Raw genomic sequence first — 287,653 nt, forward strand, 5'->3', positions numbered from 1 at the left:
GGTAGAAGAAGAGGTGTTGTTCCTCCAGGTTGCTGTTTGACACCTGCTGGGAACGCCAGCCTCCTGCTTGTCTACCTTGGAATCTAGCAACTGCAGGTTTTTTTTACTTTCAACATGAATGATCTTAGAGGGATATGGGCTAAATGCTAGCAATGGGACTAGATCGGCTATGCAAATGATTTTGGTTTGATGGGTCACAGTGGGGTTGTGGTCAAGGGGCAGGTAGGACGTGGTGTCGGAGAGCTGGCACTCAGCCTGTGTGATATAGAGGTCTGCCCTAGAGACTCCCACTGCCCGACTTTGTCAGCGGGTTTGATGGTGAAACAGGGGTTGGTGCAGAGAGAGTGAGGTTGGAGTTGGTGGCGGGGTGGAGAAATTGAGGCAGCTGATGTCACGGCATGGCACAGTGGTTAGCTCTGCTGCCTCATAGCCCCAGACACCTGGGTTTGATTCCACCCTCAGGTGACTGTATGGAGTTTGCACATTCTTCCTATGTCAGTGTGCGTTACCTCTCGGTGCTCTGGTTTCCTCCAAATTCACAATGTGGTGAATGATGTGCAGGCTACGTGGATGTAGGCTAGGGAGAATGTGCAAACTCCACAGGGACAGCTGCCCAAAGCTGGGTTTGAACCAGGGTCCCTGACACTGTGAGGCAGCAGTGCTAGCCACTGTGTCTTTATGAATCATTCTGCCCACAGTTTAAGTGGTTTTTGATGGATAGACTTGTGGTTTTATTGTTAATATTATAAAGCATGTGATTGCAAAGCAATTGTGGCAAGATTCAGAATGTCATTTTAAACCATGTTCTCAATTCTCATGCAAATATTCTAATTTTTATTTGTTTTATATTTGCTGATTTGTTTGATTCACCATCGGTGCTGTGATTGTTCTCAGCTCATTCTCCAATACAATAATCTTGGCTTTACTGTTCATTTCTAATGATCTGGCAATGAATGTAAGGTCAGTTCAAAGTTCTGTTTAGTGTCACTTTCCTTTTCCTATCTTGTCTGTCTACTTCAATTCAATTAATTTGTGAGAACAATATGTCCAACATTCCTGATTATGTGAGAACATATAGAAAGGTGTGTGTATGTGTCAGTTTGTGTATGCCTTTGTGTGCGTTTGTACAAGTTGTGTTTGTGTGTATGTGTGTTTGGACATGTATTTCTACCTTATTGTGTGTGTTTGTATGGGCACTTTTGTCAGGTCATGTGTGTGTTGTGCATTTCTACATTTTGGTACAAGGTAACACCCACAAATTTAAACACTTCATGACATTTCAAACAAAGGATTGGAATTAACTTTAAACTAGATTAGTATTTTTGCAATTATCTTTGGAGGCTTGTTAGACCAAAATTTGAGCTTGTCTTTCTTTAAATTGTTGCCTGTTTGCAGGTTGAGGTTGAACTGCATGTATTTTCCAGAGTCACTGTTCATCGGCCAATTTGGTAAGTCATTTCTGTTGGGATTCCTGCAAAGGAAGAGATGGCAATAACATTTAATGGAACACAAAGTGTAGAAGGCTCCTCAATTACCTCCAACATCCCCCTCCTTCTATGACGCCTAGCCACATAACTAAGGATGAACAATTAATATTGTCTTGCCAATGATGCCCACATCCCACAGATGAATTCAATAAAAGGTGAAAAGCGAATACGATCAGAGTTTGGGATGTTAGTACTTGGTTCAAAGGTACTTTGGGTCTGATTGAGCAGGGCTGAAAATGTGTTGCTGGAAAAGCGCAGCAGGTCAGGCAGCATCCAGGGAACAGGAGAATTGACATTTCGGGCATAAGCCCTTCTTCAGGAACGAGGAAAGTGTGTCCAGCAGGCTAAGATAAAAGGTAGGGAGGGGGGACTTGGGGGAGGGGCGACGGTTGGAGGAAGAGCGCCTCATCTTCCGCCTAGAAGCACTTCAACCACAAGGGATGAACTCGGATTTCAACAGTTTCCTCATTTCCCCTCCCCCCACCTTGTCTCAGTCAAATCCATCGAACTCAGCACCGCCTTCCTAACCTGCAATCTTCTTCCTGACCTCTCCGCCCCCACCCCAGTCTGACCTATCACCCTCACCTTGACCTCTTTCCACCTATCGCATTTCCGAAGCCCCTCCCCCAAGTCCCTCCTCCCTACCTTTTATCTTCGCCTGCTGGACACACTTTCCTCATTCCTGAAGAAGGGCTTATGCCCGAAACGTCGATTCTCCTGCTCCTTGGATGCTGCCTGACCTGCTGCGCTTTTCCAGCAACACATTTTCAGCTCTGATCTCCAGCATCTGCAGACCTCACTTTCTCCTCTGATTGAGCAGGGACCCACTAACACCTCCACTGAATGTTCTGTTTCTGTGAAGGCAACACAACTGTTCAGTTTCTGCACCCCCCGCCCTCCTAACAAACCCATAGACACCCTCTGTCATAAACCTACTGATACTCCGCTATCGAATTGACTAACCCATTTACTAGGAGGGATCTATATACACACTGCCCAGTCTCCAATGGTAATCAGCACTTCAGAGCATTTACCAATCACTTCCTGTTTGGATTGTTTTTAAGAAAGACAATCTCTAAAGAGAGATTTTCTTTTCCTGTTTTGCAGAAGCCTGTTTGTGTGTATGTGTGTCTGTGTGTTTGTATTTATATGTGTCGGTGTGTATTTGTACATTATGTATATTTGTATGTATGACTGTGTTTTTGAGAGTATTATGTGTCTGTGTGTTTACGAATGTTTGTCATTGAGTCATAGACATACATAGCACAGAAGCAGATCCTTCGGTCTAACTCAGCCATGCCGCCCAAACCCAATCTAGTCCCACCTGCCAGCACCCGGTCCATATCCCTCCAAACCCTTCCTATTCATTTACCCATCCAAATGCCTCTTAAATGTTGCAATTGTACCAGCCTCCACCACATCCTCTAGCAGCTCATTCCATGCACATACCACCCTCTGCAAGTTGCCCCTTAGGTCTCTTTTATATCTTTCCCCTCTCACCCTAAACCTATGCCCTCTAGTTCTGGACTCCCCCGCCCCAGGGAAAAGACTTTGTCTATTTATCTTATCCATGCCCCTCATGATTTTATAAATTTCTGTAAGGTCACCCTTCAGCCTCCGACGCTCCAGGGAAAACAGCGCCAGCCTGTTCAGCCTCTCCCTGTAGCTCAAATCGTCTTAACGCTGGCAACATCCTTGTAAATCTTTTCTGAACCCTTTTAAGTTTCACAACATCTTTCCAATAGGATATGTGTATGTGTTTTTGGAGATATTTCTAGGCATAAGTATTTACACTTCTTTACGACTGACTGTTTTATATGAACCAATTATTACATCATTATTGATTAGTAAAAGGCATTTGGATGGGTATATGAATAGGAAGGGTTTAGAGGATATGGACCGGATGCTGGCAGGTGGGACTAGATTGGGTTGGGATATCTGGTCAGCATGGATGAGTTGGACCAAAGGGTCTGTTTCCGTGCTGTACATCTCTAAGTTTTGTTTTATAAACACCAATAATTGTGAGTTTTGAGAAAACTTGTTGATAAATCATTTTATAAAAGCTGATATAGGTAATTCACGGTGGCTCAGTGGTTAGCACTGCTGCCTCACAGCACCAGAGTCCCAGGTTTGATTCCAGCCTCGAGCAACTGTCTGTGTGGAGTTTGCACATTCTCCCAGTGTCTGCGTGGGTTTCCTCCCACAATCCAAAGATGTACTGGTCAGGTGAATTGGCCAAGCTAAATTGCCCATAGTGTTAGGTGCATTGGTCAGAAGGAAATGGGTCTGGGTGGGTTACTCTTCGAGAGGGTCAGTGTGGACTTGTTGGGCTGAAGAGCCTGTTTCCACAATGTAGGGAATCTAATCTAATCATAATTGGTTTTTATGGTAACTGCAGCAACTCTTTTTCTTTAATGTTGTGACTTATAGAGTAATGGGATTAGAAAGACTGTGCTCTGGTAATATAAACTGTCATCTGTTGGAAAGTAATAGATAATGGAGCAAGTATTCAATCTTTGGCTCACGTCCCACTTAGAAACTGTAGCAACAGAATTTAAACTGGGCATTGTGCAATGGTAAGGATGATGGAGTATTGATGTTCTGCCCTGAGGTGTCCCCAGTGGATTTATGAGTTAAGTTAAACTTTAGAGAAGATTGAGGGGGGATCTCATAGAAACACATAAAATCCTGATATGACTGGGCAGGCTAGAAGTGGAAAAAATGTTCCCAATGCTGGGGAAGTCCAGAACTAGGGGTCAGATTCTGAGAATAAAGGGTAAGCCATTCAGGACTGAGATGAGGATGAATTTCCTCACTCAGAGAGTTGTGTTCCTGTGGAATTCTCTTCCACAGGAAGCTGTTGGGGCCACTTCATTCAACATATTCAAGGGGGAGCTGGACGTGGCCTATGTGAACTTTAGCAAGGCATTCAACAAGGTTCCGCATGGTAGATTGATTAGTAAGGTTAGATTACATGAGATCCAGGGAGAGCTAGCCAATTGGATACAAAATTGGCTTGATGGTAGGAGACAGAGGCTGGTGGGAGCGGGCTGTTGTTCAGTGGTGTGCCGCAAGGATCAGTGCTGGGACCACTACTGTTTATCATTTATGTAACTGATGTGGATGATTGTATTGCTCACAAAACAAAGCTTTTCACTGTGCCTCGGTACACGTGACAATAAATTCAATTCATTCAATTCGATTCATGAGAACATAAGAGACATGGTTAGTAAGTTTGTGGATGACTCCAAAATTGATGGCACAGTGGACAGTGAAGAAGGTTATCTAAGATCACAAGAGGATTGAGGAATAGCAGATGGAGTTTAATTTAGATAAATGTGAAATATTGCATTTTGGAAAGCCAAATCAGGGCAGGGCTTACGCAATTAATGGTTGGGCCCTGGGGAGTGCTGTCAAACAGACAGACTTAGGGCTGCAAGTACATAGTTCCTTGAAAGTGGCATCACTGGTAGACAGGGAGGTGAAGAAGGTGTTTGGCATACTTGCCTTCATTGATCAGGATTCGGAGATGCCGGTGTTGGACTGGGGTGTACAAAGTTAAAAATCACACAACACCAGGTTATAGTCCAACAGGTTTAATTGGAAGCACACTAGCTTTCGGAGTGACGCTCCACCTTCAACATATTGTCTAGCTATCACCGTTGTTAACAGCTAACCCGAGAATGCAATTTTAAAAAAAAAGGGTTTTGTGATTTACACATGAAAGAAGTGAAACTATCACTGTATTCTAACAGATGAAAGGCTTAACAGACAATCAATTTTTCAATGTATAATTTCAGTTACATCACACTGCAAATTTTTGCTATAAATTCTGTGTTAGGATTGAGCCCTCCACAATCACCTGATGAAGGAGCGTCGCTCCGAAAGCTAGTGTGCTTCCAATTAAACCTGTTGGACTATAACCTGGTGTTGTGTGATTTTTAACTTCATTGATCAGAGCATTCAGTATAGGAGCTGGACATCATGTTATGGATGTAGGTGACATTGGTCAGGCTACATTTGGAGGACTGTGTCCAATTCTGGTCACTCTTCCAGAGGAAGGATGTTATTAAACTGGAAAGGGTGCACAAAAGATTTACAAGGATGTTACTGAGACTGCAGGGTTTGAGCTATAAGGAGAGGCTGGATAATCTAAGAATCTTTTACCCGGAGTGTCAGTACCTGAAGGGTAACCTTACAGAGATTTATAAAACCATGAAGGGGATGGATCACCCAGTGATAGGAAATTCAAAGTCTTAGTCTTAACATTGATATTTCTGTCTCCGGATGCCTTGATGAATGACCTGGAATGAGAAAGCAAACACTGTTGAGAAGCTGTAATCAGTGAAAACCTTACCCATTCCACGCAAAGCTGGCCCAGTATAACATCACCATCTTACTCAAATTCTTTTCTGCTTCAGTCACGTTACCTGTTTATAAAAAAAACCCACAGAATTACGACATTCCCTCTGCTTCATGGCTGCAATTAATGAAGATATCACACACTTTCTACCATCGAGAAGGACAGGGGCAGCAGATTCATAGGAACACCAACACATGCAAGTTCCTCTCCAAGCCACTCACCATCCTGACTTGGAAATATGTCGCTGTTCCTTCATTGTCACTGGGTTAAAATCCTGGAATTCACTTCCTTAAGGCATTGAGGGTCTACCTACAGCACATGGACTGCAGCAGTTTCTAAAGGCAGCTCACCCCTACCCAACAATGCCCACATCTTGAGAATAATTAATCCAGGGTGTAAATATGCAGCTGCCAACTAGCCCTGTTCAGGTGCCAGGTGTGACTCAGTGGGTCATCCTGTCAACTTTAGTTCTGAAGGTGTGGGTTCAGGTCTCTCTGTAAAGATGGAGACTCCAGTAGAGTGTTGAGGGAGTACCACTCTGTAAAGATGGAGACTCCAGTAGAGTGTTGAGGGAGTACCACTCTGTAAAGATGGAGACTCCAGTAGAGTGTTGAGGGAGTACCACTCTGTGAAGATGGAGACACCAGTAGAGTGTTGAGGGAGTACCACTCTGTAAAGATGGAGATTCCAGTAGAGTGTTGAGGGAGTACCACTCTGCTGAAGATGCTGTCTCTCAGCAAGATGTTGAACTGGGGTCCTGTTCACCTTCAGGGTAGTGTCCAGCCCCTCATACCCCTTACCAGCAGTGTGCCGCAAGGATCAGTGCTGGGTCCACTATTGTTTATCACTTATATAACTAATGTGGATGATTGTATTGCTCGCAAGACTGTGCCTTGGTACACGTGACGATAAATTCAATTCAATTCATGAGAATGTAAGAGACATGGTTAGTAGGTTTGTGGATAACACCAAAATTGGTGGCACAGTGGACAGTGAAAAAGGTTACCAATACTCATTGCAAGTGCTGTTTACACAGCTATTTGTTCAAGCAGTGGGGTGGGGTGAAGCGGGGGGGGAGGAATTAAGTCACAGACCAGGGATGGTGTACAGGATTTTGAAAGGCAGCAGCTAGGTTCTTGCTGGGATCCTGGGCATTACCCCTCCCTCAAAGAACACTACCTCAGAGATCATTAGACAGGCCCCTTTTCACTTGGAGGTTTGGGACTGGCTGCTGTGTCTCCTGCTCACAATAACAGGCACAAAGGGGGAAGCCAGCAGAGGCCTGGTGGAGGAAAGGAAGTGCAGCTTAAGGAAGGAATGAGGAGAGCAAAGGGGGGACATGAGAAAACACAGAGGAGATTCACCAGGATGTTGCCTGGGATGGAACGTTTCAGCGATGTAGAGAGAGACAGGAGGAAAAGGCTGGAAAGTTGGATTAAAAGCTCAGCCATGATCTCAATGAATAGTAGAGCAGTTTCGATGGGCCAAATGGTCTACCTCTGCTGCTATGGTGTTGAAAGAGACTGGATAAGCTTGGGTTGCTTTCTTTGGAACAGAGAAGGTCGTTGGGGGCGGGGGACCCTGATAGAGGTGTGTAAGGCTATGAGAGGGATGGATGGGGTGTTTCCCTTGGTCAAAGGGTCAACAGCAAGGGGGCCATCATTTTAAAGTGAAAGGCAGGAATCTAGATCAGGTTTAAGGAAAAACTTTTTCATTTAAAGGGTGTTGGGTTCTGAAATGCACTGCCTAGGTGGGGGGTTGATGGGGGTAAGCCTCACAACTTGGGCGAGAATGATAGAACATTTTATGGTACAGTGTCATAACATTCAAAGCTCTGGGTGTAGTGCAGGCAAGTAGGCCTGGGTAGGGAGTAGGAAATATTTGGCAGTACAGACTTGATAGGCTGAAGGGCCTCTTCTGTACTATATGGTTCTATGACTAGTGACCACATTTCAAAAGAGCTTCATTGGCCATAAAGCACTTTGAGATGTCCTGAGGACTTGAAAGGCACTATATAAATGCAAGTTCTTTATTTCTGAACTCCAAAAATCTACAACATGCCAATCCAAACAATTAATCCCACCAGACTGTTTAACCTGTGAAGGCATCACCGTATCCCTCACTGTGTAAGATGAAGTTAACCACCCTATACAGATAGTGACACTCCCCAGGCCTTCTGACTCAGAGATAGGGGCATTACCACTCTACCACAAGACTTGTCATTCTGCAGATATTTTTAAAGTATCCTAACCCACATGTAGATATATGACGCTCCTCACCAAGTAACACATCAAAAGCAGGGATGAAGGCTCCTCCAAAGACAAAAGAGAGTTCCGCTGCGTGAGGAGCTCTCCTGAACTGGGGTATTCTCCTCTCATAGAAACTGGCACGGTGCTGGAACTCATACAGAAACACAGGGTTCCCAGCATCTGCAAACACAACACCTGAAACATCAGCAGCTCAAAGCAAACACAGTGCATTCTCAGCAACACCAACCCAGTCTGAAATCGCAAATGGACCCAAACCCCTTCCTATTCACTCCCACTGTACACAATCCCAATGGACCCAAACCCCTTCCTATTCACTCCCACTGTACACAATCCCAATGGACCCAAACCCCTTCCTATTCACTCCCACTGTACACAATCCCAATGGACCCAAACCCCTTCCTATTCACTCCCACTGTACACAATCCCAATGGACCCAAACCCCTTCCTATTCACTCCCACTGTACACAATCCCAATGGACCCAAACCCCTTCCTATTCACTCCCACTGTACACAATCCCAATGGACCCAAACCCCTTCCTATTCACTCCCACTGTACACAATCCCAATGGACCCAAACCCCTTCCTATTCACTCCCACTGTACACAATCCCAATGGACCCAAACCCCGTCTATTCACTCCCACTGTACACAATCCCAATGGACCCAAACCCCTTTGTATTCACTCCCACTGTACACAATCCCAATGGACCCAAACCCCTGCCTATTCACTCCCACTGTACACAATCCCAATGGACCCAAACCCCTTCCTATTCACTCCCACTGTACATAATCCCAATGGACCCAAACCCCTTCCTATTCACTCCCACTGTACACAATCCCAATGGACCCAAACCCCTTCTATTGACTCCCACTGTACACAATCCCAATGGACCCAAACCCCTTCCTATTCACTCCCACTGTACACAATCCCAATGGACCCAAACCCCTTCTATTGACTCCCACTGTACACAATCTCAATGGACCCAAACCCCTTCCTATTCACTCCCACTGTACACAATCCCAATGGACCCAAACCCCTTCCTATTCACTCCCACTGTACATAATCCCAATGGACCCAAACCCCTTCCTATTCACTCCCACTGTACACAATCCCAATGGATCCAAACCCCTCCCTATTCACTCCCACTGTACACAATCCCAATGGACCGAAACCCCTTCCTATTCACTCCCACTGTACACAATCCCAATGGACCCAAACCCCTTCCTATTCACTCCCACTGTACACAATCCCAATGGACCCAAACCCCTTCTATTCACTCCCACTGTACACAATCCCAATGGACCCAAACCCCTTCCTATTCACTCCCACTGTACACAATCCCAATGGACCCAAACCCCTTCCTATTCACTCCCACTGTACACAATCCCAATGGACCCAAACCCCTTCCTATTCACTCCCACTGTACATAATCCCAATGGACCCAAACCCCTTCCTATTCACTCCCACTGTACACAATCCCAATGGACCCAAACCCCTTCCTATTCACTCCCACTGTACACAATCCCAATGGACCCAAACCCCTTCTATTGACTCCCACTGTACACAATCCCAATGGACCCAAACCCCTTCCTATTCACTCCCACTGTACACAATCCCAATGGACCCAAACCCCTTCTATTGACTCCCACTGTACACAATCTCAATGGACCCAAACCCCTTCCTATTCACTCCCACTGTACACAATCCCAATGGACTCAAACCCCTACCTATTCACTCCCACTGTACACAATCCCAATGGACTCAAACCCCTTCCTATTCACTCCCACTGTACACAATCCCAATGGACCCAAACTCTTCCTATTCACTCCCACTGTACACAATCCCAATGGACACAAACCCCTGCCTATTCACTCCCACTGTACACAATCCCAATGAACCCAAACCCCTTCCTATTCACTCCCACTGTACATAATCCCAATGGACCCAAACCCCTTCCTATTCACTCCCACTGTACACAATCCCAATGGACCCAAACCCCTGCCTATTCACTCCCACTGTACACAATCCCAATGGACCCAAACCCCTTCCTATTCACTCCCACTGTACACAATCCCAATGGACTCAAACCCCTTCTATTCACTCACACTGTACACAATCCCAATGGACTCAAACCCCTGCCTATTCACTCCCACTGTACACAATCCCAATGGACTCAAACCCCTTCCTATTCACTCCCACTGTACACAATCCCAATGGACCCAAACCCCTTCCTATTCACTCCCACTGTACACAATCCCAATGGACACAAACCCCTGCCTATTCACTCCCACTGTACACAATCCCAATGGACCCAAACCCCTTCCTATTCACTCCCACTGTACATAATCCCAATGGACCCAAACCCCTTCCTATTCACTCCCACTGTACACAATCCCAATGGACCCAAACCCCTGCCTATTCACTCCCACTGTACACAATCCCAATGGACCCAAACCCCTTCCTATTCACTCCCACTGTACACAATCCCAATGGACTCAAACCCCTTCTATTCACTCCCACTGTACACAATCCCAATGGACTCAAACCCCTTCCTATTCACTCCCACTGTACACAATCCCAATGGACCCAAACCCCTTCTATTCACTCCCACTGTACACAATCCCAATGGACCCAAACCCCTCCCTATTCACTCCCACTGTACACAATCCCAATGGACACAAACCCCTTCCTATTCACTCCCACTGTACACAATCCCAATGGACCCAAAACCCTCCCTATTCACTCCCACTGTACACAATCCCAATGGACTCAAACCCCTTCCTATTCACTCCCTCTGTACACAATCCCAATGGACCCAAACCCCTTCTATTCACTCCCACTGTACACAATCCCAATGGACCCAAACCCCTTCCTATTCACTCCCACTGTACACAATCCCAATGGACCCAAACCCCTTCTATTCACTCCCACAGTACACAATCCCAATGGACCCAAACCCCTTCCTATTCACTCCCACTGTACACAATCCCAATGGACCCAAACCCCTTCTATTCACTCCCACTGTACACAATCCCAATGGACCCAAACCCCTTCCTATTCACTCCCACTGTACACAATCCCAATGGACTCAAACCCCTTCCTATTCACTCCCACTGCACACAATCCCAATGGACCCAAACCCCTTCCTATTCACTCCCACTGTACACAATCCCAATGGACCCAAACCCCTTCTATTCACTCCCACTGTACACAATCCCAATGGACACAAACCCCTTCCTATTCACTCCCACTGTACACAATCCCAATGGACCCAAACCCCTTCCTATTCACTCCCACTGTACACAATCCCAATGGACCCAAACCCCTTCCTATTCACTCCCACTGTACACAATCCCAATGGACACAAACCCCTGCCTATTCACTCCCACTGTACACGATCCCAATGGACACAAACCCCTGCCTATTCACTCCCACTGTACACAATCTCAATGGACCCAAACCCCTTCCTATTCACTCCCACTGTACACAATCCCAATGGACACAAACCCCTGCCTATTCACTCCCACTGTACACGATCCCAATGGACCCAAACCCCTTCCTATTCACTCCCACTGTACACAATCTCAATGGACCCAAACCCCTTCCTATTCACTCCCACTGTACACAATCCCAATGGACTCAAACCCCTTCCTATTCACTCCCACTGTACACAATCCCAATGGACCCAAACCCCTTCCTATTCACTCCCACTGTGCACAATCCCAATGGACCCAAACCCCTTCTATTCACTCCCACTGTACACAATCCCAATGGACCCAAACCCCTTCCTATTCACTCCCACTGTACACAATCCCAATGGACTCAAACCCCTTCCTATTCACTCCCACTGTACACAATCCCAATGGACCCAAACCCCTCCCTATTCACTCCCACTGTACACAATCCCAATGGACCCAAACCCCTTCCTATTCACTCCCACTGTACACAATCCCAATGGACCCAAACCCCTTCCTATTCACTCCCACTGTACACAATCCCAATGGACCCAAACCCCTCCCTATTCACTCCCACTGTACACAATCCCAATGGACTCAAACCCCTGCCTATTCACTCCCACTGTACACAATCTCAATGGACACAAACCCCTGCCTATTCACTCCCACTGTACACAATCCCAATGGACCCAAACCCCTTCCTATTCACTCCCACTGTACACAATCCCAATGGACTCAAACCCCTTCCTATTCACTCCCACTGTACACAATCCCAATGGACTCAAATCCCTGCCTATTCACTCCCACTGTACACAATCCCAATGGACCCAAACCCCTTCTATTCACTCCCACTGTACACAATCCCAATGGACCCAAACCCCTGCCTATTCACTCCCACTGTACACAATCCCAATGGACCCAAACCCCTTCTATTCACTCCCACTGTACACAATCCCAATGGACTCAAACCCCTTCCTATTCACTCCCACTGTACACAATCCCAATGGACCCAAACCCCTTCCTATTCACTCCCACTGTACACAATCCCAATGGACCCAAACCCCTTCTATTCACTCCCACTGTACACAATCCCAATGGACCCAAACCCCGTCTATTCACTCCCACTGTACACAATCCCAATGGACTCAAACCCCTTCCTATTCACTCCCACTGTACACAATCCCAATGGACTCAAACCCCTTCCTATTCACTCCCACTGTACACAATCCCAATGGACCCAAACCCCTGCCTATTCACTCCCACTGTATGCAATTCCAATGGACTCAAACCCCCTCCTGGGAGAAAGTGAGGACTGCAGATGCTGGAATTCAGAGTTGAGAGTGTGGTGCTGGGAAAACACAGCAGGGCAGGCAGCATCAAAGGAGAAGAATTCAGGATTCGGGCATAAGCTCTTCATTAGGAATCCACCGACACCCTCATCTGCCTGGCTGAACTGGTCCTCACCCTCAATAACTTCTCCTTCCAATCCTCCCACTTCCTCCAAACCAAAGGGGTAGCCATGGGCCCCAGCTATGCCTGCCTGGTTGTTAGCTACATGGAACAGTCCATCTTCCACAGTTACACCAGCCACCACCCCCCCACCTGTTCCTCCACTGCATCGATGACTGTATGGCGGCACCTCATGCTCCCACAAGGAGGTTGTACAGTTCATCAACTTTACCAACACAGTCCACCCCAATCTCAAATTCACCTGAACCATCTCGGAAACCTCCTTCTCCTTCCTGGACCTGTCCATCACCGTCTCTGGCAACTGACTGACCACAGACATCTAGTACAAACCTACCAACTCCCACACCTACCTGGACTACACGTCCTCCCACCCTATCTCCTGTAAAAATGCCATCCCTTATTCCCAATTCCTCCGCCTCTGCTCCCAGGATGACCAATTCCACCTCAGAAAGTCCCAGACCTCCTTCTTCCACGATTGCAATTTCCCTTACCATGTGGTTGATGATGCCCTCCAGCATATCTCCTCCACTTCACGAACCACCGCCCTTGACCTCCACCCCTCTCAACCACAAGGACAGAACTCCCCAGGTCCTCGCCTTCCACCCCACCAACCTTGGCATACATCACATCATTCTCTGCCACTTCCACCAGGTACAAATGGACCCACCACCAGATATTTATTTCCCTCCCCGCCCCTATCAGCATTCCAGAGAGACCAGTCCCTCTGCAACTCCCTCGTCAGGTCCACGCGCCCCCACACCCCCAACCAACCCATGCCCCACTCCTGGTACCTGTCCCTGCCACCACAGAAAGTGTAAAACTTGCGCCCACACCACTCCCCTCACCTCCATCCAAGGCCCCAAGGGATCCTTCCACATCTGTCAGAAATTTACCTGTACCTCCACCAATGTCATCTACTGTATCTGTTGAACCCAGTATGGTCTCGTCTACATCGGGGAGACGGGACACCTTCTTGCAGATCGTTTCAGAGAACAACTCTGGGACATCCCCACCCACCAACCCCACTGCCCTGTGGCTGAACTCTTCAACTCCCCCTCCCACTCCGTCAAGGATATGCAGGTCCTGGGCCGCCTTCACCACCAAACTGTTACCACTCGACACCTGGAGGAGGAACGCCTCATATTCTGCCTTGGGACCCTGCAACCACACGGGATCCATATGGATTTCAGCAGCTTCCTCATTTCCCCTCCCCCCATATTATCCCAGTCCCAAGCCTCCAACTTGGCACTGCCCTCCAGACCTGTCCATTACTCCCCCCTCCGACCTATCACCTTTTCCTTCACCTTCATCTACCTATCGCTTTCTCAGCTACCTTACCCCAACCCCATCTCCCTCCCATTGATCTCCCAGCCCCCTCCGGCCCACAAGCATCATTCTTGATGAAGGGCTTTTGCCCGAAATGTTGATTCTCCTGCTCCTCGGATGCTGCATGACCGGCTGTGCTTTCCCAGCAACACACTCTCGACTCAAACCCCTTCCTATTCACTCCCACTGTACACAATCCCAATGGATTCACAAACCTTCCTATTCACTCCCACTGTACACAATCCCAATGGATTCACAAACCTTCCTATTCACTCCCACTGTACACAATCCCAATGGATTCACAAACCTTCCTATTCACTCCCACTGTACACAATCCCAATGGATTTACAAACTTTCCTATTCACTCCCACCGTACACAATCCCAATGGATTCACAAACTTTCCTATTCACTCCCACTGTATACAATCCCAATGGATTCAAACACCTTCCTATTCGCTCCCACTGTGTACAATCCCAATGGATCAAATTCTTGCTCATTCACTCCTAAATGCTGTATAGATTCCAAGTGGATCAAACTTCCTCCCATTCACCAGCATTGTACAGAATCTGACCTAACTGTGGACCCAAATCCCTTCCTGTTCAGTGCCATTGTGGTAATTCATGGAGGCTCATCTCCTGCCCTTGCCCTGCTCTCATGAAGTGGTGCGCTCAATCCATACCCACTCAATAACGATGCAATAACTGGCTCTCTCGAATGGACAGAGATGCCTACAATCCTTTAAGGACTCTCCCCTTGTGCAGTATTCTTGTTCCTGATAAAGTATAAACATTGGAGCAACTGAGGGCCTCATTAATTTCCCGAGGTTGACAAACCCACTCACCTTTGTAATACTGGGCAGCTCTCAGGGTGGGAATAGTTATAAACACATCGCCAAACAGGTCAAGGTACCGTTCCTTCAGTGTGTCACAGTCATGTACATCCTCAAAGTATTCATCAAAAATCAGGGCTCCATTCTCCTCACCGAACTAACCAGAGAGTTAAATCACTTAGAGTCCTACAGGACAACATGTTGCAACAAGAAAACAGAAACACCCCAAAATGATAATAATAAAAATGCTGTCAGGGCCCAGGGAAGTGAGAGGATTTACACATTGGACCTTGTATTCATCATCTCGGGTTTTCTTCCCTAACCGTTGATCTTTAAACCCCATTTGCTTGACCTTCTGACTCAAGGAAGGAGCAATACTGTCGGAATTAGGGAGAGTTGGCTGTAGGGTTGGAGGAGGTGATAGAGACGGGCCATGGGGAGACCATGAGAGAGTCCCATACAGTCTGATTCAGTGTGAGACAGCGGAGAGGGTCTGGATCCTTGGTGAGGGAGCAGAGGTTGTGCTGAGGAACAAGGACAGCAGCTTCTCTCTTCCCCGTATTTAACTGGAGGAAATTACTGTTCCAGCACCAGATGTTGGACAGGCAGATTCATAATTGAAAGGAGAATAGAGGGTTCGAGGGAACTAGGGGGGAGGTGGAGTTGTGTATTTGTTGGTGTACACGTGAAGCCTAACTGATCTTTTAAAGACACCATTGTGCTGCAGTCAGTTAGGTCAGTTGGTTGGATGGCTGGCTTGTGATGCCAACAGTATGGGTTCAGTTCCTGTTCCAGCTGAAGTTACTATGAAGGCCTCTCGGCTGAGGTGTGGTGATCCTCAGGTTACCAGTCATCTCTCTATGAGAGGTTGGGACCATGGTAACTTTACTGAGCTGCTGCACTAAAATAGCAGGTGGCTGAGGATTGAACCTGTGGGAACAAACAGACAGATCACTGAAAGGTGTGCCAGGTCACAAAGGAGGCAGGTGATGCAGTTCTACCAGCTTTTTCATTCTGCCATGGAATGGCAGTGCCAGATTTACTGCCCATCCCACCCCAGAGTGACTTGCTGGGCTGCTCCAGACGTTAGCTAAGAGTCAGCCATATTACTGTGGGTCTGGAGTCACATGTAGGCCAGAATATTTTCATCCTAAAGGAAGTGAATGACTCTATGAAGCAGATGGGTTTTTATGTTAATGAAAATAGCTTTATGATCACCGTGACTGAGGTACACGTCCAGGAATAGAGTTCTTTCACTAACTGAAATTCCACCAACTGCATGATAGGATTAGATTGCACCTCCCTGGACCACTTGCAGTGGGGTCTGGATTATTATCCAGTGACATGACCACAACACCACTGACATGGTCAATCATATGTCAAAAAGTGTGGTGCTGGAAAAGCACGGCCAGTCAGGCAGTATCTGAGGAGCAGGAGACTCAACGTTTCAAGCATATGCTCTTCCTCAGGCTTATGCCCGAAATGTTGATTCTCCTGCTCCTCGGATACTGCCTGACCAATCGTACTTTTCCAACACCACACTCTTTGACTCTGCTCTCCAGCATCTGCAGTCCTCACTTTCTCCAAGGTCAATCATATCAAAGGCTGCAGACAGCTGAGGAGGACAAAGATTCCTTGATGCCCTCCACCCTCCCTCCGACAGCATTCCACATGTTCTTCAGCCAAACAAGAACCTCTCGACTTGCTTAAGCCCCTGATTTCAAATCTGGGTCAGAACGACTTTTTCAAAGCTGCATTCACCTCTGAATCAGAGTGGACAAAATGATGAAGAAATTGAGCAGGAGAGAGTTACATTAAGTTCACTTGGAAACAAAAGCCAATCCTGAAGATGTTTCTACACTGACAACCAGCTAGAAAACATAAGCATCAAAAATGTCTTACTAGGGGTTTGATAAACTGGTTAATTTTCTCCTGAATTTGTTCTCTGCTTATTCCTGTTTCCCAGCTGGGCAGAATGATTTGCTGTAAAGAAGAGAGGAGGATATTTAAACATTTGAACAATATCTAGAGGGAAATGCATGAAAACAGCTCAGCAATGGTGTCTCATTTCAACTATCCAGCGAAGAAGGATCAGTGGTAGGTCATTGCGTAACACACCAGGAACACTCCGGAAACTTGGGAACAAAAATCCCACCCCATATTTTAATACTGTCCCGAGGGAGTGCCGCACTGTCAGAGGGTCAGTGCTGAGGGAGAGGGCACTGTCAGAGGGTCAGTGCTGAGAGAGTGCCGCACTGTCAGAGGGTCAGTGCTGAGAGAGTGCCACACTGTCAGAGGGTCAGTGCTGAGAGAGTGCTGCACTGTTGGAGGGTCAGTGCTGAGGGAGTGCCGCACTGTCAGAGGGTCAATGCTGAGGGAGTGCCACACTGTCAGAAGGTCAGTGCTGAGAGAGTGCCGCACTGTTGGAGGGTCAGTGCTGAGGGAGTGCCGCACTGTCAGAGGGTCAGTGCTGAGGGAGTGCCGCACTGTCAGAGGGTCAGTGCTGAGGGAATGCCGCACTGTCGGAGGGTCAGCGCTGAGGGAGTGCCGCACTGTCGGAGGGTCAGTGCTGAATGGAGTGCCGCACTGTCAGAGGGTGAGTGCTGAGGGAGTGCCGCACTGTCGGAGGGTCAGTGCTGAGGGAGTGCCGCACTGTCAGAGGGTCAGTGCTGAGGGAGTGCCGCACTGTCGGAGGGTCAGTGCTGAGGGAGTGCCGCACTGTCAGAGGGTCAATGCTGAGGGAGTGCCACACTGTCAGAAGGTCAGTGCTGAGAGAGTGCCGCACTGTTGGAGGGTCAGTGCTGAGGGAGTGCCGCACTGTCAGAGGGTCAGTGCTGAGGGAGTGCCGCACTGTCAGAGGGTCAGTGCTGAGGGAATGCCGCACTGTCAGAGGGTCAGTGCTGAGGGAGTGCCGCACTGTCAGAGGGTCAGTGCTGAGGGAATGCCGCACTGTCGGAGGGTCAGCGCTGAGGGAGTGCCGCACTGTCGGAGGGTCAGTGCTGAATGGAGTGCCGCACTGTCAGAGGGTGAGTGCTGAGGGAGTGCCGCACTGTCGGAGGGTCAGTGCTGAGGGAGTGCCGCACTGTCGGAGGGTCAGTGCTGAGGGAGTGCCGCACTGTCGGAGGGTCAGTGCTGAGGGAGTGCCGGACTGTCGGAGGGTCAGTGCTGAGGGAGTGCCGCACTGTCGGAGGGTCAGTGCTGAGGGAGTGCCGCACTGTCGGAGGGTCAGTGCTGAGGGAGTGCCGCACTGTCGGAGGGTCAGTGCTGAGGGAGTGCCACACTGCCGGAGGGTGAGTGCTGAGGGAGTGCCGCACTGTCGGAGGGTCAGTGCTGAGGGAGTGCCACACTGTCGAAGGGTCAGCGCTGAGGGAGTGCCGCACTGTCAGAGGGTCAGTGCTGAGGGAGTGCCGCACTGTCAGAGGGTGAGTGCTGAGGGAGTGCCGCACTGTCGGAGGGTCAGTGCTGAGGGAGTGCCGCACTGTCGGAGGGTCAGTGCTGAGGGAGTGCCGCACTGTCGGAGGGTCAGCGCTGAGGGAGTGCCGCACTGTCGGAGGGTCAGTGCTGAGGGAGTGCCGCACTGTCGGAGGGTCAGTGCTGAGGGAGTGCCGCACTGTCGGAGGGTCAGTGCTGAGGGAGTGCCGCACCTTCTCCCCTAAACTGACCACTCCATCGATGCTGTTTCCTGCTCTCTCTCTTAGAACAAGAACAAGTGATCAAATTAGCCTCAAAATTCCAGAAATTCTCCCTTTCACATAATAATCTCTGACTTCTCCCTTCCCTCTCTTGTTTTCCCTGTTTTTATTTCTGGGATTTGACTATTCCCCTGATATCATTGAAGCCCACTGACTCTCATCATTACCCCCCTCTCTCTCTCTCTCTCCCCAGCTCCACCATTTTGCTGTTTGTATGGTGGGTTCCCAGCATTGGCAGTATTCTGCTTCGGGAATGTTGGAATCCTCCAGTCCAGAGGCAGTAATGCCTTGTACAGCAGCTGGCTGTAGATGATCGATGCTACAGAGGTAGAAGCTGGTGGTTTTGTGATAAAGAGGGTAATGAGGGTCAAACTGAGCACCATTGACCTATTATGCCATTTGGGTATTGCTGGAAAAGGACACTTTTCAAATATTTTTTCGCTTCCCAACCAATCAGCACTCTCCTCTCATACAGTACAGGTTCATAAGATATAGGAGCAGAATTAGGCCATTCGGCCCATCATGTCTGCTCCACCATTCGATCATGGCTGCTAGGCTCCTCAACCACATTTTCCTGCCTTCTCTCCCTCTTACTTCAAACTATTACCAGTTAAAATCCTGTCTAACTCTTCCTTAAATTCACTCACTGTCCCAACATCCACTGCATTTTGGGGTAGCAAATTCCACAGGTTCACAACCCTTTGGGAGAAGCAGTTTCTCCTCAGCTCTGTTTTACATTTGCTCCCCCAGTATAACCAGTGTTAGTCAGTAACAGTCCCCATCAGCTGCGATTCACATCCCCCCAGCCAGTTTATTATCCCACTCCTTTGTCTGTCCAACTGTTCTTCTCTCTCTTTGGGCTCTGTGCCCACCTAGCTTTTACTCCTTACCCCCTCCCCCCCAATCCTATCTTTTGCATAAAAACCAACCTTATCCTAGCTACCATCAGTTCTGTGGAGGGGTCGCTGGACTAGAAACGTTAACTCTGATTTCTCTCCACAGTCCTGCTGAGCTTTTCCAGCAATTTTTGTTTTTGTTGCATCCAGTTTCAATGTTCGTTTTCCCCTTGAATTGGTATTCTTGCAAATTGTCCTGATGTGCGTGAGACAAGAAGCTTTGACAAAATGCACCTTTTCTGCAAACCCCTCCCCAACCCCGGCCCCTCATTCTGTCAGAGACTGGGTTTGCTGTGATCTAGTCTCTATTACCGGGCCGCTGTATGTTACCTCTGGGTGGACAAGGCTTCCTATCACCTCCTCTGTGGTCACTCCGACCAGGATCGGGATGTTCTGAAACTGTCCTTTCTGGAACATCTTCCAGGGATCATCATTAAGGAAATATCCATCCACAATTAGAGCAGGAATTAACTGGTACAGCTCATTCTGAAATAGGGATCAGTGTTGTTAATAAACATTAGGAAAGACAGAGGGTGCACTTTCACAACAGAGTTTTGCACAGAATGCCTCATTCTTGAAGTTTAGTTGCTGTCAGAGTGAAGGCAGCACAGTCGCCAATTTGTACACAGTAAGATCACACTCTGGGCATTTTTTTCTTGCTCTCAACCAGACTCTCTGTCACCAAGTGTTTTTTTAAGTTCTTCAGTTAGGACACACACGGTCCCAGTCTTTGTTCAGCAGAAAGCAGTGCTCCCTCCCTCCAGGCAGCAGCACAGTGCATTCATGGACTTGAGAATTGAGTGTGCGATTTGACCTCTTCACCTTCTGGTCTGGAGCTATGAGCACAGACCACAGCGATCATAGAATAGAATCAGAGAATCCCCGCAGTGTGGAAGCAGGCCAACCAGCCCATCGAATCCGGACCGACCCTCCGAACAGCATCACTCCCAAAGCCCCCTCCCCATCCCCCACCCTCTCCCTGTAACGCTGCATTCCCCATGGCTAACCCGCCTAGCCTGCACATCCCTGGACACACTAGCATGGCCAAGCCAACCAACTGTAAATGGAGAGAGAGGGGGTACTGGAGTGGATGGGGATGTGCAAAAACAGACAGGGGGACAGGGTGAAGTGGGGGAGGAGGGGTCAGGAGTGGAGGGGGAGGAGAGAAGTGGGGGAGGAGGGGGCAGGAGTGGAGGGGGAGGAGAGAGGTGGAGCTGGGGTTGGGGGGCTGAGGAGGGAGGGTGATGTGTTTGAGGGATTGCGTGTGTTTGGGAGGGGAGAGTTTGCCTGTTCTGTTTGGAAACTTAGTTCCTGTTTCTGTGCACTGGCATGGAGCACAAGAAGCTGATGTATGCCCCTGAGAGGTCACCTCTTGAATACTATACAAGGTTGTCTCATCTCCCAGACAAGGTCTGAAGGTGGTAACAACAGCGGACACTCGCAGTCCAATCCCACAAATATTAGGGAGATCATTGGCCAATGTGTAATGACTGGGGCTGAGGAGGACTCTGCAAGTCTCACATGGTCCTTTGACATCCCCATCGAACAGACAGAACCTGGGATTTACTGCCCCAGAGACACAGACTGAGGTTAAACTGCACCCCACACCATTACACCCGCCTCCCCACCCCCGCCACACACTGCAGCAGGACACAGCCTCACTCAGTAAACCTTCAGGGCAAAGACCTTTCCAGTATCAAATCCAAGTGGACTATCAAGAGTTTCGCGTGTGGAGCAAAGTACCAAACTGGTGGTGATTTGAACCATCTCTTCCTCAGTCTTGTTACGAAGGCAGTGCAGCAGTAGCTGTGACTGGGTGCTATTACATCCTGCTATCTGAGCAACTTCCTGCAAAACACAAATCAGACATCACCCGTCAGACCTTTCCCAATGTCCTCCCGGCAACCCCCAGCTCCCTTGGCATCAGGAAGGAATTGCATTTGCTTGGCTGCTTCTTAATGTAGCTAGAATGTCTTGAAGTCTTTCACAGCCAATGAAGTGCTGTGGAGGGCTCTCTGTTGGTCAGTCAGAAATCGCAACTACCAATTTCTGCACAGCAAGATCCCAGTGAGGAAGCAGAGGATCATCACAGAAATGGAGGCCACTCAGCCCACCGGCCTTCTGTCCCATCATTCAGGGGCTGTGTAATGTCTCCTACTCTCTCGATTCTTTCCTTTCCTTTGGAAATGAATCTAATTTTTAAACGTAGGTTTGTATCCCCTGAAATTTCGAAGGATATGGGATGATTTGATTAAAGTTTTTCAGAAAGTGAAATGATGGGACAATTTTTACAATATTATTGTCTTCCAGAAGTATATTGACAGCCTAAAGAGGAAACTGTAGTGGAGTTGACATCAAAAGGTTAATTTACAGATCAACAAACCAGGTTAAAAAATGCAAACATGTGATAATTGTGTACACTGGCATCTAGGAGTATGCTCAGTAAGCACAAAAGCGATTGAGGCTTTGGAGGTGAAAGGTCAATGACCACAATCTGAGGTCCCCATTAAACAAACGTCTTCATTACCCATCCCTCACAGAGACTGCACACACTCACCTGTGCCAACTGGGTTGGTATTGGAGGTACCAATCCTGGCATTAGAGAGCTCCCACTTTGCAATATTGCCCGATGGAACAGGCCAGTGGATAGTGGAGATAGAGTCTGGAAGAAAACGCAGAAAAGATTATTTCGCGCATAATAAGATACACTAGGAATAAGTTGTATGTGGGAATATGTTCACTGATCTGTGTTCTTAACTCATCTGCTCAATTATCTTTGAGGCTGTGGGGATTGGGAATGATCACTGGGATGGGGAGGGAGTGGTGACCCCTTTGACAGTGCAGCAATCGCCCAGTACAGTAACAACATTCTCAAATTAAACTCTGACCTCATGTTCCTGGAGCTGTACCTGACCTTCAGAGTCAGAGTTTCACAGTCAGTGAGATCACTGACCAAACGGCCACATTAATACCCAGAGAGGTGCCAACTGTCAATCACAGTTTATCTCTTATCGAGATCCCAGCTGCAGTACCAACTCGACAAGTCAGATTGCACAATGAAATCTGGCTTGATAGCCCCTAACTTTATATTTCTGTTTAGTCGGTGACCCGGTGACCGTGGTTATCAGTCACTACAACATACCCACACAAGCCTGCAGCTTTTCTTTAACAATGAAACTGACGTCCTATTCCATAGAAGAAACAAGCTGACTGAATATAGGAGGCAGTTTGAATGATTGTAAATTACAGAATAAAATCCCACTGCAGTCTGTTTCCTGACAGTATCCATTACAGAGATTCAAATCCAGAGAGATTGCATCTCTATCTCAACATTCCTACACTAACTGACTCCTTTCCATTTCTTTGCTGTGGAGATAATTCACTGGGTCCTTCCAAGTCTGCTAACATAAACTTTTCACAAATCCTAGAGCTTAGATTTTCTCAGTTCTTTTAACTTGCATATTTCTGAAAAAAAATTTGAAGCTTTTAAATTGAAACCCTTCTGATGAAATAACTGGTTCTCTGAATAACCCTGAACTCCTAAGAAAAAAGACAAACTTCAGAACTCAAACCTGGCATCTTCAAACTCAATGCTAGATTCTAAATGTTTATCCTGTCTTTCATAAATCTCACAGTATAAACATCTCTCTATTAACACCACAGGGGTTGCTCATTCGCCTGCTTTTTGTTAAAATGCTGGATTTATTTACTGTTCTGGAAGGATTCTCTGTGACCTTTAATTTGAAAGAAGTAATCATCACCTATCTACCTCTACTTTGAAATCTAAAGTTTAAAAATGGTACTAATATACCTAAATTATATACCTCTCATCATAGTCTGAACTCGAATTTTGAGAGTCTGCTTGGTGCAATGACTTGAGAACTGTGAACCCTCCAGTACAGAACATTTCAATCCTCGATCATTGGGTGTTGGAAAAATTGGGAATGGGAATAAAGCGGTGATTTTTGTGAAAGGATACTAGGCTTTTTTAAGGGATGGGATAATCAGCAGGATTCTGGAGGATACAAAGACAGGAGCAAGGAGAAGGAATATTGTGGAATGGAGCTGGGTATTGGCGGAATGGTCAATGCAGGGAATGAGAGAATGGGCTGGGACTGGGTGGTAATAATAAGGGTTAGGGCAGGGAATGGACAGGAGGAATGTGGAAGCTGGGAGAATCTGGCAAGGCAGTGGGTGTATGGGCAGGGTAAGAATGATTAAGTTATATCTTAAAAACCTTAACTTTTACAGTTGCATTTTCACTGATTCCCATTATGCAGAGCGGGCCTGGATCAGAAACTGAGGAGTTTCTGAGTGAGTCACCCCACCTTAGACCAGGCTGCAGTTCTAGTAGATTTCTGCTTGAATTGAACAATTGAAGAGAGAGAGAGAGAGAGAGAGAATAGAGCAAGTTTCCCACCGTACATGTAGTGAAACACTGAGTGATCCAACTGACTGTCCAAACAGTGTGACTGATCCTGGGTTTCCACCAAACTCCCGAATATTCCTCTGTACCCACTGCAGGGCTGCTAACTGGTCCAGGAATCCAAAATTCCCTCGAGCATATTCATCTCCTGTGCTGTGTCACAGACAGCAAAATGAAGATGTAAAAGATGCTTAATTCTTAACTTTTGCTTATTAACTAAATTGTGGGCGGCACGGTGGCTCAGTGGTTAGCACTGCTGCCTCACAGTGCCAGGGACCTGGGTTCGATTCCAGCCTCGGGTGACTGTCTTTGCGGAGTTTGCACGTTCTCCCCGTGTTTGAGTGGGTTTCCTCCGGGTACTCCGGTTTCCTCCCACAGTCCAAAGATGTACAGGTCAAGTGAATTAGCCATGCTAAGTTGTCCATTGTGTTCAGTTGACGTGTAAGTTAGATGCATTAGTCAGGGGGAAATGTAGAGTAGGGGAATTGGTCTGGGTGGGTTATTCTTCAGAGGTTTGGTGTGGACTTGTTGGGCTGAAGGGCCTGTTTCCATATTGTATGGAATCTATCAATTCTATCAAACTAAGTTTCTAGCAAAAGAGCACAGCTTCATGGAAAGGAATCATTGCTGGGGAAGCTTTAACTGAAGGCACAGGACAGTATGACCTGATCAGGAATTTCATGGGATTAGACACTTAGTGAGGCACCTTCCTCCCTCAGGGCATTGTGGGTCTACCGGCAGCACATGGACTGCAGCGGGTCAAGAAGGCAGCTCAGCCCCACCTTCTCAAGGGGCAACTGGGACGGGCAAGAAATGCTGGGCCCAGCCAGCAATGTCCACATCCCACGAGTGAATGAAAATACTCCTTGACAAAGGTGATCCTGTCATTGTTTGAGAAAAATAGAGAATCTGTGTTGTTATTGGAAGCTGTTCTTGTTACAGCTGCAAGGTGTGAAATGTATGTATTTGTACTCACCAGGGAATGAAGGAAGAGTATACAAATGCTGAGTTTTACAGTTCACTCAGTGAGTCTGTGACAATATACACTTTCAGCTGCCTGCTGTAAATCGGAATCACAGATAGTAGCCATGGAAACACCATCAACCCATCATTAACCCCTTGTTTATAACCTAATGGTGGTCAGGTCCCAAGCTGGGGTTTGAACCGGGATCTTTAGGCACACAGGTGGAGACACAGCCCAGTGGGCCACCGAAATACACAAGTTCAGGAGGGGCTTTTACTCCTGAACACAACAGGCTTGAGAATCTGAGATCACCTCCTGGAGATCTGCTGAGGGATGTGGGATCGCATCCTGGAGAACTCAGGTACCTGCTGAGGAATGTGAGATCTCAGAGGAAGGGCATGGGGGATATGGGCAGGTCAGGGAGAGAAGACACAGAGTCTTTGCCAGACAAATCACAATGGGAATCAGAGTGAGAGAAAGAACAGGGTGAGAGAGTAAAGAAGGAAGTGGAGGAAAGAGAGATTGATAAACGTGAAAAACAGAGAGACAGGAAGGGAGAGAGAGAGAAAGGGAGGGAGAGAGAGAGAGTGAGAGTGAGAGTGATTGTGTGTGCGTGTTTGTGTGTGTGTGTGTGTGTGAGAGAGAGAGAGAAAGAGACAGCGTGTGAGGGAGAGAGAGAGGGAGAGAGGGTGGGGGGAGAGAGGGAGAGAGAGAGTGAGGGAAAGAGAGAGAGTGAGGGAGACAGAGAGTGGGGGACAGGGAGAGAGAGGGGGACAGGGAGAGAGAAAGAGTGAGGGAAAGAGTTTGAAAGTAACAAACAGAAAGACATTTTTCCAAGTGCTTCCATTCACCTCAGAAGAAGGAGACGTGTGCTGGTTTACTGAAAAGGAAGAAATCGATGGAGGAGATGGAGTGTACGAGTCTCTATCTCCCCACGACTGTCCTGATGGGCCACTAGTTATTGTTCACTGCTGAAAGTCATTTACACTTATAATCGTGCCTTTAATGTAATAAAATGGCCAAGGATTTTCCCAAGGGTTTTGTTAACCACATAATGACTGTGATCCAAACGAGGAGATATTAGATCAGCTGATGAAAAGCTTTGTCAATGATATTGGTTTTAAAAGCTTTCTAAAGTAGGAAAGGGTGTGAGAGGTAGATAGACTTCGGGAGGAAATTCTAGAGTTTAAGGTCCAGGCAGCTGACCGGAGAGCTGCCAATCGTAAGACAATTAAACCTGGGGATGCTGAAGAGGGTGGAACTAGAGGAATCCTGATATCTTTGAAGGTTATATGGCAGGAGGAGATAACAGACATGGGGAGGGCTGAGCAAGGGGCTGTGGAGAGCTCTGAAAACCAGGGGAAGATATTCAGAATGGGAGACTGTCTTGGGTGGGCAGAGTGTAGGGTGAATGAGACTTTGTTTGGGGCGGCATGGTGGCTCAGTGGTTAGCACTGCTGCCTCACACCACCAGGGACTCGAGTTTGATTCCAGCCTCGGGCAACTGTCTGTGTGGAGTTGGCACATTTTCCCCATGTCTGCGTGAGTTTCCTCTGCATGTTCTGATTTCCTCCCACAATCACAAAGATGTGCAGGTTAGGTGAATTGGCCATGATAAATTACCCATAGTGTTCAGGAATGTGTAGGTTAGGTGCATTAGACAGGGGTAAATGATGAGTCATAGGTTAGGGTAATGGGTCTGGGTGGGTTCCTGTTCGGAGGTCAGTGTGAACTTGTTGGGCCGAATGGCCTGTTCCTACACTATAGGTAATCTTTGATTCTATGAAGCCACAAGGTTCCTATGAGCTTGAGTTTGCACTTACCTGAGAAAGCCAGCCACACTGATCCTGTACTGAATCACCACAACAACGACATTACCATAACCGGCCAGGGCTGCCCCATGAAAGATAGAGCTCTTGCCCAGAATGAAGGCTCCTCCATGGATCCAGACCATAACCTGGGAGGCAGAGCGAGGGAGAAAGTGAAATTATCAGTGCTTACCAAACTGAGGAGCCCCAAGCTATCCAAACTGGATCAGGAAAAACAGAATTTCTTTCAATTGAATGTTTTAGACCCAATCCTCACCCATCCATGATCTGAAAGTCACAGCCAGAAGCTGATTGGCTGCTCCTTTACTCAGTTGCTTCGAGGCAGATCAGAGCTGCTCGGTTAACCTCGACGGTATCACTCACTGGCCATTCCCTAGCGAATGGATCAAATGATACAGCTCAGGAGCTTGCTCAGACCCACGGTAACAAGGGTCCTGGGGACAGTAGACTGGGAGCAGCATGGGGGAAGGTGATTGGTAAAAGGATGTGAGGGGGACACAAGGAAACCCCTTCCCATCCAGAGCAGGCAGAATCCATCGTCCAGTCCAGTCATGGATACAGAAACAATCAATTCATTGGAAAGGAACTTGGATCCATAAAGGAATTAGGAGAAAGTGAGGACTGCAGATGTTGGAGATCAGAGTTGAGAGTGTGGTGCTGGAAAAGCACAGCAGGTCAGGCAGCATCCGAGGAGCAGGAGAATCGAAGCTTTGGGCAAAAGCCCTTCATCAGGAATGGGGCTTGTCAGCCGGGGGGCTGAGAGATAAATGGGAAGGGAATGGGGCTGGGGATAGATAGCTGGGAATGTGATAGGTGGATGTAGGTGGGTGAGAAGGTGGTAGGTCGGTGAGGAGGTTGGAGTGGATAGGTGGCAAGGAAGATGGACAGGTAGGACATTTTAAGGTAGCAGTGCCGAATTGGAAGGTGGGATAAGGTGGAACTTGCAGGGTACAGACAAAGGCCTGTAGTGGGATACTGGGATTTACAAAAACATATTTTATTGAATCAACTTAGACTTATACAGCCATAGAGATGTACAGCATGGAAACAGACCTTTCAGTCCAACTCATCCATGCTCAGGTTGAGGTTCTGGATGTAAGTTTTCTCACTGAGCTGGAAGGTTCGTTTTCAGACGTTTTGTCACCCTACTGGGTATTGCACTGAAGATGTTACCAAGTATGGTGACGAAACATCTGAAAATGAACTTTCCAGCTCAGCGAGCAAACCTACATCCTTAGGTCACTTTTATATCTTTCCCCTTTTTTTCTAAACCTATGCCCTCTAGTTCTGCACTCCCCCACCCAGGAAAAAGACTTTGTTTATTTATCCTATCCATGCCCCTCATGATTTTATAAACCTCTATAAGGTCACCCCTCAGCCTCCGACGCTCCAGGGAAAACAGCCCCAGCCTGTTCAACCTCTCCCATAGCTCAAATCCTCCAACCCTGGAAACATCCTTGTAAATCTTGTCTGAACTCTTTCAAGTTTCACAACATCCTTCTGATAGGAAGGAGACCAGAATTGCACACAACATTCCAAAAGTGGCCTAACCAATGTCCTGTACAGCTGCAACATGACCTCCCAACTTCTGTACTCAATACTCTGACCAATAAAGGAAAGCATACCAAACGCCTTCTTCACTATCCAATGTACCTGTCCAGCCTATCCTATTTGTTAAGAAGGCATATGGTGTGTTAGGTTTCATTGGTAGAGGGATTGAGTTCCGGAGCCCTGATGTCATGCTGCAACTGTACAAAACATCAGTGTGGCTGCACTTGGAATATTGTGTACAGTTCTAGTCCCCATATTTCAGGAAGGATGTGGAAGTATTGGAAAAGGTGCAGAGGAGATTTACCAGGATGTTGCCTGGTCTGGAGGGAAGGTCTTATGAGGAAAGGCTGAGAGACTTGGGTCTGTTCTCATTGGAGAGAAGAAGGCTAAGAGGGGATTTGATACAGACATACAAGATGATCAGAGGGTTAGATAGGGTGGACAGTTAAAGTCCTTTTCCTAGGTTGATGGTGTCAGCTTGTATGAGGGGGCATAGCTATAAATTGAGGGGTGATAGATTCAAAATAGATGTCAGAGGCAGGTTTTTCACTCGGAGTGGTAAGGGTGTGGAATGTCCTGCCTGCCAATGTAGTTAACTCAGCCACATTAGGGGCATTTAAACAATCCTTGGATAAGCACATGGATGATGATGGGATAGTGTAGGGGGATGGGCTTAGATTAGTTCACACTAATCCTTATGCTTGTCCTTACTACCCTTCTTAAACAGTGACCCCACATTAGCCAACCTCCAGTCTTCCAGCACCTCACCTGACTGATAAGACTACAGGGTAGAAAAACAACTCGGGAAACGTCTGCTGCAGACTTTGTGATAAGGGATGGAAAAATACTGACTGTTTAGAATGTGAACCTCGTGACTCTTTAGAGCTATAGAGGGGAGGGACTTGTCCTGTATTTAATCAGAAACATTGTTAGCCTCGGGGCGCCTTTTTCTCAGAAGGGTGCCCAACTCTGCAGACTTGCTAATAAAACTTTGTTTTCCTGAATTTGTCTAGAGCGATTATTGAGAAGCGATTTTCGTTTCTAACAATCGATGATATAAATATCTCAGCAAGAGGCCCAGCAATCACTTCTCTAGCTTCCCACAGAGTTCTAGGGTACACCTGATCAGGTCCTGGGGATTTATCCACCTTCCTGCATTTCAAGACATCCAGCACTTGCTCCTCTGTAATATGGATATTTTTCAAGATGTTACCATCTATTTCCCCACATTCTATATCTTTCATGTCCTTTTCCACAGTAAATACTGATGCAAAATACTCGTTTCGTATCTCCCCCATCTCCTGCAGCTCCACACAAAGGCCGCCTTGCTGATCTTTGAGGGGCCCTATTCTCTCCCTAGTTACCTTTTTGTCCTTAATGTATTTGTAAAAACCCTTTGGATTCTCCTTAAACTCTATTTGCCAAAGCTATCTCATGTCCCCGTTTTGCCCTCCTGTTTTCCCTCTAAAGTATACTCCTACTTCCTTTATACTCGTCTAAGGATTATCTCGATCTATCCTGTCAATATCTGACATATGCTTCCTTCTTTCTCGTAACCAAACCCTCCATTTCTTTAGTCATCCAGCATTCCCTATACCTACCAGCCTTTCCTTTCACCATAACAGGAATATACTTTCTCTGAACCCTCATTATCTCATTTCTGAAGGCTTCTTATTTTCCAGCCGTCCCTTTACCCACAAACATCTGCCCCCCAATCAGCTTTTGAAAGTTCTCACCTAAGGCCATCAAAATTGGCCTTTCTCCAATTGAGAACTTCAACTTTTAGATCTGGTCTATCTTTTTCCATCACTATTTTAAATCTAATAGAATTATGGTCGCTGGCCCTAAAGTGCTCCCCCACTGACACCTCAGTCATCTGCCCTGCCTTATTTCCCAAGAGTAGGTCAAGTTTTGCACCTTCTCCAGTAGGTACATCCCCATACTGAATCAGAAAATTGTCTTGTTCACACTTAACAAATTCCTTTCCATCTCAACCCTTAAACTATGGCAGTCCCAGTCTATGTTTGGAAAGTTAAAATCCCCTACCATAACCACCCTATTATTCTTACAGATAGCTGAGATCTCCTTACAAGTTTGTTTCTCAATTTCCCTCTGACTATTGGGGGGTCTATAATACAATCCCAGTAAGGTGCTCATCCCTTTCTTATTTCTCAGTTCCACCCAAATAACTTCTCTGGACGTATTTCTGGGAATATCCTCCCTCAGTACAGCTGTAATGCTATCCCTTATCAAAACCACCACTCCCCCTCCTCTCTTGCCTCCCTTTCTATCCTTCCTTTAACATTTGTATCCTGGAACATTAAGCTGCCAGTCCTGCCCATCCCTGAGCCATGTTTCTGTAATTGCTATGATATCCCAGTCCCATGTTCCTAACCACGCCCTGAGTTCATCTGCCTTCCCTGTTAGGCCCCTTGCATTGAAATAAAAGCAGTTTAATTTATCAGTCCACTTTGTTCTCTGCTTTGTCGCTGCCTGCCCTGACTGTTTGACTCACTTCTTTTCTCAACTGTAGCAGTCTCAGATTGATCTCTTTCCTCACTATCTCCCTGGGTCCCACCCCCCACCTTACTAGTTTAAATCCTCCTGAGCAGCTCTAGCAAATTTCCCTGCCAGTATATTAGTCCCCTTCCAATTTAGGTGCAATCCATCCTTCTTGTACAGATCACTTCTACCCAAAAAGAGATTCCAATGATTGAAAAATGTGAATCCTTCTCCCATACACCAGCTCCTCAGCCATGCATTCATCTGCTCTATCTTCCTATTCCTGCCCTCATTAGTTCATAGCACTGGGAGTAATCTAGATATTACTACTCTTGAGGACCTTCTTTTTAAATTCCTGTCTAACTCTCTGTAATCTCCCTTCAGAATCTCAACCTTTTCCCTCCCTATGTCATTGGTTCCAATGTGGACAATGACCTCCTGCTGGCCCCTCTCCCCGTTGAGAACATTCTGCACCATCTCTAAGACACCCTTGATCCTGGCACCAGGGAGGCAAAGCACCACTCTGACTTTTCGCTGCTGGTCACAGGAATGTCTGTCTATGCCTTTGACTAGAGAGTCCCCGAACACAATCGATCGCTTGGAATCCAATGTGTCCCTCATTGCATTAGAGCCTTGACTGTTCGTGCTACATTCCCTTGAGAATCCATCACTCCCATACTTGTTTGAAATGGAGATAGCCACGGAAGACTGCTGCACTACCTGCCTAGCTTTCCTGGAGTTAACCCATCTGAGATACTGTATCTATGGCTTTCCCCTCTTCCTATAACTGCCACCCATCACACCCCGTGTTCTTGTAAATTCATCATTGCCTCTAATCGCTCCAACTGATCCATTCAATCTGACAGGATTTGCAACCAATGGCATTTGTTGCGGATCAGCAATATTATTGCTGCCCTCTGGAGCAGTTGGGACTTGAACCAGGTCTCCCTGGTCCAGAGGTAGGAATGCTACCATAACACCACAAGAGTCCTATGTGGATTAGAATGGATGAGAACAGGTGGTTTATTGTACTGGGCTGGCACAGATATGACACATTGAATGGCCTCTTCCTGTGCTGTAACGTTTTGAAGGCTCTATGTTCACACTTCCCTTCCTCCCCCTCCGCAGCTCCTCACTCATTCATCCCATTCCCGATTGAACATTCCTATCGGATCTGCTTCCACTGTCCCTCCAGGCAGCACCTTCCAGATTACAACAACTCGCCACATGGTGGAAAGTATCTCTTCCCATCTCCCAACAAAAGCCTGTGTGCCAGCGGGCTGGTCAAGAATATTTTGTCTGCAAAAGTTAGGAACCCTGTTGATGTGAACAGTCAATCACACTGAGATTTCCCTCTCTCTCAGGAGTCAGGAAGCTCTTCAGCCTTTTGTTCCCTCACTATCCCCGGATCATTCCCACTCAGTCAGAAGTCACATGACAGGCGGCATGGTGGCTCAGTGGTCAGCACTGCTGCCTCACAGCGCCAGAGATCCTCGGGCGACTGTCTGTGTGGAGTTTGCACATTCTCCCCGTGTCTGCGTGGGTTTCCTCCGGGTGTTCCAGGTTCCTCCCACAATCCAAAAATGTGCAGGTTAGGTGAATTGGCCATGCTAAATTGCACACAGTGTTAGGTGCATTAGTCTGTGGGAAATGTGTCTGGGTGGTTACTTTTCGGAGGGTCAGTGTGGACTTGTTGGGCCAAATGGCCTGTTTCCACACTGTAGGGAATCTAATCTAATCGATACCAATTTATAGTCCAACAGGTTTATTTGAAATCACAAGTTTTCGGAGCATCACTAACCCTAACCCTATCTCATCGCTCTGAAAGCTTATAATTTCAATTGAACCTGTTGGACTGTAGCCTGGTGTCTTGTGACTTCTGACCTTGTCCACCCCAGTCCAACACCGGCACCTCCACCCTGTTCCCACTCAGCAAAGCCAGAGGGATTTAAATGAATCCTACTGCTCCTGCTCCACAAATGATTGACTTACAGGTAGAGAGCTGTTCTGCTGTAAAGGATGGATTGGACTGTAGACACTGAGATACAGGCAGTCCTCACTGGCAGACACTGGGAAGGGCTCCAAACGCTTCCTGACTTTCTGCAGACACCTGGCAGTGTGAATGAGCAGGAAACATTTTTGTTATTATTCTTGAGAAAATTCACTGACCTGAAGCACTAACCATGTTTCTTTCTCCTGCACCCGCTCTGAGTAAGATCGAAAATTCCCTGCACTGATATATTTTCACCTGAGATGATTTGAAAATGTCTCCGAGTTTGCTCTCTGGCTCTGCCTGGTCAGTCTGTCCCTGACTTTGTCCATTACTTGGAATTACAGACAATTCACAGCACAGTCCCAGAACTGTCATAAAACCAGAAAAAACTTTGGATGCTGTATTTCAGAAACAAAAACAGAAATTATTGGAAAAACTCAACAGGTCTGGCATCAGCTGGAGTTCTCCCCGTGTCTGTGTGGGTTTCCTCCGGGTGCTCTGGTTTTCTCCCCCAGTCCAAAGATGTGCAGGTTAGGGTGGATCGGCCATGCTACAGTGTCCAGGGATGTGTAGGCTAGGTGGGGAATGCAGGGAAAAGGTAGGTGGATAAAACCAGGTGGGATACTCTTTGGAGGGCTGGTGTGGATATTTTGGACTGAATGGCCCTATCCACTCTGTAGGGATTCTATGGAGCATCTGTGGAGAGAAATCAGAGTTAACGTTTCGGATCCGGTGACCCTTCCCCAGAATGTCAGCCTGATGCCTCTGTGCTGCTTCCACACAAACTGATTCACCTCTGGGCTCATGTGCTTCAAGATGTGCTGTTTCTCTTTCAACGGACCAGCTTTTACTGAAGGGATTCCCAGCTGCTGGGGCCAGGGAGGAAGCCTCAGAAAGAGGGTTAGCAACACAAGGGGGTTGGCACGTGCTGGGGGAAGGTGGAGTGAGGTTGATCTATGAGCATTCAGTGGGAGTTTTAAAGCCAGCCCCCACCTGGATATAACCACGAGGTTTCGGGAAATCAAGCTGACCATGGGTCATGGTTTAAACATCAGAACTACGTTGAGATTCTGCACTCAGTCACCATCGTGTCCAGTGCTGGTGTTGTCAGGTTTATTTTGTAATCGAGAGCCTTGGGCTAATACTCTGGGAATGTGGATTAAAATCTCACCTTGGCAAATGGTGACGTTTGATTTAATTTAAAAATAAATCAGGAATGAGAAGCTGGCTTTCCTCGGAAATAAATCTGGCCCAGCCAAATAACACAGCCATCCTGTAACTGAGCACTAATTGTTTGGATCTATGTATGTTCCCTCTAATTCCGCCATGGGAATCTCTGAAGACCATCCAGTAGCAGTGGCTGGAGAATCCAGGAAGTGAAGCTGTCAGAGCAGTGATTAGTGCGAGCAGAGGGACAGGCTGACCATAGAGTCATACAGCAGTGAAACAGACCCTTCAGCTCACCCAGTCCAAGCTGAACATCATCTCAAACATCATCAGCTCACCAGGAGCATCCAGAATAAGGTGGGTGAACTTGCAGCATGGGTTGGTACCTGGGACTTCGATGTTGTGGCCATTTTGAAGACATGGATAGAGCAGGGACAGGAATGGTTGTTGCAGTTTCCAGGATTTAGATGTTTCAATAAGAACAGAGAAGATGGTAAAAGAGGGGGAGGTGTGGCATTATTGGTCAAGGACAGTATTACAGTTGCAGAAAGAAGGTTTGGGGACTCGTCAACTGAGGTAGTATGGGCTAAGGTTAGAAACAGGAAAGGAGACGTCACCCTGTTGGGAGTTTTCTATAGACCTCCGAATAGTTCCAGAGATGTAGAGGAAAGGATAGCAAAGATGATTCTCAACAGGAGTGAGAGAGACAGGGTAGTTGTCATGGGGGACTTCAACTTTCCAAATATTGACTGGGAACACGACAGTACAAGTACTATAGATGGGTCAGGTTTTGTCCAGTGTGTGCAGGACGGCTTCCTGACATAGTACGTAGACAGGCCAACAAGGAGCGAAGCCACATTAGATTTGGTCCTAGGTAATGAGCCCGGTTAGGTGTTAGACTTGGAAGTAGGTGAGCACTTTGGTGATAGCGATCACAATTCTGTGATGTTTACTTTAGTGATGGAAAGGGATAGGTATATACCACTGGACAAGAGCTACGGCTGGGGGGAAGGCAATTACGATACGATTAGGCAAGATTTAGGAAGCATAGGATGGAGAAGGAAACTGCAGGGGATGGGCACAATAGAAATGTGGAGCTTATTCAAGGAAAAGCTCCTGTGTGTCCTAGATAAGTATGTACCTGTCAGGCAGGGAGGAAGCTGTACAGCGCGGGAGTCGTGGTTTACAAAGTGGAATCTCTGGTCAAGTGGAGGAAGAAGGTTTGTTAGGATGAGATTTGAAGGCTCAGTTAGGGCGCTTGAGGGTTACAAGGTAGCCAGGAAAGAGCTAAAGAGAGAGCTCAGAAGAACCAGGAGGAGACATGAGAAGTTGTTGGCGGATAGGATCAGGGTAAACCCTAAGGCTTTCTATAGGTATTTAAGGAATAAAAGAATGACGAGAGTAACATTAGGGCTAATCAAGGATAGTAGTGGGAAGTTGTGTGTGGAGTCAGAGGAGATAGGGGAAGCACTAAATGAATAGTTTTCAGCAGTATTCACTCTAGAAAATGACAATGTTGTTGAGGAGAATACTGAGATACAGGCTACTAGACTAGGGGTGGGATTGAGGTTCACAAGGAGGAGATATTAGAAATCCTGCAGAATGTGAAAATAGATAAGTCCCCTGGGCCGGATGGGATCTATCCTAGGATCCTCTGGGAAGCAAGGGAAGAGATTGCCGAGCCTTTGGCATTGATCTTCAAATTATCATTGTCCACAGGAATAGTGCCTGAAGACTGGAGGATAGCAAATGTGGTTCCCTTGTTCAAGAAGGGGAGTGGAGACAATCCTGGTAATTACAGACCAGTGAGTCTCACTTCAGTAGTTGGTAAAGTGTTTGAAAAAGTTATAAGAGATAGGATTTATAATCATCTAGAAAAGAATAATTTAATAGTCAGCACGGTTTTGTGAAGGGTAGGTCGTGCCTCACAAACCTTATTGAGTTCTTTGAGAAGGTGACCAAAGAGGTAGATGAGAGTAAACCGGTTGATGTGGTGTATATGAATTTCAGCAAGGCATTCGATAAGGTTCCCCACAGTAGGCTATTGTACAAAATGCGGAGGAATGGGATTGTGGGAGATATAGCAGTTTTGGATCAGTAATTGGCTTGCTGAAAGAAGACAGAGGGTGGTGGTTGATGGGAAATGTTCATCCTGGAGTCCAATTACCAGTGGTGTACAGCAAGGGTCAGTGATGGGTCCACTGCTGTTCATCAGTTTTATAAACGACCTGGATGAGGGTGTAGAAGGGTGGGTTAGTAAATTTGCAGACGACACTAAGGTCGGTGGAGTTGTGGATAGTGCCGAAGGATGTTGTAGGTTACAGAGAGACATAGATAAGCTGCAGAGCTGGGCTGAGAGGTGGCAAATGGAGTTTAATGCGGACAAGTGTGAGGTGATTCACTTTGGTCGGAGTAACTGGAATGCAAAGTACTGGGCTAATGGTAAGATTCTTGGTAGTGTAGATGAGCAGAGAGATCTCAGTGTCCAGGTACACAGATCCTTGAAAGTTGCCACCCAGGTTGACAGGGTTGTTAAGAAGGCATACAGTGTTTTAGCTTTTATTAATAGAGGGATCGAGTTCCAGAATCATGAGACTATGCTACAGCTGTACAAAACTCTGGTGCAGCTGCACTTGGAGTATTGTGTACAGTTCTGGTCACCCCATTATAAGAAGGATGTGAAAGCTTTGGAAAGGGTGCAGAGGAGATTTACTAGGATGTTGGCTGGTATGGAGGGGAGGTCTTACAAGGAAAGGCTGAGGGACTTGAGGCTGTTTTCATTGGAGAGAAGGAGGTTGGGAGGTGACTTAATAGAGACATATAAGATAATCAGAGGGTTAGATAGGGTGGCCAGGGAGAGCCTTTTTCCAAGAATAGTGACGGCGAGCACGAAGGGGCATAGCTATAAATTAAGGGGTGATAGATATAGGACAGATGTCAGAGATAGTTTCTTTACTCAGAGAATAGTAAGGGTATGGAATGCTTTGCCTGCAACGGTAGTAGATTCGCCATCTTTTAGTACATTTAAGTCGTCATTGGACAAGCATATGGACGTACTTGGAATAGTGTAGGTTAGATGGGTTTCAGATTAGTATGTCAGGTCAGTGCAACATCGAGGGCCGAAGGGCCTGTACTGTGCTGTAATGTTCTATATTCTATGTTCAAACTAAACCAGTCCCACTTGCCTGCGCTTGGTCCATATCCCTCCAAACATTTCCTATTCATGTACTTCTCCAAACGTCTTTTAAACATTGTAATGCTACCCACATCCACCACTTCCTCTGGCAGTTCATTCCACACACCAATCACTATCTCTGTAAAAAAATGGCCCTCATGTCTGCTTTAAATTTTTCTCCTCTCATCTTAAAATATACCCCCTAGTCTTGAAATCCCCCACCCTAGGGGAAAAGCACCTATCATTTGCATTATCTATACCCCTCATTATTTTACAAACCTCTGTAATGTCACCCCTCAACCTCCTACACTCTTGTGAAAAAAGATGTCTCTCCAGCATCCAGCATCTCACAACCCTCAATTCCCAGCAGTATCTTGGTTACCAGATTAATAATATCCTTCCTCGAACAGGGTGATCAGACCACTCCAAGAGGATACTTGATAGGAGTTACCTCATTGCTCTGAATGACAGACAGACCAGACTGGATCAGGATTTCCATCCCTAAATCAACCCAGCTGTGTTTTTATAAAAACAGAAACTAGAAGCAGGATCAGGCCACTTGGCCCCTCAGGCCTGGTGTACCATTTAATCTGATGATGGTTGATCCTCTATCACAGTGTGACATTTCCCCCTTTTCCCCTCCCTCCTTGAAGCCTTTAATATCTGACAATTTATCATGCTCTCCCTTGATGAGGCCGGCATGGCCTTTTGAGGTGGAGGACTCCACAGACTCTGGGTGAAGAAATTATTCTTCATCTCCATCCGGAATGGCGTACCTCATATCCTGAGACTGTGCCCCCTGATTCTAGACTCTCCATCCAGTGAAAACACCCTCCCTGCGTGTAGTCTTTCCTGCCCTATTAGAATTTTATACATTTTAATCCGATCCCCTTCCGTCCTCTTAAACTCCAGTGAATACGGGCCCAGTCAAACCACTCTCTTCCCCAGCCTGCCATCCCTGGTATCAGCCGAGTGAACCTCCTCTGCACTCCCTCTTTTCGAATTACAACTTTTCTTAGGTCGGGAAGTGAAAGCTACACTGAATGATGCAGGCGTGGTCTGACTAAGACCCGGCCTCACTGAAGTACGACACACATCCTAAACCATGGAAGACACTATACAGACAGAGAGATTCTCCCTTTGCTCTTTGCCCCCTAAATGTTTCTCTTTCAAATGAAGAAATCAGTTCAGTGTGTGAAATGTTTGAGTGTGATGTAAGTTGGTGCTGTATGTTTGAAGAATGAGGGATGATTCCTACATTGGCGGGTGCTTTGTTACATTGCGGATTCCTGTCCATGGCTCTGGTTTCTTGGGAGGAGCAAACCTCAGGGCCCCCACAGGAGGTGCTGCGAATGGGATTCCGAGGTAGCCAAAGACTGCCCTGGGAATCCCTTCGACCTCCTGCTGTTCTCCCCGAATGAGGCCACCCTCGATTCTGACCACAGGCCGGAGGTGATCGGTTCCTGCAAGAAAGTAACCGTTAGCTGATGGTGAACTAGCTCGCAATTCAAAATCCTCTCGCACATCACACTCACGCTCCATGGCTCTCTCACACACCTTCACTCTCCCACTCTCTCCAGCCTTTCATCACAACAACAGCTTGCACTTGTGTGGTGCCTGCAACATGGCAAATGCTAAATGCTTTCAAAACATAAGTAAAATCCACACTTGTGTCGCTGTCCCTCAGGATTACGATGCAAGAAATCAGACTCCTGAAAAAGAATTCCAATTTGTGTAGCATGAGACAAGGGTACTGATTGGTTGGGCCATTGTTGCCATGCAGATGTAACAGTTGACTGTCAATCTTATCTCACAAACCAGTGGGTAGACCCTGATTAGTCAAAATGTTGCCAAGGGTACGCTGCAGTAATTGGCTGCTTCTATATTTTAGTGCTGGTCTGACTCCAGTACGTAGGCCATTTGCTCCAAAAGCTGGTGGATTATATCAAAGCCACATGCTGATGACCACTGGCAATGGGCAGTGTGCCAATCGTGCTCAGCCAGTTCATGTTCACAAGCCTCAGAACACCATATCCAACATTAGATATGATGGTACTGTTGGACAGTATTTATTAAATAAACCAGACTGTGCTGAAACACCAATTTATGATTATCAGTCAGGCTCACAGTGTTATGTATTTGCGTGTGTTAGATGCTACATGTATTGACACCCAAGGCCCTGTTTTAAACAGGAGAGAGGAATTTGTACAGACATAGAGACAGCCAATTGCTGAGGCATTCCCATGGCAACATCCTGAGCAATCAGAATCAACCCATCTGTTCTGGGAATTAAGATTGGCAGTTAACTGCTCCCACTGTATCTTCAGCCCAGCCTATCAGCACTCTCCTCTCATGCTGTCTAAACTGGTGTTCCTCTCTCAACTCTGTTTCCTGTGCGTGAGAGATGAGCAGTGTACAATGAAAAGCTGCAGTTTTGTGTTTTGGGTAGTTTCGGCAAAGTTTCAGCCCTGTATGACCAAGCGACTCTTTATAACAAAATATCCCAATGCTCTTCATGGGGTAATTTGCAAATGGGAATCTCACCAACCATATCATAATCAATTTCAATTCTGATCTTTTCTTTAAATGCACATATTAATACAAAGTATAGTAAGCTGCTCACTGAGGCTAAGGGTACGACAGAGATACGAAATAAATATTTTGCTTCTGTCTTTACCAAATTTGAAGATGTTGACAGTGGCTCAGTTGAAAATGTGGGTGTTGAGCAACTGAGCAGTGCAGGGATAGATAAAGAGGAGGTGTTAAAAAGCTGGCACACTCCAGGTAGAAAAGTCGCCAGGTCTGAATGGGATACGTCCAAGATTGCTGAGAGAAGGAAGGGAGCAAACTGTGGAGCTTGTTGACAGAACCTTTCCAGACTGCTCTGAAATCAGGATTAGTCCCGGTGAACTGGAGGATTGCAAATGTGACACCGTTGTTTAAGAAAGGGACAAAGGATAAACTCAGAAAACTACAGACCTGTCAGCTTAGCATCAATTGTGGGAAACTGATGGAGGCCATAATACAGGATAAGTTAAAATACACTTAGAGAAAAATGAGTTAATACTAAACAGTCAACATGGCTTTGTCAAGAGCAGGTCATGTCTGACAAATTTAATTGAGGTCTTTGACGAGGTGACACAGGCAGTGGATGAGGGTAGTGCTGGGGATGTTGTATATTTGGACTCTCAGAAAGCATTTAATACAGTGCCATATGGCAGCTTGGTTAGCAAATGAGAAATGTTTGGGATTGATGGGTCTTTGGCAGCATGGATTAGAAATTGGCTAAAAGATCGGAAACAGAGGGGAGGTATAGATGGGCATTTCTCAGATTGGAGAGGAGTTCAACGTAGTATTCCCCTGAGGTTGGTGTGGGGACCCTTGTTTGTTCTGATTTAAATAAATGATTTGGAGATGGGTACTGAAGGCAAAATCTCTAAATTTGCAGATGATATGATGCCAGGGAGAAGAGTGACTTATGAGAATGATGCTGAGCAATTTCAGAGACATTGATATGTTGGCCAAATGGACAGACACCTGGAAGATGAATTCCAATGCAGAGAAATGTGAGGGAATGCATCTGGTAGAAGCAGCACCGAGACATTACAGGCCTCAATGGGATAACTCTGAGGGGAGTACAGGAGCAGAGGGACCTTGGGGCTCACTTACATGATTCTCTGAAGGTGACCAGGCAAGCTGAAACAGTTGTTAATAGGTTTTATAGGATCCTTGGGTTTATAATTGGAGGCTTAGAGTATAAAATCAAGGAAGTGATGCTGAACCTCTACCAGTCATTGGTCAGACCACATTTGGAGTAATGTGTTCAGTTCTGGACACCTTATTTAAGGAAGTTTGTTAAGACCCTGGAGACAGTTCAAAGGGGATTTACCTGAATGATAACATAAATGAGGGATTTTAGATCCAAGGAAAGGAGAGAAAGATTGGGCTTATTCTCCTTGGAGCAGAGAAGATTATGAAGTGACCTCATTAAAGTGTTCAAAATGATGAAGAACTTTGACAAGGTAAAGAAGGATATTTTATTTGCATGAGTTGATATATCAGTAACTAGGGCTTAAATTTCAAGAGTGCAAACATGAGAGCTCAGAGTTAGGTGAGGAGAAGCTTCTTTACCCTGAGAGTTGTTAGGATTTCGAACATGTTGCCTGCGAGAGTGGGGGAGGCAGATTCTGTCGGAGGTTTCAAAAGAGAGCTGGATGGATATTTAAAAGTTTTTAATCAGAAGGCTATGGAGATGGGGCTGGAGAGTGGGACGAGCTGGGTAGTTCTTTCAGAAGCTGGCACTGAAATGATTGGTCAAATGGCCTCCTTCTGTCCTTCTAAAATACAATTTTTAAAGCTATGCTTTTTAAATTACTCCATCACAGGATGTGGACGTCACAGGCTGGCAGAATTTATTGCCTGTCCCTTTATTTAAATGTTCCATACTTCGAGCGACTCCACTCATACAACAATCTGAGATATCGTCAGTAAAAATCAGAATGGCACCTGAGGGGTTGTTGGCTCTGCAGGGATTGGAGCGAGGATTAATCATGGCTCATACTCTCCATCATCATTTTCTGCAACTTCATAAAGAGTAACAGGGTGTTCCTTACTGAAGGTAGGGGTGAGTTGCCTCCTTGACCCCCTGCAATCCATGTGCTGTGGGTTCACCCACAATGCCTTTAGTGAGTGCATTCCAGGATTCTGACCCAGTGACACTGAAGGAATGGCAACATATTTCCAAGTCATGATAGTGAGTGACTTGGAGGGGGAACTCGCAGGGGCTGGTGGAAGTAGCCATAGGTTTGGAAGGTGCTGTCTGAGGATCTTTGGTGAATTTCTGCAGTGTATCTTGTAGATAGTACCCACTGCTGTTACTGAGGCATTAGTGGTGGCAGGAGTGGATGTGGATAGGGTCACAACCAAGTGGGCTGTTTTGTTTTGGGTTGTGTTGAGTTTCTCAAATACTGTTGGAGAAATGTGGAGAGTATTTAAATGGTGAGTCCAGTTCAATTTCTGGTCGATGATATCAGCATGTTGATAGTGAGGGAATCAGTGATAGTAATGCCATTGAATGTCAAGGGGGTAATGGTTAGATTCTCCTTTGGTGGGGAGGGAAACTGAGAGACGCTTGCAATGTGTAAACGTTATTTGTCAGTTATCAGGCCAAAGCAGTATGTTTTCTGAAGTGCAACAAGTTACGAAATAGACACACAACACTTCGGTATCTGAGGGGTTGCAATCATCAATGAACATCCCCACTTCTGACCTTGTGCTGAAGGGAAGTTATTGTAGTGTTGGGCTCAAAAATGATATCTTCAAACCTGACTATTAAGGGTTAATTGGACAAGACAATGAGCAATTGAAGCAAAGTGGAAAAATACATGGAAATAGACCTGGTGGAAAACAGCAGCTCCTTGTGGTGAAAGGTAACTGCATATCCTTGATTGTTTGTGGGAATCTAGTTTTTGATGGAGTTAACACGGAGCAGCTTGGAGATGTTTCTGACTTGTTTTCCACACAATTGAGTTAGCGAGTTTTGAGAAGATTTGTAGCTCAGGTTGAGGTTCTGGATGTAGGTTTGCTCACTGAGCTGGAAGGTTCATTTTCAGACGTTTCGTCACCACACTAGGTAACATCATCAGTGAGCCACGGATGAAGCACTGGTGGCATGGCCCGCTTTCTATTTGTGTTTAGGTTTTCTTGGGTTTGATGATGTCATTTCCAGTTCTGTTTCTCAGGGGGTGGTAAATGGGAACCAACTCAAACTCTATCAACAAACACATTGACTTGGATCCCATTTACCACCCCCTGAGAAACAGAACTGGAAATGACATCACCAAACCCAAGAAAACCTCAACATATAAATAGAAAGTGGGCCATCCCACCAGTGCTTCAGCAAGAGGCTCACTGAAGATGTTACCTAGTACGGTGATGAAATATCTGAAAATGAACCTTCCAGCTCAGTGAGCAAACCTACATCCAGAACACAGTGGAGTGTCTGGAAAAGGGACTGAGATGGAGAGATAGCATGTAATCAGAACAGAATTAATATCAGGGATCTCCCCACCAGACTGTGGTTTAAGGACCGGGGCTGTGGAAATTGAGATCGCACTCCAAAGGCCAGCCATGCCCAGTGGGCAGAGGCTGGTGAAACCCACCTGTGAGATGTGCCAGGAGTATTTAAATTAATAAGTTCACTTGTTAGGTTGCATCTATTTACATTAGAACAAACTCATAAATCTGCTTTATATCAAAGTGCACGTCTTCTTGTAATCATTTTGATCAGATTTTTTAGAACCCACCCATTAAGTACTATCAGCCTCACAATACAGTCACTGATGAAGCAGCTGAAGATGGTTGAGCCTGGGACGGTGCTCTGAGAAATTCTTGTGGGAGAGAAACATGAGCGGAACATGATTTGTAATTTAGTCCGTCTCTGCAAACTGTAGGAGTGGGGGTTGGGAACCGGACCATGTCATATCAACATACCAAGTCCCAGGTTGATAATTCTTGATTTAAATCTCTTTGAATCTGCAGGCTAACAAAATACTAGGAGCCAAGTGTGGATTGGGAGATAGACACTGTGACCTGGATTCTGTTTGGGACCTTTGTTCTGAAACCACAGGAGTGAGCTGGTTTTGAAACAAGTGCAAACTTTGCAAATTGATTGGAGAGCAAGATAAGCACAGAGCGAGTTAGTCATTTACAGCAAAGGTCATCATTAATGCTGGACAGACAGAGTCAGAGATCTCCTTCCAATCGACATGGCTGCTGGGATAGGAATCACCTGGGTTGGCCAATGTTTGAAAGGGGCCGCTCTGGAAAGATCGTCTGTGTTATTTGAGGTGCCATTAAAGTTCCTTTGCATTGGAGAAAGAGAGATGCTTGTTGCTCTTTGACAGGTGTGGTAGACTGGAAGGATTCAGAATGCTAAATGGGGATGTGCTGGCAGCACAGTGGTGTATACAGGCAGGAGGGAGTTGCCCTGGGAGACAACAACATTGACTCCAGACACCATAAAGGCTCATGGCTTCAGGTTAAACATGGCAAGGAATCCTCCTGCTGATTACCAAGTACTGCCTTTGCTGATGAATCAGTACTCCTCCATGTTGAATAATTCAATGATGTTACCATCACTGAATCCCCCACTGTCAACATCCTGGGCGTTACTATTGATCAGAAACTCAACTGGACACACCACATAAACACAGTGGCTTCAAGAGCAGGTCAGAGGTTAAAAATACTGGGTGTGTAACTCACCTCCTGACTCCTTAAAGCCTGTCCACCATCTACAAGGCACAAGTCAGGAGTGTGATGGAATACTCCCCACTTGCCTGGATAGGGGCAGCTCCAACAACACTCAAGAAGCTTGACACCATCCAGGTCAAAGCAGCCCACATGATCGGCACCACAAATACTCACTCCCTCCAACACCGACGCTCAGTAGCAGCAGTGTGTACTATCTACAAGATGCACTGCAGTGTCTCTGGGTCAAAATCCTGTACTTCCCTCCCTAAGAGCATTGTGGGTCTACTCACAGCACATGGACTGCAGCGGTTCAAGAAGGCAGCTCACCCCCACTTTCTCAAGGGGCAACTATGGACGGGTAATAAATACTGGCCCAGTCAGCAACACCCACATCCCACAAAATGAGGGATACACTGAGGGTGGAAAGGGCACAAGATGTCCTCTGGGTGGGGGATTTCACTGTCCCAGCACCAAGCGTGGCTCAGCAGCAGCATTACTGATCGAACTGGCTGGGTCCTAAAGGCCATAGCTGCTAGACTGGGTTTGAGGCGAAGGAAGACTGGGTGAAGGAACCAAGAGGAAAATACATACTTGACCTTATCCTTACCAACCTGCTGGCTGCAGATACATCTGTCCTTGACAGTATCGATAAGAGTGACCACTGTACAATCCTTATGAAGACAAAGTCCCACCTTCATCTTCAGAATGCCCTCCATTGTGTTGTATGGCACTATCACCGTGCTAAATGGGACAGACTTCAAACAGATCTAGCAGATCAAGACTGTGTGTCCATGGGGCGCTGTGGGTCATCAACAGCAGCAGAATTGTACTCCAGCACAATCTGTAACCTCATGGCCTGGCATATCCCCCACTCAACCATTACCACCAACCCTGGTTCAATGGAGAGTGCAGGGGGAGTATGCCAGGAACAGCACCATGTTTATGTGAAAATGAATTTCCAGTTTGCGGGCTCCAGTTGCCTCCCTTTTACCACAGACAGGCAATCCTTTCACACGATCATCCTCCCCTCAGGGTAATCCTCAGGGTTCTCTGCTTCTTCCTGGAGAAAAGGCTTGAATCGTTCCCTTCCAGCACCACCCTCCTCCCACTGGCCAAGTCCGCACCTTCAACAACGTCTCCTTCAACTCCTCTCACTCTGTTTAGTTCAAAGATGGTGCTATGGGCACCCGCATGGGCCCCAGTTCTGTCTCTTCACAGGGAACGAGAAACATTGCTTGTTCCAGTCCTATTCCAGGACCCTTCCCACAACTCTTTCTCCAGCACAGCGATGAAGTAATTGGTGCTGCTTCCCTCTCTCATCCAGAATTAGAAATGTTTGTCAATTTTGCTTTCAATTTCCACTCTGCTCTCACCTTCGCCAGGTCTATCTCTAACTCCTCCCTTCCTTCCTCAACATTACTGTTTCCCTTTCTAGGGATAAACTAGTCACTGATATCCACTACAAACCCACTGACTCCCACAGCTACCTGGGCTATACGTCCTCACACTTCTTCCTCGCCTGAGGATTTCTCAACACCATTGTCAACAGGGCCCTCTGCTGTGTCTGACCATCTCCTGCACTTCCACCCTCACCCCCTCCCACAACAGTGATAGGGTCCCCCTTGTTCTTACCTACCATCTCACCAGTATCCACATCCAGAAGACCACTAGCCGCCGTTTCTGCCACCTCCAGCTGAATGCCACACATTTTCCCCTCTTCTCCCCTGTCAGACTTGCGCATGGACCATTCCTTCCAGGACACCTTGGCCCAGTCCTCCTTTACTTCCATCACTTTCCCCTGCATCCGTCAAAGGTGTAACGTGTGCCCATTTCCCTCCTCCCTCCTCAGTATCCAAGGGCCCAGGTCAAGCAGTGCTTTACCTGCTCACAATGTGGTTTCCTCTACACTGGGGAAACAAAGTGTAGACTGCTTCACAGAGCATCCACATTCTGCCCACAAAAAAGACCCTGAGCTTCCAGTTGCCTGCCACTTTAACACCCCACCCTGTTCTGTGGGCAACATCTCTGTCTCAGGTTTGCTGCTGTGCTCCAGTGAAGCTCAGCACAGGCTGGAAGAACAACACCTCGTTTACCATTTGGGAACTCTGCAGCTTTCTGCAATTTCCAGGCTTGAGGCACCATGCCCCATGTCCTTACCCCAACCCCCACCCACCAGGCCTTGTTACCACATGGTCTGCTAATACATACAGCCCACTGTTAGTCCCCACTAGCAGCCATTCGTTCTCCCAGGCTGATCATTGTCCACTGCTTCATCTGTTCAGCTGTTCTTCTCTCTCTTTAGGGCCTCTCTCCAGCTATCATTTACTCCTTAACTCCCCCCCTATCTCCTGCACAAAAAAAAACTTTTTCTCAGCTACCATCAGTCCTGAGGAAGGGTCACTGGACCCAAAACGTTAACTCTGATTTCTCTCCACAGATGCTGCCAGACCTGCTGAGCTTTTCCGTTTCTGTGTCTGATTTCCAGCATTCGCAGTTCTTTTCGGTTTTATACCTGAAGATGAGATGTCAACCTGGTGAAGCTACCAAACAGGACTACTTGTGTACCAAACCCCATAAACAGCAAGTGATAGACAGAGCAAAGTCATTCCACAACCAACGGATCAGATCTAAGCGCTGCAGTCCTTCCACATCTGGTCATGAACGGTGATGGACAATTAACCTACTCACTGGAGGAGGAGGCTCCACAAATATCCCCATCCTCAAAGATGGAGGAGCCCAACATAGCAGTGCAAAGGAGAAGGCTGATGTATTCGCAGTAATCATCAGCCAGGAGTGCCGCGTGGATGATCCATCCTGGGCTCCTCCAGTGGTCCCCTGCATCACAGATGCCAGTCTTCAACCAATTTGATTCACTCCATGTGATGCCAAAAACCGGCTGGAGACAGTGGATACCTCAAAGGTGGTGGGCCCTGACAATATTCTGGCAATAATACTGAAGACTTGTGCTCCCGAACTTTCCACTCCCCTAACCAAGCTGTTGCAGTACAGTTACAACACTGGTATCCAGCTGACAATGTGGAAAATCAGAGTCAATGAGTGTGGCGCTGGAAAAGCACAGCAGGTCAGGCAGCATTCAAGGAGCAGGAGACTAGACATTTTGAGCAGAAGCTCTTCGTCAGGAGACCTTCTGAAGAACAGCTTATGCTTGAAACATCAATTCTCCTGCTCCTCGGATGCTGCCTGACCTGCTGTGCTTTTCCAGCACCACACTCTTCGACTCTGATCTCCAGCATCTGCAGCCCTCACTTTCTCCTAATGTGGAAAATTGCCTAGGTATGTCCCATACACAAAAAGCAGGACAAATCTAACACAGCCAATTACCACCCCATCAGTCTACTCTCCATCATTAGTAAAGTGATGGAAGCAGCTATCAAGCAGCACCTGCTCAGCAATAACCTGCTCAGTGATACACAGGATCACTCAGCTCCTGACCTCATTACAACCTTAGTTCAAACATGGACAAAGGAGCTGAATCCCAGAGGGGAGGGGAGAGGGACAGCCCTTGACATCAAGGCTGCATTCAACTGTGTGTGGCATCAGGGAACCCTCAGAAAACTAGAATCCATGGGAATCAGGGGACAAGCTCTCCGCTGGTTGGAGTCATACCTGACACATAGGAAGATGGCTGTGGTTGTTGGAGGTCAGTCATCTCAGCTCCAGGACATCTCTCAGGAGTTCCTCAGGGTAGTGTCCTAGACCCAACCATCTTCAGCAACTTCATCAATGACTTTCCCTCTATCAGTTGTGGGGATGTTCACCAATGATTGCACAATGTTCAGGGCCATTCGTGACTCCTCAGATACTGAAGCAGTCCCCCTGTCCAAATGTGCATCTACCTTGTTATAGACTAAGCCAGACCACTCAAAACATTCTTAAGCAGACAGCCCAGACCATAATTTTGGAATTGGTTTCCTTAAGTGTGCAGTGAAAATTACCCGGAGTGAGGTAGCTAGGTTGGCTACAAGGTTTTAAAACAAACAAAAATTTACTCACAAAATTACACAATGATACACAAAGAGCAGGATAAAGAACCCAGACAGAACTCAGACTATCCAAACTAGACTTAATTATGCTGTTCTGAACATACACACAACTGTCCCAATGAGCAAACCTCTTAACAACAGTAAAAAATGAAACAAATGCTTACAGGTTGAAGTTAGAATGGCAGAAGGAGAGAGTCTATCAGCCTGCTTCCACACAGCCCACTGCTGAAACTCCTTAACTAGTTCTGGACTGAACTGCTCAGCTTTCAGAATTGACCCCTCCCCTTCTATTATACAGGTCACATTTAAAACATGACCACTTTGGCCTGAGGTCTCATCTGTTTACATATAATCAAAAGGCCTCTCAAAATCCTTTCCATCTCTGCACCAAACCAGACTGATCGGAGCCCGGCCTGGTTTATTGCCCCTCTGAAAAAAATCAAGGACAGAGTCTCCTTGAGCCAAGGACAGCTTTTAGAAAAAAAAGATCTAGCTGTGCGACACTGCTCAAAATCCTTTTTTATCCCTGTACCAAACTAGTCTGATCAGAGCCCGACCTGTTTACGACCCTTCTGAAGAAAACCAAGGACGCAGTATCCTTGAGAAAAGGACCAGCTTTGTGACAACCTACAGCAGGAGCAAGGCAGCCAGTGATGTCCATGGCCCATGAATGAATTTAAATAGTTTCAAATGTGAAACAATTCAGACATTATAAACACAAATGTATGTCCCACAAACTGTGGAGTTCCCAAGTTGCAACTCTCTTTTTGAAAATGCTGCTTGAACTCTTTTGATCTGTTGTCCAAATATCTCCTTTTGTAATCTGATGTTCAGTTTTTGTTTCTTGTTCACATGAAGCAGCTTACAATGGTTTACTATGTTAAAGCTGCTATGACAGTGCAAACTGTTGTTCAATTGCTCCCTCCATCAAGTTGCCTTTTCAACAAGGGAGATAATACCCACCCTCTGTCTCATTCCACTGACACCGTTCAGGAGACGTTAGGAAGCACTTTTTTACACAAAGAATGGGAGAGGTTTGGAACTCTCTTCCACAAATTGCAGTGGATACTGAATCAGATCATTTTAATCTCAGACAAATTATCTTTTGTTAAGCAAAGGTATTTAGGGATATGAGCCAATGGCAGGTATATGGAGTTGGGACATGATCTCACTTAATGCTGGAACAGGCTCAAGGGGCTGAACGGCCTCCTTCTCTTCCTATCATTGACTCAACCCTCTCTGTGCAGTTGAACCTTTCACATATCTCTCCTCCCATTTTGTACCTGAACTGTACCCTACCCCAAGACTTTGTCTCCAAGCATTCCTGCTCAACAATCACCAGCAAACTGTCCTGGTGCATCCATGTTCTTGCTCTAGACAAGAAAGCACAGCAATGCCTCTACTTCCTCAGTAGGCTAAAGGAATTCAGCATGTCCATAAGGACTTTTACTACATGTTATAACTGCACCATAGAAAGCATCCCATCTGGATGCTTCACAGTGCAGTTTGTCAACTGCTTTTCCCAAAACCATAAGAAATAGCAGAGAGGTGTGAACACAGCCCAGTCCATCAGACAAACCAACCTTCTTCCCCACTGTTTTCAGACTTATGAATGGACCTCTCATATTACAGTAGATCTTTTACTGCAGCTTCTCTGTAGCTGTAACACTCTGTATTCAGTTCTATTATCTTCATGTACTTATGTGAGGTATGATTTGCCTGGATAGTAGCAAGAATAATACTTTTCACTGAACATCTCTATGACTCTATCTTGATACGTGACAATAGTAAATCAAATCAAATCAATGCAGGTATCTTCAATCAGAAACACGTCAGGCACAGGTGAGGGACTTAAATCTTATCTTCTGGTCCATGGGGTAACAGTACCGCTGTTCCAGAAGGTGCTTTAGAGGTTCAAACTCAAGATCTTGTTTTGGAGACGAGTTGTAGAGTAATGGCAGCGCAGGCAGTGGAATGTTCCTCCTGCCGGATGTTTGAGGTAGGGGTGACCACCGATACTCCTGCCGACTTCATCTGCAGGAAATGCAGTCAGATCCTGCTCCTCACAGAACGAGTTAGGGAACTGGAACTGGAGTTGGATGAACTGAGGATTATTCGAGAGGCTGAGAGGGTGATAGATAGAAGCTACAGGGACATAGCTACGCCAGAGAACAGAGGTAGCTGGGTAACAGTTAGAGGTGGGAAGGGGAGGAAGCAGGCAGTGCAGGGTTCCCCTGTGGTCGTTCCCCTAAACAATAACTATACCGCTTTGGATACTGTTGGGGGGGACGGCCTAGCAGGGGTAAGCTGCAGTGACCGGGTCTGTGGCGCGAGGTCTGGCTCTGAGACTCAGAAGGGAAAGGGGGAGAGGAGGAGACCGCTAGTTATAGGAGACTCTCTAGTTAGAGGGACGGACAGGCGGTTCAGTGGACATGGGCGAGACTCTCGGATGGTTTGTTGCCTCCAGGGTGCCAGGGTCCGAGACGTCTCGGACCGTGTCTTCAGAATCCTTAAGGGGGAGGGTGTGCAGCCAGAAGTCGTGGTGCACGTTGGCACCAACGACATAGGTAGGAAGAGGGGTGGGGAGGTCATTCAAGAGCTCAGGGAGTTAGGCTGGAAGCTAAAAGCTAGGACAGACAGAGTCGTCATCTCTGGGTTGTTGCCGGTGCCACGTGACAGTGAGGCAAGGAATAGGGAGAGAGTGCAGTTGAACACGTGGCTGCAAGGATGGTGTAGGAGGGAGGGCTTCAGGTATTTGGACAATTGGACTGCATTCTGGGGAAGCTGGGACCTGTACAAGCAGGACGGGTTGCACCTAAACCAGAAGGGCACCAATATCCTGGGGGGTAGGTTTGCTAGCACTCTTCGGGGGGGTTTAAACTAATTTGGCAGGGGGATGGGATCCGGACTTGTAGTCCAGCAAGTAGGCTAGCTGTCTGTCAGGATGTCCAAGAATGTAGGGAGGCTGTGAAAAAGGTAGCACTGACAGGGAATACTTGCGGACACTTGCGGACACGGTTCAAGTGCGTATACTTCAACGCAAGGAGTATCAGAAATAAGGTGGGTGAACTTAAGGCGTGGATCGGTACCTGGGACTACGATGTTGTGGCCATCACGGAAACGTGGATAGAAGAGGGACAGGAATGGTTGTTGGAGGTTCCTGGTTACAGATGTTTCAGTAAGATTAGGGAGGGTGGTAAAAAAGGAGGGGGGGTGGCGTTGCTAATTAGAAATGGTATAACAGCTGCAGAAAGGCAGTTCGAGGGGGATCTGCCTTTGGAGGTAGTATGGGCTGAAGTCAGAAATAGGAAAGGTGCAGTCACCTTGCTGGGTGTTTACTATAGGCCCCCCAATAGCAGCAGAGATGTGGAGAAACAGATTGGGAAACAGATTTTGGAAAGGTGCAAAAGCCACAGGGTAGTAGTCATGGGCGATTTCAACTTCCCAAATATTGATTGGAAGCTCTTTAGATCAAGTAGATTGGATGGGGCAGTGTTTGCGCAGTGTGTCCAGGAAGCTTTTCTAACTCAGTATGTAGATTGTCCGACCAGAGGGGAGGCCATATTGGATTTGGTACTCGGTAATGAACCGGGACAAGTGATGGGCTTGTTAGTGGGTGAACATTTTGGTGATGGTGACCACAATTCTGTGACTTTCACCTTGGTTATGGAGAGAGATAGGTGCGTGCAACAGGGCAGGTTTTACAATTGGGGGATGGGTAATTACGATGCTGTAAGACAGGATCTGAGGAGCATAAGTTGGGAGCATAGGCTGTCAGGGAAGGATGTCGTGGAAATGTGGAACTTTTTCAAGGAACAGATACAACGTGTCCTTGATATGTATGTACCTGTCAGGCAGGAAAGAAATGGTCGTGTGAGGGAACCTTGGTTGACGAGGGAGGTTGAATGTCTTGTAAAGAGGAAGAAGGAGGCTTACATAAGGTTGAGGAAACAGGGTTCAGACAGAGCAGTGGAGGGATACAGGATAGCCAGAAGGGAGCTGAAGAAAGGGATTAGGCGAGTTAAGAGAGGGCATGAAAATACTTTGGCGGATAGGATCAAGGATAACCCAAAGGCATTTTATGCGTATGTGAGAAACATGAGAATGGTGAGAACGAGGGTAGGTCCGATCAAGGACAGTAGTGGGAGACTGTGTATTGAGTCGGAAGAGATAGGAGAGGTCTTGAATGAGTACTTTTCTTCAGTATTTACGAACAAGAGGGACCGTATTGTTGAAGAGGAGAGTGTGAAACGGACTGGTAAGCTAGAGGAGATACTTGTTAGGAAGGAAGATGTGTTGGACATTTTGAACAACTTGAAGATAGACAAGTGCCCTGGGCCTGATGGGATATATCCTAGGATTATGTGGGAAGCAAGAGAGGAAATTGCAGTACCGTTGGCAATGATCTTTTCGTCTTCACTGTCAACGGGGGTGGTACCAGGGGACTGGAGAGTGGCTAATGTTGTGCCCCTGTTCAAAAAAGGGAATAGGGATAACCCCGGGAATTACAGGCCAGTTAGTCTTACTTCGATGGTAGGCAAAGTAATGGAAAGGGTACTGAGGGTTAGGATTTATGAGTATCTGGAAAGACACTGCTTGATTAGGGACAGCCAGCACGGATTTGTGAGGGGTAGGTCTTGCCTTACAAGTCTTATTGAATTCTTTGAGGAGGTGACTAAGCATGTGGTTGAGGGTAGAGCAGTGGATATAGCATACATGGATTTTAGTAAGGCATTTGATAAGGTTCCCCATGGTAGGCTTATGCGGAAAGTCAGGAGGCATGGGATAGAAGGAAATTTGGCCAATTGGATAGAAAACTGGCTAACCGGTCGAAGTCAGAGAGTGGTGATAGATGGTAAATATTCAGCCTGGAGCCCACTTACAAATGGAGTTCCGCAGGGATCAGTACTGGGTCCTCTGCTGTTTGTAATTTTTATTAATGACTTGGATGAGGGAGTCGAAGGGTGGGTCAGTAAATTTGCAGATGATATGAAGATTGGTGGAGTTGTGGATAGTGAGGAGGACTGTTGTCGGCTGCAAAGGGACTTCGATATGATGCAGAGCTGGGCTGAGGAGTGGCAGATGGAGTTCAACCCTGTCAAGTGTGAGGTTGTCCATTTTGGAAAGACAAATAAGAATGCGGAATACAGGGTTAACGGTAGGGTTCTTAGTGAGGTGGAGGAACAGAGGGATCTTGGGGTCTATGTTCATAGATCTTTGAAAGTTGCCACTCAGGTGGATAGAGCTTGTAAGAAGGCCTATGGTGTATTAGCGTTCATTAGCAGAGGGATTGAATTCAAGAGTCGTGAAGTGATGTTGCAACTGTACAGGACTTTGGTTAGGCCACATTTGGAGTACTGTGTGCAGTTCTGGTCGCCTCACTTTAGGAAAGATGTGGAAGCTTTGGAGAGGGTGCAAAGAAGATTTACCAGGATGTTGCCTGGAATAGGGAATAGGTCGTACGAGGATAGGTTGAGAGTGCTAGGCCTTTTCTCGTTGGAACAGCGAAGGATGAGGGGTGACTTGATAGAGGTTTATAAGATGATCAGAGAAATAGATAGAGTAGACAGTCAGAAACTTTTTCCCCGGGTACAACAGAGTGTTACAAGGGGACATAAATTTAAGGTGAAGGGTGGAAGGTATAGGGGAGATGTCAGGGGTAGGTTCTTTACCCAGAGAGTGGTGGGGACATGGAATGCGCTGCCTGTGGGAGTGGTAGAGTCAGAATCTTTGGTGACCTTTAAGCGGCAATTGGATAGGTACATGGATGGATGCTTAAGCTAGGACAAATGTTCGGCACAACATCGTGGGCCGAAGGGCCTGTTCTGTGCTGTATTGTTCTATGTTCTATGTTCTATCTCCTGCTTACAAAACACACCAAAACCACTGCCTTAGTTGGCAGTGCAACATCAGAAGTTCTGAATCCCCTCACCCACATCCAGCAGGCAACGAGCCCTTAGACTGGCACCTACCAACTTGTATTTACCATATAACTCTTGGACAGAAAGCCAAGCAGAGACAGCGTGGGATGTGACAGGTCACGGAAAGTCTGACAGACATGGAAATTCTTGCAATGTGTTCTTGCTCTCACCTTTCCAACACTTGACTGTGACTGAGGACTTCTTCCACAAAGTAGCCAAGCATACAGTGAGCAGGACAAAGAACCAGCGCCAGGCCATTTCTCCGTTCAGTGTGTGATACAGGAATGTCGCTCAGGGCCCAGCACAGACTCCTGGAGATCCACGTTCACTATGAACAAACTGACTGGATCTGCTCGCTGTTTAATGAATGACCAATATGATCACTGACCCGAGGCCTGAATGATTTCAAACAATGGCCTCTTCACCAGACACACTCCCACAGCAGGAATGTTGTTTCTGTCACTGACTTCTCAAAAACTTAACTCTTACACTGCCTGAAGCAGCAGCAAGACACAGAATAAAGCTTTCAACACTGTCCCCATCAAACACTCCCAGGACAGAGACAGCACAGGGTAGATACACAGTAAAACTTCCTCGACACTGTCCCCTATCAAACACTCCCAGGACAGAGACAGCACAGGGTAGATACACAGTAAAACTTCCTCGACACTGTCCCCTATCAAACACTCCCAGGACAGAGACAGCACAATGTTAGATACAGAGTAAAGCTCTTTCTACCTTCAACAAATGAATATGGTCTTTTGACTAAATTTACTATTTAATCTCCCACTCCCATAGTCCACTTGTCTGATGACATTATGATCTCTATCCCATTGCAAAGATAATGAAACAAAGTTTGAGGAATATTCCACCAGCTCATTAGCCAGGGGGCCATCGCGACCTTCAGTGGGACCTCCATTCCTGCCCAAACCAGGGTGGTTGGTTAGGGTGGGGCTGTATTCATTGCTTGATGGGAGTTACATTCCAGTTTCTTGTCCTTGTGCTTTGGAATGGACTTATATCAGGGAACCTTTGAGATTACCCCTTCCCCATTGCACAATCCAACCCACAGAGCGATGCATTTGTCTATCGGCACACATCAACAGTTCTCAACAACGGAACACGTCAGGAAGGGGTCCCATCTTTGAAATAACTCCCCAGAGGCTGGTATCCCATCACCAAGTCCCCCTTTATTTACCCATGGAGAGTGTCTGATGCAGACCCAGCTCCCTCAGAGCCAGCTCTCAGAGTGAACAGAACTTCTGACCCTCCTGTTTATTTTTTACACACTTGTTTCTTTTTGACACCAGTAATTTGTCTCTCTCAGTCTTGAATACACTCAGTGGGAGGGCATTCACAACTCCCTGAGTAGATAATCCCAATGATCCATAAGTTTCTGGACTATGTAATTCCAAAGATTCATGAAATAACTCCCCAGAGGTGGGTATCCTGTCACCAAGTCCCCCTTTATTTACACATGAAGAGTCTTTGACACAGACCCAGCTCCCGCAGTCAGCTCTCAGAGTGAGCAGAACCTCTGACCCTCCTGTTTACATCTGTCAGCCAGGGCTCCCTTATTGGATGAGGTAAAAACCCAATTAGGGAACTCATATGAGGGCCACCTGACTAACCCCCTTGTTAGGAGAAAGTTAGGAGTGCAGATGCTGGAGATCAGAGTCGAGGGTGTGTGGTGTTGGAAAAGCACAGTAGGTCAGGCAGCATCCGAAGAGCAGGAGAGTCAACGTTTCGGGCATAAGCCCTTCATCAGGACTAACCCTCTTGTTACAATCACTACAGCTTTTGAACTCAAGGTTACACAAGCCAAGTTGGACTGCCCTGGTGTCATAATTTAACCCTTTGAAATCCATTAGACACAATGAGCAGGAGAATGGACATTTCTGGCATGAGCCCTTCTTCAGGAATGAGGAAAGTGCGCCCAGCAGGCTAAGATAAAAGGTAGGGAGGAGGGACTTGGGGGAGGGGCGTTGGAAATGCGATAGGTGGAAGGAGGTTAAGATGAGGGTGATAAGCTGGAGTGGGGGTGGGGGGCGGAGAGGTCAGGAAGAAGATTGCAGGTTAGGAAGGTGGTGCTGAGTTCGAGGGTTGGGACTGAGACAAGGTTGGGGGAGGGGAAATGAGGAAACTGGAGAAATCTGAGTTCATCTCTTGTGGTTGGAGGGTTCCTAGGCGGAAGATGAGGCGCTCTTCCTCCAACCGTCGTGTTGCTATGGTCTGGCGATGGAGGAGTCCAAGGACCTGCATGTCCTTGGTGGAGTGGGAGGGGGAGTTGAAGTGTTGAGCCACGGGGTGGTTGGGTTGGTTGGTCCGGGTGTCCCAGAGGTGTTCTCTGAAACGTTCCGCAAGTAGACAGCCTGTCTCCCCAATATAGAGGAGGCCAGATCGGGTGCAGCGGATGCAGTAAATGATGTGTGTGGAGGTGCAGGTGAATTTGTGGGGGATATGGAACGATCCCTTGGGGCCTTGGAGGGAAGTAAGGGGGGAGGTGTGGGCGCAAGTTTTGCATTTCTTGCGGTTGCAGGGGAAGGTGCCGGGAGTGGAGGTTGGGTTGGTGGGGGGTGTGGACCTGACGAGGGAGTCACGGAGGGAGTGGTCTTTTCGGAACACTGATAGATGAGGGGAGGGAAATATATCCCTGGTGGTGGAGTCCGTTTAGAGGTGGCGGAAATGACGACGGATGATACGAGGAGGTTTATGGAGGTTGGTGGGGTGGTAGATGAGGACCAGTGGGGTTCTGTCCTGGTGGTGATTGGAGGGACGGGGCTCAAGGGCGGAGGAGCGGGAAGTGGAGGAGATGCAGTGGAGAGCATCGTCGATCATGTCTGGTCCTCACTCTGAACAACTTCTCTTTCCAATCCTCCCACTTCCTCCAAACCAAAGGAGTAGCCATGGGCACCTGCATGGGCTCCAGCTATGCCTGCCTCTTTGTAGGATATGTGGAACAGTCCATCTTCCGTAGCTACACTGGCACCAACCCTACCTTTTCCTCCGCTACATCGATGACTGCATCGGCGCTGCCTCATGCTCCCATGAGGAGGTTAAACAGTTCATCCACTTTACCAACACCTTCCACCCCAACCTCAAATTTACCTGGACAGTCTCAGATTCCTCCCTCCTCTTCCTAGACCTCTTCATTTCTATCTCGGGTGACCAAATCAACACGGACATTTACTATAAACTGACCGACTCCCACAGCTACCTAGACTACACCTCCTCCCACCCTGCCCCCAGTAAAAATGCCATCCCATATTCCCATTTCCTTCGTCTCCACCACATCTGCTCCCAGGAGGACCAGTTCCAATACTGTACAACCCAGATGGCCTCCTTCTTCAAAGACCGCAATTTCCCCCCAGACATGATCGACGATGCCCTCCACCGCATCTCCTCCACTTCCCGCTCCTCCGCCCTTGAGCCCCGTCCCTCCAATCGCCACCAGGACAGAATCCCACTGGTCCTCACCTACCATCCCACCAACCTCCATATACATCGTATCATCCGTCGTCATTTCCGCCACCTCCAAACGGACCCCACCACCAGGGATACACTTCCCTCCCCTCCCCTCCCCTATCAGCATTCCGAAAAGACCACTCCCTCCATGACTTTCTCGTCAGGTCCACATCCCCACCAACCCAACCTCCACTCCCGTCACCTTCCCCTGCAACCGCAAGAAATGCAAAACTTGCGCCCACACCTCCCCCCTTACTTCCCTCCAAGGCCCCAAGGGATCCTTCCATATCCGTCACAAATTCACCTGCACCTCCACACACATCATTTACTGCATCCGCTGCACCCGATGTGGCCTCCTCTATATTGGGGAAACAGGCCGCCTACTTGCGGAACGTTTCAGAGAACACCTCTGGGACACCCAGACCAACCAACCCAACCACCCCGTGGCTCAACACTTCAACTCCTCCTCCTACTCCACCAAGGACATGCAGGTCCTTGGACTCCTCCATCGCCAGACCATAGCAACATGACGGCTGGAGGAAGAGCGCCTCATCTTCCGCCTAGGAACCCTCCAACCACAAGGGATGGACTCAGACTTCTCCAATTTCCTCATTTCCCCTCCCCCCACCTTGTCTCAGTCCCAACCCTCGAACTCAGCACCACCTTCCTAACCTGCAATCTTCTTCCTGACCTCTCTGCCCCCACCCCCACTCTGGCCTATCACCCTCATCTTAATCTCCTTCCACCTATCGCATTTCCAATGCCCCTCCCCCAAGTCCCTCCTCCCCACCTTTTATCTTAGCCTGCTGGGCACACTTTCCTCATTCCTGAAGAAGGGCTCATGCCCAAAATGTCGATTCTCCTGCCCCTTGGATGCTGCCTGACCTGCTGCGCTTTTCCAGCAACACATTTTCAGATGCTATAGGGAGCATGCCCCCCTCAGAAAATCCCGAATCCAATCCCCCATCCACATGGTGATCACAAAACGCGACACTTCCACAACAGGAATGAAGGAGTACCATGCTGTCAGAGGTGCTGCCTTTCAGGTGAGTCAGTCACTGAAGCTGCTTCTACCTTCTTGGGTGGGCACAGAAGATCCATGGTCATGATGCGGAAGGGATCCAGATCAGTTACCCTGTGTGTCCTGGGCCAGTACTTATCTTTCATCACAGTTACCCAGTCACCATTGCGTCAGGGTGTGCTAGACCTTGCTATGTACAAAATGGCTGCTGCATCACAGGAAGTTACATTTAAACACATTTCACCAGCTTGTTCAGTCATCCCTAAAGGTGATACAGAAATGCAGACTTTTCTTTCTTGTGTATTTAGCATGTTTTAGACACAAACCTTTGTATAATGTCAAGGTTCTGCAGGAGTTCATGCTAAGCGTCATGTGGTGAGCCATCTCAGCTTGCATGTAATCAAGCGTTGTGTGAGGACCCAAAAGGAGCAGACATATTCTGTACAGCTCCCAGGAGTCCTTAGTAATAAACTATTCTTAAGATGCCTCTTCTGTTTAGATAGATCCTTACACTCAGCACAGAGAAAGGAGAAGAAAATGATATTTTAATTTAAATTTGATAAGGTTACTTTAAAATTCTAAGTTTCAATTACAGTGCCCCTGAGAAATGTCAATTTACCCAGTTTAATTTGTTTGTTTGGTTAATAAAATAGTGCCAAAAGAGAATTGGTAGCAGTGAACTGTCCAAACTAGAATGTAGCGTTTGAAAATACAAAATAAACTAATTTGAGGATTAAACAATGTTAGTGATGGTCATAATTTTCTGGCACAGAGTAATGTCCATATACAAAGCAAAACACTCAGTGGTGACAGCATTGATGAGGTGTCAGCCTGACCCACAACATGTTATTCTGAGGGTTTATGTTCAAACAATGCTCCTTTCATTAGGATGCAGGATTGAATCCATTTCTCAATTACAACCCAAAGCCTCTCACTTTCAACTGAAATTCCTTCAGATTATGTGTCAGTTGCAAAGCCTGACTTGGCTTTCAAACACAACTTTCAAATTTTGCTTCTTGCTTTCATTTCAAACAACCCTTTATACTCCCACTTCATGGGACTGGACATCCAACTGACAGGCAAGATGCTGCTCCACAAATCTCTCCAAGTTATTGTGTGAGGTTGGCTTCAGAAACAAGAAAGTTAAACAAGCAGGGGCTGAACCTAAGTGCTGTGTGTTCATGATCAGTGAAGCACACGATTCATTAACACTGAAGCCTGAGCTGCTCAGGGACTGCATCTGTGCAAGTTCAGAGATGGGGAGGACTCCAGGGCACTTTTTTTTAATAGGTTCAGACTGGATCATGATACCATAGTTCTTTCCTTAAAGGACAGGAGTGGACAATCCAACATGGGATATAATGGCCTAGTGGTATTATTGCTGGACTGTTAATTCCGAGACTCAGATAATGTTCTGGGGACCGCAGCAGATGATGGAATTTGAATTCAATAAAATTCAGGAATTAGGAATCTAATGATGACAATGAATCCATTGTTAATTTTTAGGAAAAAAACCTCATCTGGGTCACTAATGTCCTTGAGGGAAGGAAAATTCCACCCTTACCAGGTCTGGCCTACATGTGACTCCAGACCCACAGCAATGTGGTTGACTGTTAACTACCCCCTGGGTAATTAGGGATGGACAATAAATGCTGGGCCCAGTGACACCCTCATCCTGTGAATGAATAACCAAAATAAAAGTCTTGGATTCCTTTTACTGAGATCCATCTTTTCATATCCAAATCTCCTTTCTGAGGAACGTGCTTCATACATGCGGCTTCAGAACTTGGCAGGCACTATGTTGCAATCAAAGAATTTTGATTGGGGTGCAGCTGTTTTGAATTTGGTGTCGATTGCCTTTGTTCAATTATCTCACCTTTAAGGTGGAAGGTCATGTTGCGACTGTACAGGACATCGGTTAGGCCACTTTTGGAGTATTGCATGCAATTCTGTTCTCCTTCCTATCGGAAGGAGCTGGGACCACTGTTGTTTGTGATATACAGAAATGGCTTGGTGGAAGGTATAGGTTGTCTGATTAGCAAGTTTGCAGATGACACTAATATTGGTGGAGTAGCAGACAGTGAAGGGGACTGTCACAGAATACAGCAGAATATAGATAGATTGGAGAGTTGAGCAGAGAAATGGCAGATGGAGTTCAATTCGGGCAAATGCGAGGTGATGCATTTTGGGAGATCCAATTCAACAGCAAACTATAAAGTAAATGAAAAAGTCTTGGAGAAAATTAATGTACAGAGAGATTTGAGTGCTCAGGTCCATTGTACCTGAAGGTAGCAATGCAGGTCAATAGAGTGGTCAAGAATGCATACGGCATGCTTTCCTACATCGGACGGGTTATTGAGTACAAGAGTTGGCAGGTCATGTTACAGTTGTATTGGACTTTGGTTCGGCCACATTTGGAATACAGTGTACAGTTCTGGTCACCACATTACCAAAAGGATGTGGATGCTTTGGAGAGGATGGAGAGGAGGTTCACCAGGATGTTATCTGGTATGGAGGGTGCTAGCTATGAAAAGAGATTGAGCAGATTAGGATTATTTTCATGAGAAAGATGGAGGTTGAGGGGGGGCCTGATTGAGGTCTGCAGAATCATGAGAGGTATAGACAGGGTGGATAGCAAGAAGCTTTTTCCCAGAGTCTAGGGGTCACGAGTACAAGGTGAGAGGGGAAAGGTTTAGGGAGATATGTGTGGAAGATTCTTCACACAGAGGGTGGTGAGTACTGGAACACGCTGCTAGCAGAGGTGGTAGGAGCAGGATCGATAGCCTCATTTACGATGTATCCAGACAGATACACGAATGGGCAGGGAGCAAAGGGATACAGATCCTTAGATAATAGGCAACAGATTTAGATAGAGGATCTGGATTGGCACAGGATTGGAGGGCTGAAGGGCCTGTTCCTGTGTTGTAATATTCTTTGTTAGGATGTTGTGAAATTTGAAATGTTTCAGAAAAGATTTACAAGGATGTTGCCAGGGTTGGAAGTTTTGAGCTATAGAGAGAGGCTGAATAGGCTGTGGCTGTTTTCCCTGGAGCATTGGAGGCTGACGGGTGACCTTTTTAGAGGTTTATAAAATCATGAGGGACATGGATAGAGTAAATAGACAAAGTCTTTTCCCTGAGGTGGGGGAGTCCAGAACTAGAGAGCATAAGTTTAGATTGAGAGGGGAAAGATATTAAAGGGACCTAAGGGGCAACTTTTTCATACAGAGAGTAATGTGTGTATGGAATGATCTACCAGAGGAAGTGATGGAGGCTGGTACAATTGCAGTATTTAAAAGGCATCTGGATGGGTATAAACTAGGAAGGATTTAGAGGGACATGGGCCAAATGCTGGTAAATGGGACTAGATTAGGTTAGGATATCTGGTCTGCATGGACAAGTTTGACCGAAGGATCTATTTCCATGCTGTACATCTCTATGAATATATTAGAAGATCTTGTTGCAAATCTAGCCACCCTTCAAATGATATGGAATGACCTTTTCAATCTTTAATTACTTGTCTCTGGTCAAATTAATTAAATGCATAATTGGATGCATGAATGCTAGTTTAAAGGGAGAAAGTGAGGGCTGCAGATGCTGGAGATCAGAGTCGAAGAGTGTGGTGTTGCAAAAGACAGCAGGTCAGGCAGCACCCGAGGAGCAGGACAGTCAATGTTTGAAGCATAAGCTCTTCATCAGGGATGAGGCTTGTGACTCAAGGGGTTGAGAGATTAATGAGAGGGGTTTGGGCTGGGGATAAGGTAGCTGGGAATGTGATACGTAGACAGAGGTGGAGGTAATGGTGGTATATCGGAGTGGAGGGTGGAGTGGATAGGTGGGAAGGACAATGGACAGGTAGGACAGTTCAAGAGGGCGATGCTGAATAGGAAGGTTGGATCTGGGATACGTTGGGGTGGAGAAATGAGGAAACTGGTGAAATCCATATTGATCCCGTCTTGTTGGAGGGTCACAAGGTGAAGATGAGGCGCTCTGCCTCCAGGCGTCGGGTGGTTAGGGTTTGGTGATGGAGGAGGCCAGGACCTGCACGTCCTTGGCGGAGTGGGAGGATGAGTTAAAGTGTTCAGCCATGGGGCAGTGGGGTTGTTTGGTGCATGTGTCCCAGAGATGTTCTCTGAAATGGTCCGCGAGTTGGTGTCCTGTCTCCCCGATGTAGAGGAGACCACATCGAGAGCAACGGACACAGTAAATGACATGTGTGGAAGTGCAGGTAAATCTCTGTCGGATGTGGAAGGCTCCTTTGGGGCCTTGGATGGAGGTGAGGCGGAGGGAGGTGTGGGCTTGCGGTGACAAGGGACGGTGTCGGGATTGGAGGGTGGGTTGATGAGGTTTGGACCTAACAAGGGAGTTGCGGAGAGATTGGTCTCTCCAGAACACAGATGTGCAGGGGGGTGGGGAGGGAAATATATCCCTGGGGATGGGGCCTGTTTGTAGGTGGCGGAAATGGTGGAGGGTGATACGATGTATGTGAAGTTTGTGGGTGGAAGGTAAGGACCAGGAAGTTCTGTCCTTTTGCAGTTGGAGGGGTGGGGTTCAAGAGTAGAGGTGCAGGTAGTGGAAGAGATGTGTTGGAGGGCATCGTAACTACATGGGAGGGGAAATTGTGGTCTTTGAGCCCTTCTGGGGTGGGGCCAGGAGAAGGCCATCTGGGGTGTTCTGTGGTGGTACTGATCCTCCTGGGTGCAGATGCAGCAGAGGCGGAGGAATTCGAAATAAGGGATGGCATTTTTAACAGGAAGCAAGGTAACATGCTCGTTTGTCAGTGAATTCTTGTGAAAATTTTTATTAAATCATGTCGGATTTTAACCCCAAGGATTGTATGTCCTGAATCGTGAGTATCAACTTTACTCACAACTCAGAATATACAATCCTTGGGGTTACTCTGTGGAGGGTCGGTGTGGGTCAAAGCGCTTGTTTCCACACTGTAGGGATTCTATGCACTTCAATGAACTTCTGTGAATGCTGTAAACCTTTTATTTCCCTGAATTTTGTATTGAAATCAAATTCTTAAATAATCAGAATTAGTGATCTCAATGTACATTTGACTGGATCGCTCATTGCACTGGATCATTCATTCAATAATTTACTCACCACTCGAACTGATTACTCACAGGGTGTGAACTGCACTTGCTCAGTGAAAACTGTACAAAAGGTTTGCTGCCACTACACTGATGTCAGAGAGCCAGCATGGACTCAATGGGCTGAGGTGCCTCCTACAGTGTCACAAAGATTTCTCTCACTCTATGGCCTGTTTTTACAGGATGCTGTAGTCTCCTGGCTACAATGTCTGGGCCTGAACGAAGACAGGAAAGGCTCCCACAATCCCAAAGACTCCCTTTTGTGGCGCAGAGTCCCCCTTGGAGAGTTTCTGGCAGCTCCATAGTCCCAGCAGCGCCAGCCAGGAGCAGTTGGAACTACAGGTAATCCCCATAATTGAGGGTCTCAGGTATGTCTGGATTGAGGCTGTCAGTGAAGGAGGTGGGGCAATGACTTTGCAGGGAACAGGGTATCGGGGGGTGGAGGGGAAGACAGTGGTTGGAAGATTATCTTGCAAGGATGGGATTAGACCTCAGAAGGGCTCAAAGGGTCTTCAAAGGTGGCTCTCCAATCCTTCTCCAATTCCACATGGGCCTACCTCCCTCCCCTACAGCAGCTGGACAACATCCTTAATTAGTCCCTTGAGGGCATCAACAAGCCCAGGTGCAGGTCAACTATTCCCTCATGCCTCCGCCATCAGCCACTCCTTGGCCTCAGGATCCTGGTGGCCAAAGTCCCACCCACTGAGGACTACTGGCCAAACAGAGGCTGACAGGTTCACATTGATGTCAGCGCGCCCTAGGCCTCTTCATTGCTGACTGCCGACGTGACATCTGCTGCCTCAATTCTGCGCCCCCCCCAAACCAACTCCAACCTCACTCTCTCTGCACCAACCCCCGTTTCTCAGTCAAACCCGCTGACAAAGTCGGGGCAGTGGGAGTCTCTAGGGCAGACCTCTATATTGCACAGGCTGAGCGCCAGCTCTCCGACTCCATGTCCTACCTCCCCCTTGACCACAACCCCACTGTGACCCATCAAACCAAAATCATTTGCACAGTCCGTGCCTTCATTGCCTCTGGTGATCTCCCCTCCACCACCTCCAATCTGATAGACCCCCTCAGGCCTGCATTGTCTGGTTCTATCTGCTCCCCAAGATCCACAAGCCCAACTGCTCCAGCCAGTTCATTGTCTCAGCATGCTCCTGCCACACCGAGCCCGACCGACCTTGACTCCATCCTCACCCCCTTGCTTCAGGCCGTTCCCACCTACATCCACGACACCAGCCACACCCTTCACCTCTTCACTAACTTCCAGTTCCCTGGCCCCAGCGCTTTATCTTCACTATGGACGTGTGGTCCTTATACATGTTCGTACCCCACAAAGACGGCCTCCAGGCCCTCCACTTCTTCCTTTCCAACAGACCCATCCAGTCCCCCTCCACCAATACCCTCCTCCACCTCACCGAACCAGTCCTCACCCTCAACAACTTTTCCTTTAACTCCTCCCATTTCCTCCAAATCCAGGGGGTGGCCATGGGCTCAGATAGGCCCCAGCTACACCTGCCTCTTTGTTGGCTATATCGAACAGTCCCTCTTCAATCCCTACACATTCACTGTGCCCCACCTCTTCTGCCATTATATCAATGACTGTATCGGTGCTGCATCCTCCACCCAGGCTGAACTGGAGCAGTTCATCAACTTCACCCACAACTTCCACTCCACCCTCAAATTCACTCGGTCCATCTCTGGTACCTTCCTCCCCTTTCTTGACCTCACCATTTCCATCTCCGACGACAGTCTCCAGACGGATGTTTACTATAAACCCCAGACTCCCACAGACTGCCTGGACTACACCTCCTCCCACCCAGTATCCTGCAAGACCTCCATCACGTTCTCCCAATTCCTCCACCTCCACCGTTTCTGCTCAGATGAGGAGACATTCCACTCCCAAGCATCCCAGAGGTCCACCTATTTCGAACAACGTGCTTTCCCCCACAATCATACAGACAGTCCTCCACCACACCCCCTCCATTCCCTGCTCCACTGCTCTAAACCCACCCCCTCTTCAAACGCAATAAAGTCAGAGTTCCCCTTGTCCTCACCTACCATCCCACCAGTCTCTGCATCCAACACATCATCCTTAAACACTTCTGCCAACTCCAACTCAACCCCACACCAAGCACACCTCCCCCTCCCTGCCCTCCACAAGGACTGTTCCCTTCGACAGTCCTTGGTTTGCGCCACTCTCCCATCAACCCCCAGGAACCTTCCCCTGCAACCAGAAAAGATGTGAAACTTGTCAGTATCCCAACCCCCTCAGCTCCATTCCGAGCCCAAACAGTCCTTCCAGGTGAGACAGTGGTTCACCTGCCTCTCCTCCAACCGAGTTTACTGCATCAGCTGCTCCCGATGTGGTCTTCTCTACATCAGGGAGACCAAATGTAAATTAGGGAACGGTTCGACGAGCATCTCAGCCGGGCCCGCAGGGGTCAACCTGACCTCCCAGTTGTCACCTGTTTTAATTCCCTTCCCACTCCCTTTCTGGTATGACCATCCAACATTGAGTTCTCCAATTTCAAATAATTTCCCTTCCCATCCCCTGACTCCCTTCCCAGCCTCTCCCCCTCCCTTCCACCAACCAGATTCATTCCTCCCATTGACCAGCTAGGTCATACTCTCTAACTGCCTTCACCTATCCCCACTTCACCACCCTGTCCCTGCCACCCCCTTTATCTGCACCCTAAACCCACCCCCAGTCCTGAAGGGTTACACCTGAAACATTGATGTCTCCACCTCCTGATGCTACCTGCCTTGCTGTGTACTTCCAGCCTCCTGCCTGTCTACTTTGGATTCCAAAATCTGCAGTTTTTTAAAAACTCTAACCAATGAAGCAGTGGCAGATACTGCACCCACTGGGCCTGGGATCAATGAGGGAAACAAGCCTCATGGGGGACATGGGGAGTGGGTCAGGGGAAGAAGGTGGGGGGGCGGAATGGAGTCAGAGCAAGAGCAGAGCAGGACTTTCAGCAGCCTCTCCCTTCCCATGGGCTGCCTGATAGGAAGCTGTTGGAAGGCCCAGTTTGCTGAGTGGCCTCTTGGAGGCTGTGAGGCAGTTTCCTGGTACATCATCAGTCAACAGTGAATTGCAGTGGGCACTGGGATACTGGGTTCCAATTGGCTCATTAACATCATGCCACCACTGGCTGGGAATCCTGTGTCAGCCCCCTTCCACCCTCAGTCATAAACTGGGTGGTGATGTTCTGTTGCCTGGAGACTGGTGTAGGCCATCTCACATGATTCCCACAGTTCCCACTAGAATGGGCTGCACTGACACAGCGTCGTGACTCACGGGCCAACACCTACATCCCCTGGATTTACACAGTCAGGCGAGGACAAGGCGAAACAAACGTTGGAAAAATAAAAATATCATCGGAGGGAGAAACAGAAAAAAGGAGAGTTTAAGAATGAATTACAACTCTGTGATCTTGACAGTGAATCTGAAGAGTGGAAAGATTGACACAAAAATCTGCAGAGGGGTTAAGTGAGTGTGCAAATCTTCGCAGATTGAATATAATGTATGGAAATGAGAAGTTATGCTCTTTGGTAGGAAGAACAGGGAATTGAACATTGTTTAAATGGGGAAAGACGCCAGAACAGAGGAATTTGAGAGTTATCATGCATAAATCACAAAGGGCTAGGTTCTATGTTCAGTGGGTTACAGGTGAGGCAAATAGGAAGTTGGCCTTTATTTCAATGCGAATGTAATGTTAAAACAGGGAAGGTTTGGTTAAAGCGACACAAGGCACTAGTCAGACCACAGCTGGTATACTATGAAAGGTTTCTGGTCCCTTATTCTGGGAGGATTGCCACTGGAGGCAATCCAGAGAAAGTTCACTCGGCTGATCCTGGGTTTAAAGGGACTGTCTTATGTGGACAGGTCGAGCAGGTTGGGCCTGCAATCATTGGAAATTAGAATAATAAGAGATGACCCAATTGAAACAGACAGGATTCTTAGGAGAATGGACAGGTTAGATACAGAGAGGGGCCTTTTCCTTGTGGGAGAGTCTAGGATGAGAAAGTAAAATCCCAGAACAAGGCGTCACACATTTAACAGAGGGATCAGGAGGAATTTCTTCTCTCAGAGGGGAGTGAATCTATGGAATTCTTTCCCACAGGGGGCTGTTGACACTTGCTCATTAATAAGTCTGAGTTGGACAGATTATTAATCAGGAAGGGATAAGGGTTATGGGGAAAGGGCAGGAAAGAGAGTTGATGATTATTAGATCAGCTGTGATCTCACTGACTGATGGAGCAGACCCGATGGGCTGAATGGCCTATTGCTGCTCCTATGGCTTATGGTAACAGCTGATTATGGGATTGTTAGAGCTCTGATCGCTGGTGGCCAGCAGCTTTGACATTCTGCTCACTCTTCTTTCTTTCTTGTTTCTGTAGCTCGAGGTGGAATTGGACGCGGTGTTCCTTCAGCTTGCTCCCGGCCTGTTGCTTCAGGTCCAGCTGCATGTATCCTTCATCATGATCATACAGTGGCCACAATACCAGCCCTTCCCCGTTGGGATTGCTGTAACCAAGACAATTTCACACATTACTGACATGGGACCCAGGATCGGTTTGGCCCATCAATCCAAGTCTTTAAGATGCCAGACAGGAAGCTATGCTACAACCCACCTCTCTGAACCCAGGCCAGCTGAAAGACCATTTTGACTAGTTCCACTCGCTTTCTATAGATTTCCCCTGCAATTTACTTCCCCTCCCTCTGTTAATCTCCTTCCCCTCTGCAAACTCCCTGTCAGGCTATGCATTCCACATGCTAGCCACTCAGAATCCCTGAATCCATCATGCCTGCCCCATCTCTCTGAATGAGCATCGCCCAGAGGACCATCTCCTGCTATCTCCCATAACCCTGTTCATTCTTCCTTGCCAAATAACCGTCCCTTTTGAAAGTGTCAGTTGAAGCTGCCTTCACCACACACACTCAGACAGTGAGTTCCAGATCCCAACCACTCGCTGGCTGAGAATTTGTCTGCATTTCATTTTTGCTTCTTTTATTCTTTAAATCTTGACGCTCTTGTTCTTGATTCTTTTACCAATGGGAACAGTTCCTCTCTCTTTAATCTGTCCGGATTTTGAACACCGTGATTAGATCTCCTCTCAGCTTTCTCTCTGTAAGCAGCACAATCCCAGCTGCTCCAGTCTATCCACATCATTGACATCCCTCATCCCATACTTCTACCCCCCCCACAGTTTAGAAGAATGAGAAATTATCCTTTGCAAGTATATAGGAGAAATGTTGTTCCTGAAATCATCATTACGTTACGATAAAAAGAAAATAATTGATTCAGGGTAATTTTTATGGAAACTAGTTTTAAATTCTAAATGTATTTAATTTGGACATGCCTTCACATCACTGAATTGCTAGTCAAGCAACAGAACCTTCACCAGATCCACCCTATTCAACTTCTTTGTAATGTTAAAGACCTCTAATGGGTCACCCCTTAGTCTTTTCTTTTCCAGAGAGTAGACCCCCAGCCTGTTCTGTGCCACACTGAGATACAACTTACCCTCTCTTTGCAAAGTTAGCCCAGTAGGACATCACTGTTCTGCTCAGAGCCAACTCCTCTTCGGTGACATTTACTGCAGGAGAGGTCACAACACACACAGGTAATTATTAGGAGATTAAACATGCTGCAGTTATCCAGCTCTGACAGAGAATCATCAACAAGAAATACCGACTCATTTTAAAATTCATTTCTGGGATGTGGGTCTGATTGGCGGGGTCAGCAGTTATTGCCCGTCCCTAGTTGCCCCTTGAGAAAGGGATGGCGAGCTGCCTTCTGGAACTGCGGCAGTCCCATTGCTGGAAATAGACCCACAATGTTGCTGCCCTCTCAATAGATGTTAAACTTTTACAGGATGTGGGTGTCACTGACCGGGCCAACACCTGTCCATCCCGAATTGCCCTTGAACTGAGTATCTTGTGAGGCCATTTCTGAGGGCTGTTAAAAGTCAACCATCTTGCTGTGGGTCTGGAGTCACATATTGGCCAGACCAGAGAAGGACATCAGATTTCATGAGTGAACAGATGGTCTCAATGTCATAACTATTGAGAATATCTTTCAATGTTCAGATTTTAATTTGATTAAGTACTGTGGTGGGATTTGAACCCTTGTCTGCAAAGCATTAGCCTGGGTCCCTCCTAGTCCAGTGATATCCTCACAATGACACCTTCTCAGTGACACTGAAATGTTGGGATATTGGTTGTGGTTACTGCAAATTTAAAATAAACATTAAAAATGCTCAAAATGATGCAGCAGTTCGGGCAGCATTGATGAAGGTAACCTTGACCTCAACCATTAATACCGTTTCTCTCCACAGGTGCTACTTAAAGTCAGGGAACAGCGACTTGTTTAAAAAAAACAGCAGGTGGCCACTCAGCCCTTCGAGCCAGTTCTGTCAGTCAATGAGATTGTGGCTGATTTGAATCGTAAGTCCATCCACCCACCTTGGCTTCTGTGCCCCCCTGCAGCAAAACTCCATCAATCTCAGATTGAATCCCCCGCCCCCCCCCCCCCCACTCACTGAGATTCAGCATCTAAAGGCAGTTCCACCCCTTGACCATCCTTTATTAACAAAATACAAGCTCCAAAGATATTCCATCCCATTCTGTTTCACTCAGTGATGTGTGCCTTGGGTAAGACACTGCTCCATTTGAGATAAATCAATCCCACCGACATTCTGATGAATCAATCCTATTTCCTTCCTGAAGATGATATGTCCTTTCTAAGGCACTGTTCCTGAAACTGGATAAAGTCACCCCCTGACCTGCTCCAGACAGGGTTTCGTATTGCTGCAGCAAAGCTCGCTCTCTGCCAGCTAGACCAGCCTTTTGCCTCAGCCTCTCCAAAAATGGATTTCTAGAAGAAATCCTCCATTTGGTTTGAAACTGCATTGCCACGCTCTAACCACTGTCAGATGGAATATGCAAGTTAAGCCTCCAGAAAGCAATATTCACTGTTCACAAATTTTCTGTGCTCAGTCAAAATGATGTGAATGAATGGTCATACCACTGAGTTTTAAATTATCCTTACCTGTAACCTCTTTGAACTTTTTCTCTTCTTTCTTCTGTGTATGCTTCTGTGCGTGTGCATGTGTTGTGACACGAATGCCCCCCAGTTCAAACACAGCAGGAACCATTTTTTAGTTTAACCCCCAAAGAAAGTTGCTGCAGGTTACTCAAAAATTGGACTTTACAAACTACTAAAACAAAAGACCTGGTCAAAGATTATGCAGCTTTTCTGCTGAGTTCAACAAACAGGTCACCATGATCCTTCATGAAAACAGCACTGACTGAAGAATGGTTATTGTCCTGAAATGTTAACACTGTCTCTCTCTCTCTCTCTCTCTGTTTCTCCACAGCTGCTGTTTCCTTAATATTTTAGTTTTTATTTCAGATTTCCAGCATGTGCAGTATTTTCATTTAGGACTTGCATTTCTTGTTGGAAGGTTTCTCCAGGGAATTACTGAACCACAGATGATGCTCGTTAAACCCTCTGCCTGGTGTCCGTGAGATTGGAGACCATACTCAGCTGGTCAAGCAGGACTTCAAAATGTAGCAAAATACACCTGGTAAAACCCAGGGGATATTCTCACCTAATACTTTAACATCGTTGTTCCAAAATGGAGCACCAAACACAAATCCAATATCATCTCCATGGTCGGACTTGACAAAGTCAGGCCGGATGTTTCCGTATACACTGGGTCTGTGCTGAAACTCGTACAGGAAGACTGTGTTCCCAGCATCTGCAAAGAGCAAACAGAGAGATCAATCTCTTAAATCATACTGAGAGGCTCAAGAAACTGAGACTGTTGTCCTGAGAGCAAAGATAAGTAACAGAGGAGTCTCTCTCTCTCTCTTTCAGGAGCAGGAACCTCAGTTGATAACCCCCCTCTCCCTAACATTGGTGTCACTGAGCTGGAGTCCCAAGTCTTCATTGGCCAATGCAGGTCCCACTGGAGTTAGGATTTAGAAACTGGGATAGGTTCCAGAAAGCTGGAAAGGGGCAGTCCCAACTCAGAATGGGTTTTACTCTGGGTCTGGGAGTCAGTGGAGGTGATTCAGTAGTGGACTGGATAGGGTTAATGCCCTGTACTGCCTTATCCTCTTTGATTTGAGGGGATTGGGGGGGTTGTGGTGGTGCTCAAGAAAAGGGCAATGGTAGGAAGTCAGAGTCAGGGTGTGCTGCTCCAACAACACACAATATGGTCATATCATCCAGGACAAAGCAGCCTGCTTGATCAGGAGCTCATCCACCACCTTTACCATTCACTCCCTTCACAATGATGCACTGGTGAAGCAGTGTACACCATCTACAAGAGTCACTGCAGTAACTCTCCAAATCTCCAATAACAGCACCTTCCCAACCTATGGCCTCTACAGAAGGACAGGGCAGCAGATACAAAGGAAACACCACCACCAGCAGTTTCCCTTCCAAACCACTCTCCACCCTGACCGGGAATTATATCACAGTTCCTACTGTGTTGCTGGGTCTTTATCCTAGAACTGCCTTCCTAACAGCACGGTGGGTCTCAGATACAGCATGTGGACTGCAATGGTTCAAGATAGCGGCTCACCACCACCTTCTCAAAAGATAATCAGGAATTGGGCAACAAATGGCGGCCAGCCAGTGACATCCCAGCCAGTGACATCCCAGCCAGTGATATCCCTGACAGTGACATCCCCGCCAGTGAAATCCCCGCCAGTGACATCCCCGCCAGTGATATAACCCGCCAGTGATATCCCCGCCAGTGACAATCCCGCCAGTGACATCCCAGCCAGTGACATCCCCACCAGTGACATCCCCGCCAGTGACATCCCAGCCAGTGACATCCCCACCAGTGACATCCCAGCCAGTGACATCCCAGCCAGTGACATAACCCCCGCCAGTGACATCCCCGCCGGTGACATCCCCACCAGTGACATCCCAGCCAGTGACATCCCAGCCAGTGACATAACCCCCGCCAGTGACATCCCCGCCGGTGACATCCCCACCAGTGACATCCCCACCAGTGACATCCCCACCAGTGACATCCCCGCCAGTGACATCCCCACCAGTGACATCCCCGCCAGTGACATCCCAGCCAGTGACATCCCCGCCGGTGACATCCCCGCCGGTGACATCCCCACCAGTGACATCCCCACCAGTGACATCCCCGCCAGTGACATCCCCGCCAGTGACATCCCAGCCAGTGACATCCCCGCCAGTGACATCCCAGCCAGTGACATCCCCGCCAGTGACATAACCCGCCAGTGACATAACCCGCCAGTGACATCCCCGCCAGTGACAATCCCGCCAGTGACATCCCAGCCAGTGACAACCCGCCGGTGACATCCCCGCCGGTGACATCCCAGCCAGTGACATCCCAGCCAGTGACATCCCTGCCAGTGACATCCCCGCCAGTGACAATCCCGCCAGTGACATCCCACCCAGTGACATCCCAGCCAGTGACATCCCCGCCAGTGACATCCCCGCCAGTGACATCCCCACAGTGCAATCCCCGCCAGTGACATCCCCGCCAGTGACATCCCAGCCAGTGACATCCCCACCAGTGCAATCCCCGCCAGTGACATCCCAGCCAGTGCAATCCCTGCCAGTGACATCTCCGCCAGTGACATCTCCCCCAGTGACATCCCCGCCAGTGACATCTCCGCCAGTGACATCCCAGCCAGTGACATCCCAGCCAGTGACATCCCCGCCAGTGACATCCCAGCCAGTGACATCCCCGCCAGTGACAATCCCGCCAGTGACATACCAGCCAGTGACATCCCAGCCAGTGACATCCCCGCCAGTGACATCCCCACCAGTGACATCCCCACCAGTGCAATCCCCGCCAGTGACATCCCAGCCAGTGACATCTCCGCCAGTGACATCCCCGCCAGTGACATCCCCGCCAGTGACATCCCAGCCAGTGACATGCCCACCAGTGACATCCCCGCCAGTGACATCCCAGCCAGTGAGATCCCCGCCAGTGACATCCCAGCCAGTGACATCCCAGCCAGTGACATCCCCGCCAGTGACATCCCCGCCAGTGACATCCCCGCCAGTGACATCCCAGCCAGTGACATCCCACCCAGTGACATCCCCATTCCACTATTGAAGAAAAATCAAGAGGAAGAGTTTGCAAATCAATAATGCGGAAAGGGGACGGGTGAGAAAGAGAAAGCTTTTCCTATATTCTGTACCTCGGTGAAATCTGGCAAATTCGATAGTGGGCATCAACATAATTACATCGCCCAACAGCTCAAGGTATAAATCTCGGATTCTGCTTTTGTCCTGTGTGTCACCCAAATACTCATCAATGGTCGTCTTCAGGAAATCTTTATTAATCTGTACATGAATGAGGAAATGTTAGACAGTGTACGTTGCTGTGGGGTGAATTCTATTCAATAAGCTTCACAAACACGAACTGGGGAAGTGCGGCATTCGCAGGCAGCAGGGAAAGAACACCCAGGGCCAGAAACCTGTTCCCTTTTGGATAGCTCTCCCTGACTCCACGCCAATGTCTGTAATGGGAGGAATGCTCTTTTAATCAATGCAGTTTTTAAATGGAGAATTTACCTTCCTGACAACCCCCTGCTTTCCAGTCTCGCTGCATAAATAAATACTTACCAGCAATCTTTCAATAAATCAATCTTAGTAAGGAACGAGCACTCCCAGCCCTACCGATATAGTCTTCTAACCAAGGAATTAGATATGAATATGTTTTTGTTGATGCGTTTACTTTCCTGTGATCTGTGTCGACTCTATTCACCCATCAGGTTTAAGAACTGATACCACTGGAGAACCTCAACCCCTTGCACTAGATTCAGTCAAATCTGCTACAGGAGGGATATTTCTACCTTGGAGAGGGTTCAGAAAAGATTTACCAGGAGATTCGAGAGTTTGGGTTATAAGGATCGACTGGATAGACTGGGTCTTTTTTACCAGAGCGGAGGAGGTTGAGGGGGTGACCTTACTGAGGTTTATAAAATTATGAGGGGCAGTGATTAAGTGAACAGCAAATGTTTATTTTTCCCCATGGGGGGTTCAAAACTAGGGGCATATTTTTAAAGTGAGAGTCTAAATATTTAAAAGGGACCTGAGGGATAACATTTACACACAGATGGGGGTTCATCTATGGAATAAGCTGACAGAGGAAGTGGTGGACGCAGGTACAGTTACATCATTTAAAATAAACATTTGGACAGATACATGGATAGAAAAGGTTTAGAGGGACATGGGCCAATGCGGAAAGGTGGGACTAGTTTAGCTTGGGAAACTTGGTCGGCATGGACTAGATTAGATTCCCCAGAGGGAAACAGGCCCTTTGGCCCAACAAGTCCACACCGACCCTCTGAAGAGTAACCCACCCAGACCCATTCCTCTACCCTATATTTACCCTTGACTAATGCGTCTAACACTATGGGCAATTTAGCATGGTAAATTCACCTGACCTGCACATCTTTTGGATTGTGGGAGGAAACCGGAACACCGAGAGGAAACCCACACAGACACGGGCAGATTGTGCAAACTCCACACAGTCTGTCGCCTGAGGTGAGAATTGAACCCGGGTCTCTGGCGCTGTGAGGCAGCAGTGCTAACCACTCTTACTGAGATATTTGGATCATCGATAGTCACAGGTGAGGTGCTGGAAGACTGGAGGTTGGCTAACGTGGTGCCACTGTTTAAGAAAGGTGGTAAGGACAAGCCAGGGAACTATAGACCAGTGAGCCTGACGTCAGTGGTGGGTAAGTTGTTGGAGGGAATCCTGAGGGACAGGATGTACATGTATTTGGAAAGGCAAGGACTGATTAGGGATAGTCAGCATGGCTTTGTGTGTGGGAAATCATGTGTTACAAACTTGATTGAGTTTTTTGAAGAAGTAACAAAGAGGATTGATGAGGGCAGAGTGATGGACGTGATCTATATGGACTTCAGCAAGGTGTTCGACAAGATTCCCCATGGGAGACTGGATAGCAATGTTAGATCTCATGGAATACAGGGAGAACTAGCCATTTGGATATAGAACGTAGAAGACAGAGGGTAGTGGTAGAGGGTTGTTTTTCAGACTAGAGGCCTATAACCAGTGGAGTGTCACAAGAATCAGTGCTGAGTCCACTACTTTTCACCATTTATATAAATAATTTGGATGTGACCTTAAGAGGTACAGTTAGTAAGTTTGCAGATGACACCAAAATTGGAGGTGTAGTGGACAGTGAAGAAGGCTATCTCAGATTACAATGGGATCTTGATCAGATGGGCCAATGGGCTGAAAAGTAGCAGATGGAGTTTAATTCAGGGGCAGTTTAAATGTGAGGTGCTGCATTTTGGGAAAGCAAAACTTAGCAGGACTTATACACTTAATGGGAAGGTCCTAGGGAGTGTTGCTGAACAAGAGACCTTGGAGTGCAGGTTCATAGCTCCTTGAAAGTGGAGTCGCAGGTAGATAGGATAGTGAAGAAGGTGTTTGGTATGCTTTCCTTTATTGGTCAGAGTAGTGAGTACAGGAGTTGGGAGGTCATGCTGCAGCTGTACAGGACATTGGTTAAACCACTGTTGGAATATTGCATGCAATTCTGGTCTCCTTCCAATCGGAAAGATGTTGTGAAAGATGAAAGGGTTCAGAAAAGATTTATAAGGATGTTGCCAGGGTTGGAGAATTTGAGCTATGGGGAGAAGTTGAATAGGCTGGGGATGCTTTCCCTGGAGCGTTGGAGGCTGAGGGTGACCTTATAGAGTTTTATAAGGTCATGAGGGACATGGATAGGATAAATAGACAAAGTTGTTTCACTGGTGTGCAGGAGTCTAGAACTAGAGTGCATAGGTTTAGGGTGAGAGGGGAAAGATACAAAAGAGACATAAGGGGCAACGTTTTCATTCAGAGGGTGGTACTTGTATGGAATGAGCTGCCGGAAGAATTGGAAGATTGCAACAATTGCAACATTTAAAAGGCATCTGGATGGGTATATGAATAGGAAGGGTTTGGTGGGATGTGGACCAGGTTCTGGCTGGGGGGACTAGATTGGGTTGGGATATCTTTGTCGGTATGGACCGAAGTTGTACATCTCTATGACTACAGAGAGAAAGAGGGAAAGAGACAGAGAGACAGAGAGAGAGACATGGAGAGAGAGACAGAGAGAGAAACAGAGAGACACAGACAGAGAGACAGACAGAGAGAGAGAGAGACAGAGAGAGAAAGAGAGAGAGAAACAGAATCTACTCTCATAGCAGTGCAGAGGCCTCTCTCCATCTACAGTAAAGTCCCAAATTGTTCACTTGCCCAGGAGGCAATCAGAGAGTTGTTACTGCGATTGGTCACATCTGCACAAAGCAGTTCAGCTACTCGTTGCCAGCTAAATCACTCTCCCCACATCCCAGTGCTGGGCCATCTTCTCTCCCCTCCCCCACGGCTTGTGAAGCAGCAGTGTAAACACAACTCACAATCAGCTCCTTGTTTTAAATAGTGCAGGAATTCCTTCCTCATTCCTTGGTTTTAAAACAGACCTTTACCTGTTTCCGCCCATAGTCACAATTCAAAAAGATTGCAGTTGACAACATAGAAATGGCTGGTTTCCAAATCTTGTCTAAAAGCCTAAAGGGCAGGACCAGTTGAGAACTCACCAGACTCATGTTCGTCAGGACAGACTCCATGGTCTCCCGGTCCATCCCCTCCTCCCAGCCGGGTGGACTCAACAGCTGAAGAGCACAATAGTTCAAATCAAACGTTACGTGTGCATCATCACTTTGCCTGAATAACAGCTGACTGTCACATTCAACTGGGGGAAGGGGGGTCAATGTGACAACCTCACCCCATGACGTGTGTCCTTCAGTACAGCATGAGCCAATCAGTTGAAATCAGAGTCTAATTAAACAGAGACTCTATGAATGAGAGCGAATGCAACTCATGATTAAAACGACAGCAATGTCTCCTGAATAAAGCAGGATTATTTCCCCACCAGAATATAAGTGGAGAATACCAGATAATACAAGTGAAAACATTAATCACAAATTCACCAATAACATAATCCTAGTAACATCCCTGGGGAGTGCGCTCTTTCAGGCAGGGTAGACGGGAGGTGGAATTAACAGGGAAATAAAACAACTAAATTCCACCCCACACTTGAGACAATCCATAGATGCAGCCTTTGTCACAATGAACTGTGCCATACGCTTGGAATGCACTAGGGGATAGGATTTCTAGTAGCAGCAGCTCAGAAAGGGGCTGATATCATATTGAGGGGATTTGTGGAGACAGAAACAGTGTTAACGTTTTCAAGTTGGTCATTTATCTGAACCATTAACCACGTATATCTCTCTCCACAGGCAGTTTTTAAAAAAAAATTCATTCAAGGGATGTGGACATCACTGGCTCGGCAGCATTTATGACCCATCCCTAATTGCCCCAGAGGGCAGTTAAGGATCAACTACATTGCTGTGGGCCTGGAGTCACATGTAGGCCAGACTAGAGAAGGGACAGTAGCACCTTTCCCTAAATGACATTTACAAGCCACGTGGGCTTCCCTTACAATCGACAATGGATTCATGGTCATCGTCAGAATCCTGATTCCAGATTTGTACTGAAATCAAATTCCATCATTGGCCGTGGCGGATTCGAACCCTGGTTCCCAGAACATTACCTGGTCTCTGGATTAACAGTCTGGCGATAATACCACTATTGGACACCAAATGGGAAAGGGGCCGGTGGGTGATGCACAGAAGGTGGGACTGAGCTCCAAAAATGGGAAAAAAATCAACATTGGAAGTGGAAGGGAGAAAATGTCCCTCATGCAGCTCCTGGGCCAGTCCGAGATCGACAGCCATCAACTCAGAGCCAATCAAAGGCTGACAGTAATCTCACCTTTGCCAATAACCAACCACATTCTTGATTGGTGATTCCCAGCAGGTATGGAACCGAGTTGATCTCTTTTCCCTCAACCAATTGTTCCACCTCTCTGTGCAAGAAGGCACCATCCACCACGACAGATAGAATTGCCTCATTAGGAAAGAATACATGATGTTTAACTGGAGATACCACCAATACCTTACATACTGTAACACTGTGCAAATACTCAAAGGATCCCCCAAATAGTCAGAGTCACAGCAAAGAATATTCAAGGCAAGTGGAAGAGACAACTGTCAATGTTCTGACTGATTTAATGTCCTCTAGATCAGGAAAACAGTTTCTTTTCATTCTTTAATGGGATTTCACATCAGTGACAGGGTCAGTATTTATCACCTCTTGCCTATCACTTATCTCTAGCTGCCTTTGAGAAGGTGATGGTGAGCTACCAATTTGAACCAAGCCAGTCCACGTGCTGTGGACAGACCCACAATGCTATTGGAGAGGGATCTTGTCTTTCCAGATAGTGGGGGGTTGAGGGTTTGGAATGTTCTGTCAAAGAAGTCTTGGTGAGTCCCTGTATTGTGTCTTGTAGATGGTACACACTGCTGTCAACGGTGGAAGGAGTTAACATTGAAGGTGGTGGATGGGTTACCAATCACACCATTCCTGAGATGGCAGGATTTTGTTATGCTGGGACCATAGATATTTGTTATTTACATCATTGATCTCGATGTGAATCTACAAGGCATGATTAATAAGTTTGTGGATGATACAAAATTAGGAGGTATTGTTGATAACGAGAAAGGTTATCAAAAATTACAGAGAGGTCTTGATCAGATCGGGAAGTGGGCTGAGGATTGGCAAATGGAATTCAATACAGACAAGCATGAGGTGTTGCAATTTGGGTCAAACCAAGGTAGGACTTATACAGTAATGGTAAAGTCCTGAGGAGTGTTGTGCAACAGAGAGACCTAGGAGTACAAGTACATAGTTCTTTGAAAGTAGCATCACACGTAGACAGGGTGGTGGTGAAGAAGGCATTTAACGTGCTGGCCTTCATCGGTCGGAGCATTGAGTATACGCTTTGGGATGTTATGTTACAGCTGTATGAGTCGTTGGTGAGGCCGCACTTGGAGTAATGTGTACAGTGTAGGTCACCCTGTTATAGGAAAGACCTAGTTAAACTGGAAAGAATGCAATGAAGATTTACAAGGATATTGCCAGGACTAGGAGGCCCGAGTTACAGGGAAACATTGGCCAGGTAAGGACTTTATTCCTTAGAATGTAGAAGAATGAGGGAAGACCTGACTGAGATATGTAAAATCATGAGGGGCATAGGTAGGATTAAAGCATATAGTCCTTTTCCCAGGGACGGGGAATTGAAAACTAGAGGGCATATGTTTAAAGTGGGAGGGGAAAGATTTAAAAAGGACCTGAGGGGCAACTTCTTCACACAGAGAGTGGTGCATGTATGGAATGGGATGCCAGAGAAAGTGGTTGAGGCAGTACAACAGCAGCATTTAAAAACATTTGGATAGGTACATGGATGGGGAGGTTAGAGGGATATGGACCAAATGCGGGCAATTTAAACTAGCTGAGTGGGCACCATGGTCAGCATGGACAAGTTTGGGTTGAAGGGCCCGTTTCCATATTGTATTACTCGATGACTGACATACGAAGAGGAATTGGATCAGTTAGGACTATATTCACTGGTGTTTAGAGGAGCCAGGGGTGAACTGACAGAAACCTACAAAATTCTCACAGGTCTAGACAGGGTAAACGCAAGAAGGATGATTCCAATGATGGAGAGTCCGGAACTATAGATCACAGTTAATGATATGGGGCAGACTACGTAGGACAGAGATATGGAGAAATGCAGAAAGTGAGGAGCCTGTGGAATTCATAGCCACAGAATGTGGTTGAGACCAAAATAATGAATGTTTTCAAGAAAGAGTCAGATACAGTTCATAGGGCTAAAGGGATCAAAGAGAATGGGGAGGAAGTAGGAACAGAGCATGGAGTTAGATGATTAGCCATGAACATAATGAAGGCTGGTGCAGGCTTAAGGGCCGAATGGCATACTCTTGCTCCTATTTTCTACAATTTTATGTAAAGCCACTGTCTTGCAACAATCAGAGAGAGGAGCAGCTCACAGTGGGAGCGTGGGTTGCTGGAGAGGTGGACAAACTGGGAGCGTAGAACTGAGCAAAGCACAAAGCAGCACCAGCGCCTTCTGCTGGTCACAAACACACACTGCTTACAGAGTGGGAGAAACAGCATCAGCACAAGCTGGGTGCACATGCTGAACTGTTTCTGGTGCTTGGCCAATCAGGGTTTGGCATTAACATTTGAAGAAAGAGCAGTGATCTTATTGAGAGAGTCTTTGACAGGATGTTTACTGAGAGGATACATGCTATTTGTTTTGTCACTTGCTGACTTTGTTTCTTTACTTCCACCTCAGCACTTAATAAGGTCCTAGATTTTCCCTGATCTCTCACTTCCAATCAGCAAATATTCTCAAGGAGAGAGAGGGTGGGAGCAGACAGAAGGCAAACTGAGGAGGTCACTGCAAAATGTCTGACACCAACAAACCAAATAATGCAGAGACCAGGATCTTCCTCCTGTGTCGTTTAGGATCCATGATTCAGCAACTAGGCCCCTGTTTCCACACTAAGATGAATATTTATGTCAGCACAAACAAAGAGAAGCACCGTAATGGAATGTGAACTCAACTTTAAACAAATTCTGTAATTAAGAGTCTAATGTCACTTGTTGGGAGACAGCCTCTCGGGAATCAAATGTGTCGTCTCCAAGGACATAAAGAGTAGGAGAGAAGACAAGAACAGGAGCATGGAGGCAACAGAAAGTTGGTTATAGGAGGAAGAGGGAGGAAGGTGAAGATTTCCACAGATTAGCAGGTGGTGAGAGTATTCCTGATGAAGGGCATTTGCCTGAAACGTCAATTTTCCTGCTCCTCGGATGCTGCCTGAACTGCTGTGCTCTTCCAGCACCACTAATCCAGAATCTGGTTTCCAGCTTCTGCAGTCATTGTTTTTACCCTGACGAGAGTGAACTGGCTGGATCGTTACTTGGCATAAACAATCAGATGACTCCTTATTGTCTACGTTACACTATTGCATAAGCTCTGCAAATTTAGGATGTGACAAGTGTTTTACTGTGAATTTAACAATTTAAAAAAATTCATTCACAATGTAAGCAGCACTGGCACATGCAGCATTTATTAACCATCCCTAATTACCCAGAGGGCAGGTACAAAGTAACCACATTGCAGTGGGCCTGGAGTCACATGTAGGCCAGACCAGGGAAAGGCAGCACATTTGATTCCTGAGAGATTCTCTCCCAACAAGTGACATTAGACTCTTAATTACAGAAATTGTTTAAAAGTTGAGTTCACATTCCATCACGGTAGGAGTGGAACCTGACTCCGCAGAACCTTACCTTAGTTTTCGGATTAATAGTCTAGTGATAATACAACCAAACCATCACAGCTTACCAACTGAGATTGAGAAGAGGATGTAGGGGATATACCGGAGAAACAGAAGTGAAAGTATCTACAATGTGAAAGAAGGAAGAATGAACTTGCACCATACCTCGGGAGGTTTCACAATGTTTGACAATTCCTCTTCAGACAGCTTCTTTAGACAATCAGCAATTTCCTGGGAGTCGCTAGTGTCACAGCCGGTGGCATTAGCGATAATCTGTACAGAGTTTCAATTAAGATCAACAGTTACTGAGTTTCATCAAGAGACCACTCTGTGACAATTGTATTCAATTCCTCAGATTCGAGGCCAGTGCTACTGGATTGTTAGCTGTATCCATGAGGGCCTGTCCCCATGATGTAGGACTCTATGATTGGCCAAGGTCTTTCTCCCCAGGGAGTGGGAGTCCAAAACTAGAGAACATCGATTTAAGGTGAGAGAGGAAAGAGATAAAAGGGACCTATTTGCACACAGAGGGTGGTGTACCTATGGAATAAACTGCCTGAGGAAGTGGTGGAGACTGGTACAATTACAGCATTTATAAAGCATCCAGATGGGTATATGAATAGGAATGGTTTGGAGGGTTATGGGCCAAATGCTGCAAATGGGACTAAAGCAGTTTAGGACAACTGGTCAGCATGGATGAGATGGACAGAAGGATCTGTTTCTGTGCTGTACATCTCTTGACTCTTTGACTGGGATTTCCAGGGATGGAAATGAGATCTCAGTTGTGCACCTGGAATAACAGGCTCACACTGATAGAGGCTGATTCAGTCACGGTTTGCAGAAGGGAACTGAATAATTATCTATAGATCAAAGATTTACAGGACTATGAGGAAAGAGTGGGTGAGTGGGTCCTTACAGGAAAAGCAGATATATGTAGAGCCGGCTGAATTAATCCCTTTGTATTCTAACCCTGGCTTGTCCAATGATGAGCCCACAGCTGGAACCCAGCCTCCTGTAGGTGTCCCCCCAGTTCGTGGGGCCCTGAGTTTAAATCACAGCTCAGTGCGAGGGAAATCTCCTGCAATGATCAGCTCTTCCAATCACAGGAAATCTCACTCCCACATTTGCTGCAGGGTCAATCCCAGGGGCATCTTATAGCATGAACGTGCAAAGGGATTCTAGGGATCTAGTACAATGTGAATCCACACAGCATGGATTTCATTGATCGATTACAGTCTGATGAATACATTCCTGGGACCCTGTATATTGTGCATGTGCAAAGTCTGAAATCCTCAGGATCTGTTACACAGTCAATCTACAGACAGCTGATGCTGGGCTTCTATTCTAGATCTGTTGCAGGCTGTGCTCAGATCTATCCTTCCCCAGTCGCTGTGTGTGACTGGCCACATGTAACAATGTCAAGGGGCTACAGACAAATCACCCACATTTGCCAAAATAAAATCCTGTTATTGCAATATTGTTTGGCTCCTTGGTGGTTATTTTTATAAAACATATCAAGTGAAAATGCCTCACCATGAAATGAAGAAAACACTTCTAATTTTAAAAGGAGTAACTCACCTTAGCTGTTGATTTCGGATCAGAATGAATTCCAATCTTGATTAAAGCAGTCCCACTTTCTGATATCGCTCTGTGAAACAGACCGGAGGACAAAGGGGAAACAAGCTGGAAAACAAGAAAGAGAACAGCTGTTAGCTTCGAGCCTTTCTAAAGGCCCCACTTCCCCGCTCACCTGTCCCAGTCTGGTAGAGGAATCTACTTGGATATTGGAGGCTTCAGCTGGAATACAGACTGTCCTACCTTATAGAGTCATACAGATGTACAGCATGGACACAGACCCTTCAGTTCACTAGTCCATGCCGACCAGATACCCCAATCCAATCTAGTCCCTCCTGCCAGCACCCGGCCCATATCCCTCCAAACCCTTCCTATTCATAGACCCATCCAAATGCCTTTTAAATGTTGCAATTGTACCAGCCTCCACCACTTCCTCTGGCAGCTCATTCCACACATGTACCACCCTCTATGTGAATAAGTTGCCCCATAGTTTTCTTTTATATCTTTCTCCTCTCACCCTATAGCTATGCCCTCTAGTTCTGGACTCCCCAACGCCAGGAAAGAGACTTTGTCTATTTATCCTATCCATATCCCTCATAATTTTACAAAATTATTGTCACCCTTCAGCCTCCGATGCTCCAGGGAAAACAGCCCCAGCCTATTCAACTCCCGATAGCTCAAACCCTCCAACCCTGGCAACATCCTTGTAAATCTTTGCTGAAACCTTTCAAGTTTAACAACATCTTTCCAATAGAAGGAAACCAGAATTGTACGCAATATTTCAACAGTGGCCTAACCAATGTCCTGTACAGCCGCAACATGACCTCCCAACTCCTGTACTCAATACTCTGACCAATAAAGGAAAGCATACCAAATGCCTTCTTCGCTATCCTATCTACCTGTGACTCCACTTTCAAGGAGCTATGAACCTGCACTCCAAGGTCTCTTTGTTCAGCAACATTCCCTAGGACCTTACCATTAAGTGTATAAGTCCTGCTAAGATTTGCTTTCCCAAAATGCAGCACCTCAGATTTATCTAAATTAAACTCCATCTGCCACTTCTCAGCCCATTGGCCCATCTGATCAAGATCCTGTTGTAATCTGAGGTAACCTTCTTCGCTGTCCACTACACCTCCAATTTTGGTGTCATCAGCAAACTTACTAACTGTACCTCTTATGCTCACATCCAAATCATTTATATAAATGACGAAAAATAGTTGATCTAATACCGATCCTTGTGGCACTCCACTGGTCACAGGCCTCCAGTCTGAAAAACAACCCTCCACCACCACCCTCTATCTTCTATCTTTGAGCCAGTTCTGTATCCAAATGGTTAGATCTCCCTGTATTCCATGAGATCTAACCTTGCTAACCAGTCTCCCATGGGGAACCTTGTCGAACACCTTACTGAAGTCCATATAGATCACCTGTGATAGGGTTAGGGTTAGGGTTAGGGTTAGGGTTAACCCTAACCTTAACCCTAACCCTATCGCAGGTGTCTCTTTGTTGGCTACGTAGAGCAGTCGATCTTCTGTAATTACACCGGCACCACTCCCCACCTCTTCCTCCGCTACATTGATTACTGCATTGGCGCCACCTCGTGCTCTCACGAGGAGGTTGAGCAATTCATCAACTGCACCAACACATTCCACCCTGACCTTAAATTTACCTGGACCATCTCTGACACCTCCCTCCCCTTCCTGGATCTCTCCATCTCCATTAATGACGACCGACTTGATACCAACATTTTTATCAAACCCACCAACTCTCACAGCTACCTGGATTACACCTCTTCCCACCCTACCTCCTGCAAAAATGCCACCCCGTATTCCTAATTCCTCACTTATCTCTCCAGCCTTCAGGTTCTCTGCTTGTAGCCCTGATGAAGGGCTTTTTCCCAAAACGTCAATTTTACTGCTCCTCGGATGCTGCCTGAACTGCTGTGCTCTTCCAGCACCACTAATCCAGAATCCATATCGATCACACCTACCACTCTGCCCTCATCAATCCTCTTTGTTACTTCCTCAAAAAACTCAATCAAGTTTGTAACACATGATTTCCCACGCACAAAGCCATGTTGACTATTCCTAATCTGTCCTTGCCTTTCCGAATATATGTACCTGATATAGGATTCAGACTCAGGTCCCTGAAGAAAAAGAGTTTAATGGAATATTAAATGAATTGGAGTTCAAGAGTGAGCCAGTGAATGTTTCAGCTGTACAGAGTCCTGGCAGATTCCAGCTGGAATATTATGAAGCACATCTTGGGCAAACACTACTCATCTTTAAGGCAGTATTGAAAATATTCACCAGAATCATGGCAGGGGATTATACAGAGTGAGGACAGGCTGCAGAAAAATGACTTGTATTTCATAGAGTCCCGACAGTGTGGAAGCAAGCCATTCAGCCCATTGAGTCCACACCAACCCTCTGAAGCCCATTCCATCCCTCACCGTATAATCCTGCATTAGTTATGGCTAACCCACACAGCTTTGGACTATGAGAGGAAACCCACGCAGACACAGGGAGAATGTGCAAACTCCACACAGACAGTCACGCAAGGGTGGAATTAAATCTGGATCCCTGGCGCTGTGAGACAGCTGTATTTATTGCAGTTTAGCAGATCAATGGACAATGTAATGGAGGTGTATGAAATAATATAAGGACTTGATAGGATAGTGAAGGTATTTCCTCTGAAGAACAGACAGAAACAGACTTAAATGACAGGAAATACAAACTTTCTTTCTCCACAGATGCTGCCAGAACTGATGAGTTTCTTGGTTTTTATTACAGATTTCCAACATCCGCAGTATTTGATTGGTTTACTAAGTTCAACATCTCTTAGTTCCTGTTTATTGTCAGCAGGTTATAATACCTGGCCTTCCTCAGGCACCTTTACTGCAGAGAGAGAAAGAGTCTGAATGTCCTTTTCCAGGTATCTGCAGGTCCTCCCCTTCTGCTGTAAACCTCAACATTACTCACCGCAGTTACTGTATCGACAACTCATTTGTTTCGTGTGAAAATCTAAAATGAGAGCTTGGTTACTGGGCCGAGATGTCAGGAGAAACTCCTTCACACCGATTGGAAAGTCATGTTGTGAAACTTGAAAGGATTCAGAAAAGATTTACGAGGATGTTGCCAGGGTTGGAGGGTTGGAGCTACAGGGAGAGGCTGAATAGACTGGGGCTGTTTTACCTGAGTGTCAGAGGCTGAGGGGAGACTCATAGAGGTTTATAAAATCATGATGGGCACGGATAGAATAAATAGACAAAGTCTTTTCCCTGGGGTGGGGAGTCCAGAACTGAGGGCATAAGTTTAAGGTGAGTGGGGAAAGATATAAAAGAGACCTAAGGGGCAACTTTTTCACCCAGAGGCTGGTACATGTATGGAATGAGTTGCTGGACGAAGTGGTGGGGGCTGGTACAATTGCAGCATTTAAAAGGCATTTAGATGGATATATGAATAGGAAGGGTTTGGAGAGTTATGAGCGGAGTACTGGAAAATGGGAGTAGATTAGGTTAGGATATCTTGCTGGCATGGATGAGTTGGACTGAAGGGTGGGGTTCCGTGCTGTACATCTCTATGACTCCAGAAATAGGAGGCAATGCCTCAGGGTTCAGACAGGAGGGTGGAGTGGGCTAATCTTTACACCAGAAACTAATTTAAGACCAAAGCTAGGCCTGCGGTGTGAGGCCTTTGTGTTTGTTAAAAAGTACTCACATAAATACTCAGGACTCTATAATGGGGACAAAGAAATTAAGACAGATAGTGAAACGTTTTCCATCTCCATGATCCCCTTTTCTGCAAAAGGGGATCATGGAGATGGAAAACATTTCACTATTCCTTATGGGACACAACTGTCACTGGATGGGCCCAGCATTTATTACCCATCCTTAGTTGTCCCCTTGAGAAGGTGGGAGTGAGCTGCCTTCTTGAACTGCTGCAGTCCATGTGCTGTAGGTGGACCACAATGCTCTAAGGGAGGGAATTTCAGGAGATGGACCCAGTGACAGTGAAGGTACGGTGATATATTCCAAGTCAGAATGGAGAGCGGCTTAGAGGGGAACTTGCAAGGGGTGATGTTCCTGTGTATCTGCTGCCTTTGCCATTCTAGATGGAATGTGGTCATGGGTTTGGAAGGTGCTGTCTGAGGACCTTTGGTGAGTTTCTGTAGTGCATCTTATAGACAGTACACACTGCTGTTACTGAGTGTCAGGGATGAAGGGAGTGAGTGTTTGTGGATGTGGTGCCATTCAAGTGAGCTGCTTTGTCCTGGATGGTGGCCAGCTTCTTGAGTGTTGTTGAAGCAACACCCATCCAGGCAAGTGGGCTGTATTCCATCATACCCCTGACTTGTGCCTTGTCGATGGTGGACAGGCTTTGGGGAGTCAGGAGGTGAGTCACTCGCTGCAGGATTCCGAGCTCAGACCTGGGACATATCCCTGGCAATGTCCAGACCAGTCCAAATTGGCCAGTCTGCTCTGGGAATTAGGTTTGCCAGTTAACTGCTCTTGCTTAACTCCACCAATGATGTCCCAACCAATCAGCACCCTGTTCCATGGTATACAGAGCAGCGTGCTGAAAGAGTTGGGAGAATTGGGAACTCACTGCTACGGAGAATGGTCAAGGTGAATAACATTGATGTGTTTAACAGGGAACAAACGAGAGAAAACAATCAAATCTGTTGTTGGCATGAGGGTGAAGAGGGGCAGGGAGAAACCGGTCAGGAACAGTTGGGCTGAATGGCCTGTTCCTGTTACACTGAGCAAACGGTCACTTCATATTCTCCTGCGAGGATGAAGGGAAATGTCTCGTGTTGGGACAGACTGGTTTCACAGGCTCTTCAGCTCAACCAAGAGCACATAACATTAAACTGTGGAAATATTCACTAAAACACTTCAGACTGAAGGAGGAAGAATAAAGACCAATCACGTACATGGTATGAAACGCTCATTCCACCGGCAGATTCTCCAAATATGGTCACCAGACCTGGGTCACCTCCGAAGTTCTCAATGTTTTCCTGGACCCACTTCAGTGCTGCAACTTGATCCAACATGCCCCAGTTTCCTGGCAGATGCTCATCCCCTGTGCTGAAGACAGAACATCAGGCAGATATTGCTGTGTGTGACACTTATAACAGCAACAACAACCTGCATTTATAAAACATCAGCAACATCGGAAATCATCCCAAGGCACTTCACTGGAGCTTTATCAAACAATGTTTGATACGGAGCCAAACCTTGGTCAATGAGATTGATTTTACCGAAGCATTTTAATGGAGAGGAAGGTGAGGAGATTGAGAGGGGAATCTTAGAACGCCCAAACTTAGGGCCCAGGCAACTGAAGGCACAGCCGATGTGAAAATCAGGAACACACAGAAGGCCAGAGTTAGAGGAACCCGGATCTTGGACAGATATAGGACTGGAGGGGATTACAGAGATTGGGAAATCATAGAATCCTCGACAGTGTGGAAAGAGGTTGTTCAGCCCATCAAGTCTGCACCGCCCTCCAAGCAGCATCCCACTTAAACCCAGAGCCGTCCCTATCCCTGTAAACCCGCATTTCTCATGGACAATCCACCTAACCTACAGACCTTCAGGCTTGCGGGAGGAAACTGGAGCACCCAGCGGAAACCCATGCAGGCATTGGGAGAATGTGCAAACTCCATACAGACAGTCTCCTGAGGATAGGATCGAACCTGGGACCCTGGCGCAGTGAGGCAGCAGTGTTAACCACTGAGCCACAGTGGTTGAGGGCCTGGAGGGAACTGAAAACAAGGTTGAGAATTTTACATGTGAGCCTGGCTTTACCAGGAGCCAGCGTCGGTCAGTGAGTACAGAGGGAGATGGGTAAACAGGAGTGAGCAAGGAGCAGTGTTTTTGATCATCTCGTGCTGACCAACAGGGGTCAGCTTGAGGTCATTCAGGACAGCACTGAACTAATGGAGTGTGGCGGGGGAAACAAAAGGATAAGTACTGAGAGGCTGTTTCCTGTGGCTGAAAACTATGGCAGTGTGTCAGCGTGGGGCGGGGGTGATCAGGGATGAAATGTCTTCAACTAAAGGGCTGTGAATATTTGGAAATTCTTTACCCGAAATAGTTATGGATGCTGCATCATTGGATATAGTTAAGTTTGGGACTTAGGACACCATTTATAATTTAGACTGAGCGTTGATCATACATGGTAGCCTAATTCCAGGCTCTAACCTACATTTACTTTGGATAATGTATGTTCATCAAGCCTACATGCCCATGTGGACTCTCAGTGTGCTCCAGAGATTCTTATATTTCAATGTGCTTCTTCCAGTATTCTTTGCAGTGTGTTTGAACCCTGCCCACACTGTGATATTTATACCAAGTGATGGGCAGCTCTGTGACGTCACAGCATGATTGCTCCAGGGTCTAAACATCCTCACACAAAGACAGAGATCCAGACTCCCACTACGCTTAGGATGAAACCAATTCGTCTCCTCACTTTCCTTCTCCCCCTCCTGCCAGTCGCATCTTAAACCTGTCTTCCAGGTACTGACCTCTCTGGGAAGGAACTAGATCTTTCTGACTGGCTCGGACCTTGTTTCTAATTTTATACTCTGCAGTTGAATATCACTCTCGCCTTCTCTATTTCAAAGCAAACAACTCCAGCCCATGTAATCTTGCCTCATCTTCCAAACTAACAACACGAGCGTTAGCTCTTCAGCCCATTGAACCTGCTCCATTCTACGAACGATCTGCTGGGTCATCTTCTCTTGCCTGTCCTGTTCCCCGAATCCCCCGTGATACCAAGGATCACTCTTTGTCAATCTCAAAAGGCATCAATGACACATTGTCCGCAGCTTTCTAGGACAGAGAATTTCCAAAGATTCGCACCATTTCACTGCACCTCAGTCTGAAATGCTCATTCCCCCAACCCCTCCACCCAACTCATCCTGAGACTGTCCACCATCAAGATTGCCAAGCCTGGGGAAACAACACCTAAACTGTTCTTGACTTAATGTCTCTTTGACCAATTTGTCGGGAACCCATAATTCAACATGCCATCAAACCACACAATGAGGGAGCCTGGATTAGGCTAATGGCTTTGGTTCAGATATAATGAATCAAAGAGGCCTCTCAGCTGCAGTCAATGTTTCAGATTGTCTCTTTGTATTTACCTGATAAATCCGAGAATTCCCAGCCGATACTGGATCACCACCACGACCACATCCTCATAAGCTGCAAGTGGTGATCCATCGTAGACAGATGCACTTCCTATCATGAATCCACCACCATGGATCCAGACCATAACCTGACAGATAGAACAGGATCTGGTTAGAATATCAGAAGTGCTCACTGGGATCTGGTGGGAATCCAGCTGCTGGGTGATTGGACTGAGGGAGCTGTGTTGGATTCAGGTCTTGGTTGCTACTGAAAGACAGTCTTCTCACGATGACAACTCAAATGGATCCTTTCAATTAAAAAACTGCTCTTTACAATTTAATCGACTGTGATCAGATAAATCAGCCGGTAGAAATACAGCCATAGAGTCATACAGCAAGGAAACAGGCCCTTCGATCCAACTCAGAACAGTAATGATGTTGGACAAGGAGTGAGGAGGTACTACCCTCTGTTACACTCTGATCGAATGTCAGGAAATTTGATTTTCAAAACAAGTGAACAATAATTGGAATAAAGTCAAAACCACAGGAATTTAGGAGAGACTGAGAACAAGGAAGCACAGATTTAAGGTGATCTGCAAAGGAAACGATGGGGCCAGGAACAAGTGGTTCAGGGTCTGGAATGCACTGTCTGAGAGTGTCGGGTAGGCAGGTCCACTCGAGTGGGATCTGGATCATTATGTGAGAAGGAAACGGTTTCAGGGCAAGAGGGGACTGAGAGGACAGTGGCACGAGATGACTTGTTCCTGTATGGAAGCCATTTGGCCCATTGCAAATGGTTGATATGAAAACAAACAGCGATCCAATGCTCTGCCCACTGATGGTTCTCTCTGTGAGATCTTCCAACTTCCTCAGTTTTAAATATTTCACCAATTTTCCCTTAAGCACTTTAATGCTGACAGCACCAACAGCACCCGCGTCCTCGGTCTAGCTTCCCAAGTTCCTATGCCCCTGTGTGTCAAGACTTTTCTCCTAAACTCTGTCACTCTGAGAATTATTTTCATTGAAGGCACTTCCCCAATCAGTCTCTCCCTGATCTCTCTATGGTGCAACCTCACAGCTTTCACTCCCACAGGAGGAACATTCCCAGTCACTCAAGACTCTCTGAATGATGACTGATTCACATCTCTGGTGTCAGTTTGACTGATCCAAGCTGTTGTATCCCTCCCTCAGGCACAATGACACGATTTGTACATGAAGCTGGATTGAAGGATGACCTGTCATCTGGTCCCAAAACTGTGAATAAGACCCTGAGACCGAAACAGTGACTTGATCTCTTTGTTAGAAACACTACACACACTTAAAATTATTATTCCTTTGGTACATTATCTGCTAATCCTATTGTTCTTCGGTTTGGTCCTTCTCATCTCCACTTTCCCTCATGTCATCACTCATGTGCACCTTTTATATGGTTGAAAGTTTCAGTTTAGTTCTCGTCTTTCATGACTGTTGAGTTTTCAGTGACTCATTTCATCACACAGCAGTGAACTATTTCTCTGCTAAGTTATTTTGAGCTTGGTCCCTCCTTATCTGAGTAAACTTTGCCTTTTCAAAGTCCAAATCACACTTTGTTATTTGTGATCAGGCATGGTGTCTAATTGTTGCTCCTTTACCCTCAGCATATTACTATTGGATGAGGGACCCTTGTGATGCAGTACTAGTGTCCCAAACTCTTCAAGTCCCAAGTTCAAGTCCCACCTATTCTAGAGCTTTGTAATCACATCTCCAAACTGAGTGATTGCACAATATTGATTCTTGTTGGATTACACAACTACCACAACGGTCAGAGGTGGATGCAGGAGGAACCTTTATTCATCCAGCAATTCCTGTGTTCCTGAGCTGACAATCTACTACAATCCTGAGCGAATGCAGCTTTGTTGAAGATGCACTTTCAGTTCTGCTTGTTCCAGATGGGCCAGAAATGTGGGAGACACAATTGAAAGAGCAAATGGAGAAGTCCCCACTCAATCAACCACTCAGTAATTCCATTTCTGTTTATGGGATCTTACTCTGCACAAAACCAATGGCTACATTTGACGATAAGTTACCAGCAATTGCACCTCAAGGTTTATATAGAAATATCAACAAGTAATCAGGGTAAGCCTGCCTTGTTTAAAATGTAAACAAAACTTGGCAGTTAACTATCACTCATCATTAACCAGTACATTCTGCATTGCAAAATCTCCAGCAATCTTCTTCAGCACTCTCATTTATTGCCCATCCCTAATTGCCCAGAGGGCAGTTTAGAGTCAGAGTCAATCACATTGCTGTGGGTCTGGAGACACATGTGGGCCAGACAAGGTAATGTCAGCAGTTTCCTTCCCTAAAGGACATAAGTCAACCAGATGGGTTTTTCCCAACAATTGACAGTGGACTCACGATCAGCTTACTTCCAGATTTTACCCAGTTCAAATTACACCATCGGCCAGGACAGGATTCAAAGCCGGGTTCCCAGAAGATTACCTGGGTCTCCTGATTAACAGTCCAGCAATTAATACCACAGGATCATTGCCTCTCCGTCTGTTTTAATATTTTGAGCTGAAGAATAACTGTTACCCCCAGAATGACCTCCCAGCTCTTGTTCAACACAGTCAGATACTTTACATCTCTGTGAGTGAGGGGTGTGGGCTCAATACAGCACAGCGACAGGCCATCAAATGAAGCAGTCCCAACAGTGCAGCACTCCCTCAGCACTGCACTAGTGCATCAGCCTGAATGCATCTTCAACTGTCTGAAGTGGGACTTGAACCGACAACCATCTGATTCAGAGGTGAGAACGCAGGCACTGAGCCACAGCTGACACCATCACCACAAGAAATGGGAATGTTGACTGATTCCTCTCCTGAAAATGTGTTGCTGGAAAAGTGCAGCAGATCAGGCAGCATCCAAGGAACAGGAGAATCGACGTTTCGGGCATAAGCCCTTGTTCAGGATTGAGGAAAGTGTGTCCAGCAGGCTAAGATAAAAGGTAGGGAGGAGGGACTTGGGGGTGGGGCATTGGAAATGCGATAGGTGGAAGGAGGTCAAGGTGAGGGTGATAGGCTGGAGTGGGGTGTGGGGGAGAAGTCAGGAAGAAGATTGCAGGTTAGGAAGGCTGTGCCGAGTTCGAGGGATTTGACTGAGACAAGGTGGGGGGAGGGGAAATGAGGAAACTGGAGAAATCTGAGTTCATCCCTTGTGGTTGGAGGGTTCCTAGGCGGAAGATGAGGCGCTCTTCCTCCAACCGTCGTGTTACTATGGTCTGGCGATAGAGGAGTCCAAGGACCTGCATGTCCTTGGTGGAGTGGGAGGGGGAGTTGAAGTATTGAGCCACGGGGTGGTTGGGTTGGTTAGTCCGGGTGTCCCAGAGGTGTTCTCTGAAACGTTCCGGAAGTAGGCGGCCTGTCTCCCCAATATAGAGGAGGCCACATCGGGTGCAGCGGATGCAGTAAATGATGTGTGTGGAGGTGCAGGTGAATTTGTGGCGGATATGGAAGTGTCCCTTGGGGCCTTGGAGGGAAGTAAGGGGGGAGGTGTGGGCGCAAGTTTTGCATTTCTTGCGGTTGCAGGGGAAGGTGCCGGGAGTGGAGGATGGGTTGGTGGGGGGTGTGGACCTGACGAGGGAGTCACGGAGGGAGTGGTCTTTTCAGAACGCTCTCCTTCCTAATGAAATAACACTGAGGCCATACACAGTGATAGCTGAGACCAGGTAACTCTCACTGGTCGGGCTTGATTCAGGGACACCTGCAGTAAGTGGTGAGCATCACCCCCAATTCTGTCAGTCTGGGGAACTAGATGCTCTGAGACCTATGACCTTCCCAGCTGGTCACAGGTTGTCGTTATGGGCCAGGGAAGAATTAACGCCAACAGTTTACTCACAGGAAGTCTCTTGTTCTTGTCTTTTGGCGCGACAGGTGTGTGCACATTCAGGTACAAACAATCCTCACTTGACTTATTGGAAGCAAAACCAAATGTAATCAGTTTCTTCAAAGCCTCCAGTACAGATTCATCTTGTAGACATCTGTGGGATGTTGGAAAGAGAGAAATGGATTCCAGGTAAACAGCATTCTGAAACATTACCTGTTGTGGCAAAGTGACAGCGATGGGACTGCACTAGCACCGAGAAGTTCTCAGTTCAAATCCCATGACACCTAAACCCAGCACATAAACAGAAATTGCTGGAGAAACTCAGCAGGTCTGGCAGCATCGATGGAGAGAAAGCAGAGTTAACATTTCAAGTCCACTGACTCTCCTTCAGAAAAGAAATCCTCTTCCCTCCATCGATGCTGCCAACCCTCCTGAGTTTCTTCAGCAATGTCTGCTTTTGTTTCAGATCTTCAGCATCTGCAGTTCGTTGTTTTATTGCATTTCAGTAAACTAGGTAATCCAGGAGAAAGTGAGGATTGAGATGCTGGAGTTCAGAGTCAAGAGTGTGGTGCTGGAAAAGCACAGCAGGTCAGGCAGCATCCGAGGAGCAGGGGAATCGACGTTTCGGGCATAACCCCTTCATCAGAAATCAGGTTATCCATCAAGCTGATTCACTTTATAAAATTGCACTGTGGAGAATTCACGAACAATGGCTGCAAATAAACCATCCCCCAGTGCTTTACCATTGCCTCCACAGTATAGTGTCTGTTCCACTTTAAGAGCAGGTACCTTCAGGAGAAATCTAGCCCCAAAATGCCCTAATAAGCTGATCTTATCCAAATATCCTGCCTCTGACAATACAGCACTCCCTCAGCACTGCACTGCCATTGTCAGCCTTATGTGGAGTCTTTGGACACTTTCCTTTGTTTAAAAAGTATTGGAAAATAGAGAAAAGGGCAGTTTGATTGACAGACAAGAATCATCTCATTGGCCGATTGACGAATGGTAGGCTGGATACCACAGGACAGGTTTACTGTCACCAATGGCAGGACTGGGTGGGACTGAAGGCAGATGTCACATGATTCAACCAGGAATTCTGTCCAATCAGCTGGTTAGGCCCGAGCCTATCAGCCACTCTCTCTCTTACCCAGGAGGCTGGCTGGTTGCCTCCCTGATCCCGGTCCATGCTTCTGCTGCCTGGGGTGCAGCAAATCGCAGGGCTCCAATCGGTGGCTTTGCAAACGGGATTCCCAGGTAGTCATAGACAGGTTTAGCGGTCCCCTTCACAGACACCTTCCTTCCCTCCAGCATCCCATACTTTGTCACAACGACTGGAGACTCCTCACTGGCTCCTGAAAGGAAAAGTATCTGTCAATGGCACAGATTTCTGTTGCTGAACCACACGCTCACCTTCCCTTTTCAGGTTAAAAATAGAGGAAACACCAGCAGTTGGTTATTCAGCCCATCTAGCCTGCTCCACCATTCAACATGGTCATGGTTGCTATCTATCATCCTCCTGCTCTTTCATGTCTGGAAATATAGTTCTTTCTGAAACATATTTAGTGACTTTTCCTCCACAGTCTTATGTAGTGGAGGGTTCCACAGGTTCAGCACCCTGGCTGAACAAATTGTTTGGGGTCTCCTGTGGCTCAGTGGGTTATTCTCTCACCTTCAAGGCAGAACATCATGAGGTTCAGTCCCACTCTCGTGACCCAAGCACCCCCTCTGTGCGGTTCACCAGTGGAATACTGACCAAGTGCTGCCCTGTCTCCTGATTTTTCTGTATTTTTGATTGTGGGGAATAAAACGGTGGGGGAGCTGTTTTCAAAATCAAGGATTATGGGAAGGATTACTACGCTTTGAAAAGCAGATGACTGATACTCATTTTAAGTACTGTTTACACTGCTGTCTGTTCAAGCTGTGACAGGAGTTTACCACCAGCAAGCTGGAGCCAGGAAAATTTGACCATTACACATAGGAACTGAAGTAGGACATTCAGGCCATCCAGACTGCTCTACCATTCTGATCTGATGATTCTCAATGGCCCATTACCCTTGATTCCTTTCCTGATTAAAAATCTATTTCAGACTTGAACATATTCAATGGGCTAGCCTCAACAATCTTCAATGGGAAAGAATTCCACAGATTCACTCTCCTCAGAGAGAAGAAATTCCTCTCAGTTTTAAATGTGCCACTCTTTTCGGAGATGATGCCCTCTGGTCCTAGTCTCTCCCATAATGGGAATCAACCCTTCCCCATTTACCCTGTCAAGTCCCCTAAGAACCTTTTATGTTTCAATAAGGTCCACTCTCATTCCCCTATCTTCCAACATGAACAGGCCCAATCTATCCAACTTTCCTCATAAGACAGTCTGTCCACACCCAGGGTCAGCCCAGTGAACTTTCTCTGAACTGTCTCCAATGCCAGGATATCTTTTCTTAGATTAGGGGTGTAAAATTGTTCACGGTATTTCAGGTTTGACCATTACTTCATACAGCGTTAGCAAAACTCTGCAACTTTTATGATCCATTCCCTTTGAATAAAGGTCAACATCCCACTTGCCTGCCCCATTACCCACTACCTTGGATGCTAGCTTTTTGTAATTCATGGGTGAGGACTCCCAAATCCTTCTGCTCCACAGCTTTCTATGGTCTTTTCCCATTTTAATAATATTCAGCTCATCTCTTCCTCCTCCCAAAGTACATAACCTCACATTCCCCCACATTATATACCACCTGCCAAATGTTTGCCCACTTACTTAACTGCCTATATGGCTCTGCAGACTCTTTGTGTTACTCTCAGCACCTACCTTCCTACTTTCTTTTGTGTTATTCACAAACTTGACTGCAGTACATTCACTTTCCTCATCCAAGTCACTAAAATATATTGTAAATAATTGTGGCCTCAGCACAGTTCCTGTGACACACTTGAGGTATAAACAAGGTAAAAACAAGGACTGCAGATGCTGGAAACCAGAGTCTAGACTAGATTAGAGTGGTGCTGGAAAAGCACAGCAGGTCAGGCAGCATCCAAGGAGCAGGAAAATCGACATTTCGGGCAAAAGCCCTTCATCAGGAATAGAGGATATAGATATAGGTTGAGGTATAGGTTGCCAGCTTGAAAATGACCCCCATATCCTAACTCTCTCTATTAGCCAGCCTATCCTCTATCCATGCTTATAGACTTACTGCAACACCATTGTCTCTTGTTAAGTAGCTTATCAAGGCTTTCTGAAGTTCCAAATATATTTTATCCACTGGTTTCCCTTTATCTATCCTGTCTGTAAGCTCCTCTAAAAGTTCTAGTAAATTAGTCAGGCATGATTTTCCCTTCATGAAGTCAAGTTGATTCTGGTGCTATTGACTGGAGGAAGAGGAATATCCATATCCTCCATTATGGCCAAGGGTTGCTTCCCCAGGGTGGGGGAGTCCAAAACTAGATGGCATAGATTGAAGGTAAGAGAAGAAACATTTAAAAGGACTCATAACTTTTTCACACAGAGGGCAGTGCCCTGAATGGAATGAACTGCCAGAGGAAGTGGTGGAGGCTGGTACAATTACAACATTTAAAAGGCATCTGGATAGGTACATGAATAGGAAGGGTTTAGAGGGATATGGGCCAAATGTTGGCAAATGGGACTAGATCAAACTGTAATGTCTGGTCAGCACGGACAAGTTGGACCGAAGGGTCTATTTCTGTGTTGTATGACTCCATGCTTGATTGGATGATGTATTTCCTAATGCACTATTACATCCTTGAGAACAGGCCCTAACATTTTCCTAGTAACAGACTTAAAGATTACTTATAGCTGGCTGCTTCTTTTCCATCTCTCTTTCTAAAATAAAGGTGTTCCATTGGCAGTTTTCCAATCCTCTGGAATTTTTCCAGAATCTAAGATTCCTCTAAGATTATTCCCAGTTTATCCACTATCTCTGTATCTATTTCCTTTAGTATTCTAGGATGTATCCCAGCAGCTCCAGAGGATTTATTTGTCTTTGGTCCCATGAATCTCCCTAGCTCCTTTTCTCTGATGATAGTTATTGTATTTATTTCCTGTCCTTTCGCCCTTTGATTAAGTAATTTTGGAATGCTGTAAGTGTCGTCCACTGTGAAGACTGATACAAAGTATTTATTCAACTCCTCTACTATTTCCCAATTACCAACTATTATTTCCCCGGCCTCATTCTCTCAGGAGCCTATGATCACATTGGCTTTTTTCTTCCTTTTTACATATTTAAAGAAGCTCTTACTGTCTGTTTTGATATTGCTTGCAAGTATACACTCAAAGTTTATTTTTAAAACATTCTCAGTCCTCCAGCTTATCACTAATCTTTGTCACATTGTATTTTCTGTTTCAATCTGATGCTATCCATTTCTTCCCTGGCTAACCATGGTTAGCTTATCCCCTTCCTAGATGTGGTGGACTGGGGTGGACAAAATCAGAAGTCACACGACACCAGATTATAGTCCAACAGCTTTGTTTGAAATGACAAGCTTTCAGAGCGCTGTTCCTTCGTCTGGTGAAGTGAGAGAGAAGCACACAGAACAAAGAATTTATGGACAGACAGAGATCAAGGGCAGAGAGAAATCAAGGGCAGAGTGGTCAAAGGACCATACAAATGGTTGAGTGAAGTGTTGAATAATAAGTCCCTGCAGGTGATCCAAAATGTTAGACAGTGCAAGTAAAGTTGGGTCTAACGTTTCAGATCACCTGCAGGGACTTATTATTCAGCACTCCACTCACACCATTTGTATGGTCCTTTGACCCCTCTACCCTTGATCTCTCTCTGCCCATAAATTCTGTGACTATGTGCTTCTCTCTCACTTCACCAGACGAAGGAACAGCGCTCTGAAAGTTTGTGATTTCAAACAAACCTGTTGGACTATAAGTTGGTGTCATGCGACTTCTGGCTTTGCCCCCTGCCTACAAACCTTCTTCCTCACTGGAATAGGTCTTTGCTGTGAACCACAAACTATTTTTTTAAATGCCTGCCATTATTCCTCAATTGTCTTTCCTGCTAAACGTTATTCCTTGTTCAGTCAGCGCTGTCCCCATCTCTTTGTAGTTTTAGTGCTGTTGCTTCCAACCCTTGTTCCTCCCTCTAAGACTGAGTGCTAAATTTGACCAGGTTATGGTCATTGTTCTCTGTTTTACCTTGACATCATTTATTAAACCTGCAGTCTGCTCGACTGTGCCAATATAAACTTTAACATTTGAACAAAGAGGAAAGAACTTGTGAAGAGTCCAGCAGTGTGTGGACTGATTAAGCAACAACTCACCAAGGCTCCTTAGACAGCACTGTCTAAATATAGAGATTAATAGCATGGAAAAAGACCCTTTTTCAGACTTCCTGTGACATTGGGTCAAGCGATGAGTTTCACTCTTGTCACATTATTATATCCGAGTAAGTCAACCCTATCCACTGTTAATTTCTGAACAAACCTGACTCAATTTTCTGTACACTAAGTTATATTCTAAGTGCACTTTATAGAAAGGAATAGATATAAACTTTGACTTTCAATACACCTTCTGGAGAAGAATTACATCTTTTGCTAGAAAATGGGTTTGAGTAGTTCCTGTATTCCTTAATAATAGTTAGAGATAGATCTGACTCATTACAGAAATGAGCGGTTACTTTTCCTCTTTTCAAAAATCCTTTATACCTCTCATCTGCTTTCTTCACTTCTCCTGCATTCAAACTGCTAGAATTAGTGACCTTAATGTACACTTTACAGAATCGCTCATTGCACTGGATCACTCGTTCAGTAATTTACTCACCACTGGAACTGATTAGTCACAGGGTGTGAACTGCATTTGCTTAGCGAATACAAAGGGTTTGCTGCCACTAGAATGATCATCTTGTCTGATGTCAGACAGTCAGCATGGATTCAATGGGCTGAGGTGCCTCCTACAGTGTCACAAAGATTTCTCTCACTCTATGGCCTGTTTTTACGGGATCCTGGCTACAATGTCTGGGCCTGGATGAAGACGGGAAAGGCTCCCACAATCCCAAAGTCTTCCTTTCGTGGAGCGGAGTCCCCCTTGGAGAGTTTCTGACTGATTGGTAGCTCCATAGGAGCAATGGTCACTGCTGGAACTACAGGTAATCCCCATAGCTGAGGGGCTCAGGTATGTCTGGATGGAGGATCTCAGTGAAGGGGCTGTTGGATGGAGGGGGGGTGGGGGGAGATGGCCGTTTCAGGGGGATGTCACGATGGCCCCAAATTCAGATCTCTGCTCTTAGCTCAGTGCTGGATTCCCTGACACTATGGTCCCCCTAGCTCCCAGCCTGGGTAAAATATCAGTGTGGGGGTCGGCTGAAACTCTTCACTGGCCACTTGAGTGGTTCAACAGACCCAAAGACTGGTGAGATTTTTGGTTAAAACTTTTCAAGGCACTAATCAGACCACAGCTGGGTTACTGTGATCAAGTTTAGGTCCCTTATTCTGGGAGGATTGACACTGGAGGGAATCCAGAGAAAGTTCACTCGGCTGATCCTGGGTTTAGAGGGACTGTCTGACATGGACAGGTCGAGTAGGTTGAGTAATAAGAGATGACCCCATTGAAACACACAGGATTCTTAGAACGGACAGGTTAGATACAGAGAGGGGCCTTTTCCTTGTGGGAGAGTCTAGGATGAGAAAGTAAAATCCCAGAACAAGGCGTTACACATTTAACAGAGGGATCAGGAGGAATTTCTTCTCTCAAAGGGGAGTGAGTCTATGGAATTCTTTCCCACAGAGGGCTGTTGACACTTGTTCATTAATAAGACTGAGATGGACAGATTATTAATCAGGAAGGGATAAGGGTTATGGGGAAAGGGCAAGAAAGGGAGTTATTAATTATTAGATCAGCTGTGATCTCACTGACTGGTGGAGCAGACCCGATGGGCTGAATGGCCTATTGCTGCTCCTATGGCTTATGGTAACAGCTGATTATGGGATTGTTAGAGCTCTGATCGCTGGTGGCCAGCAGCTTTGACATTCTGCTCACTCTTCTTTCTTTCTTGTTTCTGTAGCTCGAGGTGGAATTGGACGCGGTGTTCCTTCAGCTTGCTCCCGGCCTGTTGCTTCAGGTCCAGCTGCATGTATCCTTCATCATGATCATACAGTGGCCACAATACCAGCCCTTCCCCGTTGGGATTGCTGTAACCAAGACAATTTCACACATTACTGACATGGGACCCAGGATCGGTTTGGCCCAGAGACTCCTCCCCCACCCATCTCCTTTGCCCTCTGCTAGCTCACTGGGTAGACTACAAAATCTACATGTTCCTGAGAGATCCTAGATCAAAGTGCAGCTCTGTGCAGAGTTCATTAACTCAATTGAGGGTATTGAATGGGCCTTTTGCCTTGGTGTTCCTAGGTGTTTGGGACAGAGTTGTTGACAGCCTGTGGATGGCGAGAAGGGAGACAGCAGCAAAGTGGCAACATTACTGGACAAGTCATCGAGACGCTCAGGCTAAACCTGGGTTCAAGTCCCACCCAACTGCTGATAGCATTTAAATTCAACTAATAAATCTGGAATTGAAAGCTATTCTCCAGAATAGAGATCTTGAAATTATAAATGATTGCTGTCAAAACCCACCTGGTTCACAACTGCTACAAATGCCAGCCGTGCTTGTGACAAATCACCAAGTTATTGCAATTTAGAAAGATGCCATTTGGCCCATCATGTCTGTACTGTCGCTCTGAATGACTTTTGCAGGAATATTGGAGAAGGTAAGGAATGGCACCTTCTTCCTTTCCAAATAACTAGCCGTTGGCTTTATGAAAACCTTGACAGAACCCAAGGAGGAATTTCCTTTCAGCACAGTAAATCCGTGGAATTCTTTACCACAGTGGCTGTCGAGGCTGGGTCGTTAAATTCATTCAAGGCCGAGAAAGAAAGGTTTTTAATCAGGAACAGAATCAACGGTTATGGGGGGAAAGCAAGACAGTGAAAATAAGGATTATCAGATCAGCCTGGATCTCATTGAATGGCACAGCAGACTTGATGGGCTGGATGGCCACTTCTGTACTGACATCTTATGGAACCAAGTGACCAAATGAATAAGTGTTGCTCCTGAAACCATTACTACATAGTTAGTCAGCCCCATTGGTGTGGGTCTGGAGTCACATGTAGGCCAGACCAGATAAGGATGGCAGTTTCCTTCCCTAAAAGACATTAATGAGCCATGTGGGTTTTGACAACAATTGTTTCATGGTCCCCATGAAGCTTTACCTTACAGGTTTATTGACTTTGAACTTACTTCCAGATCATTAGAGCTGGTTTCTCGGTTTTCTGGTGCAGTAACACAACCACAAGACTACTGCTCCCAGCAACTAGAAACACCTTCACCAGATCCACCCTGTTCAACCCCTTTATTATCACCTTCACCCTATCCTTCACTATCACCTGATGAAGGAACAGGCTCCGAAAGCTTGTACTTTCAATTAAGGGGATAACTGAGATGTGGCTTCAAGTGGACAGGGCCTGGGAAATGAATATTCAAGGCTATACATGCTATCGTAAGGACAGACTGACGGGCAGAGGGGGTGGGGTGGCCCTGTTGGTAAGGGATGATATTCAGTCCCTTGCGCGGGGGGACCTAGAATCAGGAGATGTAGAGTCAGTATGGATAGAACTGAGAAATTCGAAGGGTAGAAAGACCCTAATGGGAGTTATCTACAGGCGTCCAAACAGTAGTCTGGATGCAGGGTGTAAGTTGAATAAGGAGCTGAAATTGGTCTGTTGCAAAGATATTACTACAGTTGTTATGGGGGATTTCAACATGCAGGTAGACTGGGAGAATCAGGATGGTATTGGACCTCATGAAAGAGACTTTGTGGAGTGCCTCCGAGATGGATTCTTAGAACAGCTGGTGCTGGAGCCTACCAGGGAGAAGGCAATTCTGGATCTGGTATTGTGCAATGAACCAGAATTGATCAGGGACCTCGAAGTGAAGGAACCATTAGGAGGTAGTGACCATAATACAATAAGCTTCAATCTGCAATTTGAGAGGGAGAGGGTACAATCGGTAGTGACAATATTTCAGTTGAATGAAGGGAACTATGGAGCTATGAGGGAGGAGCTGGCCAAAGTTCAATGGTGCACTACCCTAGCAGGGATGACAGTGGAGGAACAATGGCAGATATTTCTGGGTATAATGCAGACATTGCAGGATCAGTTCATTCCAAAAAGGAAGAAAGATCCTATGAGGAGGCAGGGGTGGCCGTGGCTGATGAGGGAAGTTAAGAAACATATAAAGTCAAAAAAGAAAAAGTATAACATAGCAAAGATGAGTGGGAAAACGGAGGACTGGGAAGCTTTTAAAGAACAACAGAGGATTACTAAGAAGGAAATACGCAGAGAAAAAATGAGGTACGAAGGTAAACTGGCCAAAAATATAAAGGAGGATAGTAAAAGCTTTTTTAGGTATGTGAAAGGGAAAAAAATGGTTAAGACTAAAATTGGGCCCTTGAAGACAGAAACAGGGGAATATATTACGGGGAACAAAGAAATGGCAGAAGAGTTGAATTGGTATTTCAGATCTGTGTTCACTGGGGAAGACACAAGCAATCTCCCTGAGGTAACAGTGGCTGAAGGACCTGAACTTAAGGGAATTTATATTTGCCAGGAAATGGTGTTGAAGAGACTGTTAGGTCTGAAGGCTGATAAGTCCCCGGGGCCCGATGGTCTACATCCCAGGGTACTGAAGGAGGTGGCTCGGGAAATCGTGGATGCGTTGGTGATTATTTTCCAGAGTTCGATAGATTCAGGATCAGTTCCTGCGGATTGGAGGGTGGCTAATGTTGTCCCACTTTTTAAAAAAGGAGCGAGAGAGAAAGCAGGAAATTATAGACCAGTTAGTCTGATCTCAGTGGTGGGAAAGATGCTGGAGTCAATTATAAAGGATGGAATTTTGACACATCTGGATATCAGTAACAGGATTGGTCAGAGTCAGCATGGATTTATGAAGGGGAAATCATGCTCACTAATCTTCTGGAATTTTTTGAGGATGTAACTCTGAAGATGGACAAGGGAGATCCAATGGATGTAGTGTACCTGGACTTTCAGAAAGCCTTTGATAAAGTCCCACATAGGAGGTTAGTGAGCAAAATTAGGGACAATGGTATTGGGGGCAAAATACTGACTTGGATTGAAAATTGGTTGCCTGACAGGAAACAAAGAGTAGTGATAAACGGCTCCCTTTCAGAATGGCAGGTGGTGACCAGTGGGGTACCGCAGGGATCAGTGCTGGGACCACAATTTTTTACAATATATATTAATGATATAGAAGATGGTATTAATAGTAACATTAGCAAATTTGCTGATGATACAAAGCTGGGTGGCAGGGTGAAATGTGAGGAGGATGTTAGAAGGTTACAGGGTGACCTGGGCAGGTTAGGTGAGTGGACAGATGCATGGCAGATGCAGTTTAATGTGGATAAATGTATAGTTATCCACTTTGGTGGCAAGAACAGGAAGGCAGATTACTACCTAAATGGAGTCAAGTTAGGTAAAGGGGCAGTACAAAGAGATCTGGGTGTTCTTGTACACCAGTCAATGAAGGTAAGCATGCAGGTAAAGCAGGTAGTGAAGAAAGCTAATAGAATGCTGGCCTTCATAACAAGAAGGATTGAGTATAGAAGCAAATAGGTTCTTCTGCAGCTGTACAGGGCTCTGGTGAGACCGCACCTAGAATATTGTGTGCAGTTCTGGTCTCCAAATTTGAGGAAAGACATTCTGGCTATTGAGGGAGTGCAGCGTAGGTTCATGAGGTCAATTCCTGGAATGGCGGGACTATCTTATGTTGAAAGATTGGAGCGACTGGGCTTGTACACCCTTGAGTTTAGAAGACTGAGAGGGGATCTGATTGAGACGTATACGATTATTAAAGGATTGGACACTCTGGAGGCAGGAAACATGTTTCCACTGATGGGTGAGTGCCGAACCAGAGGACACAGCTTAAAAATAAGGGGTAGGCCATTTAGGACAGAGATGAGGAGAAACTTCTTCACCTAGAGAGTGGTGGCTGTGTGGAATGCTCTGCCCCAGAGGGCAGTGGAGGCCCAGTCTCTGGATTCGGTTAAGAAAGAGTTGGATAGAGCTCTCAAGGATTGTGGAATCAAGGGTTATGGAGATAAGGCAGGAACAGGATACTGATTAAGGATGATCAGCCATGATCATAATGAATGGTGGTGCAGGCTCGAAGGGCAGAATGGCCTACTCCTGCACCTAGTGTGTATTGTCTATTAAACCTGTTGGACTATAACCTGGTGTTGTGTGATTTTTAACTTTGTACACCCCAGTCCAACACCGGCATCTTCAAATCACAACTCCTCTATAACGTTAAAGAGCTCTAATGGGTCACCCCTTAGTCTTTTCTTTTCCAGAGAGCAGAGCCCCAGCCTGTTCTGTGCCACACTGAGATACAACTTACCCTTTCTTTGCAAAGTTAGCCCAGTAGGACATCACTGTTCTGCTCAGAGCCAGCTCCTCTTCGGTGACATTTACTGCAGGAGAGGTCACAACACACACAGGTAATTATTAGGAGATTAAACATGCTGCAGTTATCCAGCTCTGATAGAGAGTCATCAACAAGAAATAGCAACTCACTGTTTTTAAATTCCCTTTCATGGGGTGTGGTTGTCACTATTGGGGGCAGTATTTGTCCATCCCTAATTGCCTCTTGAACTGAAAGGATTGCGAGGCTCATTTCTAAAGGCAGTTAAGAGTCAAATATGGTGGGATTTGAACCCTTGTCTGCAAAGCATTAACCTGGGTCCCTCCTAGTCCAGTGATATCCTCACAATGACACCTTCTCAGTGACACTGAAATGTTGGGATATTGGTTGTGGTTACTGCAAATTTAAAATAAACATTAAAGATGCTCAAGATGATGCAGCAGTTCGGGCAGCATTGATCAAGGTAACCTTGACCTCAACCATTGATACAGTTTCTGTCTTCAGGTGCTATTTAAAGTCAGGGAACAGCGACTTGCTTAAAAAAGGACCAGCAGGTGGCCACTCAGCCCTTCGAGTCAGTTCTGTCAGTCAACGAGATTGTGGCTGATTTGAATCGTAAGTCCATCCACCCACCTTGACTTCTGTGCCCCCCTGCAGCAAAACTCCATCAATCTTGGATTGAAGCCCCCCCGCCCCCCCACTCACTGAGATTCAGCATCTAAAGGCAGTTCCACCCCTTGACCATCCTTTATTAACAAAATACAAGCTCCAAAGATATTCCATCCCATTCTGTTTCACTCAGTGATGTGTGCCTTGGGTAAGACACTGCTCCATTTGAGATAAATCAATCCCTCCGACTTTCTGATGAATCAATCTTGTTTCCTTCCTGAAGATGATATGTCCTTTCTAAGGCACTGTTCCTGAAACTGGATAAAGTCACCCCCTGACCTGCTCCAGACAGGGCTTGCTCTCCTTTATATTCTTGCACTTTTGTGTAAAGACTAACCTTCCATTCTGATTACATTATCATATCTGAATGCAAACAGCCTCCTGTCAGAATCTTACCTTGTTATCTTTTGGAACTAACTAAAGGCAGATTGGCTGAATCCCAATCTGGTGACCTTGGTAAAATGAGATTATATCGAGTATTGTCTGGAGGTTAGAATAATGAGAGATGATCTGACTGGATTGTGTAGAATTCTGACAGGACTTAACAGAGTCAAAGGTTATTGGGGCTTGGAGAGAATGTGAGGTCAGTCACAATCTCAATAAATGGCAGGAGCAGGTTTGAGGGGGTGAATGGCTGATTGCTTTTCCAATTCACACGCTGATCAGGTAGATGCTGAGAAAACATTACCCTCAACTGGAGAGTCTAAAACCAGTGACAACAGGCTCAGGAGAAGGGGTCGGCTAATTCAGACTAAGTTGAGGAAAAATCTTTTCATTGTTAAAAAAAAAGTAACCTATTTTTCCAATCAGCCTGCTCAGAGATGTTATTATCCACCTCTGAAGCAGATGGGACTTGAACGCAGGCCTCCTGGCCCAGTTGTAGGGACACCACTACTGCACCACAAGAAGGCACCCTTTCATTTCTAAGGTTGTGAATTTTCGGAATTCTATATCCCAGAGAGCTGGAGATACCCATGTCTAGGTGGAGAGCATCCACAAACACAGAACATCCAGTTCTCACAGGGCAAGAAGTGGGTTGGAGGGTGGTTTGTGTTCAAGCCTGTACGCTTCACGAGGACAACTGGGTAATTAAATTAGCAGCTATCTCCACCCAATTCGGATTTGGGTCATCTAGAAATGTGGAATGGGAAGTGTGCACAGTAGACCTGGTCAGAACATGTCTGAATTTTATTTGTATTTGTGCATTTAATCAGATTAGTCTTTTGGAGAGTTAAGCTCCCATCCCATTTGGATATAGTTCCAAGATTGTATTGGGTAGGCTGGGGGAGGAATTACAGATAGTGTTTAATAAAGCAAGGAGCTTCTTAAAACTGTTAAAGTTAAGCATTAATGTGAGTAAAAAGCAGATCAAGCTCATTAGCACTGACCAGACCTATCCATAGCATCTGTCAAAAATGCCCAAAAGGCTTGTGAAAAGCAATTGGCAAAAGGAACAGTCAAGATATCAAGGCATTTAAAAATCCTGCCCTTTAAATCTTTGAAGAAAAATGTCTGGAGCATTAAGAACAAAACTGCTTGCTGTTTTTATTCTGTTTAGATTTTGGACTCAGTGCCATGGTCCCAAGGTAGGGTTGCAATTACAGCACAAAAGGATGCCATTCACCCATTGTGTCTGCATCATCACTGACCCCACAAATCACAAACATATTGTCTAGCTATCACCATTGTTAACAGCTAACCCGAGAATGCAACTTTAAAAAAAGTTTTGTGATTTACACATGAAAGAAGTGAAACTATCACTGTATTCTAACAGATGAAAGGCTTAACAGACAATCAATTTTTCAATGTATAATTTCAGTTACATCACACTGCAAATATTTGCTATAAATTCTGTGTTACGATCGAGCCCTCCACAATCACCTGATGAAGGAGCGTCGCTCCGAAAGCTAGTGTGCTTCCAATTAAACCTGTTGGACTATAACATGGTGTTGTGTGATTTTTAACTTTAGACAAAGATTATGCAACTTCTCTGTCAATTTTTGATCAGACAGGAGTGAAACAGAGTTTGCGCTTCAGGTCACCATGACCCTTCATGAAAACAGCACTGACTGAAGAATGGTTATTGTCCTGAAATGTTAACACTGTCTCTCTCTCTCTCTCTCTGTTGTTTCCTTAATATTTTAGTTTTTATTTCAGATTTCCAGCATGTGCAGTATTTTCATTTAGGACTTGCATTTCTTGTTGAAAGGTTTCTCCAGGGAATTATTGAACCACAGACGATGCTCGTTAAACCATCTGCCTGGTGTCCGTGAGATTGGAGACCATACTCAGCTGGTCAAGCAGGACTTCAAAATGTGGCAAAATACACCTGGTAAAACTCCAGGGAATATTCTCACCTAATAATTTAACATCGTTGTTCCAAAATGGAGCACCAAACACAAATCCAATATCATCTCCATGGTCAGACTTGACAAAGTCAGGCCGGATGTTTCCGTATACACTGGGTCTGTGCTGAAACTCGTACAGGAAGACTGTGTTCCCAGCATCTGCAAAGAGCAAACAGAGAGATCAATCTCTTAAATCGTACTGAGAGGCTCAAGAAACTGAGACTGTTGTCCTGAGAGCAAAGATAAGTAACAGAGGAGTCTCTCTCTCTCTCTCTCTCTTTCAGGAGCAGGAACCTCAGTTGATAACCCCCCTCTCCCTAACATTGGTGTCACTGAGCTGGAGTCCCAAATCTTCATTGGCCAATGCAGGTCCCACTGGAGTTAGGATTTAGAAACTGGGATAGGTTCCAGAAAGCTGGAAAGGGGCAGTCCCAACTCAGAATGGGTTTATTCTGGGTGTGGGAGTCAGTGGAGGTGATTCAGTAGTGGACTGGATAGGGTTAATGCCCTGTACTGCCTTATCCTCTTTGATTTGAAGGGATTGGGGGGTAGTGGTGGTGCTCAAGAAAAGGGCAATGGTAGGAAGTCAGAGTCAGGGTGTGCTGCTCCAACAACACACAATATGGTCATACCATCCAGGACAAAGCAGCCTGCTTGATCAGGAGCTCATCCACCACCTTTACCATTCACTCCCTTCACAATGATGCACTGGTGAAGCAGTGTACACCATCTACAAGAGTCACTGCAGTAACTCTCCAAATCTCCAATAACAGCACCTTCCCAACCTATGGCCTCTACAGAAGGACAGGGCCGCAGATACAAAGGAAATACCACCACCAGCAGTTTCCCTTCCAAACCACTCTCCACCCTGACCGGGAATTATATCACAGTTCCTACTGTGTTGTTGGGTCTTTATCCTAGAACTGCCTTCCTAACAGCACGGTGGGTCTCAGATACAGCATGTGGACTGCAATGGTTCAAGATAGCGGCTCACCACCACCTTCTCAAAAGATAATCAGGAATTGGGCAACAAATGGCAGCCAGCCAGTGACATCCCAGCCAGTGACATCCCAGCCAGTGACATCCCCGCCAGTGACATCCCAGCCAGTGACATCCCCGCCAGTGACATTCCCGCCAGTGACATCCCAGCCAGTGACATCCCCGCCAGTGACATCCCCGCCAGTGACATCCCCGCCAGTGACATCCCAGCCAGTGACATCCCAGCCAGTGACATCCCCACCAGTGACATCCCCGCCAGTGACATCCCAGCCAGTGACATCCCCGCCAGTGACATCCCCGCCAGTGACATCCCAGCCAGTGACATCCCCACCAGTGACATCCCCGCCAGTGACATCCCAGCCAGTGAGATCCCCGCCAGTGACATCCCAGCCAGTGACATCCCAGCCAGTGACATCCCAGCCAGTGACATCCCCGCCAGTGACATCCCAGCCAGTGACATCCCCACCAGTGACATCCCAGCCAGTGACATCCCCATTCCACTATTGAAGAAAAATCAAGAGGAAGAGTTTGCAAATCAATAATGCGGAAAGGGGACGGGTGAGAAAGAGAAAGCTTTTCCTATATTCTGTACCTCGGTGAAATCTGGCAAATTCGATAGTGGGCATCAACATAATTACATCGCCCAACAGCTCAAGGTATAAATCTCGGATTCTGCTTTTGTCCTGTGTGTCACCCAAATACTCATCAATGGTCGTCTTCAGGAAATCTTTATTAATCTGTACATGAATGAGGAAATGTTAGACAGTGTACGTTGCTGTGGGGTGAATTCTATTCAATAAGCTTCACAAACACGAACTGGGGAAGTGCGGCATTCGCAGGCAGCAGGGAAAGAACACCCAGGGCCAGAAACCTGTTCCCTTTTGGATAGCTCTCCCTGACTCCACGCCAATGTCTGTAATGGGAGGAATGCTCTTTTAATCAATGCAGTTTTTAAATGGAGAATTTACCTTCCTGACAACCCCCTGCTTTCCAGTCTCGCTGCATAAATAAATACTTACCAGCAATCTTTCAATAAATCAATCTTAGTAAGGAACGAGCACTCCCAGCCCTACCGATATAGTCTTCTAACCAAGGAATTAGATATGAATATGTTTTTGTTGATGCGTTTACTTTCCTGTGATCTGTGTCGACTCTATTCACCCATCAGGTTTAAGAACTGATACCACTGGAGAACCTCAACCCCTTGCACTAGATTCAATCAAATCTGCTACAGGAGGGATATTTCTACATTGGAGAGGGTTCAGAAAAGATTTACCAGGAGATTCGAGAGTTTGGGTTATAAGGATCGACTGGATAGACTGGGTCTTTTTTACCAGAGCGGAGGAGGTTGAGGGGGTGACCTTACTGAGGTTTATAAAATTATGAGGGGCAGTGATTAAGTGAACAGCAAATGTTTATTTTACCCCTTGGGGGGTTCAAAACTAGGGGCATATTTTTAAAGTGAGAGTCTAAATATTTAAAAGGGACCTGAGGGATAACATTTACACACAGATGGCGGTTCATCTATGGAATAAGCTGCCAGAGGAAGTGGTGGACGCAGGTACAGTTACATCATTTAAAATAAACATTTGGACAGATACATGGATAGAAAAGGTTTAGAGGGATATGGGCCAAATGCGGGAAGGTGGGACTAGTTTAGCTTGGGAAACTTGGTCGGCATGGACGAGATAAGATTCCCCACAGGGAAACAGGCCCTTTGGCCCAACAAGTCCACACCGACCCTCTGAAGAGTAACCCACCCAGACCCATTCCCCTACCCTATATTTACCCTTGACTAATGCGTCTAACACTATGGGCAATTTAGCATGGCAAATTCACCTGACCTGCATATCGTTTTGATTGTGGGAGGAAAGTGGAACACCGAGAGGAAACCCACACAGACACGGGGAGATTGTGCAAACTCCACACAGTCTGTCGCCTGAGGTGAGAATTGAACCTGGGTCTCTGGCGCTGTGAGGCAGCAGTGCTAACCACTCTTACTGAGATATTTGGATCATCGATAGTCACAGGTGAGGTGCTGGAAGACTGGAGGTTGGCTAACGTGGTGCCACTGTTTAAGAAAGGTGGTAAGGACAAGCCAGGGAACTATAGACCAGTGAGCCTGACATCAGTGGCGGGTAAAAATCTTTGAGGAGAAAGTGAGGTCTGCAGATGCTGGAGATCAGAGCTGAAAATGTGTTGCTGGAAAAGCGCAGCAGGTCAGGCAGCATCCAGGGAACAGGAGAATCGACGTTTCGGGCATAAGCCCTTCTTCAGGAATGAGGAAAGTTTGTCCAGCAGGCTAAGATAAAAGGTAGGGAGGAGGGACTTGGGGGAGGGGCGTCGGAAATGTGATAGGTGGAAAGAGGTCAAGGTGAGGGTGATAGGTCAGACTGGGGTGGGGGCGGAGAGGTCGGGAAGAAGATTGCAGGTTTGGGAGGCGGTGCTGAATTCGATGGATTTGACTGAGACAGGGTGGGGGGGAGGGGAAATGAGGAAACTGGTGAAATCCGAGTTCATCCCTTGTGGTTGGAGGGTTCCTAGGCGGAAGATGAGGCGTTCTTCCTCCAACTGTCGTTTTGTTGTGGTCTGACGATGGAGGAGACCAAAGACCTGCATATCCTTGGTGGAGTGGGAGGGGGAATTGAAATGTTGAGCCACAGGGTGGTTGGGTTGGTTGGTCCGGGTGTCCCAGAGGTGTTCTCTGAAACGCTCCGCAAGTAGCCGGCCTGTCTCCCCAATATAGAGGAGGCCACATCGGGTGCAGAGGATGCAATAGATAAATTGCAGAGAGAGAAACAGAATCTACTCACATAGCAGTCCAGAGGCCTCTCTCCATCTACAGTAAAGTCCCAAATTGTTCACTTGCCCAGAGGCAATCAGAGAGTTGTTATTGTGATTGGTCACATCTGCACAAAGCAGTTCAGCTACTCGTTGCCAGCTAAATCACTCTCCCCACATCCCAGTGCTGGGCCATCTTCTCTCCCCTCCCCCACGGCTTGTGAAGCAGCAGTGTAAACATAACTCACAATCAGCTCCTTGTTTTAAATAGTGCAGGAATTCCTTCCTCATTCCTTGGTTTTAAAACAGACCTTTACCTGTTTCCGCCCATAGTCACAATTCAAAAAGATTGCAGTTGACAACATAGAAATGGCTGGTTTCCAAATCTTGTCTAAAAGCCTAAAGGGCAGGACCAGTTGAGAACTCACCAGACTCATGTTCGTCAGGACAGACTCCATGGTCTCCCGGACCATCCCCTCCTCCCAGCCGGGTGGGCTCAACAGCTGAAGAGCACAATAGTTCAAATCAAACGTTACGTGTGCATCATCACTTTGCCTGAATAACAGCTGACTGTCACATTCAACTGGGGGAAGGGGGGGGTCAATGTGACAACCTCACCCCATGACGTGTGTCCTTCAGTACAGCACCAGCCAATCAGTTGAAATCAGAGTCTAATTAAACAGAGACTCTATGAATGAGAGCGAATGCAACTCATGATTAAAACGACAGCAATGTCTCCTGAATAAAGCAGGATTATTTCCCCACCAGAATATAAGTGGAGAATACCAGATAATACAAGAGAAAACATTAATCACAAATTCACCAATAAGATAATCCTAGTAACATCCCTGGGGAGTGCGCTCTTTCAGGCAGGGTAGACGGGAGGTGGAATTAACAGGGAAATAAAACAACTAAATTCCACCCCACACTTGAGACAATCCATAGATGCAGCCTTTGTCACAATGAACTGTGCCATACGCTTGGAATGCACTAGGGGATAGGATTTCTAGTAGCAGCAGCTCAGAAAGGGGCTGATATCATATTGAGGGGATTTGTGGAGACAGAAACAGTGTTAACGTTTTCAAGTGAGTCATTTATCTGAACCATTAACCACGTATATCTCTCTCCACAGGCAGTTTTTTAAAAAAAATTCATTCAAGGGATGTGGACATCACTGGCTCGGCAGCATTTATGACCCATCCCTAATTGCCCCAGAGGGCAGTTAAGGATCAACTACATTGCTGTGGGCCTGGAGTCACATGTAGGCCAGACTAGAGAAGGGACGGTAGCACCTTTCCCTAAATGACATTTACAAGCCACGTGGGCTTCCCTTACAATCGACAATGGATTCATGGTCATCGTCAGAATCCTGATTCCAGATTTGTACTGAAATCAAATTCCATCATTGGCCGTGGCGGATTCGAACCCTGGTTCCCAGAACATTACCTGGTCTCTGGATTAACAGTCTGGCGATAATACCACCATTGGACACCAAATGGGAAAGGGGTCGGTGGGTGATGCACAGGAGGTGGGACTGAGCTCCAAATATGGGAAAAAAATCAACATTGGAAGTGGAAGGGAGAAAATGTCCCTCATGCAGCTCCTGGGCCAGTCCGAGATCGACAGCCATCAACTCAGAGCCAATCAAAGGCTGACAGTAATCTCACCTTTGCCAATAGCCAACCACATTCTTGATTGGTGATTCCCAGCAGGTATGGAACCGAGTTGATCTCTTTTCCCTCAACCAATTGTTCCACCTCTCTGTGCAAGAAGGCACCATCCACCACGACAGATAGAATTGCCTCATTAGGAAAGAATACATGATGTTTAACTGGAGATACCACCAATACCTTACATCCTGTAACACTGTGCAAATACTCAAAGGATCCCCCAAATAGTCAGAGTCACAGCAAAGAATATTCAAGGCAAGTAGAAGAGACAACTGTCAATGTTCTGACTGATTTAATGTCCTCTAGATCAGGAAAACAGTTTCTTTTCATTCTTTAATGGGATTTCACATCAGTGACAGGGTCAGTATTTATCACCTAATTGCCTATCACTTATCTCTAGCTGCCTTTGAGAAGGTGATGGTGAGCTACCAATTTGAACCAAGCCAGTCCATGTGCTGTGGACAGACCCACAATGCTATTGGAGAGGGATCTTGTCTTTCCAGATAGTGGGGGGTTGAGGGTTTGGAATGTTCTGTCAAAGAAGTCTTGGTGAGTCCCTGTATTGTGTCTTGTAGATGGTACACACTGCTGTCAACGGTGGAAGGAGTTAACATTGAAGGTGGTGGATGGGTTACCAATCACACCATTCCTGAGATGGCAGGATTTTGTTATGCTGGGACCATAGATATTTGTTATTTACATCATTGATCTCGATGTGAATCTACAAGGCATGATTAATAAGTTTGTGGATGATACAAAATTAGGAAGTATTGTTGATAACGAGAAAGGTTATCAAAAATTACAGAGAGGTCTTGATCAGATCGGGAAGTGGGCTGAGGATTGGCAAATGGAATTCAATACAGACAAGCATGAGGTGTTGCAATTTGGGTCAAACCAAAGTAGGACTTATACAGTAATGGTAAAGTCCTGAGGAGTGTTGTGCAACAGAGAGACCTAGGAGTACAAGTACATAGTTCTTTGAAAGCAGCATCACACGTAGACAGGGTGGTGGTGAAGAAGGCATTTAACGTGCTGACCTTCATCGGTCGGAGCATTGAGTATACGCTTTGGGATGTTATGTTACAGCTGTATGAGTCGTTGGTGAGGCCGCACTTGGAGTAATGTGTACAGTGTAGGTCACCCTGTTATAGGAAAGACCTGGTTAAACTGGAAAGAATGCAATGAAGATTTACAAGGATATTGCCAGGACTAGGAGGCCCGAGTTACAGGGAAACATTGGCCAGGTAAGGACTTTATTCCTTAGAATGTAGAAGAATGAGGGAAGACCTGACTGAGATATGTAAAATCATGAGGGGCATAGGTAGGATTAAAGCATATTGTCCTTTTCCCAGGGACGGGGAATTGAAAATTAGAGGGCATATGTTTAAAGTGGGAGGGGAAAGATTTAAGAAGGACCTGAGGGGCAACTTCTTCACGCAGAGAGTGGTGCATGTATGGAATGGGATGCCAGAGAAAGTGGTTGAGGCAGTACAACAGCAGCATTTAAAAACATTTGGATAGGTACATGGATGGGGAGGTTAGAGGGATATGGACCAAATGCGGGCAATTTAAACTAGCTGAGTGGGCACCATGGTCAGCATGGACAAGTTTGGGTTGAAGGGCCCGTTTCCATATTGTATTACTCGATGACTGACATACGAAGAGGAATTGGATCAGTTAGGACTATATTCACTGGAGTTTAGAGGAGCCAGGGGTGAACTGACAGAAACCTACAAAATTCTCACAGGTCTAGACAGGGTAAACGCAAGAAGGATGATTCCAATGATGGAGAGTCCGGAACTATAGATCACAGTTAATGATATGGGGCAGACTACTTAGGACAGAGATATGGAGAAATGCAGAAAGTGAGGAGCCTGTGGAATTCATAGCCACAGAATGTGGTTGAGACCAAAATAATGAATGTTTTCAAGAAAGAGTCAGATACAGTTCATAGGGCTAAAGGGATCAAAGAGAATGGGGAGGAAGTAGGAACAGAGCATGGAGTTAGATGATTCGCCATGAACATAATGAAGGCTGGTGCAGGCTTAAGGGCCGAATGGCATACTCTTGCTCCTATTTTCTACAATTTTATGTAAAGCCACTGTCTTGCAACAATCAGAGAGAGGAGCAGCTCACAGTGGGAGCGTGGGTTGCTGGAGAGGTGGACAAACTGGGAGCGTAGAACTGAGCAAAGCACAAAGCAGCACCAGCGCCTTCTGCTGGTCACAAACACACACTGCTTACAGAGTGGGAGAAACAGCATCAGCACAAGCTGGGTGCACATGCTGAACTGTTTCTGGTGCTTGGCCAATCAGGGTTTGGCATTAACATTTGAAGAAAGAGCAGTGATCTTATTGAGAGAGTCTTTGACAGGATGTTTACTGAGAGGATACATGCTATTTGTTTTGTCACTTGCTGACTTTGTTTCTTTACTTCCACCTCAGCACTTAATAAGGTCCTAGATTTTCCCTGATCTCTCACTTCCAATCAGCAAATATTCTCAAGGAGAGAGAGGGTGGGAGCAGACAGAAGGCAAACTGAGGAGGTCACTGCAAAATGTCTGACACCAACAAACCAAATAATGCAGAGACCCAGGATCTTCCTCCTGTGTCGTTTAGGATCCATGATTCAGCAACTAGGCCCCTGTTTCCACACTAAGATGAATATTTATGTCAGCACAAACAAAGAGAAGCACCGTAATGAAATGTGAACTCAACTTTAAACAAATTCTGTAATTAAGAGTCTAATGTCACTTGTTGGGAGACAGCCTCTCGGGAATCAAATGTGTCGTCTCCAAGGACATAAAGAGTAGGAGAGAAGACAAGAACAGGAGCATGGAGGCAACAGAAAGTTGGTTATGGGAGGAAGAGGGAGGAAGGTGAAGATTTCCACAGATTAGCAGGTGGTGAGAGTATTCCTGATGAAGGGCTTTTGCCTGAAATGTCAATTTTCCTGCTCCTCAGATGCTGCCTGAACTGCTGTGCTCTTCCAGCACCACTAATCCAGAATCTGGTTTCCAGCTTCTGCAGTCATTGTTTTTACCCTGACGAGAGTGAACTGGCTGGATCGTTACTTGGCATAAACAATCAGATGACTCCTTATTGTCTACGTTACACTATTGCATAAGCTCTGCAAATTTAGGATGTGACAAGTGTTTTACTGTGAATTTAACAATTTAAAAAAATTCATTCACAATGTAAGCAGCACTGGCACATGCAGCATTTATTAACCATCCCTAATTACCCAGAGGGCAGGTACAAAGTAACCACATTGCAGTGGGCCTGGAGTCACATGTAGGCCAGACCAGGGAAAGGCAGCACATTTGATTCCTGAGAGATTCTCTCCCAACAAGTGACATTAGACTCTTAATTACAGAAATTGTTTAAAAGTTGAGTTCACATTCCATCACGGTAGGAGTGGAACCTGACTCCGCAGAACCTTACCTTAGATTTCGGATTAATAGTCTAGTGATAATACAACCAAACCATCACAGCTTACCAACTGAGATTGAGAAGAGGATGCAGGGGATATACCGGAGAAACAGAAGTGAAAGTATCTACAATGTGAAGGAAGGAAGAATGAACTTGCACCATACCTCGGGAGGTTTCACAATGTTTGACAATTCCTCTTCAGACAGCTTCTTTAGACAATCAGCAATTTCCTGGGAGTCGCTAGTGTCACAGCCGGTGGCATTAGCGATAATCTGTACAGAGTTTCAATTAAGATCAACAGTTACTGAGTTTCATCAAGAGACCACTCTGTGACAATTGTATTCAATTCCTCAGATTCGAGGCCAGTGCTACTGGATTGTTAGCTGTATCCATGAGGGCCTGTCCCCATGATGTAGGACTCTATGATTGGCCAAGGTCTTTCTCCCCAGGGAGTGGGAGTCCAAAACTAGAGAACATCGATTTAAGGTGAGAGAGGAAAGAGATAAAAGGGACCTAAGGGGCAATATTTGCACGCAGAGGGTGGTGTACCTATGGAATAAACTGCCTGAGGAAGTGGTGGAGACTGGTACAATTACAGCATTTATAAAGCATCCAGATGGGTATATGAATAGGAATGGTTTGGAGGGTTATGGGCCAAATGCTGCAAATGGGACTAAAGCAGTTTAGGATAACTGGTCAGCATGGACGAGATGGACAGAAGGATCTGTTTCTGTGCTGTACATCTCTTGACTCTTTGACTTGGATTCCCAGGGATGGAAATGAGATCTCAGTTGTGCACCTGGAATAACAGGCTCACACTGATAGAGGCTGATTCAGTCACGGTTTGCAGAAGGGAACTGAATAATTATCTATAGATCAAAGATTTACAGGATGATGAGGAAAGAGTGGGTGAGTGGGTCCTTACAGGAAAAGCAGATACATGTAGAGCCGGCTGAATTAATCCCTTTGTATTCTAACCCTGGCTTGTCCAATGATGAGCCCACAGCTGGAACCCAGCCTCCTGTAAGTGTCCCCCCAGTTTGTGGGGCCCTGAGTTTAAATCACAGCTCAGTGCGAGGGAAATCTCCTGCAATGACCAGCTCTTCCAATCACAGGAAATCTCACTCCCACATTTGCTGCAGGGTCAATCCCAGGGGCATCTTATAGCATGAACGTGCAAAGGGATTCTAGGGATCTAGTACAATGTGAATCCACACAGCATGGATTTCATTGATCGATTACAGTCTGATGAATACATTCCTGGGACCCTGTATATTGTGCATGTGCAAAGTCTGAAATCCTCAGGATCTGTTACACAGTCAATCTACAGACAGCTGATGCTGGGCTTCTATTCTAGATCTGTTGCAGGCTGTGCTCAGATCTATCCTTCCCCAGTCGCTGTGTGTGACTGGCCACATGTAACAATGTCAAGGGGCTACAGACAAATCACCCACATTTGCCAAAATAAAATCCTGTTATTGCAATACTGTTTGGCTCCTTGGTGGTTATTTTTAAAAAACATATCAAGTGAAAATGCCTCACCGTGAAATGAAGAAAACACCTCTAATTTTAAAAGGAGTAACTCACCTTAGCTGTTGATTTCGGATCAGAATGAATTCCAATCTTGATTAAAGCAGTCCCACTTTCTGATATCGCTCTGTGAAACAGACCGGAGGACAAAGGGGAAACAAGCTGGAAAACAAGAAAGAGAACAGCCATTAGCTTCGAGCCTTTCTAAAGGCCCCACTTCCCCGCTCACCTGTCCCAGTCTGGTAGAGGAATCTAGTTGGATATTGGAGGCTTCAGCTGGAATACAGACTGTCCTACCTTATAGAGTCATACAGATGTACAGCATGGACACAGACCCTTCAGTCCACTAGTCCATGCCGACCAGATACCCCAATCCAATCTAGTCCCTCCTGCCAGCACCCGGCCCATATCCCTCCAAACCCTTCCTATTCATAGACCCATCCAAATGCCTTTTAAATGTTGCAATTGTACCAGCCTCCACCACTTCCTCTGGCAGCTCATTCCACACATGTACCACCCTCTATGTGAATAAGTTGCCCCATAGTTTTCTTTTATATCTTTCTCCTCTCACCCTATAGCTATGCCCTCTAGTTCTGGACTCCCCAACGCCAGGAAAGAGACTTTGTCTATTTATCCTATCCATATCCCTCATAATTTTACAAAATTATTGTCACCCTTCAGCCTCCGATGCTCCAGGGAAAACAGCCCCAGCCTATTCAACTCCCGATAGCTCAAACCCTCCAACCCTGGCAACATCCTTGTAAATCTTTGCTGAAACCTTTCAAGTTTAACAACATCTTTCCAATAGAAGGAAACCAGAATTGTACGCAATATTTCAACAGTGGCCTAACCAATGCCCTGTACAGCCGCAACATGACCTCCCAACTCCTGTACTCAATACTCTGACCAATAAAGGAAAGCATACCAAATGCCTTCTTCGCTATCCTATCTACCTGTGACTCCACTTTCAAGGAGCTATGAACCTGCACTCCAAGGTCTCTTTGTTCAGCAACATTCCCTAGGACCTTACCATTAAGTGTATAAGTCCTGCTAAGATTTGCTTTCCCAAAATGCAGCACCTCAGATTTATCTAAATTAAACTCCATCTGCCACTTCTCAGCCCATTGGCCCATCTGATCAAGATCCCGTTGTAATCTGAGGTAACCGTCTTCGCTGTCCACTACACCTCCAATTTTGGTGTCATCTGCAAACTTACTAACTGTACCTCTTATGCTCACATCCAAATCATTTATATAAATGACGAAAAATAGTTGATCTAATACCGATCCTTGGGCACTCCACTGGTCACAGGCCTCCAGTCTGAAAAACAACCCTCCACCACCACCCTCTATCTTCTACCTTTGAGCCAGTTCTGTATCCAAATGGTTAGTTCTCCCTGTATTCCATGAGATCTAACCTTGCTAACCAGTCTCCCATGGGGAACCTTGTCGAACACCTTACTGAAGTCCATATAGATCACCTGTGATAGGGTTAGGGTTAGGGTTAGGGTTAGGGTTAACCCTAACCTTAACCCTAACCCTATCGCAGGTGTCTCTTTGTTGGCTACATAGAGCAGTCGATCTTCTGTAATTACACTGGCACCACTCCCCACCTCTTCCTCCGCTACATTGATGACTGCATTGGCGCCACCTCGTGCTCTCACGAGGAGGTTGAGCAATTCATCAACTGCACCAACACATTCCACCCTGACCTTAAATTTACCTGGACCATCTCTGACACCTCCCTCCCCTTCCTGGATCTCTCCATCTCCATTAATGACGACCGACTTGATACCAACATTTTTATCAAACCCACCAACTCTCACAGCTACCTGGATTACACTTCTTCCCACCCGACCTCCTGCAAAAATGCCATCCCGTATTCCTAATTCCTCACTTATCTCTCCAGCCTTCAGGTTCTCTGCTTGTAGCCCTGATGAAGGGCTTTTTCCCAAAACGTCAATTTTACTGCTCCTCGGATGCTGCCTGAACTGCTGTGCTCTTCCAGCACCACTAATCCAGAATCCATATCGATCACACCTACCACTCTGCCCTCATCAATCCTCTTTGTTACTTCCTCAAAAAACTCAATCAAGTTTGTAACACATGATTTCCCACGCACAAAGCCATGTTGACTATTCCTAATCTGTCCTTGCCTTTCCGAATATATGTACCTGATATAGGATTCAGACTCAGGTCCCTGAAGAAAAAGAGTTTAATGGAATATTAAATGAATTGGAGTTCAAGAGTAAGCCAGTGAATGTTTCAGCTGTACAGAGTCCTGGCAGATTCCAGCTGGAATATTATGAAGCACATCTTGGGCAAACACTACTCATCTTTAAGGAAGTATTGAAAATATTCACCAGAATCATGGCAGGGGATTATACAGAGTGAGGACAGGCTGCAGAAAAATGACTTGTATTTCATAGAGTCCCGACAGTGTGGAAGCAAGCCATTCAGCCCATTGAGTCCACACCAACCCTCTGAAGCCCATTCCATCCCTCACCGTATAATCCTGCATTAGTTATGGCTAACCCACACAGCTTTGGACTATGAGAGGAAACCCACGCAGACACAGGGAGAATGTGCAAACTCCACACAGACAGTCACGCAAGGGTGGAATTAAATCTGGATCCCTGGCGCTGTGAGACAGCTGTATTTATTGCAGTTTAGCAGATCAATGGACAATGTAATGGAGGTGTATGAAATAATATAAGGACTTGATAGGATAGTGAAGGTATTTCCTCTGAAGAACAGACAGAAACAGACTTCAATGACAGGAAATACAAACTTTCTTTCTCCACAGATGCTGCCAGAACTGATGAGTTTCTTGGTTTTTATTACAGATTTCCAACATCCGCAGTATTTGATTGGTTTACTAAGTTCAACATCTCTTAGTTCCTGTTTATTGTCAGCAGGTTATAATACCTGGCCTTCCTCAGGCACCTTTAATGCAGAGAGAGAAAGAGTCTGAATGTCCTTTTCCAGGTATCTGCAGGTCCTCCCCTTCTGCTGTAAACCTCAACATTACTCACTGCAGTTACTGTATCGACAACTCATTTGTTTCGTGTGAAAATCTAAAATGAGAGCTTGGTTACTGGGCTGAGATGTCAGGAGAAACTCCTTCACACCGATTGGAAAGTCATGTTGTGAAACTTGAAAGGATTCAGAAAAGATTTACGAGGATGTTGCCAGGGTTGGAGGGTTGGAGCTACAGGGAGAGGCTGAATAGACTGGGGCTGTTTTACCTGAGTGTCAGAGGCTGAGGGGTGACTTATAGAGGTTTATAAAATCATGAGGGGCACGGATAGAATAAATAGACAAAGTCTTTTCCCTGGGGTGGGGAGTCCAGAACTGAGGGCATAAGTTTAAGGTGAGTGAGGAAAGATATAAAAGAGACCTAAGGGGCAACTTTTTCACCCAGAGGCTGGTACATGTATGGAATGAGTTGCTGGACGAAGTGGTGGGGGCTGGTACAATTGCAGCATTTAAAAGGCATTTAGATGGATATATGAATAGGAAGGGTTTGGAGAGTTATGAGCTGAGTACTGGAAAATGGGAGTAGATTAGGTTAGGATATCTTGCTGGCATGGATGAGTTGGACTGAAGGGTGGGGTTCCGTGCTGTACATCTCTATGACTCCAGAAATAGGAGGCAATGCCTCAGGGTTCAGACAGGAGGGTGGAGTGGGCTAATCTTTACACCAGAAACTAATTTAAGACCAAAGCTAGGCCTGCGGTGTGAGGCCTTTGTGTTTGTTAAAAACTACTCACATAAATACTCAGGACTCTATAATGGGGACAAAGAAATTAAGACAGATAGTGAAACGTTTTCCATCTCCATGATCCCCTTTTCTGCAAAAGGGGATCATGGAGATGGAAAACGTTTCACTATTCCTTATGGGACACAACTGTCACTGGATGGGCCCAGCATTTATTACCCATCCTTAGTTGTCCCCTTGAGAAGGTGGGAGTGAGCTGCCTTCTTGAACTGCTGCAGTCCATGTGCTTTAGGTAGACCACAATGCTCTAAGGGAGGGAATTCCAGGAGATGGACCCAGTGACAGTGAAGGTACGGTGATATATTCCAAGTCAGAATGGAGAGCGGCTTAGAGGGGAACTTGCAAGGGGTGATGTTCCTGTGTATCTGCTGCCTTTGCCATTCTAGATGGAATGTGGTCATGGGTTTGGAAGGTGCTGTCTGAGGACCTTTGGTGAGTTTCTGTAGTGCATCTTATAGACAGTACACACTGCTGTTACTGAGTGTCAGGGATGAAGGGAGTGAGTGTTTGTGGATGTGGTGCCATTCAAGTGAGCTGCTTTGTCCTGGATGGTGGCCAGCTTCTTGAGTGTTGTTGAAGCAACACCCATCCAGGCAAGTGGGCTGTATTCCATCATACCCCTGACTTGTGCCTGACTTGTGGACAGGCTTTGGGGAGTCAGGAGGTGAGTCACTCGCTGCAGGATTCCGAGCTCAGACCTGGGACATATCCCTGGCAATGTCCAGACCAGTCCAAATTGGCCAGTCTGCTCTGGGAATTAGGTTTGCCAGTTAACTGCTCTTGCTTAACTCCACCAATGATGTCCCAACCAATCAGCACCCTGTTCCATGGTATACAGAGCAGCATGCTGAAAGAGTTGGGAGAATTGGGAACTCACTGCTACGGAGAATGGTCAAGGTGAATAACATCGATGTGTTTAACAGGGAACAAACGAGAGAAAACAATCAAATCTGTTGTTGGCATGAGGGTGAAGAAGGGCAGGGAGAAACCGGTCAGGAACAGTTGGGCTGAATGGCCTGTTCCTGTTACATTGAGCAAAAGGTCACTTCATATTCTCCTGCGAGGATGAAGGGACATGTCTCGTGTTGGGACAGACTGGTTTCACAGGCTCTTCAGCTCAACCAAGAGCACATAACATTAAACTGTGGAAATATTCACTAAAACACTTCAGACTGAAGGAGGAAGAATAAAGACCAATCACGTACATGGTATGAAACGCTCATTCCACCGGCAGATTCTCCAAATATGGTCACCAGACCTGGGTCACCTCCGAAGTTCTCAATGTTTTCCTGGACCCACTTCAGTGCTGCAACTTGATCCAACATGCCCCAGTTTCCCGGCAGATGCTCATCCCCTGTGCTGAAGACAGAACATCAGGCAGATATTGCTGTGTGTGACACTTATAACAGCAACAACAACCTGCATTTATAAAACATCAGCAACATCGGAAATCATCCCAAGGCACTTCACTGGAGCTTTATCAAACAATGTTTGATACGGAGCCAAACCTTGGTCAATGAGATTGATTTTACCGAAGCATTTTAATGGAGAGGAAGGTGAGGAGATTGAGAGGGGAATCTTAGAACGCCCAAACTTAGGGCCCAGGCAACTGAAGGCACAGCCGATGTGAAAATCAGGAACACACAGAAGGCCAGAGTTAGAGGAATCCGGATCTTGGACAGATATAGGACTGGAGGGGATTACAGAGATTGGGAAATCATAGAATCCTCGACAGTGTGGAAAGAGGTTGTTCAGCCCATCAAGTCTGCACCGCCCTCCAAGCAGCATCCCACTTAAACCCAGAGCCGTCCCTATCCCTGTAAACCCGCATTTCTCATGGACAATCCACCTAACCTACAGACCTTCAGGCTTGCGGGAGGAAACTGGAGCACCCAGCGGAAACCCATGCAGGCATTGGGAGAATGTGCAAACTCCATACAGACAGTCTCCTGAGGATAGGATCGAACCTGGGACCCTGGCGCAGTGAGGCAGCAGTGTTAACCACTGAGCCACAGTGGTTGAGGGCATGGAGGGAACTGAAAACAAGGTTGAGAATTTTACATGTGAGCCTGGCTTTACCAGGAGCCAGCGTCGGTCAGTGAGTACAGGGGGAGATGGGTAAACAGGAGTGAGCAAGGAGCAGTGTTTTTGATCATCTCGTGCTGACCAACAGGGGTCAGCTTGAGGTCATTCAGGACAGCACTGAACTAATGGAGTGTGGCGGGGGAAACAAAAGGATAAGTACTGAGAGGCTGTTTCCTGTGGCTGAAAACTATGACAGTGTGTCAGCGTGGGGCGGGGGTGATCAGGGATGAAATGTCTTCAACTAAAGGGCTGTGAATATTTGGAAATTCTTTACCCGAAATAGTTATGGATGCTGCATCATTGGATATAGTTAAGTTTGGGACTTAGGACACCATTTATAATTTAGACTGAGCGTTGATCATACATGGTAGCCTAATTCCAGGCTCTAACCTACATTTACTTTGGATAATGTATGTTCATCAAGCCTACATGCCCATGTGGACTCTCAGTGTGCTCCAGAGATTCTTATATTTCAATGTGCTTCTTCCAGTATTCTTTGCAGTGTGTTTGAACCCTGCCCACACTGTGATATTTATACCAAGTGATGGGCAGCTCTGTGACGTCACAGCATGATTGCTCCAGGGTCTAAACATCCTCACACAAAGATAGAGATCCAGACTCCCACTACGCTTAGGATGAAACCAATTCGTCTCCTCACTTTCCTTCTCCCCCTCCTGCCAGTCGCAGCTTAAACCTGTCTTCCAGGTACTGACCTCTCTGGGAAGGAACTAGATCTTTCTGACTGGCTCGGACCTTGTTTCTAATTTTATACTCCGCAGTTGAATATCACTCTCGCCTTCTCTATTTCAAAGCAAACAACTCCAGCCCATGTAATCTTGCCTCATCTTCCAAACTAACAATACGAGCGTTAGCCCTTCAGCCCATTGAACCTGCTCCATTCTACGAACGATCTGCTGGGTCATCTTCTCTTGCCTGTCCTGTTCCCCGAATCCCCCGAGATACCAAGGATCACTCTTTGTCAATCTCAAAAGGCATCAATGACACATTGTCCGCAGCTTTCTAGGACAGAGAATTTCCAAAGATTCGCACCATTTCACTGCACCTCAGTCTGAAATGCTCATTCCCCCAACCCCTCCACCCAACTCATCCTGAGACTGTCCACCATCAAGATTGCCAAGCCTGGGGAAACAACACCTAAACTGTTCTTGACTTAATGTCTCTTTGACCAATTTGTCGGGAACCCATAATTCAACATGCCATCAAACCACACAATGAGGGAGCCTGGATTAGGCCAATGGCTTTGGTTCAGATATAATGAATCAAAGAGGCCTCTCAGCTGCAGTCAATGTTTCAGATTGTCTCTTTGTATTTACCTGATAAATCCGAGAATTCCCAGCCGATACTGGATCACCACCACGACCACATCCTCATAAGCTGCAAGTGGTGATCCATCGTAGATAGATGCACTTCCTATCATGAATCCACCACCATGGATCCAGACCATAACCTGACAGATAGAACAGGATCTGGTTAGAATATCAGAAGTGCTCACTGGGATCTGGTGGGAATCCAGCTGCTGGGTGATTGGACTGAGGGAGCTGTGTTGGATTCAGGTCTTGGTTGCTACTGAAAGACAGTCTTCTCACGATGACAACTCAAATGGATCCTTTCAATTAAAAAACTGCTCTTTACAATTTAATCGACTGTGATCAGATAAATCAGCCGGTAGAAATACAGCCATAGAGTCATACAGCAAGGAAACAGGCCCTTCGATCCAACTCAGAACAGTAATGATGTTGGACAAGGAGTGAGGAGGTACTACCCTCTGTTACACTCTGATCGAATGTCAGGAAATTTGATTTTCAAAACAAGTGAACAATAATTGGAATAAAGTCAAAACCACAGGAATTTAGGAGAGACTGAGAACAAGGAAGCACAGATTTAAGGTGATCTGCAAAGGAAACGATGGGGCCAGGAACAAGTGGTTCAGGGTCTGGAATGCACTGTCTGAGAGTGTCGGGGAGGCAGGTCCACTCGAGTGGGATCTGGATCATTATGTGAGAAGGAAACGGTTTCAGGGCAAGAGGGGACTGAGAGGACAGTGGCACGAGATGACTTGTTCCTGTATGGAAGCCATTTGGCCCATTGCAAATGGTTGATATGAAAACAAACAGCGATCCAATGCTCTGCCCACTGATGGTTCTCTCTGTGAGATCTTCCAACTTCCTCAGTTTTAAATATTTCACCAATTTTCCCTTAAGCACTTTAATGCTGACAGCACCAACAGCACCCGCGTCCTCGGTCTAGCTTCCCAAGTTCCTATGCCCCTGTGTGTCAAGACTTTTCTTCTAAACTCTGTCACTCTGAGAATTATTTTCATTGAAGGCACTTCCCCAATCAGTCTCTCCCTGACCTCTCTATGGTGCAACCTCACAGCTTTCACTCCCACAGGAGGAACATTCCCAGTCACTCAAGTCTCTCTGAATGATGACTGATTCACATCTCTGGTGTCAGTTTGACTGATCCAAGCTGTTGTATCCCTCCCTCAGGCACAATGACACGATTTGTACATGAAGCTGGATTGAAGGATGACCTGTCATCTGGTCCCAAAACTGTGAATAAGACCCTGAGACCGAAACAGTGACTTGATCTCTTTGTTAGAAACACTACACACACTTAAAATTATTATTCCTTTGGTACATTATCTGCTAATCCTATTGTTCTTCGGTTTGGCCCTTCTCATCTCCACTTTCCCTCATGTCATCACTCATCTGCACCTTTTATATGGTTGAAAGTTTCAGTTTAGTTCTCGTCTTTCATGACTGTTGACTTTTCAGTGACTCATTTCATCACACAGCAGTGAACTATTTCTCTGCTAAGTTATTTTGAGCTTGGTCCCTCCTTATCTGAGTAAACTTTGCCTTTTCAAAGTCCAAATCACACTTTGTTATTTGTGATCAGGCATGGTGTCTAATTGTTGCTCCTTTACCCTCAGCATATTACTATTGGATGAGGGACCCTTGTGATGCAGTACTAGTGTCCCAAACTCTTCAAGTCCCAAGTTCAAGTCCCACCTATTCTAGAGCTTTGTAATCACATCTCCAAACTGAGTGATTGCACAATATTGATTCTTGTTGGATTGCACAACTACCACAATGGTCAGAGGTGGATGCAGGAGGAACCTTTATTCATCCAGCAATTCCTGTGTTCCTGAGCTGACAATCTACTACAATCCTGAGCGAATGCAGCTCTGTTGAAGATGCATCTTCAGTTCTGCTTGTTCCAGATGGGCCAGAAATGTGGGAGACACAATTGAAAGAGCAAATGGAGAGCTCCCCACTCAAATCACCCACTCAGTAATTCCATTTCTGTTTATGGGATCTTACTCTGCACAAAACTAATGGCTACATTTGACAATAAGTTACCAGCAATTGCACCTCAAATTTTATATAAGAAATATCAACAAGTAATCAGGGTAAGCCTGCCTTGTTTAAAATATAAACAAAACTTGGCAGTTAACTATCATTCATCATTAACCAGTACATTCTGCATTGCAAAATCTCCAGCAATCTTCTTCAGCACTCTCATTTATTGCCCATCCCTAATTGCCCAGAGGGCAGTTTAGAGTCAGAGTCAATCACATTGCTGTGGGTCTGGAGACACATGTGGGCCAGACAAGGTAATGTCAGCAGTTTCCTTCCCTAAAGGACATAAGTCAACCAGATGGGTTTTTCCCAACAATTGACAGTGGACTCACGATCAGCTTACTTCCAGATTTTACCCAGTTCAAATTACACCATCGGCCAGGACAGGATTCAAAGCCGGGTTCCCAGAAGATTACCTGGGTCTCCTGATTAACAGTCCAGCAATTAATACCACAGGACCATTGCCTCTCCGTCTGTTTTAACATTTTGAGCTGAAGAATAACTGTTACCCCCAGAATGACCTCCCAGCTCTTGTTCAACACAGTCAGATACTTTACATCTCTGTGAGTGAGGGGTGTGGGCTCAATACAGCACAGCGACAGGCCATCAAATGAAGCACTCCCAACAGTGCAGCACTCCCTCAGCACTGCACTAGTGCATCAGCCTGAATGCATCTTCAATTGTCTGAAGTGGGACTTGAACCGACAACCATCTGATTCAGAGGTGAGAACGCAGGCACTGAGCCACAGCTGACACCATCACCACAAGAAATGGGAATGTTGACTGATTCCTCTCCTGAAAATGTGTCGCTGGAAAAGTGCAGCAGATCAGGCAGCATCCAAGGAACAGGAGAATCGACGTTTCGGGCATAAGCCCTTGTTCAGGATTGAGGAAAGTGTGTCCAGCAGGCTAAGATAAAAGGTAGGGAGGAGGGACTTGGGGGTGGGGCATTGGAAATGCGATAGGTGGAAGGAGGTCAAGGTGAGGGTGATAGGCTGGAGTGGGGTGTGGGGGAGAAGTCAGGAAGAAGATTGCAGGTTAGGAAGGCTGTGCCGAGTTCGAGGGATTTGACTGAGACAAGGTGGGGGGAGGGGAAATGAGGAAACTGGAGAAATCTGAGTTCATCCCTTGTGGTTGGAGGGTTCCTAGGCGGAAGATGAGGCGCTCTTCCTCCAACCGTCGTGTTACTATGATCTGGCGATAGAGGAGTCCAAGGACCTGCATGTCCTTGGTGGAGTGGGAGGGGGAGTTGAAGTATTGAGCCACGGGGTGGTTGGGTTGGTTAGTCCGGGTGTCCCAGAGGTGTTCTCTGAAACGTTCCGGAAGTAGGCGGCCTGTCTCCCCAATATAGAGGAGGCCACATCGGGTGCAGCGGATGCAGTAAATGATGTGTGTGGAGGTGCAGGTGAATTTGTGGCGGATATGGAAGTGTCCCTTGGGGCCTTGGAGGGAAGTAAGGGGGGAGGTGTGGGCGCAAGTTTTGCATTTCTTGCGGTTGCAGGGGAAGGTGCCAGGAGTGGAGGATGGGTTGGTGGGGGGTGTGGACCTGACGAGGGAGTCACGGAGGGAGTGGTCTTTTCAGAACGCTCTCCTTCCTAATGAAATAACACTGAGGCCATACACAGTGATAGCTGAGACCAGGTAACTCTCACTGGTCGGGCTTGATTCAGGGACACCTGCAGTAAGTGGTGAGCATCACCCCCAATTCTGTCAGTCTGGGGAACTAGATGCTCTGAGACCTATGACCTTCCCAGCTGGTCACAGGTTGTTGTTATGGGCCAGGGAAGAATTAACGCCAACAGTTTACTCACAGGAAGTCTCTTGTTCTTGTCTTTTGGCGCGACAGGTGTGTGCACATTCAGGTACAAACAATCCTCACTTGACTTATTGGAAGCAAAATCAAATGTAATCAGTTTCTTCAAAGCCTCCAGTACAGATTCATCTTGTAGACATCTGTGGGATGTTGGAAAGAGAGAAATGGATTCCAGGTAAACAGCATTCTGAAACATTACCTGTTGTGGCAAAGTGACAGCGATGGGACTGCACTAGCACCGAGAAATTCTCAGTTCAAATCCCATGACACCTAAACCCAGCACATAAACAGAAATTGCTGGAGAAACTCAGCAGGTCTGGCAGCATCGATGGAGAGAAAGCAGAGTTAACATTTCAAGTCCACTGACTCTCCTTCAGAAAAGAAATCCTCTTCCCTCCATCGATGCTGCCAACCCTCCTGAGTTTCTTCAGCAATGTCTGCTTTTGTTTCAGATCTTCAGCATCTGCAGTTCGTTGTTTTATTGAATTTCAGTAAACTAGGTAATCCAGGAGAAAGTGAGGATTGAGATGCTGGAGTTCAGAGTCAAGAGTGTGGTGCTGGAAAAGCACAGCAGGTCAGGCAGCATCCGAGGAGCAGGGGAATCGACGTTTCGGGCATAACCCCTTCATCAGAAATCAGGTTATCCATCAAGCTGATTCACTTTATAAAAATGCACTGTGGAGAATTCACGAACAATGGCTGCAAATAAACCATCCCCCAGTGCTTTACCATTGCCTCCACAGTATAGTGTCTGTTCCACTTTAAGAGCAGGTACCTGCAGGAGAAATCTAGCCCCAAAATGCCCTAATAAGCTGATCTTATCCAAATATCCTGCCTCTGACAATACAGCACTCCCTCAACACTGCACTGCCACTGTCAGCCTTATGTGGAGTCTTTGGACACTTTCCTTTGTTTAAAAAGTATTGGAAAATAGAGAAAAGGGCAGTTTGATTGACAGACAAGAATCATCTCATTGGCCGATTGACGAATGGTAGGCTGGATACCACAGGACAGGTTCACTGTGACCAATGGCAGGACTGGGTGGGACTGAAGGCAGATGTCACATGATTCAACCAGGAATTCTGTCCAATCAGCTGGTTAGGCCCGAGCCTATCAGCCACTCTCTCACTCTTACCCAGGAGGCTGGCTGGTTGCCTCCCTGATCCCGGTCCATGCTTCTGCTGCCTGGGGTGCAGCAAATCGCAGGGCTCCAATCGGTGGCTTTGCAAACGGGATTCCCAGGTAGTCATAGACAGGTTTAGCGGTCCCCTTCACAGACACCTTCCTTCCCTCCAGCATCCCATACTTTGTCACAATGACTGGAGACTCCTCACTGGCTCCTGAAAGGAAAAGTATCTGTCAATGGCACAGATTTCTGTTGCTGAACCACACACCCACCTTCCCTTTTCAGGTTAAAAACAGAGGAAACACCAGCAGTTGGTTATTCAGCCCATCTCGCCTAGTCCACCATTCAACATGGTCATGGTTGCTATCTATCATCCTCCTGTTCTCTCCCCATACCCACTGATGCCTGTCATGTCTAGAAATCTAGTTCTCTCTTCAATACAAACTCAGAAGTCACACAACATCAGGTTATAGTTCAACAGGTCACTTTGTTCCACCTGACAAATGGGCAGCGCTCTGAAAGCTTGTGACTTCAAATACACCTGATGGAAGATAACCCGGAGTTGTGTGACCTCTGACGTTCTCCACCCCAGTCCAACACGGGCACCTCCACATCATTTCTTAAATATACTCAGTGAGTTTTCCTCCACAGTCTTATTTTTGGAGGATTCCACAGATTCAGCACCCTGGCAGAAGAATTTGTTTGGGGTCTCCTGTGGCTTAATGGATCATATGCTCATATCCAAGGCAAGGTGTCGTGGTGTTCAGTCCTGCTCCCGAGACCCAAGCACCCCCTCCACGTGATACATCAGTGGAATACTTACCCAGTGCTGCCCTGTCAAAGGTAACAGCATCTAGATGGAATGTTAAATGGAGATCCCATCTTCCCTCTTGGCAAACGTAAAAGATCTGACAATTGCTATTCAAAGAAGAGCAATTTGTTCAGGATTAGGTTATCACAGGGAATCCTACTGGGTATTCTGGGCAATAGTTATCCCTCAATTGGTAGGACTCACTTGGGAAAGTACAAAGATACACAAGTCCCTGAAGTCTGTTAAGTATATTCAAGGCTGAGATTAACAGAACCTGTGCCTTCTGCAAGTCTGGATGTTTCTCCCCTACTATCATAAATATCCGAGCTATTCTCCTGCCAAGGAGCCAATCAGAGACTTGTTGCCGAGCTTATCCACAATCAATCAGCAATCTGTCGCTGGACGAATCTTACTCTGCACATACCTCCCAGGCACCATGGCACATTCTCCCTCCTCCACCCCTGCTTGCAAAGTAACAGTGTAAACACAACTCCCAATGAGTTCCAGTAACCCTTCCCCAGTTCTTATCTCATTTTAGTCCACAATCAAAAAGAATTTTTTAAAATGGTCTTTACACAATCAGCATCCCTAAACAAGATTACTGGGTTATTGATCTCTGCTGCTTGTGGTGTGCAGGACAGCTACTGCGTGGCTTATGTAGTTGCTCGACTTGAAACCTACAACATTGGCTGTAACATGATTTGGAGAAGACTAAATATGGGTAAAGCAATCATCACAATCTCCTTTCCTTGGCCACTCTGTCTGCCCCTTTCCCTCACCTGAAACAATAGACAATAGGTGCAGGAGTAGGCCATTCTGCCCTTCGAGCCTGCACGACCATTCAATATGATCATGGCTGATCATCCTTAATCAGTATCCTGTTCCTGCCTTATCTCCATAACCCTTGATTCCACTATCCTTGAGAGCTCTATCCAAATCTTTCTTAAATGAATCCAGAGACTGGGCCTCCACTGCCCTCTGGGGCAGAGCATTCCACACAGCCACCACTCTCTGGGTGAAGAGGTTTCTCCTCATCTCTGTCCTAAATGGTCTACTCCGTATTTTTAAGCTGTGTCCTCTGGTTTGACACTCATCCATCAGCAGAAACATGTTTCCTGCCTCCAGAGTATCCAATCCTTTAATAATCTTATATGTCTCAATCAGATCCCCTCTCAGTCTTCTAAACTCAAGGGTATACAAGCCCAGTCGCTCCAGTCTTTCAGCGTAAGGTAGTCCCGCCATTCCAGGAATTGACCTCGTGAACCTACACTGCACTCACTCAATAGCCAGAATGTCTTTCCTCAAATTTGGAGACCAGAACTGCACACAATACTCCAGGTGTGGTCTCACCAGGGCCCTGTACAGCTGCAGAAGAAACAGATGGACTGTAACCTTCTTCTGGGGATTTTTACCCCAAGATGAATCCAAACACATCACCACCAAGACCAGCCATTTCCATCTTTGTAGCATTGCCTAGTTTTGGCACAGACACAACTCATCAAGATAGATTCTTGATCAGTTTGGGAATCAAGGGTTATGGGGAAAGGGCAGGAAAGTGAACTTGAGGAATGTCAGATCAGCTATGATCCGATTGAAGGCTACTCCTACTCATGTTCCTATTTCTTATGGCCACTGTTGTGAAACACACACAGTCAGGGGCTTCATTAGCAGGACAAGTGCCGAGAAACGCAGACTGGGGTCACAGTGTTTAACTTTACAATGCACTCACCAGAAATGTACCTGGGATGTGGTGGCAGGGGGGCTGTTGGGACGTTGGCTCAGGACTCTCTTTCAGTTATGTCTTTATCCTTTTTATTCTTAAACTATTCAACATGGTTCCCCAATTATAGCGACCATTGGAACGTTCCACTGTATTTTACCATATTATTCATGAAAAATACAAATGACAACAAATAAATCATTCATTCACTTGGTCACTCGCGCTCCTTCTTTCTCTCTCCTTCACACGCTCACCATCCATCAGCCTCTCACCCTCAGACTCCTTCTCCCTCCCCTAGTCTCTCACCCTCTGCCTCTCTCCTTCCTTCCTTCCCTCCCCCAGTCTCTCCTTCCCACCCTCTTGCCCGCGCTCCCTCAGGCTCTTCTTCTCTCCCCTTCAGGCTCTCCTTCCCTCTCTCCCTCACTCTCTCCTTCCCTCTTTCCCTCCTACTCTCCCTCTCTCCTTTCCTCTCTCTCCCTCAGTCTCTCTCCTTCTCTCTCTCTCCCTCAGTCTGTCTCCTTCCCCCTCTCTCTCCCTCAGTTTCTCTCCTTCCCTCTCTCTCTCCTTCCCTCTCTCCCTCCCTCAGTCTCTCTCTCCTTCCCTCTCTCCCTCAGTCTCTCTCCTTCCTTCCCTCTCTCTCTCTCCTTCAGTCTCTCTCCTTCCCTCTCTCTCTTCCTCAGTCTCTCTCCTTCCCTCTCTCTCCCTCAGTCTCTCTCCATCCCTCTCTCTCTCACCCTCAGTCTCTCTCCCTCAGTCTCTCTCCTTCCCTCTCTCTCTCTCCCTCAGTCTCTCTCCTTCCCTCTCTCTCTCTCCCTCAGTCTCTCTCCTTCCCTCTCTCTCTTCCTCAGTCTCTCTCCTTCCCTCTTTCTCCCTAAGTCTCTCTCCTTCCCTCTCTCTCAGTCTCTCTCCTTCTCTCTCTCTCTCCCTCAGTCTCTCTCCTTCCCCCTCTCTCTCCCTCAGTTTCTCTCCTTCCCTCTCTCTCTCCTTCCCTCTCTCCCTCCCTCAGTCTCTCTCCTTCCTTCCCTCTCTCTCTCTCCTTCAGTCTCTCTCCTTCCCTCTCTCTCCCTCAGTCTCTCTCCATCCCTCTCTCTCTCTCCCTCAGTCTCTCTCCATCCCTCTCTCTCTCTCCCTCAGTCTCTCTCCCTCAGTCTCTCTCCTCCTCAGTCTCTCTCCTTCCCTCTCTCTCTCTCTCCCTCAGTCTCTCTCCTTCCCTCTCTCTCTCCCCCTCAGTCTCTCTCCTTCCCACTCTCTCGCACCCTCAGTCTCTCTCCTTCCCCCTCTCCCTCCCTCAGTCTCTCTCCTTCCCCATCTCCCTCCCTCAGTCTCTCTCCTTCCCCCTCTCCCTCCCTCAGTCTCTCTCCTTCCCCCTCTCCCTCCCTCAGTCTCTCTCCTTCCCCCTCTCTCTCCCTCAGTCTCTCTCCTTCCCTCTCTCCCTCTCCCCCTCAGTTTCTCTCTCCCTCAGTCTCTCTCCTTCCCTCTCTCTCTCTCCCACAGTCTCTCTCCTTCCCCCCTCTCTCCCTCAGTCTCTCTCCTTCCCTCTCTCTCCCTCAGTCTCTCTCCTTCCCTCTCTCTCTCCCCCTCAGTCTCTCTCCTTCCCCCTCTCTCTCCCTCAGTCTCTCTCCTTCCCTCTCTCCCTCTCCCCCTCAGTTTCTCTCTCCCTCAGTCTCTCTCCTTCCCTCTCTCTCTCTCCCACAGTCTCTCTCCTTCCCCCCTCTCTCCCTCAGTCTCTCTCCTTCCCTCTCTCTCCCTCAGTCTCTCTCCTTCCCTCTCTCTCTCCCCCTCAGTCTCTCTCCTTCCCCCTCTCTCTCCCTCAGTCTCTCTCTCCCTCAGTCTCTCTCCTTCCCCCTCTCTCTCCCTCAGTCTCTCTCCTTCTCTCTCTCTCTCCCTCAGTCTCTCTCCTTCCCTCTCTCTCTCTCCCACAGTCTCTCTCCTTCCCCCCTCTCTCCCTCAGTCTCTCTCCTTCCCTCTCTCTCCCTCAGTCTCTCTCCTTCCCTCTCTCTCTCCCCCTCAGTCTCTCTCCTTCCCCCTCTCTCCCCCTCAGTTTCTCTCTCCCTCAGTCTCTCTCCTTCCCTCTCTCTCTCTCCCACAGTCTCTCTCCTTCTCTCTCTCTCTCCCTCAGTCTCTCTCCTTCCCCCTCTCTCTCCCTCAGTTTCTCTCCTTCCCTCTCTCTCTCCTTCCCTCTCTCCCTCCCTCAGTCTCTCTCCTTCCTTCCCTCTCTCTCTCTCCTTCAGTCTCTCTCCTTCCCTCTCTCTCCCTCAGTCTCTCTCCATCCCTCTCTCTCTCTCCCTCAGTCTCTCTCCATCCCTCTCTCTCTCTCCCTCAGTCTCTCTCCCTCAGTCTCTCTCCTCCTCAGTCTCTCTCCTTCCCTCTCTCTCTCTCTCCCTCAGTCTCTCTCCTTCCCTCTCTCTCTCCCCCTCAGTCTCTCTCCTTCCCACTCTCTCGCACCCTCAGTCTCTCTCCTTCCCCCTCTCCCTCCCTCAGTCTCTCTCCTTCCCCATCTCCCTCCCTCAGTCTCTCACCTTCCCCCTCTCCCTCCCTCAGTCTCTCTCCTTCCCCCTCTCCCTCCCTCAGTCTCTCTCCTTCCCCCTCTCTCTCCCTCAGTCTCTCTCCTTCCCTCTCTCCCTCTCCCCCTCAGTTTCTCTCTCCCTCAGTCTCTCTCCTTCCCTCTCTCTCTCTCCCACAGTCTCTCTCCTTCCCCCCTCTCTCCCTCAGTCTCTCTCCTTCCCTCTCTCTCCCTCAGTCTCTCTCCTTCCCTCTCTCTCTCCCCCTCAGTCTCTCTCCTTCCCCCTCTCTCTCCCTCAGTCTCTCTCCTTCCCTCTCTCCCTCTCCCCCTCAGTTTCTCTCTCCCTCAGTCTCTCTCCTTCCCTCTCTCTCTCTCCCACAGTCTCTCTCCTTCCCCCCTCTCTCCCTCAGTCTCTCTCCTTCCCTCTCTCTCCCTCAGTCTCTCTCCTTCCCTCTCTCTCTCCCCCTCAGTCTCTCTCCTTCCCCCTCTCTCTCCCTCAGTCTCTCTCTCCCTCAGTCTCTCTCCTTTCCTCTCTCTCTCTCCCCCTCATTCTCTCTCCTTCCCTCTCTCCCTCACCCCCTCATTCTCTCTCCTTCCCTCTCTCCCTCAGTCTCTCTCCATCACCCTCTCTCCCCCTCAGTCTCTCTCCTTCCCCCTCTCCCTCCCTCAGTCTCGCTCCTTCCCCCTCTCCCTCCCTCAGTCTCTCTCCTTCCCCCACTCTCTCCCTCAGTCTCTCTCCTTCCCCCACTCTCTCCCTCAGTCTCTCTCCTTCCCCCACACTCTCCCTCAGTCTCTCTCCTTCCCTCTCTCTCTCCCCCTCAGTCTCTCTCCTTCCCTCTCTCTCTCCCCCTCAGTCTCTCTCCTTCCCTCTCTCTCTCTCTCCCTCAGTCTCTCTCTCCCTCAGTCTCTCTCCTTCCCTCTCTCCCTCCCTCAGTTTCTCTCCTTCCCTCTCTCTCTCCTTCCCTCTCTCCCTCCCTCAGTCTCTCTCCTTCCCTCTCTCCCTCAGTCTCTCTCCTTACTTCGCTCTCTCTCGCCTTCAGTCTCTCCCCTTCCCTCCTTCTCTCCCTCAGTCTCTCTCCTTCCTTCCCTCTCTCTCTCTCCTTCAGTCTCTCCCCTTCCCTCTCTCTCTCCCTCAGTCTCTCTCCTTCCCCCACTCTCTCCCTCAGTCTCTCTCCTTCCCCCACTCTCTCCCTCAGTCTCTCTCCTTCCCTCTCTCTCTCCCCCTCAGTCTCTCTCCTTCCCTCTCTCTCTCACCCCCTCAGTCTCTCTCTCCCTCAGTCTCTCTCCTTCCCTCTCTCCCTCCCTCAGTTTCTCTCCTTCCCTCTCTCTCTCCTTCCCTCTCTCCCTCCCTCAGTCTCTCTCCTTCCCTCTCTCCCTCAGTCTCTCTCCTTACTTCGCTCTCTCTCTCTCCTTCAGTCTCTCCCCTTCCCTCCCTCTCTCCCTCAGTCTCTCTCCTTCCTTCCCTCTCTCTCTCTCCTTCAGTCTCTCCCCTTCCCTCTCTCTCTCCCTCAGTCTCTCTCCTTCCCCCACTCTCTCCCTCAGTCTCTCTCCTTCCCCCACTCTCTCCCTCAGTCTCTCTCCTTCCCTCTCTCTCTCCCCCTCAGTCTCTCTCCTTCCCTCTCTCTCTCACCCCCTCAGTCTCTCTCTCCCTCAGTCTCTCTCCTTCCCTTTCTCCCTTCCTCAGTTTCTTCCTTCCCTCTCTCTCCTTCCCTCTCTCCCTCCCTCAGTCTCTCTCCTTCCCTCTCTCCCTCAGTCTCTCTCCTTCCTTTCCTCTCTCTCTCTCGTTCAGTCTCTCCCCTTCCCTCTCTCTCTTCCTCAGTCTCTCTCCTTCCCTCTCTCTCTTCCTCAGTCTCTCTCCTTCCCTCTCTCTCTCTCCCCCTCAGTCTCTCTCCTTCCCTCTCTCTCCCTCAGTCTCTCTCCTTCCCCTCTCTCCCCCTCAGTCTCTCTCCTTCCCCCCTCCCTCCCTCAGTCTCTCTCCTTCCCCATCTCCCTCCCTCAGTCTCTCTCCTTCCCCCTCTCCCTCCCTCAGTCTCTCTCCTTCCCTCTCTCCCTCCCTCAGTCTCTCTCCCTCACTCTCTCCTTCCCTCTCTCTCTCCTTCCCTCTCTCTCTCCCTCACTCTCTCTCCTTCCCTCTCTCTCTCCCTCACTCTCTCCTTCACTCTCTCCTTCCCTCACTCTCTCTCTCTCCCTCACTCGCTCTCCTTCCCTCCCACTCTCCTTCACTCCCTCCTTCCCTCTCTCTCTCCCTCACTCTCTCTCCTTCCCTCTCTCTCCTTCCCTCTCTCTCTCCCTCACTCTCTCCTTCCCTCTCTCTCTCTCTCTCCTTCCCTCTCTCTCCTTCACTCTCTCCTTCCCTCTCTCTCTCTCCCTCACTCTCTCTCCTTCCCTCTCTCTCTCCCTCACTCTCTCCTCCCCTCTCTCTCCCTCACTCTGTCTCCTTCCCTTTCTCTCCCCTTCCCTCTCTCTCCCTCACTCTCTCTCCTTCCCTCTCTCTCCCTCACTCTCTCTCCTTCCCTCTCTCTCCCTCACTCTCTCTCCTTCCCTCTCTCTCCCTCACTCTCTCTCCTTCCCGCTCTCCCTCACTCTCTCTCCTTCCATCTCTCCCTCTCCTTCCTTCTCTCTCCCTCACTCTCTCTCCTTTCCTCTCTCACTCTCTCTCTCCCTCTCTCTCTCTCCTTCCCTCCCTCTCTCTCCTTCCCTCCCTCTCTCTCCTTCCCTCTCAATCTCTCTCCCTTCCCTCTCTCTCCCTCACTGTCTCTCCTTCCCTCTCTCCCTCACTGTCTCTCCTTCCCTCTCTCTCCCTCACTCTCTCTCCTTCCCTCTCTCTCCCTCACTCTCTCTTCTTCCCTCTCTCTCTCCCTCACTCTCTCTCCTTCCCTCTCTCTCTCCCTCACTCTCTCTCCCCTTCCCTCTCTCTCTCCTTCCCCATCTCTCCCTCCCTCACTCTCTCTCCTTCCCTCTCTCTCTCCCTCACTCTCTCTCCTTCCCTCTCTCTCTCCCTCACTCTCTCTCCTTCCCTCTCTCTCCCCTTCCATCTCTCTCTCCTTCCCCATCTCTCTCCCTTCCTCACTCTCTCTCCTTCCCGCTCTCTCTCCCTCACTCTCTCTCCTTCCCTCACTCTCTCTCCTTACCCCTCTCTGTCCTTCCCCCTCTCTCTCCTTCCCTCACTCTCTCTCCTTCCCTCTCTCTCTCCTACCCTCACTCTCTCCTACCCCCACTCTCTCTTCTTCCCTCTCTCTCCCTCACTGTCTCTCCTTCCCTCTCTCTCCCTCAGTCTCTCCTTCCCTCTCTCTCTCCTTCCCTCTCTCTCCCCTTATCTCTCTCTCTCCCCTTCCCTCTCTCTCTCCCCTTCCCTCTCTCTCTCCCTCAGTCTCTCTCCTTCCCCCTCTCTCTCTCCCTCAGTCTCTCTCCTTCCCTCTCTCTCTCCTTCCCTCTCTCTCCCTCACTCTCTCTCCTTCCCTCTCTCTCTCTCCCTCACTCTCTCTCCTGACCTCTCTCTCTCTCCCTCAGTCTCTCTCCCTCACTCTCTCTCTCCCTCACTCTCTCCCCTTCCCTCTCTCTCTCCTTCCCTCTCTCTCTCCTTCCCCATCTCTCTCCCTCCCTCACTCTCTCTCCTTCCCTCTCTCCTTCCCTCACTCTCTCTCCTTACCCCTCTCTCTCCTTCCCTCACTCTCTCTCCTTCCCTCACTCTCTCTCCTTCCCTCTCTCTCTCCTACCCTCACTCTCTCCTACCCTCACTCTCTCTCCTTCCCTCTCTCTCCCTCACTGTCTCTCCTTCCCTCTCTCTCCTTCCCTCTCTCTCTCCTTCCCCCTCTCTCTCCCTCAGTTTCTTTCCTTCCCTCTCTCTCTCCTTCCCTCTCTCCCTCCCTCAGTCTCTCTCCTTCCCTCTCTCCCTCAGTCTCTCTCCTTCCTTCCCTCTCTCTCTCTCCTTCAGTCTCTCCCCTTCCCTCTCTCTCTCCCTCATTCTCTCTCTTTCCCCCTCTCTCTCTCCCTCAGTCTCTCTCCTTCCCTCTCTCTCCCTCACTCTCTCCTTCCCTCTCTCTCCCTCACTCTCTCTCCTTCCCTCTCTCTCCCTCACTCTCTCTCCTTCCCATTCTCTCTCTCCCTCACTCTCTCTCCTGACCTCTCTCTCCCTCACTCTCTCTCCTTCCCTCTCTCTCCCTCACTCTCTCTCCTTCCCTCTCTCTCCCTCACTCTCTCTCCTTCCCTCCCTCTCCCCTTCCCTCTCTCTCTCCTTCCCTCTCTCTCCCTCACTCTCTCTCCTTCCCTCTCTCTCCTTCCCTCTCTCTCTCTCCCTCAGTCTCTCTCCTTCCCCCACTCTCTCCCTCAGTCTCTCTCCTTCCCCCACTCTCTCCCTCAGTCTCTCTCCTTCCCTCTCTCTCTCCCCCTCAGTCTCTCTCCTTCCCTCTCTCTCTCACCCCCTCAGTCTCTCTCTCCCTCAGTCTCTCTCCTTCCCTTTCTCCCTTCCTCAGTTTCTTCCTTCCCTCTCTCTCTCCTTCCCTCTCTCCCTCCCTCAGTCTCTCTCCTTCCCTCTCTCCCTCAGTCTCTCTCCTTCCTTTCCTCTCTCTCTCTCGTTCAGTCTCTCCCCTTCCCTCTCTCTCTTCCTCAGTCTCTCTCCTTCCCTCTCTTCCTCAGTCTCTCTCCTTCCCTCTCTCTCTCTCCCCCTCAGTCTCTCTCCTTCCCTCTCTCTCCCTCAGTCTCTCTCCTTCCCCTCTCTCCCCCTCAGTCTCTCTCCTTCCCCCCTCCCTCCCTCAGTCTCTCTCCTTCCCCATCTCCCTCCCTCAGTCTCTCTCCTTCCCCCTCTCCCTCCCTCAGTCTCTCTCCTTCCCTCTCTCCCTCCCTCAGTCTCTCTCCCTCACTCTCTCCTTCCCTCTCTCTCTCCTTCCCTCTCTCTCTCCCTCACTCTCTCTCCTTCCCTCTCTCTCTCCCTCACTCTCTCCTTCACTCTCTCCTTCCCTCACTCTCTCTCTCTCCCTCACTCGCTCTCCTTCCCTCCCACTCTCCTTCACTCCCTCCTTCCCTCTCTCTCTCCCTCACTCTCTCTCCTTCCCTCTCTCTCCTTCCCTCTCTCTCTCCCTCACTCTCTCCTTCCCTCTCTCTCTCTCTCTCCTTCCCTCTCTCTCCTTCACTCTCTCCTTCCCTCTCTCTCTCTCCCTCACTCTCTCTCCTTCCCTCTCTCTCTCCCTCACTCTCTCCTCCCCTCTCTCTCCCTCACTCTGTCTCCTTCCCTTTCTCTCCCCTTCCCTCTCTCTCCCTCACTCTCTCTCCTTCCCTCTCTCTCCCTCACTCTCTCTCCTTCCCTCTCTCTCCCTCACTCTCTCTCCTTCCCTCTCTCTCCCTCACTCTCTCTCCTTCCCTCTCTCCCTCACTCTCTCTCCTTCCATCTCTCCCTCTCCTTCCTTCTCTCTCCCTCACTCTCTCTCCTTTCCTCTCTCACTCTCTCTCTCCCTCTCTCTCTCTCCTTCCCTCCCTCTCTCCTTCCCTCCCTCTCTCTCCTTCCCTCTCAATCTCTCTCCCTTCCCTCTCTCTCCCTCACTGTCTCTCCTTCCCTCTCTCCCTCACTGTCTCTCCTTCCCTCTCTCTCCCTCACTCTCTCTCCTTCCCTCTCTCTCCCTCACTCTCTCTTCTTCCCTCTCTCTCTCCCTCACTCTCTCTCCTTCCCTCTCTCTCTCCCTCACTCTCTCTCCCCATCCCTCTCTCTCTCCTTCCCCATCTCTCCCTCCCTCACTCTCTCTCCTTCCCTCTCTCTCCTTCCCTCTCTCTCTCCCTCACTCTCTCTCCTTCCCTCTCTCTCCCCTTCCATCTCTCTCTCCTTCCCCATCTCTCTCCCTTCCTCACTCTCTCTCCTTCCCGCTCTCTCTCCCTCACTCTCTCTCCTTCCCTCACTCTCTCTCCTTACCCCTCTCTGTCCTTCCCCCTCTCTCTCCTTCCCTCACTCTCTCTCCTTCCCTCTCTCTCTCCTACCCTCACTCTCTCCTACCCCCACTCTCTCTTCTTCCCTCTCTCTCCCTCACTGTCTCTCCTTCCCTCTCTCTCCCTCAGTCTCTCCTTCCCTCTCTCTCTCCTTCCCTCTCTCTCCCCTTCCCTCTCTCTCTCCCCTTCCCTCTCTCTCTCCCCTTCCCTCTCTCTCTCCCTCAGTCTCTCTCCTTCCCCCTCTCTCTCTCCCTCAGTCTCTCTCCTTCCCTCTCTCTCCTTCCCTCTCTCTCCCTCACTCTCTCTCCTTCCCTCTCTCTCCTTCCCTCTCTCTCTCTCCCTCACTCTCTCTCCTGACCTCTCTCTCCTTCCCTCTCTCTCTCTCCCTCACTCTCTCTCCTGACCTCTCTCTCTCTCCCTCAGTCTCTCTCCCTCACTCTCTCTCTCCCTCACTCTCTCCCCTTCCCTCTCTCTCTCCTTCCCCCTCTCTCTCCTTCCCCATCTCTCTCCCTCCCTCACTCTCTCTCCTTCCCTCTCTCTCTCCTTCCCTCACTCTCTCTCCTTCCCTCTCTCTCTCCTTCCCTCACTCTCTCTCCTTACCCCTCTCTCTCCTTCCCTCACTCTCTCCTTCCCCCCTCTCTCCTTCCCTCACTCTCTCTCCTTCCCTCTCTCTCTCCTACCCTCACTCTCTCCTACCCTCACTCTCTCTCCTTCCCTCTCTCTCCCTCACTGTCTCTCCTTCCCTCTCTCTCCTTCCCTCTCTCTCTCCGTCCCCCTCTCTCTCCCTCAGTTTCTTTCCTTCCCTCTCTCTCTCCTTCCCTCTCTCCCTCCCTCAGTCTCTCTCCTTCCCTCTCTCCCTCAGTCTCTCTCCTTCCTTCCCTCTCTCTCTCTCCTTCAGTCTCTCCCCTTCCCTCTCTCTCTCCCTCATTCTCTCTCTTTCCCCCTCTCTCTCTCCCTCAGTCTCTCTCCTTCCCTCTCTCTCCCTCACTCTCTCCTTCCCTCTCTCTCCCTCACTCTCTCTCCTTCCCTCTCTCTCCCTCACTCTCTCTCCTTCCCATTCTCTCTCTCCCTCACTCTCTCTCCTGACCTCTCTCTCCCTCACTCTCTCTCCTTCCCTCTCTCTCCCTCACTCTCTCTCCTTCCCTCTCTCTCCCTCACTCTCTCTCCCTCACTCTCTCTCCTTCCCTCCCTCTCCCCTTCCCTCTCTCTCCCTCACTGTCTCTCCTTCCCTCTCTCTCCTTCCCTCTCTCTCTCCCTCACTCTCTCTCCTTCCCTCACTCTCTCTCCTTACCCCTCTCTCTCCTTCCCTCACTCTCTCTTTCCCCCCTCTCTCCTTCCCTCACTCTCTCCTTCCCTCACTCTCTCCTAACCTCACTCTCTCTCCTTCCCTCTCTCTCCCTCATTGTCTCTCCTTCCCTCTCTCTCTCCTTCCCTCTCTCTCCCCTTCCCTCACTCTCTCTCTCCCTCACTCTCTCCCCTTCCCTCTCTCTCTCCTTCCCCCTCTCTCTCCTTCCCCATCTCTCTCCCTCCCTCACTCTCTCTCCTTCCCTCTCTCTCTCCTTCCCTCACTCTCTCTCCTTACCCCTCTCTCTCCTTCCCTCACTCTCTCTCCTTCCCCCCTCTCTCCTTCCCTCACTCTCTCTCCTTCCCTCTCTCTCTCCTACCCTCACTCTCTCCTACCCTCACTCTCTCTCCTTCCCTCTCTCTCCCTCACTGTCTCTCCTTCCCTCTCTCTCCTTCCCTCTCTCTCTCCTTCCCCCTCTCTCTCCCTCAGTTTCTTTCCTTCCCTCTCTCTCCTTCCCTCTCTCCCTCCCTCAGTCTCTCTCCTTCCCTCTCTCCCTCAGTCTCTCTCCTTCCTTCCCTCTCTCTCTCTCCTTCAGTCTCTCCCCTTCCCTCTCTCTCTCCCTCATTCTCTCTCTTTCCCCCTCTCTCTCTCCCTCAGTCTCTCTCCTTCCCTCTCTCTCCCTCACTCTCTCCTTCCCTCTCTCTCCCTCACTCTCTCTCCTTCCCTCTCTCTCCCTCACTCTCTCTCCTTCCCATTCTCTCTCTCCCTCACTCTCTCTCCTGACCTCTCTCTCCCTCACTCTCTCTCCTTCCCTCTCTCTCCCTCACTCTCTCTCCTTCCCTCTCTCTCCCTCACTCTCTCTCCCTCACTCTCTCTCCTTCCCTCCCTCTCCCCTTCCCTCTCTCTCCCTCACTGTCTCTCCTTCCCTCTCTCTCCTTCCCTCTCTCTCTCCCTCACTCTCTCTCCTTCCCTCACTCTCTCTCCTTACCCCTCTCTCTCCTTCCCTCACTCTCTCTCCTTCCCCCTCTCTCTCCTTCCCTCACTCTCTCCTTCCCTCACTCTCTCCTAACCTCACTCTCTCTCTCCTTCCCTCTCTCTCCCTCATTGTCTCTCCTTCCCTCTCTCTCCTTCCCTCTCTCTCCCTCAGTCTCTCGTTCCCTCTCTCTCTCCTTCCCTCTCTCTCTCCTTCCCTCTCTCTCCCCTTCCCTCTCTCTCTCCCCTTCCCTCTCTCTCCCCTTCCCTCTCTCTCTCCCTCAGTCTCTCTCCTTCCCTCTCTCTCCCTCAGTCTCTCTCCTTCCCTCTCTCTCTCCCTCAGTCTCTCTCCTTCCCCCTCTCTCTCTCCCTCAGTCTCTCTCCTTCCCTCTCTCTCTCCCTCAGTCTCTCTCCTTCCCTCTCTCTCCCTCAGTCTCTCTCCCTCACTCTCTCTCTTCCTCACTCATTCCTTCCCTCTCCCTCAGTCTCTCCTTCCCTCTCTCTCCCTCAGTCTCTCTCCCTCCCTCCTTCCCTCTCTCCCTCTGTCTCTCCTTCCCTCTCTCCCTCCCTCTCTCCCTCAATCTCTCCTCCCCTCTCTCAGTCTCTCTCCTTCCCTCTTTCCCTTAGTCTCTCCTTCCCTCTCTCCCTCACCTGAGGTGTAGCCCAGCGCCACAGCAGTGAGCAGGGCACAGACCAGGCTCTGGCCAGGATGCGTCGCCATTTGGCTCTGATGTTGCTGTGGGCAGGGAGCGCGGCTCCGGTCGGGACTCCGCAATCTCTCGGGCTGCCTGATGGGTCGCGGGGCTTTGCAGGACTCTCCCTGAAACCGACAGTCGGTAGAATTGCGTCGGAGCCAGGACAGGGACAAAGGTGAAAAAGAAAACTCCACAGAGCGAGCGAGAGAGAGGTGTGTCCCTGTCCCAACCCCAGCCCGAAGGTCAGGGACACACTGGGAATGTCTCTAGAAATAACAGCCTTTCAGATACAAAGCGTGCTGTGCTCTCTGAGGTCAGGCTGACAGAGAGAAGTGGTCAGGCTGACAGAGAGAAGTGGTCAGGCTGACAGAGAGAAGAGGTCAGGCTGACAGAGAGAAGTGGTCAGGCTGACAGAGAGAAGAGGTCAGGCTGACAGAGAGAAGTGGTCAGGCTGACAGAGAGAAGTGGTCAGGCTGACAGAGAGAAGAGGTCAGGCTGACAGAGAGAAGTGGTCAGGCTGACAGAGAGAAGTGGTCAGGCTGACAGAGAGAAGAGGTCAGGCTGACAGAGAGAAGTGGTCAGGCTGACAGAGAGAAGTGGTCAGGCTGACAGAGAGAAGAGGTCAGGCTGACAGAGAGAAGAGGTCAGACTGACAGAGAGAAGTGGTCAGGCTGACAGAGAGAAGAGGTCAGGCTGACAGAGAGAAGAGGTCAGGCTGACAGAGAGAAGTGGTCAGGCTGACAGAGAGAAGAGGTCAGGCTGACAGAGAGAAGTGGTCAGGCTGACAGAGAGAAGAGGTCAGGCTGACAGAGAGAAGTGGTCAGGCTGACAGAGAGAAGTGGTCAGGCTGACAGAGAGAAGAGGTCAGGCTGACAGAGAGAAGAGGTCAGGCTGACAGAGAGAAGTGGTCAGACTGACAGAGAGAAGTGGTCAGGCTGACAGAGAGAAGTGGTCAGGCTGACAGAGAGAAGAGGTCAGGCTGACAGAGAGAAGTGGTCAGGCTGACAGAGAGAAGAGGTCAGGCTGACAGAGAGAAGTGGTCAGGCTGACAGAGAGAAGTGGTCAGGCTGACAGAGAGAGAGAGAGAGGATGAGAGTGTGTGTGCGAGACAGTGAGAGAGAGAGAGAGACACACACACACAGAGAGTGAAAGTGAGAGTGTGTGTAGACAGTCTGAGAGAATTTAACTCTTACAGCAGTTTATTCCGTATACCGTATCAGTTGTATGACACTATGACCTTTTACTATAAATTCGTTGTCCTATGATCCTGCCCCACAACCACCCGATGAAAGGAGCAGCGCTTTGAAAGCTAGTGCTTCCAAACAAACCCGTTGGACTAGAACCTGGTGTTGTGTGATTTTTAACAGTGTGAGAGAAGTTAGAATCAACTCGGAGAAAGTGAGGACTGCAGATGCTGGAGATCAGAGCTGAAAAATGTGTTGCTGGAAAAGTGCAGCAGGTCAGGCAGCATCCAGGGAACAGGAGAATCGACGTTTTGGACATAAACCTGAAGAAGGGCTTATGCCCGAAACGTCGATTCTCCTGCTCCTTGGATGCTGCCTGACCTGCCGCGCTTTTCCAGCAACACATTTTCAGCTGAGAGAAGTTAGAGTTCACTGTTGAAATGGTGCTGTCGGTGAAGGAATCTCACCGCAGTGCAGGCTAAGTGTGTCAGTCTTTCTAAAGGGTTAGAATAGTTAGTTCACCTTATGGTTAGTACAGGGAGTTCAGAGAATAAGTACGTTAGTGGGGGCTATTTATTAGAAGGTAATAATTGTAACTTTTAGATAGCTAATTAAAATTTAATAGTAAACTTGCAGCCAATGGGGGCTAGTCATAAGAACTGAAATAACTGTGGATGCTGCAAATCAGAAACAAAAACAGAAGTTGCTGGAAAAGCTCAGCAAGTCCAGCAGCATCTGTGGAGAGAAACCAGAGTTAACGTTTCAGGTGCAGTGACCTTTCCTTAGAATAGTTCATAATTACATCTGCAGGAAGTGTACCCAGCTTCAGCTGCTCACTCAACAAGTGGATCTGTTTGAGAAGTAGTTGGAGACACAAGGCAATACAAATGGTGTACAGTGTCATGGATAGAGTTATAGAAATGTGGTCACAAAAAAAATACAGTCACAGCTAGATGGGAGAGTGAAGAAGGCGTTTGGTATGCTTTCCTTTATTGGTCAGAGTATTGAGTACAGGAGTTGGGAGGTCATGTTGCCGCTGTACAGGACATTGGTTAGGCCACTGTTGGAATATTGTGTGCAATTCTGATCTCCTTCCTATTGGAAAGATGTTGTGAAACTTGAAAGGGTTCAGGCAAGATTTACAAGGATGTTGCTGGTGTCGGAGGATTTGAGCTATAGTGAGAGGCTGAACAGGCTGGGGCTGTTTTCCCTGGAGCGTCAGAGGCTGAGGGGTGAACTTATAGAGGTTTACAAAATCATGAGGGACATGGATAGGATTAATAGACAAGGTCTTTTCCCTGGGGTGGAGGAGCCCAGAACCTAGAGGCCATAGGGGAAAGATATAAAAGAGACCTAAAGGGCAATGTTTTCACACAGAGAATGGTGCCCATGTGGAATGAGGTGCCAGAGGAAGTGGCAGAGGCTGGTACAATTGCAACATTTAAAAGGCATTTGGATGGGTATATGAATAGGAAGGGTTTGGAGGAATATGGGCTGGGTGCTGGCTGGTGGGACTAGATTGGGTTGGGATATCTGGTCGGCATGTATGAGTTGGATCAAACGGTCTGTTTCCATGCTGTACATCTGTATGACTCTATAGTGACTGTTTACACAGGGCAGGCAGTTAGTGCAGGAGTCCCTGCAGCTTCCCCTATCAACGAGGTATTCTATTTTGGATACCGATGAGGGCTTGGCTCATTTGGTGACAGCAGCAGCAATAGCCACTGCAGTGGCACCACAGCTGGTCCTGCTGTACAGAGGAGGGATAGAGCATAGTAGAGTAATAGTAATTAGAGATTCAATAGGCAGGGACACAGGTGCTTCTGTGGCTGCAAGAGAGACTCCAGCAAGGGTATGATGCCTCTCTGGTGCCAGGGTCATGGATGTCTCTGAGCAGGTAATGGACATCATGAAATGGGAGGGTAAACAGACAGAAGTCTGTGGGCGGCACGGTGGCACAGTGGTTAGCACTGCTGCCTCACAGCGCCAGAGACCCGGGTTCAACTCCCGCCTCAGGCGACTGACTGTGTGGAGTTTGCACGTTCTCCCTGTGTCTGCGTGGGTTTCCTCCGGGTGCTCCGGTTTCCTCCCACAGTCCAAAGATGTGCAGGTCAGGTGAATTGGCCATGCTAAATTGCCCGTAGTGTTAGGTAAGGGGTAAATGTAGGGGTATGGGTGGGTTGCGCTTCGGTGGGGCGGTGTGGACTTGTTGGACCGAAGGGCCTGTTTCCACACTGTATGTAATCTAATCTAAAAAAGTCATTGTCCACATTGGCACAAGTGACATGGGTAGGAAGAATGACACGGTCCTGCAATGACAATTCAGAGAGTTAGGTAGTAAATTTAAAAGCAGGACTTCTAGGGTAGTAATCTCAGGTTTACTCCCCATGCTACATGCTACTGAGGCTAGGAACAGAGACAGAGTACAATTGAACACATGGGTAAAGAGCTGGGTGGGGGTGGGGGGGGTGGGGGTGGGTTGGGGTCTTCAAATATGTGGATCATTGGGATGCCTTCCAGAGAAAGTGAGACCTGCACAAGAAGGACGGGTTATATCTAAACTGAAGAGGCACCAATATCCTGGCGGGGTTTCTATAGTGCTACTCAGGAAGGTTTAAACTGGTGTGACAGTGGGTGGGAATGAAGCAGCAGGTCAGTAAGTATGGAGAGTGGGGAAGAGCTTGAGACTAAGGCAAATATAGTTAAGAGGAAGGGCAGTCAGGGAGACGTTGTTGAGCTGAGCAGAACTGGAGGCTTAGACCGCACTTGCTCCAATGGAAGGAGTATAACAGGTAAAACAGGTGAACGTAGAGCCCAGATTAATGCATGCAATTATGATGCTGTTGCTATCACAGAGACATGGTTGGAAGAGGGGCAGGACTGGCAGCTTAACATTCCAGACTATCAGTGGAGGAAGCAAAACAGGTGGGGGAATTGCATCACTGATTATGGAGCATATCACAGCTGTGTTGCAAGAGGACATCCTAGAGGGATCTTGCAGTGAGGTATTATGAGTAGAGCTCAGGAGTAGGAAGGGTGCAAACACAATGCTGGGATTGTACTACAGACCTCTCAGCTGCCAATGGGAGAAAGAGGAAAAGATATGTCGTCAGATTCTGGAAAGATGTGAAAATAACAGATTGGTTGTGGTGGCTGATTTTAACTTCCCCATATTGCCTGAAACTCCCTTACTGCTGGGAAGTTTGGGGAGTAATTTGTTCAGTATGTCTAGGAGGGTTTTTGAAACAGTGTGTGGATAGTCCAATGAGGGAAGGGGCCATATTGGACCTGGTATCGGGAAATGAGCCCAGCCAGATGATCAAAGTTTAAGTGGAGGAGCTTTTAGGAGTGGTGTTTTTGATATTTATGGATAAGGACAGGAGTGGACCTTGGATGAAGGTGTTAAATTGGATGAAGGTCAACTATAACTGAAGTAGGCAAGAATTGGTTATTGTGGATTGGGAGTGGCTGTTTGAGGGTAAATCCATATCTGACAACAGGAGTCTTTTAGGACCAGATGATTAGAGTGCAGGACAGGCATGTTCCTGTGAAAATGAAGGACGGGAATTACAGGATTTGGGAACCTTGGATGACAGAGGAAGTTATCAGCTTAGAATGTGTTGCTGGAAAAGTGCAGCAGGTCAGGAAGCATCCAAGGAGCAGGAGAATCGACGTCTCGGGCATGACCCAAGGGCTCATGTGTGAAACGTCGATTCTCCTGCTCCTTGGATGCTGCCTGACCTGCTGCGCTTTTCCAGCAACACATTTTCAGCTCTGATCTCCAGCATCTGCAGTCCTCACTTTCTCCTAGAAGTTATCAGCTTAGTCAACAAAATAGGAAGCATACCAAAGATCTAGGCAATTAAAAGCAAAGTCCTTGACGAATGTAGAGAATGTAGGAAGGAGCTCAAATGAGGAGTTAGGAGGGCTAAAAGGGGCCATGAAATGTCCATGGCCAACAGAGATAAGGAGAATCCCAAGACATTTTATATATATATATTAGGAGCAAGAGGGTAGTTAAGGAAAGACTTGAGGATAAAAGAACAAAGAACAAAAAACAAAGAGAATTTACAGCCCAGGAACACGCCCTTCGGCCCTCCAAGCCTGAGTCAATCCAAATCAATTGTCTAAACCTGTCGCCCAATTCCTAAGCATCTGTATCCCTCTGCTCTTCACCTACTCATGCATCTGTCCAGATGCAACTTAAATGAATCTACCATGCTTGCCTCTACCACCTCTGTTGGCAACGCATTCCAAACACCCACCACCCTCTGTTTGAAGTACTTGCCATGGGTATCCCCCTTAAACTTTCCACCTCTCACCTTGAAAGTGTGACCTCTCGTTATTGAATCCTTCACCCTGGGAAAAAGCTTGTCTCTATCCACTCTGTCTATACCCTTCATGATTTTGTAAACGTCAATCAGGACCCCCTCAATCTCCTTTTTTCTAATGAAATAAACCTAACCTACTCAACCTCTCTTAATAGCTAGCACCTTCCATACCAGGCAACATCCTCGTAAACCTTCTCTGCACCCTCTCCAAAACGTCCACATCCTTTTAGTAATGCGGCGATCAGAACTGTACACATTTTGTAAAGGAGGGGAGGTTATATGTTGAGCCAGAGAAAATGGATGAGATCCTTAATGAGTACTTTATATCAGTCTTCACCAAAGAGAGGGACGTGAGGGATGCTGAGGTTAGGGAAAGGTGTGCAAATACTCTCGGGCAGATCAACATAATGAAGAAGGAAATTGCAATGCAATGCATGAAGGTAGACAAGTCCCCAGGGCCAGATAAGATCTACCCCAGGATACTGTGGGAGGCAAAGAAGGAAATAGCTGGGGCCTTAACGGTATTTTTGCATCCTCTTTGGCCTCGGGTCCTGAAGACTGGAGAATGACCAAGGTTGTTGCTTTGAGAAAGGTAGGAAACAGAGATAATCCAAGTAATTACAGGCCGGTGAGCCTGATGTCAGTGATGGGGAAGTTGTAATGATGAAGTGCTTTGAAAGGTTAGTCACAGCTCATATCAACTCTAGCTTCCCAGCATGCCTTGATCCCTCGCAATTCACCTACCATTGCAACAGGTCCATGGCAGATGCCATCTCCCCAGCCCTAAACTCTTCCCTGGAACATTGGGATAGCAAAGATCCTACATCAGGCTCCTATTTATTGACTACAGCTCTGCCTTCAACATTATAATTCCAATCAAACTAAACTCCAAACTCTGAGACCTAGGTCTCAGCTCACCCCTCTGCAACTGGATCCTCGATTTCTTGACCCACAGAGACTGCAATCACTGGGAACATCTCCTCCATGACAATCCTCAACACCGGTGCCCCGCAAGGATGTCTACTCAGCCCTTTACTGTACTCCCTGTACACTCACCACTGTGTGGCCAAATTTGCTCCTAACTCTATCTACAAGTTTGCCAACAACACCGCTGTTGTCGGCTGGATATCAAACAATGATGAGATAGAGTACAGGAAAGAGACAGAGTGCTTGGTGGCAGGTGTAAAGACAACAATCTCTCCCTCAAAGTCAACAAAAGGTAACTGTTGGCCATTGATTTCAGGAAACAAGGTGAGGGCATGCCCTTGTCTACATCAATGGTGCTGAGATGGAGATAATCGACAGCATCAAATTCCCTGGAGTGATGGTCATCAACAATCTGTGCTGGACCACCCATAGTTGCTGAACAAAGAGAACTTGGAGTGCAGGTTCATAGCTTCTTGAAAGTGGAGTCGCAGGTAGATAGGATAGTGAAGAAGGCATTTGGTATGCTTTCCTTTATTGGTCGGAGTATTGAGTACAGGAGTTGGGAGGTCATGATTTGGCTGTACAGGACATTGGTTAGGCCACTGTTGGAATATTGTGTGCAATTCTGGTCTCCTTCCTATCAGAAAGATGTTGTGAAACTTGAAAGGGTTCAGAAAAGATTTACAAGGATGTTGCCAGGGTTGGAGGATTTGAGCTACAGGGAGAGGCTGAACAGGCTGGGGCTGTTTTCCCTGGAGCGTAGGAGACTGAGGGTGACCTTATAGAGTTTTGCAAAATTATGAGGGGCATGGATAGGATAAATAGACAATGTCTTTTCCCTGGGGTCGGGGAGTCCAGAACTAGAGGGCATAGGTTTAGGATGAGAGGGGAAAGATATAAAAGACACCTACGGGGCAACTTCTTCATGCAGAGGGTGGTAAGTGTATGGAATGAGCTGCCAGAGGAAGTGGTGGTCCTGGTACAATTCCAACATTTGAGAGGCATTTGGATGGGTATATGAATAGGAAGGGTTTGGAGGGATATGGACCGGGTGGGACTAGATTGGATTGGAATATCTGGTTGGCATGGACAGGTTGGACCGAAGGGTCTGTTTGCATGCTGTACATCTCTATGAATCTAGGAATAGGGGGTCATGAACTCGCTTTCTGATAGGGGATGTAGAGGCAAAACCCCTCAATCACAGATGTCATTAGCTTAATGTTCTGCATGGCAGTTTTGGAAGCAGCCTGTAATGTGTCAGAGAGGAAAGCATCCAACAAAGCCCTTGCATGTTTGAGGTTAAGGAACACATAAAAGAAATGTGATCGATGTGAGCCGGTTATTTAAGAGTCTCATGGAGAAACATTGAGAACACACAGTCACAGACACGCTCTGTGGCACACTCATCCAGGGAATGGAAATGTTTTCTAGAAGTGGGCGGCATGGTGGCACAGTGGTTGTGGGTGGCACGGTGGCACAGTGGTTAGCACTGCTGCCTCACAGCGCCAGAGACCTGGGTTCAATTCCTGTCTCAGGCCACTGACTGTGTGGAGTTTGCGCATTCTCCCCGTGTCTGCGTGGGTTTCCTCCCACAGTCCAAAAATGTGCAGGTTAGGTGAATTGGCCACGCTAAATTGCCTGTAGTTTTAGGTGCAGGGGTAAATGTAGGGGAATGGGTCTGGGTGGGTTGCGCTTCGGTGGGTCAGTGTGGACTTGTTGGGCCGAAGGGCCTGTTTCCACACTGTAAGTAATCTAATCTAATCTAATCAAGAGCTGTGACAACTGAACAAGAAACTTTCAGTTGGGAACATGAAGGTTGTTGAGGCTAAAAGGTTTGTTTCTTTATTTTTGTAATAGGTTGTGTTTTCTTTCCCTTTTGCATGTAATAGACTTGGTCATTCTTTTGTTTAAAGAACATTAACAGCTTCATATGATTGACTTCAATGACTGACCACCATGGTAACCAAATTGTAAAAATATAACTGCAGGTCTGTTGAGCCAGGTGTTACTCTGGGATCTGAGAACAATTGGGATCATCAAAATAAATATAATGGGCTGAAAGACCATCTACTTATACTGTAAACTTTCTATGTTCCAGGTTGATGATTTTTTCAAAACTTGATAAAGTTTGAGATGTAACAGAAGCAGGAGAGATTCAGTACCAAATGGTGATGCTGCAGGGCGACAGGCTGGGGTAATGGAACAAGAAGAAAGATGGGTCTAGAGAAGGTACGAATGGCAATAACTGAATCAACAGAAAGATCTTCTTTCTGAAAAAAACAATGGAAAAGAAGGTGAAGCTCCCAAATTGATGAGTAGATGATTACGTCTGCAAGGTTGTAAAGCGTTTAAGTGAAAGACGTGGTGCGATTCCTCCAGCTTTGTCAAAGTACAATAGGAAGCTGAGTACAATGGTCAGAGTGAGACGGAGACAAAAACAAGACAAGTTGCAGGAAGCTTGGAATCATTGCTGTGGACGATTGGAGAGGTTCAGGAAGAAGTTCACAAAAATGGAGGAGATTACATTGTGAACAGTGGGTACAAAAGACTAAACTCGAGGAGACGATGGCTTATTGGTATTATTGCTTGACTATTCATCAGGAGACCCAGGTAATGTTATGGAATCATAGAGTCATATAGCACAGAAACAGACCCTTCAGACCAACCAGGTATCCCAACCCAATCTAGTTCCATTTGCCAGCACTTGGCCCGTATCCCTCCAAACCCTTCCTATTCATATTCCCATCCAGATGTCTTTTAAATGTTGCAATTGTACCAGCCTCCACCACTTCCTCTGGCAACTCATTCCATACACGTACCACCCTCTGTGTGAAAATGTTGCCCCTTAGGTCCTTTTAAATCTTAACCCTCTCACCTTAAATCTATGCTCCTCTAGTTCTGGACTCACCCACCCCAAGGAAAAGACCTTGATATTCACCTATCCATACCCATCATGATTTTATAAACCTCTGTAAGATCACTCCTCAGTCTCTGACGCTCCAGGGAAAACAGTCCCAGCCTATTCAGCCTCTCCCAAAGCTCAAACCCACCAATCCTGGCAACTTCCTTGGAAATCTTTTCTGAACCCTTTCAAGTTTCACAACATCCTCCCAATAACAGGAATATCAGAATTGAAGATAAAAATCACACAACACCAGGTTATAGTCCAACAGGTTTAATTGGAAGCACTAGCTTTCGGAGTGCCGCTCCCTCATCAGGTGGTTGTGGAGGACACGATTGTAAGACACAGAATTTATAGCAAAAGTTTACAGTGTGATGTAACTGAAATTATACATTGAAAAATACCTTGATTGTCTGTTGAGCCTTTCATCTATTCGAATACCATGATAGTTTCACTTCTTTCATGTGTAAATCACAAAACCTTTTTTTAAAAGTTGCATTCTCAAGTTAGCTGTAACAACTGATGTTAGCTAGACAATATGTTGAAGGTGTTAGCCCCCTGTGTTCTCTGGCTATGCCATGATGTTTAGATTGATTCTAATCTAACAAGTGAGATAACGGAGTTTTACATGAATTCATGCAGTTTTTGAGCAAAGTACAATATAACTCTGCAAGTACAAATTCACCCCACAAAATATATGTGTGCATGTCTGTCTGTGTGTGTGCCTGTCTGGGTTGGAGGTTGTGAGTGTGAGAGAGAGTGTATATGAGTGTGTAGTGAGTGTCTTAAATCTGTGAGGGGGTGCATGTGTGAGTGCTTCCAATTAAACCTGTTGGACTATAACCTGGTGTTGTGTGGTTTTTAACTTTGTCCACCCCAGTCCAACACCGACATCTCCGAATCAGAATTGAATGCAGTACTTCAAAAGTGGCCTAACCAATATCCTGTAAAGCTGTAATGTGACCTCCCAATTCCTGTACTCAATACTCTGATCAATAAAGGAAACATCTTGTCTACCTGTGACTCTACTTTCAAGGAGCTATGAACCTGCAGTCCAAAGTCTCTTTGTTTAGTGACACTCCCCAAGACCCTACCATTAAATGTATAAGTCCTGCCCTGATTTGCCTTTCCAAATGCAGCACCTCACATTTATCTAAATTAAACTCCATCTGCCAGTCGGCAGCCCATTGACCCATCTGATCGCAGTTCCATTGAACTCTAAGGTAACCTTCTTCACTGTCCACTACACCTCCAAATTTGCTGTCATCTGCAAACTTACTAACCATACCTCCTATGTTCACATCCGAATCATTTATATAAATTCTGGGGACATGGGTTTGAAATGGGAAATTGAAGGGGATTGTTCCAGTGAGAAAGGGTGAGGGAAATGACAACTGGTCTGCTGAAACGAAGCTTTCATGAATGACCTTTTATAGTCTCACCAGCTCCGGAGATGTGTAATAACGTATCTGAGCAACTCGATGAGAAAATCTGTGTGTGTGGGGAAAGTGTTCACAGGGAAGCAGTTTGCAGGTATCGGAGACCAATTATACTTAAGCTTTTAGTTAATCAATCAAAGTTCAACAATTATGCTGATTTTTGCTAAGAAAATATAGTTAAGGGAATAAAGCTGAGAACTGGAGGCAGCCGTTTGTTAAAATATTATCTAGCGCTGGGGAATTTTTGAGATTAGCTTCAGCTTCATCATCTGAAAAAGTTGAGAGAAGTCTGTGTAGTTGTTTACTCTTTTTACTGTTGCGTCGACCATTGACCTCTAACATTTTAGCTTGTTACATTTTTATTACTTGGTGTTTAATAAACCTTCTGAATTTATGAGTTGAAGTGTTCAGTCTTGCCTTATATGGTTAAGTCTCATACAGACCTGGATCTGTCAATACTGGGGACTCTTTGTAAGTTAAAATGTTAAGTCAGATAATATTAATGATTCTCACTAAAAGTATTACCATGGCAGGGCGAGACTTTAGACTGAAATTCTGGTGTAAACAGGTGAAAAAAGGAGTTAAAGCACACAATAGTGTGTTTGGGAGTTTGTGAATTAAAACAACTGTATTTGGGGCATTAAGGTGAAACCAAACATAATCTTGCAGTAGGATGCTCAGTGAGACTGTGGATGAAATGGTGGTATCCCGAAGCTGCAGGAACAGTAGTGTCAGATTTCCAGATGCGTCATGGACAAAGTTAATAAATAAATCTGAAGGCCAGTGAAGGGACTGGAATTTGCTGGTAGATAGTGACATGAAGGGTGACCAACTCAGAGAATCTATGACTTCGTACATCTGTTGAATAAAGAAAGTAAATGATGTGCTTAACAGAATTAGTTCAATGCATCGAATGATTGAAGCAGAAAGAAATGCATTTTTTTTCTTTTGTAGCACAATACAGCCAGTTCGGAGTCAGTCCTCTGAACTGAGGAGATTATAAATCCCTTGCTTATATATTTTTTTCTATTTTGTTATCCTCACAGTACTGCTCTCCAGCAGTAGTGTGATTGTTTCCCCATGGCACGCATGTTTTGTGTGTGTGTGTGTGTAAGTGCAGGGACCCAGTAAAGACACTATTGTGCAAATAATTTTACTCCATACTTTCCACCATATTGTGGCCAGGAAAGCAGTAACAAGCAAAGCCCGACAGGGGTAATGCTTGTATGAGAAAGGTGAAGGGGGAGGGTAGGGATTAAATCAAAACAGAGTTGGAGGGGGAAAGGAGGCACTCCACCCCCACAGTGCCCACCTCTCCCTAAAGACATTTACAGAAGAAATACATTTTGTGCAGATGGAAAATGTTAAGTAACAAAGTAAACAGAATTAACACAAACAAAAGGAAAAGCAGGAGAAGACTTTATGTTGTGTCCAAACCACTTGGTGCTCTTCTATCCTGACCACTACCTCTCTCCTCCCAGAACAATGACAAGATTTCTCCTTATCCCAAGGTTCCCCATGGGACACTGGTTAGCAAGATTACATCTCATGGAATAAAGGGAGAACTAGCCATTTGGATACAGAACTGGCTCAAAGGTAGAAGACAGAGGGTGGTGGTGGAGGGTTGTTTTTCAGACTGGAGGCCTGTGACCAGCGGAGTGCCACAAGGATTGGTGCTGGGTCCACTACTTTTCATCATTTATATAAATGGTTTGGATGTGAGCTTAAGAGGTACAGTTAGTAAGTTTGCAGATGACACCAAAATTGGAGGTGTAGTGGACAGCGAAGAGGGTTACCTCAGATTACAACGGGATCTGGATCAGATGGGCCAATGGGCTGAGAAGTGGCAGATGGAGTTTAACTCAGATATATGCGAAGTGCTGCATTTTGGGAAAGCAAATCTTAGCAGGACTTATATACTTAATGGTAAGGTCCTAGGGAGTGTTGCTGAACAAAGAGACCTTGGAGTGCAGGTTCATAGCTCCTTGAAAGTAGAGTCGCAGGTAGATAGGATAGTGAAGAAGGTGTTTGGTATGCTTTCCTTTATTGGTCAGAGTATTGAGTACAGGAGTTGGGAGGTCATGTTGCGGCTGTACAGGACATTGGTTAGGCCACTGTTGGAATATTGCGTGCAATTCTAGTCTCCTTCCTATCGGAAAGATGTTGTGAAACTTGAAAGGGTTCAGAAAACATTTACAAGGATGTTGTCAGGATTGGAGGATTTGAGCTATAGGGTGAGGCTAAACAGGCTGGGGCTGTTTTCCCTGGAGCGTCAGAGGCTGAGGGGAGGACCTTAGAGGTTTACAAAATTATGAGGGGCATGGATAGGATAAATAGGCAAAGTCTTTTCCCTGGGGTTGGGGAGTCCAGAACTAGAGGGCATAGGTTTAGGGTGAGAGGGGAAAGATGTAAAAGAGACCTAAGGGGCAACGTTTTCACACAGAGGGTGGTACGTGTATGGAATGAGCTGCCAGAGGATGTGGTGGAGGCTGGTACAATTGTAACATTTGAGAGGCATTTGGATGGGTATATGAATAGGAAGGGTTGGAGGGATATGGGCCGGCAGGTGGGACTAGATTGGATTGGGATATCTGGTTGGCATGGACGGGTTGGACCGAAGGGTCTGTTTCCATGCTGTACATCTCTATGACTCTATGTTCATCCAACCTCACTAGTCTCCACTTTCAAAGGACTACTGTCTGCCATTTCCACCATCTCCAGCAGGACTGCCATCACCAAAGACATCCTCCCCTCCCATCTGGGTCAGCATTCCGCAGGGACTGTTCCCTCTGTCACACTCTGGTGTGGTACAGTAGTAGTGTCCCTACCTCTGAAGCCAGGAGACCTGGGAGATTGTTGGAGGATCAGGAAGTTGCCTGTCGCTACTGCTCAATGGAAGAGGAGGAGTGAACCTGAATGCTGCTTACTCCCCTCCCCCCCCCCCTCTCCTGACTCCCACCCAACCCCAGGACTGTTTTGGTGCTGCCTGGACACCCCCCACCGGTTCTGTGAGCAGTGCTGCCTGGGGCATTTTGTTTTGCCTGATGGGAGCCTCGGATGACCGCCTGGAGAGGAGGAGGAGGGCTCAGTGATGGCGATGGGGTTGGCACGGAGTCAGTCTCCAGTCTCCAGTCTCCAGATGCAGTTTAATGTGGATAAATGTGTGGTTATCCACTTTGGTGGCAAGAACAGGAAGGCAGATTACTACCTCAATGGAATCAATTTAGGTAAAGGGGCAGTACAGAGAGATCTGGGTGTTCTTGTACACCAGTCAATGAAGGCAAGCATGCAGGTACAGCAGATAGTGAAGAAAGCTAATAGCATGTTGTCCTTCATAACAAGAGGAATTGAGTATAGAAGCAAAGAGGTGCTTCTGCAGCTGTACAGGGCCCTGGTGAGGCCACACCTGGAGTACTGTGTGCAGTTCTGGTCTCCAAATTTGAGGAAAGACATTCTGGCTATTGAGTGAGTGCAGTGTAGGTTCACGAGGTCAATTCCTGGAATGGCGGGACTACCTTACACTGAAAGACTGAAGCGACTGGGCTTGTATACCCTTGAGTTTAGAAGACTGAGAGGGGATCTGATTGAGACATATAAGATTATGAAAGGATTGGACACTCTGGCAGCAGGAAACATGTTTCCGCTGATGGGTGAGTGCCGAACCAGAGGACATAGCTTAAAAATACGGGGTAGTCCATTTAGGACAGAGATGAGGAGAAACCTCTTCACCCAGAGAGTGGTGGCTGTGTGGAATGCTCTGCCCCAGAGGGCAGTGGAAGCCCAGTCCCTGGATTCATTTAAGAAAGAGTTGGATAGAGCTCTCAAGGATAGTGGGATCAAGGGTTATGGAGATAAGGCAGGAACAGGATACTGATTAGGAATGATCAGCCATGATCATATTGAATGGCGGTGCAGGCTTGAAGGGCTGAATGGCCCACTCCTGCATCTATTGTCTATTGTCAATTGAAATTATGGATTCCTTGGTGTCCTTCCAATCACCACTGAGGAATTCTGGTAATTTCTGGGGCAAAATCTTGTTCATCAGGATGGAGTCCAGCTGGAATGATGGTGAACTGCTCTTCTGCATCCTCAATGACAGGGACCACGGCGGTGCCTGGTCTGGTTGGGCGTCGGGGAGGAAGTTGGGGGTCTTGGTCAAGTCCTTTAACCTGGTGGACGTTTGGCAGAATCTCCATCCTGACTCCATCGCCTTCACCACCTGTACGTTTCACAGGCGTACGCCTCCTGTTTTCCGGCGGCCTCCACACGGCAGGTGTCGTGCATGGACCATCACCTGGTGTGGGTGGAACTCCTTCCGTTCGGCGCCAGGCTCGTCTCCGCGCACGGGCACTTTAACAACCTGCTGCTGGAGGACGAGCGGTTCCGGGACTCGTTTCGTCGTTTCTGGGCCGGCTGGAGAAGGAAGCGGGGAAGCTTCCCCTCCCTGAGGCTATGGTGGGACGTGGGCAAGGCTCACGTCCGCGTCTTCTGTCAGGAGTACGCGAGGGGGTCGACGAAGAGGCGGAAATCCAGGATCGAGGATTTGGAGAGGGAGATGCTCGACCTGGAGTCACGCCTCGGTCAGCCCGACGCGGACCCGGCCCTGCGCGGGGCGTACGAAGAGAAGAAGGCCGTGCTCCGGGACCTGCAGCTCGTCGGGGCTCGGGGCGCGTACGTGAGGTCGCGGATCCAGCTCCTCCAGGACCTGGACTGCGGCTCCCCCTTCTTCTACTCGCTGGAAAAAAGGCGTGGCCCTCATCAGCAGCTCCTTGTGCTGCTGGCCGACGACGGGTCCCTTGTCTCGGATCCGGAGGGCATCAGGGCCCACGTCCGAAACTATTATACGGCTCTGTTCTCTCCGGATCCGTCCAGCGAGGATGCTCGCAGAGATCTGTGGGAGGACCTGCTGCAGCTCAGCCCGGAGGACGCCGGAAGGCTCGACATTAGAGGAGCTGACCATTTCTGTCTCTCGACCAGGAGAAGGCGTTCGACAGGGTCGATCACGAGTACCTCCTCGGGACTCTGCGGGCATTCGGGTTCGGGATGCAGTTCGTCGCCCGGATCCGACTTTTGTACGCCGCCACAGAGTGTCTGGTTAAAGTTAACGGGTCCCTGACACGTCCCCTTCGCTTCGGGAGAGGAGTGCGTCAAGGCTGCCCCCTGTCCGGCCAGCTGTATTCCCTGTGTGTGGAGCCTTTCCTGCGCCTCTAGAGGAGGAGGTTGTCGGAGCTGGTTCTGCGCGGCGCGGGCCCGGGGGTGGTCCTCTCGGCCTTCGCCAACGACGTGCTCCTCACTTTCACCGACCCGGCTGACCTGGGGAGGATGCGCAAGTGCCAGGCCGTGTACTCTGCAGCGTCTTCCACCAGGATCAACTGGGCCAAACATTCCGGACTACTGGTCGGTCCGTGGCGGGTGGACTCTCTGCCGGAGGAGTTACGGGGGTTCAGCTGGAGTACCACCCATCTCCTCTACCTGAGGGTCTACCTCAGCCTGGCTGGCAGGAGCTGGAGGCCAAAGTCTGGGCTCGCCTAGGCCGCTGGACAGGACTGCTCCGAGTGCTATCTTACAGGAGTCGAGTGCTGGTCATAAACCAGCTGGTGGCCGCCATGCTGTGGTACCGGCTGGTCACTTTGGTCCCTCCTCCTGGCTTTGTCGCCGATATCCATAGAACGTTAGTTCACTTTCTCTGGGACAAAAAGATGCACTGGGTCGCTGCGCAGGTTCTGAGTCTCCCCATTGAGGAGGGCGGTCAGTCGCTGGTGTGCGTCCGCACCCAGGTCGTGACGTTCCACCTTCAGACCTTGCAGCGATACCTTTACGTCGAGCCTCCCCCTCGGTGGTGCGCCCTGGCGACGTATTTTTTCTGCCAGGTGCGTAACCTCAACTACGACACGTAGCTCCTGTTCATCGACCGTGACGGTTTGGAGGTCGCCCTCAAGACGCTGCCTGTCTTTTACCAGGACCTGATCACTGTCTGGAACATGGTCGAATCGCGTCGCACCTACCTTCCGGCTGGAGTAGTGGCTGTCGTCAGGGAGCCGTTGCCCAGGAATCCGCACCTCCGTACTCGCGGGTTCGAGTGGCTGTCGGAGGGGAGGGCCGTGGCGGTGAAGGTGACCAGGGTCAGGGACGTGCTGGGTGCCGGGGGCCTGGGCTGGACGCTGCCGCAGGACATAGCGAGCAGGGCAGCGGTAGACGTCCGGTACGTGGCTACTGCCATCCGACGCCTTAAAATGGCAGTGCTCGGACCCGACGTAGTGCACCAGTTGGAGGATGCTCAGGTGTGCGGTGGGATCCCGTCCGCGCTCACCCCAACCCGGACAGAATTTCACATTGGCCCCAAGGTCCTGTACTTCCCGCGGGAACCTGTGCCCCACAACCTGTCCGCCGCCTCTGGAATTTTAGTTTTGTTCCTTTCAGGGACATATCACTGCGGGCCCTGTATTGACTGCTGCTGCTGCACACTGTCCACCTCTTCTCCCTCATCCACCATCCAGACACGCCTTGGCGTGCCCATTTGCCGCCGGGCGGTGGGGATTCCCAGTGGAGGGCTCTCTACGCAGGAGTCCTCCCACTTTTCTCTCGGCGATCTGGGGTGGAGGGTGCTGCATGCAGCGGTCCCCTGCAACCGCAAGATTGCGGTGGTTTACGGACTCCCAGCCCAACTGCTTGTTCTGTGGTGCTGTGGAGTCTGTGGACCACGTATATAAGGGGTGTGGGCACTTGCACTCCCTTTTTGTTTTCCTCAAAAACCTCTTTTATATTTTTGGCTGCACTTCAGCCCCTCGCTCCTGATCTTTGGGCCCCCCCTGCAGAGGGGGGAGGGTAGTCAGAGGACCTCCTTGTGGGTCTGCTCCTGGGCCTGGCCAAAAACAGGTCCAGGCAGTGGGCCGTGGAGGGGGTCATTATGGCTGATTGCCTGCCCCTCTTCCATGGCTACGTCTGGGCCTGGGTGTCCCTGGAGAAGAAGCACACAGTGTCTACAAACAGCCTCAGGGTTTTCAGGAGGAGTGGGCACCAAGGGGTGTAGAGTGCTTTAATTGCCCTCCAACTCTATTTTGATTGAATCCCTGCCCTTCCCTTCACTTTTTAATCATGCAACATTGCTCTTCATTGAGAAGGGCACTGGCTGTCACTGGCCACTCAGATGTTTCCTTTCTTCCTGGTGGTGGAATATAAATAAAGATTTCTGCACTCGTTGTTCTTCACTGAGTCCTACACCAACACATACACAACATGGGTGCTAGGGAATCAATAAGCACTACTGCTATTAGGCAGTAGTGTGGGGGTTTAATTGAGAAAAAAAAACAGGAAATTAGAATCTCCTAAAAAAAGCACTGAGCTGGTTTCTGTACAAGACCTATTATTTTCTAAAAGGAAATAAAATTTAACCAGACAAACCACTTTGCACACACACATGTAACTCTACCAGTGGAAACTCTAACCCTCTTTTAAATCCATACACACAGAGACAGACACACACAATAGAAAAAAAAATTGTGCAATAGGTGTAGGCAAAAATACTGAGAAAGCACAAACTTTAATAACACCAATCCAGAGGAATTATTTTTTTTTAAATCGCCCACACTACTGCCAAACAGCAGTAGTGTTTATTTCTGCCCAGTACCCATGCATTGGCTGTAACATGATTTGAACACTTTGTGGTCCTTCGCTTGAACGATGATGTAGTCTGCTGGATGCCGGGTGCTCGGAGCAGGTGTGCTGCCATTAGGTCTTGTACTTGTCCCTCTGGTGAAAACTTTGTCCCGACAATGCTCTCGGCACGTTGTCAGGAGAAGGAGAATTCCTTTAGCAGTTTATTTTCCTTTCTCCTTCCTTGCTGAATACCTTTTGCCTTTCCAAAGGTTTGTGTCACTCCAAACTCTGGGATTGAGCTCACTAAGGAGAATGTGGAGATGTGGAACAGTGATTGGTTGAGGCTGGTGGAGAATATCTTTTTTGTCTTGTCCATTGGGTCTAGGATCGGGGTGTGGGCACTGACAACTGTAATGCATTGCTTCTGGGCCAGGCTGAGACACAGGGTCATGAGGCACTTGGTTAGCCCATGGGGGGGATTTCCTGAGGTTTCTGTACGTTTCTTAGGCAAAGCCGACCCCACACAGATGCTGTTTTTCTGGTTTGCCTTTCCAGAGAAAGGTGTAACCCCTGCCTTGATCTTTAAGCTGGCCTTCTCCTGCCTGTCCTGTCTCACCCAGGGTGGCAATAGAACATAGAACAGTACAGCACAGAACAGGCCCTTCAGCCCACGATGTTGTGCCGACCATTGATCCTCATGTAAGGTAAACCTAATGTACGAACCCTCAAATTTCTGTGACCATATGCATGTCCAGCAGTCTCTTAAATATCCCCAATGACCTTGCTTCCACAACTGCTGCTGGCAACGCATTCCATGCTCTCACAACTCTCTGTGTAAAGAACCCGTCTCTGACATCCCCTCTATACTTTCCGCCAAACAGCTTAAAACTATGACTCCTCGTGTTAACAATTTCTGCCCTGGGAAAAAGTTTCTGGCTATCAACTCTATCTATGCCTCTCATTATCTTGTATACCTCAATTAGGTCCCCTCTCTTCCTTCTTTTGTCCAATGATAAAAGTCCGAGCTCAGTCAACCTCTCTTCATAAGATAAGCCCTCCATTTCAGGCAGCAACATGGTAAACCTCCTCTGAACCTGCTCCAAAGCATCCACATCTTTCCTACAATAGGGCGAGCAGAATTGGACACGGTATTCCAAGTGCGGTCTAACCAAAGTTTTATAGAGCTGCAACAAGATCTCACTACTCTTAAACTCAATCCCCCTGTTAATGAAAACCAAAATACCAAATGCTTTCTTAACAACCCTGTCCACTTGGGTGGCCATTTTAAGGGATCTATGTACCTGCACACCAAGATCCCTCTGTTCCTCCACACTGCCAAGAATCCTGTCTTTAATCCTGTACTCAACTTTCAAGAATGACCTTCCAAAATGCATCACTTTGCATTTATCCAGGTTGAACTCCATCTGCCACGTCTCAGCCCATCTCTGCATTCTGTCAATGTCCCGCTGCAGCCTACAATAGCCCTCTATACTGTCAACGGCACCTCCAACCTTTATGTCGTCTGCAAACTTGCTAACCCATCCTTCAATCCCCTCATCCAAGTCATTAATAAAAATTACAAACAGTAGAGGCCCAAGAACAGAGCCCTGTGGAACACCACTCACCACAGACCTCCAGGCAGAATATTTTCCTTCCACTACCACTCGCTGTCTTCTGTTGGCCAGCCAATTCTGTATCCAGACAGCTAAATTTCCCTGTATACCATTCCTCCTGACCTTCTGAACGAGTCTACCATGGGGAACCTTATCAAATGCCTTACTGAAATCCATATACACCACATCCACTGCTCGACCCTCACCAACTTGTCTAGTAACATCCTCAAAGAACTCAATAAGATTTGTGAGGCATGACCTGCCCCTCACAAAGCCGTGCTGACTGCCTTTAATCAAGCCATGCTCTTCCAGTTGGTCATAAATCCTATCCCTCAGAATCTTTTCTAACACCTTGCAGATGACAGATGTGAAACTGACTGGTCCGTAATTGCCAGGGATTTCCCTATTTCCTTTCTTGAAGAGAGGAATTACATTTGCCTCCCTCCGGTCCTCAGGTACAAATCCGGTGGAGAGCGAGGATGCACAGATCTTCACAAGCGGCGAAGCAATCACATTTCTCACTTCCCAAAGCAGCCAAGGACAAATCAGGTCTGCCCCTGGTGACTTGTCAATCTTAATGTTTGTCAAAATTTTCAACACATCAGCTTCCTCAATCTCTATCTGTTCCAGCATGCTTACCTGCTCCTCAATGGTTTCATTCACTACAAGGCCCTTTCCTTTAATAAAGACAGAAGCAAAAAACTCATTTAGGGTTTCCCCTACCTCCTCAGACTCTATGCTATCCCTGATCAGCCCTACTCTTTCTTTGATCATTCTCTTATTCTTCACATACATGTAAAATGCCTTTGGGTTCTCCCTAATCCTTCCTGTCAAGCCTTTTTTGTGCCCCCTCCTGGCTCTCCTCAGACCATTTTTGAGCTCCTTCCTCACCTGCCTGTAATCCTCTAGAGTTGAGCAAGACCCTTGCTTCCTCCACCTTACGTGGGCTGCCTTCTTTCTTTTGACGAGAAGCTCCTCTGCTCTTGTCATCCAAGGTTCCTTTATCTTACCCCTTCTTGCCTGTCTCAGAGGGACACATTTATGCATCACTCGCAACAACTGTTCCTTAAACAGTCTCCACATGTCTATAGTACCCTTTCTATGGAACAATTGCTCCCAGTCCATGCTTCCCAACTCACGTCTGATAGTATCATAGTTTCCTTTTCCCCAATTTAATATCCTCCCATTGTGCCTGTTTCTCTCCTTCTCCACAGTTATGTAGAATGTGAGACAGTTGTGGTCACTATCACCAAAATGCTCTCCCATCACAAGATCTGACACCTGCCCCGGCTCATTGCCGAGCACCAAATCCAAAATGGCCTCTCCCTTCGTCAGCCTGTCAACGTACTGAGTTAGGAAACCCTCCTGAACACACCTTACAAAAACAGCTCCTTCCAAACCATCTGCTCAAAGGAGGTTCCAATCAATATTGGGAAAGTTAAAGTCACCCATTACAACAACCCTACTACATTCACACTTTTCTGAAATCTGCCGAACTATAATTTCTTCAATCTCCCTGCTGCTAATGTTAATGTTGTAGTGCTGACTCTCCCAGGTGACGACGACAATCTAATGTTCAGGAGATCATTGTTGGGGTTGTCCATAACAGTCTTGACATTCCAGGTCCCAAAGTTTATCTGGGTGGGTTGCTGAGGGAGTGTTGGGTTGGAAGATTCCAGTGCATGGATTCTCTGATGTGGAGTGATCTTTGCATGGTCCCAACAGAGCAAGACCTTGACCCAATTGTGGGACAAATCTGAGACCACCAATCATTACCAATGACTGCCATGATGGAGTAGGACACATGATGATGATGGCGACCAGCAGTGTCTGGGTGTCTGGAGTGAGTGCCCACCCTCATCCAGAGAGTGAGGTTCAGTGAGAGTGTCTCCAGAAACCACAGCCTTTCAGTCACCAAACCTTCTGGGTCTCTGAGGCTAGGCCAACTGGGCATCACCATGCTTATCGAGAGAGTGAGTGAGCCCTTGTCAGAGAGAGTGAGTGTTAAGTTGTGTGTATGTAGAGAGAGAGAGAAAATGAAAGAAGGTCAGTTGGCTGGATGGCTGGTTTGTGATGCTGAATGACACCAACAGCATGGGTTCCATTCCTCCACTGGCTGAGGTTACCACGAAGAACCCTATTGTTTTACTTTTCTATCCATCACTGGTCTATATATTCCCAGGGATTTTTGCACAGTTTCCAAGGGATTCTTTATATTTCACTACACTCCCAGTGAAGGAATCATCCTCTTGGCTGGTCTCAGAATACACATACATGTATCTGCACTCCTCAAATTACCTCCTCATTAAATGTCTGGAACACTTCATCTTAAATATTATTACCCTTGTTAACTCCACTCTCAGCCAAACATCACCCATCCCTGACTGGAATTGTTTTACTCACAGAATGTTTTGCACATGACCAAAAGAAACAAACAGAAGGGAGCCAATGATGGTGTTCTAGGTCAGGTATCTCAGATTCCATCTCAGCTGATCTGCTGACAGAGGTCTCATCTGTGCTCTTGTTACCTCCAGCCTTGACTATACAAGTGTAAGTAAAGTCTCCTGGCCCATCTCCCAGCTTACACCTTTTTCAATTTATCAAAACCTGGCCATTTGGATAATACATTGCATTGAAAATTCCTGCCTTTGATTTCAAATACCCATGGTACAAATATCCCAGCATGTTTCACCGGACAGGAGCTTGACAAAAACTAATACCCCATCAAAGAAGGAAATGTGAGGATAAATGAAAATCTTTTGCCAAAAAGCTGAGTTTTAAACAGCACCTTAAATTCCAGTACTCAACCCCCTTTCCCCAGGGTAGATAAATGCACATCCGCTGATGTTGGGACAATGAAAAGCAGGTCTGAATTGGAGGAGGGCAGTGATGCCAGAGGGTTGTGGAAATGGAAGAATGAGACTCATGTTGGACTGGGCATCAATGTGGATCAGTGAAACTTAAAAACACTGCAGCTCACAAAGTAACAAAAACACAGCAATTACCTAACATTTCTGGTCTAAATCATTTCCTCAGAATCCCTGCAATGAGAGCAGACCCAAAATGGCAGCTGGTTCATGTCCTTAATTTTCACAGGCCGTACCTGACATGCAGATAGTATGTGTTTTTTGGATCTGTTTCAACTTTCCACCCTCTGCAGTTCATTGTCCCCTATGCACATATTTGTCCCAACAGATTACTGCTGAGAGACTTGTTTGGTCTTACATAATTGACAATAAGCTAATGAGTTGTTTTGTGATTAAGTGCAGGACTGGAAACTCTCCAGAGTTTTAAATTACTGCAGGTTTCATTTGAGCTTCACTCACTCACAAAGAAACACATTTCATATCATTATATTCTGCTCTACCTATTGTGCGGATAAGGGAAAGAAGAATTGATGCTGCCCATAATGGATTCAATGAGTAATGTTCATGGATCAGTAATCCAAAGGCACCAACCACAGGAAACAGGAATTCAAATCCCACCACAACTGAGAATTGAAGTTGAACAATAAATCTTGAATAACAACTTGGTAATCAGTAATGGTTGCACATCTGGTTAGTAATACAAACGGGAATAAATGATTCCCCATGCGCCTACATGTGGCTTCAGGCTCTCAAAAACAAATTTCTGACACTTAATGGCTTCAGAAATGGTTTCCACAAGGCAGTACACACCCAGGGACACAGACTGAAATAAATATCTATAACTGTCAGAGACCAACAAATCTGAAATATACTGCACACTCTGCCTGATTGGTCTGACAGTACAAAGGCCTGTTGACTAAGAGTTAGACGATGGGACTTTCCAAGCAAGAGGACCTGGAAAGGGGAAGGACCCGTCGACAGGCAGTCAGCAGCACCCAGAAGAGTGGGTGGAGTGAAAGACAGGAACTTAGAAAATTAATGTAGTAGGCTATTCAGTCCTTTGAACCATTCAATATGGCTGATCATCCATCTCTACTAAGGCCCTCGAGTCCTTCGAAAAGAATAAAATTCCCGGAAGCGATGGCTTACCGGTCGAGCTCTATTCCGCTCTGTGGGACTTGATTGGCCAGGACCTGCTGGAGGTGTCTGTCAGTATGCTTCGGGCAGGTACCGTAAGTGAATCCATGAGGAAAGGCATCATCACCCTCGTCTACAAGCGGAAGGGAGGAGAGGGAGGAACTCAAAAATTGGAGACCAATCTCACTGTTGAATGCGGATTACAAAATTCTGTCAAAGGTAATCACCAACCGGGTCAGGTCTGTTCTGGGGTCAGTGATTCACCTTGACCAAACCTGTGCTGTACCGGGCAGGAAGATCACTGAGAGTCTCGCACTCCTCAGGGATACGATCGCCTATATGCAGGACAGAGGGTTGGACACCTGCCTGAGCCTGGACCAGGAGAAAGCCTTTGACAGGATATCACACAGGTATATGAGAGATGTTCTCTACAAAATGGGCTTTGGGGAGGGAATCTGCAATTGGAATCAGACTGCTCTACACCAACATTGTCAGTGCAGTCTCAATCACTGGGTGGGAATCAGATAGCTTCCCAGTCAGATCTGGAGTCAGGCAGGGCTGCCCTCTCACTCCTGCCTTGTTTGTGTGCTGCATAGAACCATTTGCCGAGTCCATCAGGAAGGATGCGAGCCTGAGAGGGGTGACTATTCCTGGCAGCGGGGGCCTGCAGATTAAGGTCTCCCTGTAACATGGATGACGTCGCCGTTTTCTGCTCGGATCCGCTGTCCGTGCGCAGACTCACTTGCATATGTGACCAGTTCGAACGGGCCTCGGGGGCCAAGGTAAACCGAGGCAAGAGCGAGGCCATGCTCTTCGGGAACTGAGCCAACCAATCCTCAATCCCCTTCACTGTCAGGACCGACCACCTGAAGGTGCTGGGTATTTGGTTCGGGGGTAAAAACAATGACTGCAGATTCTGGATTAGTGGTGCTGGAAGAGCACAGCAGTTCAGGCAGCATCCAAGGAGCTTCGAAATCGACGTTTTGGGCAAAAGCCCTTCCTGATAAAGGGACTCGCTGTACAAAGATCTGGGCAACGGGGGAAAAAATACACCCAATGCCACCCTCACCCTGATGGCCACCTTTGTTTGGCTGCATCAAGCTGTGTGTGGATCCCCAGTACGCAAATACCAAGGGTCATTACATACCGAGGTTCTACCTGTCCCTGGTGTTGTGAAGGATGGGCCTGGCCTCGCTGCCGCGGAACGCTCCGAGTAGTTGGACCGTTCCGTATCACTTGCCCTGCGTGGAGAAGTTTATGAAGAAAAACACCTTTGACCACAAGTCCATCAGGAAGTGGTCAGCACGTAGTGTCCTTGAGACCCTTTGGGAAAAGGAGAGGATGGAGCCTATCGAGCGGTTCCCTGAGCAGACTGTCAGTCATTTGGCAGAATGCCTCATCGCCAGAACTTTCCAACAAGCACCAAGACATGGCTTGGCTGGTGGTGAGAAGGGCTCTGCCTGTGAGATTCTTTATGCACACCCGGACTCTCAGCCGCACCACACGCTGCCCTCGAAGCGGCTGCGGGGGGGAACGAGACAGTCACACACCTCCTTCTGGAATGTGCCTACGCATAAGAAGTCTGGAGAGGAATGCAGTGGTGTTTGTCGAGGTTCGTCCCGAGCAGCGCCGTGACGCGGGACTCCATGCTCTACGGCCTGTTCCCCGGGACGCACACCAAGACGAACATCAACTGTGCTTGGAGGATCATCAACTCGGTGAAGGACGCTGTCTGGGCGGTCCGAAAGCTGTTGATCTTCCAGCTGAAGGAGTTGACCCCGACTGAGTGCTGCAGACTGGCACATTCCAAGGTCCAGGACTACGTGTTGAGGGACGCGCTGAAGCTTGGGACAGCTGCCGCCAAGGCGCGGTGGGGAAAGACCACTGTGTAACGTCTGCCTGCCTAAAGAAGAACAGGGGGCCCGCGCAATCATTTGGGCTCTGCTGACACCTCAGCTAAAAATGTAATCGTACAGACCTGTAAATAGGAATGATTACTCTGTTTCGGTGTGCAAAGAAATGGAATGCGTACATATGTATGGCATGGCCAACTGTACAGACCAAAGTATTTTATGAATAAAGTATATTTTTGAAATAAAAAAAAAATCTCTACCATGTTCCCAATTTCTGCTTAGCTCCCTTTAGCCCAAAGAACTGCACCTATCACTTTCTTGAAAATATTTAATAGTTTGGACTCAACCACTCTTTTGTGGCAGAGAATTTCAAAGGTCATCATACTCTGAGTAAAGACATTTCTCCTCATCCAAAGACCTCGAAGACCATGCAATGAGAGAGATTTTGTGGAGCTGCTTCTTGGCCTACTACAGAGAAAGGAATTGACAGTTTGGTGAGTCTCTGGGGAGTAGTCAGGGTATTTCCTGTTGTTAAGTTTTAACATTGTACAGGCAGTAAGCCAGGAGTGCAGGCATGTCAGCCTCTGCAATTGACCAATACGTCTCAGAAGTTCTCTCAGCCTGTTTGGAGGAGTGGAAAGCTGCAATGTGGATGAGCAAACTGACTCTGGCATTATGGTACCATGGGGGGAGCAACAAGGCATGTCAATGTAAGGATATGTTCATGAGGGTTAGAACATAGAACAATACAGCACAGAACCGGCCCTTCGGCCCACGATGTTGTGTCGAACATTTGTCCAAGCTTAAACACCCATCCATGTACCTATCCAATTGCCGCTTAAAGGTCACCAATGATTCTGACTCTGCTGCTCCCACAGGCAGCGCATTCCATGCCCCCACCACTCTCTGGGTAAAGATCCTACCCCTGACATCTCCCCTATACCTTCCACGCTTCACCTTAAATTTATGTCCCCTTGTAACACTCTGTTGTACCCGGGGAAAAAGTTTCTGACTGTCTACTCTATCTATTCCTCTGATCATCTTATAAACCTCTATCAAGTCACCCCTCATCCTTTGCCGTTCCAATGAGAAAAGACCTAGCACTCTCAACCTATCCTCGTACGACCTATTCTCCATTCCAGGCAACATCCTGGTAAATCTTCTCTGCACCCTCTCCAACTTGTAATGCAAGACCTACCCCTGACAAATCCGTGCTGGCTGTCCCTAATTAAGCAGTGTCTTTCCAGATACTCATAAATCCTATCCCTCAGTACCCTTTCCATTACTTTGCCTACCACCGAAGTAAGACTAACTGGCCTGTAATTCCCGGGGTTATCCCTATTCCCTTTTTTGAACAGGGGCACAACATTCGCCAATCTCCAGGCCCTGGTACCACCCCCGTTGACAGTGAAGATGAAAAGATGATTGCCAACGGCTCTGCAATTTCCTCTCTTGCTTCCCACATAATCCTAGGATATATCCCATCAGGCCCGGGGGACTTGTCTATCCTCAAGTTGTTCAAAATGCCCAACACATCTTCCTTCCTAACAAGTATCTCTTCTAGCTTACCAGTCCGTTTCACACTCACCTCTTCAACAATACGGTCCCTCTCGTTTGTAAATACTGAAGTACTCATTCAAGACCTCTCCTATCTCTTCCGACTCAATACACAGTCTCCCACTACTGTCCTTGATCGGACCTACCCTCATTCTCGTCATTCTCATGTTTCTCACATACGCATAAAATGCCTTGGGGTTATCCTTGATCCTATCCGCCAAAGATTTTTCATGCCCTCTCTTAGCTCGCCTAATCCCTTTCTTCAGCTCCCTTCTGGCTATCCTGTATCCCTCCAACGCTCTGCCTGAACCTACCCTCTCCTTGCAGCCAGACCCAGCTCAGGGTTATCCTCTCCCTGCAGCCAGTTCCAGCTCAGGGCCACCCTCTCCCTGCAGTCAGCCCCAGCTCAGGGCCACCCTCTCCCTGCAGTCAGCCCCAGCTCAGGGCCACCCTCTCCCTGCAGTCAGCCCCAGCGCAGGGCCACCCTCTCCCTGCAGTCAGCCCCAGTGCAGGGTCACACTCTCCCTGCAGTCAGTCCCAGCTCAGGGCCACCCTCTCCCTGCAGTCAGCCCCAGCTCAGGGCCACCCTCTCCCTGCAGTCAGCCCCAGTGCAGGGTCACACTCTCCCTTGCAGCCAGTCCCAGCTCAGGGCCACCCTCTCCCTGCAGCCAGTCCCAGCTCAGGGCCACCCTCTCCCTGCAGTCAGCCCCAGCTCAGGGCCACCCTCTCCCTGCAGTCAGCCCCAGTGCAGGGTCACACTCTCCCTGCAGTCAGCCCCAGCTCAGGGTCACACTCTCCTTGCAGCCAGACCCAGCTCAGGGTTATCCTCTCCCTGCAGCCAGTCCCAGCTCAGGGCCACCCTCTCCCTGCAGTCAGCCCCAGCTCAGGGCCACCCTCTCCCTGCAGTCAGCCCCAGCGCAGGGTCACACTCTCCCTGCAGTCAGCCCCAGCGCAGGGCCACACTCTCCCTGCAGCCAGTCCCAGCTCAGGGCCACCATCTCCCTGCAGTCAGCCCAAGCGCAGGGCCACACTCTCCCTGCAGCCAGTCCCAGCTCAGGGCCACCCTCTCCCTGCAGCCATTCCCAGCTCAGGGTCACCCTCTCCCTGCAGCCAGTCCCAGCTCAGGGCCACCCTCTCCCTGCAGCCAGTCCCAGCTCAGGGCCACCCTCTCCCTGCAGCCAGTCCCAGCTCAGGGCCACCCTCTCCCTACAGCCAGTCCCAGCTCAGGGCCACCCTCTCCCTGCAGTCAGCCCCAGCTCAGGGCCACCCTCTCCCTGCAGTCAGCCCCAGCGCAGGGTCACACTCTCCCTGCAGTCAGCCCCAGCGCAGGATCACACTCTCCCTGCTGTCAGCCCCAGCTCAGGGTCACACTCTCCCTGCAGCCAGTCCCAGCTCAGGGCCACCCTCCCCCTGCTGTCAGCCCCAGCTCAGGCCCACCCTCCCCCTGCCGTCAGCCCCAGCTCCAGCTCAGGGCCACACTCTCCCTGCAGTCAGCCCCAGCTCTGGGCCACACTCTCTCTGACAAAAAAAAACTTATTCCTGATGAAGGGCTCATGCTCAAATCGTCGATTCTCCTGCTCCTCGGATGCTGTCTGACCGACTCTGATCTCCAATGTCTGCAGTCCTCACTTTCTCCTGTACAGGTAGGGAAGTAAAGAAAGGTTTGCACTGAATAGCTGAGGTAGGGATTGATCATATAAAGATGTGCTGAGCCAAAAAAGGAATCTGGAACTTAAAGTTCAAGAAAGGGACAAAAAGATGAATCGTAGGAATACAGCAACAACTAAAACTACAGTGTGGAAACAGGCCCGTCAGCCCAACAAGTCCACACTGACCCTCCAAAGAGCAACCCACCCAGACCCATGCTCCTAACACTATGGGCAATTTAGCATGGCCAATTCACCTGACCTGAAAATGTGTTGCTGGAAAAGCGCAGCAGGTCAGGCAGCACCCAAGGAATAGGAGGTGCCTTCCACATCCATCAAAGTTTTACCTGCAAAACCTGCGCCCACACCTCCTCCCTCACCTCCATCCAAGGCCCTAAAGGAGCCTTCCACATCCATCAAAGTTTTACTTGCACATCCACCAATATCATTTATTGTATCCGTTGCTCCCGATGCAGTCTCCTCGACATTGGGGAGACTGGACGCCTCCTAGCAGAGCGCTTTAGGGAACATCTCTGGGACACCCGCACCAATCGACCACAATGCCCCGTGGCCCAACATTTCAACTCCTCCTCCCACTCTGCCGAGGACATGGAGGTCCTGGGCCGCCTTCACCGCCGCTCCTTCACCACCCGATACCTGGAGGAAGAACGCCTCATCTTCTGCCTCGGAACACTTCAACCCCAGGGCATCAATGTGGACTTCAACAGTTTCCTCATTTTCCCTTCCCCCACCTCACCCAGTTCCAAACTTCCAGCTCAGCAATGTCCCCATGACTTGTCCTACCTGCCTATCTCCTTTTCCACCTATCCACTCCACCCTCCTCTCTGACCTATCACCTTCATCCCACCCCCATCCACCCATTGTACTCTTTGCTACCTTCCTCCACCCTCCTCCCTGACCTATCAGCTTCATCCCCACCCCCACTCACCTATTGTACTCTATGCTACTTTCCCCCCATCCCCACCCTCCTCTCATTTATCTCTCCACCCTTCAGGCACTCTGCCTGTATCCCCGATGAAGGGCTTTTGCCCGAAACGTCGGATTTTCCTGCTCCTCAGATGCTGCCTGAACTGCTGTGCTTTTCCAACACCACTCTACTCCAGAATTGGGTTTCCAGCATCTGCAGTCATTGTTTTTACCTAATGACCCTATGGTGTTAACGGATAAAATATTTTCACTGTTGGGTCTAGGACAGAGAGTTAACACATTAAAATAATTAGTATAAACTTCAGAACAGAAGTTTTAGTTCAGAAGAACCTGGAGATCAGGTCAGAGGATCTCAGTTTTTCTCAGTTCAAGGGAGTCAGTCACCTCAGCAGAAGTGGTTACTAGCCTGTGGAACGTCCGAGCCAGGAGAATTTGGATAGAAATTTTCAAGTTGTTAAATCTGAAAAGGTTTAGGCTATCAGATTGATGAAAAGTTCAAATCCACAGCCTGAGGAGGTCTTGCTTTACAAAAAGGGGCTCAACAATCTAAAGAAATAAATCGAGAAGCACACTATAAGGTTTAAAAAGGTGAAATAGGAGTAATACATCTCTGGGATCCGATGATCTTAACAAGTATGTTGAAATTTGTTTATCATATTCACTAAGTCAATGTGGGAGTTACTGGTTGAACTAGAATTTATTGCCCATCCCTAGTTACACTTGAGAAAGTGGTGATCAGCTGCCTTCTTAAATTGTTGCAGTCTCTGGGTGTAGGCACACCCAAAATGCCTTTAGGGACTTACAGGAACTTGACTCAGTGCCATTGAAGGAATGGTGATACATTTCCAAGTGAGTATGGAGGAATGTTTGGAACAGAAATTGCAGGTGGTGGTGTTCCCATGTATCTTATGTTCCCATAATTTGCGGTTTGTAACTTATAACTTTTTAACCTAACTTTCTACTTTAAACTAACTTTAACCTTTTAAATTTTGTTTTCTTTTTTGCAATAAATTTATGCTCTGTTGTAAAAGAACATTTGCAGTCTATATGAATCTGTTTCAGTGATGAACAGCCATGTGAACAAACTACTAACATTTATCATATAATGTATCAAAGCAGCTTTCTTTCTGAGATCTGCCTTGTTTAATATGACAAGCTGGTATCATAACATTACTCTAACTCAAGCAAAAAAAAAAGCAGCAAAACATCAGCTAGTGGAGTTTGTAAACTGCGATTTATTAGACGTGCACTCAAGATTATTTAAGGGCATGGTTTTACATTGCCACTTGTCAGATGGGGTATCTCAAACAGATGAATGCAGCGGTCTCTCTGAGTTTGTGTGAGGAATTAAGTGTACATATGACAGTGAGAGGATCCATGTGTGTCAGAGAAAATGGAGAGTGAGCGTTGATAAACATGCCAAGACATTTTGGGTAGCAGGTTTGTACTTCTTTCATCCCTAACATCCCATCTATATATCTCTGACCCCAATTACCCAACCTCTACACCTATTCCCTGATCACAGTCATTCAATTGCAGAAACATACTGAGCACAGGTCGAGCCATCAGGACAGGATCTTTACATCTTCTCTCTCTTCCCTCACACTAGGATTTGGTGACTGCCTCCTTCACCTACTCCTTTGCCAGAGAGACTAGCCCCCATCTGCTCCCAATAGCTGATCTGCAGACAGGCACAAAAACAGTCCCAGTAGGTGATGAATGACAGATCATTAACTCATAAGAATGTACACAAATCATTCTCTATTTACACATTGGCACAACTGCTGATTGACTTACAGATATCACACACACGAAATCCTGTCTTGGAGTTCTAACATGTGCTGGGACCTCTCAGATTTCCCTTTGGGGAAAGCCCCAACATTGCAGAGACCCTCAGACACACACACAGAGGGCTCAGAAATGCTGTGATTATTTTCTGCTGTGCTGTGCCGCTCTTCAGGCAGGTGCCACGATGTGGTCTGGTCACAACCTTTCTGAGAGACATTGATTAACAACCTCCAGCAGGTGAGAGTTCTCCAGAGCAGCTGCCACTCGTTCCTTATCAGCCAGTTGTTTGTTCACTGGAAAAAGGAGAAGATTTATTCAGAACAACAATCTGGTGCAATGCAAGAATTCCAGACCTGTTGTACTGCTCAGATACCTATATTGTGCTATAATCCCTGGCCAGGCACCAGCCCTCTTCCCGCTCTGACCTCCTACCACAGACTCAGCCTACACCTGCTCATTGAATGCACTCTGTCCCCCTCCTCACTTCCTCAACCTTGTACTCACCCCTCCATTTCCAATCCACCTCTTCCTGAGGCTATACCTACCCACAGGTTAACAATCTGATTTATTCTCAACAAGGAGCTTAATTAACAATGTCTGGGCAGTTGGCAAGAAAGACCTCAAAGGGCTCAATTACTCCCTCACCTCGCAGTACAGTGCCACATTAAATCTCTTGGATTACAAAGATTGATCACCTGCGTTTTCAGAAGCATGGGTTCCTGGAGTAATGTGGACATCCACCTAGAATAAGAAAAGCTCAATATTAGAATTAAAACTCATGTGTTATCTTGAAAAGTATATTACAGGAAGTACAGGGGAATGTGTTTGCTGCAGTCATTAAACAGCATTATGAGCAAAGGCAACCTTTATGAAATCCCCTTCCTCTATTATAAACATCAACTAATCCAGTGCACTGCACCAGTGCCAAATGCTTGAAGAAGGGAACCCGTTAGTCCCGCTATCTGTCCAGAATCACCTTACATTAGTGCAAGGTGAAACTAGTATGATTTCCTATAACATTTCCACAAAGATGCAGATTTGCACTAACCATCAAGCCAACTCCTTTTCTGCGGATTTATTCAGACAGGTAACATGCAGACATTGTCTGTAGGTTAACTGACACACAGATATTACCAGACACACATCCCCAGATAACTAATACAAGCAGAATACCAGCTAAACTAGCATAAACTTAATTACCAGACAGATAGCATGATTGAACACTCAAATTTACTCAACCTCTCTCTCAGATTGCCAGCTAACTAACACAGATTTCTGTGAACATTTCTGGTCTCCATGTTATTAAAAAAAGGAGAAATTGGAGCATGTGTAAGAAAATTGAGAAGGACGATACCAGAAAGGTGAGTATAGACCTTGTCTGAAGAGGATTAAAGGCCAGGTATCTCCTGTCTTGGAAATAAATGAGGGCTGAAGGGTTAACTATTACAATCTTTAAATTCTGACATGTTTTGTCTTGTTGAGAAGAGCATGACTGGAGGCCATCAATGTAAGATAGTCACCAAGAGTCATACAGCATGGAAACAGACTGTTCGGCCCAACCTGTCCATGTTGACCAGGTATCCTCAACTGAACTATTGCCATTTGCCTGCACTTCGCCCATATCCAGCTAAACGTTTCCACGCATAACTCCCCTCTCCAAATGTCTTTAAAATGTTGTAACTGTACCAGTCCTGGCAACATCCTTATAAATCTTTTCTGCACCCTTTCCAGTTTAGCAACATCTTTCCTATAGAAGGGCAACCAGAATTGAACACTGTTCTAAAAGTGGCCTAACCAATGTCCTGTACAGCTGCAACATGACCTCCCAACTCTTATACTCTAGGCCTAAGGAGGGAGGAAGTGTTGGGTATTCAAAAAGGCATGAAGGACAAGTCCCCAGGTCCGGATGGGATCCATCCCAGGTTACTGAGGGAAGCGAGAGAGGACATAGCTGGGGCCTTAACAGATATCTTTGCAGCATCCTTGAACACGGGTGAGGTCCCAGAGGACTGGAGAATTGCTAATGTTGTCACCTTGTTTCAGAAGGGTAGCAGGGATAATCCAGGTAATTATAGACTGGTGAACCAGATGTCAGTGGTCAGGAAGCTGCTGAGACGATACTAAGGGATAGGATCTATTCCATTTGGAAGAAAATGGGCTTATCAGTGATAGGCAACTTGGTTTTGTGCAGGGAAGATCATGTCTTACAAACCTAATAGAATTCTTTGACAAAATGACAAAGATGATTGATGAGAGAAGGGCTGTAGATGTCATATACATTGATTTTAGTAAGGCACTTGATAAGGTTCCCCATGGTAGGCTGATGGCAAAGGTGAAGTCGCATGGGGTCCACGATGTACTAGCTAGATGGACAGGGGACTGGCTGGGCAACAGGAGATATAGTAGTAGTGGAAGGGAGTTTCTCAAAATGGAGACCTGTGACCAGTGTTGTTCCACAGGGATCCGTGCTGGGACCACTGTTGTTTGTGATATACATAAATGACTTGGAGGAAGTTGTAGGTTGCCTCTTTGGCAAGTTTGCAGATGACACTAAGATTGGTGGAGTAGCAGGTAGTGAAGGGGACTGTCAGAGAATACAGCAGAATATAGTTAGATTGGAGAGTTGGGCAGAAAAGTGGCAGATGGAGTTTAATCCAGGCAGATGCGAGGTGATGCATTTTGGAAGATCCAATCCCAGAGCGAGCTATACAGTAAATGGAAAAGTCCTGCGGAAAATTGATGTACAGAGAGATCTGGGTGTTCAGGTTCATTGTTTCGTGAAGGTGGCAACACAGGTCAATAAAGGGGTCAAGAAGACATGCTTTCTGTCATCAGACAGGGTATTGAGTACAAGAGTTGGCAGAGTTAGAGTTGTATAAGACTTTGGTTCGGCCACATTTGGAATACTGCAAACAGTTCTGGTCTCCAAGCTACCAAAAGGATGTGGATGCTTTGGAGAGGGTGGAGAGGAGGTTCACCAGGATGTTGTCTGATATGGAGGGTGCTAGCTATGAAGAGAGGTTGAATAGATTAGTATTATTTTCATTAGAAAGATGGAGGTTGTGGGGGCCTTGATTGAGGTCTACAAAATCATGAGAGGTATAGACATGGTGGATAGTAAGAAGCTTTTCCCCAGAGTGGAGGACTCAATTACTAGGGGTCACGAGTTCAAAGTGAGAGGGGAAAGGTTCAGGGGAGATGAGTGGAAAGTTCTTTACACAGGGGTAGTGGGTGCCTGGAACACATTGCCAGTGTAGGTGGTAGGGTCAGGAATGATAGGGTCAGTTAAGATGTACCTAGACAGATATATGAATGGCAGGGAGCAGAGGGATACAGATCCGTAGAAAATAGGCGGTAGGTTTAGATAGAGGATCTGGATCGGCACAGCCTTGGAGGGCCGAAGGGCCTGTTCCTGTGCTTTAAATTTCTTTGTTCAATGCTCTGTCCAATGAAGGCAAGCGTTCCAAATGCCTTCTTCACCACCCTGTCTACCTGCAACGCCACTTTCAAGGAACTATGTACCTGCGCCCCTGGGTCCCTCTGTTTAACTACTTTCCCCAGGCCCCTACCAATAACTGTATATCCTGCCCTGGTTTGTCTTACCAAAATGCAACATCTCACATTTATCAGAATTAAACTCCATCTGCCCATTGGCCCAGCTGATCAAGATCTTGTTGTACTCCAAGGTAACTTTCTTCACTGTCGACTATACCACCAATTTTGTTGTCATCTGCAACCTTACTAATCATACCTCCTATATACCCATCCAAATCAAACAGTGGACCCAGCACCGATCCTTGTGGCACACTGGTGGTCAAAGACCTCCAACTGGCTACAAAAGAAATTTAACAGAGAATTCTGAGGAAACTTCTTTACCTGGTGAGAATGTGGAATTTGCTATCACAAGAAGTGGATGAAGTGAACAGTGCAGCTACATTTAAATGAAAACAAGACAAATACACAGAAAGAATGGAACAGAGAGATACACTAATCCAACTGAATATCGATAGGTGGGAATGAACTCATGTGGAACGCTAAAAGAGCATGGCCTGCTTCTGTATTGTAAATTCTGTGCAATTACCAAGTAATTAACTAGGCACTCCCAAGTTACAACACACACACAAACAACCTAAGGTAACAGCACACTATGAGATTACAGGTAACCAAAATCTGAGGGATGTGATGGCCTAATGATATCATCACCTGGATTCATATTCTGCCCTGGCAGATGCTGGAATCTGAATTCAATAAATTAAAGAGTCTAATGATGACACAAAACCATTGTTGATGGTTAGGAAAAAGCTATCTGGTTCACTCATATCCTTTAGAGGAGGAAACTGCCTACACCAGATCCACAGATATTGCGTTGATTTATCCTGTAACTGTGTTCTGGACAATTAAGGATGGGCAATAAATGCTAGGCTGGCCAGTGACAGGCATATCCTGTGAATGAATTTAAAAGAGACACCCAATCAGATTACAAAGTAATTAACATACACTGGCAGATTACCAAGCAAACAACACATTCTCAACCTGCCAACAAACTGACTGCTCAGATACTGAAGCAGTTCATGTTTGGTTTGAATTATAAGGAGAGGCTGGATAGGTTGGGATTTCTTTCCTTGGAGCATCAGAGGCTGAAGGCTGACATTATAGAGGTTTGTAAAATCATGAGGGGCAAAGATAAGGTGAATAGAGAATATCATTTTTCCCCAGAGTGGGGAAGTCCAAAACTAGAGGGCATAGGTTTAAGGTGAGAAGGGCAAAGTTTAAAAGGGACTTCAGGGGCAACTTTTTTCACAGAGGGTAATGCATGTATGGGTGAAGCTGCTGGAGGTAGTGATAGAGACGGGTACAATCATGTCATTTAAGGGATATTCGGACAGGTACATGAATAGGAAAGGTTTAGAGGGATATGGGCTAAGCACAAGAAAATGGGACAAGTTCGGTTTAGGATGCCTGTTTGGCATGAATGAGTTGGATCGAAGGATCTGTATAACTTCCACGCTGTATGACTCTGTAAATGTAATAAGATTTGGACAGTAAATATCCAAGTAAATTTGGCATGACGGCGAATCCCGTTGCCAACTTTTATAGGTGTGCCATCGAGAGCATTCTATCTGGATGTATCACTACCTGGTATGGCAACTGTACCATTCAAGATCGGAAATGGTTACAGAGAGTGGTGAACTCAGCCTGGACAATCACAAAGGCCAACCTCCCACCTATAGAACCCTTCTACGAGGCCCCGCTGTCAAGGAAAAGCCACCAACATTCTCAAAGATCCATCACGACTTGACAATGGTTTTCTACAACCACCACCATTGGGGAGAAGGTACAGAAGCCTGAACACACGCAGCAGCCGGTTTCAAAACAGTTGCTACCCTGCTGTTGTTAGAATACTGAATCAACACTCAAACTCTTAACATTCGCCTGTACCTGTGTTTTTGGCTTTGCTGCTGTTTACCTATTTTTTACTATCTATGCTGCATAACTCTGATCTGCCTGTATTGCTTGCAAGACAAAGCTTTTCACTGTGCCTCGGCACACATGACAATAAATTTAAGCCAAGCTTGGACTGACAAGTAGCAAATACCATTCACGGCACACAAATGCCAGGTAATAAGAGATCATTTAACGACTGCTTCTTGACACTTCAATGGTGTTACTGTCATTGAATGCCCCACTGTCCACATCCTGGGAGGGTTACCACCGAGCAGAAATTCAAGCGGACTTGCCACAAACTGGCTACAACAACAGGTCAGAGGTTAGGAATACTGCAGCAAGTAACTCACCTCTTGACTCCCCAAAGCCTGTCCACCATCTACAAGGCACAAGTCAGGAGTGTGATGGATTACTCTCCACTTGCCTGGATGGGTGCAGCTCCAACAAACACTCGAGAAACTTGACAACATTCAGGATAAAGCTTGATTGGTACCACAGCCACAAATATCCACTCCCTCCAACACTTCAGTAGCAGCAATGTGTATCATTGCAAAAATTCACAAAGATCCTTAGACAGCACCTTCCAAACACACAACCACTTCCATCTAGAAGAACAATAGCAGCTGATTCATGGGAACACCACCTCCTACAAACTCCCCTCCAAGCCACTCACCATCCTGACGTGGCAGTTTCTTCACTGCCATTGGGTCAAAACCTTTAAATTCCTTCCCTAAGGGCATTGTGGGTCAACCTACAGCACATGGACTGCAGAGGTTCAAGGAGGCAGCTCACTCCCACCTTCTCAAGGGGCAACTAGGGACAGACAATAAATACTGGGCCAGTGATGCCCATGTCCCATGAATGAATAAAAAACACTCAGAACATCAGATAATTATATACATTCAATCTACCAGATACCTAATATACAAACAATTGCTAAATAACTAAAATACATAGGTTTCATCAGGTAACCATCATACACACAAATTACCAGGTAGTTAATACAGACGGCAGATAATACCACACTCGCAGTTTACCAGGCAACCAACTCTCACCTTGAAGCGGGCAGGCAGCGAGCGCAGCAACTTGACTTTAATGGATAAGCCAATCAATGTAGCCATACTGCAGTGAGGAATGGTAGGTGTGAAGGCCACTGATACACTGTTCTCATGGTCAACCACCTGGTGTACAGACAGGAAAATCAAGTTCACTACAGCAAACTGGCAAGTATAACAATAAGCAAACTGGCAGATGAAGTATAATGTGGGGAAATGAGGGGTTACAAAAAAACTACTTTTTAAAGATATAAAACTTTTAAATATTGATGTTTGGAGAGACATAGGTACACTCACACAAGAAAAAAAACTTAGAATTTAATATGGTACAAGCATTAAGGCGGCAAATAGCCTACTGTCTTTTACAAGAGAACTGGATTACAAGAATAGGACATTTTGCTATAATTATATGGGGCTTAGGACAGACCACACCTGGAACATTGCAGTGTTTTAGTGTATATTTTTAAAGGAAGAATATTTTCGCAGTAGCACAGCAAATGTCCATTAAATTGGTAACCGGGAATAAGAGGTTATGAGGAAAGGGTGAATAAATTGGGCCTGTGTACTCAAAGTTGGGGTGCTCTGATATCTTTCATTATATTTAAGGCTGATTTTCAACCTGTCAGGGAACCAAGGGATGTGCACAGGAAATTGGAGTTGAGGTTACAATCAAATTAACTGTGATTACTACTATTGGATCGTATATACCCAACTGAAGGGGCAGAGAGGGTCTTGGTTTAAAGTCTCATCCAAAAGATGGAACCTTTGGCAATGCAGCACTCCCTCAGTCCTGCATTGGCAGTGTCCGCCTGGATTGTGTGCCGAATACTCTGGCTGGGACTTGAACCCATCAGATAAAAGTGAGGACTGCAGATGCTGGAGAAATGAAAAGTGTGGCACTGGAGGAGCACAGCAAGTCAGGCAGCATCTGTGAAGCAGGAGATTTGTGAAGCAGGAGATTTGTGATGAAGGGCTTTTGCCCGAAACGTCAACCCTTCTGCTTCTCAGATGCTGTCTGACCTGCTGTGCTTTTCTAGTGCCATACTTTTCAACTTGAACCCATCACCCCACTTTGTCCCACAAGAATTTCAGTCCCAAGAGTTTGGTTTAACACCAAGCAATTCGAGTTACCTAAACCACACAATGTGGAGAATTACTGGACACAGCTTAGCTCTTGTACATGTTCCGCAAAGCAGTCTCACGTGGCATTTTCCAGTGTTTCCTCAGTTCTAGCCATATACCCCCAGAATACAGTGAAACATCATATTTCATCACAATTGATGTTTTTATTCATCTCCTCCCATTCCTGTCCTCTCGCAAAGTACTGCCACAATTGGGTTATGATAATCTGGGTACTAATTACTACCAACATTTCAACAGTGACTACTCTTCACATACACACAGATGGAGTGAGCCCATGACGGTCTTGTTTCTGGGCTTATTTACCCACTGAGCCACAGCTTTCTCTTAGGTACTGGCCCAAACCACAGCTTTTAAGAATTGGCAGGCACACCCCTTCTGATTTCTTGAGTGAAGTTTAGTTGCTTGAATCCATCCTTATTATACTAATCATATTTTGAAACCATCTCAGCCCTGAAAGCATACTTACATTAACTCGAAGCTGTTCCACAACATTTAACTCCTCCAGACTCAGTGGGTGTTCTGGGTCATTGATCGATCTGATTAGATGTAAATACATTAAGGAAAGTTTCCACAGCACACTGCATTAAAAACTTTCACTCAAGGTGTGCTGCTTGCAAAAAAAAGGACACCCCTTCATTAAAGTCAAGTGAATGGGATAGAGTAGGGACAGGTTAAGGATGAAAAAACAACTGAAATCGCCCTCCTCAAAAGACAGTCAGAAGTAATACGACACCAGGTTATAGTCCACAGGTTTATTTGAAATCACAAGGTTTCTCCTTCATCAGGTGAAGGAGCAGCACTGAGAACTTGATATCAAATACTGTAAACGTGTTCGACTATAACCTGGTGTTGTGTGACTTCTGACCATGTCCACCCCGGGCCAACACTAGCACCTCAACATCGTCAAAACATGTCCCCAGCATGAATTGCCCAAAACACAGAGGAGCAAGAAGTGGGGGGGGGGATGCGGGGGGATGGAATGGGGGGGATGGGGGGGGGGGGGATGGGGGGATGAGATGGGAAGGGGAGATGGGGGAGATGAGATGGGGGGGGGGGTGAGATGGGGGGGATGAGATGGGGGGGGGGTGAGATGGGGGGGAGATGGGGGGAATGGGGGGGAGATTGGGGGGGAATGGGGGGGAGATTGGGGGGGGATGGGAGGGGATGAGATGGGGGGGGATGAGATGGGGGGGAGATGGGGGGAATGGGGGGGAGATTGGGGGGGAATGGGGGGGAGATTGGGGGGGGATGGGAGGGGATGAGATGGGGGGGGATGAGATGGGGGGGGATGAGATGGGGGGGGATGAGATGGGGGGGGATGAGATGGGGGGGGATGAGATGGGGGGGGATGAGATGGGGGGGATGAGATGGGGGGGGATGAGATGGGGGGGGGGATGAGATGGGGGGGAATGAGATGGGGGGGGATGAGATGGGGGGGATGAGATGGGGGGGGATGAGATGGGGGGGGGGATGAGATGGGGGGGATGAGATGGGGGGGATGAGATGGGGGGGGATGAGATGGGGGGGGATGAGATGGGGGGGGATGAGATGGGGGGGGATGAGATGGGGGGGGATGAGATGGGGGGGGGATGAGATGGGGGGGATGAGATGGGGGGGATGAGATGGGGGGGATGAGATGGGGGGGATGAGATGGGGGGGGGATGAGATGGGGGGGGGATGAGATGGGGGGGGGATGAGATGGGGGGATGAGATGGGGGGGATGAGATGGGGGGATGAGATGGGGGGGGGGATGAGATGGGGGGGATGAGATGGGGGGGGATGAGATGGGGGGCGATGAGATGGGGGGATGAGATGGGGGGGATGAGATGGGGGGATGAGATGGGGGGGGGGATGAGATGGGGGGCGATGAGATGGGGGGATGAGATGGGGGGGATGAGATGGGGGGATGAGATGGGGGGGGGGATGAGATGGGGGGGGATGAGATGGGGGGGATGAGATGGGGGGGGATGAGATGGGGGGGGGGTGAGATGGGGGGGGTGAGATGGGGGGGATGAGATGGGGGGGGGGGGGGACCCGCGGCCTACACCCTGTCAAGCCCCAATCCTGCGGCTCGGTTGTACACCCCGGTCCCGGATATCAAAGATCTCGCGGTTGTCGATGGTGTCCACCGCCTCCTCCTCCTGCTCCCGGGCGGTGAGAGGCCGCTCCGAGCTTCTGCCGTAAATCAGCGGGTTCGCGTTCTCCAGCCGCGCTCCGGCCGCCATGACACCCCCCCCCTCCCTCAGACACGCACTTCCGGCTCCGGGTCAGAGGGCACCGACCTCCATCGGGGGGGGGGCGGGGCTCCGCGTCTCCATAGAAACCGGAAGGAGCCCGTTCGGCCCGTCGGCTCGCTGCCAGCCGAACGCCAATGTCTCACCCCCACCCCCTCCCGGAGGTGGGTTTTGAACACGCCCCGAGGTTCTGTGCCTCCTTTGTCTGTCCCAACTCTCCCCCGGGGAACAACAGGGCCAGGCCATTCGGCCCATCATAACCTACCTTGACACTTGATATGTTGTGGCTGGCCCTAACTCCCACCCTCTGTCTCCCCCCCCCCCCACCCCCGCCTTGACTCATCATCACCGGCGGACCCTCTCGGACGAGGGCTGACTCTCGGGTGGTAGTGCACTGACCCCCGCCCCGAAGCCCCCCCCCCCCCATACCCTCGTCGGTTGGCAGCGTTGGGCTGGGCACGCCGTCCGCCTGACCGAGACGGGACTCCCCAAGCGGGCGCTCCACTCCCAGCTCCGAAACGGCAGGCCAGCCCCAGGCGGGCAGAGGGAGACGCTTCAGGGATGTACCTTCAAGGCCGCCAACCCCCACCCCGACCCGACCCGACCCGTGAAGTGCAGCATTCCCACCGACACCCTGGGAACCGCTGGCCCAAATCCCGCCAAAGTGGAGGAGGAGCAGGATCCGGGAAGGTGTGGAGCAAGTCGAGACTTGCCGTCGGGAAGAAGTGGAAGCCAGGAGAAAACAGCAAAAGGAGCGTGCCTCCACACAAGTGCCCCACACAAAACCCTTCCCGCTACCACCACTTATCCTGAGTATAACAGCCTGCAGACCCGTGACTATATTATCAAAAACCAATGCAGTGCAGCGTTGAATATATACGATGGCTGACCCTCCACTGCTCACTAACAGCTCTCCAAGAGAAGAAAAATCTCATCTCCTACTTATTTTTAATCTGTGCCCTAGTTTTAGTTTAGTCTCCCTCACAAGAGGGAACATGCTCCCAGTATTCACCCTATCAAGTTTTGTCAGGAGTTCACACGTGTCAATGAGACCCCTCTTTCTCTTCTAAACTGTATACACCCAAACTCTCAATCTTTCTTCACGAACCCCTTAGCGAAAATACCTAACTTCAAACTCCTTCTACACTTTTTTGTCAATTACTTATCTTCTGCTTCCTGGTTATTAGCTGTTACACTAACAGAAAAATGTCCTTCCACATCCAATGTCTTGCCCTGCTTTTGTGTATTTACATAGAGTCATAGAGATGTACAGCATGGAAACAGACCTTCGGTCCAACCCAATTTAGTCCCACCTGCCAGCACCCAGTCCATATCTCTCCAAACCCTTCCTATTCATATACCCATCCAAATGCCTCTTAACTATGGCAACTGTACCAGCCTCCACCACTTCCTCTGGCAGCTCATTCCATACACATACTCTGTGTGAAAACGTTGCCCCTTAGGTCTCTTTTATATCTTTCCCCTCTCACCCTAAACCTATGCCCTCTAGTTCTGGACTCCCCGATCCTAGGGAAAAGACTTTGTCTATTTACCCTATCCATGCCCCTCATAATTTTGTAAACCTCTATAAGGTCACCCCTCAGCCTCTGACGCTCCAGGGAAAACAGCCCCAGCACTCCCTCAGCACTGACCCTCTGACAGTGATGCACTCCCTCTGTTCTGACACGCTGACAGGGCAGCACTCCCTTGGGACTGTTCAGGCTCTGTTCAGCCTCTTCTTATAGCTCAACCCCTCCAAGTTTCACAATATCTTTCCAATAGGAAGGAGACCAGAACTGCACACAATATTCCAACAGTAGCCTAACTAGTGTCCTGCATAGCTACAACATGACCTCCCAACTCCTGTACTCAATACTCTGACCAATTAAAGGAAAGCATACCAAACGCCTTCTTCACTATCCTATCTACCTGCGACTCCACTTTCAAGGAGCTATGAACCTGCACTCCAAGATCTCTTTGTTCAGCAACATTCCTAGGACCTTACCATTAAGTGTCTAAGTCCTGCTAAGATTTGCTTTCCCAAAATGCAGCACCTTGCATTTATCTGAATTAAACTCCATCTGCCACTTCTCAGCCCATTGGGCCATCTGGTCAAGATCCTGTCATAATCTGAGGTAACCCTCTTTGCTGTCCACGACATCTCCAATTTTGGTGTCATCTGCAAACTTACTAAGTGTACCTCTTACGCTCGCATCCAAATCAGATGTCTGTCCCTAGTTGCCCCTTGAGAAGTTAGAAGTGAGCTGCCTTCTTAAATTGCTGTAGCCCACATGCAGTAGGTTGACTCACAGTGCCCTTAGGGAGGTAATTCCAAGATTTTTACCCAGTGACCCTGATGGAATGGCGATATATATAATTAAAATCCAAATTAAAACTTCCCTCACTTTCCTCTATCCCAGGCAGAATAACCCCAGCCTGACCAGATCACATCAACTATATGCCTATAGACCTCAAACTGTTTTTATACAGGATTCATACTGGCACATTGACAGTTGCTCTTCTGTGTGTTCATTTGGAGATGTGACCAAAAACATTCTTTCTCTCTGTCCTTTCTTAAATAGCTTTGTGTGGAGTTTAATCATGCTTCAAACCTCTTAACAGCATCCCCCCGCCCCACCAACCCCCCAAATCTCTGTTTTGACACTTTTAAACAAACAAAATTTTGGTTGACCAACCCTTAGTGAAATGTTTTGAGTTGCTGTTCATAGAATCCCTACAGTGTGGAAATAGGCCCTTTGGCCCAACAAGTCCTATTCACCCTACCCTATATTTACCCCTGACTAATACACCTAGCCTACACATCCCTGAACATGATGGCCAATTTAGCATGGCCAATGCACCTGACCTGCACATCTTTGGATTGTGGGTGGAAACCCACACAGACATGAAACCCAAGCAGACACTGGGGAGAATGTGCAAACTCCACACTGACAGTCACCTGAGGTTGGAATCAAACCTGGGACCCTGGTGCTGTGAGGTAGCAGTGCTAACCACTGAGCCAGTGTGCCGCCCCCAAACAAAACTTGCTCTCAAAGGGGCAGCTCAGTGGTTAGCACTGCTGCCTCATAGCACTAGGGACCCGAGTTCAATTTCAGCCTCAGGTGACTGTGTGGAGTTTGCACATTCGCTGTGTCCACATGGGTTTCCTCCTACAGCCCAAAGATGTGCAGGTTAGGTGAATTGGCCATGGAAAATTGCCCGTAGTGTTCAAGGATGTGCAGACTAGGTGGGATAACCATGGGAAATGCAGGGATAGGGTGGGTCTGGGTGAGGTACTCTTCAGAGGGTTGACGTGGACTTGATGGGCTAAATAGCCTGCTTCCACACTTTAGCGATTCTATGAATAAAACAACAACAGGTCTTTCTTCAGGGCTTTATCTCTCCTGCTGTCTATATTATTGGCACCAATGTGGACCATGACATCTGGCATATTCCCCATCACCTAGAAGGATCTCCTCCAGCCTGGAGTGATTCACCTGAAATGTTCACTGTTTTCTCACTTCACAGATGCTGCCAAATTTGCCCATGTATTATGTTTTTATTTCTGATTCCAATATCCACCATACTTTGTTTTAGTCTGAAGAAGTTCTGAAGAAGCGTCACTGGACTGGTAATGTTAACTCTGTCTTTCTCTCTCTCTGTCTCCCCACAGATGCTGCTGAACGTTGTGTTTCTCCAACAATTTCTGTACTGTTTTGGTCTCGTTCCCTGGCTGTCACAGCACAGTGTCACCAGCAGATGGTGGTGTGCTACAGCTTTCCATCCTTGATGAATGAGGGTGTTCTGTTCTCCTCTTTGGGACCTAAAGCAATGGATTCAAATCAGACTTTGAGTGTGAAAGGGAGGAGAGGCTTACCCAGTGGAAAATAAATGCAGACTGGACATAAATGCCAGGGAGATTGATTCTTCTTCAACCTTTCCCATGCTGTCAACTATTTTAATCCTTGTGGGGTGAGGCTTTGCTGGTTGGACCAGCATTTATGACCCATCCCTAGTTTCCCTGGACTACCCCAGCTCAGTTACATCATTCTACAACCAATCTTTGTGCTTCAATATCCAAACAAGCCACTGGATCACTGAAATCTGTTGATACTCCTTGCAATGAGATATTCAGCTCAGGCCTGTCTACCTTCCCAAGGACCAGCACCAGTGCTCAGGTGCCATGTTCAAATCAGTTACTTACTTATAAAATCTGGAAGGGTGTTGGTTGGCTCAGTTGGCTGGGCAGCTGATTTGTAATGCAGAATAATACCAACAGCGTGGGTTACCATGAAGGACTCTCCTTGACATCGCCTCTCGCCTGAGGCATGGTGACTAATAGCGCTGGTAGTCTCTCTCTAAAGAAAGAGCAGCCTTTTGGTGGCTTTACCTTTTTAAAAACCTGGAATCATTAATAATAATCATGAAACTATTGATTGCTGTAAAAACAATGTGAATCTGATGTGGTTAACTCTTTACTGTCCTCTGAAATGACTGAGCAAACCACTCAGTTCACAGGCAATTAGTGATGGGTAAGAAATGCTGGCATTGCCAGGATTTTCCACATCCCAAGAAAATAATTCTAAAAAAAAACATAATATTGCATGGTGCTACTTGATGAAGAGCTGGAGAGTTCAGCCAAGTTTTCTGTCTAATAGTAATCTCACAGTTAACAGTGAATGTAGACTTGATGCTGACTCATCTCAGTTATGTTTGTGATAGGGATCCATTTGGCCACCTTTCCAACTTCAGAAACACTTTGTTGACTGTGAAGCACTTTGGAATAAGGTCACGGAAGGTGCTATAAAAATGCAAGTTCCTTTTTTGGCATTTTCTTCACCTACTGATCTCTTGAAAGCCTAGACTACTTGGAAAAAGCCAAGACGTAGAGGCAGTCAGGTATATGTAAATTAGAAACAAAAATAGAAGTTGCTAGAAAAGCTCAGCAGGTCTGGCAGCATCTGTGAAGAGAAATCACAGTTAATATTTTGAGTCCCGTGATCCTTCCTCAGAGTACTGATGAAGGATCATCAGACCCGAAACTTTAACTCTGATTTCTCTTCGCAGATGCTGCCAGACCTGCTGAGCTTTTCCAGCAACTTCTGTTTTTGTCTTTTGGTTTTTATGTGTAAAGCTGAGCTTATCTAAATTCCTGCTTTCCACCTCATCACTCACACCATGTTCTGACAGTCCTGTGCTAACTGACCTACATCAGCATTGAGAGTGTGGTGCTGGAAAAGCACAGCAGGTCAGACAGTATCTGAGGAGCAGGAGAATCGATGTTTCGGGCCCTAATCCATCAGCCTGTTGAATTTAAATTTCCCTGCTCTGTTTTCAAATTTCTCTCTAGATTAAACTCCGTCTGCCATTTTTCCGCTCAACTTTCCAGCTGATCCATAAACTGCTGTATCCTTTGATAACATTCCTCATTATCCACAACTCCATCAATTTTCATGTTGTCCGCAAGTTTATCAATCAAAGTACCGACATTTTACTTTCAAACAGTCAAAAACACGACAACACCTCTACTTCCTCAGGCAGCTCAGGAAATTTGTCATGTCCATAAGGACCCTCACCAATTTTTATAGATGCATCAGAGAAAGCATTTTATATGGATGCATAACAGCATGATTTGGCAAGTGCTCTGCCAAGGACCATACAACACTACAGGAAGTTGTGAAACACAGACTGATGCTAACCTTCCACCCATTAACTCCATCTATATTTCTCGTTGCTGTGGAAAAGCAGCCAACATCATCAAAGACCCTGGTGATGCTGTCCTAAAACGTCTTCCGTCAGGCAGAAGATATAAAAGCTTAAACACATGTACCAACAGATTCAAGAACAGCTTCTTCCCCTTCTGAATGGACTTGTCATATTTCAAATCTAATATTGATCTTGCTTTTTGTGCACCTTCTTTGCAGCTGTAAGTTTGAATTTCTCACTCTGTTCGATTGCCCTATGATCTATATGTCCTTGTTTGCTCTCTACCTCTCACAAAACAAAGGTTTTCACTGTACAGTTGACAATACACGGTACATTTGACAGTAACAATAAATTAATCAAATCATATGTATATTTTTCAAACAGCAGAGGTCCCAGCACTGTTTCTTGCGTAACACACTGGTCATAGATCTCCAGTCAGAAAAAACATCTTCCACAACTACCCCCTATCTTCTGTGAGCAAGCCAGTTGTGTGTCCAACTTATCAACTCACCATGGATCCCATGTAACTTTGTTGTAAGTCATGCAATAATTTTTTAAAGACTATTCATTGCCTATGCACAGTCATGGGCATGTGCCCTTGTTTCAGAATAAATGACCTCATTTTCAAATGTAATATTAGGCCAATTTTAGGAACCAAATACTGGCAAATGGGACTAGATCAGTTTAGGTTATCTGGTTGACATGGACGAATTGGACCGAAGGGTCTGTTTCTGTGCTGTATAATCCTATGACAATGACTCTATGACTATGACTGTGGTCACACATCCTGAATGGTTCTTTTCCAACAGGATTGTTAACTGGCCCTTCCTCAATGCATCTTACCAGATTTAGATCACTGCAGGTACCTTCTAGTTGTGAGCAGATGTTCTGAGCCACCTGAACTCTTGCTCTTTGCTGCAGAAAGCAGCGTCAATCCCTCAAGGAGGAAGTGAGGATTACAGATGCTGGAGATCAGAGTCAAGAGTGTAGTGCTGGAAAAACACAGCAGGTCAAGCAGCATCCGAGGAGCAGGAGAATTGACATTTCGAGTTTAAGCCCTTCCCTATATTTTCATTCCTGATGAAGGGCTTATGCCCGAAACGTTGATTCTCCTGCTTCTCAGATGGTGTCAATCCCTCTCCTTAGGCTATCCCCAACACTCACTTCATTCCTTGTTACTGTCTCCATTTGAATGGCTTCCTATACCATAATGCAGCACCAACCCCCTCACCTCACTCTCCTCCAAACAAGCTGAAATCCTAAAATCTACTGTACAATTGCAGAGGCTGACACTCCTGGCCCTACCTGCCTCACTCACTGTCACACCATCCTGTCCTTGACCACTGACCACATCAGAAGTCCCTGTGCTACATGGTGTGACTGCCTCTTGGTAGAAAGAGTGCAGGTAACATGCCCTCTTCCTGATGTGTCGCTGTGTTACAATGCAACCATTATATTCATTTCCAAGTTTTATTGCCCCTCTGGGAAACAGAGTACATAACAGTTCCCCTGACCACCATCCCTCCCTCCCCTACCCAACACCATCATCCATCCCATTTCTGGCTGTGGGTGTTTGTTCTGTGTACATTGGCATCGCAAGAACATAACAGTCAAACATCTGCAAGGTTTGTGAAGGTTTGTAGCTCAGGTTGAGGTTTAGGGTGTAGGCTTGCTCGCTGAGCTGTAGGTTTGATATCCAGACGTTTCATTACCTGGCTAGGTAACATCATCAGTGGCGACCTCCAAGTGAAGCGAAGCTGTTGTCTCCTGCTTTCTATTTATATCTTTCTCCTGGATGGGGTTCCTGGGGTTTGTGGTGATGTCATTTCCTGTTCGTTTTCTGAGGGGGGTTGATAGATGGCATCTAGATCTATGTGTTTGTTTATGGCGTTGTGGTTGGAGTGCCAGGCCTCTAGGAATTCTCTGCCATGTCTTTGCTTAGCCTGTCCCAGGATAGATGTGTTGTCCCAGTCGAAATGGTGGTTTTTTTCATCCGTGTGTAGGGCTACGAGGGAGAGAGGGTCGTGTCTTTTTGTGGCGAGCTGGTGTTCGTGTATCCTGGTGGCTAATTTTCTTCCTGTTTGTCCTACGTAGTGTTTGTGGCAGTCCTTGCATGGAATTTTGTAGATGACATTAGTTTTGTCCATGGGTTGTACTGGGTCTTTTAAGTTTGTTTGAGAGTGTTGGTGGGTTTGTGTGCTACTAGGATTCCGAGGGGTTTTAGTAGCCTGGCTGTCATTTCTGAAACTTCTTTGATATAGGGTAAGGTGGTTAGGGTTTCTGGCTGTGTTTGGTCTGCTTGTCGTGGTTTGTTCTTGAGGAATCTGCGCACTGTATTTTTTGAGTATCCGTTCTTCTTGAATACGTTGTATAGGTGGTTCTCCTCTGTTTTCCGAAGTTCAACTGTTTTGGGTCCAAAAATCTGGATCCGCTACATAGAAATCACCTTTGTCATCACAAAACGAAACAAGATAGAAGAGACATTTAACATCATCAACAACACTCTCACAGGCATAAAGTTCACCAAGGAGGAAGAAACCAACAACAAACTCGCATTCCTGGACGTCACAGTCAAAAGAAAAGACAACGGAGAACTACAAACCTGCGTATACAGAAAACCGACAAACACTGACCAAATACTTAACTACACCAGCAACCATCCCAACACACACAAACAAAGCTGTATCAGAACACTATTCCAACGAGCCACCACACACTGCAGCACAGATGAACTTCGGAAAACAGAGGAGAACCACCTATACAACGTATTCAAGAAGAACGGATACTCAAAAAATACAACCCATGGACAAAACCAACGTCATCGACAAAATTCCATGCAAGGACTGCCACAAACACTATGTAGGACAAACAGGAAGAAAGTTAGCCACCAGGATACACGAACACCAGCTCGCCACAAAAAGACACGACCCTAAAGTCAAACATCTAGAGTACAGGAAAAGGAGCACTGGGATACCAGGAAAGACACATTGGAATTCGAGAAAGGGAATTGGAATAGCATTTTAGCAAAGACAAATGGAGTTACCCAGAGTGCTGGGAAAAGTGAACAGGATTCAGACCCAGGCATGGGTACCAGGTAAGAGGCATTAAAATCCTCAGCCTGGTACAGGCACTGAGGAAAAACTGAAAGAGCAGTGAATGTGAGCATCATCCCAGAAAAGAGAACTGGAATATCCGTGCAGGAAAGAAAAATGAATGTCACCCTAGGAGAGAGACATGTGGAATGTCATCTTGGATATTTATGCCAACTTTCCACTGAAGACAAGATATTTTATAATTAGCCTGTTCAGAGAGGTTATCACACAGCTCTGGAGCAGGTTGGACTTGGACCCTCAGAGCTCAGGACATTCCCACTACAGCACAGGAGTCCTACCCTGCTGGAGGCTAACTCTGGGAGGATGATTCAATACTCCTGCGCATGAAGGGTTAACAGCGCTTGCAGAACAGAGCAGCAGGGCTCAGGGTTTTCTGCTGTAACATTATATAAAGTACTGCTTTGTTCACTGTATAAAAATATCAGCAACACGCAACATAGAATAACTTGATACAGAAGCCAACTGCGCAACTCTATCGGGTATTCACTGTACATTTATAACTGGGCTAAAATAAAAATGGCTGTAAGAGCACAGATATACATCTTACATAGTCATCATTAAAGAAGCTACACCACTCAGATGTGAAGCATTGCAAAGTCATAATTCCCTAAGTGTTAGGTTAACATCAAAAAGATGATTCACCCACAATCCAATCTCCTCTGCTGATCCTTAAGAATGAAATATGCTCACATCTGAGCTGATGGGAATCTGATGAATTTTCAAATCGGTGACATTGTGTGTTTACACATAGAGCTCAAAGGTTGAGGATATCAAGTGAGAAAGCAAGAATCGACAAAGAGATCAGCCAAGGAACAACCTCTTCAGTATCCAATAGCATGATGCAGAAAGTTCTCATTGTTCCACTCTCGCTCTGTGCCAGAACTCTAACCTCCACAGGTCATGGCTTCATGTTTCGGAGATCTGGACACATTATTTAGGTGAACACTCCCAATGCAGCCCAGAGGGAATGCAGCCCTGTCAGAAGAGGTCACACCCATTGTCTCAGTTGCACAAGACCCATGGGCAATTGAGGGAATTTTTCTCTGATTTCATAGCAAATATTTATCACTTAAGCAACATCAGAAGGACTGTTTCTTAAAATTCATTCATAGGATGTGGGCCTCTCCAATGGGCCAACATTTATTGGCCATCCTTATTTATCCTTGAGAAGGTGCTGATGAGCTACTTTCTTGAACAGCAATCCTTTTGGTGTAAATTGATCCACAATGTCATTAGGAAGGGAATTTCAGGATTTTCACCCAGTGACAGTGAAGGGACAGCAATGTACTTTCAAGTCAGGATGATGAATAACTTGAAGGGGGATGTGGATGTGGATGTGTGGTCTTCTCAGGTGAGGTGACAGTGATAGCCCATGGCATCAAGGTTGCATTTGGCCAAGTGTGGCATCAAGAAGCCCTGGCAAAACTGGAATAAATGGGTATCAGGGGCAATCTCCCCACTGGTTGGAGTCATACCTGGCACATAGGAAAGTGGTTGTGGTTGTGGGAGGTCAGTCATCTCAGCTCCGGACCTCCCTGCAAGGGTTCGCCAGGTAAGTGTCCAAGCATCTTCAGCTGGGAACATCACCAACTGCAAGTTCTTCTCCAAACCACTCACCATCCTAATTTGAAAATTTATCACCGTTCCTTCACTTTTGCTGGGTCAATATTCTGGAATTCCCTCTCTAAGAGCATTGTGGGTCAACCCACAGCAAATGGACTGCAGCGGTTCAAGAAAGCAACTCACCCCCACCTTCTCAAGGGGCAACTATGGACGGGCAATAAATGCTGGTCCAGCCAGTGATGCCCATGTCCCACAAGAGAATTTGTTAAAAAAATATGATGATTTGGCCAATAAGTGAACTCTATGAAGGAGACTGAAAGCCTGAGGATTGCTTTCCACTCTGATCAGTCTGTCTCGTATATGTCACTCTGTAGGACTTGCAGGTGGTGGTGCTTGAACAATGGTAACCCCTGGGATGATGATAATGGGGATTCAGTGATGGTAACACCATCGAACATCAAGGGGCAGTGGTTAGATTGTCTCTTGTTGGAGATAGTTATTACCTGGCACTTACGTGGTTCAAATGTTACTTGCCACTTGTTAATCCAAGCCTGGATATTTTATAGGTTTTATTGCATTTGAACATGGACTGCTTCAGTATCTGGGGAGTTGTGAAGGTGCTGAATATTGTGCAATCATCAGTGAACATCCCCAATTCTGACCTTATGATGGAGGGAAGGTCATTGATGAAGCAGCTGAAGATGTTTGAGCCTAAGACAATACCCTGAGGAACTCCTGCAGAGATGTTTTGGAACTGAGATGACTGACCAACAACCATAGCAATCTTCCTTTGGGCTCGGTATGACTCCAACCTGTGGAGAGCTTTCCCCACTTTCCATTGACTTTAGTTTTGCTCAGGTCTTAATGCTGCTATCAGTTAAATACAGCCTTGATGTCAAGGGCTGTCCCTCTCCCCTCCCCTCTGGAATCCAGCCTCTTTTGTCCATGTTTGACCCAAGGCTGTAATGAGGTCAGGAGCTGAGTGGCCCTGGGGGAACCCAAACTGGGTGTCAGGGAGCTGGTGCTGTTGGATGTGCACTGTTGATGACACCTTCCCTCTTTTTATGGTCAAGAGTGGACTAATGGGACAGGAACTGACCGGTATGGGAATGTTCTGCTTTTTATGTACAGGGCATGAGCAATTTTCTGTATTGTCGGGTAGAGGCCAGTGTTATGTTTGTTTTCATTGCTAGTTACCAGATAATGCTGTATGCAAATTAACTGCTATGTTCCCTACATTACAGCAATGATTACACCCTAAATATATCTCATTGATTTCAGATCATTTTAGGATAACTGCTTTTCGTCATTTATATAAATGATTTGGATGTGAACACAGGTGGTATGATTAGTAAGTTTGCAGATGACATGAAAATTGGAGGTGTAGTGGACAGCGAAGAAGGTTACCTCAGAGTATCACAGGACCTTGATCAGATGGGTTAATGGGCCGAGGAGTGGCAGATGGAGTTTCATTTAGATAAAGGTGCTGTATTTTGGAAATGTTGGGGAGTGTTGCTGAACAAAGAGACCTGCAGTGCAGGTTCACAATGTTATGGACCAGGGCAGACCCCTTCAAAACATTTCAAGAAGGTAGCCCAGATCCTAACTTTGCAAGTTGTTTTCAGCAGGTGTGAGTGGATATTCCAGGAGGAATGCAGCTGGCCCAACCACTCAGTTTTAAACAACACAGAATTTACTTTTGCAGAATACTGAATAAAACATGAACAAGAGAGAACCAAATTTGGAATAAGTTAACCTGTCTGAAAACCCAGTTGACTCTGTCGTAACTTAATGATGTTGTTCCAAATACTCTTAACATCCCATAAACAACCCCTTGGCAATAAAGGTAAAATCAAACATAAGTTCTTACGGGAGAGATGTCAGAGAGAAAGTCAGCCAGAAAACCTCTGTTGAATCTGGGAACTTTCTCCCCAGCTAAAACTTGACCAGCAGCTTCAAACAGACTGCTTGCTGAAACCAAACCAGAAAACACCCTGAACTGGGAAAACTGACTATTCCCTTTTCATTGTACAAGTGCTTTTAAAAAAAAAGCTTTTCAGAGAACATAGAACAATACAGCGCAGAACAGGCCCTTCAGCCCTCAATATTGCACCAACCTGTGAACTAATCTAAGCCCATCCCCCCACACTATCCCATCATCATTCATGTGCTTATCCAAGGATTGTTTAATGCCCCCAATGTGGCTGAGTTGACTACATTAGCAGGTAGGGTATTCCACGCCCTTATCACTCTCTGCGTAAAGAACCTGCCTCTGACATCTGTCTTAAATCTATCACCCCTCAACTTGTAGTTATGCCCCCTAATACAAGCTGACGTCATCAACCTAGGAAAAAGACTTTCACTGTCTACCCTATCTAATCCTCTGATCATCTTGTATGTCCCTATCAAATCCCCCCTTAGCCTTCTTCTCTCCAATGAGAACAGACCCAACTCTCTCAGCCTTTCCTCATAAGGCCTTCCCTCCAGATCAGGCAACACCCTGGTAAATCTCCTCTGCACCTTTTCCAATGCTTCCACATCCTTCCTGTAATGGAGCGACTGGAACTGTACACAATATTCCAAGTGCGGCCGCATCAGCATTTTGTATAGTTGCAGCATGACATCACGGCTCCGGAACTCAATCTCTCTACCAATAAAACCTAACACACCTTATGCCTTCTGAACAGCACTATCCGCCTGGGTGGCAACTTTCATAGATACTGACTCCAAGATCCCTCTGCATATTCACTCTACCAAGAATCTTTTCATTGACCCCCAGTATCCTGCCTTCCTGTTATTCTTCCCAAAGTGAATTAGATTCCCTACAGTGTGGAAACAGGCCCTTCGGCCCAACTAGTCCACACCGACCCTCCGAAGAGTAACCCACCCAGACCCATTTCCCTCTGACTAATGTACCTAACACTATGGGCAATTTAGCATGGCCAATTCACCTAACCTGCACATCTTTGGACTGTGGGAGGAAACCGGAGCACCCGGAGGAAACCCACGCAGACACGGGGAGAATGTGCAAACTCCATACAGTCAGTCGCCCGAGGCTAGAGTCCAACCTGGGACCCTTGTGCTGTGAGGCAGCAATGCTAACCAATGAGCCACGGTGCCGCCACCTCACATTTATCTGCATTGAACTCCATTTGCCACCTCTCAGCCCAATTCTACAGTTTTAAGTAGATATTTCCAATTATATCAGAACCTCTGCCTTTATGACCCCTCTCAAAAAAAACCAAGGACAGAATAACCTTGTTAAAGAAACAGCATTGACACTATAGTTCCTTGGAAGTGGCGTGGCAGACAAATAGGATAGTGAACCATTATCCTTTTGTACACTTGCCTTTATTGGACAGTACATTGAGTACAGAAGTTGGGAGGCCATGTTTAGGTTGTACAGGACATTGGTTAGGCCACAATTGGAAAACTGCATGTAATTCTGGTCGCCCTACTATAGGAAGGATGGTGTGAAACTTGAAAGGTTTCAGAAAAGATTTACAAGGATGTTGCCGGGGTTGGACGGTTAAAGCTATAGGGAGAAGCTGAATAGGTTGGGGCTGTTTTCTTTGCAGTGTCGGAGGCTGAGGGGTGATCTTGAAGAGGTTTATAAAATCAAAAGGGGCATGGAAGGGATAAATAGACAAGGTCTTTTCCCTGGGGTTGGGGAGTCCAGAACTAGAGCATAAATTTAAGGTGAGAGGGGAAAAATTTACAAGGGACCTAAGGGGCAACCTTTTCACGCAGAGAGTGGTGCATGTATGGGATGAGCTGCCGGAGGAAATGGTGGAGGCTGGTACAATTACATGGTTTAAAAGGGATCTGGATGGGTATATGAATAGGAAGAGTTTAGAGGGATAAGGGCCAAGTGCTCTTGGCAAATGGGACTAGATTAGGTTGGAATATTTGATCGAATGGCTGTGTTAGACTGAAGGATCTGTTTCCATGCTGTACATCTCTATGACTGTACTATTCTAAGTCCTGAAAGTGCTATATCAGTGCAACACTTTCTTTCTCAAAGCACTTTAAATCAGGGATAGGAATGTCAGAGCTTCTTTACCAATGGAGCAAAGCTGAAGGAACCTTTTAAAGAGTGGCATTTCTTATTGCGACCCAAAACAAACACAGAATATTTCAGCAAAGAGTCCAGGTGCTTGAAGTACAAGAATGATTTCCTAACAAATGCATGACAGGAACATTGACTGGAACACTTGCAAAAGTGACAGCTCACTCTGAATAAAACATCTTACTGGTTGAAGCTAATGAATTGCACACCTTCCCAGAAGAGTGAATCAAGTAAACATATCGCAGGCGTGTTTGTGATGACGTGGGTCTGTGGCAGATCTTGATGATCCTGCTTTGTGTCATTAATTTGACAGCGGAGATTAATAGCTGCAAATTTTTAGACCTTCATTCCCAGCAATAACTTGACAGACAACAACAGCCAGACCACACTTGGGCTGTGCAAACAGTGGCCTGACAATGCCTGCCAACTATTCCATGCAAAGGTACTTAGTGACAGAAAACGACCAGCTCCTCAACCCTCACCTCCCAAGCACATTTGAGACAATGCCACAGACTCTAAATTGTTTACCATGTTAATGTCATGGGTGCAGAAATCTGGCTGGAGAAGGAAGAATGCAGGCAAGATCTATATGATTTTTTCATTCTTTTTTCTTCCCCCATTAAAATATCAGGAAAAGGTAGAAAAACATGAATGAATACTGTCATGTTAGGATGCTACTATATTTACAGGAGCAGAGGTCACAAATCAATCTCACCTACATTGTACAGAGCCTAAACCCCAAGATTGCAAGAAGACCTGATTGATGAGGGTCACCTTTAACTGAGCCATCCAGGAAAATATCACGGCCTCCCCATCATAAAATTCAATTGGTTCTTAAAAGGTTTCAAAGTTTTGTTAGAAATGCAAAGGTTTATAAGGCTATTGGGACTGTGTCTTTAATTTAGGGTAAAAATGAATGGGATCCCATGACCCATTCTGAAGTCTGCCTGATCACAAGTCTAGGTTACGAGGCTGTTAAAGATTAAAGGGAGGCCTGGTTTTTTCACTACCAGGTTAGTGTTTGAGGTTTGCACTAGGATTCATTGGCAGCAGCATCAGTGTTTACAGTCATTTGGCTGCTAGTCTCCAAAGTCAAATGAAGATGTTGTGAATGTCAGGATATGAGTTACTAGCTGCAGAATTCCCCAGTTTCTGATCTGCTCTGGTAGCATATGGTTAATCCAGTTCAGTTTCTGTTTAATGGTCACCCCAAGTATGTTTTTAGTGAGGGATTTAGTAATGATATAGCCATTGAATGTCAAGGAGTGATGGTTAAATCGTCTCTTGTTAAAGATAGTCATTTGCTAGCACTTGTATGACATGAATGTTACTTGCAACTTGTCAGCACGAGCCCAGACATTATCCAGATCTTGCTGCATTCAAACGAGTATCTGAGAAGTCGCAACTGGTGCTGAACATTGTGCAATCATCAGTGAACATGGTCGATTTTGAACCTTAATCACACTTTCCCATCCCACTGCCTTTTATTTAATTTCCATTGTGTTCTGAAAAACCTATCAATCTGCTTTGAGTTATGTCAATAATGGAGCATCCACAATACCCTTCAGGTGAAAATTCAAAGCTCTGTAATTTTCTCAGAGAAGGAATTTTTCTCAGATCGGTCTGAAATCCAGTAATTCTTATTTCTAACTGGGTAAACAGCTGCTCAGTATCTACCCTGGCATACACTCTAAAATAATGATATATGCAAACACATATTCCTCAATAAGATCATCCCTTAGAGATTCCTTCTGCTTTTTGTCAGAAGAAGGTATACTTTTCTGTTAGCCATATATAACCCTCTGAAAGCCCTGACACTCAGAACAAGCTTTGCTGTAATTTTCCTCCTGACTCTATCATTTTAATTTGTCATTTGTATCTTGTTGACCCAGTGCTCAGTGGGAATCTGACCACACCTAGATACAGGTCAAAGTGACCAGGGCTCTCCCAGTTTGTGTGAATCTTCCTCTGACCTGCGCTCTTCTGTTTCAATTACCTCATTCAATATTTTTATTTGAACCAATTGATCTGTTCATTTTCATATGGTACTATTTCCACACCATTCATCAAGCATGACTGTTTTGTTTTAACTTCCATTGCACTATATTTTAATGTCAGCTTCTGTGCCTAGTACATATAGTTGCATAGACATGCACATACACAGGTTGCACATGTGCTGACAGACAGATGCATGGACTGACGTATGAAGACACAGACTTGCATGACAGATGTAAAAAGAAAAAAAGGTCCTTCCAATTATAAGACACCTTTCTCAATTTCAGGATGCTCCAAAACAGAACAACTCAGCACATTTACAAAAGTCACGGTTATTATGTAGGAAGCACAGCAAGGTCCCACAAGTAGCAATATGATAACACCCAGGCAAGCTGTTACATTGAGGGATAAAGATTTGTCACACCAACAAGAGGGAACAGATGAGACCTTGTTTTGACATCTGATCTGACTGCTTGTATCTCCAACACTCCCTCAGTACTAACACCATAAGTAACTGCATAGACTGTACACCTACATATCTAGAGCGGGCCTTGAACCCATAATAGTTTGGCTTAAAGGTAAGATAATTCTCCACTGAACTCCAACTAAATCCAGCAGGCAGTCTGAGGCCCTGAGGAAAATTAGCTCCAGTAGTTTTACCAGTATTTTAATGAAAATGTTAGCAATGTAAAGGATGTTGTAAATACTTCTCTGTAGTGTGACTTATACATACCAGTAATTACTATACAGTCAGGTAACTGTATCTGATGCCCTAGGCTCAGTTGTCACCTGACATCATGTAAATTCCCTCTGCTCAAATTCAGTGCCAAGTCAAGGAGTGACATTTCCAAGTCTAATCTCCAGCAACTCAGCGAATGTGGGCAACCTGCCAATGGAATACCAATGCCAAACGGAAGATATGGTAATGTGTCTAGACTCTTTGAGCTTGCTTTGATGCACTTCTTGACGAAAGTTAATAACCCTCTGGTGTAAACAACATGGGCCCAGCTGGAATGCTCCTTTAGCACCTTCTCCTTAACCTATCAGCAACAAGTCACTGTGGACATAAGGAAATCTTAATGAATTAAACTTGCTCATTGGTAACATGTCACTTCTTCACATGGATTAGTAGGCTCCATTAGTAGGATAGTAATGAATCAACACTATCAGACTGATCCCATAACTCCCCATCCAATTCCGTGCTGGTTACTAAAATGCTTTGGTGTGACCTGAGAGGTTCTTACCTCCAAACCCGATACGTTCAAGGCTCTCCTGGACACTCCCCTGTCCTCCACCTCAAACAGTCTCATCTACCTCAGCTAAGACTCTTCTCTCTCAATCTTGTGCTGTTCATTGCTGTGCTCACTGTCCTGCACCAGCTCCCAGCAACACCTCCGTTTAAACATTCTGAACCTCGCTTTTGAATTCCCCCCATGGCATTGGCCCCACCCTCTCTCTGTAACCTCCCCCAGCCCCTTGACCTGAGCCCGAGGCAGGGTGGGAGTACATAAGGGCCCAGTTGCTGTGGCCTGGGGCGTTAGGCTTGGATTATGACCTGGGGCACAGGCCACAAGCAGCACCCAGGGGCTGTGATTTCAGTCTGTGTGCCTGCCTACAAAGCTGGAAGATTCTCTGTGCTCCTCCAGTACTGACCTCCTGCCCATTCCTGAGCTAATTGCAGAGTCGGTACATCTCTCTCTCTCTCTCTCTCTCTCAGCTCTGTGCTAGGTGGTGGGTTAAAGGTTATGGGGAGAAGGCAAGAGAATGGGATTGAGAAACATCTCAACCATGATCGAATGGTTGAGCAGTCTCGATGGGCCGAACAGTCTAATTCTGCACCAACATCTTATGACTTTCTGGTGTGAGTTCAAGTTCCATTTAGGCAGTGCATTGCTGAGGGATGTTATAATCTAAATATGGAGCGGATTCTCAGGTGGGACATTAAACTTCTACAAGGCAGGCATCCTTGCAAGAGGATTCGCAGTAGGGTTAAAATCAACTAGGTAAAAACAATGACTGCAGATGCTGGAAACCAGAGTCTAGATTAGAGTGGTGCTGGAAAAGCACAGCAGGTCAGGCAGCATCCGAGGAGCAGGAAAATCGACGTTTCGGGCAAAAGCCCTTCATCAGGAATCGAGGCAGGGAGCCTGCAGAGTGGAGAGATAAATGAGAGGGAGTAGGGGTGGGGAGAAAGTAGCATAGAGTACAATAGGTGAATGGGGGTGGGGATGGAGGTGATAGGTCAGAGAGGAGGGTGGGAGAAAGTAGCAAGACATACAATAGGTGAATGGAGGTGGGATGAAGGTGATAGATCAGAGAGGAGGGTAGAGTGGATAGGTGGAAAGGAAGATAGGCAGGTAGGACAGGTCATGAGGGCAGTGCTGAGCTGAAAGGTTGGAGCTGAGGTGAGGTGGGGGAAAGGGAAATGAGGAAACTGGTGAAATCCACATTGATGCCCTGGGGTTGAAGTGTTCCGAGGCGGAAGATGAGGTCTTCCTCCTCCAGGCATTGGGTGGTGAGGAAGTGGCGGTGGAGGAGGCCCAGGACCTGCATGTCCTCGGCAGAGTGGGAGGGGGAGTTGAAATGTTGGGCCACGGGGTGGTGAGGTTGATTGGTGTGGGTGACCCAGAGATGTTCCCTAAAGCGCTCTGCTAGGAGGCGTCCAGTCTCCCCAATGTAGAGGAGACCGCATCGGGAACAACGGATACAATAGATGATATCAGTGGATGTGCAGGTAAAACTTTGATGGATGTGGAAGGCTCCTTTAGGGCCTTGGATGGAGGTGAGGGAGGAGGTGTAGGCACAGGTTTTACAGTTCCTGCGGTGGCAGGGGAAAGTGCCAGGATGGGAGGGTGGGTTGTTGGGGGGCGTGACCTGACCAGGTAGTCACAGAGGAAACGGTCTTTGCGGAAGGCGGAAAGGGGTGGGGAGGGAAATATATCCCTGGTGGTGGGGTCTGTTTGGAGGTGGCGAAAATGTCGGTGGATGATTTGGTTTATGCGAAGGTTGGTAGGGTGGAAGGTGAGCACCAAGGGCGTTCTGTCCTTGTTACGGTTGGAGGGGTGGGGTCTGAGGGCGGAGGTGCGGGATGTGGACGAGATGCGTTGGAGGGCACCTTTAACCACGTGGGAAGGGAAATTGCGGTCTCTAAAGAAGGAGGCCATCTGGTGTGTTCTGTGGTGGAACTGGTCCTCCTGGGAGCAGATACGGCGGAGGTGGAGGAATTGGGAATACGGGATGGCATTTTTGCAGGAGGTAGGGTGGGAAGAGGTGTAATCCAGGTAGCTGTGGGAGTCGGTGGGTTTGTAAAAAATGTCAGTGTCAAGTCGGTCGTCACTAATGGAGATGGAGAGGTCCAGGAAGGGGAGGGAGGTGTCAGAGATGGTCCAGGTAAATTTAAGGTCAGGGTGGAATGTGTTGGTGAAGTTGATGAATTGTCTGCACAGCTGACTGTTCCTCAGGTATAACAAAATCCCAAGGTCACTCTGTCAAAAGTGGGCAGGGGAAGTTCTCCTGGTGTCCTCAAGCAGCAACACCACAAGAAAAACATGATCACATCGTGGGATCTTGCTGTGCGCAGGTTGCCTGCTGCAGCTCCTGTATTACAGCGGCGCTTAGCACTTCCTGACTGCATCTGTGAACGGCGCTATATAAACGCAGTCGGAAACCAGTTCCCAGGAGCTGAAGCTTGGATTGAGCTCTGCGGCTCCATTTGGGATGTTTTTCTTCCAAAGTGAGATTGAAGCGAATTTTGGATGAAGCAGCGACACGTGGGAAGTGGGGCTTGGGGGCGGGGTGGTGAGTGGGGCAGTTGTTGGGTATTTCTGAGCAATTCTTGGGCCATGTCTCAGTCAGAGTCAGCTGTTCACCGCTTCATGCAAACTATTCTGGGCGCTGACAGTCATCGAGTTTCACTGATGTCAGGGGCTGACTTCACCGGCTGGCGATTATAAATAGGAGCTGGGAGCCGGGCAGGAGCTCCCCAAACCGCCAGAGAGACAGACAGAGAGGACATTACCGCCCAGCTTCAGGTAGGAACCTCTGCAGGGACTGCTCTTCCCTGACTGTCTGGGACAGAGCCGCACGGTGGGAGGGAGAGGGACCCGGGGGCTTGTCCTGATCCCGGCCGCAAAGTTATTGGGATCGTTCTGTGCATCTTCTCCAGAATGGCCTCAGCGGAATGAGTGCTGGGCAGGAAGAGTGTACAATTCATTCCAGTTATTTTTAAAGGTGGGACAGATTGTCAGCTCAGCAGAAATATCCGTGAAGATGACTTGTGGTAATCAAAACGTTGCCCGTTTAACGCAAGTGTTGAATGAACTTGCCAAAGTTATCACAAATTCCAGAAATATTTACCGCCCACTCACAGCAGGTGCTGGTTTCCAGACTGTGAACAGAAAGTTGATCTCAACAAGGGTCGCTCATTCACTGAGAGAAGGGTCTGTGTCTCTATCACAAGCCAGTCTCAGTGTGTGCTTCCCAGACAGCATTCCCTCAGCACTGACCCTTGGTGCAATGTGGCACTCCCTGTAGCTCTGGATACTGCTATCAGCGCCAGTTTAATGAGGATGGTGTCCTAATTGACGTAATCCCAGATAATTGTCCCTCTCCTGTTTCTGAGCAGTTTCTCCTCTTCCCACGTTCACCTGAGCAGGACTGAGTCAAATCCGAAAATTCCTAATGTTCAAGAAAGTGCTCATGTGCTAATTTGTAAAGGCTTCCTGGTGTCTGGGGAGAATGCAAGAAGGTGGCATTCAGAGAGCAGATCACCCATTCTCATGATGAGTGACGGGACAGGCTGGAAGGGCCGAACTGCCTGCTATTGCTCCCAGTTTGTCTGAGACAGCCCACACGTGGCTAATCCCCCCCGGGTACATCACAGTCTCTCTCCTGCTCGGGACTCTCGTGTTAAAGTCAATTCTTTACTGGTAATATCGACTTGCTAAATAAAATAAAATATATTTTCTGTCTCTGCTTCCCTCCCTATCCCCCCCACCCCCCTCAGGGAGACAGCAATGACTCTAAACAAGACGGACAGGAGCCGGGCACTGGAGCGGAGACGGGGCAGTACCCCTCTACATGCCCACCGCCGGAGTATGCCAGTGGATGAGCGAGAGCTGTGTGCCTCTCTGCAAGCAGGCACCTTATCCAACCTGGTCCGCTGTACCTCCTACAACCCGGGCCAGGCCTCCCAGGCGTCCCACTCCTCTGAGTCCCTCAGCTCCAGCGGCAGCGACTCCGACAGCAGCCTGTACAAGGTGGTGCTGCTGGGCGAACACCGAGTGGGCAAGAGCAGCCTGGCCCGGATATTCGGGGGGCTGGAGGAAAGCGAGCCCCAGGAGACTGAAGGAAGAGGTGAGTGTATGTGCGTGTGTCAGTGAGTGTGTGTGTCAGCATGGGTATGAGCGTGTGAGTAAGTTTGTGTGTGAGTGTGAGTGTGGGGAGCTGCTCTAAAAGGAGATAGAGAGAGAGCAGGGATTAGCAGCTGTAGAGAGAGGGACCCACACAGACAGAGAATGTCAAAGACCTGGGAATATTGGACCAAGAGAAATAGACAGCAAGCAGTTAACAAGCAGAGTGAGAATTGATTTGGAAAAAGTGTGTGAGAGAGGTTGGTATGGACAACATAAAGGGAGGAGAGAGAGAGAGAGATACTGGGATGGAGAAATGTGCTTGAAACAGTGTAGAAACAGATTTGTGTTTCTAAACATTTGTGTTTAATCAAAGTGTCAGCTGTGACTGAGAGAATAACCCTCACAGCACTGTGCTGGGAACGGCTGAATTCAATAAAGGAAACACTCTTGAAGAACTGCCGATGCTGAAAATCTGAAACAAAAAGTCAGAAAATGTTGGAGAAACTCAGAGGTCTGGCAGCATCTGTGGAGAGAGAAGCAGAGGGACCCTTCTTCATTGTGGGTGGCACGGTGACTCAGTGGTTAGCACTGCTGCCTCATAGCACCAGGGTCCCAGGTTTGATTCCCGCCTCGGGCGACTGTCTGTCTGTGTGGAGTTTGCACATTCTCCCCGTGTCTGCGCGGGTTTCCTCCCGGTGATCCAATTTCCTTCTACAGTCACTAAATTGTGCAGGTCAGGTGGCCAAGCTAAATTGCCTATTGTGTTAGGTGCATTAGTCAGAGGGAAATGGGTCTGGGTGGGTTACTCTTCGGATCGTCGGTGTGGACTTGTTGGGCCGAAGGGCCTGTTTCCACACTTTAGGGAATCTAATCAGAACTGGACTTGTCACATTAACTCTGCCTTCTCTCTACAGACACTGCCAGATCTAATGAGTTTCTCCAGCAATTTCTGTTACTGTTTCTGAATTTAATTATGCCCTAAATCTCAATCTAAGCTGATATTTACATTACAACACTGAGGGAGTGCCGCACTGTCGGAGGGTCAGTGCTGAGTGAATGCCGCACTGTCGGAGGGTCAGTGCTGAGGGAGAGGCGCACTGTCAGAGGGTCAGTGCTGAGGGAGAGGCGCACTGTCAGAGGGTCAGTGCTGAGGGAGTGCCGCACTGTCGGAGGGTCAGTGCTGAGGGAGTGCCGCACTGTCGGAGGGTCAGTGCTGAGGGAGTGCCGCACTGTCGGAGGGTCAGTGCTGAGGGAGTGCCGCACTGTCGGAGGGTCAGTGCTGAGGGAGTGCCGCACTGTCGGAGGGTCAGTGCTGAGGGAGTGCCGCACTGTCGGAGGGTCAGTGCTGAGGGAGTGCCGCACTGTCGGAGGGTCAGTGCTGAGGGAGTGCCGCACTGTCGGAGGGTCAGTGCTGAGGGAGTGCCGCACTGTCGGAGGGTCAGTGCTGAGGGAGTGCCGCACTGTCGGAGGGTCAGTGCTGAGGGGAGTGTGTCGCTTTCAAGAGGACGTTATTTCTCTTCAAATAATCATTCAATATGCAATGAATGGGGAAAGGCAGGAGAGTGGCACTGAGGCTGATTTGGAGAACCAGTACAGATACAATGGGCCAAATAGCCTCCTTGTGCCCCATAATAATTCTAGGATTCTGTGAATTGTGAAATGGTCAGTGTTTCCGTGAGATGTTAAGATCTTGGTGGTCGCATAATATCCCGTGACATTATTTTGTACTGGAATAGGGCGATTGTGTCCAATGTCCCAGCCAATAGTTAATGCTGTGATCATTTATCTCCTCATTGTTGGGGCAATCCTGCTGAGTGAACATTAGCTGTGGTGTTTCCACATTGCAACAGTAACCATGCCTCAGGAAGTATTCCATTGGCTGCAGTGTGCTGTGTGTGTCTTGAGGTAGTAGCAGTTGCTGTGTAAATACAAGTCCTCTATTCTCTCTTTATCCTCTCCTGTTTTAATGCAATGCTGGACTCTGCTCCTTGTTTCTTTCTCTGGCTTTCCCAGTATTACCAACGTAATTGTACTGTAATCATTGCTGCTTTTAGAATCTGGCCCCAGGAGCTCAGGGAGTCCAAGCACTTTATTGATTTTGTTAAAATTGGCCATGTAAGATCCACTCACTGACTCCAGACTCAGCAAATCTCAAGATATTAATAGATTCACCTTCCAAGATTGTCATTGGATAAACCTGAGTCATCTCAGCCTGTACTAAGTAATGGAAACTTAACCACAATGTTCTCAGTTGCACCTAAGAATGGTTAGAGTGGAAAGTCACTCATCAGACTGACAGCCAGACTCTACATTAATACTGGGCACAGTAATACTGCCAGCAGCTCCATCCCACTGCTTCAATCACACAAGGGGCACATTGACCAGTGTCTCTTACCCAGATCAGACCAATAGTGTAGGTCACTATTTACAAATTCAGGATACCTAACAGAGACAGCAAATTGACAATTTCCATGGCAGCCTGGAATCTTCTCAGACACCACCCTGCACGGACAAGGGAGACTGACAAACTGTTACAGGTTTTCCAGAAGCAGTAGTGAATTTTATGAATGACCTCCCTCATTCTAATCTCCCTTGGGATCTGGGTGCTACTGATGTGAAACTAATTGAACATTCACATTCCCAACAGGAAATGTCTTTACTAACTCCAGAAAACCTAGTCAAATTGGCTCCTTGTTAAAACCAGAGTTCATTTGGTTCATTCCTCTTTACCCAGGGATCTTGACAATTTGAAGTATCCCGTCACAAATTGTGAAACACCCAGACCTAGGTGCAGCCTCTCAGGTCACTTAATAACTTGGTTATGTGTTGTGGCTTTGAGGGGTTAGACCAAATGACTTGCCTTCAAAGTCCTCAGGAGAATTTCATGGAGTAAGAAAAGACCGATTGTTTACTGCAACAAGTGCTGAAAATGTGTTGCTGGAATAGCGCAGCAGGTCAGGCAGCATCCAGGGAACAGGAGAATCGACGTTTCGGGCATAAGCCCTTCTTCAGGAATGAGGAAAGGGACCCTACCTTTTATCTTAGTCTGCTGGACACACTTTCCTCATTCCTGAAGAAGGGCTTATGCCCGAAACGTCGATTCTCCTGTTCCCTGGATGCTGCCTGACCTGCTGCGCTGTTCCAGCAACACATTTTCAGCTCTGATCTCCAGCATCTGCAGACCTCACTTTCTCCTACTGCAACAAGTGAGCAAGTTGAGGAATAACAGCAGAACCCAGCAGGTGCTGGGAATCTGAAACAAACCTAGAGAATGCTGGACGGGCTCAGCAAATCTGGCAGTGTCTGTGGAGAGAGAAACAGTTTTAAGTCTGCTATGACTCCTTTGGTAGTAGGTTGTGGTTACAATTTTTAATATAATTGACCCAAGAACCAGGAACGAGATCAGTTTTTTTTTTTTACTCAATGATTTGTGATCTGGGACACACTGCCTGAAAAGGCAGTGAAATCATATGCAATGGAAACTTTCAGAAAAGGAGTTGGATAAATACTTGAAAAGGAGAAGTTTGCATTGCTGTGGGGAAAGTGGAATAGCTCTGTCAAAGAAGCAGCAAAGACACAATGCATCTGTTGTTGTATGAGGCGTGAAGATTCCACAAAACAAGACTCACTGTAAATCCAATCTCTGCCCTTTCAGGAGACACGTTCGACAGATCGATGGTGGTGGATGGTGAAGAAGCAAACCTTTTGTTGTTTGATATCTGGGAGCAGGTTGGTCCTTGCTATGAATGCTGCTAGTCTAAGTGCAAATGTGTTATTTACTGTTTTGTCCCATTGTCAATTGCCTAATTGGACATTGTCTTCTTCAGTACTGATAGCACCGTGGTATTTCACCCCAAGTGACCACTCTGTGTGCCAGGGTTAATGTGGAACGGTGACACACACTCGCACTCTCTCTCTCACGCACTCTCTCTCACACACACCCACATATGCACTCTCTCTCACACACACACACGCACCCTCTCTCTCTCTCTCTCTCGCACACGACTCTCTCTCCCACACACCCACACACACATTCTCTCTCTTAACACGACTCTCTCTCTCACACACACACGCACTCTCTCTCACACACACCCTCTCTCTCTTACACACGACTCTCTCTCACATACACACACGACTCTCTCTCATACACACATGCACTCTCTCTCTCTCTCTCACACACACACACACGACTCTCTCTCACACACACACACACACACACACACACACGACTCTCTCTCACACACACACATGCACTCTCTCTCTCTCACACACACACACCCACTCTCTATCTCTCACTCTCTCTCTCTCTCTTGCTGGAGTTCAAAAGTTTGAGAGGGGATTTCAAAGAAACCTATAAAATGCTTTATTCACCCACCCCCTGAATTAGCCAGACCAAAGTTAATGTAAAAATATAGCGTTGCCCAAGTGGATACGTAGGTTTTAAAAGGAAGAAATTTCACCAGATTCTCTTGGCTTAACAAAGAGAGTGAGTTTATTTCTTACAAAACACAAGAAGGAATAATAACGCAGCACACACATACACAGATTAGAAATGAGCAGTGAGTCTAAAAAGAGAAATGTCAAAAAGATATGCAGACCAGTCCCTGAATTGTTTGTAAAGAGCAGATAAGAAAATGTAGTAGCTGTTATTGGATGGTGTTGATGATGTAGACACTGACTGTTGAGCAGTCAATTGCAAGATTCTTGGCTATCCAGGTTGGCAGAAATTCTGTGATTTTGATTCCTTTGAGATTGACTGACTGAATTTTAGTCTTTGATTTTGTTTTACGTACCAAGGCGTTTAAAAAGGCTGTTCTCCACACAGTGCTCCTCACAGCACTGTAATATACAGACTAGAATGCCCAGCCAATAATACACAGATAAGGACTGCAGTCAGGTTCTCACCCAGTTGTTTAATATTCCTGGACAAAAAACACACACGTCAGAAAGAGGAGGTTCTCTGCTGTGAAGGGGATTGTGAGCCACTGCATTACCTCCTCGGGTTAAATATCTCCCTGTTTGATTCCACAAGTTTCACGCAGTGTTTTGCCAGTCACAGAATTCGCAAACACAGCTTCCCTTGTCTCAGTCCTGTTTTGAAAAAAATGTTTTCAAATTAAAAGTAAAAAATATCAATAATTATTTCAAGGTTCCAATTCATCCATCATTCTAAGAACAAATACACAAGGAATGCAATATTGAGGTACTGGCCAAAGATAGGCTATAGAGAGGGAATGCCGCACTGTCGGAGGGTCAGTGCCGTGGGAGCGCCGCACTGTCGGAGGGTCAGTGCCGTGGGAGCGCCGCACTGTCGGAGGGTCAGTGCCGTGGGAGCGCCGCACTGTCGGAGGGTCAGTGCCGTGGGAGCGCCGCACTGTCGGAGGGTCAGTGCCGTGGGAGCGCCGCACTGTCGGAGGGTCAGTGCCGTGGGAGCGCCGCACTGTCGGAGGGTCAGTGCTGAGGGAGTGCTGCACTGAGGGAGGGTGACTTTTGAGTTGAGACATTAAATTGAAACCCTCTCTTTCCTGTCATGTAATCTTGGTCATTGTGTTTGTGAGAGTGCTGTCAGGAGAATGAAATGTACCTTTATTCATCATTTCAGGATGACACCAACTGGATCCGTGAGCACTGTATGAAGCTGGGAGATGCCTATATCATCGTGTATTCAGTGACAGACCGAGCCAGCTTTGAGAAGGCTTCAGAACTGAGGATCCAGCTGAGGAGGGCGAGACAGGCAGAGGACATCCCAATTATCCTGGTCGGGAACAAAAGTGACTTGGTTCGGTCCAGAGAGGTGTCTGTGGAAGGTACGCAGAGTTGCACTCAATGCTTCCAAAGCTAGTGTTTGAATTGGGAACAAGGCAGTTTGCATGTGAAAGAGTTCTGAAGGTGAAGACCCTCAGAGTGCTCTCAACAAAGACAAGTGCAAATGAATAATTAGCTATCTCTCTGTCTTTCTCCATTACTATTTCTCTTTCTTTCTGTCTCTGAATCAATATATCTGCGTCTCTTTCATTTCTCCATCACCACTGCTACATATCTCCCTGTCTCCTTTCTTTCTTTCCCTCTCTTTCCCTATTTCTCGCTGTCTATGTCCCTCTGAAAGCAATGGTTCTGGGGTTATTGAGAGTTGTCCTTGATCCTGCTTTTGGATGAGATGGTGAGCTGAGATTCCGTCTGCTTTCTCAGTAGAACATAAAGAATCGCCAGAGACTTAGCCAATATTTCTCCCTCAGTCACAGTCACTGAAAGCAGATGAACTGGTCAATATCTTGCTGCTGTTCCTGGGAGGTGGTTTTTTGACAATTGTTTGCCATATCTGCTATGTAACTTTGAAAGTATTTCATCAGCTGCAAAGTGCTTTGGGAGATGCTGGAAGGTGCTATATAAATTCAAACCCTTCTTTCTTCTTGAAGGCTAACAGTGATTCTCTGGTTTGTCTACAGAGGGGAGATCCTGTGCTGTGGTTTTCAACTGCAAATTCATCGAGACCTCAGCTGCTCTCCACCACAACGTCCGGGATCTCTTTGAGGGTATCATCCGGCAGATTCGGCTGCGCAGGGACAGCAAGGAAGCCAACGAGAGGCGACTGGCGAGTGCCAAGAGGCGGGAGAGCATCGGTCAGAGGGCCAAACGATTCCTCAGCCGCATCGCAGCCAGAAACAACAAGAAGATGGCCTTCAAACAGAAGTCCAAGTCCTGCCACGATCTGTCTGTCCTCTGAGTGAGATTGAGAAAACCCAATGGTCACCTTGGCTGCTGTGCAACCATGAGTAAATGTGTGTGTCCTTTGTGGTTATAGAAAGATAGAAGTTACTGCTCAGAGAATACACATTATCTGGAACTATATAGAAGGAATTTGAGATCCTGCTGGTGAACACTGTGTTGCATTTCTTGCATGTTGCCTGTGCTGCAGCTGAAGGCCTCCTGCCTAACATGGTGAGACTGACAACGTGGATTGCCTCCGCAGATTGTGGAACCAAGTGGCAACCAATCTCTCCACCAAGAGGCCTCCTGCCTCCCTCACTCTTTTTACCTGTCTTCTGACACACCTTATCCTGCTCATACATCCAGCTCCTTCCCAATATCAATGGGGAACCATTCCAACACTGACTGATAGAGAGAGAGCTGATGGAAGTGGCTGACAAGATTCGGGAAGAATTGAAACCTTGTCATTGGAGAAACTGCATGGTTTTTATTTCAGAAGCTTCTCGGAAGCTGCCCCTGTAATCCCCTTGTTAGAGGGTCTGCCTCAGTACTCCATCTGTTACCACCAGCTCTTGGGCTTGTGCCCAGAAACTGTTCGTTAATCAGTTGGTTTGGGCATATGTCTGTGACGGGTTTGGGGGGGGGTGGGAGGAGGGAGGAGGGAGAAGGTGTTCAAAGTCAGTCTGCCTGGCCTATGGATAGGGACACTCCCCTCTCCATTTACAGCAGAAATCAGCTGGAACATTGGCTGCTATGGGCACTCTGTGTTCCATTTAATTAATAAGGCTTTCTCACTGTACATAGAATCAGACAATGATCACTGAATCAGACTTTGAATTCAGTGGTGGACTTATTAAGAATTGGTCGCTGGGTGTCTAATATGGCTCTGAGGTTGTGACAGTCTGCCCTCTGCCATTTGGCCAATCCTAACTGTCCTGGCTCTTTGAGACATTTATCCAATTAGACCCACTCACCATGTCTTTCCCCACAGCCCTTAAGGACTCATGAGTATTGGGAAAGAATTACTGGTCCACATGAATCCAGCTTAGTCGGAGCTGCCTGTGTTAACAAATTGACAGGCTATTTGACAGCTGCAGTTTCAGATTCTGGTACACTTGGGGATTGTTGATTCTGGAGGTGGTTCATTGTAAATCAGTCACCATCAATAACTCAAGGAATGGGCTGAGGAGAAATTTTGCTTTATTTAACAGAAGCAGTTAAGTCTCTTTTGTGATATATAAAGCAGAAACGATGGTGCAATCAGCACCAAGACTTTGTAAAGCACCAGGAATTTTAGAGGTGAGAGGGTTTTATTGAGCTGACTGTTAAACAGAGTGAAAGGGAATGAAAGCGTGTTTAGGTATGTTTGGGGATGTGTGACGTGCGCAGGCTCGTACAGAAACATCACATGGAATAGTTAGCTGTATCACAAGTTCAGAGGCAGCTGCTGTGAAACTAAAATTAAAAAAGCAATAATCCATCATCACTGTGGTTCCATGCTCATTGTATCAGATTCCTTTGCACTTCTGTTTAATATTATTCAAATCATTTCTTAACTGTTTACATATCGATTTTTGTATTTAAAATAAAATTTAGTCAGCCTTGCAACAGTGTGTTGGTATCTTTCTGCAGTAGTGAGCACTTTGCTGGGACAGTCTTTACTCTATATATTATAAAACTGATTGCAACAACCGTATCTTGACTGATCTTAACCAGCTCCCTCACACTGTCACTCAGTAACCCCTCTCCCCCTGTGTCGTGTTATTGACTGTACCTCTACTGATGTTAATCCAGCTCCCTCACACTACCACTCAGTAACCCCTCTCTCCCAGAGCCCTGTATTACTGACTGTATCTCTACTGATGTTAATCCAGCTCCCTCACACTGTCACTCAGTAACCCCTCTCCCCCCAGAGCCCTGTGTTACTGACTGTATCTCTACTGGTGTTAATCCAGCTCCCTCACACTGTAGGAGAGTATAATGATGTATCTATCATGCCTGTTAGACCCAGAACATGCTTTACTGGAACAATTATAAACATATATTTTATTGCTGTTTGAAGTTTAATGCAATTCCATTTCTTTCATGGACTTACAGAATATTTTAATCCATATTTCCGAAGTACCAATCAACCCAGTGCACCTTCTCTGTGTTCTTCCCAGAAGTCTGCACTTGCCTTATGAGTCATGATCCCAATCCCTTCTGAATGTCTTAATTCTTCTGGATCCTTTCCCCAAAAGGAACAATTTCTCTCTTTCTACTTTGTCCAGACCCCTCCCGGTTTTCATGGAACCCCTACAGTGTGGAAACAGGCCATTCGGCCCAATAAATGTACACCGACCCTCCAAATAGCAACCCACCCAGACCCATTCCTCTACCCTATCATCCACATTTACCCCTGGCTCATGCACCGAGCCCTCACATCCCTGGAGACTATGGGCAATTTAGCATGGCCAATCCACTGACCTGCACATTTTTGGACAGAAGCCAGAGTACCCAGAGGAAACCCACACAGACACCGGGAGAATGTACAAACTCCACACAGACAGTTGCCCAAGGTGGGAATCTAACCTGGGTCCCTGGTGCTGTGAGGCAGCAGTGCTAACCACTGAGCCACCATTGCACCCCTCTTTCGAATCTCCTCTCAGTCCTGTATTCTCCCGGGAGGATGGGCCTGACCCCTCCTTTGCCAAGGAAGAGAAAGTGAGGGCTGCAGATGCTGGAGATCAGAGTTGAGAGTGTGGAGTTGGAAAAGCACAGCAGGTCAGGCAGCATCTGAGGAGCAGGAGAATTGACGTTTTGGGCATAAGCCCAAAATGCTGAATCTTCTGCCCCTCGGATACTGCCTGACCTGCTGTGCTTTTCCAGCACCACACTCTCGACTCTCCTTTGCCAACCTGCACTGCCCCATTTAGTGACCTGTACATGTATAGACAGCTCTCTGTCTCTGCCCCATGTTACAGATGTGCCTTTCTTCATGTTGATTTGTGTCCTTCCTCCCAAAATGAAGCATTTCCCACTTCCCCACAGCCACATTTCTGCCCAGTTCCACCTGCTGAAGTTTAACACTATCCTCTACACAGTTCACAATGCCTCCCAGTGTCACATCATCCACAAATGTTGAAATTGGTTTATAGGGGACAATGTTGATATCGTCACTATATATCAGGGACAGTGAAGGTTCTAAAGCCAAGCTCTGGGGAACTCCAATTTAAACTGAGAAAAGCATCCATTAGCCTTTCCTGTTTTCTGTCACACAGCCAATGTTTGTTTCCACATCCGTGCTGCTCCTTTTATCATAGAATCCCTACGGTGTGGAAACAGGCCATTCAGCCCCTCTGAAGAGCATCCCACCCAACCCCTGCATATGATCCACCTAGCCTGCACATTATGAGTAATTTAGCACGGCCAATCCACCCTAAACTACACATCTTTGGACTGTGGGAGGAAACCCACGCAGACACGGGGAGAATGTGCAAACTCCACACAGACAGTCACCCGAGGGTGGAATTGAACCCGGGTCCCTGACGCTGCGAGGCAGCAGTGTTAACCACTGAGCCATCATTCCATTCTTCGGCTCTCACTTTGCTCAAAGCTCTGTTATGTGGAACTGTAACAAATGTCTTTTGGAAGCCCACATACGCTACACCAGAGCAGAACTGAGCAGAAGAAAGTGAAATTGTTCATGTATGGGGAGGGTTTAACCTGGGATGACCTGCTCCTGGGATGGTCAGTTTTGTTCTGCTTCCATCCTTCCACTTGACCAAGAATTTGATACAAATCATTATCAGGGCAAGGGCAGCCTGTGGCCGAAATCAGATGTAATTGGGAAATCTTTCTGATTCGCATCTATAGCAAATCCTTACTTAATGCTGTGTTCCTGAAAATCACAACTTTACCTGAAATATCTTCAAGTGAAACGTTGTTTCTCATAGAAACCATTGGTAAAATTGAGTAATGCTGAAAAAGGTCATATTTTATTGAAGCCTTTTGTTTTGTACTCATCAGGACACTTTGCAAGAATACCAATTCAAGGGGAAAATCAGCTGTGTGACAAGAGTGTGCTGATTGGGTGGATAATGAAAACTTCCGGGAAAGGTAGAATAGAATATGAAGCAATCCAACAAAAATATAAAAGTTTGCGAACAAAAATTGGACAGTAAAACTTTCTATAGATATGTAAAAAGGAAACATTTGGCTACAGCAAATGTAGGTGCAATAAAGGCAAAGTCAGCAGAATTTGTAATTCTCTAATTTATTGAAAATGTAGAAGTAGGAAAACAGGGAACTATACCCTTATTAGTCTTACATCACTAGTAGGTAAGTGTCAGGATTCATTATAAAGGATGGGATTAGTAGACCCCTTGTTCATAATGATCTACTTGGGCATAGTCAGCATGGATTTATCAAGGGGAAATCATGTTTGGTGGACTTATTGGAGTTTTTTGAAGATGTTACTAACAAAATTGTAAAAGGAAAGAAAATAGATGAGGTATATTGAGATTATCAGAGACTTCTGATAAAGTGTGCCTGCAGGAAGTAAATTAGAAAGATTGAGGCACGTGGATAGGAAGGAATATACTGGTGTGGATTACTGATTGGCTAACAGACAGAAACAGAGAGCAGGAATAAATGGGTCATTCTCAAATTGGCAGATGTGACGAGTGGGGTACCACAAGGATCAGTACTTAGGCAACAGCTGTTCACAATATTTATCAATGATTTGGAGGTGGAGACAAGCTGTAATATTTCTAAGTTTGCAGATGCTACAAATCTCAGTGGGAATGGGTGTTGTCCGGAAGGTGTAAAGAGGCTTCAGGAGAATTTGGACAGGCTTAATGAGTGGGTGAGATCATGGCAGGTGGAATATAATGTGAGGTTATCTACCTTGGTCAGTGAAGCTGATGTGCAGAGTATTTTTGAAATAGTGAGAGGCTGGAAAGTGTAGATGTACAAAGGGAACAAACAAAATCAGAAATTGATGAAGAAATTCAGCAGATTGGGCAGCATATGTGAAGAGAGAAACAGAATTAAGGTTTCGAGTCCAGTTTAACTCTTCTTCGGAAGAAGGGTCCCTAGACCCGAAACATTAGCTCTGCTTCTCTATCAACAGATGCTGCCCGACCTGCTGAGTTTCTCCAGCAATTTCTGATTTTGACAGTTTCACATCTCCAGGATCTGCACTTTTTTGCCTTTTTTTTGTACAGAGGAGTCTGGGTCTCCTTGTCAGTAAAAGACTGGAGGCTAACACGCAGATGCAGCAAGTTATTAGGATGGTTTATGGTATGTTAGCCAAAATTGCAGGAGGGTTTGAGTCCAGAAGGAGTGAAGTCTTGTTCCAATTATACAGGAGCTTGGTTAGACTGCACCTGGAGTACTGTGTGCAGCTTTGGTGGTCTTCTTTCAGGAAGGGCATTATTGCCATAGATGGAGTGCAACCAAGGGTTACCCAGGATGGTGGCACTGTCCAAGTTGAGATATTGATAACCCCTTTTTTTCTCTCTGCCATTTGTTAAAGTTAATTGTGTTTCAAATAAATTAATGATAAAATTTATTTTCCGTTTGTGACTAATTGTTTTTACCCGAGCAGTAGTCAGTGAGGAAAGCTCATCATTGTAGTGATTCAATGATATTTTATACATTTTGTGCCAGGCTGTGGAACAATGGACAACGATTAGCAGCACTCTCCTGCCAGTTCAATCATGGCCCCAGCATAGACCAAAGGACTAGATTAGAGTGGTGCTGGAAAAACACAGCAGGTCAGGCAGCATCTGAGGAGCAGGAAAATCGATGTTTCGGGCAAAAGCCCTTCATCAGGAATACAGGCAGGGAGCCTGCAGAGTGGAGAGATAAATGAGAGGGGGGTGGGGGTGGGGAGAAAGTAGCATAGAGTACAATAGGTGAATGGGGGTGAGGATGGAGGTGATAGGTCAGAGGGGAGGGTGGAGTGGATAGGTGGAAAAGAAGATAGGCAGGTAGGACAGGTCATGAGGGTGGTGCTGAGCTGGAAGGTTGGAACTGGGGTGAGGTGGGGGAAGGGGAAATGAGGAAACTGGTGCGAGTCTGTTTGAGGACATGGTTGAAGAGCTTCAGGGCAGAGGAGATGACCTGGGGATTGCAGTGAGAGAGAGAGACTCACTGAGATTCTTGTGGAAAGAGGAGGAAAACGTCTTCAAGTTGATTTTAACCCTACTGCGACTCCTCTTGCAAGAATGCTTGCCTTGAAGAAGTTTTCCTTCCAGCTCAGCCCCACCCTCATGACCTGTCCTACCTGCCTATCTTCCTTTCCACCTATCCACTCCACCTTCCCCTGACCTATCACTTTCATCCCCACCCCCATCCACCCATTGTACTCTTTGCTACCTTCCTCCACCCTCCCCTCTGACCTATCACCTCCATCCCCACCCCCACTCACCTATTGTACTCTATGCTACTTTCTCCCCACCCCACCCCCCCCCCCCCCCTCTCATTTATCTCTCCACCCTGAAGGCTCCCTGCTCTATTCCTGATGAAGGGCTTTTGCCTGAAACGTCGATTTTCCTGCTCCTCGGATGCTGTCTGATCTGCTGTGCTTTTCCAGCACCACTCTAATCGAGACTCTGATTTCTAGCATCTGCAGTCATTGTTTTTATCTGAGGACCAAAGGACTGTTGTGCTAAGAAGCTGACTCCAGGCATCAGCTGATGGATGAGACATGAGACCATGCTCCACAAGCTCTTTCTGGACAATGTCAAAGATGTTAGAGCCAATATATGAAGACAGTACGGGAGTTTGTTCCTGAAACACTGAGCTAATGCTTCCTCCTCCGCCGACAGAATGAAAAGATTACTTGGTTATTATCATTGTGCTGTTTGCAGTTAGTTGGAGCTTGCTATGAACACAATGATTTTAGTGACTCCTATAGTAGATACATTTCAAAGGAACTTTACTCTCTGGTTGCAAAGTACATTGGGAAGCCTTACATCAAGGATGATGCTGCCGAAATGTGGTTTTTTTCTCAGGAAAAATACTGGCACAGACGTGATGGGCCAAATAGTCTGGTTTAATCATTTTTAATTTTTTAATGTTTTTGTTTTGTTCCCTCTGTTACTTTCACTTCCTTTGTGCTCCAGCACTCCTCTCTATTTGTTCATTTATGTCTTTCTCTGCCCCTGGTTCCAGTCCTCTATCTCTCTCTGCATCATCTCACTCTCTCTGTTTCCTCTCTATGATACTGCCCTGCTACCTGTTGACACCTCTATCCCTTCTTGCCTCTTGGTATCTTTCTCTCTGTCTACCCATCCTCCTCTGTCAATATCCCTTTCTCTGACTCTTTCTTTCTTTATCAAGGCTCAGTGCTGGGTTGCTTACTGTGCGTGATATTCCAAAATGATGTCAATGACAATGTAGGGGGCAATGTTAAATGTTTGTGGCTGACACAAAGATTGGCTGGATGATGCCAGTGAGGAGGGCTGTGTGAGATTATGGGAGGATAGAGACTGATCAGTCGGATGGACAGATCAATGGCAGATGATTTTAACCTTGATCAGTGTGAGGTGATGCACTTTGGGAGAAGTAACAAGACAAGGGAGTACTCGATGAATGGCAGGACACCAGGAAGTTCAGAGAAACAGAGGGATCTTGGGATGCTTGTCCACAGAGCCCTGAAGACAGCAGGACAGGTTAATAGGGTTAAGAAGGCATACATGACCCTTGCTTTAACAGTCATGGCATAGATTATAAGAGCAGGGAGGTGATGTCAGAGCTGTCCGGGACTTTGGTTAGGCCCCAGCTGGAGGACTGTGTGCCGGTCTGGTCCCCACACTACGGGGAGGATGGGATTGCACTGGAGAGGGTGCAGAGGAGGTTCACCAGGATGTTTCCTGGGATGGAGCATTTCAGCGATGGAGAGAGGCTGGATAAGCTTGGGTTGTTTACTTTGGAGCAGAGAAGGCTGAGGGGGGGACCGGATTGCAGTGGATAAGACTGTGAGGGATGTTGACAGTGTGACTCAAAAGTAACTCTTTCCCTTTCTGAAAGGGTCAATAACAGAGGGTATAATTGTAAAGTGAAAGGCAGGAGGTTTAGAGGGGATTTGAGGAATTGTTTTCATCCAGAATGTGGTGGGAGTCTGGAATGCGCTGCCTGGGAGGAAATCTCAACCTTTAAAAAGGTAATTGATGAACACATGGAGCGTCCAGGGACATTGGGCTAGTGTTGGGAGTGATGCATATTTTTGGTGATGCAGACTCAAAGGGCCTTTTCTGTCCTGTATGATTCGACAATCTGTCAGTACGTCTGTATTGCTTCTCTCACTATCGTTATCCCTCTGTCTATTGGTCTGGTTTTCTCTTTCTCTTTCACAGCCTGCTTTCCAAATTCCCTCCATGGCTGGTTACATTCCTTTGTCACTCTTTCTTTTTCAAAGTTAATTTATGGATCACACTCATCAAGCGCTGCCTTAATTTCGTGGGCAGTTACTCTCGCCTCACCAAGTAATACCTGTGCCACACAAACACCAGGCTATGACCATCTCCAACGAGAGACAATCTAACCAGCAGCCCATGACATTCAATGGTGTTGCCATCACTGAATTCCTCACTGTCAGCATTCTGGGGTTTACTATTGACCAGAAATTCAATTGGACATGCCACATAATCACAATGGCCACAAGAGCAGTCAGATGCTGTGAATACTGTAGCAAATAACTCACCTCCTGACTCCCTAAAGCCTGTCCACCATCTACAAGGCACAAGTCAGGAGTGTGATGGAATACTCCTCACTTGCCCTGGATGGGGGCAGCTCCAACAACACTCAAGAAGCTCAACACCATCCACGACAAAGCAGCCCCGCTTGATTGGCACCACATCCACAAGCATTCACTCCCTCCAACACCGACGCTCAGTAGCAGCAGTGTGTACCATCTACAAGATACACTGCAGACATTCACCAAAGATCTTCAGACAGCACCTTCCAAACCCTTGGCCACTGCCATCAGAAGGACAAGGGCAGCAGTGTCTGTCATGCAACTTCCCCTCCAAGCCACTCACCATCCTGACTTGGAAATATATCGCCGTTCCTTCAGTGTCACTGGGTCAAAATCCTGCAATTCCCTCTCTCAAGGCATTATGGGTCAATTTTGGGAAAGCAAATCTTAGCAGGACTTATACAACTTAATGGTAAGGTCCTAGGAAATGTTACTGAACAAAGAGACCTTGGAGTGCAGGTTCATAGCTCCTTGAAAGTGGAGTCGCAGGTAGATAGGATAGTGAAGAAGGCGTTTGGTATGCTTTCCTTTATTGGTCAGAGTATTGAGTACAGGAGTCGGGAGGCCATGTTGCGGCTGTACAGGACATTGGTTAGGCCACTGTTGGAATATTGTGTGCAATTCTGGTCTCCTTCCTATCGGAAAGATGTTGTGAAACTTGAAAGAGTTCAGAAAAGATTTACAAGGATATTGCCAGGGTTGGAGGATTTGAGCTACAAGGAGAGGCTGAATAGGCTGGGGCTGTTTTCCCTGGAGCGTAGGAGGCTGAGAGTGACCTTATAGAGGTTTATAAAATCATGAGGGGCATGGATAGGGTAAATAGACAAAGTCTTTTCCCTGGGGTGGGTGAAGTCCAGAACTAGAGCGTGTAGGTTTAGTGTGAGAAGGGAAAGATATAAAAAAGACCTGAGGGGCAACCGTTTTCACCCAGAGGATGTGGTGGAGGCTGGTACAATTACAACATTTAAAAGGCATTTGGATGGGTATATGAATAGGAAGGGTTTGGAGGGATATGGGCTGGGTGCTGGCAGGAGGGCCTAGATTGGGTTGGGATATCTGGTCGGCATGGACGGGTTGGACCGAAGGGTCTGTTTCCGTGCTGTACATCTCTGTGACTCTATGACTCTCAGTCACAGCATGTGGACTGCAGCGGTTCCAGAAGGCAGCTCACCCCCACCTTCTCGAGGGGCAACGAGGGACGGGCAATGAATGCTGGCCCAGTCAGTGACACCCATGTCTCACGAGTGAATAAATAAAGAAAGACTCTGGAATTCAGCTCTTTTTGTCCGTGTTTGAACCAATGTTGTCATGAGGTCAGGGGCTAAGTGGCCCTGGCAGAACCCAAACTGAGCAGGTTATTGCTAAGTAAGTGCTGCTTGTGGTGCCAAGGCATACAAGACGATGGAATAAGTGCTGGAAATTGGGACTAGAACAGTTAGGCAGTTGTCTTTGACCAGCATGGAGTTGATGGGCCAAAGGGCCTTTTTCCATGCTGTAGATCTCTCTGGGTCTATGACCTTGCATCATGTTTCGGATCTCTGGATTGGACTGGAGGGGCAGTGATTGGCCAGCCTAAAGCTCTTCTACTGCCTTTGTCACCTTTCTGTGAAAGAAGTGGCTGTGGGCTGTGGCTGATTTAAGATTGGTTCGTGTGAAACAGGAAGTCAATGATTAACACTGGATTCTAAGCAGTTTATAAGAACGTTTCCTTGCGACAGGGGACTGTCTGAGGCACGGTCGCTTTGACCAGGTAAGAGTTTAGCTGCTTTGTCTCTGACTTGACCTTTTCTCTGTCCTGAAAGCCAACCTGATCCATGCCAGGAGAGGAGTGGAGTGGAAGGGGGTGATCCAGCCTAGACTGATACTTCTTACATGGTCAGACAGCGACAATCTGACCCCTGCTTCATTACAGAGCGTCTGGAATTCTAAATTCCAGAAATGTCCGGCTGAAATCCAGGAAATCTTTCTTGAATCTTTAAATATGATATTTTGAAGTATTTGCATCAGAAAAATGACAAGGAATTAGAGTATTCTTAAATTTTAGGTCACAAGGACTGATGTATTCCTCATTCTATGGAAGCACTAGCTTTCGGAGCGCTGCTCCTTCATCAGGTGGTTGTGGAGTACACAACTGTAAGGGCACAGTGTAAACTTTTGAGATAAATTCTGTGTCTTACAATTGTGTCCTCCACAACCACCTGATGAAGGAGCGTCACTCCGAAAGCTAGTGCTTCCAATTAAACCTGTTGGACTATAACCTGGTGTTGTGTGATTTTTAACTTTGTCCACCCCAGTCCAACACCGGCATCTCCGAATCATTCTGTGGAGAGTAGATGGGGTGGGAGATTACTGTCTGAACCTCACTGAAGGGAGTTTTGCTTTGGCTGTGTCACCATCAACATTTTAAACAGAAAACTGCGTTCAAGGTCACCCTGAATTGATTGGATTTGCCTTTAAACTATGTTTTACTGCATCACTAACTGAAGGCAGGCATCGTTAAATAGGAATGAAATTTGAGTGTCACTGGATTATTGGACCAAGTTAAAAATCTCACAACACCAGGTTAGAGTCCAATAGGTTTATTTGGAAGCACAAGCTTTCGGAGCGCTGCTCCTTTGTCAGGTAGCCAATGGGGCAGGATCATAGCACACATAGTGTTATAAATTCTGTGTCCTATGATCCTGCCCCACTAGCTACCTGACAAAGGAGCAGCGCTCTGAAAACTTGTGCTTCCAAATAAACCTGTTGGACTATAACCTGGTGTTGTGGGATTTTTAACTTGGCCCATCCCAGTCCAACACCGGCATCTCCACATCATGGATTGTTGGAGTGTGGGCAGAGAGAGCAACAGGAAACAAAAACTGAGGGAATCCACCAGCTAGACTTATACAGGGGAAGTGAATGTGAGGCAGACTGTTGTGGCACGGAGAGAGACAGAGTGAGCTTAAGCAACAGAAAGAGAAAGAGAAAGGAAGAGGTGGATGGGGCCAGAGGAATATTTAGAGGAAAGAGAAAAATAGGATAGAGAGGGGAAACCGATAGAGAGAGGGAGGGAGGGAGAGAGGGAGGGAGGGAGGGAGAGAGGGAGAGAGAGAGAGAGAGAGGGAGGGAGGGAGGGAGAGAGAGAGAGAGGGGAGACCGATAGAGAGAGGAAGGGAGGGAGGGAGAGAGAGAGGGCAGGAGGGAGAGAGAGAGGGAGGGAGGGAGGGAAGGAGGGGGAGAGAGAGGGCAGGAGGGAGAGAGGGAGGGAGGGAGGGCAGGAGGGAGAGAGAGGGGAGACCGATAGAGAACAGGAGGGAGAGAGAGAGGGAGGGAGGGCAGAAGGGAGAGAGAGGGGAGACCGATAGAGAACAGGAGGGAGAGAGAGAGAGGGAGGGAGGGCAGGAGGGAGAGAGAGGGGAGACCGATAGAGAACAGGCCGGAGAGAGAGAGAGGGAGGGAGGGCTGGAGGGGGAGAGAGAGGGGAGACCGATAGAGAACAGGTGGGAGAGAGAGAGGGAGGGAGGGCAGGAGGGAGAGAGAGAGAGGGCAGGAGGCAGAGAGGGAGGGAGGGAGGGCAGGAGGGGGAGAGAGAGGGGAGACCGATAGAGAACAGGAGGGAGAAAGAGAGGGAGGGAGGACAGGAGGGGGAGAGAGAAGGAGGGAGGGCAGGAGGGGGAGAGAGGGGAAACCGATAGAGAACAGAAGGGAGAGAGAGAGAGGGAAGGAGGGCAGAAGGGAGAGAGGGAGGGAGGGCAGGACGGAGAGAGAGGGTAGACCGATAGAGAACAGGAGGGAGAGAGAGAGGGAGGGAGGGCAGGAGGGAGAGAGAGGGGAGACCGATAGAGAACAGGAGGGAGAGAGAGAGGGAGGGAGGGCAGGAGGGAGAGAGAGAGGGAGGGAGGGCATAAAGGAGAGAGAGAGGAAGGGCAGGAGGGAGAGAGAGAGGGGAGACCGATAGAGAACAGGAGGGAGAGAGAGAGGGAGGGAGGGCAGGAGGGAGAGAGAGAGAGGGGAGACCGATAGAGAACAGGAGGGAGAGAGAGGGAGAGGGAGGGCTGGAGGGAGAGAGAGAGGGAGGGAAGGCATGAAGGAGAGAGAGAGGGAGGGCAGGAGGCAGAGAGAGAGGGAGGGAGAGAGAGAGGGAGGGTGGGCAGGAGGGGGAGAGAGAGAGGGGAGACTGATAGAGAACAGGATGGAGAGAGAGAGAGGGAGGGAGGGCAGGAGGGAGAGAGAGGGGAGACCGATAGAGAACAGGAGGGAGAGAGAGAGGGAGGGAGGGCAGGAGGCAGAGAGAGAGGGCAGGAGGGAGAGAGAGAGAGAGAGAGAGAGGGGAGACCGATAGAGAACAGGAGGGAGAGAGAGAGAGGGAGGGAGGGAGGGCAGGAGGGAGAGAGAGGGAGGGAGGGAGAGAGAGAGGGGGAGGGCAGGAGGGAGAGAGAGAGAGGGAGGGCAGAAGGGAGAGAGAGAGGGAGGGAGGGCAGGAGGTAGAGAGAGGGAGAGAGGGAGAGAGGGAGGGCAGGAGGGAGAGAGAGAGGGAGGGCAGGAGGGAGAGAGAGAGAGTGGGAGGGCAGGAGGGAGAGAGAGAGGGAGGTAGGGCAGGAGGGAGAGAGAGGGAGGGAGGGAGAGAGAGAGAGTGTGAGGGCAGGAGGGAGAGAGAGAGGGAGGGCAGGAGGGAGAGAGAGGGAGGGAGGGAGAAAGAGAGAGGGAGGGCAGTAGGGAGAGAGAGAGGGAGGGAGGGCAGGAGGGAGAGAGAGGGAGGGAGGGAGAGAGTGAGATGGAGGGCAGGAGGGAGAGAGAGAGAGGGGAGACCGATAGAGAACAGGAGGGGGAGAGAGAGAGAGAGGGAGGGCAGGAGGGAGAGAGAGAGAGAGAGGGAGGGCAGGAGGGAGAGAAAGAGTGGGAGGGCAGGAGGGAGAGAGAGATAGGGCAGGCAGGAGGGAGAGAGAGAGAGAGGGAGGGCAGGAGGCAGAGAGAGAGAGAGGGAGGGCAGGAGGGAGAGAGAGATAGAGCAGGCAGGAGGGAGAGAGAGAGGGAGGGCAGGAGGCAAAGAGAGAGAGGGAGGGCAGGAGGCAGAGAGAGGGGAGACTGATAGAGAACAGGAGGGAGAGAGAGGGAGGGAGGGCAGGAGGGAGGGCAGGAGGGAGAGAATGAGAGTGAGAGGGCAGGAGGGGGAGAGAGAGAGGGAGGGCAGGAAGCAGAGAGAGAGAGGGAGAGCAGGAGGCAGAGGGAGAGAGAGAGAGGGAGGGCAGGAGGCAGAGAGAGAGAGAGGGAGGGCAGGAGGCAGAGAGAGAGAGAGGGAGGGCAGGAGGCAGAGAGAGAGAGAGAGGGAGGGCAGGAGGCAGAGAGAGGGGAGGCGAGGGAGGGCAGGAGGCAGAGAGAGAGAGAGGGAGGGCAGGAGGCAGAGAGGGGGAGAGAGGGAGGGCAGGAGGCAGAGAGAGAGAGAGGGAGGGCAGGAGGCAGAGAGAGGGGGAGTGAGGGAGTGAGGGAGGGCAGGAGGCAGAGAGAGGGGGAGAGAGGTAGGGCAGGAGGCAAAGGGAGCGCGAGAGTGGGAGGGCAGGAGGCAAAGAGAGAGAGAGAGAGAGAGAGGAGACACAGAAAGTATAGAACAAGAGTTAGACAGAAGGTGAATAAAAGAGAGAGGGTAGGAAAATAGCCGGGGAAAGAAAAATGGGATGAAAAGATAGATACAGAGAGATGAACAGAGAGGCAGAAAGAGACAAAAAAAGTGAAGAATACTGGCTTGTAACTTTAGGAATAAGTCAAATGAAATTCATGGGTTAATTGCACAGACAGAAGGTCATTCCAAAGGTGATTGTTAATGAGGACGCACGTGAATCCAGGTAATGGCAGGCCTTAAAAAGTTACCCTGTCCATCTGACCCTGAAGCAACAGAGAAGCTGCTTTTGAATTTTGTGGGGATGGGGTTGTTCCTGTTTGTCTGTGGAACACTGGGGTGGGAGAAAGGAGGCTGCATTAACAGCTGGTGTACTTATGCTCTGCAGAATCTGGAGCGATGATTCCGAAGGGATTTGTGCATCTCAAGGATTTCAGCCAGGTTGGTAATAGCAGCCTCTCCTTCTTAAATCTGTTCATTAGTTAGGGAAGGGAACAGCGCTGGTTGAATACAAACCACTCTCACTTTTGGTTCTGTTCTCGTTTTCCACCCTCACCTTTTCTCAGTGCTCTCTCTTGCACACTTCATTTTTCATTTTTATTTCACTCTCACCCAAACTTTCGCTCTTGTTCTCTTCCCTCATTTTATTTTCTTTCACCTTTTCTTTCCGCTTTCTATCTGCTAAACTCTCAAATTCCTTTCATTTCACATGATCACATCTTCCATTTCTCAGTCTTGCTTTGTTTGAGATTTGTCTCCCATTCACATCTTATTCTGCAATTCCTTGCCTGTTCCTTATTTATCTTCCTCTGTCTATCTTCGCTTTCTGTGTAACCTGCGTTTGTGAGTATAATGTTCACAGCCAGCCTTCACCCTTTCCATTCTCCCAGCAGAGTCAGAGATTCTGTTTTATTGATAAGTCGAACCTCTGTCTGGCCTCTCAGGTGGAAATGAAACAGTTCCATGTGGGATTATGAGGAGATTCAGGGGAGTTATTGTCAGGGTCTTGAGGATAATATTTATCCCTCATGATCGACATGATAAATCAGATGATCTGGTTATGTTTTCATTGGTGGAAGTGGGATCTTTCTGTGCACAAACTGGCTGCCATACTTTTCTACATTACTTCACAGGCCTTTCATTGATTGGGGAGTGCTTTGGGGATAGACTGAGGTTGTAAAAGATGCTATATAAATGCAAATTATTTCCTGCTTGTTTCTGACCAGAAGCAACACCTGGCAATTGGGAGAAGATGAAATGATGGAAAGGTCAGGCCCTGGGGATGGAGTGGGAGGGAGGGGGGAGTTAGTGGGTGTGGATGGGGAGGAGCTGCAGTGACAGAGTGAGCACTGTGGGTTGGATCGGTTTCTCTCATGATCTTCAATTGCCCTCCTCCTATTCTTTGCTTTGAATATCACTTCCTCTTTGTTGTCTGGGCAACAACCTCAAAATGGTACCTGGTTTACCCAGCGGTCAGGGCATGGTCAGGAGGTACCAGGTCCACACTGGGACCTCTGTCTCTGACCTGCTCGCAGGAGGAACACTATCAGCCTGGGCTACAGAGGAGAAGCATCCTTCACTTCCAACCCTCACCAATTGCTCCCTGAATCTAACTAAAAGAGAAAATGCTGGAAATACTCAGCAGCTCCTCTGGCAGTGAAGAGAGAGTCAACAGGATGGATTTTATTCCCCACCATCACAGTGGCGAGCTGTCCACCCAAAACCCACTGCTTGACTGTTGGTTCATGGCATGGAGCATTCACTGCCCAAGGTCATGACTTATGGCCAATCAGAGAAGGAACAAGACCCAACTTTGAGAACTGCTGGCCAATCCAGTTGCCTGACAGCTCTGTAGACCCAACAGCACCAGGTTGGTGCAGTGGCTACTGCTGGTACTGCAGGCAGAATCCCAACAAGAGATTACAGCATGGAAAGTGTCCCTTCGGCCCATTGTCTCTGTGCCAGTTATCAAGCACTTACCCAGGAATAAAAAATTCCAGCACTTGACTCATAGCCTTGTATTTTATAGCTGTTCAATTGATCATTTAAACAATTCTTCAATATTGTGATGAATCCTGTCTCTTCCACTCTTTCAGGGAGTGAGTTCCAGATACCATCCAAAATAAAATACTCCTTAGATCCCTTCTAAAGCCCATTCTCTTTACCTTAAAACACAATCCACTGGTTATTGACCCTTCTACTAAGGGGAAACATTTTTCTCTATCTACTCTGTCTATACCCTTAGACTTTTGTACACTCCAGTCAGGTCCTCCTTCAACCTTCTCTGCTCTAACAACACTAACCTCTTTAGTTTCTCTTCACTCCAGCCCAGGCAACATCCTGGTGAGTCTCCTCTGCAATCCCATCCACCCTATAGTGTGGGGACCAGAACGGCACACAGGCCTCCAGCTGTGGCCTCACTAATGTTATGTACCCCTCCATCATAACCACCAGTTCTTGTATTCAATGCCCTGGGGCGAATAAAATGTTAATATTATTGGTCAAATCAAATTCCAGATTTTATTCCTTCATGGGATGTTTGTGTTACTGGCGAGGTCAGCATTTATTACCCATCCTAATTACTCTCCGGGCCATTTCAAAGGGCAGTTAAGAGTTTGCTACATCACTGTGGGTCTGTACACACATAGGGCACAGACCACAGATAACCCCCTAGAGGGAATGAATGAGATGAGTTTTACAAACAATCAATGATGTTTGTTTGATGACTAGTTTATAGTCTAGAAATTATGGATGGAGGTTCAGCCCCCATTCCCACAAGCTGCTGTGGTGGGATCCGAACCCATTCTCTCAAACCAGCCTGCACCTCTGAGCCCCAGTGTATTGCACCACCTCCCCCCGCCCCCAGTGACAGGCCCTGACCAACACAGCTCAGTGAGAGATACTGAGGGGGTTAAGAGGGGGCCAAGGGTGTTAAAGAAGGGGTCGGGTCATGGGGGAGGGTTGTTCCTGCTGTGGGGTACAGAATATCCCTAAAGAAGGATCACTCTGCCTCAGTATTCACAGGGAAATGGCAACGAAGGTGGAATGAGGGACTTCAGTGGGCAGTTCTGAAGAAGGGTGACCGGACCTGAAATGGTAGCTCTGCTTTCTCTGCACAAATCTGCTGGAGTTTCTCCAGCAATTTCTGCTTTTGGCCCAAATGACCCAAAAGGGTCTGAAACTTCCTTGAGCCACGGTGACCTGGGGGAGAGGTGGAGGGGTCACTGCAGACATTGAAGGGGATGGATGGGGGGTATTTGGGGGGCGTTGGGTGGTGAGATGGGGTGTGGGGGAGGGGGTTGGTGCTCAACTCCATCTCAGCATTCCTGCTCAACAATCCACTTGTCAGAGTCTTCCTGAATATTTCCAGCCCTGGTTCCACTGCCCAGTGATCACTGCAGTATTCTCTTTCCAAGCAGCAGACTCTGCTTTAACTACATCAGTCAATTCTGTTAATTATGCAAACTAACTTTTTTAGCTGTAGTTTCAGCTGAAAGCCATGAGCAGGTTGCTGAGTGCCAGATCTGACACAGACCTGAGTAAGCAGGCAGCTTTTAGGGGAACAAATAATTTTTAAAGAAAATTTGCATTCATATATTCCGTGATATGTTTGAAAGTGATGACTTGATCCAGGTTTTATTAATCCAATTACAAACCGGAACAGATTCAATCTGAGTGTTTAATTCAAGTCTCCACATTTTAAACCATTGCAGATGACTGGAGACAGTTTATCCCTGAGTGGTTACAAGACCATGACCCTTTGGTTGCTGGTGATTGGAACTAAACTCAGATCATGCTCCAAACACCAGCAACAGTGCACAGAGAAACCTGAGATGGCATGGGCCACCCATAGGTGGCAAAGCTGGAGGGTGAAGCAACAAAACAGGGTGCTGCATCACTGGCCTTATGCCCTCTCTGGCCCCCAGCCTGATTCCACAAGTGACAAGGGGGAGGGGAGTCTTTGCAGTGACCAACCCCCACCCTACGGCCCAAACAAAAGCCTTCAGTGAGTAACTAATGCTCATCAAAGGATCTCATTCAGCCCAAAGTCAACAAACAGCCTGTCCCTCAGAGGGGCTGCAGTGATAGGATGGGGAACGGGGAGCCTCCTTGGTGCCAGTTGGAGGTTCCAGCTGCGGTTGACCCCTGCTCTGAGCACCCTGCCTAATGTACGACACCCCCTCCCCACATACCCTGCCACCCAGCCTCCTTCTGTGCCAGCCTGACCACAGTGAGTGTCCAGGGCTATATGATTGGCACAGTACCAACTGTGGCCATCACTCCCAGTGGTGCTATTGGGGCGATGCAGCTGCGGGTCTCTGATTGGCTGGCAGCTCCATGATGGAATGGGGTGGAATCCTGGCTTATTTGTTAATAAAACGGGCAAGCAGGCCGAGAACTCCCCTCGGTATATACTCTGGATGTAGGGAGAGTATGTTCTCAACAGGTAGTCACACCCTAGAGTCTTGTAGCCCAGTGGTAGTGTCCCTGACTCTACGCCAGTAAAGCCTGGCTTCAAGTCCTGTCTACCCTGAGCTGTGTCTGAACAGGTTGATTAAAAATCATGAGACTCAAGCCCTGCGTTTCGGATCAATGAGCTTTCCTCGGAATTCCTGGGAAGAATTAAAATAATCCAAGAGATAACATAAAGGTGTAGGATCAGGAGTGATCCATTCGGGCCATCCAGTTCACTCTGCAATTCGATGAGATCGAGGCTGATCCAATAATCCTCAACTCCACCTTCCTTTCTTTTCCCCAAAAGCTCTCGATTCCCTTCCTGATTCCACATCGACCTATCCCAGCCTTGAACATATGTAATGACACACCCTCGACAGCCCCCTACAGGAAAGCATTCCACACATTCATGACCCTCTGAGAGCAGAAATTCCTCCATATTCTCCCTGTCTTCAATGGGTGAACCCTTATTCTGAGGTTATGCCCCTGGTTATAGACTCCCTCACAAGGAGAAACAACTTCTCCAAATCAACTCTGCGAAGTCCCCATAAGAGTTTCAATACGTTTGCCACAATAAACACCATAGAATACAGACCCAATCTGCTTGGGTCCCAAGGACTCCTCCTAATGGTAAACAAACATAACCTGGAGAGATTACACAAACAGACTGAGCGTGGAACCATCATGGGATGGGTTCAGCCTGGCCTAGGGTCTAGGCTGGTTTATGAACCACATTGCTCAGGTTCAGTTTGTACAGTGTAACATGCCGTTGAGAATTCCTCACTCCTGGGCTGCCTTCAGCTGATTGGGAGGCAGGATGGGAGTGGGAGGGAGGCTGGGTGGATACAGTGCTCAAAACTATCCCAAAATTCCCATGGAGCCAATGTAAAATCTTTGCTGTTGTAATCCATTCCTCTGTTTGTAAAATCAAGAAATGAATTTTTAAAACCGTTGCTTCTGAACAGCTTGTTGCCCTCCTGTTCACGCTCAACGTCCTGTCTGTGGCCAAAGTGGTGACAGTGCCGGAGAATTACGAGGGTGAAATTCCTTGGTTCCTGACGAGGGTAAGATTCCTGTTGCAAAGACAAGTTCTCAAGGAATCCAGGCAAGTGCTCAATGCCGTTCCAAGGGAGACTACCTCAGGATTGATGGAGTCCTGTTCCCACTCCCGGTTTGATGGTTTCTGAGATGGCCTGATGAATTCAATGAGTGGATTTTGCCACATGCAGGGGCAGCTGGGAATTGGAGGGTTAGGTGCCTGGGTTGTTTGGGGGTTTATTACACCCTCCAGTACCTCACCCTCTCCTGCGCACATTCCTGACAGACTTCCTCAATGTTTTCGGCTCCTTTATAAATGCATCCCCTCCGTTATGGTCTCTCACCAGCCAGAGTTGCCCCGTGGGTCAGAGGTGAATATTTGACCCCCTACAGGAATTGTCTGAGGAAATACCTGGGTTCTGTGGAATCTCCGGCCAGGATCATGTTTGACGGGCAACCAGGGATCAGAGCCTCAATGTGGGCACAAGAATTGGAGAGTCTGACAAAGGCATCGCTGGGAGGATCCTGCTGTGGGTTGGCCGAGCCTCTGAGGGAGGGAGGGATCAGCTCTGCCCAGGAAACCCCAGCAACCCCCCTCGCCACCCTTGTCCCACACACACATACTCCGGCCTTCAGACAGACAGTCCCTCTGTCAGCTGAGGGATGGGTTCACACAATACAGACATGTTTGGATGATCATGTGGGCTTTCACTGACAAAAGGCTCCCAAGATTCAGACAATCATTTACATTTCCAAAATCCTGGCAAGAATCGTAATTTCAGAGAGTGCTGCATTGTCGGAGGGTCAGCACTGAGGGAATGTCGCACTGTCGGAGGGTCAGCACTGAGGGAACGCCGCACTGTCGGAAGGTCAGTGCTGAGGGAGTGCCGCACTGTCGGAGGGTCAGTGCTGAGAGAGTGCCGCACTGTCGGAGGGTCAGTGCTGAGGGAGCGCTGCACTGTCGGAGGGTCAGCACTGAGAGAGTGCCGCACTGTCGGAGGGTCAGTGCTGAGGGAGTGCCGCACTGTCGGAGGGTCAGTGCTGAGGGAGTGCCGCACTGTCGGAGGGTCAGCGCTGAGGGAGTGCTGCACAGTCGGAGGGTCAGCACTGATGGAGTGCCACACTTTGGAGGGTCAGTGCTGAGGGAGTGCCACACTGTCGGAGGGTCAGTGCTGAGGGAGTGCCGCATTGTCGGAGGTTTAGCACTGAGAGAGTGCCACACTGTGAGAGGGTCAGTGCTGAGGGAGTGCCGCACTGTCGGAGGGTCAGCGCTGAGGGAGTGCCACACTTTGGAGGGTCAGTGCTGAGGGAGTGCCGCACTGTCGGAGGGTTAGCACTGAGAGAGTGCCGCACTGTGAGAGGGTCAGCACTGAGAGAGTGCCGCACTGTCGGAGGGTCAGTGCTGAGGGAGTGCCGCAATGTCGGAGGGTCAGCACTGAGGGAACGCCGCACATCGGAGGGTCAGCACTGAGGGAACGCTGCACTGTCGGATGGTCAGCGCTGAGGGTGTGCCACACTGTCGGAGGGTCAGTGCTGAGGGAGTGCCGCACTGTCAGAGGGTCAGTGCTGAGGATGCGCCGCACTATCAGAGGGTCAGCTCTGAGGGAGTGCCGCACTGTCAGAGGGTCAGTGCTGAGGGAGTGCCGCACTGTCAAGGGGTCAGTGCTGAGAGAGTCCACACTGTCAGGGGGTCAGTGCTGAGGGAGTGCCACACTTTGGAGGGTCAGTGCTGAGGGAGTGCCGCACTGTCGGAGGGTCAGCGCTGAGGGAGTGCCGCACTGTCGGAGGGTCAGGGCTGAGGGAGTTCCGTGCTGTCGGAGGGTCAGTACTGAGGGACTGCTGCACTGTTGGAGGGTCAGCACTGAGACAGTGCCGCACTGTCGGAGGGTCAGTGCTGAGGGAGCACTGCACTGTCGGAGGGTCAGTGCTGAGGGAGTGCTGCACTGTCGGAGGGTCAGTGCTGAGGGAGTGCCGCACTGTCGGAGGGTCAGTGCTGAGGGAGTGCTGCACTGTCGGAGGGTCAGTGCTGAGGGAATGCCGCACTGTCGGAGGGTCAGCGCTGAGGGAGTGCCGCACTGTCGGAGGGTCAGCACTGATGGAGTGCCACACTTTGGAGGGTCAGTGCTGAGGGAGTGCCACACTGTCGGAGGGTCAGTGCTGAGGGAGTGCCGCATTGTCGGAGGTTTAGCACTGAGAGAGTGCCGCACTGAGAGGGTCAGTGCTGAGGGAGTGCTGCACTGTCGGAGGGTCAGCGCTGAGGGAGTGCCACACTTTGGAGGGTCAGTGCTGAGGGAGTGCCGCACTGTCGGAGGGTTAGCACTGAGAGAGTGCCGCACTGTGAGAGGGTCAGCACTGAGAGAGTGCCGCACTGTCGGAGGGTCAGTGCTGAGGGAGTGCCGCACTGTCGGAGGGTCAGCACTGAGGGAACGCCGCACATCGGAGGGTCAGCACTGAGGGAACGCTGCACTGTCGGATGGTCAGCACTGAGGGAATGCCGCACTGTCGGAGGGTCAGCACTGAGGGAACGCCGCACTGTCGGATGGTCAGCGCTGAGGGAGTGCCGCACTGTCAGAGGGTCAGTGCTGAGGGAGTGCTGCACTGTCGGAGGGTCAGTGCTGAGGGAGTGCCGCACTGTCGGAGGGTCAGCGCTGAGGGAGTGCCGCACTGTCGGAGGGTCAGCACTGATGGAGTGCCACACTTTGGAGGGTCAGTGCTGAGGGAGTGCCACACTGTTGCAGGGTCAGTGTTGAGGGAGTGCCGCACTGTCGGAGGGTCAGCACTGAGGGAGTGCAGCACTGTCGGAGGGTCAGCACTGAGGGAGTGCAGCACTGTCGGAGGGTCAGCACTGAGGGAACGCCGCACTATCGGAGGGTCAGCACTGAGGTAACGCCGCACTGTCGGAGGGTCAGCACTGAGGTAACGCCGCACTGTCGGATGGTCAGCGCTGAGGGAGTGCCGCACTGTCGGAGGGTCAGTGTTGAGGGAGTGCCGCACTGTCGGAGGGTCAGTGTTGAGGGAGTGCCGCACTGTCGGAGGGTTAGTGCTGAGGGTGCGCCGCACTGTCGGAGGGTCAGCGCTGAGGGAGTGCCGCACTGTTAGAGGGTCAGCTCTGAGGGAGTGCCGCACTGTCGGAGGGTCAGCACTGAGGGAGTGCTGCACTGTCGGAGGATCAGTGCTGAGGGAGTGCCGCACTGTCGGAGGGTCAGCACTGAGGGAGTGCCACACTTTGGAGGGTCAGTGCTGAGAGAGTGCCGCACTGTTGGAGGGTCAGCGCTGAGGGAGTGCCGCACTGTCGGAGGGTCAGCACTGAGGGAGTGCCACACTTTGGAGGGTCAGCACTGAGAGAGTGCCGCACTGTCGGAGGGTCAGCGCTGAGGGAGTGCCGCACTGTCGGAGGGTCAGCACTGAGGGAGTGCCACACTTTGGAGGGTCAGTGCTGAGGGAGTGCCGCACTGTCGGAGGGTCAGCGCTGAGGGAGTGCCGCACTGTCGGAGGGTCAGTGCTGAGGGAGTGCCGCACTGTCGGAGGGTCAGCGCTGAGGGAGTGCCGCACTGTCGGAGGGTCAGTGCTGAGGGAGTGCCGCACTGTGAGAGGGTCAGTGCTGAGGGAGTGCCGCACTGTCGGAGGGTCAGTGCTGAGGGAGTGCCGTGATGTGGTGTATATGGACATCAGCAAGGCATTTGATAGGGTTCCCCATGGTAGGCTCATTCATAAAGTCAGGAAGTATGGGATACAGGGAGATTTAGGGATCTGGATTCAGAATTGATTGGCTGACAGAAGGCAGAGAGTGGTTGTAGATGGAAAGTATTCTGCCTGGAGGTCCGTGTTGAGTGGGTTCCCGCAGGGCTCTGTTCATGGGCCTCTGCTCCTTGTAGTGTTTATAAATGACTTGGATGAGGAGGTTGAGGGGTGGGTTAGTAAATTTGCAGATGACACAAAGGTTGGAGGTGTCATTGATAGTATCGAGGGCTACTACAGGCTGCAGCGTGACATAGACAGGATGCAGAGCTGGGCTGAGAAATGGCAGATGGTGTTCAACCTGGATAAATGCGAAATGATGCATTTTGGAGGGTCAAACTCAAATGCTGAATATAGGATTAAAGACAGGATTCTTGGCAGTGTGCAGGAACAGAGGGATCTGGGTGTGCAGGTACATAGATCCCTCAAAGTTGCCACCCAAGTGGATAGGGTTGTTAATAAAGCATATGGTGTTTTGGCTTTCATTAACAGGGGGATCGAGTTTAAGAGCTGCGAGGTTTTGCTACAGCTTTACAAGTCCCTGGTGAGACCACACTTGGAATATTGTGTCCAGTTCTGGTCGCCGTACTATAGGAAAGATACAGAGGCTTTGGAGAGGGTGCAAAGGAGGTTTACCAGGATGCTGCCTGAATTGGAAGGCTTGCCTTATGAAGAAAGGTTGAATAAGCTCAGACTTTTCTCTCTGGAGAGAAGGAGGAAGAGAGGTGACCTGACCGAGGTATACAAGGTAATGAGAGGAATAGATAGAATCAATAGCCAGAGACTTTTCCCCAGGGCAGGATGGACTGGTACGAGGAATCATACTTTGAAGATATTGAAGATATTAGGAGGAAGGTATAGAGGAGACGCCAGAGATAAGTTCTTTACACAGAGAGTTGTGAATGCATGGAATCCGTTGCCAGCTGTGGTGGTGGAAGCAGAGTCATTGGGGACATTTAAGCGACTGCTGGACATGCACATGGATAGCAGTGAGGTGAGGGGTGCATAGGTTGAGTTATTATATTTTACATTGGGATTAAACTGCGGCACAACATCGTGGGCCAAAGGGCCTGTTCTGTGCTGTACTTTTCTATGTTCTATGTTCTATGTTGGAAGGTCAGCGCTGAGGGAGAGCCACACTGTCGGAGGGTCAGCACTGAGGGAGAGCCACACTGTCGCAGGGTCAGCACTGAGGGAGAGCCACACTGTCGCAGAGTCAGCACTGAGGGAGTGCCACACTGTCGCAGGGTCAGCACTGAGGGAGTGCCACACTGTCGCAGAGTCAGCACTGAGGGAGTGCCACACTGTCGCAGGGTCAGCACTGAGGGAGAGCCACACTGTCGCAGGGTCAGCACTGAGGGAGTGCCGCACTGTCGCAGGGTCAGCACTGAGGGATCGCCACACTGTCGCAGAGTCAGCACTGAGGGAGTGCCACACTGTCGCAGGGTCAGCACTGAGGGAGTGCCACACTGTCGCAGGGTCAGCACTGAGGGAGTGCCACACTGTCGCAGGGTCAGCACTGAGGGAGAGCCGCACTGTCGCAGGGTCAGCACTGAGGGAGTGCCGCACTGTCGCAGGGTCAGCACTGAGGGAGTGCAGCACTGTCGCAGGGTCAGCCCTGAGGGAGTGCCACACTGTCGCAGGGTCAGCACCGAGGGAGTGCCACACTGTCGCAGGGTCAGCACTGAGGGAGTGCTACACTGTCGCAGGGTCAGCACTGAGGGAGTGCCACACTGTCGCAGGGTCAGCACTGAGGGAGTGCCACACTGTCGCAGGGTCAGCACTGAGGGAGTGCCGCACTGTCGCAGGGTCAGCACTGAGGGAGTGCCGCACTGTCGCAGGGTCAGCACTGAGGGAGTGCTACACTGTCGCAGGGTGAGCACTGAGGGAGTGCCACACTGTCGCAGGGTGAGCACTGAGGGAGTGCCACACTTCACAGGGTCAGCGCTGAGGGAGTGCCACACTGTTGCAGGGTCAGCGCTGAGGGAGTGCCACACTGTTGCAGGGTCAGTGCTGAGGGAGTGCCGCACTGTCGGAGGGTCAGCACTGAGAGAGTGCTGCACTGTCGGAGGGTCAGCACTGAGGGAGTGCAGCACTGTCGGAGGGTCAGCACTGAGGGAACACCGCACTGTCGGAGGGTCAGCTCTGAGGGAGTGCCGCACTGTCGGAGGGACAGCTCTGAGGGAGTGCCGCACTGTCGGAGGGTCAGTGCTGAGGGAGTGCTGCACTGTCAGAGGGTCAGCACTGAGGGAGTGCTGCACTGTCGGAGGGTCAGCACTGAGGGAACGCCGCACTATCGGAGGGTCAGCACTGAGGGAACACCGCACTGTCGGAGGGTCAGCACTGAGGGAACGCCGCACTGTCAGAGGGTCAGCACTAAGGGAACGCCGCGCTGTCGGAGGGTCGGTGCTGAGGGAGTGCAGCACTGTCGGAGGGTCAGTGCTGAGGGAGTTCCACACTGTTGCAGGGTCAGTGCTGAGGGAGTGCCGGACTGTCGGAGGGTCAGCACTGAGGGAGTGCTGCACTGTCGGAGGGTCAGCACTGAGGGAACGCCGCACTGTCAGAGGGTCAGTGCTGAGGGAGTGCCACACTGTCGGAGGGTCAGTGTTGAGGGAATGCCACACTGTCGGAGGGTCAGTGCTGAGGGTGCGCCGCACTATCAGAGGGTCAGCTCTGAGGGAGTGCCGCACTGTCAGAGGGTCAGTGCTGAGGGAGTGCCGCACTGTCAGGGGGTCAGTGCTGTGGGAGTGCCGCACTTTCGGAGGCTCAGCACTGAGGGAACGTCGCACTGTCGGAGGGTCAGCACTGAGGGAACGCCGCACTGTCGGAGGGTCAGGACTAAGGGAACGCCGCGCTGTCGGAGGGTCAGTGCTGAGGGAGTACAGCACTGTCGGTGGGTCAGTGCTGAGGGAATGCCACACTGTTGCAGGGTCAGTGCTGAGGGAGTGCCGCACTGTCGGAGGGTCAGCACTGAGGGAGTGCTGCACTGTCGGAGGGTCAGCACTGAGGGAGTGCAGCACTGTCGGAGGGTCAGCACTGAGGGAACTCCGCACTGTCAGAGGGTCAGCACTGAGGGAGTGCTGCACTGTCGGAGGGTCAGCACTGAGGGAGTGCAGCACTGTCGGAGGGTCAGCACTGAGGGAACACCGCACTGTCGGAGGGTCAGCTCTGAGGGAGTGCCGCACTGTCGGAGGGACAGCTCTGAGGGAGTGCCGCACTGTCGGAGGGTCAGTGCTGAGGGAGTGCTGCACTGTCAGAGGGTCAGCACTGAGGGAGTGCTGCACTGTCGGAGGGTCAGCACTGAGGGAACGCCGCACTATCGGAGGGTCAGCACTGAGGGAACACCGCACTGTCGGAGGGTCAGCACTGAGGGAACGCCGCACTGTCAGAGGGTCAGCACTAAGGGAACGCCGCGCTGTCGGAGGGTCGGTGCTGAGGGAGTGCAGCACTGTCGGAGGGTCAGTGCTGAGGGAGTTCCACACTGTTGCAGGGTCAGTGCTGAGGGAGTGCCGGACTGTCGGAGGGTCAGCACTGAGGGAGTGCTGCACTGTCGGAGGGTCAGCACTGAGGGAACGCCGCACTGTCAGAGGGTCAGTGCTGAGGGAGTGCCACACTGTCGGAGGGTCAGTGTTGAGGGAATGCCACACTGTCGGAGGGTCAGTGCTGAGGGTGCGCCGCACTATCAGAGGGTCAGCTCTGAGGGAGTGCCGCACTGTCAGAGGGTCAGTGCTGAGGGAGTGCCGCACTGTCAGGGGGTCAGTGCTGTGGGAGTGCCGCACTGTCGGAGGGTCAGTGCTGAGAGAGTGCCGCACTGTCGGAGGGTCAGTGCTGAGAGAGTGCTGCACTGTCGGAGGGTCAGTGCTGAGGGAGCGCCGCACTTTCGGAGGCTCAGCACTGAGGGAACGTCGCACTGTCGGAGGGTCAGCACTGAGGGAACGCCGCACTGTCGGAGGGTCAGGACTAAGGGAACGCCGCGCTGTCGGAGGGTCAGTGCTGAGGGAGTACAGCACTGTCGGTGGGTCAGTGCTGAGGGAATGCCACACTGTTGCAGGGTCAGTGCTGAGGGAGTGCCGCACTGTCGGAGGGTCAGCACTGAGGGAGTGCTGCACTGTCGGAGGGTCAGCACTGAGGGAGTGCAGCACTGTCGGAGGGTCAGCACTGAGGGAACTCCGCACTGTCAGAGGGTCAGCACTGAGGTAACGCCGCACTGTCGGATGGTCAGTGCTGAGGGAGTGCCGCACTGTCAGAGGGTCAGTGCTGAGGAAGTGCCACACTGTCGGAGGGTCAGTGTTGAGGGAGCGCCGCACTGTCAGGGGGTCAGTGCTGGGAGAGTGCCGCACTGTGAGAGGGTCAGTGCTGAGGGAGTGCCGCACTGTCAGAGGGTCAGTGCTGAGGAAGTGCCACACTGTCGGAGGGTCAGTGCTGAGAGAGTGCCGCACTGTCGGAGGGTCAGCACTGAGAGAGTGCCGCACTGTGAGAGGGTCAGTGCTGAGGGAGTGCCGCACTGTCAGAGGGTCAGTGCTGAGGGTGCGCCGCACTGTCAGGGGGTCAGTGCTGAGAGAGTGCCGCACTGTCGGAGGGTCAGCGCTGAGGTAACGCCGCACTGTCGGATGGTCAGCGCTGAGGGAGTGCCGCACTGTCAGAGGGTCAGTGCTGAGGGAGTGCCACACTGTCGGAGGGTCAGTGTTGAGGGAGTGCCGTACTGTCAGAGGGTCAGTGCTGAGGGAGTGCCACACTGTCGGAGGGTCAGTGTTGAGGGAGTGCCGCACTGTCAGAGGGTCAGTGCTGAGGGTGCGCCGCACTATCAGAGGGTCAGCTCTGAGGGAGTGCCGCACTGTCAGAGGGTCAGTGCTGAGGGAGTGCCGCACTGTCAGGGGGTCAGTGCTGAGAGAGTGCTGCACTGTCGGAGGGTCAGCACTAAGGGAGTGCCTCACTGTCGGAGGGTCAGTGCTGAGGGAGTGCCGCACTGTCGGAGGGTCAGCACTGAGGGAACGCCGCACTGTTGGAGGGTCAGCACTGAGGTAACGCCGCACTGTCAGATGGTCAGTGCTGAGGGAGTGCCGCACTGTCAGAGGGTCAGTGCTGAGGGAGTGCCACACTGTCGGAGGGTCAGTGCTGAGGGAGTGCCACACTGTCGGAGGGTCAGTGTTGAGGGAGTGCCGCACTGTCAGGGGGTCAGTGCTGGGAGAATGCCGCACTGTCGGAGGGTCAGTGCTGAGAGAGTGCCGCACTGTCGGAGGGTCAGTGCTGAGGGAGTGCCGCACTGTCGGAGGGTCAGTGCTGAGGGAGTGCCGCACTGTCGGAGGGTCAGTGCTGAGAGAGTGCCGCACTGTCGGAGGGTCAGTGCTGAGGGAGTGCCGCACTGTCGGAGGGTCAGTGCTGAGGGAGTGCCGCACTGTCGGAGGGTCAGCTCTGAGGGAGTGCCACAATGTCGGAGGGTCAGTGCTGAGGGAGCGCCACACTGCTGCAGGGTCAGCACTGAGGGAGTGCCACACTGTTGCAGGGTCAGCACTGAGGGAGCGCCACACTGTCGCAGGGTCAGTGCTGAGGGAGTGCCACACTGTCGCAGGGTCAGCACTGAGGGAGTGCCGCACTGTTGCAGGGTCAGTGCTGAGGGAGTGCCACACTGTCGCAGGGTCAGCACTGAGGGAGTGCCGCACTGTCGCAGGGTCTGTGCTGAGGGAGTGCCACACTGTCGCAGGGTCAGTGTTGAGGGAGTGCCACACTGTCGCAGGGTCTTTATCACTGTGTTAATTGTGGGAACTTGCTGAGAACAAACTGGTTGCTGTGTACCCTCCAGTGGAGCAATGACTAAATGTGCGAGATAGTTTCATTCGCTGCAAAGCACTGTGGGACATCCTGATAGGGTGAAGGTCGCTACAGAAATGTACACTGTTTCTAACTGTACCTGTAATGGAGATGATCTCAAGTCTGTCTGGTCCATGGAAGTCTCTGATTGGGGTTTGGCGGAGTGGGGAGGGGAGTGTTTGTGTTTGCAGGGTGGGGGGGTGGGGAGTGGAGGGGAGTGTGTGTGTTGCAGGGTGGGTGGGGCGTGGGGAGGAGAGGGGAGTGTGTGTTTGCAGGGTGGGTGGGGGTTGGGAAGGGGAGGGGAGTGTGTGTTTGCAGGGTGGGTCAGGGTTGGGGAGGGGAGGGGAGTGTGTGTTTGCAGGGTGGGTGGGAGGAGTGAGGAGGGGAGTGTGTGTTTGCAGGGTGGGTGGGGGTAGTGGGGAGGGAAGCGGAGTGTGTATTTGCAGAGTGGGTGGGGGTGGGGAGGGGAGGAGAGTGTGTGTATGCAGTGTCGGTGGGGGGAGTGGAGAGGGGAGGGGAGTGTGTGTTTGCAGGGTGAGTGGGGGGTGTGGAGGGGAGTGTGTGTTTGCAGGGTGGGTGGGGGGGTGGAGAGGGGAGGGGAGTGTGTGTTTGCAGGGTGGGTGGGGGTAGTGGGGAGGGGAGGGGAGTGTGTGTTTGCAGGGTGGGTGGGGGGTGGGGAGGGGAAGGGAATGTGTGTTTGCAGGGTGGGTGGGAGTGGAGAGGTGAGGGGAGTGTGTTTGCAGGGTGGGTGGGGTGAGTGGGGAAGAGAGGGTAGTGTGTGTTTGCAGGATGGGTTGAGAGAGTGCCGCACTGTCAGAGGGTCAGTGCTGAGGGTGCGCCGCACTGTCAGGGGGTCAGTGCTGAGAGAGTGCCGCACTGTCGGAGGGTCTGTGCTGAGAGAGTGCCGCACTGTTGGAGGGTCAGTGCTGAGGGAGTGCCGCACTGTCAGGGGGTCAGTGCTGAGAGAGTGCCGCACTGTCGGAGGGTCAGTGCTGAGGGAGTGCCGCACTGTCGGAGGGTCAGCACTGAGGGAGTGCCACACTGTTGCAGGGTCAGCACTGAGGGAGCGCCACACTGTCGCAGGGTCAGTGCTGAGGGAGTGCCACACTGTCGCAGGGTCAGCACTGAGGGAGTGCCGCACTGTTGCAGGGTCAGTGCTGAGGGAGTGCCACACTGTCGCAGGGTCAGCACTGAGGGAGTGCCGCACTGTCGCAGGGTCTGTGCTGAGGGAGTGCCACACTGTCGCAGGGTCAGTGTTGAGGGAGTGCCACACTGTCGCAGGGTCTTTATCACTGTGTTAATTGTGGGAACTTGCTGAGAACAAACTGGTTGCTGTGTACCCTCCAGTGGAGCAATGACTAAATGTGCGAGATAGTTTCATTCGCTGCAAAGCACTGTGGGACATCCTGATAGGGTGAAGGTCGCTACAGAAATGTACACTGTTTCTAACTGTACCTGTAATGGAGATGATCTCAAGTCTGTCTGGTCCATGGAAGTCTCTGATTGGGGTTTGGCGGAGTGGGGAGGGGAGTGTTTGTGTTTGCAGGGTGGGGGGGGTGGGGAGGGGAGGGGAGTGTGTGTTTGCAGGGTCAGTGGGGGTGTGGAGGGGAGGGGAGTGTGTGTTTGCAGGGTGGGTGGGGGTGGGGAGTGGAGGGGAGTGTGTGTGTTGCAGGGTGGGTGGGCGTGGGGAGGGAGGGGAGTGTGTGTTTGCAGGGTGGGTGGGGCGTGGGGAGGAGAGGGGAGTGTGTGTTTGCAGGGTGGGTGGGGGTTGGGAAGGGGAGGGGAGTGTGTGTTTGCAGGGTGGGTCAGGGTTGGGGAGGGGAGGGGAGTGTGTGTTTGCAGGGTGGGTGGGAGGAGTGAGGAGGGGAGTGTGTGTTTGCAGGGTGGGTGGGGGTAGTGGGGAGGGAAGCGGAGTGTGTATTTGCAGGGTGGGTGGGGGTGGGGAGGGGAGGAGAGTGTGTGTATGCAGTGTCGGTGGGGGGAGTGGAGAGGGGAGGGGAGTGTGTGTTTGCAGGGTGAGTGGGGGGTGTGGAGGGGAGTGTGTGTTTGCAGGGTGGGTGGGGGGGTGGAGAGGGGAGGGGAGTGTGTGTTTGCAGGGTGGGTGGGGGTAGTGGGGAGGGGAGGGGAGTGTGTGTTTGCAGGGTGGGTGGGGGGTGGGGAGGGGAAGGGAATGTGTGTTTGCAGGGTGGGTGGGGGGAGTGGGGAGGGGAGGGTAGTGTGTGTTTGCAGGGTGGGTGGGGGGAGTGGGGACGGGAGTGTGTGTTTGCAGGGTGGGTGGGGAGGGGAGGGGAGGGGAGTGTGTGTTTGCAGGGTGGGTGGGGGGTGAAGGTGGGAGGGGAGTGTGTATTTGCAGGGTGGGGGGGGCTGAGGAAGGGAGGGGAGTGTGTGTTTGCAGGGTGGGTGGGGGTGGGTGGGGGTGGGAGTGTGTGTTTGCAGGGTGGGTGCGGGTGGGGAGGGGAGGGAATTGTGTGTTTGCAGGGTAGATGGGGAGTGGAGAGGGGATGGGAGAGTGTGTTTGCAGGGTGGGTGGGGGGTGAAGATGGGAGGGGAGTGTGTATTTGCAGGGTGGGGGGGGTGAGGAAGGGAGGGGAGTGTGTGTTTGCAGGGTGGGTGCGGGTGGGGAGGGGAGGGAATTGTGTGTTTGCAGGGTAGATGGGGAGTGGAGAGGGGATGGGAGAGTGTGTTTGCAGGGTGGGTGGGGGGTGAAGATGGGAGGGGAGTGTGTATTTGCAGGGTGGGGGGGGTGAGGAAGGGAGGGGAGTGTGTGTTTGCAGGGTGGGTGGGGGTAGTGGGTAGGGGAGGGGAGTGTGTGTTTGCAGGGTGGGTGGGTGTGGAGAGGGGAGAGAGTGTTTGCAGGGTGGGTGGGGAGTGGGAGGGGAGGGGAGTGTGTGTTTGCAGGGTGGGTGGGGGGAGTGGGGATGGGAGGGGAGTGTGTGTTTGCAGGGTGGGTGGGGGCACGGAGGGGAGGGGAGGGGAGTGTGTGTTTGCAGGGTGGATGGGGGGTGGGGAGGGGAGGGGACTGTGTGTTTGCAGTGTGGGTGGGGGGTGGGGTGGGGAGGGGAGGGGAGTGTGTGTTTGCAGGGTCAGTGGGGGTGGGGAAGGGAGTGTGTGTTTGCAGGGGGGGTGGTGGGGAGAGGAGGGGAGTGTGTGTTTGCAGGGTCAGTGGGGGTGTGGAGGGGAGGGGAGTGTGTGTTTGCAGGGTGGGGAGGGGAGGGGAGTGTGTGTTTGCAGGGTGGGGAGGGGAGGGGAGTGTGTGTTTGCAGGGTGGGTGGTGCGTGGGGAGGGGAGGGGAGTGTGTGTTTGCAGGGAGGGTGGGGGTTGGGGAGGAGAGGGGAGTGTGTGTTTGCAGGGTGGGGAGGGGAGGGGAGTGTGTGTTTGCAGGGTGGGTGGGGGTGGGGAGGGGAGGGGTGTGTGTGTTTGCAGGGTGGGGGAGTGGAGAGGGGAGGAGAGTGTGTGTTTGCAGGGTGGGGGAGTGGAGAGGGGAGGGGAGTGTGTGTTTGCAGGGTGGGTGGGGGGTGGGGAGGGGAGGGGAGTGTGTGTTTGCAGGGTGGGTGGGGGTGGGGAGGGGAGTGTGTGTTTGCAGGGTGGGTGGCGGTGGGGAGGGGAGGGGAGTGTGTGTTTGCAGGGTGGGTGGGGGTGGGGAGGGGAGGGGTGTGTGTGTTTGCAGGGTGGGGGAGTGGAGAGGGGAGGAGAGTGTGTGTTTGCAGGGTGGGGGAGTGGAGAGGGGAGGGGAGTGTGTGTTTGCAGGGTGGGTGGGGGGTGTGGAGGGGAGTGTTTGTTTGCAGGGTCGGGGAGGGGAGTGGAGAGGGGAGGGGAGAGGAGTGGTGATTGCAGGGTGGGTGGAGGTGGGGAGGGGAGGGGACTGTGTGTTTGCAGGGTGGGTGGGAGTGGGTAGAGGGGAGGGGAGGTGAATGTGTGTTTGCAGGGTGGGTAGGGGGTGGGGAGGGGAGGGGAGTGTGTGTTTGCAGGGTGGGTGGGGGTGGGGAGGGGAGGGGAGTGTGTGTTTGCAGGGTGGGTGGGGGTAGAGGGGAGGGGAGGGGAATGTGTGTTTGCAGGGTGGGTAGGGGGTGGGGAGGGGAGGGGAGTGTGTGTTTGCAGGGTGGGTGGGGGTAGAGGGGAGGGGAGGGGAATGTGTGTTTGCAGGGTGGGTGGGGGGTGGGGAGGGGATGGGAGTGTATGTTTGCAGGGTGGGTAGGGGGTGGGGAGGGGAGGGGAATGTGTGTTTGCCGGGAGGGTGAGGGGTGGGGAGGGGAGGGGAGTGTGTGTTTGCAGGGTGGGTGGGGGGTGGGGAGGGGAGGGGAATGCGTGTTTGCAGGGTGGGTGGAGGGAGTGAGGAGGGGAGGGGAGTGTGTGTTTGCAGGGTGGGTGGGGGTGGAGAGGGCAGGGGAGTGTGTGTTTACAGGGTGAGTGGGGGTAGAGAGGTGAGGGGAGTGTGTGTTTGCAGGGTGGGTGGGGGTGGAGAGGGGAGGGGAGTGTGTGTTTGCAGGGTGGGTGGGGGGAGTGAGGAGGGGAGGGGAGTGTGTGTTTGCAGGGTGGGTCAGGGTTGGGGTGGGGAGGGGATTGTGTGTTTGCAGGGTGGGTGGGAGGAGTGGGGAGGGGAGTGTGTGTTTGCAGGGTGGGTGGGGGGAGTGGGGAGTGGAGTGTGCGTTTGCAGGGTGGGTGGGGGTAGTGGGGAGGGGAGCGGAGTGTGTATTTACAGGGTGAGTGGGGGGAGTGGAGAGGGGAGGGGAGTGTGTGTTTGCAGGGTGAGTGGGGGGTGTGGAGGGAAGTGTGTGTTTGCAGGGTGGGTGGGGGGGTGGAGAGGGGAGGGGAGTGTGTGTTTGCAGGGTGGGTGGGGGTAGGGAGGGGAGGAGAGGGTAGTGTGTGTTTGCAGGATGGGTGGGGGAAGGGGGGAGGGGAGTGTGTGTTTGCAGGGTGGGTGGGGGGAGTGGGGAGGGGAGTGTGTGTTTGCAGGGTGGGTGGGGGGAGTGGGGACGGGAGTGTGTGTTTGCAGGGTGCGTGGGGGTAGTGGGGAGGGGAGTGTGTGTTTGCAGGGTGGGTGGGGGGAGTGGGGAGGGGAGTGTGTGTTTGCAGGTGGGTGGGGAGGGGAGGGGAGGGGAGTGTGTGTTTGCAGGGTGGGTGGGGGGTGAAGAGGGGAGGGGAGTGTGTATTTGCAGGGTGGGGGGGTGAGGAAGGGAGGGGAGTGTGTTTGCAGGGTGGGTGGGGGTGGGAGGGGGTGGGAGAGTGTGTTTGCAGGGTGGGTGGGGTAGTGGGTAGGGGAGGGGAGTGTGTGTTTGCAGGGTGGGTGGGTGTGGAGAGGTGAGTATGTGTTTGCAAGGTGAGTGGGGGTGGGTAGGGGAGGGGAGGGTGTGTTTGCAGGGTGGGTGGGGAGTGGGAGGGGAGGGGAGTGTGTGTTTGCAGGGTGGGTGGGGGGAGTGGGGATGGGAGGGGAGTGTGTATTTGCAGGGTGGGTGGGGGCTGAGGAGGGGAGGGGAGTGTGTTTGCAGGGTGGGTGGGGGTGGAGAGTGGAGTGTGTGTTTGCAGGGTGGGTGGGGGTGGGGAGGGGAGCGTGTGTTTGCAGGGTGGATGGGGGGTGGGGAGGGGAGGGGAGTGTGTGTTTGCAGTGTGGGTGGGGGGTGGGATGGGGAGGGAAGTGTGCGTTTGCAGGGTGGGGTGGACAGGGGAGTGTGTGTTTGCAGCTTGGGTGGTGGGGAGAGGAGGGGAGTGTGTATTTGCAGGGTGGGTGGGGGGAGTGGGGAGGGGAGGGGAGTGTGTGCTTGCATGGTGGGTGTGAGTGGAGAGTGGAGTGTGTGTTTGCAGGGTGGGTGGGGGTAGTGGGGAGGGGAGTGTGTGTTTGCAGGGTGGGTGGGGGAGTGGGGAGTGGAGTGTGTGTTTGCAGGGTGGGTGGGGGTAGTGGGGAGGGGAGCGGAGTGTGTATTTGCAGGGTGGGTGGGGGGGGAGAGGGGAGGGGAGTGTGTGTTTGCAGGGTTGATGGTGGGGGCTGCGGAGGGGAGGGGAGTGTGTTTGCAGTGTTGATGGTGGGGGGCTGCGGAGGGGAGGGGAAAGTGTTTGCAGGGTGGGTGGTGTGTGGGGAGGGGAGTGTGTGTGTGCAGGGTAGGTGGGGGCACGGAGGGGAGGGGAGTGTGTGCTTGCATGGTGGGTGGGGGTGGAGAGTGGAGTGTGTGTTTGCAGGGTGGGTGGGGGTGGGGAGGGGAGGGGAGTGTGTGTTTGCAGGGTGGGTCAGGGTTGGGGAGGGGAGGGGAGTGTGTGTTTGCAGGGTGGGTGGGGGGAGTGGCGTGGGGAGGAGAGGGGAGTGTGTGTTTGCAGGGTGGGTGGGGGTGGGAGGGGGTGGGAGTGTGTGTTTGCAGGGTGGGTGCGGGTGGGGAGGGGAGGGGATTGTGTGTTTGCAGGGTAGATGGGGGCTGGAGAGGGGAGGGGAGTGTGTGTTTGCAGGGTGGGTGGGGGTAGTGGGTAGGGGAGGGGAGTGTGTGTTTGCAGGGTGGGTGGGTGTGGAGAGGGGAGTATGTGTTTGCAAGGTGGGTGGGGGTGGGTAGGGGAGGGGAGTGTGTGTTTGCAGGGTGGGTGGGGAGTGGGAGGGAAGGGGAGTGTGTGTTTGCAGGGTGGGTGGGGGGAGTGGAATGGGAGGGGAGTGTGTGTTTGCAGGATGGGTGGGGGCTGAGGAGGGGAGGGGAGTGTGTTTGCAGGGTTGATGGTGGGGGGCTGCGGAGGGGAGGGGAGTGTGTTTGCAGGGTGGGTGGGGGGTGGGGAGGGGAGGGGAGTGTGTGTTTGCAGGGTGGATGGAGGTGGGGAGGGGAGTGTGAGTTTGCAGGGTGGGTGGGAGTGGGGAGGGGAGTGTGTATTTGCAGGGTAATTGGGGGAGTGGGTAGGGGAGAGCAGTGTGTGTTTGCAGAGTGGGTGGGGGAGTGAGGAGGGGACGGCAGTGTGTGTTTGCAGGGTGGGTGGGGGTGGTGAGGGGAGGGCAATGTGTGTTTGCAGAGTGGGTGGGGGAGTGAGGAGGGGACGGCAGTGTGTGTTTGCAGGGTGGGTGGGGGTGGGGAGGGGAGGGCAGTGTGTGTTTGCAGAGTGGGTGGGGGAGTGAGGAGGGGACGGCAGTGTGTGCTTGCATGGTGGGTGGGGGTGGAGAGTGGAGTGTGTGTTTGCAGGGTGGGTGGGGGTGGGGAGGGGAGCGTGTGTTTGCAGGGTGGGTGGGGGGTGGGATGGGGAGAGAAGTGTGTGTTTGCAGGGTGGGGTGGACAGGGGAGTGTGTGTTTGCAGCTTGGGTGGTGGGGAGAGGAGGGGAGTGTGTGTTTGCAGGGTGGGTGGGGGGAGTGGAGTGGGGAGGAGAGGGGAGTGTGTGTTTGCAGGGTGGGTGGGGGTGGGAGGGGGTGGGAGTGTGTGTTTGCAGGGTGGGTGGGTGTGGAGAGGGGAGTATGTGTTTGCAGGGTGGGTGCGGGTGGGGAGGGGAGGGGATTGTGTTTTTGCAGGGTGGGTGGGGGTAGTGGGTAGGGGAGGGGAGTGTGTGTTTGCAGGGTGGGTGGGGGGTGGAGAGGGGAGTGTGTGTTTGCAAGGTGGGTGGGGGTGGGTAGGGGAGGGGAGGGTGTGTTTGCAGGGTGGGTGGGGGGGGGGGATGGGAGGGGAGTGTGTGTTTGCAGGGTGGGTGGGGACTGAGGAGGGGAGGGGAGTATGTTTGCAGGGTTGGTGGTGTGTCCGGGGAGGGGAGTGTGTGTTTGCAGGGTTGATGGTGGGGGGCTGTGGAGGGGAGGGGAGTGTGTGTTTGCAGGGTTGATGGTGGGGGGCTGTGGAGGGGAGGGGAGTGTGTGTTTGCAGGGTTGATGGTGGGGGGCTGCGGAGGGGAGGGGAGTGTGTTTGCAGGGTGGGTGGTGTGTGGGGAGGGGAGTGTGTGTTTGCAGGGTAGGTGGGGGCACGGAGGGGAGGGGAGTGTGTGCTTGCATGGTGGGTGGGGGTGGAGAGTGGAGTGTGTGTTTGCAGGGTGGATGCGGGGTGGGGAGGGGAGGGGAGTGTGTGTTTGCAGTGTGGGTTGGGTGTGGGGTGGGGAGGGAAGTGTGTGTTTGCAGGGTGGGGTGGACAGGGGAGTGTGTGTTTGCAGGGTGGGTTGTGGGGAGAGGAGGGGAGTGTGTGTTTGCAGGGTGGGTGGGAGGAGTGGGGAGGGGAGTGTGTGTTTGCAGGGTGGGTGGGGGTAGTGGGGAGGGGAGCGGAGTGTGTATTTCCAGGGTGGGTGGGGGTGGGGAGGGGAGGGGAGTGTGTGTATGCAGTGTCGGTGGGGGGAGTGGAGAGGGGAGGGGAGTGTGTGTTTGCAGGGTGAGTGGGGGGTGTGGAAGGGAGTGTGTGTTTGCAGGGTGGGTGGGGGGGTGGAGAGGGGAGGGGAGTGTGTGTTTGCAGGGTGGGTGGGGGGTGGGGAGGGGAGGGGAATGAGTTTTTGCAGGGTTGGTGGGAGTGGAGAGGTGAGGGGAGTGTGTGGTTGCAGGGTGGGTGGGGAGAGTGGGGAGGAGAGGGTAGTGTGTGTTTGCAGGATGGATGGGAGGAGTGGGGAGGGGAGGGTAGTGTGTGTTTGCAGGGTGGGTCAGGGTTGGGGAGGGGAGGGGATTGTGCGTTTGCAGGGTGGGTGGGGGGAGTGGGGAAGGGAGTGTGTGTTTGCAGGGTGGGTGGGGGGTGGGGAGGGGAGGGGAGTGTGTGTTTGCAGTGTGGGTGGGGGTGGGATGGGGAGAGAAGTGTGTGTTTGCAGGGTGGGGTGGACAGGGGAGTGTGTGTTTGCAGCTTGGGTGGTGGGGAGAGGAGGGGAGTGTGTGTTTGCAGGGTGGGTGGGGGGAGTGGCGTGGGGAGGAGAGGGGAGTGTGTGTTTGCAGGGTGGGTGGGGGTGGGAGGGGGTGGGAGTGTGTGTTTGCAGGGTGGGTGGGTGTGGAGAGGGGAGTATGTGTTTGCAGGGTGGGTGCGGGTGGGGAGGGGAGGGGATTGTGTTTTTGCAGGGTGGGTGGGGGTAGTGGGTAGGGGAGGGGAGTGTGTGTTTGCAGGGTGGGTGGGGGGTGGAGAGGGGAGTGTGTGTTTGCAAGGTGGGTGGGGGTGGGTAGGGGAGGGGAGGGTGTGTTTGCAGGGTGGGTGGGGAGTGGGAGGGGAGGGGAGTGTGTGTTTGCAGGGTGGGTGGGGGGAGTGGGGATGGGAGGGGAGTGTGTGTTTGCAGGGTGGGTGGGGACTGAGGAGGGGAGGGGAGTATGTTTGCAGGGTGGTTGGGGGCACGGAGGGGAGGGGAGTGTGTGCTTGCATGGTGGGTGGGGGTGGAGAGTGGAGTGTGTGTTTGCAGGGTGGGTGGGGGTGGGGAGGGGAGGGGAGTGTGTGTATGCAGTGTCGGTGGGGGGAGTGGAGAGGGGAGGGGAGTGTGTGTTTGCAGGGTGAGTGGGGGGTGTGGAAGGGAGTGTGTGTTTGCAGGGTGGGTGGGGGGGTGGAGAGGGGAGGGGAGTGTGTGTTTGCAGGGTGGGTGGGGGGTGGGGAGGGGAGGGGAATGAGTTTTTGCAGGGTTGGTGGGAGTGGAGAGGTGAGGGGAGTGTGTGGTTGCAGGGTGGGTGGGGGGAGTGGGGAGGAGAGGGTAGTGTGTGTTTGCAGGATGGGTGGGGGGAGTGGGGAGGGGAGGGTAGTGTGTGTTTGCAGGGTGGGTCAGGGTTGGGGAGGGGAGGGGATTGTGCGTTTGCAGGGTGGGTGGGGGGAGTGGGGAGGGGAGTGTGTGTTTGCAGGGTGGGTGGGGGGAGTGGGGAGGGGAGTGTGTGTTTGCAGGTGGGTGGGGAGGGGAGGGGAGTGTGTGTTTGCAGGGTGGGTGGGGAGGGGAGGGGAGTGTGTGTTTGCAGGGTGGGTGGGGGGTGAAGAGGGGAGGGGAGTGTGTATTTGCAGGGTGGGGGGGGTGAGGAAGGGAGAGAAGTGTGTGTTTGCAGGGTGGGTGGGGGTGGGAGGGGATGGGAGTGTGTGTTTGCAGGGTGGGTGCGGGTGGGGTGGGGAGGGGATTGTGTGTTTGCCGGGTGGGTGGGGGTAGTGGGTAGGGGAGGGGAGTGTGTGTTTGCAGGGTGGGTGGGGGTAGTGGGTAGGGGAGGGGAGTGTTTGTTTGCAGGGTGGGTGGGGGAGTGAGGAGGGGAGGGGAGTGTGTGTTTGCAGGGTAGATGGGGGGTGGAGAGGGGATGGGAGAGTGTGTTTGCAGGGTGGGTGGGTGTGGAGAGGGGAGTATGTGTTTGCAAGGTGGGTGGGGGTGGGTAGGGGAGGGGAGGGGAGTCTGTGTTTGCAGGGTGGGTGGGGGGAGTGGGGATGGGAGGGGAGTGTGTGTTTGCCAGGTGGGTGTGGGCTGAGGAGGGGAGGGTAGTGTGTTTGCAGGGTTGATGGTGGGAGGCTGCGGAGGGGAGGGGAGTGTGTGTTTGCAGGGTGGGTGGGGGTGGAGAGTGGAGTGTGTGTTTGCAGGGTGGGTGGGGGTGGGGAGGGGCAGGGAGTGTGTGTTTGCAGGGTGGGTGGGGGTGGAGAGTGGAGTGTGTGTTTGCAGGGTGGGTGGGGGTGGGGAGTGGCAGGGAGTGTGTGTTTGCAGGGTGGATGGGGGGGTGGGGAGGCGAGGGGAGTGTGTGTTTGCAGTGTGGGTGGGGGGTGGGATGGGGAGGGAAGTGTGTGTTTGCAGGGTGGGGTGGACAGGGGAGTGTGTGTTTGCAGCTTGGGTGGTGGGGAGAGGAGGGGAGTGTGTGTTTGCAGGGTGGGTGGGGGGAGTGGCGTGGGGAGGAGAGGGGAGTGTGTGTTTGCAGGGTGGGTGGGGGGTGGGGAGGGGAGTGTGTGCTTGCATGGTGGGTGGGAGTGGGGAGGGGAGTGTGTATTTGCAGGGTAGTTGGGGGAGTGGGTAGGGGAGAGCAGTGTGTGTTTGCAGGGTGGGTGGGGGGAGTGAGGAGGGGACGGCAGTGTGTGTTTGCAGGGTGGGTGGGAGAGTGAGGAGGGGAGGGCAGTGTGTGTTTGCAGTGTGGGTGGGGGAGTGAGGAGGGGAGGAGAGTGTGTGTTTGCAGAGTGGGTGGGGGGTGGGGAAGGGAGTGTGTGTTTGCAGGGTGGGTGGGGGAGTGGGGAGCGGAGGGCAGTGTGTGATTGCAGGGAGGGTGGGGGGTGGGGAGGGGAGTGTGTGTTTGCAGGGTGGGTGGGGGGAGTGGAGAGGGGAGGGGAGTGTGTGTTTGCAGGGTGGGTGGGGGAGTGGGGAAGGGAGTGTGTGTTTGCAGGGTGGGTGGGAGAGTGGAGAGGGGAGGGGTGTGTGTGTTTGCAGGGTGGGTGGGGAGGGGAGTGTGTGTTTGCAGGGTGGGTGGGGGTGTGGAGAGGGGAGGGGAGTGTGTCTTTGCAGGGTGGGTGGGGGGAGTGGAGAGGGGAGGGGAGTCTGTGTTTGCAGGGTGGGTGGGGGTAGTGGGGAGGGGAGTGAGTGCTTGCAGGGTGGGTAGGGGTTGGGGAGGGGAGTGTGTGTTTGCAGAGTGGGTGGGGGTGTGGAGAGAGGAAGGGAGTGTGTGTTTGCAGGGTGGGTGGGAGAGTGGAGAGGGGAGGGGAGTGTGTGTTTGCAGGGTGGGGATGGGGAGGGGAGGGGAGTGTGTGTGTGTTGCAGGGTGGGTGGGGGGAGTGGGGAGGGGAGGGGAGGGGAGTGTGTGTTTGCAGGGTGGGTGGGGGGAGTGGGGAGGGGAGGGGAGTGTGTGTTAGCAGGGTGGGTGGGGGTGGGGAGGGGAGTGTGTGTTTGCAGTATGGGTGGGGAGTGAGGAGGGAAGTGTGTGTTTGAAGGGTTGGTGGGGGGTGGGGACTGGAGGGGAGTGTGTGTTTGCAGGGTGGGTGGGGGGTGGGGAGGGTGTGTGTGTTTGCAGGGTGGGTGGGGCGATGGGGAGGGTGTGTGTGTTTGCAGTATGGGTGGGGAGTGAGGAGGGAAGTGTGTGTTTGCAGGGTGGGTGGGGGGTGGGGAGGGGAGGGGAGTGTGTTTGAAGGGTGGGTGGGAGGTGGAAACTGGTGTGGAGTGTGTGTTTGTAGGGTGGGTGGGGGGAGTGGGGTGGGGAGCGGAGTGTGTGTTTGCAGGGTGGGTGGGGCGATGGGGAGGGTGTGTGAGTTTGCAGGGTGGGTGGGGAGTGAGGAGGGAAGTGTGTGTTTGAAGGGTTGGTGGGGTGTGGGGACTGGAGGGGAGTGTGTGTTTGCAGGGTGGGTGGGGGGTGGGGAGGGGAGGGGAGTGTGTTTGAAGGGTGGGTGGGGGGAGTGGGGAGGGGAGGGGAGTGTGTGTTTGCAGGGTGGGTGGGGGGTGGGGAGGGGAGGGGAGTGTGTTTGAAGGGTGGGTGGGGGGAGTGGGGTGGGGAGGGGAGTGTGTGTTAGCAGGGTGGGTGGGGGGAGTGGGGAGGGGAGGGGAGTGTGTGTTTGCAGGGTGGGTGGGGGGAGTGGGGAGGGGAGGGGAGTGTGTGTTAGCAGGGTGGGTGGGGGTGGGGAGGGGAGTGTGTGTTTGCAGGGTGGGTGGGGCGATGGGGAGGGGAGGGGAGTGTGTGTTTGCAGGGTGGGTGGGGGGTGGGGTGGGGAGTGTGTGTTTGCAGGGTGGGGGGGGTGATGGGAGGTGGGTGTGTGTGTGGGTGGGAGTAGGGGTGGCGTTGTGTGACGGTGCGTATGCGTGTGTGTGTGTGTGGGTTGGGGTGGGTGTGGGTCGGAGGAGGGGTGGTTGGCTGCTGGAGTAGAATGCAGATTCAGGGAGGGTGTAAAACACTTGTCAATTTTCAGGAAATGTTTGCATTTGCAGCTTGAACCAGTTGTTTCTGGGAAATTGCGCCTGGAGCTGATCGATGATTACAATGGAACCTTTGGGATTGAAGACCATCTCTTGCTGTTCACTCTCAAGTCTTTTGATCGCGAAGAGCAGTCCGTGTACGAGCTGAAGGTTTGTATCTCCGAAACATATCTCACACGCTGGGCAAGTAGCCAAAGCAATGTTATTGCATACATCCTCTGCCTCGATCATCCACCACCCTGCTTCATATCAGAGACAAAAAATCAGAAACTTCCAAGGTTTTCTCCAGGCAAGAACAGAGGGGCAGCAGTGGACCCTTCTGGGGCCTAGATCATGGCAAACATCTACCAACATACTGCAGTCGCACACTATCCTCAAACAGCTTTGACCCCTTTGGTTAGCACTGTTGCCTCACAGCGCCAGGGACCCTGGGTTCAATTCCCGCCTCAGGCGACTGTGTGGAGTTGCACATTCTCCCCGTGTCTATGTGGGTTTCCTCCAGGTGCTCCGATTCCCTCCCACAGTCCAAAAATGTGCAGGTCAGGTAAATTGGCCATGCTAAATTGCCCGTAGTGTTAGGTGAAGGGATAAATGTAGGGGAATGGGTCTGGATGGGTTGCGCTTCGGCGGGTCGGTGTGGATTTGTCGGGCCAAAAGGCCTGTTTCCACACTGTAAGTAATCTAATCTAATCTAGTATCTCGATATCTCGCATTCCCTGTCTTGAGCATACTCAGTGATTGAAACTGCTTGGTTGGTGTTGGAGAATTGCAATAATAGATCACCTTCCTCGTCTGTGTACTAAATGTCCCATGTTTCAATCTGAGTCATGTCCCCTGGTTCTAAACACCCCATGCAGTGGAAACATCCATTGGGATGGAAACAGGTCAGGTCTCAGGGGTTTGTCACTCTATCAAACCATGAATTTCCTCATTACCGATGTTTCACTCAGATTAATTTTATTCAGTCCCTGTTCCTGATTCACTGTTGATTTCTTCAAATTTGGGCCCAAGCCTTTTACTACGATCAGTGATAACTGAATCAGCTGCTTCTCAGAAGAGACCGGGATGGGAGTTGTACCGTTAAACAGTAAAGGTTCCCCAGTACAGGTTCTCAGTCCAGCCGAGGTCTCATGTAAACTTAAGGGTTGGAGTTCAGAGTGAATTTGTTAAAGATGGGGGATCCCACCATCACTGATAAGGCTGCGCTGATATCGATCTCCATTAGAACCAAATGACTATTTAACCAGACATTTATTTTGATTGGTTCTGATTTGGATGTTGCTAAGCAATTTAATTGTTCCAATCCAGATGTAGGTGGGCTTTCCAGGGTGTGCACTCTCCTGGATACCAACCTATGTGTTCTCTTACTCCATTTAGGTCTAGTGGGACTCTTTTACTGTCTCAAGTCCGTGTACCAGCAACAACTACAATGGCTTGTTAGCCCAGATCCTGAAGAAACTTTAACCATTTTCCTGAGGCTTGGCTTTGTTTTGGAGTTTTGCTGTGAGTGACCGAGAGTCCCTCTGTTCAGGACATGTCCTGAGTGAGGCTATGCAATTGCCTGCCCTCAAGTGGTGTTCCCTAAATTCAGTTGGACTGTTAAGGATGTCCACTTCCGTCAGAATATCCTGCAAGACATGTTCCACTTACTGTATTTTCCAAAGATAAAGCCGGTTGTAGTGCCTGTTTGAAGTCCAGTAGGGTTTCAGCTAGTTGCAATTCTGCACAGTTACATCATTAATCTCACATTCCAAACGGTCTCTCAGCATCTCGTTAAAGGCTAAACCAAATTCAAATGCCTCTGCACGTCACCCTAACCTAGTCAAATATCCTGATATGGATTCCTCTGGATCTCAAATTCCAAATAAAACCAATAGTGTCTCAGAATTACAGGAGGTTTGGGGTAGTAATATTTATGAACTAAATCCATCAGTTCTTGAAAGTAACTGGTTTCTCAGGGAAGGTTAGGTTCCTAACAAACTGTCAGAAGGATTATTACTCATTGCTTTTCATCTTTCCCAGTGTCAGTTGCCTGTAAAATGTAATGCATTCTCTCCATGTACTGGGCCCAGTCTTCAGTGGCAGGATCAAATGAGTCAAGCTTCCCAAATAACAGCATGATGGCAGAAATGCTTACCCCCAATGCAAAGATGACTGTTGGAAGTGAATGTCTTCAGAAACATGCTTTTCCCTCATCGCCACTGAAATATTTCTATAGATTCTGGTATCCCATCACCAAGTCCCTCTTTATTTACATGCGGAGAGTCCTTGACACTGACCCAGCTCCTTCAGAGACAGCTCTCAGAGTGAGCAGAGTGTCTGACATGCCTGTTCTTATCTGTCAGCCAGGGCTCCCTGATTGGACCAGTTTAACAGCTCCAATCAGGGATCACATTTCCATGAGGTACACCTGGCTGACCTTGTTACAATCACCAGGAGGCTATTCAGCCCCTTGAGCGTGCTCCATCATTCAATATGATCATGACTGATCTCATCTTTCTGCCCTCTCCCTATAATCCTTTATCCTATTACTCATTCAAAATGTCTGTCTCCTCCTCAAATTTATTCAAAGTCCCACCATCCACCAACATCTGAGGGAGTGAATTCCACAGATTCACGACCCTTTGAGATAAGTAACTTCTCCTCACCTCTCTTTTAAACCTGCCATCCTTATCTTAATCCTAAAGACCTCTCATTCTAGCTGCACATGCCTATGTCTACTTTGTTAATTCCCTTTAGCATCTTTTTCCTGAATTTGATTTCCTCTCATTCTTTAAGTCGAGAGAATATCAGCCTATAGTGCTCAATCTCTCACGTTTTCACCCTCTTGAGCCATTGGGTATCCTACACTCCAGGTTGGTTAAATGAGGGGCCATTTTGATGGGAAGAACTTTTAGAGACAATGCAAAAGAAAGGGTTCAACTCTAAAGGGGCTGAGAAACAGAGGGCCGTGGGAGTATCTGGTCATGAGTCATTGCCAGTGGCAGGACAGGTTGAGAACATTATAAGGGGGCTCGGTTAGCTCATTTAGCTGGAAGGCTGGTTTGTGTTGCAGAGTGACCCCAACAATGTGGGTTCAATTCCCATAACGGCTGAGGCTAGGTGAAGGACTCTCCTCCTGAACCTCTCCCTTTGTCTGAGGCATGGTGACCCTCAGGTTAAAGCCCCACCAGTCATCTCTCCCTGGTGAGAGAGCAGCCTCTGGTCTGGTAAGGCTGTGGTGACTTTACCTAGTAAAGCACATAGTCTTCATTAATAGGGATGTAGTGTAAAAGAGCAGGAAGGTGATGGTAAATGTTGTTAAAATATTTGATGATCTCAGCAATGATATTGCAATCAGTTCTGGGGGCCAGACTTTAAGAAGGTTGAGCAGATTTCAGAGAGGATGCAGAGGATGATGGTTCCAGGGGTGAGGAACACAGATAACTTGAATGATAGGGTTGAAAGGACATTCAATAGTTCTGCCTGAAACCATCAAGGGATTTGAATGGTGTGGAAGGATTGAGAGTGAGAGGACACAGATGTAATGTAATTGTTATAAGAAAGAATGGTAACACAGGAAAGACTTTTTTCATACACGGAGATTGGGGACCTGCCTAACAGTGTGGCAGAGGCAGGGTCAGGCCAGCTGTTTCAGAGGGAATTGGTACATTGTGGATGTACGTTTGCTCGCTGAGCTGGAAGGTTCATTTTCAGATATTTCGTCACCATACCAGGTAACATTATCAATGAGCCGCCAGTGAAACACTGGTGTTAGTGACCCGCTTTCTATTAGTAACCTTCCTTAGTAACCCAAGGAAATCTAAACACATCAATAGAAAGCAGGTCACTAACACCAGTGCTTCACCGGAGGCTCACTGATGATGTTACCTAGTGTGGTGATGAAACATCTGAAAATGAACCTTTCAGCTCAGCGAGCAAACCTACATCAAGAACCTCAATCTTCTCGAAACTCACTAATTGGTACGTTATGTGAAAAGGAAGAAAGTTCATGGCTACAGGGAGGAGGTGGAGACTGGCACAAGGTGAATTTGCATCTTCAGAGAGCTAGTACAGGACAATGGGCCAAATGAGCTCCTTCCTTGCTGTGACAATTCTATGATGGTTCCTTTCTCCTGTTGTCTCTCTTTTTGTCCTAGGTGAAGGTTACAGATGATGAAGGGAGACAACTTGATGATCCCATTTCCATAACGATCATCGTCACTGACAGGAATGACAACGCTCCAGTGTTTGTACAGGAGACATTTTCAGCAAGAATCCACAGGGGAGCACGTGCAGGTAACCTGAACACCACACCCCAATCAAAACACAGCCCTGCAGATTCCAGCAATCAGAAACAAAAACAAAAACAAAAACAAAACTGGTCAATCTTGAAGCAGCCAGCAGGTCGGGGGGACTGAGGGTTTACCAAATGGAACATTTCTGCCCTGGTTCAGTGTGTACCTAATTCAGTAAAAAAAACACACACTCCATCACGGACCTCACTAAACAACGCACCGACCAATGAAATGAGAAAGGAAACTGCTTATTCCACCACCTTCTAGTGGATCCAGTTAAGATAGTGACTGAGACCTTTAGGTGCCGTGGTCACAGGCCATGTGACAGTGATGACATTATGAGCATGTCACTGTGACACGTCAGGAGGGGAGTGTTTGGATAGGAGGAAGGGAAAGACAAGGCTATAATCTGCAGGTGAGCAGTTCCCTCCTATTTACTCCCAATGGCTCCTATCCCAGCAGCTCAGGTGTGTGGCTATTGGTGGAGAGAGAGATGTGATGCTTCTGATGTTGCATAGCCTGCAACAAGTCACTGTCAACACTCACACACTTGAATGACCGTTGTAGTATCGCGTTGCTCCTGCAACTGCATCTCATCAAGGCATAAGGAGAGGAGCAATTCCAGAAAGACATTTTCTCTAAAAAAATCTATGAATAATCAAAACTATTAAACTTGTAGTGACATTTGCTCTAAGTTTCACTTTTTACCTTTTCTTCAATATAAGATAGTTTCAGAGCTCATTTGAGAAGAGTTTACTGATTATCGAGCACCCTATTCCACAAACAATCACAAATGTGTAACCAATGACAAGACATTGGTTAGGCCACTTTCGGAATGCTGCATACAATTCTGGTCTCCCTGCTATAGGAAGGATGTTGTGAAACTTGAGAGGGTTCAGAAAAGATCTACAAGGATGTTGCCAGGGTTGGAGGATTTGAGTTATAGGGAGAGGCTGAACAGGCTGGGGCTGTTTTCCTGGAGTGTCAGAGGCTGAGGGCAGAGGTTTATAAAATTATAAGGGGCATGGATAGGGTAAATAGACAAAGTCTTTCCCCTGGGTCAGGGAGTCCAGAACTAGCGGGCATAGGGTTAGGGTGAGAAGGGAAAGATATAAAAGGGATATAAAGGGCAACTTTTTCATGCAAATGCCAGAGGAAGGTGGAGGCTGGTATAATTACAACGTTTAAAATGACTAGGAAGGGTTTAGAGGGATATAGGCCAAATGCTGGCAAACAGGACTAGATTAATTTAGGATATCTGGTCGGCATGGCCGAGTTGAACCGAAGGGTCTTTTTCCATGCTGGACATCTCTATGACTATGACCCAGTGAAACCCACTAGGACTGAGGACATTCATACCAGGTTCATTAGTAACAGAAAACTAATGTTTTTTATTATAAACAAACCTATTCTTTAATAAATGGCGAACATGTCCAAGCGGAGCAACTTAAGCAATATCTCTTTAAAAACACTGACATGTATCCTGATTCAGGAATAAGACTGACAAAAGCAGATGGTTTGGTACAAAATATAATGAGTGGAAAAATATAAACAGGGAAAAGCAAATTCAAGAGTCCACAAGGGTGTGAGAAGTTGTTTCTTTGAGTTCTTGTGATTTCTTTTACTGATGTTAACTGACTACAGGCAATGCTGATTGGGTGGACCCAGGTCTTTCCTGGCATTGGAACCCTTCTTTAGAGATTCTAGTTGTTTTTGTCTTTTCACTGAGTGAGAGACAGAGTGAGATGGTGAGAGATGCCTCTGGATGTCTTTGAGTGCAGAGGACAATCTGCATTTATCCCGGGCTGCTCCGGGAAGCGAGAAAGGAGGTTGCTAAGCCACTGGCGAGGATATTTGCCTCCTCACTCTCCACGGGAGTCATACCAGAGGATTGGAAGGAGACGAACGGTGTTCCTCTTTCCAAGAAGGGTAATAGGGAAATCCCTGGCAATTACAGACCAGTCAGTCTTATATCTGTGGTCAGCAAAGTTTTGGAAAGAATTCTGAGGGATAGGATTTATGACTATCTGGCAAAGCATAGTGTGATTAAAGGCAGTCAGCAAGGCTTTGTGCGGAGCAGGTCATGCCTCACAAATCTTATTGAGTTCTTTGAGGAGGTGACAACACAGGTCAACAAAGGTTGAGCAGTGGATGTGGTGTATATGGACATCAGCAAGGCATTTGATAAGGTTCACCATGGTAGGCTCATTCATAAAGTCAGGAAGTATGGGATACAGGGAGATTTGTCTATCAGGATTCAAAATTGACTGGCTGATAGTGGTTGTAGATGGAAAGTATTCTGCCTGGAGGACAGTGTTGAGTGGGGTCCCGCAGGGCTCTGTTCTTGGGCCTCTGCTCTTTGTAGTTTTTATAAATGATTTGGATGAGGAGGTTGAGGGGTGGGTTAGTAAATTTGCAGATGACACAAAGGTTGGAGGTGTCGTTGCATCCTCTCCAAAGATACAGAGGCTTTGGAGAGGGTGCAAAGAAGGTTTACCAGGATGCTGCCTGGACTGGAGGGCTTGCCTTATGAAGAGAGGTTGACTAAGCTCAGACTTTTCTCTCTGGAGAGAAGGAGGAAGAGAGGAGACCTGATCAAGGTATACAAGATAATGAGAGGCATGGATAGAGCCAATAGCCAGAGACTTTTCCCCAGTGTAGGTTTGACTGGTACAAGGAGTCACAGTTTTAGGAGAAAGGTATAGAGGGGAAGTCAGAGGTAGGTTCTTTATGCAGAGAGTTGTGAATGCATGGAATGCGTTGCCAGCGGTGGTGGTGGAAGCAGAGTCATTGGGGACATTTAATCGACTTCTGTGGACATGCACATGGATAGCAGTGAGTTGAGGGGTGCGTAGGTTAAGTTACTATATTTTACATTAGGATTAAACCTCAGCACAGCATCGTGGGCCAAAGGGCCTATTCTGTGCTGTACTTTTCTATGTTCTGTGTTCTATGACTAGAACAGACTGTGGCTGTACCAATCTGAAGGCCGTCATTAGGGAGTGTTTCCTTTACTCAGAGACTCCTGATGCCATTCTGTCTCATAAAGCATCCTCTGACTACTGTGGAAAGTAACACTATCTTGTGTGGCTAAAATATACACCATACAATCCCACCTGATTTCTAATTTACAAAAAAAAATCTCCTGTTACTTGTTAGTGTCAAACTTCCATTTTCCAGTTTACAATCCAAAGGATAAAGTATATGTTCCCTTACAATCATCTCTAATAAATCCATGAGAACACTCTTGTTCACCCAGAGATGAGTGAGCATGTGAGCACTCACTATCACAGGCCCTTCGGCCCAACATTTGAGAGGGAACAGGATGGAAGGATCTGCTGATAATATGAGGTGGAGGGAGTTGGCAGTTTTCCTGTGGGCTATAAACACTGGTAGAGACTGAATGGGCCAAATGGCCTCTCTGTGTACTGTCATAGGATACAGGATTCTGTCTGCAGCCGCCACTGACCTTGATGACCCCCTCCTGCCTAGTAGTGACCTGCGCTACAAAATCCTCCAGCAAATTCCAGCACAGCCCTCGGACGGAATGTTCCAGATTGATCCTCGGAATGGTGACATCTCACTGACTGCAGAAGGTATGGTCTCTCCCTCTCTCCATTCTCCACCTGTGACTGTAGCCCCTTCAGCTATTCACCTGCGAGGGCAGCATTTGTTTTCCTTTATTCTTCCATGGACTGTGGGCATCTGTTACCAGTCCCGAGTTGCCCTTGAACAGAGCAATTTAATTGGCCATTTCAGAGGGCAGTTAGGAGTCAACCAGATGGGTCTGGAGTCAAATGTAAACCAAACCAGGTAAGAACAGCTGAGCTCATTTAGCAAAAGTGGTTTTATTAATCAAATACTGCCGAGACAAGCTTTATAATTTGAATTCAAGTGGGCACAGTGGCTCAGTGGTTAGCACTGCTGCCTCACAGCACCAGGGACACAGGTTCGATTCCAACCTCAAGTGACAGACTGTGTGAAGTTTGCACGTTCGCCCAGTATCTGCGTGGGTTTCCACCGGGTGCTCCGGTTTCCTCGCACAGTCCAAAGATGTGCAGGTTAGGTGGATTAACCATGGGAAATGCAGGGATACAGGGATAAGGTTGGGGGGGTGGGTGGGTGTGGGTAGGTGGGATGTTCTTTGCAGGGTTGGTGTGGACTTGATGGGTCAAATGGCCTGCTTCCACACTGTAGGGATTTGATGATATTCCCACACTGGCCTTGCTGGGATTTGAATCTGGCCATTAGTTTGGGCCTCAGGGATTAATAGGAGAAAGTGAGGTCTGCAGATGCTGGAGATCAGAGCTGGAAATGTGTTGCTGGAAAAGCGCAGCAGGTCAGGCAGCATCCAGGGAACAGGAGAATCGACGTTTCGGGCATAAGCCCTTCTTCAGGAAGGGCTTATGCCCGAAACGTCGATTCTCCTGTTCCCTGGATGCTGCTTGACCTGCTGCGCTTTTCCAGCAACATATTTCCACCTCAGGGATTAATAGCCCAGTGACATTACTGATACATTGCTGTCTCCCCCTCTGTCAAGCTCAGTCCTGTGTAGATGTGACATCCAGATCTAGCCATTAGGATTGAGTTCAAGGTGGGACCCTCAGTTGATCCCACGATCCCATCTCATTCCCAACCTTCTAGTCCGGTGAATCCATTGAATCCAGCACTGACACAGACCCTTATTCTTCCTGCCCAAGATGGAGACATTCACATTTGCCTGCATTATACTGTACTCCACTGGCTGGGTCACTCTGGGTGTCCACTTCTATCCTTCCTGTGTTGATGTTGACTGTCCACACAGACCTTCACTACAGCAACATTCCTGTAATCCGCTGGACCCAGGGTCAACTAGGGTCCAAGGATTGAGCTTCAGCTCTGGAATGGAGAAAGTGCAGTTATGAAAGAGCTTCTATAAAGATCATAAATTCAGCTAAAACATGACCTTCAATGAATAAGCAAGTGCAGACTAACAGCCAGACAGGTAACACAATCAGAACAATACCAGCAGTTCCACAGCACCTTATCACAGTAAAACCGCTCACTGATTTCACACAATAAATTCCTTTTGCAATGTGCTGACTGTTGTGTGTCATACAGGAGCAGGAGGTGACTCATCGTTCTTGCCTATAGCTGTTAAAATGATGTCTATTCAATGTGACTTCTCCATCAACGTTTGCTCACTATTGTCACTGGCACTTGTTACAGTCACAGGCGCAGGTTGTGTTTGTATCATTGTGGTTGGAAGGTGTGACATTTGCTCCAAATGAACGGATGAAATGCTAGTTTGATGTAAAGAAACAAAAGTTTGGGCATATGCTGAATCTATTCCGAGTGGAGTAGACGTTATTCTGTTCTCTCAAACTAATTCAATTGAACTTTTGTTTGGTTAGGGCCTGTGTGCGTCACACTGATTACAAACCTTGATATCATTCTTGACCACACAGAGCTCCATCCTGTTCAGTTGGAGTCAGCTCCAGAATGTACTTTCTTTTTTGAACAGATATTGAATATGTTTTTTGTCTGATTCTACAGCCTCTAACCACAAGATCACAGTATAATGTAATGTTGTTGTGCTGGAGCAGCTTTCCTGTTCATTGTAAATCAGATCCTTTAAGATAGTCTCGGTTCTGTAATAGGGAGGCAATTATTTTAAATAGTAAAAGTACAGCAGGAGGCCACTTAGAGTCAAGATTAGAGTGGTGCTGGAAAAGCACAGCAGGTCAGACAGCATCCGAGGAGCAGGAAAATCAACGTTTCGGGCAAAAGCCCTTCATCAGGAAGGGTGATTCCTGATGAAGGGCTCCTGCCTGAAATGTGGTTTTTCCTGCTCCTCGGATGCCGCCTGACCTGCTGTGCTTTTCCGACCCCACTCTAATCTTGACTCTAATCTCCAGCATCTGCAGTACCCACTTTCGCCGAGGAGGCCACTTAGCCCATCAAGACTATCCTTGCACTTCTAAATGGCAATCCAGTTAGTCCCAGCATCCACCCACTCTTTCCAATTTACTGAGTGACATTTAACGTGTTTCCATTGGCCTGTCATTGAATTGCACGTCACAACCTGTTAAAAAGGATTTGCTTCACCCCACCAAGAATGCTTATTACCCAAAACCTGTTGCCTGTCAGTATTCTTAGTCTTTGACAGGTTTGGAAACAGGTTCTCTTTATTTACTCTGCTAAACTGTTCTCGAATTTAAGTGCCTCTGTCAAATCTTCTCTTAGGTGTCCAAGAGCATTGGCCTAGGGTTTCCTTGCAGGAGATGTGAGATTCTTGCTTCTGCTATTTTCAGGAGCTGAGTCGTTGGTTCTTGGTTTGGTTGAGCAGTATGTCCTGACTGTTCAAGTCAAAGATATGGGAGATCGACCACAAGGACACTATATACGAGGGGAAGTCACGATCACTGTCACAGAAAACCTGTGGGTTCCTCCTAGTCCTGTCGCAGTCCGGGAAAACCACCAAGGGCCTTATCCTCTGGCTGTCTCAAAGGTAAGGAGCACTGGTGTTAGAGCTTTCTCTTTAATTGGTTCATGTGTTGTGACCATCTCTGGGTGAGCCAGCAATCATAGCCCATTCCTAATCACCAAGTGGGCATTTAGGAGTCAGCACCATTTGGAATCATACACAGGCCAGACCAGGTAGGGACGGACAGGAAGCTGGAAGAACACTGCAAGCCAGGCAGTATCAGGAGATGGAGAAGTCAATGTTTCGGGTGTAATCCTTCATCAGAACTGGGGAAAAATTCAGGGAGCTAGGGCGGAAGCTTAGAGTTAGGACAAACAGAGTTGTTATCTCTGATTTGTTGCCCATGCCACATGCTAATGAGGCGAGGAATAGGGAGAAAGAGGAGCTGAACACGTGGCTACAGGGATGGTGCAGGAGGGAGGGTTTTGGATACCTGGATAATTGGGGCTCTTTCTGGGGTAGGTGGGACCTCAACAAACAGGACGGTCTCCATCTAAACCAGAGGGGTACCAATATCCTGGGGGGGTGGGGGAGGCAGGGAGGCCGTGGGGGGAGAGAGAGTTTGCTAATGCTTTTCGGTGGGTTTGACCTAATTCAGCAGGGGGCTGGGAACCTGAATTGCAGTTTGAGTATACAGGGGGTTGAGAGTACTGAGGTCAGAACTAAGGACGCACAAGGCACCAGCGAGCAAGGCGTTGGTTTGAAGTGTGTCTACTCCAACGCCAGGTGCATCCGGAATAAGGTGGGTGAATAGGGTGGCACAGTGGCTCAAGTGGTTAGTGCTGCTGACTCACAGTGCCAGGGACCTGGGTTTGATTCCAGCCTCGGGCAACTGTCTGTGTGGAGCTTGCACATTCTCCCTCTGTCTCCTCCGGGTGCTCCAGTTTCCTCCCACAATCCAAAGATGTGCAGATTAGGTGAATTGGCCATGCTAAATTGCCCGTAGTGTTCAGGGATGCCGAGGTTAGCTGCATTAGTCGGGGGAAATGTAGGGGATTGGGTCTGGGTGGGTTACTGTTCGGAGGGTCAGTGTGGACCTGGGCTGAAGGGCTTGTTACCGCACTATAGGGATTCTATTTAAAAAACTTGCAGCATGGGCTGGTACCTGGGATTTCGATGTTGTGGCCATTTCGGAGACATGGGTAGGGCAGGGACAGGAATGGTTGTTGCAGGTTCTGGGATTTAGATGTTTCAGTAAGTATAGAGAAAATGTAAAAGTGGGGGCATGTGGCATTGTTGGTCAAGGACAGTATTACAGTGGCAGAAAGGACATTTGAGGATTCCTCTACTGAGGTAGTATGGGCTGAGGTTAGAAACAGGAAAGGAGAGGTCACCCTGTTGGCAGTTTTCTATAGGCTTCTGAATAGGTCCAGAGGTGTCGAGGATAGGATAGCAAAGCTGATCCTCAATAGGAGCGAGAGTGACAGGATGGTTGTTATGGGGGCTTTTAACTTTGCAACTATTGACTGGGAATACTATAGTTCAAGTATTTTAGATCTGTCAGTTTTTGTCCAATGTGTGTAGGAAGGTTTCCTGACACAGTATGTAGACAGGCCAACAAGGGGCATTAGATTTGGTACTGGGTAATGAACCCAGCCAGGTGTTAGATTTGGAGGTAGGTGAGCACTTTGAAGATAGTGACCACAATTCGGTTATGTTTACTTTAGCGATGGAAAAGGATAGGTATATACCGCAGGGCAAGAGTTATAGCTGGGGGAAAGGCAACTACGATGCGATTAGGCAAGATTTAGGATGCATAGGATGGAAAAGGAAACTGCAGGAGATGGGCACAATTGAAATATGGAGCTTATTCAAGGACCAGCTACTGTGTGTCCTAGATAAGTATGTATCGGTCAGGCAGGGAGGAAGTTTTTGAGCACGGGAGTCGTGGTTTATGAAGGAAGTTGAATCTCTCTTCATGAGGAAGAAGAAGGCTTAGGTTAGGATGAGATGTGATGACTCAGTTAGGGCTGTTGAGAGTTACAAGTTAGCCAGGAAAGACCTAAAGAGAGGTAGGAAGAGCCAGAAGGGGACAAGAGAAGTCATTGGCGGGTAGGATCAAGGAAAACCCTAAGGATTCTATAGCTATATCAGGAACAAAAGAATGACTAGAGTAAGATTAGGGCCAATGAAGCATAGTAGTGGGAAGTTGTGCATGGAGTCAGAGGAGATAGTGGAAGTGCTAAATGGATACTTTTCATCAATATTCACACTCGAGAAAGATAACGTGGTCGAGGAGAATATTGAGATACGGGCTACTAGACTAGATGGGATTGAGGTGCATAAGGAGGAGATGTTAGCAATTCTGGAAAGTTTAAAAATAGATAAATCCCCTGGGCCTGATGGGATTTGCCCTGGGATTCTCTGAGACACCAGGGAGAAGATTGCAGAGCCTTTGGCTTTGATCTTTATGTCGTAATTGTCTATAGGAATGGTACCAAAAGACTGGAAGATAGTGAATGTTGTTCCCTTGTTTAAGCAGGGGCGTAGAGACAACCCTGGGAATTACAGGCCAGTGAACCTTACTTCAGAAAGAGTTGGAAAGGGTTATAAGAGATAGGATTTATAATCATCTAGGGAGAAATAAGTTGATTAGGAATAGTCAACATGGTTTTGTGAAGGTTGGTTTTGCCTCACAAACCTTATTGTGTTCTTTAATGGGAAATATTCATCCTGGAGTTCAGTTACTAGTGGAATATCACAAGGATCTGTTTGTCATTTATATAAATGACCTGGACGAAGGCATAGAAAGATGGGTTAGTAAATTTACGGATGATAGAGTTGTGGATAGTGCCAAAGGATGTTGTAGGTTACAGAGGGACGTAGAAAAGCTGCAGAGCTGGGCTGAGAGGTGGCAAATGGAGTTTAATGCAGAAAAGTGTGAGGTGATTCACTTTGGAAGGAGTAACAGGAATGCGGAGTACTGGGCTAATGGTAAGATTCTTGGTAGTGTAGATGAGCAGAGAGATCTCAGTGCCGGGAGGGACGTGAAGTTGTTTTCATTAGACAGCAGAATGTTGAGAGGTGACTTAATCAAGACCTATAAGGTAATCAGAGGGTTAGATAGGGTGGACAGTGACAGCCTTTTTCCTCAAATGGTGATGGCTAGCATTAGGGGACATAGCTTTAAATTGAGGGGTGATAGATATAGGACAGATGTCAGAGGTAGTTTCTTTACTCAGAGAGCAGTATGAAAATGTGTTGCTGGAAAAGCACAGCAGGTCAGGCAACATCCAAGGAGCAGGAGAATCGACGTTTCGGGCATAAGCCCTTCTTCAGTCCCTTTTTCAATTCCTGAAGAAGGGCTGATGCCCGAAACGTCGATTCTCCTGCTCCTTGGATGCTGCCTGACCTGCTGCACTTTTCCAGCAACACATTTTCAGCTCTGATCTCCAGCATCTGCAGTCCTCACTTTCTCCTCAGAGAGTAGTAATGGCATGGAACACATTGCCTGCATCAGTCGTAGACTCGCAAACTTTAAGGGCGTTTAAATGATAATTGGATAAGCATTTGGACGAGAATGGAATAGTGTAGGTTAGATGAGCTTCAGATTGGTTCCACATGTTGATGCAACATTGAGGGCTGAAAGGCCTATACTGTGCTGTGTCCTATGTCTATATAGGCCTATGTCCTATGTTTTATGCGGGTGGGTGCAGGGGGAGCTGCAGATAGAGGGGGTGGCAGGGACAGGGTGGTGAAGTGGGTATAGGTGAAGACGGGCAGAGGATACGACCTGGTTGGTCAATGGGAGGAATGAATCTGGTTGGTGGAAGGGAGGGGGAGGGGCTGGGAAGGGAGTCAGGGGATGGGAAGGGAAATTATTTGAAATTAGAGAATTCAATGTTGATTCTCTGGGCTGAAGGCTGCCCAGGCGGAGGATGAGGTGTTGTTCCTCCAATTTGCGTTCTGGTTCCCTGTGGCAATGGAGGAGGCCTAGGATGGTCATGTCAGAAAGGGAGTGGGAAGGGGAATTAAAATGGGCAGTGACTGGGAGGTCAGGTTAGCCCCTGTGGGCTCGGCTGTGATGCTCGGTGAACCGTTCCCTAAGTTTACGTTCGATCTTCCTGATGTACAGAAGACCACATCGGGAGCAGCTGATGCAATAAACTAGTTTGAACGAGAGGCAGATGAACCTCTGTCTCACCTGGAAGGAGTGTTTTGGGCTCTGGATGGAGCTGAGGGGGTTGGGGTACCGGCAGGTTTTACATCTTTTCCTGTTGCAGGGGAAAGTTCATGGGGGTTCAGGGGGTTGGTGGGCAGAGTGGCATAAACCAAGGACTGTTGACAGGAATGGTCCTTGTGGAGAGCAGGGAGGGGTGGGGAGGGGAAGGTGTTCCTTGTGATGGGGTCTAGTTGGAGTTGGTGGAAGTGTTTAAGGATGATGCATTGGATGCAGAGACTAAGTCATAGAGAGTTATAGAGATGTACAGCACAGAAACAGACCCTTCAGTTCAACTCATCCATGCCAACCAAATATCCCAACCTAATCTAGTTCCATTTGCCAACATTTGGCCCATATCCCTCTAAACCCTTCCTATTCATATACTCGTCCAAATGCCTTTTAAATGCTGTAATGTACCTGCCTCCACCACCTCTTCTGGCAGCTCATTCAATACACATACCACCCTCTGTGTTAAAGTTTTGCCTCTTAGGTCCCTTTTATGTCTTTCCCATTTCACCTTAAATCTATGCCCTCTAGTTCTGGACTCCCCCACTCGGGGGGAAAAGACATCTATTTATTCTATCCATGTCACTCTTGATTTTGTAAACCTCTATAAGATCACTCTTCAATCTCCGCTGCTCCAGGGAAAACAGCCCCAACCTGTTCAGCCTCTCCCTCTAGCTCAAATCCTCCAACCCTGGCAACATCCTTGTAAATCTTTTCTAAACCCTTTCAAGTTTCACAACATCCTTCCGATAGGAAGGAGACCAGAATTACACACATAATTCCAACAGTGGCCTAACCAATGTCCTGTACAGCTGCAACATGACCTCCCAACTCCTGTACTCAATACTCTGACCAATAAAGGAAAGCATACCCAACGCCTTTTTCTACCTGCGACTCTCCTGTCTACCTGTGACTGTGCTTTCAAGGAGCTTTGAACCTGCACTCCAAGGTCTCTTTGTTCAACAACACTCCCTCGGACCTTACCATTAAGTCCTGCTCTCATTTGTATTTCCAAAATGCAGCAACTCGCTGCATTTATCTAAACTAAATTCCATCTGCCACTCCTCAGCCCATTAGCCCATTTGATCAAGATCCTGTTGAGGTAACCTTCTTCGCTGTCCATTACACCTCCAGTTTTGGTGTCATCTGCAAACTTACTAACTATACCTCCTATGTTCACATCCAAATCATTTATGTAAATGATGAAAAGTAGGGGACCCAGCACTGATCCTTGCGGCACTCCACTGGTCACAGGCCTCCAGTTTGAAAAACAACACTCTACCACCACTCTCTGTCTTCTATCTTTGAGCCAGTTCTATATCCAAATGGCTAGTTCTCCTTGTATTCCATGCTAACCAGTCTCCCATGGGGAACCTTGTTGAATGGCTTACTGAAGTCCATGTAGATCACACCTACTGCTCAGCCCTCATCAATCCTCTTTGTTACTTCTTCAAAAAGCTCAATCAGGTTTGTGAGACATGATTTCCCACGCACAAAGCCATGTTGACTATCCCTAATCAGTCCTTGCCTTTCCAAATACATGTACATCCTATCCCTCAGGATTCCCTCCAACAACTTACCCACCGGTCTATAGTTCCCTGTGTTTTCTTTACCATCTTTCTTCAATAGTGGCATCACATTAGCCAACCTCCAGTCTAATGGCACCTCACCTCTGGCTATCTATGATACAAATATCGATTACAAATGATGCAAATACCACTCTGATGGAGTGGTATCTAAGGACAAGGGGGACTCTATCTTTATTGCATTTGTAGGGGGGGGGTTCACAGCAGTAGAACAGGGAATGGAGGTGATGCAGTGGAGGACTGTCTGCATGACAGAGGGAGGAAAAACCGTTGTTTGAAAGAGATGCTTGGGAGTGAAATGATTCCTTGAGCAGATGTGGTGGAGGTGGAGGAATTGGGTGAACAGGATGGATACTGGCAAGATACTGGGTGGGAGGCCCTCCCCACTCCCTTTCTGACATGACCATCCTCGGCCTGCTCCATTGCCACAACGAACCAAACCACAAATTGGAGGAGCAACACCTCATCTTCCGCCTGGGCAGCCTGCAGCCAGGAGGATTGAACATTGAGTTCTCCAATTTCAAATAATCTCCCTTCCCAAACCCTGACACCCTTCCCAGCCCCTCCCCCCCTCCCTTCCACCGACTGGATTCATTCCTCCCATTGTCAGGAAGAATAAATGGAAGCATATTTTTTAAATGATGAGAGATTATGGAGCTCTGGGTTGCACTGGAATTTGGGTGTGCTTGTGCATGAATTGCAAAGGGCTAGCATGCAGGAACAGCAAGTAATCAGGAATGCTCATAGAATGTTATCATTTACCATGAGGGGGAGCTGAATACAAGGGTTAGGGAGGCTATACTTGAATTATGCAGGGCGCTGGTGAGACCAGATCAGGAGTATTGTGTACAATATTGCCAGAAGAAGAAAGACATCATTTAAAAAATATGCTTCCATTTATTCTTCCTGACAAAATGGACAGGTTCACATTTTCACATATTGTAGTCCATTTGACACATCTTTGACCACTTCTCTAGCCTGTCTATATCTTTCTGCACGCTCTCTTCACATCTTATTTTCCTACCTACCTTAGTGTCATTGGTAAATGTAGCAATCCTCCCTTCCATCCCTTCATCTAACTCATTAATAAAAATGTAAGCAGTCAGGGTCTCTGCTTCCTGTTAGCCAAAGATGACAGTTCAGGCTCTGATACAGATATTTCCTTGGTTTCAGCCGCATCTGGTCCTCAGTACTTGGACCTCAACTCCTTCACTCTGACCCTTCCCAATATCCAGGTCAGCAATAGCAAAGCCCAGTGACTCAACACTCTCCAAACCTCAGCTTCTGGAAGGTGCTGTCACATGACCCTACTTTCTTTCCAAAACAAACATATAGATTTTGTTCAAATGAGATTCAGCAGTAAATCTTTTTACAAATTGTGTCCCTAACATGACAAAGTAGACAAGCCAGATAGGGACAAAACCTGACACCAAGGCAGGGAGAGTGATGTAAGGACAAGTGAACAAATATTTTATTCCATTTACTCCCCCTTTATTCAATAAACTCTTGCCTTTTTTGGAATCTCGGTTATGGAAGGTCAACTAACCCAGCCTCAACAGGATATCAGGACAGAGGGAATTCCAAATTCCCACTCCCCTTTCTCTGAAGCATTACTTCCTGACGTCAGTTCCTGATCAACTCTGGCTTTACTCTTGAAGGTGCGCGGGATAGTACCTCAGTGGTTAGCACTGCTGCCTCACAGCGCCAGGGACCCGGGTTTCAATTCCAGCCTTTGTGTGACTATCTGTGTGGAGTTTGCACATTCTCCCTGTGTCTACGTGGGTTTCCTCTGGGTGCTCCGGTTTCCTAAGATGTGCAGGTTAGGTGGATTGGACATGGGAAATGCAGGGTAACAGGGGAGGGGAATGGGTCTGAGTGAGATACCCTTTGAATGCTTGGTGTGGACTTGATGGACTGAATAGCCTGCCCCCATACTGTGGGGAATCTATGATCTGTCCATTTTTAGTAACATCTCCATTCACCAGAGGAAATGGCTTCTCTTTATCTACCCAAGTGAACTCTCTGATCATATTAAAGATCCCAATTAGATCACACTATGACCACCTAAACCTAAGGGACTGTAAATCTGTTTCAGTAGGATGATGAGATGAGGATTACTGCACATGAAGGAGACCTGAGGTTGCCCAAGATAATTATGAAAATGAGGAATTGAACAGAGTTACAAATGTTTCAGTGGAAATATAATCTGAGTTCTGGTTAGAGTTTAAAGAGTGATTATGATGATGACATGCTGTAGTGGTAATGACCCTGGGCTGGTAATCCAATTATCCCCAGGCTAAGGTTCTGGCAACATGGGATCCTTCAGGAGATGCAGGAATTTGATTCACATTTTAAAGAATAAATCTTCAATTAAAAAGGTAGCCCAATGGTGATCATGTAAACACGATTGATTGTGATAAAACGTCATCTAGTTTACTGGTGCTATAGTGGTTTACAGTGGTTTACTGGTGGTTGAAACTTTATTGCTGGAACAGCACAGCAGGTCAGGCAGCATCCAGGGAACAGGAGATTCGACGTTTCGGGCACAGGCCCTTCTTCAGGAATTCACTGGTGGTGAATTGGTGGTTTACTGGTGCTGTAGTTGGTTGTTTATGGTGGTTTACTGGTGGTGTGTTGATTTACTGGTGCTGTAGTTGTGTTTTACTGGTGGATTACTTATGATATGGTGTGGTTTACTGGTGATAAGTAATGGTTTGCTGCTGGTAGGTTGTTGTTTACTAGTTTGGTGTTGGTGGTTTACTGGTGGTTTACTGGGGTGAGTGGGGGTGGTTTACTGGTGGTTTACTGGTGGTGGGTTGTGGTTTACTGGTAGTTTACTAGTGGTGGTGTTGTGGTTTACTGGTGGTGGGTTGGTGGTTTGCTGGCAGTGTGGTGGTGCTGATGTGGGCCGGTAACCCAGGCTGATGCATTGTTGACAGGAGTTAAGACCTCAGCTCAGCAACTGGTACAATTTCAATTAATTTCTTTGAAAAATCTGAATAGAAAATGGTTCCTGTGAAGCTATCCTTGATTGTACGGTCCATTCCTGCCCCTCCAGGGAAGGAAATTGGCCGACCTTACCCTGGTTGTGCCGATATGTGACTCCAGATTCACACCAATGTGGGGTTCACTCTGAACCCAAAAAACAAAACTGTTGATGCTGGAAATGTAAAGACAGAAATTGCTGGAGAAACTCAGCAGCTCTGGCAGCATCTATGGAGAGAAAGCAGAGTTAACATTTCGGGTGCAGTGACATTTCTTCAGAACTCTCTGGTTAATACTAAACTGCCCCGTGGGCAACTAGGGTGGGGCAATAAATGCTTGTCCAACCAGTGCCACCCACACTGTGTGAACAACTTTCAAAAATAAACCAATTTAGGAAATCAGAAGCCAATTTGTGCACAGCAAGCTCCCACAAACACATGGTGATAATTATCAGGCTGTTTGAGTCTGGGTGATGTGGTTTGAGGTGAAACATTTGCACAAATCCTGGAGGGGATTCCACCCACTTCCTTGAATAGTTACCGCAGGATTGCTTTCAATCAGGAAAGTGAATGGCAATACTTTAAATATCTCACTTAAGTACTGATAGTGCAATGCTCCCTCAGTACTGACCTTCTGACAGTACGGCACTCCCTCAACACCGACTCTCCAACAGTGCGGTACTCCCTCAGTACTGACCCTCTGACAGTGAGGTACTCCCTCAGCATGGATCCTCCGACAGTGCGGCACTCCCTCAGCGCTGACCCTCCGACAGTGCGGCACTCCCTCAGCACTGACCCTCCGACAGTGCGGCACTCCCTCAGCGCTGACCCTCTGACATTATGGCACTCCCTCAGCACTGACCCTCTGACAGTGCGGCACTCCCTCAGCACTGACCCTCCGACAGTGCGGCACTCCTTCAGTACTGCACTGAAGAGCCAGCCTAGCCTCTCATACTGACATTGCTTGTGAGGGATGTTGTGATTGTAGCGAGGTCAGCCAGGTGGATCTCACAGAAAATAAATAAAAACCGAAAGGACTATGGAAACTAGAAATCAGAAACAAAAACAGAAATTGCTGGAAAAGCTCAGCAGGTCTGCCAGCATTTGCGGAGAGAAATCAGAGTTAACGTTTCAGGTTTGCACATAGAATAGAGTTCCCTGATTGGGGCTGTTAACTGGACCAATCAGGGAGCCCTGGCTGACAGATAAGAACAGGAGTGTCAGACATCCTCCTCACTCTGAGAGCTGTCTCCGAGGGAGCTGGATCAGTGTCAAGGACTTTCTATGTGTAAATAAAGGGGGAGTTGGTGATGGGATAGCAGCCTTTGGGGAGTTATTTCAAGGCTCGAATGTAGACTCAGGGCTGAGAGGGATTTTTCCGAGATGTGAAGTTAAGTGAGTACTTGGAAAAATACAAGGGAAGGAAATTGAAGCATATGTTATATATGGTGGGGTGGAGCAGCAGGAGACCATTCAGCCCCTCAAGTAAGTTCCCCCAATCAATGAGACTGTGTCTGATTTGCATCTGGAAACATTGGTTCTGGAACCAGGGAGCCTGACTGACAAAAATCTACAAACCAAAGGATGGAATTGATTAAAGCCAAACAGGATCTGCAGAGAGATCGGGACTGCGAGAGAGAGAAAGAGAGAGAGAGGCGGGGGATGTACTGGTGGAAGTGCAGTGAAGATGTTATCTTTCTCGTCATCATTTCTCTGCCATCATTTACTGAAACTGAACCCTCAGGGATATCGAACTGTGTTTAAATATAGATGCATGCTGAGGGAACGGGAGACGTTGAGTTAATTCTGGACAGCAAATTCAATAAAATGTTTCTGTTCTTAGACAGTGATGGTATAAATATTCAGTACTTTGATGAGGGAAGTATCAAGCAGTGATGGGATTTCACCTTTCGATGGTTTGTTATTGTGGAACTGAAGATAACGCTGGTTCCATTGACAGACTGTGATATTGATGTCTGATAAACATTTGGGGATTCTGCCTGACTCTTTAGCTAAGGCTACAGCCTGGACTCATTTCTCCTTCCTGCTTTACCAAATCAATGGGAAGCTAGGGAAGTGATTGCTGGGTCCCTTGCTGAGTTAGTTGTAACATCAACAGTCACAGGTGAGGTGCCGGAAGACTGGAGGTTGGCAAACGTGGTGCCACTATTTAAGAAGGGTGGTAAAGACAAGCCAGGGAACTATAGACCAGTGAGCCTGACGTCAGTGATGGGCAAGTTGTTGGAGGGAGTCTTGAGGGGCAGGACTTGTATGTATTTGATAAGACAAGGACTGATTAGGGACAGTCAACTTGGCTTTGTGCAAGGGAAATCATGTCTCACAAACTTGATTGAGTTTTTGAAGAAGTAACAAAGAGGATTGATGAGGGCAGAGCGGTAGATGTGATCTACCACTTTAGTAAGGCTTCGACAAGGTTCCCCATGGGAGACTGATTAGCAAGGTCAGATCTCACGGGGAGAACTAGCCATTTTGATACGGAACTGGCTCAAAAGGTAGAAGACAGAGGATGGTGGTGGAGGGTTGTTTTTCAGACTGGAGGCCTGTGACCAGTGGAGTGCCACAAGGATCGGTGCTGGGTCCACCACTTTTCGTCATTAACATAAATGATTTGGATGTGAGCTTAAGAGGTACAGTTAGTAAGTTTGCTGATGACACCAAAATTGGAGGTGTAGTGGATAGCAAAGAAGGTTACCTCAGATGACAACAGGAGTGGTAGATGGAGTTTAATTCAGATAAATGCGAGGTGCTGCATTTTGGAAAAGCAAATCAGTACTTATACTCTTAATGGTAAGGTCCTAGGGAGTGTTGCTGAACAAAGAGACCTTGGAGTGCAGGTTCATAGCTCCTTGATAGTGGAGTCACAGGTAGATAGGATAGTGAAGAAGGCGTTTGGTATGCTTTCCTTTATTGGTCAGAGTATTGAGCATAGGGGTTGGGAGATCATGTTTTAATAGAATCCCTACAGTGTGGAAACAGGCCCTTCGGTCCAACAAGTCCACACCAACGCTCTGAAGAGCAAATCACCCAGACCATTTACCCCTACTAATGCACCTAATCTACACATCCCTGAACACTATGGTAAATTTGCCACGGCCAATTTACCTAACCTGCACATCTTTGGACTGTGGAACAAAACTAGAGCACCCAGAGGAAGCCCACACAGATACATGGAGAATGTGCAAACTCCACACAGGCAGTTACCCAAGGCTGGAATTGAATGGAGGTTCCTGGCACTGTGAGGCAGCAGTGCTAACCACTGAGCCATCGTGCCAGCCAGGACATTGCGGCTGTACAGGACATTGGTTCGGCCACTTTTGAAATACTGCATACAATTCTGGTCTCCCTGCTATTGGAAGGTTATTATGAAACTTGAAAAGGTTCAGAAAAGATTTACAAGGATGTTGCCAGGCTTGGAGGATTTGAGCTATAGGGAGAGGCTGAACAGGCTGGGGCTGTTTTCCCTGGAGCGTTGAAGGCTGAGAGGTGACCTTAGAGAGGTTTATAAAATCGTGAGGGGCATGGATAGGATGAATAGATGAGGTCTTTTCCTTGGGGTGGGGGAGTCCAGAACTAGAGGGCATAGGTTTAGTGTGAGAGGGGAAAAATTTAAAAGGGATCTGAGGGGCAACTTTTTCTCGCAGAGGATGGTACATGTTTGGAATGAGCAGCCAGAGGAAGTGGTGGAGGCTGGTACAATTACAACATTTAAAAGACATCTGGATGGGTTTATGAGTAGGAAGGGTTTAGAGGGATATGGGCCAAGTGCTGGCAAATGGGACTAGATTAGCTTGACATGGACAAGTTGGACTGAAGGATCTGTTTCCATGCTGTGTATTTCTATGGCTCTATAGCTCAGTGTTTCTCTCTTCCTGCTCTCACTGATCCCCTCTGCTTTACACTGTCATGTTGGTTTCTAATTTCTCTCTCTGTTTCCGTCTGTCTCTCCGCTCTCTCTCTGTTAGCCAGCCCTAGGAGGTTACTGTCAAGTTGGCTCTCAGGCCTGCTCAGTTGCAAAGCAAAACAGGGAGATAAAAGCAAAATACTGCAGATGTTGGAAATCTGAAATAAAAATGGAAAGTGCTGTGAAGTGCTGTCAGCAGCTGTGAAGAGAGAACCAGAGTTAACGTTTAGTCTGATATGATTCTTCTTCAGAAATCTGTTGGACTTGAAATATGAATTCAGCTTCTGACCGAACAGATCGGGATTGATTGAAGGTTTGGGAAGCTGATTGACCAGTTGAAAAGTTTGGTATGAGCTGAAGAGGTGGCCATATTGCTAATGGTGAGGACACAGGAGAGGAGTATTTTTTAATTGAGTACCCTAAATATTGAGTATTTAAAGAGAGATTGCTGGGGTAAGGTAGCCAGCAGGTAGGAAATGGACAATGTATTCTGTAAATAAACTCATTATCAAGGAAAGTGATGCGGGATGGACAGATTTGGATCGTTTCCTCTGGCTTTTCAAAGAATAAGATGTGACTTGATTAAAAGTTAAAAGATGCTGGGAGGTCTTTACAGGGTGGATACATAAAGGATGTTTCTCCTAGAACTAGGGGTCACTGTTTAAAATCAGGGGTGCCCAGTTAAACAGAAATGAGGAGAAAGCTTTTCACTAAACTCTCATTCTGGAAATGCAGTAGAAGCAGAGTCCTTGCATATTTTCAAAGCAGAGGTAAGGAGATTCTTGCTGAGGAAGACAGTGAAAGGTTAGCAGGGGGTGGGTGGGTGTGTGCAGTACAGATAAGCCATGACCTTATTCAATTGTGGCACAGGTTCGAGGGGCTGAGTGGCCTTTTGTCTGCTCCGAACTCATATATATATATGTGTGTGTGTGTGAGAGAGAGATAGAGAGAAAGAGAGAGTGTGTGTAGAGATGTGCGTGTAGGTGTGTGTGTGTGTGTAGGGGTGTGTGTGTGTGTAGGTGTGTGTGTGTGTGTGTGTGTAGGGATGTGTGTGTGTGTGTGTGTAGGGGTGTGTGTGTGTGAAAGAGAGAGAGAGACTGTGTGTGTGAGAGTGTGAGAGAGACAGAGAAAGTGTGCGTGTTGAACACTATCTGGTCTGATACTCGCAGGGTTTTACACTGTCAGGTCTATGGTCCTTCTGATGTGATGTGAAACTGAAACCTGCCTGCCCTCCCAAAACTAAATGATCCCATGGAGCTACCCCAGAAAAATCTTGCTGATATCCCACATTAATACTAGTCCCTCAACCAACATCCTGAAGGAATAAGCCAGCTTGTGTACCTGGTCATTATCATATCACATCACTATTTGTGGGATCTTGCTGTATGTAAATTGGCTGTTGCGTTTCCAATTGTACACCATTCATTTCATTTTAACAGTACCTTGACATGAAGCAATCCTCACTATTCTGAGTTTGTGAAAGATTGAAATATAAGCTTTGTTTTGGTTCATATTTTATATTTCTTGCCTCTCTCTTTCTATGTCAAAAAGTGTGGTGCTGGAAAAGCACAGCCGGCTAGGCAACGTCCAAGGAGCAGGAGAGTCGATGTTTCGAGCATAAGCTCTTCATCAGAAATCTCATTCTGTGCCTTGTTAATTATATATTCATTTTGTATTTTTGTGCTCCCTATGGATAGACACAAACTGAAACACTGGCGGCTGGATTCAGAGGCATATATTTTATTCATTCACAGGATGTGAGCATCACTGTCTGGGCCCAGCATTTATTGCCTATCCCTAATTGCCCCTTGAGAAGGTGGGGGTGAGTCCATGTGCTGTGGGTAGACCCACAATACCCTGAGGGAGGGAATTCCAGGATTCTGACCCAGTGACAGTGAAGGAACAGCGATATATTTCTAAGTAGGCTGGGGAGTGACTTGGAGGGGAACATGCAGGGGGTAGTGTTCCCAAGTATCTGCTGTCCTTGTCTTTTCAGATGGAAGTGGTCATGGGTTTAAAAGGTGCTGTCTAAGGAGCCTTAGTGAATTTCTGCAGTACATCTTGTAGATGGTACACACTGCTGCTACTGAGCATCAATACTGGAGGGAGTGGATGTGATGCCAATCAAATGGTCTGCTTTGTCCTGGATGGTGTTGAGCTTCTTGAGTGTTGTTGGAGCTACATCCATCCCAGCAAGTGGGGAGTATTCCATCCCACTCCTGACTTGTGCCTTGTAGATGGTGGACAGGCTTTGGGGAGGTGAGTTACTCACTGCAGGATTCCTAGCCTCAGACCTCCTCTTTTAGCCACTGTATTTATATGACCAGTTCAGTTAAGTTGCTGGTTTCAGGATGTTGAAAGTGGGCCTTTTAGTGACGATAATACCATTGAATGTCAAGGGACAATGGTCAGAGTCTCTCTTATTGGTGATGGTCATAGACTGGCATTTGTGCAGCGTGAATATTATTTGCCACTTGTCAGCCCAAGCCTGGATATTGTCCAGATCTTGTTGCATTTGGACACAGACTGCTTCAGTATCTGAGGAGTTGGGAATGGTACTGAACATTGTGCAATCATCAGTGAACATCCCCACTCCTGACCTTCTGATGGAGGGAAGGTCATTGATGAAGCAGCTGAAGATGGTTGGACCTAAGACAATACCCTGAGGAATTCCTGCAGAGATATCCTGGAGCTGAGATGACTGACGTCCAACAACGTCGACCATCTTCCTATGTGCCATTATGACTCCATCAGTCGAGAGTTTGCCGCCTGATACCCATTCATTCCAGTTTTGCCAGGGCTCGTTGACGTCACACACGGTCGAATGCAGCCTTGATGTCAATAGCTGTCACTCTCACCTCCCTTCTGGGATTCTACTCCTTAGTCCATGTTTGAACTAAGGCTGGTTCCATGAAAATAGCTACCTATAATAGGCAGCATGGTGGCACAGTGGTTAGCACTGCTGCCTCACAGCGTCAGAGACCCGGGTTCAATTCCCACATCAGGCGACTGACTGTGTGGAGTTTTCACATTCTCCTAGTTTCTGCGTGGGTTTCCTGTGGGTGCTCCAGTTTCCTCCCACAGTCCAAAAATGTAGTGCCTGTAGTGTTAGGTGAAGGGGGGAATGGGAGTGGGTGGGTTGCGCTTCGGCGGGTCAGTGTGGACTTGTTGGGCTGATGGGCCTGTTTCCACACTGTAAGTAATCTAATTTAAACGTGTGAAGGGATAGTTCTGGTCGAATATCTCTCTGGGATTGTCAGACTGGGCCAGTCTCACCTCCCCCAGCAAATGTCCAGCTTTATTTTGCTGTAATGCCATCGAGTCAGCAGAGAGAGGGAAGCGTGAGTGCAATACGGACTGGGTTTGGGGCTAATGACAGTGAGCTTATCCAGTCGAGAGTGTGCTGCTGGAAAAGCACAGCAGGTCAGGCAGCATCCGATGGACTTTTGCCCGAAACACCAATTCTCTTGCTCCTCGGATGCTGCCTGACCTGCTGTGCTTTTCCAGCACCACACTCTTTAACTCTGATCTCCAGCATCTGTGGTCCTCCCTTTTTTCTAGTGTGCCAATCCAGCCCACCTCCCACTGTCACCATCAAGGAGAGCGAGAGAGTTCACCATCATCTTCACGAATGAGTTGGAAACATTGTGTTACTGATCAGTCCGGGATTGAAGAAGGATCAAGAATTTATATAGCACCTTTCACAACAAGGTCTCATTGCGCTCCACAGTCAATGATATATTTTCCTCATGTAGTTAACATTGCAAAAGGGGGAGTGTGACAACATGCTTGTGTGCAGTAAGATCTCACAGGCAGCTCTGTGTCCATGGACAGATCATCTGTTTCCAGTGATAGTGGCTGAAAGATAAATATTGGAGGTGACTGGGGAGACCCCCTACCCCACCACGGGGAGTACAGTGAGTGAGAGTCACTGCAGAGTCTCAGCCAGGCTCAGAGCTGCATCCTGGGCAGATCAGAGGTGAGTGAGACTACTCAGAAACATGTTCAATGATCAAGTGTGTCGAATATAATCTTAATGACAATAAAAACACACAAACATCAAACATTATAAATACTAATTATTATTAGGTAATAATCTAATGGTAGTATGAATATGTAAAATATAAAAAGTGAGAGGAGAAAGGGAAGGGACCTTCAGTGAAAGGAAATAAAGCACTTTTTGTGTAATATATTGTACCATGAGGAGGGAGGAAATGTAACTTTATCACAACAATAAATACTAGCCCAAACTTGACCAAACTGGATTGCCCACAATCCAACATGTTAAAGTAATCCCAAATTAATCAAGTTAATAAAACAACCTTTGATGCACACATGACCAAGTCTCTGACTAGCTCCACACTTGGGAAGGGGGCTCAGCCTTTGGGCAGTCACCCCTGCCCCCCCAGAGCCGTCAGTGGGTCCTGCTCCTTCTGTGGGGACTGCAGCGGTGAATTCTCAGAGTGGTCTGTCAATGAAGCCAAAACTCTATGCTATACCCCAGCCTCTCGATTCTCCCATCAGAGATTCTCAATACAAAAGGTCTGAACCAAGCATGAGTCTTATCGCTCAGACTTATCAAAATCTGCATAAAACTTCAGTTGTTGACCTGTCCACAGTGGTGTCTCTCAAATGGAAACTGTCCATCTCTCCAACTCCATTTCACTGACCATCTCCTCTTCATTATCCTGGCCGGAGCCCAAGGGTTATTGAAGTCAATTCATGAAGGGCACGTTCTCTTTTTAAACAGAAAGGCGGTGAAATTGAGAGTGAAAACATTATCCCATTAAAACAACAGCTGGATTATGATATCATTGGAACAGGGTCAAAATCCATGGCTAGAAAAAATGGTTACTGATCACATTATTGATTAAATTGATCTAAAGAAGAATCACTCCTGCTTTTAAACTTTACAAAGTAAGAACTCAGTTCAGGTCTTCTTAAAGATCTGAAGTGAAACAGAAAAAAAAACAATGGACAAGTTTGGGAAAATGAATGAATTCCTGGTATAGACCTGTAGGATCGAACTCTGTGGGGCAGAACGAGACAGGTTTGAGTTTATTGTCTAAAGGAGAGCGTCGCTGACAGTGCAGCGGTCTGTTGGTAAGGGAGTGAAGGGGATGATTTTGTGTCCAGTTTTACAGAGTGGCTCACCCTCTGACTGGAAGCTGAGAATGTGAGTGTCCATGTCACAACGCGCCTGTGAGTTCTCCTGAGAGTAACTAGGCGACCACTTCATGAGTGAAAGATGAAAGGCTGCACTGTACAGGTTTTTGTTTTGGCTGAAAGTTCTCAATGGCTGGCTGATTCCTGCTCTTGTTTTAAACTCTGGTGCTTTTAGGTTCAATGGAATAATGATCGAGTGAACTACAGCCTGGAGGCCAAACCACCTTCTCCTGAAGGCCCTTTCATCATCGACCAAGAAGGCCAGATCTATTTAACTGAACCGCTGGACCGGGAACAAGGAGCAGAGGTAAACTATAGAATCATCGAATCCTAGAGCACGGAACAAGGCCATTTGATCCATTGTACCTATAGAACATAGAACAATACAGCGCAGAACAGGCCCTTCGGCCCTCGATGTTGCGCCGACCTGTGAACTATTCCCAGCTCCTCCCCCTACACTATCCCAAAATCATCCATGTGCTTATGTAAGGATTGTTTAAATCTCCCTAATGTGGCTGAGTTAACTACATTGGCAGGTAGAGCATTCCACGCCCTTACCACTCTCTGCGTAAAGAACCTGCCTCTGACAGCTGTCTTAAATCTATCACCCTGCAATTTGTAGTTATGCCCCCTCATACACGCTGACGTCAGCATCCTAGGAAAAAGTCTTTTACTGTCTACCCTATCTAATCCTCTGATCATCTTGTATGTCTCTATCAAATCCCCCCTTAGCCTTCTTCTCTCCAGTGGGAACAGACCCAAGTCTCTCAGCCTTTCCTCATAAGACCTTCCCTCCAGATCAGAC

General features: G+C 48.3%; 4 protein-coding genes and 1 non-coding gene across 7 annotated transcripts in view; 2 read left to right on the forward strand and 3 right to left on the reverse strand.

The window, feature by feature from the left end:
• Nucleotides 1–811: 811 nt before the first annotated feature.
• LOC122558202 (cocaine esterase-like) lies at nt 812–146,228 on the reverse strand. 2 transcript variants are annotated; one of them, XM_087995697.1, is made up of 37 exons: nt 145,952–146,228; nt 132,106–132,310; nt 130,969–131,110; nt 127,106–127,239; nt 124,892–125,045; nt 119,964–120,068; nt 118,541–118,648; nt 114,943–115,077; nt 113,704–113,778; nt 111,087–111,231; nt 109,505–109,654; nt 106,455–106,527; nt 102,023–102,174; nt 96,176–96,380; nt 95,041–95,182; nt 91,180–91,313; nt 88,966–89,119; nt 84,034–84,138; nt 82,621–82,728; nt 79,025–79,159; nt 77,788–77,862; nt 74,370–74,514; nt 71,780–71,929; nt 69,691–69,763; nt 68,539–68,690; nt 38,655–38,859; nt 33,054–33,171; nt 27,003–27,136; nt 24,215–24,368; nt 22,347–22,451; nt 21,533–21,637; nt 20,120–20,275; nt 17,104–17,184; nt 15,214–15,358; nt 8,130–8,279; nt 5,845–5,917; nt 812–1,471 (listed from the first exon to the last, which is right to left on the reverse strand). In XM_087995697.1, exons 1-37 carry the CDS (start codon nt 146,019–146,021, stop codon nt 1,309–1,311), a joined length of 4,815 nt encoding a protein of 1,604 aa, XP_087851823.1. In that variant the 5' UTR covers nt 146,022–146,228; the 3' UTR covers nt 812–1,308. The 2 variants fall into 2 exon arrangements, with proteins under 2 accessions (XP_087851823.1, XP_043562462.2); XM_043706527.2 differs by lacking the exons at nt 68,539–68,690; nt 69,691–69,763; nt 71,780–71,929; ... (20 more) ...; nt 132,106–132,310; nt 145,952–146,228 and adding an exon at nt 54,743–54,943.
• Nucleotides 41,890–42,015, reverse strand: LOC122558753 (U8 small nucleolar RNA). Its single transcript, XR_006314241.1, has one exon. It is a non-coding gene; the product is annotated as a U8 small nucleolar RNA (small nucleolar RNA).
• A 30,982-nt stretch (nt 146,229–177,210) lies between the features above and the next one.
• ciao2b (cytosolic iron-sulfur assembly component 2B) lies at nt 177,211–187,672 on the reverse strand. Its single transcript, XM_087995698.1, has 5 exons — nt 187,523–187,672; nt 185,893–185,970; nt 184,284–184,409; nt 178,479–178,524; nt 177,211–178,076 (listed from the first exon to the last, which is right to left on the reverse strand). The coding sequence occupies exons 1-5, from the start codon at nt 187,649–187,651 to the stop codon at nt 177,979–177,981; spliced, it is 477 nt and encodes a 158-aa protein (XP_087851824.1). The 5' UTR covers nt 187,652–187,672; the 3' UTR covers nt 177,211–177,978.
• A 20,333-nt stretch (nt 187,673–208,005) lies between these two features.
• rrad (Ras-related associated with diabetes) lies at nt 208,006–217,776 on the forward strand. The gene is made up of 5 exons (XM_043706528.2): nt 208,006–208,137; nt 209,112–209,461; nt 213,116–213,189; nt 215,063–215,267; nt 215,907–217,776. The coding sequence occupies exons 2-5, from the start codon at nt 209,122–209,124 to the stop codon at nt 216,182–216,184; spliced, it is 897 nt and encodes a 298-aa protein (XP_043562463.1). The 5' UTR covers nt 208,006–208,137; nt 209,112–209,121; the 3' UTR covers nt 216,185–217,776.
• Nucleotides 217,777–230,909: 13,133 nt separating this feature from the next.
• cdh16 (cadherin 16, KSP-cadherin) overlaps nt 230,910–287,653 on the forward strand; it is a 178,661-nt gene continuing 121,917 nt past the window's right edge. For both annotated transcript variants that reach the window (XM_087995561.1, XM_087995562.1), the window contains exons 1-7: nt 230,910–230,951; nt 235,931–236,029; nt 258,292–258,429; nt 262,419–262,557; nt 265,994–266,152; nt 268,850–269,046; nt 287,024–287,155. In XM_087995561.1, coding sequence (XP_087851687.1) covers nt 230,910–230,951; nt 235,931–236,029; nt 258,292–258,429; nt 262,419–262,557; nt 265,994–266,152; nt 268,850–269,046; nt 287,024–287,155 — 906 coding nt within the window. The remainder of the gene's footprint in view (nt 230,952–235,930; nt 236,030–258,291; nt 258,430–262,418; nt 262,558–265,993; nt 266,153–268,849; nt 269,047–287,023; nt 287,156–287,653) is intronic.

The sequence above is a fragment of the Chiloscyllium plagiosum genome, unplaced genomic scaffold (assembly GCF_037043375.1).
Source record: "Chiloscyllium plagiosum isolate Xiang-an unplaced genomic scaffold, Cpla_swu_hap1 HiC_scaffold_17, whole genome shotgun sequence".
Taxonomy (NCBI): Eukaryota; Metazoa; Chordata; class Chondrichthyes; order Orectolobiformes; family Hemiscylliidae; genus Chiloscyllium; species Chiloscyllium plagiosum.

Coding starts and splice junctions, on each gene's coding strand:
- LOC122558202 (XM_087995697.1), bottom strand. CDS start 146,021: ATGGCGACGCATCCTGGCCAGAGCCTGGTCTGTGCCCTGCTCACTGCT. Junction 71,930..74,369: donor ATTTGCCAGATTTCACCGAG/GTACAGAATATA, acceptor TGCTCTTTGCAG/ATGCTGGGAACACAGTCTTC. Junction 24,369..27,002: donor AGTGTGGCTGGCTTTCTCAG/GTAAGTGCAAAC, acceptor TCTGTGACACAG/CACAGGAGATGAATATGCTC.
- ciao2b (XM_087995698.1), bottom strand. CDS start 187,651: ATGGCGGCCGGAGCGCGGCTGGAGAACGCGAACCCGCTGATTTACGGC. Junction 178,525..184,283: donor CGCTGCCTGCCCGCTTCAAG/GTGAGAGTTGGT, acceptor TTCTTATTCTAG/GTGGATGTCCACATTACTCC. Junction 178,077..178,478: donor CCATGCTTCTGAAAACGCAG/GTGATCAATCTT, acceptor TCCTTTTTCCAG/TGAACAAACAACTGGCTGAT.
- rrad (XM_043706528.2), top strand. CDS start 209,122: ATGACTCTAAACAAGACGGACAGGAGCCGGGCACTGGAGCGGAGACGG. Junction 209,462..213,115: donor CCAGGAGACTGAAGGAAGAG/GTGAGTGTATGT, acceptor CTGCCCTTTCAG/GAGACACGTTCGACAGATCG. Junction 213,190..215,062: donor TGTTTGATATCTGGGAGCAG/GTTGGTCCTTGC, acceptor TCATCATTTCAG/GATGACACCAACTGGATCCG.